Source organism: Micromys minutus (assembly GCF_963924665.1).
Source record: "Micromys minutus genome assembly, chromosome: 21".
NCBI lineage: Eukaryota > Metazoa > Chordata > Mammalia > Rodentia > Muridae > Micromys > Micromys minutus.
This window is the reverse complement of record NC_137956.1, coordinates 16,170,162-16,434,322: the sequence shown is the minus strand read 5'-3', so window position 1 is coordinate 16,434,322 and position 264,161 is coordinate 16,170,162. Positions and strand designations below refer to the sequence as shown.

The following is a 264,161-nucleotide window of genomic DNA, read 5'->3' as shown; positions in this document are numbered from 1 at the left end:
TGTTTAATATCCTTTTCAATCATTTTGAAATATTCCATTTTCGTCCATCTTTCTGTCGAGATGTTGGCCATTCCTCATAGTAATTACCAACCGTATGCATCTAAGTGTGAGGGTATCTTCACCCCTCCCCCCAATCACAACCTCTATGAAAACTTTGGAGCAGATAGATACCAGATCAACTTCAGAGCCACAGATTGGCTCCCTAGCACCTGAAGACTCATGTACACTGTGCCGTAGGAAGGAGACACTGCCTGAGACCACATGCCCCATGTAGGAATGCCCCCTCCTCGCCCACCACCGCTCTGTAAGCTGGGTGATGCACATTAAAAAAAAAATACAGCCTCCCTCTCCCTTCGGGATGCTTGTGTGTAAATCTGATTAAAATGACAACGTCTCTGTGAATCTTTAATGACCGAGTCAAACAGCACCCGGTGTGGTTGAATTGCACTGGGTGCACAGTCAGAAGTGGTAAACTGCACACTTAGACCTCTCCCTTGAGGTGGCCCAGTGGACTCCAATGAAGGCACACAGTGTGTTCCCAGTCACTCGCTCTGTGACAAAGCAACTCAAATACTAGGATTTAGCAATAGGGAAACACTCTTGAGTGTGCATTAACATAAACAATACGTTTGAAACAATGTATAGTGGTTTCTTTCCAAGTTTCACGAGACATTGCTCTCCTGCCTGCATGGAGAAATAGTGTTCTTTAGTTAGATGATCAGGGTTAAGGGAGCGTCCTCAGCTAAGCTACTCGTTTGTTAATGTCTTTGAATGTTTTTCTCTTAAGCATGAATTACAAACTTTTATTGTTTTCTATTAGTGTATTCAGAACATTGACTTTTAAGTCTCAGATAATTATAGTGATTAAAATAATAGCCAGAATATATTCAATGTCCTGCAATAAGCACTGCATATAAATTATTAACTTGGGAGATGATTTATGAATTCTACCCTCTAGTTAAAAAAATAAACCAAGTTTTCCCAGCATTAAATGGAGGTTCTGGCTCCCTTTAAGCTGCATAATGTCTCTCATTCCTCATGGGAGAAGAGGACGTTTTAGAAAGTCCAGTTTAAAAATTATCTTTATATGTCAAAGTTTCTGACCTTTAAGTGGGTCAGATTTCTTGGGGATGAAACCAGAAGCACAAGAAATCAAATAAAAGATCATTTGAATGACGTCTGAACATGAAACCTTTGGGATAACAAATACAGACCACAGAGGAAGAGAACACATTCCAAATTATCTATCGTGTATGGGGCTGGTTCCAAGGTACATAATAATCTTATATTCTAAGATATATTTTTTTAAAGGACACTTTGGTGGAGATCTTAACAGTGAGTCTCGTGGCTGTCTCTGATTCTTTGCCTATTTGTGGGACCCTTTTATTTCTACTGAGTTGCTTTGTCCAGTCTTAATGTGATGGTACACTCCTGGGCTAATTGTACTTACGCAGTTTTTGGTTGCTGTCCCTGGGAGGCCTGCTCTTTTCTGATGGGAGGAGGGGATCTGGAAGAGAGAGAATAGGAGGAGAGAAAGCTGCCAACTGGGACGTAATATATTAGAGAAGAATACATTTTAAAAACATTCTAAAGATGGTTTAAATAGACATTTCTTAGAGAGTACAAATAGCTTTAGGGCCTCTAAGGGGTGGCCTGTGTCCGACTTAGGGTTTCTATCTGTGACGAAACCCCATGCCCAAAGCAACTTGGGCAGGAAAGGGTTTCAGGAGCTCAAACAAGGTGGGAACTGAAGTACAGGCCATGGAGGGTGCTTTTTACTGGCTTGCTTCTCATGGCTTGTTCATATAGAACCTACAACCAGCAGCCCATGAATGACCCACCATATGCTGGGTTCTCCCAGGTCAATCACTAATTAAGAAAATGCCCTGCAGCCTACAACCTGGTTTTATGGAGGCATTTGCGCTCCCCACCCCACCCCCTGCCTCAGATTTATTTATTCATTTTATGTATATGATTACAGTGTTGCTCTCTTCAAACACACCAGAGAGGGTATCAGATCTCATTACATGATGGTTGTGAGCCACCGTGTGGCTGCTGGGAATTGAACTCAGGACCTCTTAAGTACAAGGTTCCTGTCCTTTCAGGTGACTCCTGCTTGTGTCAAAAAGCTGACATAAAACTAACCAGGACAGTGTCCATGGTGACTCCTTAAGGAAAAGGTGGCTTTGATCCACAGCGTAATCCAGCAAGGAAAGAAACAAGTGCCAGGGAGAGGATGGAGAAATGTGAGCATCCACTGCTGGAAACAAAAATGCAAAACTGCTGCAGGCTTTGGGGGAAAAGTTTGTCACTTCTCAGAGTTTGACATGGCGTTAGAAACCATCTGTTCCACTCCTTGCTCTAAACTGAAGAGGACAGAAAACCTGTTCCGACAAAAAGGTGTGTCTGAATTTTCATAGTAGAAAATCTCCTAATAATTCCCCAGTGGAACAATCCATAAGTCTGTCAATTTATGAAGAGATAAAAATAAAGACTATAGGATATAATAGTACCCAGCTGTAAGGAGGAGTATTCTATCCCACAATGGAACCTGGAAACATTGTACCACGTTAAAAAAGACACACATGGAAGGCTACATACTGTTTCCATTTATGTGAAATACTGAAGCTAAAGGAACAGGTTCTGACTAGCTGCCAGAAGTTGGGAAAGAACAGGATGGGAAGTTACTCCTAATGGGTGCAGGGACCTATGGGGGTGCGGGGATAATGAAATCCAAAACTGATATGCGCACACCCTCAAGTGTACTAACAGCCGCTGGCTTACAGTTTACTGAAAAATATCATTTACAAGGCTGTTGAAAGCATATGACTTAGAATCAGAAGACGTGGGTGTAAGACGTTTTAGATGTGTCTGTTTAATTTTTATGGATAGGAACGTTTTTGCCTGCATGTAGGTATGTGTACCCCATGTGTGCTTGGGGTCCAGGGAGGTCATAAGAGAACGAGAAATCCCCTGAAACTAGAGTTACAAACAGTTGTGAGATGTCAAAATGGGTGCTGGGAACTGAACTCGGTTCTTTTTGCAAGTGCTCTTAGCCACTGAGCCATCTCTCCAGCCTCTGAGAGCTGAGCCTTCAGTTCCAAAGCCACTCATTAGTAATTGTATGGTCCAGGACAGGAGATTGAACATCTTCCTATCAGTTTACTCTCTGCTACCGCAGAGAGGATATCTGCTTACGAAGCTGTTGCGACAGAATGAAAGTCACCGTGAAATCAGCTAGTACAAGTGCCTAAAACACAACCCATCATTAACATCAGTAAGCTCCGACTGGCTCAGGTAAAAAGAGGCCTCAGGCCCCCCTGAAAGGCGCTCTGCTACGAAGATCAGGCTGTAGATTGAAGCCATGTCACCTTGTCCAGTCTGGTTCTGTGAATTACTGGCTGTGTGTCAGTACTCTTCAACCGATCCTTCTCTGACGTAGTGTTTCCACAGATAAACAGGGATAGAAGTACTTTATTCCTCTATAGGACATTATAAATGTGTGACTGGGCAATATTGATACTGTTAATTGAGGTGAGAAGTGAACCACTAGTTTCTAGATGGTGGGAAGGCATTGCTCCATTCTCCCTGTGTCTCTTGTCCTGGGGAGTAAATACACGCTGAACTGAACGCTCTCTTCAGTGAAAGAGACAGGCTCACGTCCACTGCTGTATCAGCTCCAGCTCGTTCAGTTTGCGATTATATAAAGACTTTGAAAACATCAATGCGATACCTTAAGAGCATCTTTCTGTTGGTTATGGTCCTATTCTTGTGACAATATTTATTTAGCCTGTGTCCATACACATTCACTTTAGACCTAGCCCCATCTCTCTCCTATAAATACTACTGTGATTTGTGATACCTTTCATTTTAGGTCATAAAGTATTGACTAGAACAGAGGCTAGCCCCTTAGAAATAGTCTACCTGAACCTGGATTAATGGGCCTCATGAATTCCTTGAAGCCTGGCCATAAACTTAGAAGATAGGATGAACCCCTCAAGTCATCTGCCCCATCTCCGATATGCCTTAAATCCCCCCTTAAAATAGGGCTAAGCAAGAGCTTCTTATATTGACAGAAGGAGTTGTCAACCATGAGCTAGCTGTATTGGTGTAAAAGTTTCACTAAACTAATTCTAAAATACCACTTGAAAGGTAGAGGCAAGAAGATTAGGAGTTCAAGGCCAGCCTAAATGGCATAAGATCCTATCACACACACACACACACACACACACACACACACACACACACACACACACACAGAATGAAGAGAGAGAGAGAGAGAGAGAGAGAGAGAGAGAGAGAGAGAGAGAGCGCGCTATCACCAGAACAGCTATGAAAGTTACGAAGTACTTCAAAACTATATTTATTTCAATCTTAACGTTTTAAAAGATTTATTTAGTTTTATTCGTGTGTATGTGTCTGTGTGTCTTTCTGTGTACATATGTGTATAGGTGCCCCCACAGGCCAGGGGAGGGCATCGGATCCTCTAGAGCTAGAGTTGCAAGCAATTATGAGCCACCCAGTGTGGGAGCTAGCGTGGAGCCTGCTCTTCTGTACGAGTAGTGTACACACTGAATCGCTGAGTCATCTCTCCAGCTCCACAAAGGACTCTTTATCTGCTGAGTCACTTCCAGCTGTTACTCCGGTTCTGTTAGGACTGGGACATAGGAATTAAGTCAGCATTCTGCGAATGTTACCATCTTGTGGGAAACACTGCCAATCACCCATCCTCAGAGATTACAGTAGGACACACAGTTCTCTTCTTAAACGTGCTGTGCTTAAATAAGCCTTTCAGATTCCGATATTGGGGAAACAAGAGGATTTACAAAAACAATCACATTCAGGTTAAACACAGGAAGTGCCCGTTTTCTTGTTTTGAGCCTGCAAAAACTGGTTTCCAAGTGCCTGTACCAACACTTTTCTCCACCCTCACCCCACCCCTGCCTCACAGTTGTATCCTGTCTTCTAAGAGTTCATCTCAAACTCTAGATAAAACATATCACTCTGGGCAGAGCACTTCAGGATTCCATCAGAGTCTGTCTTTCACATTGTTAATAAAAAATATCATGTCTAAATACCAAGCATTTTGCAAGATACCAGGGCTACATACACTAGTGAGATGAGTCTCCAAGAGCTACGGGGCTTAGATTCTAGGAGAGAAGCCAACATTCATTATATAGTAACACAAATAATGCACATTTGCAGGAGCCATTATAGGACCCTGACCTCTTCCACACTAAACTCTGTCATTCCTCTAATGGATTTTACTTCCAGGACTATCATCTCATGGCCCTAACAGATGTTAGCCATAATCAAACCCACAGAAACTACATTAACTTTCAGAGTGACATTTTTAAAGTATTATTCATCTGGTTGCCATAAAGGACCTGCCAAAAAATGACAATTTGGGTTTGGCGTGATAAAGGTTTAGTTGTATTCGTAATAAATAATTAACCCTATTTCTCATGGCTTGCCTAGTAATGTCTTTTGGACTAGAAGGTTCTGGTCTGCCACACAAATGACCATGGGAATCTGAACAGCGGAACAGGTCAAACAGAGCTTTTCGGTGGATGGGGCATCGGAGAAGGGCTTCATGTATAGAAATCACAGAGCTAGGGCTGACCTTGGAGATGATGTGATGTATTCTTGGTTTTAGAGATGAATCTCCTTTGGATTCCAAAATTATCATTTCCTTTTTCTAAGACATATGTGAGCGCCTCTGGAGTAGGAAATAAGACAGAAAACAGAGATTTTTAAAACAGTCGTTCAGCTGGGCATGTGACATACCCTAGTTCTAGCACATAGAAGATAGAGGCAGGAAGATGAGGAGTCCAGGAACACCCTTAGTTATAGAGAGTCCCAGGCTGTCCTGTCTTGATGATGTGATGGTGGTAGTGGTGGTGGTGGTGGTGATGATGATGGTGGTAGTGATGATGGTGGTGGTGATGATGGTGGTGGTGGTGTTGATGGTGGTGGTGGTGATGGTGGTGGAGGTGGTGGTGGAGGTGGTGGTGGTGGTGGTGGTGATGGTGGTGGTGATGATGGTGGTGGTGGTGATGATGGTGGTGATGGTGATGATGGTGGTGGTGGTGATGATGGTGGTGATGATGATGATGGTGGTGGTGGTGATGATGGTGGTGGTGGTGATGATGGTGGTGGTGGTGATGATGGTGGTGATGGTGATGATGGTGGTGGTGGTGGTGATGGTGGTGGTGGTGATGATGGTGGTGGTGGTGATGATGGTGGTGATGGTGATGATGGTGGTGGTGGTGGTAATGGTGGTGGTGGTGATGATGGTGGTGGTGGTGGTGGTGGTGATGGTGGTGGTGATGGTGGTGGTGGTGATGATGGTGGTGGTGGTGATGATGGTGGTGGTGGTGGTGGTGGTGATGGTGGTGGTGATGGTGGTGGTGGTGATGATGGTGGTGGTGGTGATGATGGTGGTGGTGATGGTGGTGGTGATGATGGTGATGGTGATGATGATGATGATGGTGGTGGTGGTGATGGTGGTGGTGGTGGTGATGATGGTGGTGGTGGTAGTGGTGGTGGTGGTGATGGTGGAGGTGGTGGTGATGGTGATGGTGGTGGTGGTAGTGGTGGTGGTGATGGTGGTGGTGGTGGTGATGGTGATGATGGTGGTGGTGATGATGGTGGTGGTGATGATGATGGTGGTGGTGGTGATGATGGTGGTGGTGGTGATGATTATGATGGTGGTGGTGGTGGTAATGGTGATGATGATGGTGATGGTGGTGGTGATGGTGGTGGTGGTGGTGATGGTGGTGGTGATGATGGTGGTGGTGGTGATGATGTTGGTGGTGGTGATGATGGTGGTGGTGGTGATGATTATGATGGTGGTGGTGGTGATGGTGGTGGTGGTGGTGGTGGTGATGATGGTGGTGGTGGTGGTGGTGGTGGTGATGGTGGTGGTGGTGGTGATGGTGATGATGGTGGTGGTGATGGTGGTAATGGTGGTGGTGGTGGTGGTGGTGATGGTGGTGGTGGTAATGATGATGATGATGATGATGATGATGATGATGATGATGGTGGAGGTGGTGGTGATGGTGATGGTGGTGATAGTGATGATAACAATGGCAGTAAAAATTTAAATTAGTCTTTCATTCTACTAGAATTTAGTGTGAGCAATTGGAAATGAGTGATACTCTTTGGTTTACTCTTTGGATCTGCTGGAGAATGCCTATAACCCCAGCTGTTCAGAACACTGAGGCAGGAAAATCACAATGAAGGATGACCCAGGTAACTTAGAAAGACCGTGTCCCAAAAGAAAATCACATGTTAAGTCCTAAGTTCAGTTTCCATTGCAGAAAAACAAGCAAACAAAAAGATTGTTTGACCATCTATCAATAAAACCACGGCTAGACTGAGGCCTATCTTTCAGAGAAACCACATCTCTAAGGGATATAATTCTTTGGCTTTGCTCTGAGGAGGCAAGACAAGTCTTTGGTCATGGACCTTCCTGGGATGCTGTGTTCAGTAAAGCTTGATATTAACTCATTAAAACCGAGATGAGATGGTACAAAATCCCCTGTCAATCAATAGGTGCCTAAAGTGAGTCCTGCATTGGGCTAGGACAAACCACGATCACTTCCATTGATCATAGTGGGCTACCTTTCCTTGCAAGTCCCTTCCCACACTCCTGTGGACAGGATGCTTTGCCTCACTAGCCAGAAACAACAGAGCCAAAAACGGCAGACTTGAAATCTCAGAAATGGTGAGTCAAAATCTTTCCTCATTGTAGATGTTGAAGTCAGTTATATTGTCATGGCAATGAGAAAAGTAATTTTAGACTCTGACTCATCCTCTTGGCCAGCGCCTCACCCTTAAGGTGGTCCCTGGAGCTAACTGATTGACTCCAAATTGCATATATATTGAAAACTATCGAACCAGGAGTCTACCAATGGTTCTGGTGACAGAAAAGCTCCTCCGAACAACCAGAGTGCACAGTTTGATCGGAAAGGTACAGAGATACCATGACTGGAATGGGGAGTGGGGGGGGAGAGCAGTGCTGATGTTGAAAAGCAGTGGAAACAAGGAATGATAGTATTCGCCACATCATTACTGGCACACACCAAGACTCATGAACCGGTACAAAAGTGTATGTGGGCATGCATACTCAGGATGTGGGGCGCACACAATCCTAGACACCCCATCAGTGTTTGGACTTGGTTAGGGAGGAAATAAGAATTCCAGTTTCTTTCATTTGAGAAAAAGAGGAATGATGGGGTTTCTGAGAAAAGGAGTCTAGCAAGTAACCCGGTACCTTAATTAGCTCACATTTCCTGTTTAGTTAGTGTGCACTCTATCCAGACTAATGCATATTAGGAGATCATTGTTTGCTATCCAGTTAAGGGCATTACAGTTATTAATATGAAATGCATACCAGAGTATTTCAAATTACTAGTGGTTGTAAGAGCTGTTTCTTTTTTCAGATACTTTAACAAAAGTACACACACACACACACACACACACACATGCACACACGCACACACGTACACAAACATAAAGAAGTCTGGCATAATGTTGTTGGATCTCCCATGGGTAAAAGGGTTTTGTTTTACACTATTTTCTGTGTATTTATACACTTTCATAATAAAGGTGAAGCTGAAAAAAAAAATGCTGTATTTTGATCTTCTTAGAGAAGGAATAGGACAATTCAATGAACCACCATGAACAGAATGCTTGGTTTGGGCCTAACTCAGATCAGGGATGTAGCCCAGTAGGTAGAGTGCCTGGCTCGCATAAATGAAGCCGTGGGTTTGATCTGCAGCATCGAAGGGTATGGTAGTGCATACCTGTAATCCTAGCACTCGAAGGGTACAGACAGGAAGATAAAAAGTTCAAAGTCATTCTTAGATATTTAAAGAATTTGAAGCCTGGACCACTCGAGACCTTATCTCATATAGATAAAGAAAAATGGAGGGTGGGGTCATAAATTTGGCCTCAGAGAGCTGTCTAGTCTTTGTCTATAACTGACAGCTTGTGCTAACTTAGTCACTCATGGATGGCCTCTGAGGATATGTAGTATCATCTTGGCCTCAGGGATGAGGAAGTTTTCAATTAACTGAGCCATTGTGGCCCAATAAAAACCATACACACTGAAGCTTGGGTGAGCGTTCCAGGTCGCCACACTGCACACACATTACCACACTCATGTTCCTTTGGTGAGTTCTCACTGTACGGGCATCATTTTGTGGAACAATCACTGGTCATGAATAAACTGGAAGGGCTTTAACTAAGTTCTCTCCTGCAAAGTATCCAAACTGAGACTGGTTTGGAAAATGTTAATCTTGGAGAAGGTGTCAGAGACTGCACACAGGACAGTCTTGGGGACCGCACCTTTGAGCTCCTGCAGTCTAACTCCAAGTGTAAGTATCCTCTTTGGTGCCTTGGTATGAATAATGAATATCATATGTATATGAATGAATAATGAATATGAGTAATAAGAACGCTAATGGTCATGGTAAAACTTACCGGTTCCCCTGCATTGCAGTTCTAGAGAGGCCCGGAAGCATATACTGCCCAGAATCACCCAGTGAATAAACGGTGGGAGAAGAGTGGAAACTCTGACAGGCTGCTGCAGAACCTGTGTGATTAATAAAAGAAACGTGCAGTGACAGGAATTCCTCGGTAGGGAATTCTGGGAGGGCTGCACCCTCAGCCCCGCCTCCTTTGCCCTCTCACTAGTGTTCAGTGTAATTTCACGTTTCCAGAATGAGACTCTAAGTACAGAAACAGCTTGCTCATTGCAGGAGAGATTTGGTGGTATTAGCAGCACATGCATTGTTTTCCACTTTGTAAAGTGTGAACTTTACAAAGAAACTCAAGAGCTTCAAGAGAATGGGCCTCTTCACGAACTCTTCCTTTTCCCCAGCAGCCAGACCCCCACATTGTCTGAACATGCTAGTTCGTTGCAAACCTGCTGTAAAATTCCAGTGGCCTGGGAAAATGCCTCAAAGGGGAGCAGAGCACTGCACCTCTCTCCACTAATTGATAGTTGACAATAGTCCAAACCTAAATGGCACGGGCTTCAGAATTGCAAGAGTGTGGCGAAATTTTCATGCCTGAGAGAAATTGTGAGGTAAGACCCATCCAATTATTGCCATTTCTATTTTTCTTCCCTCTGTGAAGTCCGAAGTGCTTCAGCCCAAGAGTTTTCAGTGTAACAGACAGCGGGTTCCAAGACTTTGCAAGCCGTTTGAGAATCGTTACAAATGGACTAGCTGAATCTGTCTCACAGAACAGCATTACCAGGTCCACACAAAAGCATACCAGGCAGATGGGAGAGGGGAGTGGGAATGGCCCAGGGCAGTGGCCTCCAGGGCTGGGCTCTGAAAGTGTGCACTGGTGTATTAACAAGACTCTTACCCAGGTTGAGGGTACCACGCTTCTCTTGCCTCGACCAGAATCCCAAGGTGAACAACTCACCACAGGGAAGAAATTCGCCAATGCCAAGAACACGTGAAAACAAGAGAAATTCAAGACTCCACACCCCTGGTGCCATTTTAGTCTGCCAATTGGACCTAATGACTAAATAAATTCCTGAACAGTTTTACTCTGTGCCCTTCAATGGGGTTCCTTAAGAAGTTCAGATTTCACCTACAAAACCAGTATCAAAAAAATGTCATAACTCTGAATACTGTGCTGTGAGACGTTCTTTGTTCTGACCCCTACCAGGGTTTCTCAGTCATTAAAGAACTTGATCATAAGACGCAATTACATATCATCTCAAAAGTCTGTTGTAAGAAAATAAAAAGATAAAACAAAACTATGAATTAAAAAAAAATCAAGGAAGGAAAACAACGAACAATGTTTCTATGTGTCTCCATCTGTAAAATTAGAGTAATTAAACCGAACAGGACCCATGTAGAGGAATAAAGTCAAGCCAATACCCGCAGACCTGTTCTGTCTCTCCAATAAGTCAGTCCCATAGGGCCACTCGGGAGACAGCAGGCAAAATGTGTTTCAAGCAAGTCCCAGCTAAGTTCAGTATCACACCCTCGCTTTGTTTTCATTCTACGAGTTTTTTGATTTCTGCATACTTTGAAGTTTGCCTCAAGGGGAAAAGTTGAATTGGGACTGTGTGACCAGAATCTTTGGCCTGGAAGGCTGGCGCCTTCAGCTCTTTTTTATGCCAGGCTTTTGAGATTCCATTCCCATTCCAAATGCTGACAGGATCTTCCTTGCAAGTTCCTCTGAAAGAAATGAATGAGACAAAAATATAACAGATTCCTGCCTTTATTGAACCTTAAGGAGTCTAATTAGCTTGGTGAATTAGCAGCGGAGAGGGCAGAAGGCTGAGTGCATAGGGTACCCCCCAAAGCCCTCCCCAGCGCCCGACTCGAGCGTGGGGTGGGTTGGGTGGGGGCTTGGGGAGAAGCAGGGCTCACACACCAGGCAGGATGGATTATCCTGCCCCTGGAGCGGACCACAGGAACAGAGTGCAGAAAAGCTGCTATCCTCCTTTGCCTAGGTTTACAGGAAATGTAGGGTTTTTGAACTTTGAGACAGACAAAATTCTATTTCTTTCCAGAAAAAGACTTAATAATGCCAAAACTAGCGGGCAACGGATGTTACATCATGGACTCCTTTGGATCCAGAGAGAGAGAGAGAGAGAGAGAGAGAGAGAGAGAGAGAACTTTAAGGTGGTTCTGAATAGCTCTTTCCAACTCCAAAGAGAGGTAAGAAAAAAAAAGATTGAAAACGGCAAATGTCATTAAATAATGAAAGAGAAATCCAGATTAACCTGAGGAATGTCCATATCTTCCGACAAGAAGTCTCAGCCCTATAAGAACTACCAGCTAATGTGGCAAATATTTGTTCGACTCTTCTGTGCTGGGTATACAACTCCTAGCCATACGTCCACTTACATACAGAATGTCAAAACCGTAATGCTCTGTATTCAATATAAATGAACATTAAAAAAATTAATAATGTACAATAACCTCTGTACATACATGCCTGTACATGGCTTTGCCAGAGGACACACGGGAGCAGGTATATGCACAGAACAAATCTGCGTTTAAGAAAAAAACATTCTATAAATTATTAATATATTCTGTTTTTACAACACAAGTGGCTGCTGTTGTGCCAGAAACACTGCATAGCTGTTGGCAGTGTGATTCTTTTCAGAAAGAGTGCATAGTGCATGTTAAAGTTCTGAACTAAACAGAGCTTAAAATCGGGGAAAAATTCAGAATATTCAATATGTATATCTTTTTTTAAAGTTAGGCTCTAGACTTTGATACTATAAATGGGATATATTTTTAAATCGACACGGATGTTCAGTGGGCTATGAAGTCATGGGAACCACGGGGCAGTCACACATTTGACTGGGGAGGTTTGCACGTTGTTGAGTGGGAGAGCTGACGCGGGCATAGGGGATGCCAGTGCCCCATCCCAGACTCTCCCTACTCAGTTCCACACTACGCCATTTTGACAGCTAGAAATGGCTTCTCAGAAAACTGTAGTACCCTCTAAAGACAGGACACCCCACTCACCACACCGGAGTCTGTTTCCCTCCCACCCCAAACTCAGAGAGGAATCCCAAGTCAGTCCCAAGGTACAGAATCTGTGTCTTAGGATGGCTTTAGTACAGCCATGGCCTCAAGGTCACAAATAAACTTCTCTTTGCTTCTTGCACTTTTGAATGAATTTTACTTGTTTTAAAGTAAAATTCTAAAAGTGTGCACAGAAATACAGGCACATGTGTACACCAGACACCCACACACGATAGCAAATAAAATTGTTTAAAAAGAAGTAAGGGTGCTGCAGCCATGAGATAAGCAACGAGGAGTGAGGTTTAGAAATGAGTCAGTGGTGTTGAAGGGTCGTCAGGAAAGAAAATAAAGTGCTACTGAGAAATCAAGGAGAAGAAAGGGGCTGGGTCAGAGGTAGGAAGTCATTCTGTATTCAAAAAATTTTGGGGTTAGTATCCACTTATCAGTTAGTACATAGCATGAATGTTCTTTTGTGACTGGGTTACCTCACTCAGGATGATAGCTTCAAGTTCCATTCATTTGCCTAGGAATTTCATGTGTGCACATTCTAATCTAGAATCCTCTAGTCTTTGTAAGTATCCTGGGGTGGGAGTGGGGAACTATCATCATTCTTATTTTACAAATGAGGGATATAGGAATAGTGCTCTCCAAGAGATACTCCTGAAATCTGCAGCTAACACCTCAACAGCAGCCACCATTGGGCAAGCGAACCATGGCCTACTTTTTCCATGGTGCCTATAGATTCTTTGATAAGAAAGGATGCACCTGAAGGGATGAATGAGCATCAATATAAAACTGAACAGTCACAGTTTGTCTCCAAACGTCATTTCTAGTCTTGTGTGAGAAGGTACTGGTACCAGCCTTGTGATCCTTGGGTGGGAGCAAACACTGTCTTTCCCTGAAAAAGTCCCACAAATGTTATGAATGCTACTTTTGTGGGTTGGAAATTCCTAATGTGTGGCAAGTTAGTAATCACTTCGGATTCGAAAATATTGGCTTGGGAAGAGGAAAAGTGAGAGGAAACAATTCCATGTCTCCAGTGTAACTCAGACATTGAAAAGGCCATTTATTTTTAAAAGGCAGATGGAATAGATTTCAAGATGCAGTGACGAGTGTTAAATTGGGCTTTTTATAGCTTGAATAAAGGAAGTTGCATACTGACCAAATACAATTTTGTTCAAATTTTCTTCTTCTATATTGGCATTTGTTTCAGAATAGCCAGTTATTTATCTTTTAGCTGCCTCCTGAAATTAAATAAATTGATTTTAAAAGAGAAGGTTTTATTTTTTTTTACATTAAAATATAATAACATCGGTTCTCCCTTTCTTATCATCCCTCTGATCTCTTCCATGTATACTCCCCTTCCCTTCACTCTCAAATTCATGGCCTAATTCATGACACCTCCACCCACAGCGTGTGTCCTTGTGAACTCCAAGACCTAAAATGTAATTTGGGGTGATGTGTCTTTAGGACCAGGTGAAGTAGCAGTCATGGAAGTAATGGGGTCAGCAGAGGGTCAAATAGCGTTTCCCGAATTAGCATGTGAAAAAGGAATGTGGGCACATTAACCTTGACACAGACTCCATAAATGGCCCCTGAGCAGACATACTGGGTGGTCTCTGGAACCAGACTCGTCTTCAACTGTGGAACTCTTCAGGAACTTCCTTCCACATCCCTGGACATTTGTAGGCACTGCAGTGGCACCAGGTACATTCTGCACCTTGCAAGCTCTGTGCTTTGGGTATGTCGTGCTGTCTCCACAAAGCCTTGTCCGGACACGGATTTCATTACAATTCGATGTAGGGAGAGAGCACTGATTCTAGCCTGGTCCAGGATGGAGCATAAGGAACTAGCATTTGTAAAATTATCAGAAAGACCATAGAAGTAGCTTCTGGAGAGAAACTGTGACAATTGATTGATTGATTTCTGTTGCTGTTTCATGCATAAGTTATGACAGATCTTTTCTCGTCAGAGAATCACTAGGTACCAAATGAGGCCTAGAGCCGTCTCTCTGAGAAAGCTGCCCCCTTCAAGGTTAACTGTAGATGAAAAGGCATAACTTTTACCTCAAAGGGATTAATTGAGAGTTTAATCTGAGCTAAATCTGAGTGTCTGTGGCCCAGGAACATGGCTTCCGGCCACTGAAAATACCATATACAAAGTTGGTGACCGTGGCCTGATGTTTTTATAGTTACTGAGCAAAACAAAGCCATAAATCAATGTACTTCTCCAACAGTGGGGAGAATATCATGTAGTCGATTAAAGCAAATTCAGAGAGTCCTTGCTATAGGTTTCAGATGGTATCCCATGATGTTTTTAGCCTTTGGGTTGGTGTAAGCTTATGCATTATGTACTGACTGGTTTTGTGTCAACTTGACATAAGCTAAAGTTATCACAGAGAAAGGAGCTTTCCTTGAGAAAATGCTTCCATGAGATTCAGCTGTAAGGCATTTTCTCAACTAATAAACAAGGGTGGGAGGACCCATTGTGGGTGGTGCCATCCCTAGGCTGGTAGACCTGGGTTCTATAAGAAAGCAAGCTGAGCAAGCCAGGGAAGCAATAGAGTAAGTAACATCCCTCCATGGCTTCTGCATCAGTTCCTGCCTCTAAGTTCCTGCCCTGTATGAGTTCCTGTCCTGACTTCCTTTGGTGGTGAGCAGCAATGTGTAAGTGTAAGCTGAATAAACCCTTTCCTCCCCAACTTGCTTCTTGGTTATGGTGTTTTGTGCAGGAATAGAAACCCTGACAAAGACAGGCTATTAATAACATCCCCCAAAGTTGCTTGTCATAGTCCCTAGATGTCAGGTCAGCTATAGCGGCAGACAATAAATGGCTGCTAAGGAGGCTTCAGAAAACCCATAATAATTCGGCTATGTATCTGCAGCATTGCATCTCTCCACAATCAGGCAGTTCTAATCAGTGAATCAGCTTGCAGACTTATCACAGGTGAGGCTCCCCCCCAACTCTGGGAACTTCATTTCATAGTCACCCAAGATATTATATTTAAAAAAAAAAAATCGCAAGGCTGAAATCCAGATCCAAGAATCTGCTGCTGACACTGCCTTTAGTCCTCAGGAGGCTAGCAAAGGATGTCAGAGTCCTGCTGCAGTTTAGACCTCACCCCTGAGACTCCATCTTGCCAGCAGAAAAGCAACCCAGTGAAGCACAAACTCAGATCTGCCTCCTGATTTCAAACAAATTCATCAAAATGACAGAATCAAAATCTAACCGACTCCAGCTGACTTTGAGAAAGCCGTACTTCTGTTTCCAGGCTTCTGTGGGAGGGGCCCCTGGAGAACAGAATGAAGGCCAAGCCAGGAAAGCCACATGAGTTAGGGAGTACAGTCTTGGCCCCCACACATCCCCCAACATTGATAAATGAGCAAACTGAGGCAGGAAGTAAAGGGTCAAGGTCACTGCACACCCTCTGCTCCTCAGCCTGGGCTTCTCACCAGGGGGGGTCAGATGCCCCACAGGAGTCCAGGGACAGTCCGGTGTGCCAGAAGCTGAATGGAAATTCCAATAAGATCGTTTGCCAAGTGTAAAAATTCCTTATGACAATGATAACGTTGTTGTTGTTGATGATGATGATGATGATGATGATGTTGATGTTGATGATGATGATGTTGATGATGATGATGTTGCTGTTTTCCCAACATTTGGGATGTAGATCAGTGCTAGAGCACTTGCCTAAGATGTATGAGTTCCTAAGACTGACAGAGAAAGAAATTAAGAAAGAGAATAAGCCTTGATACTTAAAGGAATCTTAACAACTTTGACAACACTAAACAAAAATTCGCTTTTTGCAAGGGAGCTAGCAAAGATCTTGAACTTTACCTTTTGTGGCTCTCTGGGCCATTAATTCAGATACTCATAGATGTTGTTGAAGTAGACTATTCAGGGATCAAACACCAGACAAATCCTCATTAATCATTAAATAACTCAATCCCCCTCCCCCTGAATCTCAGAAGGCATTGCTGAAGAGTCACAAGGAGACTCTTTCAGAGACAGTGTAGCCAAAGCTCCAAAAGCAAGGAGGGGAACAAAATTCTACCTGTCAGTCCAAAGCTTGTGTTAGTAACAGAGTCAATTGCCACAAGCTCATTTTCTCTCCTCTTGGATGCCCTGTAATGCAGCTTGAGCCATGTGAGTTTTGCAGATGATACTGGGGGTGGGGGGCAGTGGTGCACACTTCCTGTAGGCGGAGCCTGTCCTGTGATGACTGAAATATTTATTAGCGATTGTGGAATCACTGTGTAGCAGAAGCCCTGGCTTCTCCTGAACAACTGCTAACCACATGTGGTTATATATGACAGCAACTTACTTTCTCCTTTCACCAACCTAAGGCAGGGGCTATTTGATCATAGACACTAGCTGATGGGGTTACAGGGCATACAGTTTTTCTCTACGGTAAAGAGCTAGCCTGTGAGTAGAGGGAGGCCAAGGGGGTTTATAGGGGAGTGTGGAGATGTCACTTTTCAGAAGCCTCCAACCATAGCTTCCTACCTACCTTTGCATCCTCAGCAGGAGCCCAGTTCTCAAAGTTCACTGCATTTGCTGTTCCCTGTGCTTGGCTTCTGGCTCTCAGGGTCAGGGCAGAGGATCTGAATACTGTGCATAGGGAGGAAAGAACTAAAATGGAACAGAAGAAAAAAAGACTTGCCCATGATCCCTCACCTTTAAACTCCCCGTGAAGTCCCAGCCACCAGGACCTAAGAAATGGCTCATTGAATACCAGTGCTTGTGACGTGTTCACCACACCTGAGGGGAAGTGTCTACAACCCCGCTCAAAAGCAATGTGCAACGGCACACTCTTCTGCATCAAATGAAAGCTAAGACAGATTTGCCTGGAAGCTCATAGCCAGCTAGTGTGCAGTACACAGCACGGCCGTAGGAAGCATTGCCACTCCTGTGGACGGTGAAAACAAACTCCTGAAAGTTGTTCTCAAACTCCCCACTCTCAAAAAGAACGACCAAATAGGCAAAAGTTAAAGGGAAGTTGCCTGTTTGGGAGACAGATGTTCCCCTTCTATACCCTGAAATCACACTGTTGGGACTTGTTCTCCTGCACCTGGGGTGGGAGCCAGCCCCAGTGGAAGAGGGTACCAGAGAGAACAAAAGGCTTGGTCTTCTAGGATCATTGATGATCAAGGGACGGGGCTGGGAGATGAACTTTGTCCTTTTTGCACCATGAACATAGGAAGAAGCTAACCCAGGTTGTAGTTCCTTAAGAAGAAACTGCTAGGGGCTGCAGAGATGTCTCAGTAGGAGCTCTGTCTGCTCTTCGACGAGACCCAGGTTTGGCTCCCAGCACCCGTATTACCCGGCTCACAATCCTGTTCCACGGGCTCTGACTCCCTCTTCTGGACTCCGTGAACACTGCATACAGGTGGTTGCATGTACAGACAGATCCGCATGAACAAACATTGTTTTAATTTTTAAAAGTGTATTTTATTTGTACGGGTGTTCTGCCTGCATGTGTGTCTGTGTATCACAAGAGTGTCTGGTACCTTCAGAGGCCAGAAGAGGCTTTCGTATCCCCTGGGACTGGATTTACAAGTGGGTACGATACTCCAGGACTCAAACCTAAGCCCTCTGCAACAGTAGCCAGTGATCATCGCCATCTCTCTAGATCCAAAGAAAAGTCAATTTAAAAATTATAAAAAACGGAATGGTAGCTTGCGGGGTGATGGTGCGCTGTACCCCGGCGTGGGTTGTGAAGCAGGAGCGCGAAGCTGCCGCCAGGCTGGGTTAGGGTCCGGCCTACCTGTACCCAGCAGCGTCCAGGAGACTCGTATCCCGCAGGGCATTATACACGAATGCACATCTTCACTCGTTTCTGCGTCCCGTGTGCCTGTATTTGTTCTGGACTCAACAAACTGGAGCCCTGAAAAAGACCCTGGGAAGACTAAAATCTCCAAAAAAAGAAAAAAAAAGAAAAAGAAAAAGAAATGGCCCTGTTAGCCCAACAGTTACCCAGATGGTTCAACTCAGTTAAACTGAGCAGCTTTATTAAGGCCACACAATCACAAAGCACTCTGCAAGAACGGGAAAACACTGTTGACTGGCTTCTCAGCTCGGGCTCTGATGTCCTCCGACACTTGCCTTCACCGGTGGGGAACTAAGACTCACAGGACTTTGTTTTCCTGGAATGGTTTCCAGTCTGCCAACCCAAGTAGGAAAGAGAGTTGTGCCGAGAGCACTCTGCTTCCTTCAGTGAGTGAGCAAGAGAAGATGCCTAGTTTTGAACCTGAGCTGCCTCTGGAAGCCAGTTTCAGAGGAGGAGGCTATTCAGATTCCTGCATCCTCTCTGCTGCCCCTTTCCTCCTTCACACTTGCAGATTACATAGACCATTCCAAGACTCTGCAGAAGCTAGTGCAACTTGGCGTGGATTTGTCTAAGATAGAAAAGCATCCAGATGTAGCCAACCTCCTTCTAAGGCTGGATTTTGAAAAAGACATTAAGCAAATACTGCTATTTCTTAAAGATTTGGGTTTAGAAGATAACCAACTGGGACCATTTCTGACAAAAAAAAAATTATGCTGTTTTCTCTGAAGACCTTGAAAATCTTAAGACCAGAGTAGCTTATCTACAGTCAAAGAAATTCAGTAAGACAGATATCACACAGATGGTCAGGAAGGCACCATTTCTGTTGAGCTTCTCCGTGGAAAGACTGGATAACAGACAGGGGTTTCTTCAGAAAGAACTTGAACTGAATGTGAAGAAGACTGGAGATGTGGTTGTTCGTCTTCCAAGGCTACTAACAGGAAGTCTGGAGCCTGTGAAGGAAAACATGAAGGTTTATCTCCTTGAACTTGGTTTTAAACATAATGAAATTCAACATATGGTCACCAAAATCCCTAAGATGCTAACTGCAAACAAAAGAAAACTTACGGAGACTTTTGATTATGTACACAATGTGATGAATATTCCCCACCACATCATTGTCAAGTTTCCACAGGTGTTTAATACAAGAATATTTAAAATTAAAGAAGGACACTTGTTTCTTGCCTACTTGGGAAAAGCACAGTATGATCCAGCAAAAGATAACTATGTCTCTTTGGACAAGTTCGTATCTCTTCCTGATGAAGTATTTTGTAAAGAGATCGCCAAAGCTTCAGTAAACGATTTTGAGAAATTCTTAAAAACTCTTTAATTTTTGATAAATATTCAAATATATTCTTGTAAAGTAAATATGTACATGAAATAAGTGTATTTTTAAAATAAAAAATTATAAAAAACAAAGATAGTGCTAAAGCTCCGTAGATATGTGTAACCAGCGGCTTTTCTCCCATGCCCCAGTTCCCGATTAATGTCTTAGAGGATATTTATGTATCAATACATGCCTAGGCCATGAGCTTGGGTTTGTTCCCTGACTAGCGTGTAACTTATAGAAACCATTTATTCTATTCTATGTGTGCCACATGGCTGGCTACCTCTCCCCAGTTTCATTAGTCCATCCTCTCCAAGTCCGGGGGCAAAATTTCTCTGTGCCTGACTCTTTCGCAGAAATACTATCTCTTCCTGCAAGATGTCCCACCTTCTAATCCTGCCTCGGCTCATTGGCCATCAGCTTCTTATTGACAGGTGATGCGTCCATACAGTACACGAGAGACTCTACAGCAGTGAGTGTGCTCATAGCAGGTCACTCTTAGCCTATTCTTTAAATTGAATGTCCTCAGGAACATTTTCTCCCAATGTTTTGGAAATCAGACTTTGTTGTGTTATGTAACTGAAAGCAGTAACACTAAACACCTGTTCTATTTGTTTGCAGTTTGAAAACTGGGCACCCAACCTCACATCTCATCTAAGGCCCCTCAGTGACCTCAAGAGTAATGACAGGAAACTGTATCTATTTTATTACATCACAAGAGCTTGTAGAAATGGGGCTTCTAACTTGAAGATATACGAACTAGCTAAAATGATGAGTGTGTTTTTTATTTAAAAAAAAAACATGCTAGGTACAATAATCAGTTATTATCACAAAAGATAATAGAAGTTATTTCATGCAATTTAGAAATTCTGAGGAACATTTTAATGTCTTTGATTACATTAATTGAGATATATTAATCACCCTGTAAGACTTTTATAAAGAGGGAAACTTTAAGAACTAGTCTCATTGTTGGAAAGTTATTAATGACATCTTAACAATCTAGCCAATAAAGGAGGGAGTGCACCCGCTGGTTCCTAAACACTTTAACCTCCCTTGTAGCCCATCACCCACCAGAGGTAGTGGAAAAGAAAGGAATGGGGGGATGTACCCGTGTAGAAAGGTTCTTTGGAGCAACTACTGTCGATGTTGTCTGAAAATCAGCTGTTCAGGTCACAGGTCAGCAGAGGCAGCTCAATCCACTCGTAAACACATTCACAGAGTTGGGATAGCGACAGAAATCGTCAATGGTGGCACTACCTAACAGAGACAGTCAGGCCTCAGCTTTGGCTCGAGTCAGCAGGAGGGACCGAGCGGAAGTCCTGAAGTTCTCAGCTGTGCCTCTCTCAGGGAAGCAAAGATCAGCGAAGACTCGAGACCCACAGTGTTGCATAGCTATCTCTATAAACAAGCCAAGCTCAGCCTCCGTTACTGTCCACTGAGTCCTGTTTATACCCTCCAAACACCACGTGTCCTCCATGGGCATCTGTCCCTACTGACATCACTCTGCCAATGAGCCAGAGTCTACAGAAGCAGTAAGAAACGGTAGCACACCACCAGAAGGGTTTTTGTTTGTTTGTTTGTTTTCACATTTCTCTCTGTGGAGTCCCTACTAATAGAGCTCAACTTCTCAATATAAGACGGAACAATACATGTGTGTTATTAGCAAAGACTCTTTCATCAGATGTCCTTTCACATGCTCACTTTAGCAGAACAACCTCTCTCCTCTGTCTGCTTCAGTGAAACGTTCCTTCAAGAGTCTGCCTTGGTCTTTCATCTGCGTCCACTTCAGGAAAACACTCCTTCATGTATTTGCCCCAGAAAAACCCATCCAACCCAACTGACTCTCCAAAGAAACCTTAAGTTTCTGTTTTAGCTCCCAGAAAGGCCAAGTGCTCCCTGAGGGTTAGACCCTCAACTAGCTTCAGTAGAAATAAAGAAAATGAACATTTATGGCCACCTTCATGATCTATGCCCAGGAAAGTATAACCAAAGATTGTAATGATGGGTGTGTTTCTTTAAGAGTCCAAAGGGTTATACTCCCAAGACATTAGGCTTACACCCATGTAACACATTATTTAGATAACCAATTCTCGAAGATTTTATCTTGATAAGAAAAATGCTTCTAAGACATAGGACAGTATGACAATGGCTCAGTTTGCACTACATACCTGTAGCTACAAGAGGGTTGCTATTTTTTTAATCTAAAAAAAAAAACAACAAAAACAAAAATCAAACAAGCAAACAAACAGAACCAACCAACCCAACAATGGTTAATTCTCTTCGCTCCCTCTCTAGATGTATCTGGAAAGGACTTGTACTGAGCTCTAGACATTTCAACAGTTATCAGATTTCCTGAAAGCAGATCCTGAGTTCATCCTAGGACTCTTGAGTCTAGTCTTGGAAGACAAAGAAAAAAGCAAGGAGCATTCCAACAGATGAGTTCTCTTGTGAGCCCATCAAAGGATTCCAATGGACTTTGATTTTAACATCTAAAAATATTCTGTTGTGGCTTCTTCTGGTTCTCTGCCCAGGACTTATGATACTAATAACTCCTGCCTTTAATGTTTCCTCATTGTCTCAAACTAAGCACGAGGCACCATATAATGATGATAGTCAAGGATTTCTATTTCTCTCTACACTTTGAGATTATAAAAAAAATAAAACTGCTGATACACTTCCAGGGCCTCCTAGATAGCTCCATTGTGGGGGTGCCCCTGATGTTATGCCTAATGACCCCACTCAGCTCAAAGGCAGGTTGATAATGCACCAGTTCCCTAAATGGCGGTTCCTCTGCAAAGGATGGAAAAATGACAGGAACAGGAGATGGACACTTATGAGACAGGCTGAGGGAAGGGACCAAACAGCCACGTTTCAGGAACGTCCCTGGGTTTTGAGCCAGAAATGTCAGAAGGGCGCTCTGGCTTCTTGTCCCCTCCTAAAGCATCCTCTTACCTGGAGGCTGTGTGTGAGGTTTTGAACTTAACACTCTAGTCCAGACATTAACCTGTCTCAGTGAGCAGCTTCGGGACTGGGCCTCAGATTTTCATAATGAAAGTGGACTGTATGTGCTCTGCAATATTAGCCCATCTCCTAAATGATTTTATAGTAAACTCTTCAAAACAGGAGATGTTACAATAGCCTTGATTAGGCTCTGTAAGGCCCATTATAAAAAGCCTTTTTTTTTTTTTTTTTTTTTTTTTTTTTGGCCTAGTGGGGACACATAACATGCCAAACTAAACAAAAACATAACAGTTAATTCATTTGTGCTGGTTACTTATCAAGCCAAGGAACCATCTCTCAGAAAGGTGGGTCAAACATTCTAAAGACACAGGTCGGATCATTTCAGATAATGTACTTTTCTCACATGATTTTCCCACCTGGCTCAACTTTTAATAGCTTTGTAAGTTTGTACACTTTAATGAATTACTCAGAAAAGTGTAACTTTTTCTTTTCTTCCTTCTCCTCTCTCTCTCCTAAGCATTCTTTCCCTAACACTTGGGAATTCCTTACTCTTCCCTTAAAGTTCCTCTCCCAGCCTTGTCCACCCTGTGGCTGACCTCCATGGCTTGGCTTAACTGAAACAATATGGCTTCCTGTCTCCTTCCTTGAGGCAACTGGTGAGATTTATAGCTTGGCCGCTTCAACTTTTTTTTTTCTTTTAAACTCCAATAAAACTCCTTGAGCTAAAAATAAATTAATTATTTTTAAAATCCTAGCCAAGATAGAAACAATTAAAATAGTTTTCAGCTACCCAGCAGATAAATAAAAGGTAATATATCCAGGCAATGCAATGTTATTCCACCATAAAAAGGGACTGAAATGGATGGAGAGACGGCTTGGTCATTGGGAGCACTTGATGCTCTTGCAGAGGACCTGGGTTTGGTTCCCAGCAGCCACACCATAACTCAAAATCATCCGTAGCTCCAGTTCCAGGGATCCAACATCCTCTTCAGTCATCCTTGGATACCAGGCATGTGGTATATAGGCATACAAACAGACAAAACACCCAAACATATGCAATGAATAAATTAGAATATTTTAAAGGAGCCAAAAGCTGGTACATATGATAATATGTATTAAGTTTAAAAATTATTCTTAGTGAAAGTAACCAGTCAATAAAAAAAAAATAGTAAGACCAAATGTGCAGTTTAGCTGTTCATTGTCTGTCATGTATGAGAACCTGAGTTCACCAGCAGTGACTGTTGCACACCTGTGTGAACAGGTGAACATGTGAGGACTCAGTGAATTGTACACTTCTGTGGGTAAATTTCACACTATATTAAATTATGTCAATAAAAGCTGTCAAAAATTTCCAGGGTCACCAGCTGAATGCCACATTCCTCTCTTAACTTTACCCCCAAATTTGCCTAAATTAATGGACCATAATGGCTAGGGAGAAAAATTAGCATCTCGGGCCTTGACAAAAGCAAACAGCAACTGTTTAGGGTCTCTTGGGGGTTGGGAGATGGGAACTCAGCCCTCCCTCATTCACCTTGACATCTCCTGCATCTGTTCTGTCCCTTGCTGAAGCCATGGGATTTGGATATGGCTCAGGGGGAGCAGATTCTCTGAGGCTTCACACACTGGCACTGACTGCCCTGTTTAAGCTAAGCCCCAGATGCTGCTCACCGGGGCTGGTTCTCCCAGGAGTCTTCACTCCTTTCTCTAGCCAGACTCACTGGGCATGAGCTCTGTATATTTGATCTTTTCCTTCGTTCCCTCTGAGGTGCTGGAAAATTTATACAAAAGTCATCAAGAGGCACAAAAGCACCCTCCTAATTATCAGCTGTAAGTCAACTGTAAAATTTTCAGAAAAATGTATAAAAGGATAAAGAAGAAAATATGACCCACAACTGTAGCCTAATAATAACCAATTAACATTCAGTGTACATCTTTCTAAGATTTTCTACATATGCATGCGTACATGCATATTTCCATCTAAGGTTAGATCATTATTTTTAGCTAATAGAGAGCATACTATAAATTAGGTTTTTTTAAAATAAGAGTCATGTGACTAGTCTTCTTGTTACCAGTAGCTTCTAAAAAGCCCAGCGTCAAAAGCACAAGGACTCACAGTGTTCATGCTGTGAACAAAACACTTAGTTTAATTTTATCTTTTTCAGATTTATTCTGTCCTACTTTCTGTATTCTCTTATTTCTATATTTAATCTAATTTTGTTATGTGTATTTCTATAAAACATTCTAAAGGCTTTCTAAAATAAACAAGTTTTCCATCTGAGCTGCTTAGTTTGAATCTTGAATGCTCCAGGCCTAAGTGCCTGTGTGTTAAAGGGCTTTTGGTTCTCAACCTATGTCACTATGGTCTGCGATGGGACGTCATGAAAGGGTGTTCTGTCGCTGAGCGTGTACCCCTAACAAAGTAACACAGCTCCAGCTCTCCCTGTTTCCCAGCTACCCTCCTTTGCCACATGGTTGTTGCATGATGTACATACAGGGCAAACACAGACCCAAAACATTGAGATCAACCAACCACGGGCTGAGCCAGAGTACACCTTTCCTGTGTTGATGGAAATTATTTGGATACTTTTCATAGTAACAGCAAGCTGACTTATACAGTAACCATTTTAAGTGCACAGTCCAACAGTGAAATGGATTTTAAGGACATCTTTACAAAGTATAATCTATTAGCCAGGTGGTGGTAGTGGTGGTGGTGGTGCAAGCCTTTAATCCCAGCCCTCAGGAGGCGGAGGCAGGTGGATCTCTCATTAAGACCAGCCTGGTCTATAGAGTGAGTTCCAGAACAGCCTAGGCTACACAGAGAATCTCTGTCTTAAATACCCTTCCCCAAAACAGGAAGGAAGGAAGGAAGGAAGGAAGGAAGGAAGGAAGGAAGGAAGGAAGAAACATAGAAAGAAACAAAGAAACAAAGAAAGAAAGCAAAAGCCATTGTTGCCTGGCTGTTTCTGCTTCTGTTCCTCTAAGGCCTCCTCTCCTCGCTCTTCACTGGACTCAGTGCCTGCTCAGATTATCCAGGTGATCTCACCACCGTAAAAATTGCAGCGGCCTTTTCAGGGGATGCCACACTGTCCATTATACATTCTTTCCAGAATCTTGTTCTCTAACAAATGTGAATAGAAGCATTGTTATCCCCTCTTTACAAGCTAAGAAATCGAAACATAGGAAGTACGTTATGGTAAAGACTTGTAGTTACTCTGAGACGCCCCCCTGTTTGTATGTGGCATAGATAGAATCCTCACCCCTGCCCTCCCCCCAGCCCCCACCCAATCCAACCCTCACCAGCCCCTGCCTGGTCAGCCCTCCAGGCCTGAAGACAGCCAGCCAAAGGCATTCATTTATCATGGATCTCCAGGCTTCTTGACCATGATAGCTCTCCGCCTAAAATAAAGATCATTTAGTCAGTTGATTGGATTTGATCTTTCACATCAATTCCAAGTAGGTATGAACGGAACCTAAATTTAGATATTCACAGGATGTTTCCAGGGTGCCTCACTCCATTTTTATAAGTCCCCCAAAAGACACACATCTTCCAGCTAATTCCACTCTATTATTTCAAAACTTGCTGAATATCTTCTGTAATTTAAGGCTCAATATCCCGTGAAGGCTTTTTTTCGGCAATGGACATATTTTATTTTAGAATAAGGTACATTTTAATTTCTCTTTTGCTCTTCTTTTTATATCCCTCGATTCTGTCTCCATCCAGCTAACACCTCCTCACATTTAGCCACCACACACACAGGGCATTAAGATATTCTGCATTTTCTATATATTATAGTATTTTTAATTAAACAACTTTATTTTAAAAAACAGATAAATATACATATTTTAAAAGCATTTTTGCATAAAATTATACAACTACATTTTTGTCAGTATTTAATTGTTTTAAAGGTTTGATAGTATGACTTAAAATCTTACCAGTTACAATGAGCATAAAGTACATGTAAAACAAGATGTAACTTGGAAATAGTCAAAGTTTTCTTGGTGTGTAAAGATTAAACATAATGATTTTTCTTTTCTTTTCTTTTCTTTTTTGTTGGCCTTTGTTTCTCTTGAACTTCATATAGTCTGTGAGTGGTTTCTGGGGTATTCAGAGCTTTCTGGGGTTAGTATCCAATTATCAGTGACTGCATATTATACCTGTTCTTTTGTGACTGGGTTACCTCACTCAGGATGATATTCTCTAGATGCATCCATTTTCTTAAGAATTTCATGAAGTCATTGTTTCTAATACCTGAGTAGTACTCCATTGTGTAAATAGACCACAATTTTTGTATCCATTCATATACTGAAGGACATCTGGGTTCTTTCCAGCTTCTGGCTATTATAAATAGGGCTGCTATGAAAATGGTGGTGCATGTGCCTTTGTTGTATGTTGGAGCTTCTCTGGGGTATACGCCCAGAAGTGGAATAACTGGGTCTTCAGGTAGTACTATGTCCATTTTTCTGAGAAACTGCCAGACTGATTTCCAGAGTGGTTGTACCAGTTTACAACCCCACCAACAGCAGAGAAGTGTTCCTCTTTCTCAGCATCTGCTGTCATCTGAATTTTTGACTTTAGCCATTCTGACTGGTGTGAGGTGGAATCTCAGGGTTGTTTTGATTTGCATTTCCCTGATGGCTAAGGATGTTGAGCACATCCTTAGATGCTTCTCAGCCATTCGATATTCCTCAATTGAGAATTTTTGTTTAGCTCTGTACCCCATTATTTGATAGGATTGTTTGATTTTTCTAGAGTCTAACTTCCTGAGTTCTTTGTATACTTTGAATATTAGGCCTCTACCAAATGTGGGGTTGGTGAAGATATTTTCTCAATCTGTTGGCTGCCGTTTTGTTTTCTTGACAGTGTCCTTAGGCTTACAGAAATTTTGAAATCTCATTAAGTCACATTTGTCAATATTTGACCTTAGAGCACAAGCCATTAGTGTTCTGTTCAGGAAATTTTCTCCTGTGCCTATGTGTTCTAAGGTTTTCCCTACTTTCTCATCTAATAGTTTCAGTGTATCTGGTTTACTGTGGAGATCTTTGATGCACTTGCACTTGAACTTTGTACAAGAAGATAAGAAAGGGTCTATTTTCATTCTTCTGCATCTGAGTGCCAGTTGGACCAACACCATTTGTTGAAGAGGCTGTCCTTTTCCATTGAATGTTTACAGCTCCTTTGTCAAAAATGAAGTAACCATATATGTGAGAGCTCATTTCTGGGTCTTCTATTCCATTGATCCACGTGCCTATCTCTGTACCAGTACCGTGCAGTTTTTAACACAATTACCTTGTAATATAGCTTGAGGTCAGGGATGGTGATTCCCGCAGATGTTTTCTGTTGTTGAGGATAGATTTCTATATTCTAGGTCATTTGTTATTCCAGATAAAATTGCACATTGCTCTTTCAAACTCTATGAAGAATTGGGTTGGAATTTTGATGGGGACTGCATTGAATCTGTAGATTGCTTTCAGTAAGATGGCCATTTTTACAATGTTGGTCCTTTCAATCAATTACCATGGGAGATCTTTCCATTTTCTGATGTCTTCCTCGATTTCCTTCTTCAGAGATTTGAAGTTCTTATCATACAGGTCCTTCACTTGCTTAGTTAGAGTCACACCAAGGTATTTCATATTGTTTTTGACTATTGTGAAGGGCATCTTTAACCTAATTTCTTTCTCTGCATGTTTGTCCTTTGAGTACAGGAAGACTACTAATTTGTTTGAGTTAATTTTATATCCAGCCATTTTGCTGAACTTGTGTATCAGCTGTAGAAGTTCTCTGGTGGAATTTTTGGGGTCACTTAAGTACACTATCATTTCATCTGCAAATAGTGATGTTTTTACTTCTTCCTTTCCAATTTGTGTCCCTTTGATTTCCTTTTGCTCTCTAATTGTTCCAGCCAGGACTTCCAGTACTATGTTGAATAGGTAGTGGGAGAGTGGGCAGCCTTGTTGAGTCCCTGATTTTAGGGGGATTGCTTCAAGTTTCCCACCGTTAAGTTTGATGTTGGCTGTTGATTTGCTGTATATTGCTTTTATTATGTTTAGGTTTGGGCTTTGGATTCCTGTTCTTTCCAAGACTTTTAACATGAAGGGGTGCTGAATTTTGTCAAATGCTTTCTCAGCATCTAGTGAGATGACCATGTGTTTTTTTTTTTCTTTGAGTTTGTTTATATGGTGAATTACATTGATGGATTTCCATATATTAAGCCATCCCTGCATCCTAGGGATGAAGCCTACTTGATTATGGTGAATGATCATTTTGATGTGTTCTTGGTTTCTGTTTGCAAGGATTTTGTTGAGTATTTTTACATCAGTGTAGATAAGTAAGATTGGTCTGAAGTTCTCTTTCCTTATAGGGTCTTTGTGTGCTTTAGGAAAGAGGGTTATTGTGGCTTCAAAAAATTAGTTAGGTAGTGTTCCATTTGACTCTATTTTGTGGAATAGTCTGGAGAGTATTGGTATTAGATCATCAATAAATGTCTGATAGGATTCTTCAATGAACCATCTGGACCTGGGCTTTTTTTTTTCTTTTTTTTTTTTTTTTTTTTTTTTTTTTTTTTTTGGTTGGGAGGCTTTTGATGACTGCTCCTACTTATTTAGGTGTTACGGGATTATTTAGATGGTTTACCTGGTCCTAGTTTAACTTTAGTATCTGGTATTTGTTTAGGAATTCCTCCATTTTCTCCAGATTTTCCAACTTTATTGAGTATAGGATTTTGTAGTAAGTTCTGATGATTTCTTGAATTTCCTCAATTTCAGTTGTTATGTCTCCACTTTCCTTTCTGATTTTGTTAATTTGGATACTCTCTCTTTGTCCTCTAGTTAGTCTGGCTAAGGGTTTATCAATCTTGTTAATTTTCTCAAAGAACCAGATCTTGGTTTTGTTGATTCTTTGAACAGCTCTTTTTGTTTCTATTTGGTCAATTTCTGCTCTGAGTTTGATTATTTCTTGCTGTCTGCTCCTTTTGTGTGTATCTGCTTCCTTTTGTTCTAGAGATTTCAACTGTCCTGTCAAGTTGCTAGTGTATGTTCTCTTCAGTTCTTTTTGGAAGCACTCAGAGCTATGAGTTTTCCTCTCAGTACTGCTTCTATTGCATCCCATAGGTTTGGCTATGTTGTGTTTTCATTTTTCATTAAATTCTAGAAAATCCTTAATTTCTTTCTTTATTTCTTCTTTGACCATGCTATCATTTAATAGAACATTGTTTATTTTCGATGTGCATATGGGCTTTTTGTTGTCTTCGTTGTTATTAAAGACCAACCTTAGACCATGGTGATCTGAGAGGATGCATGGGAAAATTTCAATCTTCTTATATCTTTTGAGGATCGTTTTGTGACCGATTATATGTTCATTTTTGGAGAAGGTGCCCTGAGGTGCTGAGAAGAAGGTGTATTCTTTTGTCTTAGGATGAAATGTTCTGTAGATGTCTATTAATACCATTTGGTTCATAACCTCTGCTAGTTTCACTGAGTCCTTGTTCAGTTTCTGTTTCCATGATCTGTCCATTGGTGAGAGTGGGGTATTGAGGTCTCCCACTATTATTGTATGGGGTAACAAAATATTTTTAGAACTTTAGTAGGGTTTCTTTTATTAATATGGGTGCTTTTGTATTTGGAGCATATATGTTAAGGTTTGAGTATTCCTCCTGATAAATTTTCCCTGTGATGAGTAAACAGTGTCCTTCCTTATCTTCTTTGATAACTTTTGATTGAAAATCTACTTTATTCGATATTAGAATGGTTACTCCAGCTTGCTTCTTGAGGCGGTTTGCTTGGCAGGTTTTTTCCCAACCTTTTATTCTGAGATAGTGCCTGTCTTTGTATCTGAGATGAGTTTCCTGTATGCAGCAAAAAACTGGATTCTGTTTATGTATCCAGTCTGATAGCCTATGTCTTTTTATTGGGGGATTGAGTCCATTTATATTAACAGATATTAAGGAATAGTGGTTGCTGTTTCCTGCTACTTTTGCTTTCAGAGGTAGAATTGTGCCTTTGTGTCTTTCTTCTTTTGCTTTTCTTGCTTAGGTATTTTCTTGTTTTTACTAGGATGTAGTTTCCCTCTGTGTATTGGGTTTTCTACCTATAATTCGTTGTAGTTCTGGATTTGTGGTAAGATATTGTGTAAATTTAGTTTTGTCCTGGAATATCTCGGTCTCTCCATCTATGGTGATTGAGAGTTTTGCTGGGTATAGCAGCCTGGGCTGACACTTGTGTTCTCTTAGGGTCTGCATGATGTCTGTCCAGGATCTTCTACCTTTCATAGTCTCTGTTGAGAAGTCGGGTGTGATTCTGATTTATCTGCCTTTATATGTTACATGACCTTTTCCCCTTTCTGCTTTTAGTATTCTTTCTTTGCTTTGGGCACTTGATGTTTTGACTATTATGTGTCAGGAAGATTTTCTTTTGTGGGCCACTCTATTTAGAATTTTGTTGGCTTCTTTGATGCTCGTGGTCATCTCATTCTTAAGGGTAGGGAAATTTTCTTCTACAATTTTGTTGAAGATATTTACTGTGCCTCTTAGTTGATATTCTTTGTCATCTTCTATTCCTATTATCCTTGTGTTTGGTCTTCTCATTGTGTCCTGGATCTCTTGGACATTTTGGGTTAGTAGCTTTTTGGTTTTTGCATCTTCTCTGTTTTGTCTGTTTTCAATATTGTCTTCAGTGCCCTCTATTCTCTGTTCCATCTCTTGTAGTCTGTTGGAGATGCTTGCATCTGTGACTTCTGATTTCTTTTTTAGGTTTTCTACCTCCAGGGTTGTCTCTTTTAGTGTTTTCTTTATTGTTTCTATTTCCATTTTAAATTTCTTCTTCAATTTCTTCATCTCTTTGGTTATGTTTTCCTCTAGTTTTTTGAGTTCTTTGAGTGCTTTTCATGTTTCCTCTTTAAAAGCTTGTATTTCTTTATGCTTTTTCCACCCGTTCTTGTTTAAGTGAGTTATTCACACTTTTCTCAAAGATCTCCATTATCATCTTGAGGTATGATTTTAGCTCTGAGTCTCCTTCTTTTTTTTTTTTTTTTTTTTTTTTTTCTTTTGGAGTGTTTGGCATTCTGCTGCTTGCTGTGATTGGAGAGCTGGGTTCTGATGTTGCCAGGTTGTCTTAGTTTCCGTTGTGTAAGTTCTTTCACTTTCCCCTTGCCATCTTGTTGTCTGTGATTATATGTGGTCTTGTTGTCAGTGATTGGTTCCCGTCTTTCCCGTGTACTTGGCCTGTGTCCCTGGATCTCCACTGTTTTAGGTGGCAAATGGCTTGAGCATTTGGTCTGCGTGCAAGGGACCTCTGGGTGGAAACCTAGTTCCTACAGCAGAGCTCCTGCTCCCCTGGACCAACCGGAGGGCCGCACCTACCTCGCGCTAGGCCTAGCCCTCTCTGTGCTCCGGCTACTCACTGAGCAGACTCACCAGGCCTGTGTCCCTGGATCTCTGCTGTTCCTGGTGGCAAATGGCCTGATTCATTTGGTCCGCATGCGATGGCTTTCCAGGTGGATAATAAGTCCCTATTTCAGAGTTCCTGCTCCCTGAACCAATGAGGGGGGGGTCGTGCTTTCCATGCGCTCAGCCCAGATCTCTTTGCACCCTGGCTACTCACAGCACAGTCTCACCAGGCCTGCATCCCTGGATCTCATCTGTTCCCGGTGGCCTATATGATAGTATTTTTAAACCTAATTTATTAGATATTAATTTTTGTTTTGCTCTTTCCTTTTATTTAAATTTATTATGCTTTAAAAAAAATCCATATTGTATATAAGCACAGCTGCTCATTCATTTTTCAAAATTATTTGAATAAAGCTATGTTTACAATTCAGATTTAACAGCAATTTGACCAGGGCCCAGTCAAGCCCATCAAAGCAGCTGTAAATAAACAAATGAACACACTGCCTTCAAAGATAGCGTTTCCTGCCAAAGTTTTCATTATATCTCCCATATCCAAAATGGTTGACTTTGCCTGAGGAGGTAGCTCAGTTCATAAAGGGCTTGCCTTGCACACACAAGGGCCTGATTTTGATCCCAATATTCAGGTAACAATCTGGAGACAGTGGTGCATGGTTGTAAACACAGTACTAGGAAGCTGTGACAGGAAGATCCCTGCTGTTCACTGGGCACAGTCTCATCTCACTGGCAAGCCCTAGACTGATGAGTCTCAAACACCAAGGTTGATCGCTCCTGGGAAACAACATTCAGAACAACTTTCTTGCTTCCACACAGGTGCACCCACATACAAGACCACAACACACCCAAGGTTGGCGGTTTAGAATTCTAGTATCTTTTAGGCAAGGAATAGATATGTAGATAATTTAGTTTGCTCAAATAGATAATATATTTACTGAACTCTTAAAATAACACGTATTATTGCTGATTGAGGAACTTTAGTTGAAAAGCAAGATTTGAAAGGGCATTCATTTGGTTACATTGGAAACACCAGCCAGAAACTCACATCTAAACACTTTAAAATGGAAATAGTACTTATTGGGGGACATGACCTCCCTTTTGTAATGTTTTTTGATAAACAAGTAGGGAAAATTTCACTAATTCTACAGAGGCATAGTGAAAAATTAATTAACTTGAAAAAACTGTTTCATAAAAATAATCTTAAAAAAAGATGGGTTTTACATGTTTTTAAATTTGTAAGTATACAGTACATGTTTAGGATCTGAAGTCTTCAATGATGTAAGCTTCCTTCCTGTGTACATCTGTTAATTTACTTTTTAAAATCCTCTTACTGAGGACTGTCTCTAGGGAAGAGAAGGTATGTGTTCTATGACTCAGTCCTTGGCAACTCTTAAAAGACATGCTGTTATAGTTAAAGGCAACCAGAATGTATCGCTTGTACTGTCAACCTAAAATAATACTAGTGTGGATAAATGAATAGATAAATAGATAGCTGGATGCCTTATGGTGAAGTGGGGTGAGGGATAAAAAGGAAGAATGGCAAACTCCAATTTGCTTCAATTGCAAAACAATGGCCATATTCAGGCTAGCCATGAACATTTTCATCCTGCTGACATTACCCAAGGGATGGAGATTGCCTAGGTTTGTGCCGAGCTTGCCAGGACTCTAAGTCTTTTCTTTAAGAATCCACATTAAAGCAACAACCACTATATGGAACATGTAAGTAGACAGAAGTCAGGGGGAGGGGAAGGATGAAGTCAAGCCATACAAGGAAGCTTCAGCTGGTGCAGAGCACTCTTCCTGAAGCTCACAATCGCTTTGCAAATTAAGTTCAGAGTCATTAGGGTAAAGAAATACATGGCACTACGGGGAAATGTGGCGGAGGTAGAGAGGAATGAAAATCTGTGCGCAAATATAATAGTAGTCTAGCAGATTTAACTAATACAATGAGATGTCTGTTTTTTAAAGAAAGGATAGGCATTACACAGATAGGCAATACAAGTACAGAACTCTCTAGCCATGGGTAGGTGGATCCAAATTTTAAGGCATCTGAAACATGCAACTTTTATAAACTTCTTTAGGAAAAAGAATCAACAGTTAGAAAATAAGAGCCTGTAATGTCAGGCCTAATTAGAGTTACGGTCAATGCTGCCCCCAGCGTGTATAATATACTTAAAGAACTCGAGCTCCAGGAATCAATGAAATTACTTCAAAAACATTTATCCCATTTCAAAACTTAAAACTGTTCTTTGAGAAAAAAATACTGTAATATTTTGTTAGGATCATTTATTTGGGCCACACAAATTATAATTGAGAGAGAGGCAGAAATCCATGTATTTGCATTCTTACTCGAAGGATCCAATGGAATGCCTTGTCATGTATTTGGGGACTTCTTTCATGGTACTAATATGCTCAGCGCATCTCATGCTGAAAACAAAATTTGGATCAAAAACAGAAGATAAATGGTGTGCCAGTGCCAGATAGGGGAATTAACATTTCTTTATCTGCTTTATGGAAGTAAGTAATTTATTTCTCATAAATTGTCTGTGCTCTTGAATATTATTGTGGAGCATAATGAATAAAATTCTAGACGCCCCGGGTTATGAGGACGGTGAATAAGAGTTGTGTGTACTTGGAATGTGTTGGGGTGGTAGTTGGCCAGATACAGCCAATAGTCTAACAGTTAAGAGAATGTTGAAAGATGAAGATGGAAAGAGCCTGTGGTCCAGGTAAATATCATTTTAGTCTTTGTAATAGGCGGGATGAGGAGTACAAAAATAATAATGAAATAAAAGGAAAATCGATGCCCTAATCTCTGGAACCTTGAGAGTATTTAATAAATGTGGTGTATCTACTAGTAAATAGATATTATAAATTATGCAAATAGATATCAACCCCAAGGTGCTGATTATTCTGGAATATCCAGGTGGACCTCCTCCCATTAGGAGTCTCTAAAATCCTTTTCCTGGATGGTCAAAGGAAGAGATGGGGTAGTTGATGTTCCACAGGACTGATAATGCTGCAGCTTCTAGAAGCTTCTAGAAGTCTCTAGTAGCTTCCATACCACTCTTCATTCTCTGAGAGTCCTACTAGGATATCCAGTGATGAATTTGTGCTACATTAAATGTGTGACTTTGTCAGTATAGTAAGAGAAAAGTAATGCACTAAAGCAAGGGGATGAGTCACCAACTGACATCCTAGGATCTGTCTTAGCTGCCTGGGGTGAATCTTCCTGAAGACCCGCATCCCCTCAACCTTAGCATCAAGCCCTCATGTCTGATTCTCACCGTTTGTGGGGGCTGCCAAGGGATGCACGTCACCATTCTGCCTTGGCCCACTTGGGGTGGTTTCAACAAAAACTGTCTTTTAGTTTATTTCTTCCTGTTTCCTTAATTTCTGCTTGTAAAGTGACATTTTAGGTCCTTGGTGTTTGATTATTCTGCATGAGGGAAAGTGGCAAAATCCATTTCAGCAATTCCCCTGCCCCCGCCAAGGGTCACATAGTCAGGAGTAATCAAGCTGTTTGCATCAAATCAGGAAAACGGATTTAGAACCGTGCCCTTTTCCCGCTGGTACAGTGTTGGGTGGTTTAGGTTTGTTTATATTGATAAAATGGCAAGCATTGACTGCTAAGTTCTTCTGTGGCTTTTGAAATACAGACCCTATTTTAAATGTTAAAATGTACTCAGATTCAATCCTCGCCAACTTTGTTGCAACTCATGTGGATACTTTTGTTCTTGGCTGGACTGATGGCTGTGCAGAAGATTATGGTCTTGGGAATTCTCAGGAAGAAACCACGCAAAGAAACTTTAATTAAAAACAAAGGCAAAAGTGAGCCATCTGGGAGAAGTTACCAAAAGGTATCAGATAAATCCAAAGGAAAGGCGTGGATTGGTTCCAAAGCGTTGTCTGAGATCATAGGGTTGGAAATGGCCATTAGGTGAAGGTGAGAACAGCCACGCATCATGATCAGCTTACTTCCTACATAAATAGACAGAAAGTGGTGGAAGTGTGGAAAGTGAATGGACTAAATCTATGGAGGCAGGAGAGGGTCCTGGAAAAGGGCACCATGAGAGAATAAACCCATTCGTCAAATAATGGGTGCTAATGATGAGCTTGTTACTAATTGACACTATTAGTTTATTATGTAATATTTTAATATGCTCCAACTCATCTTCTTTTCTCAACATCAGACAGTCTAATAGTGTTCAGCATCCTCCTCACACAGCCAAATCTCTGGATTTCAGCCACACACCATTGAACAAACAGGATATTACCTTAATGGAACATCATTTTGCCTGCAATATCAACTATTCATAATATACAATCATAAAAGGAAGCACTAATTTATTGACAAGCACCAGAAATTGGCAAAGGAGGTTATTTGTGTCCCTAAGATACTTCCAGATGCCAACTTTCTTTCCACTAAAACCCAAGTCGAAGCTACAAGCATATATCATGTGTTTCCTTGGAGAACCACAGCATATCGGAGGGTGCTGGACTTGGTGCCAGAACACCTGGGTTCTAGTCCCCCATCCCTCTGCCTCTGGTGACAGGAAGGTGAAGAGACCTCCCAGAGTCTGCTGCCTGCTTGACAAACAGAGATAATGTTACCAATTTTTGTCTGAGCCACAAAATGAGGCAACATGACACCCTGCAACAGAAGAATGGCTGTATCTACAATTGTTTGTTTGAAATGTGCCGTATTGATCATTAAAATAGGAGTTCAGCCCAACTATATATTGTTAAGACTTTAGGTGACATTTATTAAACTGTACCCTAATGACTGGTTGTGGATCATGTTCCGGTCGTGACTTTAGTCTTCTTGTTTGTAGTCCTGTCCACTGCCCATGACTTCCTGGAAAATAAACATAGGTTTTCATGCTGTTTTGCCTGAGTGAATTTGCCTTGGTTTTAAAGTTCTCTCCTTAAACCACGTTTCCATTAAGGTGTCAGAGCAGACATCTGCTTCACTAATTCACATTCTGGTATTCAGTGTCTGCCCCAGTAAACTCAGCAAAATGGACAGTTTGAGTTTTTGCCTTTTCTAAACTAGGTTTGGTTTTTTTTGTTTTTTTTTTTTTTTTTTGGTTTTGGTTTGGTTTGGTTTGGTTTTTTTGTTTTTTGTTTTTGTTTTTTGTTTGTTTGTTTGTTTTTGTTTAATTTTTTGTCTGAGTTGATCAAATCATCCAGTAGGATCATGTTTCCTACAGACACAGCTTAAATGTCACTATCTTCTTGTTGCTACTTTGGGAATGGGTGGTGTGTAAATGGAAAAACCACTTTGCTGTATGCAGTATGACTCAATGCCATTTATTAAAGGATCACCTTCAAGGGGCAGATTTATTTTAATAACATTTATTATGAAGATGTTTGAGCAGGAGCATATCAACTAGTATGAAGAATGTCTGTGCTCTCTCCAACCTCCACGGTTAACAGCTCATAACCAATCCCCCTTTGCTTGTCTCTACCCCATATTTTTTTACTCCGTCTGACTCTCTGAAAAGTAAAATTTTCAACTAAGTGTAATAAACTATCACACCCAAAATAAAAGAAGCATATTTTTTAGTAATCTTATCATCTAAAAATTTTGGAAATCCATATAATGTGTTTAGATCTTATTCAGCTTCTATCTTCCCTTTACCTCCCCTTGACAGCGTGCCTTTCCAGATTTCTGTCTTCCTTTCTTAGATTGAAAATATGTTTTCATACATATTCACCTCCCCTAGATCCTCCCCATTTTCCCACCTACCCAAATCCACACTCTTTCTTTCTCTTGTTCAATACAAATAGGCATCTAAAAAATAATAAAATAAAACATAATAAAAATCAAAACATACAACCCACAATAAGACAAAACAAACAAGCAAGAAAAAAAAAGAGTCAAAGAAAAAGCACAAAAAAACACATAGAGGTGTTGATACACATACATTTGCTCACACTGAAGATTCATAAAAAAATCAGAAACCATAGCATATAAGTGAAAGATCTATAAGATTAAAAAACAGTCTCAGAAAAGTATTGTAAGAAAAAAACCTAAACAAACAAACAAAAAAAATACCCTCTAAACCCTCCAAGACTTCATTTTGTGTTGGCTAAGAATGTTGCCTACCCTTAAACAATGTGCTTTGTATATCCAGTCACACCCCATTGGAGAAAACCAAATTTTCCTTTGCAAGTGGTTATCAATTGAAGATTGATTCCAAATTACGGATGATGGCTTGTGTTATCGTTCTCTCTCATCACTGGGACCCCATCTGTCTGAAAATTGTGCAAACCTTGTGTATGCCAGCACAGTCCGGTCATGTCTGGAAGACATGGCTTCTTGTTATCTTCCACCCCCTCTGGCCCTTAAAATATTTCTGCTTCCTTTTCCACAGAATTCTCTGACTCCATCAAAGGAATTGATTTAGAATTGCATATTCCAAGGTCTCCCATTCTCTTGCACATGGTCCAGTTCTGAGTCTCTGTATTTGTCCCAATCTATTGTCCCCCTAGTGATGGCTGAGTGATCTATAAGTATAACAAAACACCATAAGGAGTCACTTTATTGCTATGTTCCTTTAGCAGAAGAGTAGTGTTTCATTTGCCTGTCTAGTCTCAGGTTTTTGACCACCAGGCTAGTGATGATTTCTCATAGACTCAGGCTTAATTCCAATCAATAGTGGTTGGTTACTTCCACACTTCTGTGCCACTATTGTAGCATCTTGTCATACAGGCAGATGCCCATTGTAGATTTCAGAGGTTGTAGCTGGGTTGGTGTTTACCTGTCTCCTCTGGTAGTATACAGAGTGCATTCTAGTACCATGAGCACTTGTCAGTAAGGTTAAAGGTTCCATGTAGGCACTACTTTATCTTCTCCATGTTCAGTTATGTAGGTGTTGAGTTCAGCAAAGAAGCCTTACTGCCAGTTTGAGGAGATCAACCAATAGCCTTGGCAATAGCCTGGATTGTTTAGAGATTTCAAAGGAACCCCTTTGGCCAACTCAGTTATATGTAATCCATTCCCAAAACTGGAGACTTTTATTGGTGAAGCGATGCCTAGTTGCAGTTTTGTCTCCTGTCTTAGAGTTTCATTGCTGTGAAGAGACACCATGACCTAGGAAACTCTTCTGAGGGACAACATTTAATTGGTTCAGATATTCAGTCCATTATCATTAAGGTGGGAACAAAGCAGCATCTAAGCAGGCAGGGTGGTGGAAGATCTGAGTGTTTTACATCTTGTTCCAAAAATAAACAAGACTGATTCTCACAAGTCTAGAAAGAGGTTCTGAAAGCCCACTCCCAGAGTGACACACTTCCTCCAACAAGGCCATACATACTCCAATGAAGCCACACTTCCTAATAGTGCCACACCCTGGGCCAAGCATATTCAAAGCACCCTATCTCTCCTGCAGAAAATAATCAAACTTAGGGATGAAATCAACCAAGTAGAAACAAAGAGAACTATACAAAGAATTAACAAAACCAGAAGCTGGTTCTTTGATAAAATCAACCTGATAGATAAACCCTTAGCCAGCCTAACCAGAGGGCAAAGAGACAGTATCCAAATTAACAAAATTAGAAAGGAAAAAAAAAAGACACAACCACAGAAACTGAGGAAATTTTTAAAAAACTCATCAGTTCCTACTACAGAAGCTTATATTCAACAAAACTGGAAAATCTGGATGAAATGAAGAATTGTCTAGACAGACACCAGGTACCAAAGTTAAATCAGGACCAGATAAATCATCTAAACAGTCCTATTGCCCCTAAAATCTAGAAGCAATCATTAAAAGTTTCTCTACAAAAAGTATCCCAGGACCAGATGAGTTTAGTGTAGAACTCTATCAGACCTTCAAAGAACACCTAATACCAATACTCTTCAAAATATTTCACAAAATTGAAACAGAAGTAACTATCCAATTTGTTTTCTGAAGTCACTATTACTCTTATACGTAAACCAAACAAAGACCCAACAAAGAAAGAGAACTTCAGACCAATTTCGCTTATTAACATCGATGCAAAAATACTCAATGAAATTCTTGCAAACTAAATCCAAGAATATATCAAAATGATCATTCACAATGATCAAGTAGACTTCATCCCAGAGACTCTGGGATGGTTCAGTATATAAAAATTCATCAACATAATCCACCATATAAACAAACTCAAAGAAAAAAAATCATATCATCTCAGTAGATGCTGAGAAAGTATTTGACAAGAATTAACACCCCTTCATGTTAAAACTCTTAGAAAGATCAGGAATTGAAGGCCCATACTTAAACACAGTAAAAACAACATACAGCAAAACAGTAGCCAACATCAATCTCAATGAAGAGAAACTTGAAGCAAAATCCCACTAAAATCAGGGACTAGACAAGGCTGCCCACTCTCCTGCTACCTATTCAATATAGTACTGGAAGTCCTAGCCAGAGCAATTAGACAACAAAAGGAGGTCAACAGGATACAAATTGGAAAGGAAGAAGTCAAAATATCACTATTTGCAGATGATATGATAGTATACGTAAGTGACCCCAATAATTCCACCACAGAGCTTCTAAACCTGATAAACAAATCAGCAAAGTAACTGGATATAAAATTAACTCAAATAAATCACTAGCCTTCCTTTACTCAAAGGATAAACAGACTGAGAAAGAAATTAGGGAAATGACACCCTTGTGTGACTCTAACCAAACAAGTGAAAGATCTGTATGACAAGTCTCTAAAGGAAGAAATCAGAAAAGATCTAAGAAGATGGAAAGATCTCCCATGCTCATGGACTAGCATGATTAACATAGTAAAAATAGGCAACTTGCTGAAAGCAATCTACAGATTCAATGCAATTCCCATCAAAATTTAACTCAATTCTTCATAGAGTTAGTAAGAGCAATTCTCAAATTCATCTCTAATAATAATAAAAAAAAAACCAGGATAGTGAAAACTATTCTCAACAATAAAAGAACTTCTGGGGGAATCACCATCTCTGACCTCAAGCTGTATTACAGAACAATAGTTATAAAAAACTGGGTGATATTGGTACAGAGCCAGGCAGGTAACTAAATGGAATAGAATTGAAGACCCAGAAAGGAATCCACACAGCTATGGTCACTTGATCTTTGAAAAATGAGCTAAAAACATTCAGTGGAAAAAGGACACATGGTGCTGGTTCATTCATCTGGCATGCAGCATGTAGAAGAATGCAAATAGATCCATTCTTATCCCCTGTACAAAGCTCAAGTCCAAGTGGATCAAAGACCTTCACATAAAACCAGGTACACTGAAACCAACAGAACAAAACATATGGAAGAGCTTAGAAAACATAGGCACAGGGGATATTTCCTGAACAGAACATCAGTGGCTTATGCTCTAAGATCAAGAATCGACAAATGGGACCTCATGAAGTTGCAAAGCTTCTGTAAGGCAATGGACACTATCAAGAAGACAAAGCAGCAACCAAGAGATTGGGGAAAGATCTTTAGCAATCCTACATCTGACAGAGGTCTAATATTCAATATATACAAAGAACTCAAGAAATTAGACTCAAGAGAATCAAATAATCCTGTTAAAAATGGGGTACAGAGCTAAACAAAGAATTCTCAACTGAAAAATACCAAATGGTTGAGAAGCAGCTAAAAAAATGTTCAACATCCATAGTTATTGGAAAAATACAAAACCAAACAACCCTGAGATTCCACCTCACATCAGTCAGAATGGCTAAGATCAAAAACTCAGGTTACAGCAGATGTTGGCAATGATGTGGAGAAAGAGGAACACTCCTCCACTGCTGTTGGGGTTGCAAGCTGGTAGAAACACTTTGAAAATCAGTCTGGCAGTTCCTCAGAAAATTGGACATAGTACTACCTGAGGACCCAGCTATATCACTCATGCGCATATACCCAAAAGATGCTCCAACATATAACAAGGACACATGCTTCACCATGTTTATGGCAGCCTTATTTATAATAGCCAGAAGCTGAAAAGAACCCTTCAAATGAGGAATAGATACAAAAATTTTGGCACATTTACGCAATGGAGTACTACTCAGCTATTAAAAACAACAGCTTCATGAAATTCCTAGGCAAATGGATGGAACTTGAAGCTATCATCCTGAGTGAGATAACCCAATCACAAAAGAGCACTCATGGTACGTACTCACTGATAAGTGGATTATTAGGCAAAAACCTTGGAATACCCATGATACTAGTCACAGACCATATGAGACTCAAGAAGAAGGAAGACCAAGTGTGGATGCTTCAGTCTTTCTTAGAAGGGGGAACAAAATACTCACAGGAGGTAGAGGGTGGGAGGGACTTGGGAGGAAGAGAAGAGGAGTATGGGAAAAGGGGGGCAAAATCAGGTATGGGACAACATAGGAATGATATACAGAGGGTCAGAAAATTAAAAAGAGGTTTGTAGCAATGGGGATGTAAAACTGAGAATAGCCATCAGAAAGTCTCAGATGCCAGGAAAGCAAGAGGCCCACAGGACTCAACTTGGATGAGCTGAGCGGAAATGTCCAACAAAGGGGAGGGAGAACCTCTAGAGTCTATATCAGAGGTTGGGGGATAAAATTATTCACTCATCTCCACATTTTTAACCCAGAATTGTTCTTGTCTAAAGGAAATATGGGGACAAAGTGTGGAGCAGAGACTGAAGAAAAGACCATCCAGAAACTGCCCCACCTGGGGATCCATCCCATATACAGACACCAAACACAGACACTATTGCTGATGCCAAGAAGTGCTTGCTGATAGGAACATGATATAGTTGTCTTCTGAGAGGCTCTGCCAGAACCTGACAAATACAGAGGAAGATGCTCACAGCCAACCATTGGACTGAGCATGGGAACCCCAATGGAGGAGGTAGGGAAAACACTGAAGGAGCTCAAGAGTTTTGCAGCCCCATAGGAAAAACAATCCTATCAACCAACCAGAACCCCCAGAGCTCCCAGGGACTAAACCACTAACCAAAAAGTGCACATGAAGGGACCCATGGATCCAGCCTAATATGTAGCAGAGGATAGCCTTATCAGACATCAATGGGAGGAGAGGCACTTGGTCCTGTGAAAGTTCAATGCCCTGGAGTAGGGGAATGCCAGGGAGGTGAGGTGGGAGTCAGTAGGGAGTTACAGAAGCACCCTCATAGAATCAAGGGGAAGGGGGATTTGCTGAGGAAAAAACAGAAAAGGGAATAAAATTTGAAATGAAAATAAATAAAAGAAAGAAACAGAAAAAGAACAACTTGTGAAGAGAGTAAATATGTTTATGCCTTACAATGATAAAGTGTCTAGAGAAACTGGATTAAACAGCACATATAATAAGGAGTCATCGTGTTCAATTATTGAAAATCATCCCATAAAATACATGGTAAATCCTGCTAAAGTGGATTTTATGAATTGGTAGGTAAATCAGTAACCACTCTTTCCTTTACAAAACTTAAGAAATTCTGGCTCTCTGTTTCAGAGACAGCCGCTTCTTCTCAGGCACTGCCAGCCTCGTCCTGTAGACAAGATGGTGAAGGTCAGTGTGAATGGATTTGGCCATATTGTGTGCCTGGTTACCAGGGCTGCCTTTAACTCTTCATCTGGCAAAGTGGAGATTGTCACCATCAACAACCCCTTCATTGACATGAAGTACATGGTCTACATGGTCCAGTATGACTCTACCCATGGCAAATTCAATGGCACAGTCAAGGCTGAGAAAGGGAAGCTTGTCATCAATGGGAAGCCCATCACCATCTTCCAGGAGCGAGATCCCACTAACATCAAATGCTGAGTATGTTGTGGAGTCTACTGGAGTCTTCACCACCATGGAGAAGGCAGGGGCACTTGAAGGGTGAAGTCAAAAGAGTCATTATCTCCACTCCTTTGGCCTATGCACACATGTTTGTGATGGGTGTGAACCACAAGAAATATGACAATTCATTCAAGATTGTCAGCAATGCATCCTGCACCACCAACTGCTTAGCCCCCCTAGCTAAGGTCATCCAGTGACAACTTTGGCATTGTGGAAGGACTCATGACCACAGTCCATGCCATCACTGCCACACAGAAGACAGTGGCTGGCCCCTCTGGATTCACTGGAGCTGCCAAGGCTGTGGGTAAGGTCATCCCAGAGATGAATAGGAAGCTCACCGGCATGGCCTTCTGTGTTTTTACCCCCAATGTATCTGTTGTGGATCTGACATGCCATCTGGAGAAACCTGCCAAATATGATGACATCAAGTAGATGATGAAGCAGGCATCTGAAGGCCCATTAAAGAGCATCCTGGGCTACACTGAGGACCATGTTGTCTCCTGAAACTTTAACAGCAACTCCCACTCTTCCACCTTGGATGCTGGAGCTGGCATTGCTCTCAATGACAACTTCGTGAAGCTCATTTCCTTGTATGACAATGGTACAGCTACAGTAACAGGGTGGTGGACCTCATGTCCCACATGGCCTCTAAGGAGTAAGGAACCCTGGACCACCCACCCCAGCAAGGACACTGAGAGCAAGAGAGAAACCCTCAGTTGCTGGAAGTTCCCATCCCAACTCAGCCCCCAACATTGAGCATCTCCCTCACAATTTCAATTCCAGACCCCCATAAAACAGAAGGGGTGTAGGGAACCCTCCCTACTCTCTTGAATACCATCAATAAAGTTTGGCTACATCCCCTAAAAAAGTTAAGAAATTCTAAAGAAAATAAACAATGAAAATTTTCATGCTAAAAAATATTTTCAAGAATTCTGAGCTCATTTTTATATAAAATATACTAATGTTGTTGTATTATAAAAGAGGTCTTCACATGATTTATTTTTAAAGATGGATTTTATTTATTTCTTATTTAAGTTGATTTATATTGTTCATGTTTAAGATTTATAATGCAATGTTATAAAATACATATGTAGTGGAATTGCTGCTACTGTGAGAGGATTAGCAGAGCATCCATCTCTCATAGAGGAGCAATTGCTATCCCACACCCGTGGCTAGTGTGCCTGCCTCTACTCAGCAAGGAACTCCTCACAGGAGACACTAGTGTTCCTCAGTGATGAACTATAGTCCTCACTGAAACTCTGCATTCGCTCCCTCTGCATAAGAGAGGTTTTCATAGAAGGTAGGCACAAAGTTCAGTGTCAGGTAAACCTAGCAAAAAATAAATATTTGACATTTGGCAATCCATAAATCTCTGTGCTATTTTATTCTCTGTAACACTGGGAAATTTACTCATATATGTAAAGCAATTAATATATATTATACATTACATTATATAATATATATTGTATCTGCAATTTTCATGTATATCAATGTACATGAAAAATGAACGTTGATCTCTATAAAATGTATGCAACCCAATCCTTCCAAAGTTAAACAACAGACATTTCTTCTTTTTATCTAACATTTTTCATTTTCTACATACTTAATTTTTTAACAATAGACATTTTGCTAATTCATGCTGACTTCACAATTAAATGCAATTTTTAATAAATGAAAATTTGGTATGGTTAATATATTTTTCAACTTAATACTTTAAGGGGAATATTTTTCATATAAAATGATTATTTTTCCTCTTACAGTTCTTAATATGTGACTTTCGTTCATTCTTTCCAAGACAGTGAAATTATAGTAATCTGGAATTCAAAAAGAAATAAAACTTCAATATTTAAATTTTAGTATCCAAAACAGGCACTTTACGTTGTTTTCCCTGACTCATATCCTGAAATTCATACATCAAAAACATCCAGCAATTTGTTGAATATTTTTTAGTCCCTGTTGACTTTATTCATGGAAATGACCAAGTATTGGGAATAGAGAGAATCTGGAATAAGATCTGAGGGAAGACCTAGCAGTTTAGGAAGAACAGAGATCAAAGAGGAGAGCAGAGTCAGCCCATCTGAGCCCAGGTGAACTTTTGAGCAGAGAGAGAGAGAGAGAAAGAGAGAGAGAGGGAGAGAGAGAGAGAATGTTGCTCTCAACAGTCTCTACCAGGTAAAGCCCCACTGCATGCATATCAGATGCACCAGGGAACATTGAACTCTGATGGGCTTTTCTTCCTTCTAGAACCAGAGGGAGCGTGAGAGGAGACAGTTGCTAGGGCAATGTATCTGTGCCCCTGCCTCTTCTGCCTGTGTGCAGTGAGAATGTAATAGAGAATTGCCTATGCATCTTGGCAGTTAAAGAAAAGACCTTGAAAGGACCATCAGGTTATCAAGGTCCAGAGGTGAGGCACACAGGCAAGTGGACAAGTCATGGGGTCAAAGGAACCACCAGCAACCACAAGTTCAAGGACCATACAGACATCCAACTTTAAAGCCCATGTGGGTCCCTTGGGCCTGTCATCTGAACTGAAAGTCAGAAAACCCATTTTTGCTACCACTCTTCCCACATGCAGTTTTGATAGTGCCTTAGAACTGAGTAAGGGGAACAGAAAATGCCCCAATAATTATCATTTCCCAAGGGGAACTGAGCCTCTAGAAAGAGATTGTGTAAAACTCGTACACACATTACCCACAGTTAAATTCTGTCCATGGGTGACAGAGAAAAATCAGTTAAGGAAAATAAGGTTATCTAATTTGCGACCCTCAAAACACACCTGAAATCGAGCCCAACATAAGGTAAGTGGAGGTAGAAAGATTGGAAGTCCAAGGTCTTCCTCAGCCAATCTGAGAGTCATAACCCTGTCCAAAAAAAAAAAAAAAAAAAAAACGCCTCGCTCTATGAAAGGCTTTGAAGGTGACAAGTGTCTTCCTTTCCAGGGAGCTGTAAGGATCAGGACTTTGGATGTGGTGCAAAATGGGAACAAGAGACAGAGCTTTCAACTGTAGCCACACACCCTACCCTGAACTAGCCAGGATCAAGACCAGACAAGCAGCAGGCTCATCACCTCCAAACAAGGAGGTGAGGACAGTGCCAGGAAGCCAAGCCGGGACCAGTTATGAGGGGCAGGGAAGAGAAGAAACCAGAAGCCGAGAGTGGAAGATTCAGATAAGAAGCCGAACTGTGATGTAAGACCAGGCAAGTCCGCACAACCTCCCTACCGTAGGAAAGCAACGTGGGGGAATGTTCTCCAAGAATGACACGGTCTAGCTTGGGCTAATATTTTCCCTTATTAAACATGTGACTGAATATCTCAAGCCAAGTATCTGGGGATGCACGGGAGAGCACTACGAGTCCCTGGGGGCAATCTTGAGTAAAAAGGCTTAGATTCGTATCAGGATAGAAGGAAACAGATTCCTACAAATTGCCTAACCGGTGAAGTTCCAGGCAATCAGGAGAGATTAAGGAAATGCTCTCCTCAATATTCAAATTGAGGAACTTTTACCAGAATGTTGCAAAGAGAAATAAAATGTTGAGGATTGTGATGGGTGCAATGTTCATAAATTTATATTTATGGAAGTAGGCACCGGATCCTTTGGTCCTTGATAACAATTCAATAGTAATATGGGTCCGGGGAGAAATCGCACAGCAGTGGAAGAATAAAGATGGATGAGTTGAAGCAGGAGAAAGTGATGTGAGTGTTTTCCCCAAGAAGCTACGGAATGACTACAGCAGAGATGGGTGATGAGCTGGAGTGTGTGGTCCAGGCAAAGGAAGCAAAATGAACACTCCCTTCCCCACCCCAGCCTCCCATCCCCACTCACTCCATCCACCCCACCAAACTAAAGAAATTTGTTCCACACAGAACTCAGCATGGGTCGGTACCACCAAAGGATAAGTGTCAGAATGAGCAACTGAGGAAAACAGAGGCCACAGGAAGCAGACGGGAATAAAACAGGTGCGAAGAGTGTTGGGCGGATAGAAATGATAGAATCTGAGATTTAAGTGGGCTTCAGGGAAGAGGAGGAAGGACCCAGAACCTGCCGCTGTTCCTGCTCCAGCGCTGGAGATGCTGTTTCCTACCTATACTACTCTGGAGACACACCGGCAGGTGCTGGGATTCAGTAACACAGAATCATTCTGGGGCGTGCTGAATTTGTTAGTCGCCAAATGGAGAACTGAAATGGAGCCCGGAGCCCGGAGAGACACCTAGCCATCTGAATCTGAGGATGTAAAACGAGATCTGCCCGGGGATGCAAATTTGAATGCTGTCAGCATAATCAAGATTCCTGATTATTGGGGATGGGGGAGAGAATGAGGGGTGTACATGGTTCTTTGCCTTAATATACCTGTGTAAAATGACCTTAATTTTCAGATTTCACTATATACTCATATGAGGTGTGAATCAAAAATATCATTATTCAGGGTGACACAATTATTTATCCGGTTGAGGTGCTATCCACCAAGGCTTATACCTTGAGTTGGGTGCCCTGAACCCACACGGTGGAAAAAGAGAATTGCTTCCTGCCAATTGTCTTCTTACAACCACATGGCTTGAACAGCCACCCAATAAACACACACTCCCAAAGTAAGTATAGTTACAAATTTTTTAACAACTTTATTTTACAAAACAAAGATAAATGTACAGATTTTAAGCATTTTTGCATAAAATTATGCAATATATTTTTGTCAGTACTTGTTTTTTTTTTAAAGGTTAGATAGTGTGATAAAGATCCCACCAGTAACAATGAGCATAAAGTACATGTAAAACAAGATATTTACTGTGCCTCTTAGTTAATACTTTTCTCCCTCTTCTATTCCTATTATCCTTAGGTTCGGTCTTCTCATTGTGTCCTGGATTTCCTGGACATTTTGGGTTAGGAGCTTTTTGTTTTTTGCATCTTCTCTGGCTGTTTTGTCTATGTTTACAATGTTGTCTTCTCCCCCCGAGATTCTCTCTTCCCTGTCTTGTAATCTATGGAAATGCTTGCATCTGTGACTCCTGATTTCTTTTTTAGGTGTTCTACCTCTAGGGTTATCTCTTTTAGTGTTTTCTTTATTGTGTCAATTTCTGTTTTAAATTCCCTCTTCCATTCCTTCATCTCTTTGGTTCTGTTTTCCTCTAGTTCTTTGAGTTCTTTGAGTGTTTTTCTTGTTTCCTCTTTCAAAGCTTCTGAATCGTTTTGCTTTTCCTCCTGTTCTTGTTTAAGTATCTCTATCAGCATCTTGAGGTATGATTTCAGGTCTGCGTCTTCTTTTTCTGGAGTGTTTGGAATTCCGATGTTTGCTGTTACGGGAGAGCTGGGTTCTGGTGTTGCCAGGTTGTCTTGGTTTCCTTGGGATATGCTCTTTCGATTTCCTCTTGCATTTTGTTGTCAGTGATATGTTCTCGCCTTTCCCTTGTATCTGGTCTGTGTCCCTGGGTCTTCACTGGTCCAGGTGGCAGATGGGCCGAGCCCTGTTCTGCGCCTCAGAGTTGCCGGGTGGGAACAGAAGTTCCAATGTTGTGTTCCTGGTCCCTGGATAGGGCAGGGCGGGGGCGTGCTTTCCATGCGCACTCCACAGAGATCTCTCTGCTCCCTGGATGCCTAGGTCTCCTACTCACCAGTTTTTAAACCTTTAGGAACTGCCGGTCCGGGTGGCAGATGGGCAGGGCTCTGTCAGTTGCAATTTTTATGTCAATACTAAATCACAGTTGCGGTTTAGCACATGGACACTTACAAAGGAATCAGTTTTTACCAATGTGAAAAGTTAGCTTTTTTGAAGGACATATTTTATAATTACAAAAATGTATGTTTCACCTTAACTTTACACATATTGACTTCTGACGCCTACAATTAGAATGTTTTACTTTCTCTAACTTGTTCTTATTATACCCTGGGGGAGTTTTTTAGGTCACAGATTGAATTTTAATAATTTCTTACTGAATTCCAATTATTTGTAAGTTTGCTTTACTCGTCCTCACTTGAACACTAAAAATCTGAAGCTATTTTATTTGTAAACACATTTGGAAAATAATAACATAAAACAGCCCCGATCGGTTTGTCTGGGGCCAAACTTAACATCAAATGGAGGAATCCATGACATTCGATCAACAAAGGGCTGTGTGCTGACAGACTATAGGCAGAACAGGGTCATAACAGTGACGCATACACTACGGCCATTTTTAATTCAGATCGAATTTGACAATGGCAACCATATGGAAGCAGAGAGAAGGGAAGTATCTCTCTTAGTTGTAACTGCCTATAAACAAATTCTGATAGAAAAAAGAGTCAGTCCTATTATCATAAATATCCAAACAATTCTAGTTATCAAAAGGTTATCTTTTATAAGACCACTTAAGTTGATCTGTGCCCCATGCTATGTTGTGAGAGTGTGTTTCAAGCTGGTGCATTGTAATAATTTAAGTTCCACTAGTTTTAAGTACTTTTTAAAAAGCTAACATCATAAAAATCTATTTCTAGGTAATATGAATGTAATACAATCTTATGAAGATGAGAGATATCTTGTAATTTGATAGGAAATGTTACAGCTTTTAAAGAAGTGCTTTAAACGGAGGAAAAATGAAAGCCAGTTGTCACCCCAAATGATATTTAGATCCCTTCTGGTTTCAGATTCCCTGAACATATAGACCGCTGTGACTCTCACCTGTATTCACCCATGACTTACTATGAACCAATTTTGGTAAAATAACCACACTTTTTAACACGGTAAGTCCCCTCACCTGCCAAGTCTCCTTAAGTATTCTGCAATAAAGACAAATTGAGGGACAATTCAGTCCTGGAATTTACTGGGGGAAGAGAAAGAAACTATAAAAAGGAAATGATGGTGTAATTTTAAGAGGAATATTTATAGCTATGGGTATTAATTTGTTCTCTCAAACTGGTGCGATATTTAAAATTAGTCTAAAATAGATCAAGGCTATAATGGTGATTACTGGTTCAGCTATTACAAATGTGCGGAGCGGTGGATTAAATTAAACCCACAGGTCCAAATTTTTACATGTCTGGGTTCAAATCTCAAGCCTACTCTTTGTCCTGGAAAGATTGCCTAAACTTTCTATCATTTCCTCAGCTATAAATAGGAATATCAACACTGTCTGCCTCTGCTAAGACACGCTGGGACCTTGAAGACAGTTCGAATTCTGCAAAGCAAAGAATAGGCCCTGATCGCTAGCCTTGGACTTGCTTCTGTTTGTGAGAAGTGGTAACCTCAGAGCTACTGTTTCTTAAGTAACTTTTCTTCTTCCCCTCCTGATCCCCTTATGTCTTCTCTCATTTCCAGTCACTGTGTGTTTTTCCCCCATGATTATTAATTTTTGTGTTTTGATTTTTTTTTAGACTTTCATATGTGAGCACACTTCCTTCACATCATTTCTGATCCTCCTTCTGACTCCCCAACTCCTCTCATGAACCCATTAACCCTTCCCTCAAAGCCATAACCCCTTCCTTATGATTATTATTGTTACACACACACATACACACCGCTACCACCAGCACCCAAAACAACAACTTACTGCGTTCTAAGTAGTGCTGCCCAACTGCACTTCTACATAGAGCTGACCATCTGGGGTTGAGAAACCCATTGGGGAGCTCTTCCTTGGTGAAAACTGATCCTCCTCCTCTGTAGTCACTAACTGTAGCCTTTCCTCCAAAAGCCGGGTCTTGTTAACCATCTCTCTTTTTCACTTTGGTGTATCAGCTGCAGCTATGTAGGTTTTAGGAAAGAACTCTTGTTGAGAATTCATGTGTGCATCATTCTGTCGTGTCTAGAAGACTCGGTTTTTGCAGTATTATTTCCCATCCTCTGGCTCTTACAACCTCCCATCTCTCTTTGCAGATATTTTCTGAGCCTGTCCAGGCATTTCTCATTACCTAACACATTGACTTCACAGAGCCATTCACTAACGGCTGAATGAACAAATAAATACAGTGAAAGCTTATTAGTTTGTAGTCCCCTCTAAGTCAGCGCTGGCTCTGTCCTCTCCTCTGAGAGATGGCAGGCCCTCGTCTTTGCTTTCATAAACAACCTATGTCTGCTGTTCACATATGGGGATGGATTTTCCTTCCGTTTTCTTCCAGTTCCTGAGATTTCCTTTGGTGTATAGGAATTGATAGGTACCCGAATGTGCTAGCTTCTGTACAGCAGTGTCTCTCACAGCTCCCAAAGATGTTTGCCATCCTGCAGGGGTGCAAATGATTGGCTTGAATGAGTAAGGAGAAAGGAGAGTCACGCCAGATCCTCTACAGAGACTAGATGCTCTCCTCCACCACTCAGGTTCCGGAAACCAGAAACACTCTACAGGGAACTGACCATGGCAGAAAACAGCAGCAAAGAACTCTAGTTGCTTTGAATTAGTGAAAGAATGGATCCTGCAGCAGGAGCTTATCGTGGTCCTTTGTGAACCAAGAAACTAAACCTTAGGAGAGGTTCCGTTTGTCCAGATCTCCCACCGCATTAATGAACAATGGGAAGGCAGCCTGGGTCCTGGTTTGTAGGCTATGCTCATTCAGGTGCAAAGAGATTATGACAATTGATAAATAAATAAGCATGTGCTGTTTTTTCTTATTCATTATTTTTAATGAAACCTTTGTTTGGCTATAATAACCTCCCATATGAATTCTCTAACTACCAACATTGTTAAAGTCATATGTAGTGTTTATTAACAAGAATTCTAGTAGCTGCAAAAGCCTGCAGTTTAGGATCTAAGTACCTGCTGGTTTCTCTGTCTCAAATTTTTTCCCTTCGGGGAAACCACAGCTGGCTTTTCCATCTACTAGGCTGCACTGTGGAGGTCTCATGGACGATGTCCCATGAACGATGCCCCAGGCAAAGTGGCCTTGTACAAACTGCAGAAAATCTGTACCAGGAGTAGGCTAAGGCTCACATAGACAATAACCAAAGCACATTCACTGCAGTGGGACCTGCCTAGGACACTGTCAACACACTCTTCCTGCCTTCCTCCTACACTGCCTTAGGATCTGCCCTCCCCGTCCACTCTTCATCAACGTTCTCTGATTCTGCGGGCTCATCTATAGCCTCCCTAATGACTTCTGTTTAATTAGCCAGAGTTTGTTTTCATGGCTTGGAATCAAACTCTAGAAGTCATCTGACCTGCAGGTTTCACTCCAGTTCATTTTGGTGGGTTTAACCCTAGTTAAGTTCTATGAGTAGCACCACGAAAAAATAAAGGTTAAAAAAATGTTGTGTGTGTGTGTGGGCGGGGGGAGTATGTTACCTCCTAAGTCTACAGCTATACAAGGAAAAAAAAAGACTTTGTATTGTAATGTATACAAAAAAAAGACAATCTTGGTTACATTGTGGAACTCTATTTGTCTTAAGATGGTCTGCAATTTAAATTATTTAAGTTAGAGTCGTTTTTTATATGTTTACAGTTGACACAACTGTTTTATGAAAGCAAATACAATAGTACCAGGGCTCTATTTGTACATTTGGTGCTCTGTGAACTTATGACACATATTTCCTTTAAAATTTAATACTAAAACTAATTTGTTTATTTGTGTAGGTAATGGTAAACCACATAAAAAAAGACCTAATTAATAAATTAGAGAAAATGGTATGTAATTATATTTTAATTTATTCACATTAAGCCATAGACATATTCTGTTTCATGAATACATAGACACATCCTGTGTGAATCAGATGATAGTGGTTTTACTACAAATTGTAGCTGTTCTTTAGTTGTAAACTGCACTTATCAGGTTAAATGAGAACATTTATTAAAGGTGTTCATTTTTAAAAGTATGAAACAGGATTTTTTCCCCTTGGAGAAGAGAGGAGAGGAGGGGAGGGGAGGGAAAGCAGAAGGGAGGGGAGAAGGAAGGGGAGAGGAGGGGAAGGGAGGGGGAGGGGAGGAAAGGGGAAGAAAGGAGGGGAGGGGAGGGGAGGGGAGAGGAGAGGAGAGGAACAAAAGGGAACTGGATAGAGGGGCAGAGGGAAGGTGGGGAAGGACTGGGAAAGAGGAGGGAGAGTAAATGGGTTGGGATGTAAAATCCTAATAATACTAATAATAATAGGGTAAAAATTAATGAAACATTTTTTAAAAATTAGCCCATCATAATAATACATTTCTATTCTTTCTGAAAAAAAAAAAAAAAAGAGTCACGTGCGAAAGAATATAAAACAGAAGTTTCATAATATAAAACAGCAGTAAAGTTTTATCCTCTCTTTTTAATATAAGTTTAGGAAGCCAGACTCGATGCTTCATGCTTACCGTGCAGAGACTTTTAAGAGACTGATGCGTCTCCTCAGTCCCACAGTGGTTGGTTCCTTGCTAATTGAATCTATTGTCCTTATAGTTCCCGGGGCACAGGAATGGGATCTTCACACCTTAGCCCTCTGCTCTGCAAGTCCTATCTCATGGTCTCACAGAGCCCTGTGTTCTACCTTTTATCCACCTCCATGCTCAGAGAACCTTCAGTCTAGGAGAGGAGCCCTTTCCTTAGAGCTGCTGGGGTTCGAACCTACAACTACGAGCATACTAACGAGCTGCTCTAGCCATGGCCTATTTCTATGCTATTTTAATATTATTTTATTTTATTTTATTTTATTTTATTTGTGTTTTAGCACAATACTAGAGACCAGACCTGGGCTTTCCCATTCTAGGGAACTGCTCTGCCCCTGAGCACCACCCTTAGCCGAGAAACCTTACATTTCATTGGTCTAAATATTTTTGTGTGTACTGAAGCTTAAATCGTTGAAACTCAAAAGCGAGGAACTTGTTCTCCACAGTCCACTGTCTCAGTCCCTCGGCCAGTGCAACAGCAAAAAAATGTAAGGGTTCGGCACTGGGTACGGCAGGGGCGGGGCCGGTGGAATGCTATCTCAAACTGTCCTTCTCTACGGAAGGTAACATCTGTTCTCCCAGACTTCTAAGGAGGGTGCTGAGATGCACTGCCCACATTCCTGCCCTGTGACTAACAGTTTTAGTCCTCCAAGACCTAGGAATTTCCCTTTTTGCAGCAGCAGCAGCACCAGCTGCCCTTCAGAGCCTCTCCCCTCAGGGCTAAAGCTTCTAAAAGTTCTTCCACTTGCCACCCTTTCCGCTTGAGAAATTTCTAGATGACTTTGGGTATACTAATACAGAAAATAAGGGTTCATACCCTTTACACCTTAACTGATAATAAAACAAACAAATATTTAAAACTCAGGATGCATACAATTTTACCATTTATTAAAGGTGAAGGTAAATTTGCATACTAATGAGACAGATGTGCTTTTCATCTTCACATAAAGAATTAAATTTTAGCTGAATGTTTGATGGTTCAGGACATTGAGCATCTTCAGCATTTTCCAGGGATGATGGATATTTTGATGTTCTAATCATCAGTGCTGACAGAACATTATAGCACACCGAATACCTACAAAATGGCACAAGTCTTTGCAGGCTTATTTCAGAAATTGCTGGAAATTTACTGTTAATCTCATGCCAAATTCATTTAATGATTTTTTTTAATGAAACCGAAATCAACAACTCCCATAAAAAATTTTAAATCGGGCATTCTAACAGTGTTAACTCAAATGCATACTAGTTGATGAATGCAAACATGAAAAGTCTGTTTCCACGGTTGACGCACTATGTTTTAATAAGAGCATAAAACTTTCAAGAAGCATCGTGAAGACATTCTAATCCGTAGCGAACAACAGCTCGGATCTGCAACGGTGTACTTCCGGGTGGCATCCACCGCAGTATCCGCTGCACATGGTATAAACGCAGGATCATACAACCTGCCCATGAGCATGCAAAAGTTCAGACCTGCAGTCATCTGGCAGGATAAAACTCTGGCACTCCCAGAAACCCCTCAGATTCCTCATGTGTTTGATTCTGAATTCGTTTTTGAATCTTACATCTTCAGATCTTTCGCTATTGCCAATTTGTTGATATCACCACACTTAGTGACATGATTCCATATGGCAGCACAACCCACATTTTAAGAAGCTGGAGCTTAGGTATCTCACATCTAAAGGCTGACTCTGCTCTAACACACACACAGGTGCTGGATGACGTCTTGTGACGTTAACACAGACCATCTTTTCGGTGGTCCCACCCTGCTTCCTTCCCTTTCCTCAGGCGTTGATCCTCAAATAATCTCCAGTAAACTTTGTGTACATAGATCTTCATCAAGTGTTACTTCCAGAAGACATTTCCTATATTAGTTACCTTTAGACTCTGTCTATAATTTTACACACACAGAGGGGGGGGGGGATACACATGTGCCCGCGCACATTTCCACTTACCACTCAGGTCCAAGAATCTAGAAATCTAAAACAGTGGGAGAACTTTAGGTTGCTTAGGGGTTTTCTTCAAGAAGTCCCATGTGAAAAGTTTTAGATTATTTCTACTAATTTTAGAATTAAGGAAGTTGTCAGGGATGCTGATGAAAGGGAAAAGACAGGGCTGTAAAGACAAAGCCTCTCATACTCCTTGTCCTAGTCAGGGTTTCTATTCCTGCACAAAACATCATGACCAAGAAGCAAGTTGGGGAGGAAAGGGTTTATTCAGCTTACACTTCCACATTGCTGTTCATCACCAAAGGAAGTCAGGACTGGAACCCAAGCAGGTCAGGAAGCAGGAACTGATGCAGAGGCCATGAAGGGATGTTACTTACTGGCTTGCTTCCCATGGCTTGCTCAGCCTGCTTTTTTATAGAACCCAGGCCTACTAGCCCAGGGATGGCTCTACCCACAGTGGACTGAGCCCTCCCCCAATGATCACTATTTGAGCAGCAGAGAGGGTAACCAGAACACTACAGAAGTAACTTTTAGGTGATGTTTAAGTATAAATTCCAAAATTACAGAAATTTCTAAAACATCTACCCTTGTAGATGAAGAACAGAGCAGGTGTTTGTATTGATAACTGTGGAATTCCCATGATTCTAAGACACTTAGCATCAATTGCTCTCTTGTACCAAGTTGAAAGATAAATCTTGCAGACAGAAAGGCAAAGGTGAAGAGTTTTGCTGCCCTTTTCTGTGCAGAAGGTAATAGTGCTTTCTGTTCCGGTTTGGAAGATCTTAAAAGTCAGACAGTGAAAGGCTGTAGCCAGTGCTGGATGATCTCCTACGAGTCACTGATTTCACTTAGAACACACAATTATATTTCTAGTATTCATTTTATTACCTTTGTTTCGAAGTCTAACAGTCATGGCCAAATATCCTGAGGCCTCATGCACTACATTTCGACTTCCTGTTTCTTGTGCTCATATTGATTCCTTTACCTATCTTTTATGTAACTCATCCCTTGGGATTTATTCCACTTAGTTAGGACAGTATCTAAAGCAGATAAATTGATTTTCTTTTGTCTGCCCTCAAACTTGTACTACGCTTAACCTATGTTCATGATTGTGCAGAAGGCTTTCCCTCCTTGCGGAGTGTTACAAGGCTGAGGTAGACAGTGTCTGGCTAATGTAGAGTAATAACTCTCCTGAGCATTGCCTTGTCATGTGTGAATTATGCTCCCAAGAAAACATCTGACATTTTTTTCTTGGGTGTGTGTAAACTACCAAGTTAGAAGCCAGAGCTAAGATGCTTCCCCTTGACGTGTGATTATTTTATTTTGCCTTTTTATGAACAGAATGTCTTTTTATAATAGAATGTCTTTATTCAGACCGTGGACAGAAAGACAAAATGAGAGGAGCTCCTTCTTATAAGTATTTCCTGTTTTTAGGGCCTCATTTGAGGGTTTGATATGTGTGTAGGTCCTTCAGACCTACAAGCAAGTATTAAAAGCGTTCTGTAGATTAAAAAAAAAAAAAAAGCCCAGGCTCAGAGAGATTTGAGGAATGTGTTTAAATCACATGGTGGGGAAATTATAGGTAAGATCTGATCACGCTTAGCACTTGCTCAAAATCATGACCGTTTTTCATTTCAGATCTTGTCTAACTTCAAAAACAGTCTCTCTGTCCTCAGCTTTGCCTGATTCCCTAACCCAGTTCCATCCTGTTTCCTCCCAGCACATCAACAGACTTCACCCTCCTTCCCATCCACAACCCTGTCTTTTCTTGCAGCCTTTTCTCAAGACTTTGCACTCAATTTCTCTTTCCCCCTCTGAGGAGCTGCCAAAATGCACAGGGAGGATCAGGCCCCTCAGCCTTCCTCTCTAGCCTTTGCTCCACTCAGCTTCTTTCTCAGCATGTGTTCAAGCTCTCAAGGCACTTTCCCTAGGGAAGCCCAGGAGCTAAAATTAGCCTACTGTGTGTGCTAGCACCTAGTGAGTTTCCTGGGCTATGAGAAACCGTGCAAGAATAAAAAATGGGGAAGATAGACAAGTTAGGAAAGCAAAAGAGGGGACACCTTCAAACCTCTGCTGCCGGAAGGGTGGACTCCCCCAGGATTCGTTTTCAGAACTCTTAGTTACATCTGATCAGAAGGATCTGGTGCACTTCCTACTCAGATAAAAAGTACTGGTCCAAGGGCATAAAACAACACAGTGGTTAAGGAAGAAATATAATTTCAATTGTCATCCAGGAAGGAGGCAGAGACACTAAAAGTTGTTGAACTGCTAAATAACCATGTTTTAAAATGGGTTTAAATGAATATTCTATATTAAATCACATTCATTTATCTATTTATTTGGTAATCTACTTTATGATGAATGTCTACTATAATGGTTTACTTTGTAATTGTTTGTTAGTAAAATGTTTGAAAATATAATTAAGCTCATTGCAATTTATTGGAGGAAAATTGTCTCTCACATAAAATATTTTGGGAACGATTTCAAAAGAGAGTACAACAAAAATATATAAATCCATGCTCAATCCAGACTATTCTTATTGTGCAATAACTTTTACCCACAACAGAGAGGGCTAGATCACTGTGGTGGCTTGAAAATGCTTCACCTGGGGAATGGCATTGGATATTAGGAGGTGTGGCCTTGTTGGACTGGGTGTGGCCTTATTGGAGGAAGTGTGTCATTGTGAGGGTGGGCTTTGAGATCTTCCTCCTAGCTGCCTGAGGATGCCAGTCTTTCCTGGATACAGTCAGATCAAGATGCAGAACTCTCAGCTACTTCTGGCTGCTGCCATGCTTCCTGCCACCATGATGATAATGGACTGAACCTTTGAAACTGTAAGCCAGCTCCAATGAAATGTTTGCCTTTATAAGAGTTGCCTTGTGGGGGTCTCTTCACAGGAATGGAACCCATAACTAAGACTTCCTAACTGTAGCAAGAAATACCTGTAATTTCTAAAAATAGCTCAATAGGCAGAGAGCTTGTTTACCCTGTGTGAAACCTTAGATCAGTGATTCTCAACCTGTGTGGAGGGTCAAATAACCTTTCACAGGGGTTGCCTTTGACCATCAGAAAACACATATATTTACATTATGATTCACAACAGTGGAAAAATTATAGCTATGAGGCAGCAATGAAATAAGTTTATGGTTGGGGGGTCACCATAGCATGAGGGACTGTATTAAAAAGTCACAGACTAGTAACATGGAGCAACATGGTAGCCCAGCCTGTGGTCCTAACACTTCTATTCCCCCTGAAGGCAAGCAGGTCAGAGGTTCAAGACTGTGTCTGTGAAAAAAAGACTCATACAAAACCTTCCACACTAAAAATCAAAGTGTGACAATTTCTATGCACACACATCCCTTTGCTTAAGCCAATCAACTCACTCCTCCCTAGTCACAGTGCATTCAGCTAGGGCCATAAAGGGTGTGAAAAAAACTTTTAGTGCCTTACCTCAGTCCAGCCACAATATGATATATATAATAATATATGTGATGTTATGCATTATATATAATATGTACTGTATATAATATAAAACATATATAATATATTGTATATATTACTACATATATAATATATATTATAACATACATTACTCTTTTGAAGGTTTACTATTTTACACTTTTAAGACTAATATGGCACTTTGTAAAGAATAGGAAGCAATGGTTCAATTAGCTTTTCAAATAAATCATTGATTGTGCTACTAGCTAATGTGTGAATGAAGTGCTTATTTCCTGAGTTACACTCTCCTCCTCATGAAATATGACCTTCAATCTAGAGAAAGTTCCCATGCCTACTGCAGTCTTGTGCAGGCTCCTAATCAATCCATCTATCCCTGAGGTAATGCCCAATCATTAGTTATGCTGACTTGGTACAATATTTTAATGTTCTGACAAGGACTCTCATTATTTTTCATGTTCACATATTTCTTAGCTTCTTTTGGACATTTGCTGGTCCATGCAAAATGTAGGATAATTCACTTTTCTTATTCCATAGGGATTTTAGTTAAAAGTCATTAAATATATATAACAATTTGGGCAGATTGACATATTTGTAATAATAAGTCTTCTCATGTAGGAAATGGGAGTGGTTTCTTTTCTATTTTGTTAGCCCTGGTGCAACCCTTTAATAAGGTCTTATACCTCTCTTCCCTTGGGCCCTGTACTTTCTTATTAAATTTATTCATTTATTAGTTTAGTTTGCAATATTGCTTTACCTTATTTTGTACTGTTTTAAGTGGACTGCATTTTCTACTCATATCTGGTTATCTCTAGCACAGACCCTGCTGTTTCTTGTTAGATAAACATGACATGCATTTAAATAACCACCCCAGCCTACATGCAGGTGGATTATAGAAGTCCAAAAGAAGACTTTCTAAATAGAATCTGCAGCCATGTTTGCTTGTGGTTTTGCATAAGTTACTTTATCATGTTTAGATGGTTTCCTTTTTTCTATTCATAGTCTTTGTAGATTTATAATAAGAATTTCTGTTGAATTCAACCAAAAGCCTCATAGCATCCACAGAGATGTCACTTCAAGTAACCAAAGTATGTCATTGAAAGGCCTCTGATATGAACTGTTAGATCTTGGGAATGAAGGTCATCACTTTCTTTCCCTGTGATTACCTAACTCTGGTGTTACCACTTTAACTATTTTATAATATATTAATAAGATGTACATCATTTGTATGACTTGAGATAGTTTAAGTATCATTGGGCTTATTTATTTTTCAATAATCTTACACACAGCAGAAGCATTTACATTATTTACACAATAAGAAGAATAGTCAGATTGTTATTTCAGTTTAGAATACAGATGCTCCTGAACATTTATAGCCAATGTAGAAATGAAAGTGGGTATGCGAACCAAAGTCAAGCACAGCAAATGCAAATTAATTTCCCAGAAATGCTGACTCAGGTGCACGGTCTTCCACCCATTCTCCTCAGGAAACGTGTGACTCTGTTCTCCCTTCTGTCACTTCTGGTTTTTCCTTTTCATCTTAGCATCTTAGCCAGAGTGGCTGTGAGACTCCTCATTCACATATGTCAGCAAGTTCGACTTCTCTGATCCTTTCCTCCTGATGGATTAAAATGGCTTTTTTACATTATTGTTGTATTTAATTCTATGTGTATGTGTATGAGTGTTTTGCCTACATCTATGTCTCTGGGTAATGGCCACAGGGGGCCAGAAGGATCCGCAGGAACTAGAGTTACAGATGATACATGGGTACTGGGAGTTGAACTCAGGTCCTCTGGAAGAGCAATCCATGCTCTAAATCTCTGAGCCATCCCTTCAGTCCCTGACATAGCTTTTTCTTGAGGATACACTCTCCAAACCACATACAAGGAGAGGCTGTTCCATTTCTCATGCCCTCAGTCTTGGATAGAAGTTATAGGAGAGGTGACTGAGTTTTAGAAGCTTATGCCATGACTATAATACTCTTTTCTCTGGGCCTCCTAGTCATTGCTGGCTTAGTGTTCTCTTCGCCTGACTTCAGCATCTTGACATTTGCAGTACCCACACACTGATCATCCACCGAGTCTCAGCCTTACAGAGCCTTTCTGTGTTTGTGGCACCTGGACAGCCATGTTGGCATACACACTATAGTCATGGCTACTTGAGAACTGTATGCTGAGCATTGCTCTAGGAACTTTATGAGTCTGCATTCATTCTGACATCAATCACAAAACCCATTGTGGTAGGTGAAATTTTCCTATGAAGAGCCTCGGGTACTGGGGGTGGGGACACGGCTAATGTATCACAAGTTAGGAACAGAACTGCTAGAAATGAAGATAGATATCCTCAAGCCCTTCGTTACATCATAGCCTGTCCACAAATAGCCCATTTCTACATTCATAGACTGGCCCTGTGATACCATCAAGATATCCACTTTCTTTTTTTAATTGATATTTAATTTATTTATATTTCAAATGTTATCCCCTTCCCCCTATGTTATTCCTCATTTCCCTGCTTTTATGAGGGTGCTCCCTTACCCACCCAACCATTCCTACCTCACCTGGCCCCATTCTGGGGCATCAAGCCTTCACAGGACCAAAGGCCTCTCTTCCCATTGATGCCAGATAAGAACATCCTCTGCTACATATTCGGCTGGAGTCATGTGTGCTCTTTGGTTGGTGGTTTAGTCCCTGGGAGCTCTGGAAGGTCTGGTTGGTTGATATTGTTGATCTTCCTGTGAGGCTACAAACTCCTTCAGCTTCTTCAGTCCTTTCCCTAACTCCTCCACTGGGGCTGTGATGAGTCTGATGATTGGTTGTGAGCATCCCCATCTGTATTGGTCAGGCTCTGGCAGAGCCTCTCAGAAGACAGTTAGTTATATCAGGCTCCTGTCAGGTCTTAGCATCCACAATAGGGTCTGGGTTTGGTGTCTGTATATGGGATGGATCCCCAGGTGGGGCAGACTCTGGATGGCCTTTCCCTCAGTCTCTGCTCCAAACTTTATCTCTGTATTTCCTTTAGACAGGAGCTATTCTGGGTTAAAACTTTGGAGATGAGTAGATGGACCTATCCCCTTTCTTAACCTCTGGATATGGTCTCCAAAGGTTCTCCCTCCCCTTTGTTGGACATTTCAGCTAATCTCATCCCAGTCGAGTCCTGGGAGCCTCTTGCTTTCCTGGCATCTGGAACTTTCTTGTGTCTACCTGCAGTTTTACATCCCACATTGCAACATACCTCTGTTCAATTTCCTGATCCTCTGTATATCGTCCTTATCTCATCCCATATCTAATCCTGCCCCACCCTTTCACCTCCCCCTCCTCTCTTCTTCCCAAGTCCCTTCCACCCCATACCTCCTGTGAGTATTTTGTTCCCCCTTCTAAGAATGACTGAATCATCCACACTTTGGTCTTCCATCTTCTTGAGCTTCATGTGGTCTATGAATTGTATCTTGGGTATTTCGAGCTTTGGGGCTAATAGTCACTTATTACTGAGTGCATACCATGTATGTTCTTTTGTGATTGGGTTACCTTGTTCAGAATGATATTTTTTAGTTCCATGTATTTGCCTGTGAATTTCATAAAGGCATTGTTTTTAATGGCTAAGTAGTACTCCATTGTGTAAATGTACCACATTTTTTTGTATCCATTCTTCTGTTGATGGGCATCTGGGTTCTTTCCAGTCTCTGGCTATTATAAATAAGGCTGCTATGAATATAGTGGAACATGTTATATGGTATATGTTGTTATATGTTATATGTTGGAGCATCTTTTGGGTAGATGTCCAGGGGTGGTATAGCTGGGTCCTCAGGTAGTACTATATCCAATTTTCTGAGGAACTGCCAGATTGATTTCCACAGTGGTTGTATCAGTTTGCAATCCAACCAACACTAGAGGAGTGTTCCTCTTTCTCCACATCCTTCCTTTCCAACATTTGCTGTCACCTAAGTTTTTCATCATAGCGATTCTGACTAGTGTGAGGTAGTATCTCAGGATTGTTTTGATTTGCATTTTTCAGATGACTAAGGATATTGAACATTTATTTAGGTGCTCCTCTGCCATTCGATATTCTTCAGTTGAGAATTATTTGTTTAGCTCTGTACCCCATTTTTAAAATAGAGTTGTTTGGTTCTCTGAAGTCTAACTTCTTGAGTTCTTTGTATATATTGGATATTAGCCTTCCATCAGTTGTAGGATTGGTAAATATGTATTCCCAATATATGGGCTGCCATTTTGTCCTGTTGACAGTGTCCTATAACAGGAAGCAACAATCACTGGTCCTTAATATCTCTTAACATCAATGGATATCACCCAATAAAAAGACACAGAGTAACAGACTGGATACTTAAACAAACCCAACATTTTGCCACATACAGGAAACACACCTCAGAGGCAAAGACAGACACTACCTCAGAGTAAAAGCCTGGGAAAAAAAATCTCCAAGCAAATGGTCCCAAAAAAACAAGCTAGAGTAGCCACTCTAATATCTAATAAAACCAACTTTCAACCAAAAGTTATCAAAAAAAAGATAAGAAATATTCACTTTCTTACAGAGGATTTTGCTTTACTAGCTTCCCTTGTTGGTTCCAAATACCTCTGTTTGGAACATCAGTATCTTAAAGTATCCTTTTCCAAAGTTCCTTAATAGTCCAGACTGCCTCTTTACCCAGGAACATTTCAACCCCAACTTCACACACTATCATTTTCTCCACATTCCTCCACAATAGCAGTCACTGCTACAGAAATTGAAAAAACCATGTTGATTGGCTGCTGTGAGTACATGAGGCCAGAGGCCCAGTGGGTGAGCACCAATGCTTGGCCCCTACCCTTGCCTCTCTAACTGGCTCTTTTCCATTCCTCCTGGTAATATTTTCTCAACAACTGCTTTATTTTGCTTTCTTTTCAATTTTTTTGTCTTCTCATCAGAAGATTTATTTTTTCAACATCACAGCAATATAGTAGCTATCATAAATAAACAGCTGCAACTTCCTTCATTTCTGCCCCTAAATGTTCCTGTATTTTGGTCTCTCCCTAACCTTTTCTATGCGGTTCACAAGAAAAGTGCTGTCTTTTCTCTAAGGTGTTTTAACTAAAGACCTTGGCTCTGTCTTCCAGCTCTTTTGATGTGTGCTTCATAAGGTATTGGGTTTTAAATCTGTATTTTGTTCAAAGTCAAGTATGCTTTACCACACATACGTGTAAACCCATACAAAGTACGTTGGGCATGTGTGGGGTATATATGTGCACTTGCAGGTACACGGGCCAGAATACAGCCTAAGAGTTATTCTTCAGAAGCCATCCACTGCCAGTTAGGCAAATTGGCCATCAAGTCCAAGGAATCCACCTGTCTCCTCTCTCCCAGGCATGGCTTCTAACACTGGAGCTAACCTAAGACTTGAACTCAGGTCCTCCTGTTTGGGTGGCGATCGCTGACTAAGCCAGCTAAGTGTTCATCCCTCCACACAGTTTTAAGTTACACCACCTCTTCCTTCAACCTTCTTCTTCTTCTCTCCAACTGCCACCCATCAACTTCATTATGGACATGACTAGCTCCTCAGTCTCTCTGTTTCCCTTAATATTCTCACTGCTGTGCCAATGTGCCAGACAAAAGTAACCTCAGGAGGAACGAAGGGCTTATTTTGGCTCACAGTCTGATGGTGTTATGACGTGGAAGGAATGGCAGGAGGAGTATGAGACTCTACTGTATCTTGGGTCAGGAAGCAGAAAGATACCAGTGCTGGTCTTCAGCTGAGCTGTCCTTTGTTTCACATTTCACTTGGTTCTAGACCTCGGCCCACTGGATGTAGCTATCCGCAGACAGGGTGGGTCTTTCCTCCTTAGTTACACTGAAAACACTCTACTTGACATGCTCAGGAATGTCTGCCGGGTGGTTCTAAAGTCATCGAAGTTTACTGTCAAGGTCAACTACCAGAGAAGCTGTCTTTGTCCTGGGGACTCAGGAACTCAGCCAGATGTGATCCCGAGGCTGCCTCATCTGCAAGGCCCCATCCGAGGACGGGGAAAGAAAGAGTCTGGGAAATGACACTAAAGTTCTGTCTTCACTGCCTGCTGCTGGAAGTAACACACAGAATATCTGCTCACAGTTTATTAGTTCGTACCAGTCACGTGACCTGGTCTACCAGCGAGGGAGCAGGAAGTGGGCTTTTCCTTTTCTTTGGGAAGAACCGTGTGCAGCAGAGGTAAGGTCCAAGTAGAACTCTTTGTCCTTTCTTTTCTCTCGGGAGCTTTCCACACTTAACTTTTAGGGACAGACTGGAGGCTTTCTGTCTTCAATTTCTAAATACCTATGAACATATATCAGAGTATAATTATTCACATAATATTTTGATTTTTTTTATCTAAACCATGCAATCTTTAAAAGAAGAATTTTATCATACCCATACACAACAGTGCCTGGCATGCAGAAAGCTCTCGGTGAATGTTTATTGAATAAGAAAGAACAACAACAACAAAAACAATAAAAAAGCCATATACAATTATTCACATTTACATTTTAGTGGCTAGTAAAGTAGCATGAGTCATAAGTACCATTGTAACCCACCACTATGAGACAATCAAGAAACGTAGCATGGCACAAAACGCATTCCAAACAAGTCACTCAATGCGGCAAGTTAAAATATGGCTCAGTTTTCATGAGACACTATCTTAATAGCCAAGGTGCTGTGCTATGTCACCTGTGACAGGTAAGAATGCTCAGGTCTCAGCAATGGAAAAGCACATTTCTCTGAGTATGCCTGAGGCTTATAAATCAACATGTTTTCTCTATTATCTAATACTAATGATGAAAAGGAGGTGACATTAATAACAGTAGTGAAACTGACCACAAAATCATCCTAAGCATCATAATAAGTTCATAATTATTAGTTTGCTTTCTTTACATTTAATTTTTTTTCAATAAACAACCAGGCTTAGGCTATGAATAAAGCAAGATATTAACCATTATAATGCCACTGATTATAGAGTTCTGTCTTCTGTGCTGTGTTCCCACACAAACTACATTGTATTGTGTGTCTTTTTTTTAAGTCAACAATAATAATAACAACAATCGCAACAATGCAGACAAGACATGGCCAAAGACAGCAGAGCTTCATTCCTTCACACCACACAGGACTTAACCAGTGAGTGCTAACTTACCTTTTGTTTGAAAGTGCTCATTACAAACTAAGGTCCTTTTATATCTGAAGCTCATCACCTGTCCCCTAGATAGATATCACAGTTAATTTTGCAGTGGGATCATTAAGGATCCTGGCTAACCGTCTGAGACTGAGCCTGGGAGAAGCCAGAGAGACATCCGAAGGGCAGCACCCTGTGTAGGTCCCAGCTAGGATGTGCCCTGAGAGGAGCAGGAACCAGAAGGAATCAGGAAGAACCAAGTGAGAGCAGAGGGAGTCCAAAGGCTAGAGCAGGAGGGAGAGGCAAATTTGAGACTACCTAGCAGTCAGGGTCACAGAGGAAAAAGTGAAAGGCAAGTGGAGTCTAGGAAGGGAAGCAAGAGGGCAGACAACAGAAACTGAGAGAGAAGCGAGTGGGCCAAGAATAAACTAGAGGCAAAGGGAGTACACAGAGAGCAAGAACAGTGCTCAGAACTCCCCCAGAAGCTCATTCTGCTTCTAATCCTTCTTAGTCCGGCTGCAAGCCCTGAGAAAACACACACACACAGACACACACACACACACACACACACACACAGACACACACACATACACACACATACACACACACACACACACAGAGAGAGAGAGAGAGAGAGAGAGAGAGAGAGAGAGAGAGAGAGAGAGAGACATACACACAAGCACATACTAGCTTTTGAGGCTTTAATTATTACAAATATTTTCTTTCTTAACAAAAAAGCACACATCTTAACCTTTTGAAATCTAGAGGTGAAAACACGCAACTGAAAGGTTTGTTTCTTTTATTTATTTTAACAAAGCAGTAGTCTTCAAAATGCATGGAAGCCTTTCTTCTCTATTGTGCAGGAGTATGACTCATATACATATGTATGAATATACCTATTGCTCCTAGAAGCCAGTGGTCAGACAATTGTCATTCTGTATGGTTTATTCTACATAAAGGTTTAATTCATTTCCTGCTTATGACTAGAAAGAGCTCTTTTTTTTTCTTTTTTCACCATTCTGTTTGGTTAAAAGATTATGGAAACCAGTGAACTATGTAACAGTATTTACCCGCAAGCCTGAAGTCCTGAGTTCAATCCCTGGGACCTACAAGGTAGAAGAAAACTGACTCCTGCAAGTTGTTCTCTGGCTTCTACTCATGTGCCATGGCATGCCATATGTGCACACATAAATAGACAAATGAAGACATAGATAAATACTTCAACTGACAAGATGGCTTAGTGGGTAAAGGTACTTCCTACCAACCCGGATGTCCTGAGTTCAATCCCCAGGACTCACATAGAGGGTGACAACCAATTCCAGCACGTTGCCTTCCAGTCTCCACTTACATGGCCCAGTCATACATGCCCCCTGACTAGTACATGTAACCTTTTAAAAGAATTATTGGTAAAATGAGAGAAAGCACATACACTGAAAGCACACCAGGCATCTGTTTAGTAGCAGGCATGTTCTTGAGCTTGGGTTTTGATGTTTACATTAAGATCCTGATAGTGAATATTCAATCATTTTGGCATCACCACCAGCAGACTGGCTAAAATCAAAAGTTCAGAGAAGTTTAAAAATTCATCAAAAAAAAAAAAAAAAAAAAAAAAAGAAACGAAGAAAAAGAAAACTCATGAAGCCATTAAATGACTGTAGAAGGGTGATAGAATTCAAGGTTAATGTGTAGTAGCCAATTGTTTTCAGAATAATAAAAACGAACAGATAGATTTCAAAACAAAAAACAAACAACAAAACACCATTGTTTTCAGCATTGCTCAAGAATGGTTCCAATGCTTTGGAAGCCAGTCTGGATGCTTCTCACAACACTAAACATACTCTTTCCATACAAACTGGCATGCCCTTCCACATTCACTCAAAGGAACTGAAAACCATTTCCACCCAAATCCAAACAGATGTTTAAAGCAGCTTTGTTTGTAATTGCCAAAGTTTTGGAGTGATTGAAATGTCCTTCAGTAGGCAAACGGATACATGCTGGTATATCCTGAGGATGATAGAGTAACCCCAACCCTCCCACAAAAGCTACTGAGCCATGAAGGCCACAAAGATTTGGATGCACATGAATAAGTAGGGAACAGACTCTGAAGGAGCTGCACAGTTTGTTTGCAACTGTGTGACATCATGAAAAAAGTGTTGACATTAGAAGATCAGTGGCTGCCTGGGATTAGTGAGGAAGGGGTGGATGGGAAGAGCTAGGTGAAATTTTAGGACAGAGAAACTATTCTATATAACACGTCATGCCGTGTTCATGTCATGAGAGACTTGTCCAAGCCTAAAGAATAGACAACATGGAGACAGACTCTGAGATGTAAACTATAGCCTTTGATTGATAAGGATGTGCCAGGGAAAGTTCACCAAAGGCGTCACTCTGTCAGAGAGCTGAGAGTTGGGAGGTGTACCTATGTAAGAATGGTAGCATGTGGACATCTTCTGACCTTCCTGTTAGCACTGTGGCTCTGGTAGGAATTAGCACTAGAGAGACTCTAAAATGTAAAGGGTTTTTATTTATTTTAAAGCAAGACCATGATATTGATGCTAATGAATGCTGCAATGAGTTCGTGGACAGCTGGGTGGTGATGATGCTTGTCTTCTATCCAACCACTCAGGAGGCACAGGCAGGTGGATCTCTGTGAGTTTGAGGCCAGCCTTGTCTAAAGTGAGATCCAGGACAGCTAGAGCTACACAAAAGAACCCATCTCCAAAAAAATAAATAAATAAAAAAAAAATGCTGGCTATTGAGAAGGCTCAGTAGGTAAAGGCACTTGCCAAGAAAGCTTTGGTACCTTAGTTCAGTTCCTGAAAGAGAATCAGCTCTACAGAGTTGTCCTCTGACGACTGCATGTGCACTGTGGCACGTGCCACAGTCACCAACTAATTTTCAGACAATGTCAAGGTCTCACAGAGAGACAAAAGTATAGCTTAGAGTACATCAGGAAAGTGTGAATACCAGCTTCTGCCCCCAGGTTGTTGTGAGAAGCAGAGTGTTGGGAGCCGTTTGTGCCGCACCCAAAGATGGCACCGGCTTCCCTCCGATGACTCAGCAAACAGAGCTGTTGTCCAGCCCAAGGGATGCAGTGTGCATGTGCCACGCACATCACAGCCCGCTCTCGGGGCATGCCAATGAGTTACTGGAGGGCGCACCAATCAGGTAGCGACACGAGTCTCCTGGGCATTTATAAGCAGTGCATTTTCCTCCACAGGGTCCCCTGCTCAGAGTACTGTACAATAAAGGTTGTTCGCAGAAGAATCCTGTTGTCGCACGTCGTTCTTGCCGGCGAGACGTGGGGCGTGCGACAGCAGAGTGCTCCACTGGGGCTTCCACGCAGTAATAAAGGGGTGTATTACAAGTGATCAGCCTCTTTGTTATCACTATAGGAAGGTTCTACGGCAGCCCTGGAGTACAGTCACCAGAGTCAGTAATGCTACTGAGATACAGTCACCAGGAGCTACAATGTCTTCTGTTGTCTTAGCCTCACTTTTAATCAGGAATAAAATTACTTCAAAGCTTTTCATTATATTTATTTACTAATTTTGTGACCACTGAGGAAACTAGAGACTGTGTGTGAATGAGGTCAGAATATAACATGTGTGGCTCCCCCATTCCATTATTCAGGCCCTGGGGATCAAATTCAAGTTGCCGGGGTTGCTCGCAAGTGCCCTTGCCTGCTGAACCACCTTATTGCCCTCCCCCTTTTAATTTCTTTGTGTTGAAAACATTCTTTTAAAACCCTCTTCCTAAGAAATATAAAGACATCACCACTACCTATTCCCTTCCTACTGTGCACCAGAACACTAGATAATAAGATAAAATAATTAAAATCTATTTTAATTAAGCATAACTTAGTACCTACTGGTTAGTCCTTCTGCATCCTTCCCTCTCCTCTGCTCTCCTCTCCCCGGCCTCTGGTAACCACCTTCTTACTAATGTCCATACATCTATCTAGCTTCCATATATAAATGAGAAAGAGAATTTTTCTTTTTCTGTGCCCAGGTATTTCACATAACATTGTGCCAGGAGCACAACTTCCTCCACATTGCTGCAGATAACAAGATCTTATTCTTTTATGGCTGAATACTATTCCACAGTGCATGTATACTGTATCTTCTTTGTCTGCTCACCAACTGAAGCACCTGAAGTTCTTCATTTCTTAGCTACTCTAGATAGTGCTGAGAGTCTACGCTTTTTAATCACAGCAATCAGGAGGCAGAGGCAGGCAGAATCCTGTGAGTTTCAGGCCAACCAGAGCCATAGAGAAAGACCTTGTCTTAAAAAATAAAATAAAATAAAATGCCTATAAATGATAAATGAATAAATAGTGCTTCAATAAACATGAAAGCCCAGATATACCTTTGGAAAATCTATTCATTCCTTGGGAGTGTATATCCAGTAATATGACTGATGGGTTAGCTGTAATTCTAACTGTAATATTTTTGAGGTACCTCTGTACTTTCTTTATAATAACTGTGACACATTACCAAAAAGACTGTGTATTTCCTTTCTCAATACCCTTGCAAGTACTAATTTTCTTTAGGCTTTTCTTGTAATAGCCCTTCTGAGGGGAGGTGAGACACCTCATTGTGGTTTGGTAAGTATTTCCCTTAGACTCACACCATGAGCATCTTTTATAAGTTCTGATGGTTATTTTTATGTCTTCTTTTGACAAGGGTCTCTTCAGGTCCATGTGAACACTTGAACAAGAATGTCCTCATAAGCTTATGTATTGAACGCTTATTTATCAGAGAGTGACACTCTTTGAAAATGATTCGAATGTGTGGCCTTGTTAGAGGAAGGGTGTTGTCAGGGTTAGCCTCTGAGGTTAGAAAGCCCTGTCAGCGTTTCTCTCTTAATGCCTGTGGATCAGGATCTAGCCCTCAGCTCCTGCTTCAGCACCTGCCTGCCTGCTGCCACGCTCTGCCCCCCACAATGGTTAGAATGGACTGAACCTCTGGAGCTATAACCAAGCCCCAGTGAAATGTTGTCCTTTAAGAGTTACCTGGGTCATGGTGTTTTGTCACAGTGACAGACATGTGGCTAAGACAGTCTGCTTACCATCTTAAAATCTGGCCTGGGGACACTACTGACTTGTATTAGGTCTTCTTGGGTGGACAGTTTGTAGATGTTTTCACTCATCCTATAGGTTGTCTCTGCATTTAGTTCATCGTCTCACTTGCTGCATAGGGGATGTTTTTTTGTCCTTGACATAATCCCAATGATCTATTTCTCCTTTTGTTTCCAGCACTCTTTGGGGTTTTATCAAAAGAAGGAGATACCATTTCAGAGCCATGATCATTGTCCCTGTGTTCCCTTCTAGCTGTTCGATAACTTGATTCCTATGTTTAAGTCCCATCTATCCTTAGTTGATCTTTGTGGGAAACGATAGGGGTCTAACTTCATTCTTCTTATGGAAATCCAAGTTATTCGGTGCTTGTGACTGAAGAGGCTGCTCTTTCCTCAGCATGTGTTCTTGGCATATTCCTCAAAAATCACCTGGCTTTGGATGAGGGAGTTTTCTTCTAGGATCTATATTCTGATCCATTGCTCCATATGGCTGTTTCTATGCTAATCCTCAGCTGCTTTTGTTACTATAGTTCTACTGTATATATATGGATGTATGTGTGCATGTATATGTGGTTTCTCTGTATACATTTACATCTATACATTCTATGTCTATAAAAGTTTCCCCGTGCTTAGGACTGAATACACACTGAATATGCTATCCCTGATGTCAACAGAATCACACCCTAGGTGTCAGGTACCATGTCTCCCCCTTGTTCTTAGCTAAAGATCGCTCTAGATATTTGAGCATTTTGGTTTATAGCCTTTACTTGTAATTCCATATGTGTTTTAGGTTTTCATATGGAGTTAGATGTTTGGTTTTAGGAAACATGAAAACTGTCATTGGCAATCTGACATGACAGTTTCACTTTGTATCGCTTGAGAAGCCTCCACCAGTCTTCGTTTCTCAGGAAAAGCAGAGGGTAAAACACTAGTGTCCCCAACCATAGACACTTGTCCAGATCGAATGAAATGTCATAAACATGGGGTTTAAATATATATAAAATAAAAGGTTTCACGCGTCTCATTGCCTAGAGAGTTTTGCTTGATAAGTTCCATATTGTCGAGTGTTTTTGAGTGCTATGATCAGAATTCTTAACTCTGAAGATAAGACTGGCCAGCTTTCTCCAGCTTTCTGGACATCAACATGTGCTTGTTGAAAAGATCAGAATCTCTGGAGGTGGCATATAGGACCTTTGAGGCCTTCCTTTAGACGTTAATGAGCTCTGGGTATCACAGAGCCTGAGAACACCATCTTCCTTCCATGCATAATTTGGATCACATGAAACTTGCCCTACAAAATGCTCAGTTCCAAGTAACTCCCCCAAGGCATTATTATTATTATTATTATTATTATCATCATCATCATCATCATCATCATCATCATCATCATCATCATTATGAATGGCAAGTTAAATAGAAACAGTAGGCAATTAATCAGAACTAGGTCAACATACCTAAAGCAAGAATGGAAAATATAGCATGAAATGAGTTACTGATAAGGATGTCCATGTGCAAATTGAGTAATTGCCGAATCGGATGACCTACTGCTTGAGATGGTATGGTCAGAGAGGGAAAGCACAAATCACGTTGCATGTGCAAAGCCAGTGGCATTTCATGCTTTAGTGAATGAGAAAGTTGAAATACTTTAATAGACCCATCAACCACCCAAAAGATCATGCTCTGACTTGGATTTTTTTCTGATGATGATGGTACTTTCACAAAGATCAAGTATGAATATCCTTTTAGAAAAGGAAAAAAATATATAAGTTGTTTGTAAGGGCATAGCATTTAGAAGCAACATATGTTCTCTGTAGTCAAGAATAGGTTCCTTACATCAGCTGAAGACATTCACAGAGGGAGTTGGAGGAAATGGTATTGGAGGTGGGCGGGGGCAGTTGTCATCTCTCGTCTTTCTGTTCTTGTCGTCTTTGCCTGCCTGAAAGTCATTTCCATTTTGTGTTGCTTCAAGATGTAGAGCTTTAAAAACCATTGTCTCAATACGATGTCCTAGGATGTCCATACCTTTTGTGCAGTTTTGTGGTGTATTTCTATGAAGACTGGGTCCCAACATCCAGGTTTTCTTTAGCCCAGATAGAACTCAGTCCACAGCCCTCCTGCCTCGGAGTACAGAGAACCAGATTTACATTCCTGGCCTCATTACTTATTATTATCAATGTTATTGGTGCAGAGGGCTATGTTAGAGCATGAAATGTGTGTATGTCGTAATTCATTCATGCTGGGGTACTTTTTCTGTCCCCAGGTTTGGCCTTCCGTCATAGCACCTACTTTCCTATCACAATTATAGCCTAGCTTCAAGGCATAGGACAGACTCAATGTGTTTCTGCATTTTATCAAGCACTCTGACCTCCTTTTTAGTATATAAAGTAACTAGAGGATTACCGTACTTCCCTGCTGAAAGCCTTCATTGTTTCCCATGTTAATGAACAAAGCTCCAGACAAGTCATTTTATTTGATACAGTCCCTGTCATAGTTTGAATGCGCTTGGCCCAGGGAGTGTTACTATTAGGAGGTGTGGCCTTGTTAGAGTAGGTGTGTCACTATGGGCATGGGTTTTAAGACCCTCACCCTAGCTGCCTAGAAGTTATTCTTCCACTAGCAGCCTTTAGATGAAGATATAGAACTCTCAGCTCTGTCTGTACTATGTTTGCCTAGATGCTGCCATACTCCCACCTTGATGATAACAGACTGAACCTCTGAACTTGTAAGCTAGCTCCAATTAAATGTTGTTCTTTATAAGACTTGCCTTGGTCATGGTGTCTCTTTACAGCAGCAAAACCCCAGCTAAAACAGTCCGTAATGATTGTTCCTCTGCTTCTCCAACCATGCCTACTATCATCCTCTGGCCTCATTCAGCATAGTTTTTCTCTCTTACCAAAGGTTGGCATGTGTCAATCTTCTGGAACACACACATACCTCATTCATTCTTCAGATTACATCTTACATATAACATCTTGACACACTGACCCTGAAACTCATGTGTAGTGCAACTCTCTTTACTTGTTTTCTCTGTTTTCCTTATCATGCTACATATATTTCTATACCATTAATATCCATACCATCAGCTTATTGATTTCTATATGTTTTTCCAGTAGATAATACATTAATTCCATGAGGATATTAATAGTAAGCATAATATCACCCATCTTAACTAGATTCCTATGTTTGGTTGGCTGAGAATTAAATGAATGAAACAAGGAAATAATTGCAAGGCAGAATTTACATAAGCACACAACAGTTTCTATATTTCTAGATGTATATTTTAGGAAAAACTGATGAGTCAGGAATGGAGTTACAGTCAGATCTTCCAGCAGATATGAAGTATTCTAGCTTGTCAGGCAGGTCCCTAGAAATAACTTCACCGAGTCTCATGAAATGAAGAAAAATGTAAAGACTGTCTGACCACTATCCTTCATACTCCGAATGTTCCTAGAGGTAGTTTGACTTCATTGCAGCTTCAGGTAAGCAAGCCTTATTTTCTATTTGGAGAAAATCCACATTTTTCTATGAATGACCCAACTATTACAGTTAAGAAACATAACCAATGTCTTCTTCCAACTCCACTTCCATTGCTAGCAAACTAAGACTCTCAAACTATAGAGAGTTCTTGAGCATTTGCCTATGGGCTTTCCCATACTTACTATGCCTTATTGTTTCACTTGAAATATTTTCTTCTGTGTTTGCTAATCTACCTGGAGTTGTTGTTTTCCTCCTCCTTCTCTTCCACCATTACTTCCTCCCCCTCTTCTTTCTCCTCCACTACCACCTTCTCCTCTTTTTTCCCTTGGTTTTGTGAGACAGGGTTTCTCTGAGTAGCCCTGACTGTCCTGGACCACACTCTGTAGAACAGGCTGGCCTCAAATCCTGGGGGTTTCTTAATCCATTTACATTAAAATAAAGATTGATTATCACACTTGATTAAAATTAAGAGATTTCCAAGTTTACTGGCTATATTTACTTGTTTTCTGTCTTGTGATCATAGTGTTAGGGATTTAACCAGGCAGAAGGAGATGTGTTTTGGTTTGCTGCTTTGCATGTTGCTTTTGATTGGTTTTAGTGTTCTTGTTCCTTTGCTTTTTTGAGACTGCTATTTTCCCTTTACTCCTGTCTTGTGTGCTGGTACTTTTTAACAGCTATCACTGCTGAACTTCCATCAGTGATATTTTCTGTTTTCCAATCTCATTGGCACGGTCAAGGACTGATCACACTGATCTTAGGCCCGTCCTGAGCTCTCTACCCTTCTTCCAGGATTCTTATGATGGTTACAGAAGAGTCTGTGCCTCCACCTGCATGTCATTAAGTTTCTCCTGGAAAGATGTGCATAGACTGCACACACACACAAACTACGTGCTTCTCTTCCATGCCAACAGTATTCTTTTATTTCATTAGCCGTGGTTAGAGAATCCCACTAATCACATTTTAATTCGAACTTCTAAGAGTAAGTAGATGACTGAATTATAGTACTTTAGAAGTACTTTTTAAAAATCACTTGAGTTAGCACTGGTACCTGCCTCACATAAGGTTGAATTAGACCTCATGAAAATTTACTTTACATACTGCTTCATGACTTTCCATCTAATTTCCAAGCTAATATAGCAAAAGACTAATGCCAAAGGTACTGCACATGTGAATTTATTAATTTATCTTTAGAGAACTCTTTAACGCAAGTTGGGTTACATTGCTGTCTATTTATATCTCATTTTAGCAGCCGTTGGAAATCCCTGTAACAGCTCTCTCCAAGGATTTGAGGTTTGGCATCCACCTTAGGAAGTGTTGATTCATCATGTAACTAGTTTCCAGGGAAGGGATTTGGGGTTTATCCTCTTTTCAAGCCTAATACTTATATAGGGATAATGTTGCTCCGTATATAACATGTGATTGGTAGGAAATAAATGATCCATTTTTACAGATGTTGATTAATGGTCTGCTGAGTGCCACCTATTAGGCAAGGTGCAAGAGTCAGAATTAAACAAGAAGGGGAAGAAAGATGTGCCAACAGCGTTTTTTGAGAACTATTAAAGAGAAATTTAGAAAGTACAGGCTTGGCGAATGTCTCCAGAGGCTTCGAGCATTCTAAAGGGGAATTAAGCTATGGCCGAAAGTGAAAGTAAGAATGTACAGTAAGTAGCACTGGCGGGTAACGCTGGTCAAGGATTGGCATCCCGAGCAGAAGAAACAGTCAAGGTCCTGGGGCATGAAATAGCACACTGCACACTGCTTAGCTCGGTATGAAGCATGGAGTGATAGGGAAAGTCTATCTGGATATCAAATACCTACTGAGTGTTACGGAGAGCCAAGTTCATTGCCTGGTTTGAGGAGTTCCAGAAGATGATAGCCCGTCAAAGGTTTTCAAATCTCCCAGGAAGCTGACATTCAGACCAATGGTTTCCACCTTGTTGTCTTCTTCAAAGAGGAAATACAAGGTGCTGTGAGAGAGTCTTGCGGGATGTAGAACGGTTTTGAAACAACGCTCCTCTCCCTCGTTTGTCCACCTTCGCCTCCCCCCAAGGCCATCTCTACCACTCTATACCTCTAGCCTCAAAGTGGTCGATTTCATTGCTTAAAACGGACGACACAGAAGAATCTCGAAAGCTGTGGCTCGGTCATCACTGGTGTGAGAACTGAAACATAGCGATTAGCGACCGACCTAGAGAGAGCAAACGGGACAGAGCTCAGAGTTCAGCAGAGATCTATGCAGGGTGCTCACAGGTACCAAAGAAGGAAGACTGAGACAAAATGCTTAAAAGAGGGAGGGCACGAGAGGAGAAGAGGCAGCAAGCCCCGGGTTATGATGGCTCCGATATCGGAGTATTTAATATGGCTCCCTTCCTCCAGTAGTTCCTTAAAACTCTTCTTATATCGTCAAAGGCTACCCAGTCAGTTCTTTGCTCCCCTAGGGGTATTCTCTCTGCCTCAGCCATTGCCTTGGACCCAGCCTCCTTTCGGACTTGTCAAATTTCACCTTAGGAAATATGGAGCCAAGAAAAAGGGTTTCTTCTATTTTTTTTTCTTGGGCAAATATGTTTTGTAGGTTTTGGAAGTGTATTTCATGAAGGTGGAGTTGGTAGAGTTTAAGTGTATGCTTCCATAAACCTGGAAAGTGGAATACAGAGTGTAAGCGCCACTACACCCATGACGGGGCACTGCAACCTTGTTAAATTCACTTATTGGTTCCTGTAGCTTTTGTACAGATTCCACTGAGTTTGTTAAATATGCTATTGTATAAAATAAGAAAGCATTTTTCTGTATAATGTATAGTCTTCCATTTTTTTCTTGCATTGTGATGTGAATTTAAACCTCTGACATATTTAAGAGGAGCATGGAGAGCAGATGCCCTTGTCTTATTCTGCAGACTACGCATGTAAAGAATTGCATGTCATGTGGGTTTGTAGTTATTTAACAGATTAGGAAATTTTCTTCAAGCTTTCCAGAAATTTCCTACAATGGCTCTAACTTGGTCTATTTAAAGGTTTGTACCTATTTTCTCATTTTTTGTTTATATCGTGAATTACATTGATTTTCCTGAACCAATTTTGCACTCCCAAGATAAACTCTATTTAATCCTGTTATGCTATATTATCTTAATAAACATATGTCCATATGGGATACATGAGAATTGTGCTGAAGATTTTAACACGTGTATCTTTTTCCTGTATACTGGTTTCCAGGAGCCCATTTTGTTTTGTTAACAGAATAATGGCAGCCATGACAAGCTAACTGAAATGCCCTCCCCCTCTGTTTTCCCAACTAGTCTACATGGAATTCGTCCCATTTCATCTTTGTTTAGAATCGTTTTACAAGAAGTCATTTGACCGTATAGATTTGCTGTGCTGGGTTTTTTGGTTTTGGTTAGTTTTTTTAGTTGTTTGGCTGGTTGTTTTGTTTTTAAGCCACAAATTCATTTTCTTCAGCTATTCCAGGCACTGAGTTCTTACAAAAACTTGGTGTTTTGTGTCTTTCCACCTTTTTTCAGTGTATTAATACCAGACATAGAGATCAACTTATGTCTTCATTGTACTTTTGATATGAGTGTGAGCTATGGTGATGCCTATTCTCAAGCTTTTTAGAATTTTCTGGTTTTCTATTGGCCTGTCTTTTTTCAAAGACTCACCCTTCGTTTCGTTGCTTTCAAAGTCTCCTTTCTATCTTACTGACTTACGCTCTTAGCTTTTTCATCTCCTTTCTCTCATTTGCTTTGGGTTTGATGTGTTCACATCTTACTCGTTTTAAAAATTACTACATTGATGCATGCATATGCTGAGGGAAGAAAGCATATATTTGGTGTGTAAATCGGAGGACGACTTGTAGAACTTGATGCTGTCCTTTTACCATGTGGATAATTTCCTGGGAATCAAACTCAGGCCATCAAGTTTAGAAGCATTTGTTTATGCAGTCATGGTAGCTTTTCATAGCAAGAGAAATTCTCAAACATAAATTGGTGTCAGGTCATGGGCTATTACTGTGACAGATGTGACCGTGTGTTTAGGAGAGGATTGTGGGAGAATTTTTGGAACTTCGATCTACAAAAGCCATTGAATGTTCAAAGTTTGATAAGCTGTTGTGAGAACTTGGAACCTAATGCTGAGAGCAGTGCAGATAATGGAGGGTTGGCTTGTGACACTGCAGAGGGACACAAAGACTCCATCAGTACCAGGTGTGTGATATTTTGAATTAATAATCTGTGGTTCTAGTCAACCGGGGCTGAAGAATCAGCTGTGAAGAATCAGAGTTCATCACCGCTGAAGTGAAACCTTTGCTTTGCAGGGACAATCGATGCTGGTCATATGGAACTGAAGAATCAGCTTTGAACAAGAGAAGAACAGTATCATTGAGGTAACATCTTCTGGGAAGTCTTTCCTCAGGGTTAGCACATAGAACCTGTAGTCCAGGTGGACCGAAGCTGTCCCCTGTGCTGGTAGCTGAACTTGGCAACTTTGTTAGAGTCACCCAGATGGTACACCTGAAGGGCACGGAAAGTTAAGGCTTGGCACTGTCGAAGTCAGGAGAGGCCACTGAAGATGGAGCTTCCGTCACAGAAGAAGCCTGGGGATTACTGGGTCATGAAGAAAAATTGTGACTTTGCATCATGTGGTACAGAGAAGTCCCTGAAGAGAGCCCAGGAGAGGCTAACTGGAGAAGATGTAGCCCAGTAGCAGGGCAGACCCCAGAATTTAGAGATTCCTTTTGTGGATTTGGTATAATGCTGCTATTGTGTTGTTTGGGTTCCCAAATTGCTCAAGAATCCCCGCATGTAAGACTCTGAGGGTCCCCGCCCCCAACTGATTCTGATTGGTGAAGGAAGTTGCCGGTGGCCAATAGCTAGGCAGGGAGATAGAGGCAGGAGGTTAGGGTTCTTGGGCAAGGGGACCAAAGAAGAGGCAGAATAACCATGAGATCCAGGCTTGAGAGCGGCAGGAAGACAGGAATACTAATCAAGTACTAGCCAGGGAGGGGAAGAACGGCCCCAGCACCCCCTCCCCCATGAGACACTACAGCATGCTATCTGGAGCCTAGAACTGAATCCCAGAGTCTGACATAGAGCTATCCGCTACTGCATTTCCGTGTCGATTCCTCTGTGAATAAGAAAACATGTAACTTATTTATTTTGAAAGTCTTTAGAATTTTAGAAAGACTTGAATATTTAGAAAGAGTCCTATATTTCAGAGAGCCTTTGGATTATCTGGGGGCAGACTTTGAACACTGAAAGAGACTTTGAATTTTTATAGACTGTAGGGCTTCGGAGTTATTTGTGTTCTATATCATTATATTGTTATTAATATGAGATATCGGGAATGAACAAGAAAGGAAAGGATGTGGTTTTACCTTTTAGCCGTAACGTGTTTGTGTGTCAGTTGTGCTGGCTACATGTATGTCATCTTGACACAAGCTACAGTCATTTGGATAGAGGGACCCTCAATTGAGAAAATGTCCCCACAAGATTGGCCTGTGAGCAATCCGATGGTGCACTTTCTCAGTTGATTTATGTGGGAGGGTCCAGCTCACTGTGGGCAGTGCCGGTGGGCTGGTGGTCCTGGTGCATCAGGCTTAGCAAGCCATGATGGAGAGAATTAATACCGTTCCTCTCTTAGCAACTTATGGCCATGGTATTTTATCACAGTAATAGAAACTTCAACTACGACATTAGTTAAAACAATACATATGCAGAACACAGAAAAGGTATTGAAATCCTCAAGAGAAAAATCACAAGTCACATAGGAAGGTAAACCCATCAGAATAACAGCTTAATTCTCAATGGAGACTTTCAACGCCAGAAGAGCCTAGAGCAATGTAGAGCATGTAATGAAAGACAGCAGATGCCAATTCAAACTGCTTTTTCCCTAAAAAACCATCAGCCAGAGTTGAAAGAGGAAGAAAATCTTCTCATGATATAAACAATCTAAAAGAATTCACGTCCATCAAACCAGCCCTACAGAGTACTGAAAACATACTCAGGCTGCAGAGAAGAATCACAGCCAAGAAGTTACAGAAAGGAAACAAGAGAAGCTTTAATCACTGGGGTAAGAGAAAAGGAGCAAAACCACCAGCAGCAGGAACAGGACAACTGCAAAATGCCAGCAACCAACACCCGATTTCTCAATCGTATCTCAATCATAACTTTAAACATGAATGGCCCCAATTCCAAAATCCAAAGACACAGGTTAGCTGATGGAACACAAAACAAATTACACCTCTTGTTCTCCACAAGAAACCTACCTTGCTTTCAATGATAAATATCACATTTCAGCAAAAGACCACAAAACAATATTCAAAACAAGTAGGACCAGAAAATAAACAACGTTCACTATCCTAATATCAGATAGGAGAGCCTTCAGGCTAAAATTAACCAGAGAGATAAAGAAGGGCATTCCATTGCGCTCAGTGAACAATTAACATTAGACTGAAGTGGCTATTTCTGGTTGTCAACTTGTCTATATCTGGAAGGAACCACAATCCAGAATTGGGAGGCTCACCTTTGATCCTGATCTTGAGGCATAGAGGCTATAAATCTTAGGGCACCAAGGCAAGGAGATCTCTGAGCTCAAGGTCATCTGGGACAAAGCAAATCCCAGATCCCGGTGTGGTGGGACATACCTTCCGTTGGAGACCTGCATAAGGACATTGGAAGAAGGAAGGCTGGCTCTCTTTGCCTGCTTGCCTTGTGGGACTGAGCATCTGCTAGATCCTTGGACTTCACTGCTGCTGTTGACCATTGTTGGAGAGCTAGACAACAGACTATAAGTTACCAAAAAACACCTTACTATATAGAGACTACCATAAATTCTGTGACTCTAGAGAACCCTGACTAAAACAAAGACATTATAATCATAAACATTTATGCATCAAATTCTGATGAATCAAGTTTCACAAATTATATACTGCTGGATTTAAAGACACAGATTAACCCCAACTCAGTAGCAGCAGTGATTTCAGTGTCCCCATTTTCCCTATAAATATGTCATTGGAACAAAAACTAATCAGAGAAATATTGAAATTAAATAACATTACAAAGAAAATAGACTTTATAAATATCTACAGAATATTCTACCAAAGCACCAAAGAATATGCATTCTACTTAGCAGCTCAGGGAATATTTTTCTAAATAGACAACATATTGGAGCACAAAATAATTCTCAACTAATTGAAAATTAAAAAGAATAAATTAAAAAACTGAAATAACTCCATGCATTTTACTAGCCACAGTGCAAGAAAGTTTACAATCAACAGAAAAAAAAATTCTGCTAAATATATGAACTCCTGGAGATTAAATAACACATTACTGAATGACAAGTGGGTCAAAGAAAAAAATAAAGAAAAAATAAACACTGGAACAGCTAGAAGAAAATATAAGCATAATCCCACAAGACTTTGGTGAAGGGAAGGACTCTGAATGTCTCACGTTTTAGGGAATTAAGATCAAACATTGACAAATAGAACCTCATAAGATTAAGCTTTTCTATAGCAATAAAACAATCATTTAAGTGAAGAAGCCCACAGAGTGGTAGAGAATCTTTGCCAACTATACATCTTATATAAGATTGATAAAACATAATATATAAAGGACTCAGAAATCAAAGGATCAAGAGAAAAAAGTTTTTAAAATATGTTCTCTTCTGGAGGGTCCTCCCAACTTCCTACCTCCTGAGGTCGCGGGTTTCCATTCTTTCTGCTGGCCCTCGGGGCTTCATTCCTTTTCACCCACCCAATACCAGATCATGCCCCACACCCTATCCTATTTTCTCCCAGATCCCTCCCTCCCCTCTTGTGATTGCTATCTTCTCCCTCCCAATAGGGACTGCGGCATCCTTACTTGGGCCTTTTTTGACATCTATGGACTGTATCTTGGGTATTCTGTACTTTTTTTTGGCTAATATCTACTAATATCTACTTATTAGAGAGTATATACCGTGCATGTCTTTTTGGGTCTGAGTTTCCTCACTCAGGATGATATTTTCTAGTTCCATCTACTTGCCTGCAAAACTCAGGATGTCCTCATTTTTAATAGCTGAGTAGTAGTCCATTGTGTAAATGAACCATTCTGTCCCATGTCTTCATGGGACATCTGGATTTTTTTCCAGCTTCTGGCTCTCACAAATAAGGCCACTATGAGCATAGTGAAACACACGCCCCTGTGAAACAGTGGGGCATCTTTTGGGTATATTCCCAAAAGTGGTATTACTGGGTCTTTAGGTGGATCTATTTCCAGTTCTCTGAGGAACCTCCAAATTTATTTCTAGAGTGGTTGTACCAATTTGCTATCCCACCAGCAATGTAGGAGTGTGCCTTTTTCTCCATATCCTCACTAACATGTGCTATTACCTGAGGCTTTGATCTTAGCTATTATGACTCTCAGGGTCATTTTGATTTGCTTTTCTCTGATCACCAAGGACTTTCAACATTTCTTTAGGTGCTACTCAGCCATTCACGATTCCTCTGTCGTGAATCCTCTGTTTAGTTCTATGCCCCATTTTTTGATTAGGTTGTTTGGTTTTTTTGGTGGTTAGCTTAATGAGTTATTTATATATTTTGGATATTAGCTGTAGATTGTCCTGAAGCTGTTTGTATTTTAATGTTAATTCCACTTCCCTAAGAAGGGGTGCCCAGTCATGTGACTCCAACTGAACTTTCCTATTTTAATTAGTAAAATAAAGGAAAGCCAGTGACTGGGTGGAATGAGGGAGGTAGAGAGGGCTGAGAGGGCTGAGGCGGTCAGAGAATGGAGAGGGAATGAAGTTTCCCAAGGACCAGCTAGACTTAGGTGATATTGATTGCTGTTAAGAAGCTATGAACATTAAGAATTTTACAGGTCTAATATCTCATATAAAAGGACAGTTTGTATCTTTGTCTATTTGATGAAATCTTGTTGTGAAGAGGGTTTGTGGATTGCGAGTTGAATATTTAAACCTGTATGAAAAGTTATCGGGTTGTAGAGTTGTGTTTGTGGGATTTTGGGGTACAGAAACACCTCAGAACAGAGGATTGCTCTGTAGTAGAGCTTGACGTCAGGCATGGTGATTCCCCCAGACATTCGTTTATTGTTAAGAATTGTTTTCGATATTCTAGTTTTTGTTTTTTGTTTTTTTTTTTTTTTTTTTTTTGTTTGTTTGGTTGGTTTTTTGGGGTTTTTTTTTGCCTTTCCAGATGAATTTGAGGATTGCTTTTCTATGTGTTTGGTAGAATGGCTGTTTTTACTATGTAAATTCTGCCAATCCATGAGCATGGGAGATCTCTCCATTTTCTGAAATCTTCTTAGATTTCTTTCTTGAGAGACTTGAAGTTATTGTCATACAGATCTTTCACTTGTTTGGTTAGTGTTACCCCAAGATATTTTATATTATTGATGGCTATTGTGAAGGAATGTACCAGAGAACTAGGAGATAAGAGAGCCTCAGGTGCTCACTTCGGCAGCACATATACTAAAATTGGAACGATACAGAGAAGATTAGCATGGCCCCTGCGCAAGGACGACACGCAAATTCGTGAAGCCTTCCATATTTTTACTTTGACTATTTCCATGTTGAGTTTTGTTTTGCATGTACTTTACGCTCATTGTAACTATTAGGTTTTCAATGCATACTGTCAAGCCCTTGAAAAAATCAAGTACTGACTAAAAAATATATTCACATAGTTTTATGTAAAAATTATTTTAATATCTGAAAAAACAGTACTAACAAAAATGTATAATTTTAAGCAAAAAATGTTTAAAATCTGTACATTTATCTTTGTTTTGTAAAATAAAGTCGTTTTAAAAAATAAAAAATAAAAAAAAAAGAGAGAGAGCCTCAGGACTTGAAGGGGGAGACCCACCTCCAGCAGAAAAACAGGGGGCATCAAGTGAGGGTTGTTACTATCCCACAGTCAAAACTCTGTCACATAATTGTTCCTGTCTGAAAGAACTGCAGACATGGAAATGGAGAAGAACCTGAGGAAAAGGAGGCTCAGTGACAGGCTCAAAGTGGGATCCAGCTCAGGGGAGGCCCCAAGGCCTGACATCATTACTGAGGCTATGGAGTGCTCACAAAAAGGGACCTATCATGAATGCCCTCAGAAAGACCCCACAAACAGCTAAAACAGTCAGATGCAGATACGTGTGCTCAACCAATCAACAGAAGTTGGTGACTCTTGTCTTGAATTAGGGAAAAGCTGGAGGAAGCTGAGGAGGAGGGAGAACCCGTAAGAGGACCAGCAGTCTCAATTAACCAGGACCTCTGAGATCTCTCAGACACTGGATCACCAACCTGGCAGCATGCACCAGCTGATATGACCCCTAACACATATACAGCAGAGGACTTCTGGGTTGGTGTTCAGTCAGAGAAGATGCACCTAACCCTCAAGAGACTGGAGGTCCCCAAGGAGTTTAGAAGTCTGGCAGAGTGGGTGGGTGGGAACATCCTCATGGAAACAGGGGCAGCGGAATGGGGGAGTATGGAATGTGGAACAGTCGGAGGGTGGACTGGGAGGGCAATAAAATCTGGAGTGCAAAAGAGTTTTAAATGCTTTCTTTATACTCACAGGTCAACATAGCCTTTTTTTTTTCAACATAGCCTTTAATTCTGTTTTGTTTGTTTGTTTGTTTGTTTGTTTGTTTTTGTAACAGGTAGAGACAATTAAAGAAATCTACAACTGGTCAAGAAGAGAATAAAGCACTGTGCAGTACCTGATTCCTAAGGATATATCTGCAACACACCTCCTATACTTAAGACAAAGGGGGGGTGAATGGAAAGATTGTAAGAGCTAGAGGACTAGATACCAGTTACAAGATAGTGTCCCTACATGTGACAAGACAGATCCACCCATGAAATTATTTATATGCTTGTACACACATATTGTACATGTATACTTATATAAGATTAACACGTAGAATATATAAAGAACACAAAAATAAAAGAATGAAGAAAACAAACAACAGTGACCTTTGCCTTACAGAAGCTTTGCAATTTCGTGAGGTTCCATTTGTCGATTCTTGATTGTAGAGCATAAACCATTAGTGCTCTGTTCAGGAAATTTCCCCTGTGCCTCTGTGTTCTAAGTTCTTCCTCACTTTCTCTTCTATTAGTTTCAGTGTAGCTGGTTTTATGTGGAGACCTTTGATCCACTTGGACTTGAGCTTTGTACAAGGAGATAAGAATAAATAGATTTTCATTCTTTTGCATGCTGACTGCCAGTTGAACCAGCACCATTTGTTGAAGATACTGTCCTTTTTCCATTGAATGTTTTTAGCTCCTTTATCAAAGATCAAGTGATCATAGGTGTGTGGGTTTATTTCTGGGTCTTCAATTCTATTCCATTGATCTACCTGCCAGTCTCTGTACCAATACCATGCAGTGTTTAATCACTATTGCTCTGTAATACAGCTTGAAGTTAAAGATGGTAATACCCCCCACACACTGCCTCCAGAAGTTCTTTTATTATTGAGGATAGTTTCACTCTCCTGGGTTTTTTTGTTATTCCAAATAAATTTGCAAATTGCTTTTTCTAACTCTATGAAGATTTGAGTTGGAATTTTGATGGGAATTGCATTGAATCTGTAAATTGCTTTTGGCAAGATGGCCATTTTTACTATATTAATCCTGCCAGTTCATGAGCATGGGAGATCTTTCCATCTTCTGAGACCTTCTTAAATTTCTTTCTTCAGAAACTTGAAGTTCTTGTCATACAGATCTTTCACTTGCTTGGTTCAGGTGGTACCATGGTATTTTATATTATTTGTGACTATTGTGAAGGGTGTTGTTTCTCTAATTTCTATCTCAGCCTATTTATCCTTTGAACAGAAGACTACTGATTTGATTGAGTTAATTTTATATCCAGTCACTTTGCTGAAGTTGTTTATCAGGGTTAGGAGTACTTTGGTGGAATTTTTTATACTATCATATCATCTGCAAACAGTGATATTTTGACTTCTTCCTTTCCAATTTGTATCCCTTTGACCTCCTTTTGTTGTCTAATTGCTCTGGCTAGAACTTCCAGTACTATATAGAATAGGAAGGGAGAGAGTGGGCAGCCTTGTCTATTCCCTGATTTTAGTAAAATTGCTTCTAATTTCTCTTCATTTAGTTTGATTTTGGCTACTAGTTTGCTATATATTATGTATGTATATTGCTGTATATTATGTATTTATGTGTATGTATCTTGCTTTTACAATGTTTAGGTATGGGCCTTGAATTCCTCATCTTTCTAAGATTTTTATCATGAAGGGATGTTGAACTCTGTCAAATGCTTTGTCAATAGGACAAAATGGCAACAAACAAATTAGGAAAAGATCTTTACCAACCCGATAGAGGGCTAATATCCAATACATACAACGAACTCAAGAAGTTAGACTCCAGAGAATCAAATAATTCTATTACAAATTGGGTACAGAGCTAAACAAAGAATTCTCAACTGAGGAATACCAAATTTACATATGTTACATTAAAATGTACTGTTAATTTTATCTATTGTTTTAAAGTGTGTCTACCAAACAGAAAGCAAATGCAACGTCATCGTGAAGGTCTGTTGTCTCAGAATATATCTGCAGAGCTTTACTTTTCTTTAAATTTTATCTTCTTTTACTTTTTAATTTTATTTTTCTCTCTTTTTACCCTACACATCCTTTACATATGCATTATGTCTGTTTTTTCATTTTTATGGGATTCCTGTGTGTGCAAAAGAATTGGTATCTGTGTTGATACCTGATTCTTGTGCTTTTTCTTGGGCTCTTTTTCTTCTGATTGCTTTTTCCTATTTCAATGTGTTAGTGTTTGTTTTGAGAAGCCAAACCTACTTCATCTTGGGACCAGCCTGTATTTTAACAGAAAAGGGCCTGAGAACATGACCTACAGATGCACCCAAGATGCTCCCAAGTTCCAGAAAGAACTACAGAGCTTGTCCCTGGCCCATACCCCCAGAGTTCCACCCTAGCTACTCCCTGACAACAGCCTATCAGGATTAGTCTGGTAGTTCCAGATGTACTTTCAGACCATTTGTAATCATTGTTCATGGTTTTGCTTCAGAGCATCTACCGGTCAGCTTAAAGGGCAACATATGTCACAACAGTCACCCAGTCAGATACTTGTCAGGCTGAAGCACTCCACCACTCATTTACTCTCCCATAAACCTTGTCCAGATGAGAGCTTATGGCTTCACCCTCCTGTCTTGCTGTGTCAGTGATGGCAGTGAACCCAAGCTTAAGCTAGAGTAAAGATTCTACTGAGATTGCATCGGAATCATCTCCTTAGTGGTCTCTTGGGGCTTCACAAAACCAACAGTTTCATCTTATTATATTTTATTTATTATCACTTAGAAGCCTGATTGTTTTCTAATGAAAGACAGAAAGGGGTGGGTCCAGATGAGAGGGGAATTGGAAAGGAACTGGGAGGGGAAGAAGCTATTATTTGAGTGTTGAGTGGTAGTGGTGGTTCACACCATTAACCCTAGCACTGCAGAGGCAGAGGCAGGCAGATCTCTGTGAGTTTGAGGCTAGCGTGGTCTACAGAGATAGTTCCAGGATAGCTAGAGCTACACAAAGAAATCCTGTCTTAAAAAATCAAACAAACATAAAAGATAGCGCAGGGTGTGTTATATGAAAAATCTATTTCCAATAAAAGAAAAGAGTAATCACTGCCGGGCAGTGGTGGTATATGCCTCTATTTCTAGCACTTGGGAGGCAGAGGCGAGCAGGTCACTGTAAGTTTGAGGCCAGTCTGGTTTACAGAGTGAGCTCTAGGACAGCAAAGGCTACAAGGAAAAACCACGTCTCAAAAAACACCAAAAACAACCCTCCCAAAAATAAAGACAAAAAAATCAGTATCTGCTTCTCAAGCAACTGGAATGAAACAAACAAACAAAGGAGTAAAGATTGCCAGGTTGTGGGGGAAGGTCACACAGACCTTGGATGGATGAAGTAAGACACAAAATGATGATTTCAATAAGAATGTCCCCCCTTAGGCTCACATATTAGAATGTTTAGTCTCCAAAGACTGGAACTATTTGAAATGATTAGAAGGATTAGTAGGTGTGGCCTTGACACTCTCTCTCTCTCTCTCTCTCTCTCTCTCTGTGTGTGTGTGTGTGTGTGTGTGTGTGTGTGTTTGTGTGTGTGTCTGCAGATCAGGATGTAGCTTTCAGCTATTTATCCAGCACCATGCTTGCCCACCTGCTGCCATGCTCTCTTCCTTGCTATGATAATGGACCGCCCCTCTGAACTGTAAGCAAGCCCCCAATTAAAAGCTTTCCTTCATATATACATTTAAAAAAACCACTGTGACCAGAAACTTGTTGGCTTATGTTTCTGTTGGGCATCATTGATTTATATACTTTTCATTTAATTTATTTGAGAAGATGATATATTTACAACCATCCTGTTGGTTAGCTGTGTTCTATTTTTCTTATCTCCTCTCTTTCTGTTTTGGATTAATTTATTTATTTTCCTCTAATACTGGCTAATCATTTTTAAATGTTAAATGACCCCTTGGACTCTTTGGTTGATTTTTAACTTACGGTTTTTACACAGCATTATCATCTGGAAAGAATCTCTCATAACCACATATTTCTAATACTTCCCTATCTTCATGCATTCTACTTTGGTGATACATTACACACTCACATGTTCAACAGACCGACAGGACATTGCTTCTATTTTTGCCCTAAGTAGCCAGTGTTTCTTAAAATAACTTAGACGAGGGTGCTGCATGCTGCTGTTGCTTTGGTGCTGGGGCTTGCATCCAGGGCCCGGTGCATGACAAGCGCGTGCCGCTGAGCACCGCCCGCAGTCCAGAAATACCTCTCAGATTTACTTTCATTGCAACTATTTCTGGAGCCCCGCCCCCCATTTCTCTCTGTTTGATCTTCCTTTGCACGAAGAACTTCCTTTGCCGGTTCTTGTACTGAAAGCCCACTGGAGATAGCTTTTGTTTAACTAGGGGAAACCTCAAAATGTCACCTTATTTTTGAAAGGTATTTTTTTTTTCTGAATATAAAAATCTAGATGAAAAGTTGTGGGGCTTTTGTTGTTTGTTCGTTCGTTTGTTTGTTTTCCCTTTAACATTGGATTATTGCTGTCATGGGTCCAGTATAAAGTTACCTGGGTTTCATCTCTGTGCTTATATATTCGATAAGTGTTTTCCTTCTTGATGCCTTCCAAATTTATTTTCATTTTATGACATTGCATAGGATATATTCTGGGATTCTTTTCTGTGCCCTTTGATCTTTGGTTTAATATGATCTAGTCTTCTTCTATGTTTATCCTGCATAATTATTTTGGCTGCTATCTTCGGGGACGATTCTGTTGCATTGTCCTTCTCTCGTTTGCTGACATCCCAGTGGCTTGTATGTCCGACCACTTCAGGGCTGACTCACAGCGTTGGCCAGTTACCGCTCCTACAGCTCTGGTCTTCTGTCGCGCTTCAGTCTGAATGTTATCTCTTAAAGTCCGTGGATTATTTTTTGTAATCGATTTAATGAGAAGTGCATTGAAGTAATTCCTTACTTCTGCTGCTTTGGACGTTGAATCCAAATCACACCCACAGGTGCCATTCTAAACACAGTCGCTGAGCTCTTAATCAATCAAAGGCTTTTTGGCTTTCAACCACCTCTGTTTACTGCCTTTGGAATGGATGTTAGGACTTTCGTTCTTCCGTCGATCCTTTTTCTCCACCGTGAGCGATGATCGATCCGCCCCATTCACTTTTGTTTCTTTTAAGATTGTGTATTTTTCATAAGTAGTAGTTCAGTTTCCTTTTTTTTTTTTTTTTTTTTTTTTGGGGGGGGAAAATGCTTTTTGTTCTTCTCACCATCGCGGCTGTGTTCCTGTAAACCTCTGTGACACCTCCGCAAGTCGCTCTGTCATCTGCGGGTGACTCTGTACGAACTGGCTGACTTTTCTCTTGATTATGAGGCATGTTTTCCTGCTTCTTCTCATGCTTGAAAATAGTTGGTTGAGTGGTGATTCTCTGCTGTTGTTGTACACACAGTAGGTCTTGTTTCATGGGATCAGTTCAGTCCTTCTCTAAACTCTTTAAGGAGGACATGAGAGATTTTGCATAGGCTAATTTGTCCCCATTGCCATGGCACTGCCCTTCTGAGACCCCTACCCAATGTGATGAGACACTCATTACAAGGTTGTTTTGTTCTGGTTATTCGGAATATCAACTGCTGTTTGTCTATGTGAGCTTGAGGGTGGTCTGGCCTATGTCTTCCAAGAGTGGTTGCTTTCTCACCAGCTAGTCCTTCCCTGATGTCACGAATCAGTGCTCAGCTACCAGACGTGAGAGGAGATCTTGGAAGCCATCAGGAGTGTTCTCTCGGTCTTCAGCCAGAAGCTCTCACCTCTTCACTACTGTCTCCAGAGACTAACTCCCTTCATTTCCCTGGAGGCAAGCTCGGCCTCTTCTACTCAGGAAGACTGCCAGCCACTGTTTTGATTTCCTCTCACCTTTTCTCTCCTGGCAGTAAGAATGCCACCCAGGGATCAGTGCCTTGTGCTGCCTATTGTCTGAGCGCTTGACAACAGTGTCGCCTACTTTCTCATAACGTGAGGCTGGGGGTTGAATCCACTCACTTATGCCCTATAACCTGTGGAAGTAGATGTGGCCTTTTAAAAGCTGTGAGCTAGACTGAAGATAGTAAAGGTTATCATTTAAAAAATCCTAATAGGCAATAAAGTATTTCAAGACAGTAACAGAGATACTCGAATCAGGATCAGATGCTAAGAGTCCCAAAAAAGATCCCAGGAGACACTGCATGGATAAAATCCATAGATGTGACAAATATTCACAGCAACAGAATCTGATGACTGAGGAAATCAGCTGAGATAACAAACACAAAACTATTTTTTTGAAACAACAAGCATTCATTGAATATCTGGAATATCTGCTGTGTGCCCGTCAAGGTAGGTAGACTACAAGTAGAGATGACATTGTATCTGTTCAAACAGAATTAACAACTGTAAAAATAAAACTATGAAGATATACTCACCTACAAATGGATATTAGCTGTAAAGATAACCAGGCTACAATCCACAGACCCAGAGAAGCTACGTAAAAAGGAAGGGATTGGGGGGGGATATGTACCTTTCCCAGGGAAGGGGAAATGGAATAGATACTGCAGGTAGACAGGAGATCATTGCGGGGGTTAGCAGATGGGGGGAGAGTGCTGAGAAAGATGACTGGAATGGACAGGCATCTCGGAGATAACCCAGAAACTTAGATACCCAGGAATCTGCAAGGGTGACCCTGGCTAACTTCTAGCAATTGGGGATATGGACCCTGAACTAATCATCTCCCATAACCAGGCAAGACTTCCAGTGGAGGGACTAAGACACCAATAATACAACAAAATTTTAAATGAATAAATTTTTAAAAAAGAAAGGAAAAAAATAAGAATTTCCAAGTGCAAAGACAGCTTTTTGAGACTATATTGTATGATCAAGATACACACATTTAAAAGTGTAACAGTACAAATTTAGGATTTTATTATGTCTCCAAGAACCGCTTCTGTAGACACATACATCACAAGAAATGCAAAAATAAGTTTTGGTGATACCACAGTGCTCAAAACAGATTCTGTTTCATCTGTTACATAGTGCAGAAGAAAATCAATATTTATGCCTACTTCCAACCTAGGATGCAAAAATGCAATTACTTTAAAATGCCTACACTTATATACCAAGATAATGTTCAAACAAGCCATGTACTTTAAAAGAAATAGAAATAAATATTTGAAATGCCTATAAGAAATGAAAAAAACCTGTTATATACCCTTCATTATTTTAAAGTTGCCTTTTATGTGGGTGAACTTCATCACCACATATCAAAACAGTGTTCTTTGGCTGTTTGCCTCAGTGTCCCTTAGCAGTATGGGCACTCCTTGTGAGGTTGCTGTTTTAAGCAATCTGACGTTAGTTTTGACTTAGTAAATTTGTGTTCTGTTTAGAACTTCTATCCCTATGTATGCCTGGAATCCTTTAGTCCAGGCTCCCTCCTTAGCTCCCTCAGGAAAGTAAAACTCTCCTCTATTACTTCGGTGGCATAGGGGGGTTGTCATTGGGTGGTCCGGAGTGGTGGTGGTTTGTAAGAAGTGGGGGTTATATATACCAGCTTCTAAAAAGAATACTTCCCCAGCAGAGGTGCCAGACGCCAGTTCCTGAGCCTTGCTGGAGGCTGTGGGAAGGAGGTAGGTATGAGACTCTCTGCTGCTAATCAGTTTCCTTCTGCCTTCCCCACAAGCACTTCAGCTTTACTGGGACTGGTGACTCAGTTTCCATTCATCTTTCTTCTTCCAGACATCCTCCATGCTGGTGGTATCATTTAGCTTTTGTTCTCTTGGCTCTAAAAGTCCTTGATGGTTTATACCTTTTTTAAAAAACCCATTTACTATCCCTCTAATAAGCCTCCAAGAGAGAGCTGAAAAGTGCATGTGTTCTATACTTCCTCTAACTGCAAGTTCTTCAGTTCATTGTTTTTAATATCTGTGGCGGTGCATCTTAAAATATGCTTGATTGATATGCTTGTACAATCTATGAATTAATATCCACCTTCTGTTAGTTTGCATGAGCCCTTTTTCTTCTGACAGTTGATAGAATACGGTTATAAAGGGTTGAAATCTATTCTGCCTGATCACGAAATTATGTTATCTTCTAGGGTTCAGAACCCCACTTTTCTCTCATTTTGTGTTCATAATCCCTCAAAATTAACTTAGTTAAAATGTTCATCACTTCATTTTTTAAATTTTATTATAGTTTTTAATCACTTCACTTCTAACCCTGACCTATTTATTATTTTTACCTCCAAATATCAACTTTTTACTTAATATCATCACCAAGAGCTCATGGATCTTTCCATAACTCAACTTGACTCTTTTACCCATCACAGATCTCCAAAACTGGTATTCACCCAGTCCCTAGTTACTCAGCCCAAAATTTGTGTTGGATTAAATTATATCATGATTCAAAAGCCTAGAAACACAGCATTAAAGCAACCAGAAAAGACTGACGGCATACGGATAATATACAGACAGTATCTCATGGGGAAGGAAATAGGAATTAAATATGTTTATTGCTACTTACCTAGGTTAAGTGATATTGAGAAATGCTAGAATAACCCCAGAGTGCTGTGTGTGTGTGTGTGTGTGTGTGTGTGTGTGTGTGTGTGTGTGTGTGTAGATTTCTATTATGACTTTTCAAGCATCTTTTAAGACTTTTCTTACTATCTTTGTTTTTGTGAGTTTGGGGGATTAGATAATATTATTAACTGCGACTCAGCGAGTTTGAGGAGAGTGTAGAGAGAAGTGTATTTGCTCAGGTCTCCATCTTTACCTGGAAGTTGAAGAATGCTCATGGGGGCGTCTCTATACAATAATATTCCAGAAGAACCCTGGAAAAAGTGAGGAAATGAGCCATATAAATATCTGAAGGAAGAGCATTCCAGATGGAGGGAGCTATACGTGGAGAGGAGCCTAAATTAAGAGTGTGCTTGATGTGTTCAGGGACAGTGAGCCAGCCCAATGATGCTGAAATGAGGTTTGGAAGTGGCTGGAAAGAAAAGCATTTGGGCAAAGAAAGTTGAAGTGTTGGTGAGGGGCAAGTTATTTTTTAGAGTCCACAGTGACAATTTGTTTTTTACCCAGTCAAATGGGAAACTCTTAGAAAATTTTAAATAGACATTATTAAAATTGTACTTTAAATAAATCACTCTGTCATGATATCTCATAACAAGATAAAGTCAGAAGCAGGGACACTAATTAGGAGGGTCGAAGCAAGAACTCCCGATGCCTTGAGCTAGGATGGATAGCAACAAATTTGTAGAGAAGTGATCTGCTGTTATGCTTTGAAGTTAGAGCCACTGGGATTTTACAAGTAGATTGTCCAGGAGGAGAGGCAAGGTTATGCCAAGGTTTTGGCTTCAGCAAAATGAAATCTTAGTGTTGAGATTTTAAACACTGCAGATGAAACAGATTCCTTTAGGGCAGGGAAGCATGGGAGCTCAGTTGGAGACTAAATGTGAAATAACTGCTCAAACTCATCTAGTTGGTTATTTCATAAGAGCTTGTGTTTTGAGGGAGAAGTCAGATGGAAGACACCGTGAAAGGGGTGAATGCTCTGTTGGAGTGCCACAGACAGGGAGATAGGTGTGGTCTAGTAGAATAATGCTCACAGTTAGACAAAGAAGAGGAAATATATCTTCCATATATATCAGATAAACCATCCTTGAAATCAGACATTTGAAGGCTCGGTTTTCAGTAGTTTGGTAGATGTGATTAGAGATGTGGAATTCGCCTTTGGTTGAAACAGGGAACAGAGGCCACTGTTAGCTGAGAAAAACAAAGAGAAGTGATGGAGTTGAAAGAAAATACAGAGTAAAAGAAGTTACCAAAGAAAGACAGGCAGTAAATAAACCCTGTTAGGACACTATAGTACCATTGATGCATATCTAGGCTAAGCCCACCGAAGTCTTAGATCACAGACCGCAATCAGCTTGGGTAAACATCTGCATGTCATTCATTGCTCAGGCACAGTTGAGGAGTCGATAGAGATTTAGATTGGTCAGACTCAGTATTTTTTCTTTCTGGTTTGATGGAGTGTTCCATGGAAACAGAAGGTGTGGTGATGTGACTCTGGAGTAATCTCAGTAAACATTCTTGGCTGCTCTAGTCAAAAACCTAAGAATCATCCTGGGTTCCTTTCTTTGGTTCCCAAATATCATTGCTAGGTCCCACAGCCTCCACCAAGATAGATCTAGGTTTGATGGTCTTCATTCTGTCTCCATTACCATCACTTGAGCCTAGTTGTTTGGCTCCTTGAAGCCAACATCTTTGCCAGGTAACTCACTACCCCCTCTACCCCCTGAACTAGTAATCCCCACAAGAGCTAGGGGAAGTTTCTGACTTCTCAGTACATATTCCCACTGGACAGTTGTTTTAGCCCAAACCACAGACACAAGGGCTTTGTTTATTTCTCCAGCCTTCTCTGGGATTGCTTTTTCTCCTGGCTGCTTTATCACAGACACAGTGGCCTCTTCTTTGATTTTTTTCCTTATCCCAAGTTGATAAAATACTTTCTCTGTCTACTTAAACTAACCTTCCACTGGTCCCCCAATTTGCTGCTCTTAATTCATGTGTCGATCTGATTATATTGTAACCTCCCCCAGGAAAGACTTCCAAGTCCATTGGATTTAAAATACATCTAGAGCTTTTAATCCTAGCACTCAGGAGGCAGAGGTAAGCAAGTGGATCTCTAAATTCAAGGCCAGCCTGGTCTACAAGTATTTTCTTGGACATCTAGAGCTACACAAAGAGACCCTGTTTGAAAAACTAAAAATTAATTAATTAAAGCAACATACTGCATCATATTGTCATATTTCTTTTTTTGTATAAAACTGCATCTTCTTTATTTTGAATACTTTTAATTTCAGAACAAAATAAAACAAACAGAAAAAAACCACAATACAAAACACCCAACCCTGCTATTCTGTGGGAGGAGATCTTCCTGACTTAAGGCACAAAGAGAGGATAGAAGAGATTCTTGTGAACATGAGCAGATCCTGGTGGGTCAGGGCCAGTCAAGGCTGTTGGGGAAGCCACAGGGATACTATACAGAGGGCACAGGCTTCCCAGGAGCCTTTAATCCACTTCTTCCATGTGAGACGCATCCTCATCACCCTCCAATGGGGGATTTTATCAGGAACAGCAGCACTGGGCTCTTCTGTGGTGACCTCATCTTCATCAATATCCAGGCCTAGTTTAATCATGCGGTAGATACGATTGGAGTGAGTTTGGGGATCCTCAAGTGAGAAACCAGAGGAGAGCAGAGCAGTTTCAAACAGCAGCACCACCAAGACCTTAAAAGCTTCGTCATTTTTGTCTGCCTCAGCCTTCTGCCACAGGGTCTCCACAATGGGGTGGTCGGGGTTGATCTCTAGATGTTTCTTGGCCATCATGTAGCCCATTGTAGAGTTGTCTCACAGTGCCTGGGCCTTCATGATCCATTCCATGTTGGCTGTCCATCCGTAGGTGCTTGTCACAATGCAGCAGGGTGAAGACACAAGCCTATTGGAGATTGTCACTTTTTCAACTTTCTTGTCCAAGAGCTCCTTTATAAGCTTGCAGAGATTCTCAAACTTTGTCTTGCTCTCTTCCATTTTCTTCTTCTCTTCCTTATCCTCTGGTAGCTCCAGGCCCTCCTTAGTCACCAAGACCAGACTCTTAACATCAAATTCCTTGAGTTGCTGCACGCAGTGCTCATCAATAGGCTCAGTCATAAATACTACCCCAAAGCCTTGTTTCCACACATGCCCCACAAAGGCAGAGTTGGCCACTTGTTCTTTGCTCTCACCAGTGATATAGTAGATGACTTTGGGTCTCCTTCATCCAAGACACATCCTCTGACAGGGAAGTTCTCTCTTCTCTAGACTGAGAGGTATGATAGCAAAGGAGCTCAGAGAGGCAGCAATGGTTAGTGGAATCCTCGTGGACTCCAAGCTTTAAATTATTGGAGAACACCTCATAAAATTTATTGTAGTTCTCTTTGTCTTCAGCCAACTCAGAGAAGAGCTCAAGGCACTTCTTCACAATGTTTTTGCAGATGACTTCAGGATCTCGCTCTGCTGGAGCATTTCTGAGGAGATGTTCAGGGGCAGGTCCTCAGAATCAACCACACCATGAATAAAGCTGAGGTACTCAGGTATCAGCTCACCACAGCTGTCCATGATGAACACATGACGGACATACAACTTGATGTTGTTCTTCTTGCTCTCAAAAAGCTCAAAGGGAGCTCTCAGAGAAATGAAGAGCAATGCCCTGAATTCCAACTGACCTCTTACAGAGAAGTGCTTGACTGCCAAGTGGTCTTCCTAATCACTGGTGAGGCTCTTATAGAATTCACCATATTCCTCTTGAGTGATATCATCTGATTTCTGGTCCATACATGCTTTGTCATATTCAGCTCTTCCAGGTCAATGTACTTCTCCTTGATCTTCTTTGTTTTCTTTTTCTTATCTTTGCCACCACCTCATAAGATCCCACATCCTCAATCTTAGGTTTCTCCTCATCTTCCTCTTCTTTCTCACCCTTCTCTTCCTCTGCTTCATCATCACCAATCTCCTTCTCTCGTTCCTTCTCCAAGTAGAGGGTGATGGGATAGCCTATGAACTGCGAGTGTTTCTTCACCACTTCCTTAACGCTCCTCTCCTCTAAGTACTCTGTCTGGTCTTCTTTGAGGTGAAGGATCACTTCAGTACCCTGGCAAATGGGTTCACCATGGTCTGCACGGATGGTGAAGGACCCGCCAGCAGAAGACTCCCAGGCACACTGCTCATCATCATTGTGCTTCGTGATCACAACCACTTTCTCTGCCACTAGATAGGCCGAGTGGAACCCGACACCAAACTGCCCAATCATGGAGATGTCTGCACCAGCCTGGAGAGCCTCCATGAACGCCTTTGTACCAGACTTAGCAATGGTTCCCAAGTTATTTATGAGGTCAGCCTTGGTCATGCCAATGCCTGTGTCTACCAAAGTCAGCGTGCGCTCCTGAGGGCTGGGTATGATGTCAATTTTCAGCTCTTTCCCTCTGTCCAACTTGAAAGGGTCTGTCAGGCTCTCGTACCGAATCTTGTCCAAGTTATCAGAAGCATTAAAGATCAACTCCTGAAGGAAAATCTCCTTGTCTGAGTAGAAAGTATTGATGATGAGGGACATGAGCTGGGCTATTTCTGCCTGAAGGGAAAAGTTCTCCACCTCTTCCTCTCCATGGTGCACTTCCTCAGGCATCTTGACGGGAAAACCAAGTAGTAGTTCAGAGCAGGGTGGTCCCAGAATACGTCTGACTCGCACGGCAAATCTAAGCTGCGTGGGGGTGACTCAAGAGCCACATTTCTTTTAAGGCTTTTAAACAATATGATTCTATTTTTATGTGTCAGTGTATCTGTATGCATCAATTAGAAGGAGAATATTTGTTCTCTGTGTCTTCTATCCTCAGAGTGGTGGCTTTTAAACTCACTTATTTCAAAAAACTCCACACTCTTAAAATACACTTGAGACCCAAGCTCTTTTTTGTATGTATTATCTCTCCTGTTAATTGCTGTTAAAAATTGAGACAGATTTTGAATATATGTCTGTATTTTCTCATTGGAAATAACAAAAAGACCAATTTCCTATTAACATAAATGACATTTTTTGAAGAATAGTTCTGTTTTTTAAAACAGAAACAATATATAGAATGGCATTACTGTTCATTTCACAGATCCTGCCAATACCTAGTTTGACAGCTGTCTCTGGATTCTCTTATCTGTCTCCACACCCAATCTGTCGTAATATCTTGCCTCTTCTTGTGTAGTTGTTTGCTCTAGATTGAAACATTCCCTCCCAGAGGAAAGGTGCACCAGATTCATAAAACAAAACAAGACAAGACAAAAAAACCTACTTTAAGACTCAAGGAACGCATGAAACTTACAAGACTTGCAAGGCATCTTTCTAAGACTGTGTGAGCAGGGACCAGCACTGAAGGAGAAGACACCTCTGTTGAGTAGTGTAGCTGACTGCCCAGTGTTGTGCAGGAGACTCTAGTGGTGCAGGCTTTTAGAGATGAGAACCATGATGGGGTGGGACTTTTCAGTGATGTTGCAGCCTGGGTCAACAAGGCTCCTAAAAGCAACACTATCATAACCAAAGCATTAGTAGTATAGGCTTTAATCTCAGCAGCCCAGGTAGCAGAGTCAGATGGCTCTCTGTGATTTGGCCATCAGCCTGATCTACAGAATGAGTTCCAAGGCAGCCAGCTACATGTTGAGAGTCTAGTCTGTGTAGAGAAAAGAGGGAGAAAAAGAAAAAGAGAAAAGAAAACCCAAAGAACTTGTCAGTTCACCAAGCTGGTGTCATTGCCTCCTTTATCTTGGATAAATATGATCCAAGGAAATGTCACCTAACACTTATATTGTAACACATATATGAAATCTGCTAGGCATGGTGGCATATGCATGAAATTCAGTAGTTGAGAGATTGGAGGAGGAAGACTGAATTTGAGGTCAGTCTGGGCTACACAGAAAGGCCATATCCTACAAATATGTATAGAGACTAGCAGATAGATCAGTGGAATAGAATTGAAGACCCACAAGTGAACCCACATACATATGGTCACTTGATCTTTGAAAAAAGAGCTAAAAACATTCAATGGAAAAAGAACAAAATCTTCAACTGATGGTGTTGGTCCATCAGTTGAAAGTGTTTGTAACCCCATGGGAAGAACATTATCAACCAACCAAACCCACCACAGTTTCCAGAGACTAAAATACCAACAAATGAGTACACATGGATAGACTCATGGCTCCAGTTGCATATGTAGCATTGTCTGACATCAAGAGAGGCAAGACCTTTGGTCCAGTGAAGGTTTGTTTCCCAGTGTAGGGGAATGCCAAGGTGCTGACATGGGACAGGGTAGTTGGGAAAGGGAGCACCTTCATGGAGGCAAGGGGAGGGGGAGGGAGGATGGCAGTGGGGGCAAAGGAGATAACATTTGAAATGTAAATGCAGAGAATATCCAATAAAAAAGGAAAAAATAAAAAATTTTGTTTTCATACTTAATATTTAATAAATGCTGTAGATAAGTGCATATATGATCTTTACTAGTACACTAATGTCCAAGAGCACTAAGTCTTTAAAGGCTACATGCAAGATGGAATCCGAACCACAGCAATTAATCTTTATGCACAAATTCATTATTGGTTGCTATGTTTAACTAGGCCTTTTATCTAGCATGATTTTGTAACTTCCTACATTTGCCATTTGAAAAATATTTATTCACTAGTTCATAAAAATTTTTAAATGTTGACATATTTATTTTTAAAAAACATACACATTCAGAAGAGTCTTTAAATATTGGAAGCTTCTGAGCTCTTAGTAATGAATAAAAAATCTCCAAAGTTCTATTTTTTACTTGACAGCTTGATACTTGATTCACTTTACATTTTTTTAAAGAAGAATTTGCAAAGTCCCATAGTCCAATGACTGAAATTGTCGGGATTTTTCATATGGTAATGATGTTGCATGAAATGACTGCCCCAGGCTTTAGTAATGACCATTTTTATAGCAGAGGTGTTTCTATTAAGATGACCATCAAACCAAGAGTAATTTCTAATTTATCATAAAAATTTTAAATATTAAAAATATGGGTATATGCTAAATTTTAATAAAATGAGTCATCATTCAGTTCAAAGCAAGTTGCAGGTTTTAATAAGTTGGATTTTTTTCCTTGTTTGTTTTTTCAGAAATTCTCACTATTTAGCTCAGGCTGGGCTTGAGCTCATGGTATGTCTTGCTTCAGCCTGGGTTTACAGGCATGTGCTATCATGCCTGGAAAATTCTACAGACATTTTATCACACACACACACAGACACACACAGAGTTTTTGAGACAAGGTTTAACCTTGTAGCCTCTGATGGCCTGAAACTTGCTAAAGAGCCCAGGCTAGCCTCGAACTCACAGATATCTACATGCTGGTAACTCCTAAGTCTTAAAACTAAAGGTATTTGCCACTGCACCCTGCTGAACATAGTCCTTACTAAACAAAACTAATGTTTTAATTATATTTTATTTATGCAATTATGCTTTTGGGGGTGGGAGTATATATTAATGAAGGATAAACTGTTAATTAGTACAGTTTGGTGGTTGCCTTGATTCATGCTTGATTAAAAGTGCTGGCAAGAAACAATGGGGGTGATCTTAGCTGAGACTCAGAGCAGTGGGAATATGGAACCCGAAGAAACCACTTCTTATGGCCAAGCAGGAACCCTAGTGAAGGAATAGAGACACTAACTCACCCACAGAATTTTTAATCCAAAATTTATCCTGCCCACAAGAAATGCAGGGACAGGGGGATGGAGCGGAAACTGAGGGAATGGCCAACCAGTAGCTCATCCAACTTGAACCTCATCCCGTGGAAAAGCACCAAACCTTGAGACTACTCGGTTATGCTTGCAGACAGGCAAAAGTCTAAGCTGTTCTCTGAAAGGTTCCACCCAGCAGCTGACTCAGACAGATGCAGACACTCACAGCTAAAAGTTGAATGAAGCTTGGAGGCTCTTATGGAAAAGTTGGGGGAAGGATTGAGGACCCTGAAGGAGATAGGAACTCCATAGGAAGACTGACAGAGTCTTCAAACCTGGACTCTTGGGAGCTCTCAGAGACTGAGTCACCAACCAAAGAACATACATGGGCTGGACATAGGCTCCCACGCCAGCCCCTGCACATATGTAGCAGATGCCAGCTTGGTCTTCATGTGGGTTTCAAAGAACTAGAGCCAGGACTATCCCGAAAGCTGTTGCTTGTCTGTAGACTCCATTCCTGTAATTCAGCTGCCTTGTCTGGCCTCAGTGGGAGAGGAAGCCTAGGGCTTAGCCCTAGAAACTTGATGTATAAGGAGGGGAGAGGGATACCTAGAGGAAGGTCCACTCTTTCAGAGGAGGGGAGGGGGATGGAGAGAGGAATTGTGGGAAGAGAAGAGAGAGTGGGGAGAGTGAATTAAAAAGGTGCAGGCAGCTTTACTACAATTCTTATTGTCCTATCAGTACAGATAGCAACACAGTGGGGGGGAGATATTTTAGAATTATTATGAATACAATTATTATTCGCAGACTCGTAGTTCTCCCTAGATCACACTAGAACATGACACTATGACACATATTAGGAAGTCATCATAGGTCTTGAAATATGAACAAGGAACTGATTTATTCTACTACTTAAGTGTATTGTGATTGGGCAACTTCTTATTTGGAAAAGAACCATGTCTTGGATATTATTATTTTGTTAGTAGCATCTTGAAAGAGAAAAATAAAGAATAGTTTAATGTACAGAACATATCAATTCGCATCTATTCAGGGAGCTATGTAGACTTCTCAGCTCAGATTGCTCATACCTTTTAGTGTTGAGAGATTTATAAGCAATAAATAAAGGGCACGAACGAACAGAACGTTTACATTAAATTACTAATAATTCTTTCTTCTACAGAGACAACCACATACAAGACAATGTAGCATTTGTACTTAGCCATTTTTGGAGTTAGAACCCAGCAAAACAACTTAAAGAAGATTTGGATACATGGGGTGACTTACAATGTCAGGTCAGATATCAGCCAGTTTGTCACTTGCAATAGAGAAACAGAGGCACGTCATGGATCAGGGGTGGACAAGGGATAATAGCTATGACTAGGGAGAGAAAACTATAAAACAGAAAACTCTAGACAGATGGGAAGAATAAATGCAAAGATGTGACTTCAATAAGTAAGAAAGAGAGCTGGAACGGAGTGACTCTTCCTCTGATCAGCTGGAGGAAGTCGCCTGGCTCAGGAACACTGAGAGACAGAAACAGAACCTCTTCTAGTTTGCTTACTACCATTTTGGGGAAGAATCTGGCAAAATAATTGTCCAGGTTCAGGATGGCCACCTGATCACACTCTGAGGAGAAAAGGGAAAAGAAAGAGAAGCATAAAATCATACCGTCTTCACACTGAAACAACCCCTTAGGCCATCACTAAAGGAACATGCAGAAAGGAAGACACTGTGTGTATATTACCAAGGGTACAGATCTGTGAGAAATAAGCAAGACCTTATACACACAATGCTTTATGGAAATGTCAAAAAAAAACCCAGTAATTTATATTTAAGTAGCTTGAAAATATATATGTTAAAAACAGATACCACATTATTTCCAGAAGTACACATCAATGCATGAGTATCAGCACAAGTACTATGAAAGTTATCTGCTTAGGTACAAGCATATTAACAGGAGTATATCAATTCAATTACTTCAACTTAAAATACTGTTGAATAGTAATACACTCACATAGTTTTCGTTCTTAGATAAAAATAATTAGGAAAAAATTATATCTTGTACGTTAGCCAAGGAAATTCACCAGATTTGAAAAAAGATCCCAATAGTTTAGCATTTCTAGTTCTGTGATTGCAAGCATATCCTCATGACCAAAGAGAAGTGATTTGTGTCCAGTTTTCTTAGAAAAGGGAGACTTCCTATCTTTTAATTGTCTATTCTAATCTTTAACAAACAACTGTACCAGTAGAATTTTCCTTATATCTGTACTATATTTCCACAATAACTTTCAAGTTATTTTTCAGAGAACAGGAACAAAAATTCATTCTATCAGTTACTTTTCTGTTGCTGTGATAAAACACCCTGACCAAGGTAATTTAGAGAAGGGAGGGTAATCTGGCTGACTGTACCAGAGAGTTAGGACCATAAAGGCAGAATAACATGGTAGCAAGTGGCAGGTGTGGCCTCTGAATCAGGACTCTGAGAACAAAGCAGGAAGAGGGAGGGAGAGATGGAGGGGGAGTAAGAGGGAGAGAGAGAGAGGAAGAGGGAAAAAGCAGTGAGAAGTGGTACAACTTTTTAAATTTCAAAGCCTCCCTTCTGAGACATACTTTCTTCAACAAGGCCTTACCTCTTAAATTTCCCCATGTAGCACCACAAGTGTTGGACACAGGAGCCTGTGCAGGACATTCTCAAACCACAGCGCTAGTCTATCTTTCTCTTAGATATTTTAATTTTTAATATTAAGAGACAGTTATTGTCTCCAGACTAATGAATTCCAGCCCAGCCCATCTTACCTTATGGGTCTTATTTATTCAATACATTAACCATATTATTGATCTGTTCTGAATTTACCTACTTCATGACATCCATAGCAAGGTGAGATATAAACTTGTAATGGTAACTCAACAATGGTCCAGAGTGTGTCTAACTAAGAGAGCAGTTATTTCCAACTGAGGTTCCAAGTGGTCCTCAAAGATAATATCTACTGACTAGGCAATCTTGTCGACCTTTTCTTTTATAAGTTTTAGCGACAACGGCTTATATGTATATGGATGCTATTAAAGAACATTGCCTTTTAAACCTTTCAACATTTCAGTAATGACAGATGGGTGTCATGATTTCCTTTGTGTGGATGAATAATACAAACCTAAGGAGATTGAGATTTGCCTGAGGTCACTTATCTATTAGACGCTGGAGGTAGAGAATCTCTTTCTAGGCATATAGGAAGCCCACAAACAGCCCGGATGGAAGGCACTATGAAGTAAGAGAAAGTGCAATTTGCAGGCAGAGAACGTACATTTAGACTCCAGTTTTGCCACTGGCAGTCACATGACCATATAGCAAAAATAGGATTGATATAAACATTATGATCAAAGTGTAATGAACCATATAAGCTCTGATTTCTGTATTTTCCCTGTTCTGATGACATGAATACATTTGATTTTTAAAATGTGTTCCAAAATAATTTTCTCTGCCTCTTCTGCTCTCACCAGAAATTTATTCTTTTGAAGTATGTTTCATCTTATTATTATTAGCTTGTTTTTTTTTTCTTTTTCTCCTATAGCAACATTTCTCGGCTACTCTGGTTTTTTAGATAGTTTTTAACAAAATTATGAAGTCAGGAAACATTCACTCTGTGTTGTGTGACAAAATTTTTCCTAGGGAGACACATTACACATATTTTCTCATCCCAGATATGGGACCCACAATAGACCAAAATAAAGATAATACTTGGTGAACCAATGGCTTTTACTGAGGTTACTTACAGGAATATGGGTGATGGGTTATTTACAGGAGCAGAAATGACTCAAAGACAGCTGCATCACCAAAGCCCACCCTATCATGGTAGTCAGCTCACAAAACTGAAAAATATCACAACTTACAGGCAGCCCAACAGTTGGAGCGTGCCTTTTCCAGGTACCTCAGTTGTTTCACACCTCTTCCAGGCAGGTTGGTAGGTTTCTGCTTCTTCCGGGTAATTGGTCTTGTGTCAGTCTTCCTTGCAGCTTGACTATGTTGAGAATCTTCTTTGCATGTTGTCTCTGCTCCTTTGAGGGGGACTCTTGGCTTTTATTGCTTCCTCTGGCAGGGAGGGGCTTAGTCAATCTGCTCTATTTTAGGGACTTCCTGAAACTATTTTGAGTTCTTTATCTTCCGTTTTAAAGAGTTTACCTGCAAGATGGAACGTTTCAGTCTCAGAGGAAACTGTTAGACAGCTTGGTGACATTTTCTTCCTTCCTCAGACTATAATTAAGCCATGCTTAAAATGTTTACAAATTATACATAAATCAAAAATAGAAAATCAAATACTAGTATTCACTTTTACTTGTTGTTTTGTTACTATTGTTTGGTTGGTTAGTAGTTGTTTACAGACAAGACCTTACTATCTAGGCTAGGCTGGGCACCAACTTATTATGTAGCCAGGGCTTAGTTAGAACCCCAAATCCTCCTGATTCTTTCTCTAGAATGCTGAGATTAAACGTGTGTGCCGCCATTGCAGGCTGTTGGTGTTTTTAAAGTAGTTTGTAAAGAGAAGGAAGCAGATAACTACTGAATTAAGTTAAAATATTTGAATAGCAGTGTCATGTTTATAAACCCATTGACTACTTCAGAGTTTGCAGGGAAATTTTTCAGATGCCATTGGTACAGTTTTGTAATACCATTATTGATTATATCTAATCATGGTGCTTGTACCCCCAGATTTTCCCACCTATGGTGCAACAGCGTCTTCCTGGATGATTGAGAAATAATGTATTTATTTTATTTCATTTTATTTTCAGTGTAGAAGATATTTGTAAATGGTCTTTCTCACACTTCTCTTGTAGAAAATTCTCATTTTGCCCATATCACAATTATTAGCCTTTCTCTGTATTTTCAGGTTTCCTGTGACTAAGTTGTTTCTTTTCCTAACTGACAATTTGGCTGTCTAACACTTTCTTCAATTACAAGAGCCAATTTAATCCACCTTTTCCCTGAGTTTGGTAGAATTTATCTGTTACCACCTAGTACTTGAGGTTTACACAGGTAAGGTATCTGTCATGTATACAACAGATCTGAACAGGTCCTGTGGGAAATCCTAAAGCAGGAGTGAATGGCCGATCTAAAAAACAGAAACAAAAACAGAACCCATGCATTATGGGTTATAGAGAGATGGCTCGGTGTTTAAGGTTGCACACTACTCTTGCATAGGACCTATGTTTGGTTAGCAGCACCCACAGTGAGCAAATCACAATTACTTGTAACTCCAGTTCCAAGGGAATGCCTCTGACCTGACACCTACACTCATTGGCATGACAACCCACAAAGACACATATAGTTACAATTACAGTACATCAGTTTTTATAAATGCATTATGATCAGAAGCTGAGAGAGTATGCTGCTCTTGCAGAAGACTCAAGTTCTGTTCTCATCATTCACATCATTGGTTAGCTCACAATTACCCATCATTCCAGCTCCCTGGAGAATCCAACACCTCTGACCTGAGAAATTGTAACCATATACACATGCATATCACAGACACACACACACACACACACACACACACACACACACACATGCCTGCACACCAATTAAAAACAATAAAAATGAATCTTTTAAAAAATCAATATTTTATTAGAATTTTTAAGGATTTTGCTTAGCGGGTATCACAGTGCTCATAATTGAGACATCAGCAACCAAGACGTGAGAGAAGCCTGTGCACCTGAGATCAGCACACGGTGCCATTGCCATATAGATGCTATCAGTTATGCTAGGGGTATTTAGTGTGGTTTCAGGACTCTCACCCTTTCAACCTGCTGCCCTTGCTCTAGTGTCCGAAAGTGTGATTTGAGGACTCAGAAGGATACTCAGAGAAGTCAAGACACACTGTTTTCTCAATTCCCAGTCACCTTTGCTTCACAGCCGGGGTGTCTAGTGCTGGATTATGTTTGGCAGTGATGCTCACTTACAAACTCATCAGCTGTTTAGAAATGGAGGAAGCCATTGTCACTTTACCCCCATGCAAACCTCTGTGTACAAAGAATCTGTGCGGCAGTTAAATGTTTAATCCCGAAGTTAAATTGGGATCTCGCTTATGAAATGAAAGCCCTTCATTAAAGCACTGAATATCTGTCCATCAAAACATCCAGCTGGCTTTTTTAGAAAAGAAAATTTTAATTTAAAAAAAGGAAGTACGGTGTTAATCAGAGAGGATATGCGTATAAGAAGAAGAAAGAAAGAAAAAAACTGCTGCTATTTCTCAGATGCATAGAAATTCTGTCAGGCCAAAAGGTACTGAAGAGATCAAGGTTTGTATGCTGCAGGTTACCATGGAGTTACAATAACAACAGCCTAACAATATTTGGGAAATGTTTAAATATCACTTGCACATATTTATGCTTAGGTTATGATTTGCTAGTGGGAAGAGAACAAGTATGGAACTATATGGATAAGATAAAATTATTTGCAGTTAAGAAATATATCCATTTATCTTATCCCGCCTCCCCCACCCCCTGAAGCTGTCAGATAAATGGGATCCATCAAAATTGCTTTGCAACATCTAATTCAGGGATCCATGTATCTGGCGTGTGCTTCTGTCAGTTCATAACTGTGACTCGACTTCTGTTATCTTTTAACCATGTTAGATCGAGTATAGCAGGCTCACACGAATTGTTTGGTGACTAATACTATTCTTTGTGAAAACTTCCAGTTCATCAGTAATTCATGCACATTGTTGGGTGAAGGCTATACAAGGTTTGCTACTCTATTTTATTTTAAAGTATTCTTAGTAAAAGAAGTCTTCAAGGTTTTTGTGAGAGGTTCCCACCAGGAAATATACTGAAAGCGACTAGTGATGTTGAAGAAGTTTCCTTCTCACCTTAGTGGTCCTTTCTAATTGCTCATAGGAATTAGGGGCAACTGGGGTTAAAAGATCCAAAATGTGCAAACATTTAAATGACTTGGTCTAGTAAAGGCTGAAAACTATGCTCTTTGAGGCTCATGACAACTGAAATGGCAAGATTAAATAATGACCCCATAGCAGATTTAACCAACAAAGTCTTTATAGACCCTTGACTTATTCCAGTATCAATGGAGCTGACAGAGAATGTTTCATTGATTTTATTTCTAGCTCATGTTGCAACATCATTGAGTTTTTTTAATTTACCATTTAATTGAATCCCACTATCTGACTAAAATTTGTGTTCTAGGTAAAAAAAACAAAAAAAACATAATAATAATTTTTGTTTTTTCATCTTTTATATTTTGTTTTAATGAATAAGTGTTTTCTAATATGTCAATGTTAGGTGACATTTTGTAAAGCAAATTTTTATTATGTAAATACATTTAATTTAAAAAAAAAGTAATTGAATACTTTTGTTTATCAGTGCGCTACTGAGAAGCAGCATGAAAATTGTAGTTTGATCCCAACAGATCAGTTTCAATTCCTTTGATCTACTTAGGTTTCAAAGATGGATCTTAAAATAGTCCTTATATCATGCTAAGATCTGCCACTTATTATTTCCACCTGTGCCACCAACTGCCTACCACACTATTCAAGGAAAGCCACAAGCTAGGATGACCAAACCATATTATCTCTGTCATTAATATAATATACATAAATAAACAAAATATACTGATAGCATTTCTTATAATCACATACTGCTTTTGAGACTATAATTGCTGCTACTAATTTGTTTATCTTTTCTCGTCCTGACATCTTATGTTGATATTACACAGAGAGTTTCTCTTCCAGGGAAAGCTACCTCACCCAGTGGTTATTACACACAAAGTTATAGATTACTTTGTGTATTAAAGTTTAGAAAATATGTGGTGGTATTTTATCAGTAAAAATCAGGGAGCAGGGTTAGTAGTACAAACTCAGAATCTGGTTTTATTTATTGGATCACACAAGCGCCATGTCACAGGCACCTATGATTAGTAATAATATAGTAAAATGCTTCAGTGTAATTGTACTTTGGTAGGTTAATGACTCTGCTACATCAAAGAACTGCATACACTTGCATGGGCACACACACACACACACACACACACACACACACACACACAAACTTAATTCTTGCATTTAAGATTTCAAATAAGAAATTGTCAAAGTAAGAACTAAGTATAATTTGATTCTGAAATATGTGTGCAAAACCAAGACTGTGAGAAGATAATAAGACACATTTTTAAATATTTTATTTTTATATGTATACGTATTTTGTATATGTGTATGTCTTTATGCCACATGCATGTGCCTGGTACCCACTGAGGTCAGAAGAGGGTGTTGGATCCCCTGGAACTGGAGTCACAGATGGTTGTGAGTGACCATGCGGTGTTGGCAACTGAACCTACGTCCTCTGTAAGAACAAGTGCACTTAACCATTGAGCCATTTCTTCAGCCCAATGAGAGACTCATTAGAAGTACGCCTTGACTTGTGCTATTCTTTTCACTGAAGAATGTTTGCCAAATCCCAAAAATTAAAGCTAAAATTAAAAATTAGAGAAATGGCATCAAAAGACGTGCTTTCCAGAAATAAACTCGTGAATGCAGAGTTCAGTAAATTTTACAAAGGGGAACATAATGGTATTGGGACACCTACTTGAGAGAGCACCACTGAGGGCGACCTCACCCCGACCGAGGCAAGCCTCGGCCTCCACAGTCCCGAGGTGCAGCTGTCTCGTGGTGGAGATGAGCCAGTAGAACATTTTGCCACTCATTATGAGAAGTCAAGGCCGGTCTTGGATTCAACTCTATCATTCAGAATCAGTAGGGTACACGTGGGCTTCTGGGCCGATTCATTGTCTGCTGGAGCATTCAGACAGAATGAGGATAGAGGGGAGTGACAGGCTGTCTCTCACCACATGAATAGGCCATATTCCTAGGTCACCTTGGGAGAGATAGGATCGATCCTCTTGTTCCTGGATTTTGGGGCACTCTCCTCTTTGGCTTTTCTAAACCATCTGTGATGTGTGCTTCGTACCTTTCCTTGGTAGGTGCAGCTCAGTTGGAGACAGGTTGCTATGCGGTGTTGGAAGCCAAGTGAAACTCTGGACCCCATCGGAATTCTTCCAAACCCTGGGATGCTCTCCAGTGCCGGCACCTCTCTGCCATCACCAGATCACCACTATGTCCGCTGAGATGAGATGATGTCAGAGACAGAGGGCTCTAAAACTTCTTGACTTGTGTCATTCTGCAGCTGGAAAACCTTTAGTGGATCTGTTTTTCATGCTTCATAAAAATCTAATGTTTTAAAATTTTTTTCAGAAGGGGGAGTGCTGTGCATGGTACAGTGCACGCCTGGGTGTCAGAGGACACCTTTCAGGAGTTCTCTCCTTCTACTTTGTAGAGGCAAGGTCCTTCTTGTTTCTATCTGTCTCTGTACCCCAGGCTTGCTGTCCCTACTACTACTATTCTTTCTCTCCTTTCCATCTCCCAGAGAGGGTGCTGAGATTAGAGAATCTCATTTAGCATTTTGTGGATTCTGGGATCAGTTGTCAGGCTTGTGTGATAAGTTCTTGATCTTGGTCGTCTACAGTTTCCAGAGGCAGACTACGCTAATGCCTTGAGACTGCCACTCAGTAGCCATATGACCTTGGGAAAAGAAATGTTATTCGTCTAGCGGAAAAGGAGAAAAGTGTTGCTGGAGTGCACTGATCCTGTCATATGTTAAGTATCAGATGCTCCCTGGCACTGACTGACCACATGCCTGGAGTTTCAGTTTCTTCCCACTGACTTGAATGGGACGCCACAGAACATACTATCTGGTAGTCGACGTGGCCATAGCAACCTGGACTTGGAGAGGAGATAATACTCATAGTATAAAGCTTAACAAGTGGGAGAGTGGGAGTTAGAGAAGTTCTGCCTTCTTGATTTCTTCCCACAAACTGTCCCAAGGCATTCTTCCTCTCAGTATAGCCTGTGGAGATAGCTCCAAAGCCACCTGTGACACCCCTGTGACATCCCTGTGCCTCATCAAGGATGGTCAAGAAGCAGTGTAAGCTCTGCTACCGTTTCCTACTCATGTCAACCCCACTTGCATTTTGTCACTTCTGACTTTTTGGGTTTCAACCTCCCAAATAAAATGCCACTATTTGTACTCTACATGGCTTTGGGATAGAAAATGTCATCAACATGATGCTACAAAGGAAAACTCTAGAATGATACTCCTTCTATGTGGCCCAGCTCCATGGATTCCCCGGTATAGGTCATGTATTTTTTATTCATTTATTTATTTTGTTTTATTGAGGAGGCTTCACATGATACCCTAGGCCTTGAACTCATTGAGGCAGGCCTAAGCCTCGAAGTTAAAGCAATTCTGACCCAGCCTCCCAACTTCTGGAAGAGTATGGGCATGAGCGGCCATGTCTGGTTTCAGGTTGCAGATATTAAGGAGCCTTTCCTGCCCTGTTATCCTTGGGGTAAAGGGATAATGACTGTCTTGTCAATTTGTTTTACTTAGCAGCAAGCTAGAAATTAGAAAAGAAATTGTCTGTATCATCGAGTGATCAGAACCAGGCTTTGACTGCCCCAAATGTGTGTCTCTTCCCTGAGGGTTGGTACCTTCCATAGATGCTGACTTGAGACAAGCAATGGGAATTCGGGTCTCATTCCTAGGCTCAAAGGACCATGTTGGGGCAGAAATAGCCACCAAGGTAATGTGGCCACAAGAAAACTTTGAACAAGAAGAGCTTCCTAGAAAATACGATTCCAGTAGAGGCATGACATTTAATAATCCCACACGTGTTAAAGTGAACAAAGCAGGTGCATAAAGAGGCAAAGACATCTCAGAAGGAGAGGAGACCGGCAAGGACTTGGGAAAGTCTGCCCACAAGCTTCTATGACACAGAACGGGGCAAGGATCATAGATACTGCAAAAGGATGTACCAGGGAGGAAGGATGTACCAGAGAAGGATGTACGGGTGGGGGGGGGGAGGATGTACCAGGGAGGAAGGATGTACCAGGGAGGAAGGTGCTCTTCTCCCCTCCCCTCCTCTACTCTTTCTCCTTTGTTTTCCCATTCTTTTTTTTTACCTCCTTCACCTCCAGTCTTGCTGGGTACATCTGGGTTGTCTGGTACTTAAGATATAGACTACTTTGGTCTCAAACTCATGGCATTCTGGCTTCTGCTTCCTGAATGGTGGGGTTATAGGCATAAGATCTTATGCCACAACAATGAACAAACACATTAATACAGTTAATACAGTAACTATGAGATGACAGGTATTAGCCCTTTATAAGAATCACTTCTTATGCATATAGCAAAACGTCACACTGTGTGCCTTGAACTTAAATTTTTTAAAGCCAGAAAAGATAGTTTTTAGTAAGTACGATTCAGAAAAATCAATGTAGGTCCTATCATGAACATATGCAGTTTTAAAGGTTTGGCTTTTTAAAATGGCATAAATATTAACACCCTGTTTACAAAAATCAAGACAGGGTGGATTATTTTTAAATGATCAACATGACTGTCCTACATTCAGAAATCTGGTGCTGTTTGTCTAGAAAGGGAAAAAGTAAGAGATCATCTGCTGTGAGGAGAGCAGTCACTCATGTCTTACTATAAAGCACAATTAACCTTATCAACTTGCCTTCAAGATTTGGCAGAGGCAGCTGGGAAGCCAACACCTAGTTGTTTTCCCTTAAAAGTTGAACATGTGTGAATGGGCAATTTTATCTTTATTTTTTTAATGTTAGCTTCTTAGAACTGTTATATATGTCTAAGTATTTTTTTTTTTATTTTAAGAAAGAGAAACCAAATACCAGATAACTAGACTTTGAACCTACTAAAAGACCTGATTATTCTGGTGATATGCCATTAACTACGGTTAGGCATGTGGCAAGAAATAACCCAAAAATCCCCTGGATGCCACTCTTCAGGTCTGTAACAATTGTCTGGTTGCTCTGTTTCTCTAAAGCCTGAAAAGCAGTTCCACAGAGGCCACTAGACCTTTAAGAACTCAAAACCCTCTTCCAGTGTTTCTATAGCTTGGGGTCTTGACAGTCCTCCAAAGACTCCTGTGTTAATGGCTTGATTCCAAAGGCAATGGTATTTGGAATTGGTAGATATTTATGAGGTGGGTTTGGTACACATTCCTTAGGTCATGGGGAATGTGTAGGTGAATGGATAATGGTACTTTGATCTCTCTTCTCTTTTGCCTCCTGGCTGATGAGATAAAAATTTTCCCTTTCTACTCTGCTCTCCTGCATGAGTGTACACGCACACACACACACACACACACACACACACACACACACACACGATTACTCAGAGGTTTTTATTTTGAAAAGAAACTGTTTTGCAGCATTCTGTGTGCAGTGAACCTGCTGTGAGCTTTTCCTGCCAGTGAAGTCTATCCAACTCTATATCTTACCTACCAGTAGGAATAATGTTTACCGGAAGATAGGTCAGAAGAGAAGAACTTTGATATCCTGCAGTAAATGCCTGGGCTGCACATCGTCCACAACAGAGATGATCAAGCCTAAATATTAGACAGCAGTTAGACTTACTGACAGCCTCAAAGTTGTATACTTCTCAAATTTTAGTTCTTACATTTACAAGTTTAATAGACAAATGCATGCTTTATACAAGTTCATATTAAGATATTTTTACTTTTTCCATTTTTGAATAGTTAGAAAAATGTCTTTATAACATTCCAACTCACTCTGGTGGGAAAAAAAGACACAAAAGAGAATATTTGGCTGGTTTCCAAGTTCTCTGCCAAGAGCAGCATAGAAGTGAAGAATTGGGTGCAGCAGTTAAGTCTTCTGCTTGGATTAAATTTTAACAATTAGGGAGTGCATTCATCACACCAAGTCTTTCTGTCAAATTGATCCCAATAGCTTACACTGAAGACCTTTTATGAAGCTGGTCAGTAAAAATTAGGAGCCAAGTACTGAGCTAAATAAAACAGTACAAAGTATGCTTCTACCCTTCCTGGAGAAAAGATATTTTTTTTTTAATGTGTCAAAATTTGAAGTATTACTAAGAAAAATCTAACTACAGTGTAAGAGAGATAAGTTGTTTAGATTTTGGTAAGATAAATGTATTAAAAGTTGAAGAATGAACTTGGGCTTCCAACCAAGGTAAAATAGCAGAAACTGAATTCTCTCTGCTCTCTGAAATAAATAAAATGCGTAAAGCATTGCTTTTCAAGAAACTGGATATCAGGTTAGACTTGGAAGCTCATGTCTGCAATTGCAACATTTGGGAGAACCAGGGCAAAGGCCAGCCTTCCTGGGCTACATAGTGAGATGGTATCTCAAAAGAGAAATGAAGAAAGCAGAAAGACAGCAGGCAATGAAGGACCATGACTTACAAAACCAAATACAAATAAGATCAACAGCAACATTGTGTTAGGTTGTGGCCCAGAAACTATTTCCAGACTATGTCACTGAGCAGAGGAATCCAACTGGACACCGGTTGTCTCCTGAGTTAAGGCTAGTGGGGAACCCAGGGGAGCCGATGTACTAAAGTATGCAGGGCGTGAAACTGCTTAAGAACAGGTTGTCTACATATAATACAAAACTCTTTCAGGCCAAACAAAACAAAATGGCTGTTTAAAATTCATGTATCTGTTAAAGAGACTGAATTTTTTATTAATTTTTTGCATAGAGAAAACACAGAATCTAGATAGCTCTATGGGTGAATTCTGCACAAACATTCTAAGAAGATAAAAGCAAGCATTGTTTAGTCAGACAATTAAAAAGAAGCACACAATTCCCAGGTCATTCTGAGATCCTTGTTTTACTGAAACATAATAACCAATTCAAACTGTACAGGAAAAAATATGAAACATTATTTTTACAGGCATAGATTGAAATTTCCATAGCAAAAACTTATAGCAGTTCGGATCAAAGGGTATATCTCAAGTGAAGCTTTTCTCAAGAATGCAAAGTTAGTTTAACTTTCTAAACTCCATCAATGTTACTTATCATACTATCGAACTGAAAGTGAACCTAGAAAACACAAAAAACAAAACAAAAAAAAAAAACCCTACAAAACACAACCTACAAAAACAAAAACAAAAAAAACAAACAAAAAAACAAAAAACAAACAAACAAACAACAAAAAAAAAAAAAAAGCCAACCTCCTCCCTCCAGAGTTTCCAGGGACTAAACCATCATCCAAAGAGTACACACTGAGGGACCCATGGCTCCAGCCGCATATGTAGCAGAGGATGGCCTTATCCGGCATCAATGGGAGGAGAGGCCCTTGGTCCTATGGAGGCCCAATACCGCTCCCCGCCCCGTAGGGGAATGCCGGGGCAGGGAGGTGGGAGAGAGAGAGTGGGTAGGAGAACACTATCACAGAGGCTGGAGATGGGACAGTAGGATTCCAGAGGGAAAAGTGGGAAAGAAAAAAAAAAAAGAACAATTTGCGGTCATTCCTGGTAAAGCAAAACAAATACAAAAATACAAAAAACAAACAAACAAAAAGTAAAGCCTCTCAGCAAAGTAGGAAAAGAAAAGAAAGTAGAGTATATCTACAAGAGCTTACCAAAAACCTAAGACTTAATGGTAAGTGGTTAAATATGTGTCCCCTGATATCAATAAAAAAGCAAGTCTGGTGACTCAGTATTTTTATCCAACAGTTTGCTGAAGATTAGAGTAAGGAAAAGAAATTAAAAGATCTACAAGCTGCTGGAGCACGCTGAGGAGTTGGTCCTGCAGAAACAGAGGTCCTTGCTCAGTGTGAATGGTCCTGTGCCTGCTGGCAGATGATACCCACCCAGCTTTCCCTGCCGGAAGACGAGGAGAGCAGAGCAGTGGTGCTACCCGTGGGCTAAAAAAAGCAAAGATCGAGCCCAGCGAGGCTCAGGTTAGCTGACACCAAGAGCAAGAACCAGAACAAGAGAGGAGATTGCAGAGAAGCTGCCTTCGGGTCCCCCATCGATCCACGAGATTGCCTTGATTCTTGGCAACGGCAGGACTTCGAAGATGAGTCTCATCAAGGTTCCGGTAATGGTGCTGTGTTGGCCCTCAGGGACCTTGAACCATTGCAGTGAATGTATCCATGTGAAGATGTTTGGGGAAAAAATACACCGTCTGACACACTGCAGCTTCCAATGCTACTGTAACAAAGAGGCAGGGAAGACCGGAAAACAAGCAAACAAACAAAACCTGAGGGTAAGTGCACTGTGAATGAGTAAGAGCTGTGTTTCACATCTGACACCATGTTGATGCCCATGTTCCCTGTTGGCACTGACGGCCACAAATGGGTCCACAGACTGATGTGGCTGGAGCTGAGTTTATGTCTGACTGAGGCCATGTTTATAACCCTGGACTGGCCGTGTTGATGTGTGTGGCCTATCTAACCACCCGAGGCCATGTTGATATCATGGTCTGGGCTACCTCCAAAGACCTGGTCTGAGTCTGTGGTCCTACTGTAGCTAGGGGTCATGTTGATACTCTGTGCCATCATCAGAAACCATGTGTTGGCCCACGACCCATGTTCCCACTGACTGTAAAGGACAAAGAAGCCACTTCTGCAGTAACAATAATGACATCAGACACATGGTTGAGAAGGGGAGACATGTAATGCTTCTGTGACAACCCTCACTTCCATCCTAACCCACCCCCTTAAAAAATTCACAGTCTAAACAAAAGAGAACCCTTAAAAAGTGTGACAAAGATGCTGAAGTATAGTTCTTCACAATTGATGGCTTCTGGTGGGGATGTGGGAGGGTGAGGACTCAGTTCTATTTAAGAGGCAGACCACCCAGAGTTTGACAATGCTCCAGTGAGTATATAGACAAAAGAAATTGGACTTATTTTCTTATTTTTTTTATTTTTTATTTTTTTGGGGGGTGGATCTCAAGAGTTGAGGAGTGGACGCCGGAAGGACTGGGAAGTGAGTATGGTTGGGGTGAATGATGTGAAATTCCCCAAGGATCAGTATTGAAAAACAGGAATTGCTATTGATTAGTGTGGGTTGATGTTAAGGTGATACGTGATTGGACAGTGGAGAGGTAGGTGGAGAAAAGGTAGGAAAACGGAAGAGGAGCAGAGGTTGGGGGAAATCCAGATGGAGCTGGAGAAAGCAGACCTAGATCCTAGTGGCCGTAATTGGTAGATATAAATATTCTTAAAGGATTCTATAGGTCTTTTTATCTCTTATAGAAGGGCAGTTTGTATCTTTGTCCACTAGATTTAACCTCATTGTGCAGAGGGTTTGTGGATTGAGAATTTAATATATAAACCTACATGAAAAACCAACCAGGTTTTAGAGTCATGTTTTTTGTTGGGCGGTGGAAGAAAGAAAATGCCAGGGTGGTCATATCCACCAGGGACAGAAGCAACAGGGCGGGTGGAGTGAACCGCCTGGGAAGGGAACCTCGTGGAGAGTGTAGCTTACATAGAAGTGACAGAGTCCGTGTGCTTGGCTCCACTTTAGAGTGACATCCGTGGAGTGAGACCACGAGGGCCGTTAAAGGGATAAGTCATCCATTTAATAATTACCCCAACAGTTTAGAGAGGTAAAAAAACATGTAACTTCAATGTTCAGTCCTATTATGGTGGTAAAGGCAAAATGGCACCTAGTCAAAATGCATTCGTAGTGATGAAGCAGAGAAAGACGAATGGCCACACTTAGTTCAGTTTCTCATTCACATGCCATCAAGACTCTAGCCAATGGGATGAGCCACTTCCATGTAAGACAGGTCTTCACATCTCATCCCAATTAATGGAGTCTAGAAATTCACTATCACGTGCAGAAGTTTGTTTTCTAGGTGACTCTAGATATCATTGAGTAGACGATAAATGTCACCCACTTCGTTTTTATTAGGTTGCTGGGATTTTTTTTTAATTGAAACCCGTCTTTTCTGAGTACAAATTCTTTATCAGATAAGTGTGTTTTTAAAATACTTATGTATTCTCCCAGCTTGTGGGTTGCTACTTAATCTAAAATATTCTTATTTTATTGATGATCAGACATTAAGTTTGAGAATTTCTAATTTTCATATATTTATATATAAAATGTTGTTCTCTATGTTGTATTGGGGATGGTTGCTAACTCCTAGCCCCATCCTCATTCTACTTTAGGAAAGGCAAAAGGTATTGAAGAGCCTCCATATGGAGTTTGAAAGCTAGCCACTGGGCAAGAAATTGCTCTTGCTTGAACTGCAGAGAAAAAGCTGTCCAAACTGGACAAGTGGACACAGGGAAGTTGATTGCCAAGCTTTGCCAAGACAAGGTAAGCATTTAGTCGTAATTCCTGTCTCACAGAAAGGTCTGTCAAATGTATTAGGCCAGAAGGCTGAAGATGATGCCCCAATGTTGTGGAGGGACCCTGGGTTACTACTCTCCACACAGCCAATTGTTTCTGTCAGTTTTTTGATCTTTTTGTATGTTTTTGTAGTTTTGGAAGCGGCTTGTTCTGTACTTCCCTCATACCAAGGTCTCTGATGGGGTTGAAGACTAGATAGTTATAGTCTCATAATTAAGTTGTTGAGGATTTAAAACCATGATTTAGGTACAGAACTCTGAACTCACCAAAATAGGGTAAATAATAAAATATTTTATCCAAGGTTACCAAATACAAATAAATGGGACATTCTGAGTATAATTCGTATTTGATAGTTTTCATAATTCATCCTATTGTATATAGTTTTTTTATTATTATAAGAGAAAGAGCCTTTATTGAACTAAAACGAAGAGATGTTTGAGGATGATTTTGTCCACTGTGTAATCAGATACTGAGTTCTGTGCCCCAGGGATATGGTCGGAGTCCGGATGTTGGCATTGTCAAGCATCTACTGTCTCACTGTTGCATAAAAATTGTTTTTCACCACCTCTGATTGGTTAATAAAGAGCTGATCAACCAATAGCTGGACAGAGGAGAGAGAAAGCAGGATTTCCTGTCCCAGTGAAAGGAGTCTCTGATAGAGATCAGAGGCAGAAAGGATTTGCCAGGGGTCAATTGCTGGACGGGAAGACAGAGGTGGGCAGGACTTCTAGGATTCCTGGGCAGAAAATGCAGGAGAGAGAGAAAGGCAGGGTTGCCATGATAGGGAAAGCAGAGAGATCAGACTTGAGGAAGCAAGAGAGAAAGCATCCACCATGTAAGAGTCAGGAAAGCAGCCCCAGAAGCCACTTCCCCAATTGTATTTGGGGTAGCAGTAATGAAATATAGAAAGTAATAATTCAGGAATATCAGAGGAGAGAGTGTGCTAGCTGTGGGAAGGTTTAAAAATGCCCAACCATTGTGCTGTTTAAGGGATATTAAAAATAAGGCTGTGTGTGTGTGTGTGTGTGTGTGTGTGTGTGTGTGTGTTTGTGTGTGTGTGTTTGTGTGTTTGTGTGTGTGTGTGTGTGTGTGTGTCTCTTCCAAGAATCCAGAGCATTTGGGTAGGTATAGGGGAGCCATGCTCATCCACTGGGAAGTATAGAGTGAATTAACAATCTACTACTACATCTACATTGTTGTTTCCTTATTTTCTTACTATTTTATAACCATGAAAAATCACTAGATTTTTAAAAGAAGTTTTATTGCTTATTGTTACAATTTAGATATTTCTACTAACTTTAATTTAAAAACTCAGTAGCACCAGAACTATTGTGAAGAACACTGACTGACAAAATTCAGGAGACTATACATTAGGTATACCATCTGGACTTTGTTCCACACAGTCCTCTTGACTGTAGCTTTAGGGCAGTCATTTGTTTTTCAAGACTAGCTTCCTTATGTAGTGATTCTGGCTGTCCTAGAACTCACTTGGTAGACAGGCTGGCTTCAGACTCACAGAGATCCTACTGCCTCTGCCTCCTAAGTGCTGGGATTAAAGGTGTGTGCCACCATGCCTGGCCTAGAACATTCATAAATGTGATAGTGTAAGTCTTTTCAGTTCCACCCGATTCTTCAAGATTTTTATAACTTTCCACATTGTTTCCCATATATTCAGAACTGACTCTTGAAAAGTCTCACCAGGGATATGCAAATTAGAACTATAATGAAACTTCACTACTCGTCTGCTAGTTTTATGTCAACCTGACACAAGCTATAGTCATCTGGGAGGAGAAAGCCTAGAATGAGAAAAATGCTTCCCAAAGATTGGACAAGCCTGTGGAGCATTTTCTTAATTAGTGATTAATGGGGAAGAGCCCAGTCCACTGTGGGTAGTGACTCTAGGCTGTGATCCTGGGTTCTAGAAGAAAACAAGCCAGTAAACGGCACTCCTGAACGACCTCTGAATCAGGTCCTGCCTCCAGGTTCCTGCCCTGCTTGAATTTTTGTTCTGACTTCCTTCAGTGATGAACACGGATGTGGGAATGTAAGCCAAATAGTTTCTCTCCTCTCCAAATTGCTTTTGCTCATGATGGTTCTGCATAGCATTAATAATCCTAACTAAGGCAACAATCAAAAGTATTACTATACTTAAATTTTGAAAATATTTTCAGTAAGAATGTGAAACAATTGGGAACTGATAGCTGGGTAAATGCTGTAATTAAAAATAAACTATTAAAATATTTCAGATTATCTACAATTGTCAAAAGTATATTCAACCTATAATTTATCAATTCTTTCCTGTTATATATACCCAAGAGACTTGCACATAGTAAACAGTCACATGATTATGGTTATGTACAATTGTCATCTTATTCCTAGCAGCCACCGACCAAAAGCAAAGCAATGTTTCTTCACAGACTAATGCAAAGTTACACTATAGTCACACAACAAAGGAGTACATGACAATATATAGCTATAAACTGCCTATTGGCACATCCTAAATGATGCCATTAGTTTAGACTTTCTGCTTATAGGTTGCAGAACCAAATATTGTTTAGTTTAAACAAAGGATTTATGATATTAATACTGTACTACCTTATGAGTTTACATGATTAGGGACTCGTTTTCAAAAAGAAAAACCGACTTGGAGAAATGTTTGATTTAAATTTTTTTTTACCTGGAAAAAAATTCAGTAAAGAGTAAACATGATTAAGCAAATGAACCATTCTGTTCTTGAATCATGTAAGACTTTTCTCCTGTTAGTAATTACAGCAATAAATAATTCAAACTGAAACCTTCTTTTTATTGGTTATTTTATTTATTTACTTTAAAATTTCTTCATTATTGCTACTATTTTCATTTTTAGATTCTGTACGGTTTTGTTCAATTCCTTCACCTGTTTGCTTGTGTTTTCCTGTAATTCTTTAAGAGATTTTTATGCTTCCTCTTTAAGAGCTTTTACTTCTTTACCTGTGTTCTCCTGTATTTCTTTAAGGGAATGATTTACGTCCCTCTTAAAGTCCTCTATCATCATCATGAGATGTGATTTTTAAATCCAGATCTTGCTTTTCCAGTGTGTTGGGGTATCCAGGACTTGCTGTTGTTGGAGAACTGGGTTCTGATGTTGCCAAGTAGCCTTGGTTCCTGTTGTTTAGGTTCTTGCACTTACCTCTCACCATCTGGTTATTTCTGGTGTCAGTTGGTCTTGCTGTTTCTGACTGGAGCTTGTCCCTCTTGTGGGCCTGTGATCTTAGTAGTGAGAGCACTCCTTGGAGACCAGCTCTCTCCAGGCAGGACTTGGGTATGTTGGGCTGTGAGACAGGCTTAGCGCTCATTTACTTTTCAAATGTTATTTCCCTTCCTGGTTTCCCCTCTGAAGACCACCTATCCCCTTCTACTTCCCCCCTGCTTCTTTGAGGGTGCTCCCCCACCCATCTACACACTCCTGCCTCAACACCCCAGCATTCCCTTATGCTGGAGCCTCCAGAGGACCAAGGGCCTTCCCATCCACTGATGCCAGACAATGCCATCCTCTGCTACACATGCAGCTGGAGCCATGGGTCCCCCCCCCCATGTGTTTTCTTAGGTTGGTGGCTTAGTCCCTGGGAGCTCTGGGGGGTCTGGTTGATTCATATTGTTGTTCTTCCTATGGGGTTGCAAAGCTCTTCAGCTCCTTCAGTCCTTCCCCCAAGTCCTCCATTGGGGTTCAGATACTCAGTCTGATTATTGGGTGTGAGCATCTGCATCAGGCTTTGGCAGAGCATCTCAGGAGACAGCTATATCAGGGTCCTGTCAGCAAGCCTTTCTGGGCATTAGCAGTAGTGCCTGGATTTGGTGTTTGCAAATGGGATGGATGTGGTGCACAATGGTAGGATTTGCTGAAGGAGGCTAGAGGCAGGAGGATCACAAGTTTGAGACCAGCCAAGGCCAAACTGAAACTTCTTAAGGACTTATTTTTACCTTTGTGTGTGTGTGTGTGTGTGTGTGTGTGTGTGTGTGTGTGTGTGTACTTTCAGGAGTTGATTCTCTCTTTACATCATAGGTTCAGGGATCAAACTCAAGCTCTCAGTGTATGACAAGCACTTTTAACCTCTGAGCCAGCTTATTAGCTCTCTATAAGTACTCTAAGAAAATTGTAGTCTTTCTTGCTCTTCTCTTAGAAATGACAAACACCCTTTGAAATATAACAGGATGCCAACAGTTAGGAATCCTTCTTGGTTAAAGCTTTAAGAAATGCTTAAAGGGTACAATACCTAGGTAGTATCCTTTCCAAAATTTTTAACTTTAATCACAAGGAAACAATTAGTGACATTCAAGCTGAGAAATATTTTTCTTTTGAAAATTCTTTTTTGGGGGTTCTTGAAAACTATCAATGAGGAGACCCTGTATCAAAAGTCCAACAAAACTGGGTGGGGAGATAGCTCTGTTGGTAAAGTGTTTGCCATGCAAGCTCTGGGAACTGAGTGTAATCTCCAGACTCCAGAAACCGAATATGGTAGTGTGTTTATAATCCCAGCACTGGGGAGGCAGAGATAGCCAATCCCTGGGGCTCTCAGGCCAGCTATCCCAGCCTACTAGGAAAACGATGGGTTAATGAGAGACCCTATTTCAAAAACAAGATGGCTACTTCCTGATGGCTGACATTAAGATTGACTTCTAGCCTTCATAAGCATGCCTACACAAATGTTTGCACACCCACACGCATGTGTGCACCCATATGAACACAAATGAACAAATACCAACCCCCCACCACCACAAACACTAAACCTTCAGTCTGTCATGTCATGAACGATGTGAAAGACTGGACACTTTGTTCCAGGATAAGGGAAAATAAAGCACAGTTATCAGGTCACAGCAATATGAGATATGCCTTCACTCAACAGTGACTATTCTTCAGATAAGAAAGTATGAAACAGTACGAGCTAGCAGTTGTTAAGCTCTTATTATGCACAGCTATTAAGCTCTTATTATGTATCTAGTTCTGCACATTGAAAAAGGTTTGGGCCTATCAATAACACAGGAGTCAACAGATTCACTGGCTAAGTAGGGACTCTGGGGCCAGCTCTCTTCGCAAGATTTGTTTCTTGTATTTTCAAGTTACTAGCTGGACACAGGACACACTCCTTTACCATTCTATAGCTCACTTCACTAATTTTTAAGGCAAGGGCATGATAGTAGTGCCTTCATCATGGGGTCTTGTGAGGATGAAGTAAGAAGACACTTAGAACAATGTCTGATCATTCTCAAATCTCAGTACTGCGTTTAGTACACAGTGTTAGCTCTTAATATGAACAGTATTATCTCATTCAGTCCTTGTGTGGACCTTGAGTTAGATAAATATTTATTTATAAATATCTCTATTTTCTTATTTGTGGGAAATTGATGCTAAGAAGTGCAGTTGAGTTCCTCAAGGCCACTGATACAATTTTTGTCTTCAGAGCTTTCTTAGATTCTCTCTAAATTTGTTCTTTCTCTTCCTCCTCCTCTTCCTCCCTCTCCTCTTTCTTCTCTCTCTTCTTTCCCTTCGTCTTCATCTCCCTTCTCTACCCATCCCCTGGCTTATTTTGCCTCATGGTTTCAGGGCATACTATCAGCCCATAGTGTAGTGGGAGCCTGGCAGAAGAAAAAGTAGACTGCATTCAAGCAGACAATGAAATCTTCGGACTGATTTATAATATAGTCTCTGATAATATTGTCAAAACCATTTTGAAAGAAAACCAGCTTTCTCCCCTGACACAATTCCAATGACATCAACAAATTCCATTTCTCTTGCAGGTATCCTGTTGATTGCTTCATGATAAACTAGTCTCATTGGATGATTCTGCTCACCTACCCTTTAACCAAGCATAGCCGAAGAATTTCAGTGTTGAATAAAGTCTGGAAAAGAGAACATGGGTTTGGATAAATGGTTTCAAATTATTTAGCATCTTTGAAGGGGGATTTGAACCAGACAATCTTTAAAGATCTTTTTCTGCTCTATACTGCAATATTTTTAAAAGATGTATATTTTTTTTTTATTTTATGCATATAAACATCCAGAGAGCCAAAACAACCCTGAACAACAAAAAAGAAATGCTGGAGTTCTCACCATTGCAGATTTTAAGGTATACTACAGAGCAGTAGTAATAAAAACAGCATGATACTGGCATAAAAACAGTAAACCCCCATTTCAATCAAAGACAGCATCTTCAGCAAATGGTGCTGGTCAATCTGTATGGCTATTTGTAGAAGAATGAAACTTAATACTTATCTTTGACCCTGAACAAAAAACTAAAGTCTGAGAGGATGAAAAACTTTAACATAAGACCAGACATTCTGAATTTGATTAAGGAGAGAGTAGAAAATACACTCAAACTCACTGGCACAGGAAAGGACTTTCCAACAGGTCCCGTTAACACAGGCATTAAAGCCAAAATTTAATCAATGGAAGCTCATGAAGCCAAGATGGTTCTTGGGCAACACAAGGCACTCACATTAGAGTGAGGAGAAAACCGGTAAGACGGGGAAGCATTTTCTAGTGACACATCCGACAGACAGCTCATATCTACAATATATAAAGAACTAAAAAAGATAGCAAACTCTCCACCTAAAAAGTGGGACATGGAACTAAATAAAGACAGAAAAGGCTGAAAAAGTTCTTAAAATGTCAATACCGTTAGCTATCAGGAAAATGCAAATTAAATTTACTTTTAGATTTTTATCTTACCGAAGTCAGAACGGCTATGGTAAAGTCAATAAATAATAAAATAAAGACAAAACCCCATAAAAACATTAAAAGAAAACAACTACAACTACTTTCCCTTGCTGGTGGGAAAGGAGAGCATTTATTCACTGTTAGTGGGAGTACAAACTGGATCAGCCATTATGGAAATTAGTGTGGAGGAGCATCTAAAAATCTAAAAATAGATCTACCATATGATCAAACTATTTCACTCTTGGGAATATGCTCCAAAAACTCTATATGCTAATACAGAGATACCTATTTATTCTCATTTTATTGCAGCTCTATTCACAATGTCCAGGAAATTGGTATAGTTTAGCTGGTCATCAATTGATGAATAGATCATGAAAATGTGGTATATTTACACATTGGAATATTACTCAGCTATTAAGAAAAACGAAATTGTGAAATGAATGTGGCTGAAAACAATCATTGTGAGTATGAAAGCCTAGACTCAGAAAGAAATTTCACATTTCCCCTCATTTGTGGAGATTAGCTTTGACTCTTTAGCTACCTACGTTTTATTTGGAATACCCATAGAGGTCAGGAAATTACTAAAGGCCAGTAGGAAGAGCCTTTTAGGGGAGGGAAAATAGAGTGCATGTAGGTCAGAAGGGACATCAGAACCTCTGGTAATGGAGTTACAGATGGTTATGAGTCAATTTACTTGGGAACAAGAACTGGGTTCTGTAGCTTGCTTTTGGCTGTGTTGTGAGTTCTTTCTTCCACCCTTTCACTCCCTAACACTAGGTGAGAGAGAGAGAGAGAAAGAACAGAGTGGAAAGGAACTAGATCCCTGAGTAAAGTCCGGAGCTGGAGAGAAAACAATGTAATTGTTAGACTACTTGCCGCTGATTAGGGGCATCGAGTGCCTTGGTGCAAGTTTAATCTTTGATGTCAAGATATTTAATTTCTTCTTGTTTTGTCTTTGTGAACAACTACTTAACAAACCAAGACCAACAACAACCACACAACTAACAATCCTTCTTGGGGTTCTCTGAAAGGTCCCCAGAAGTCCAAGCATCCCAATTGCAGGGACTGTCTGCAGCTGGGAGAACCATGCCTCTACTAGAGCACAAGGCAAATCACAGTCACCTGCTTCGATGTAGCCCCATATCCTCAACTCTTGGCATTCAACTGAAGACATACTCTTTCAGTATTCCCCCAAAATTGTCACTACAGGGTTCTCTGCAGGAACAGCAAGTGCTCTTAACCTCTGAGCCACCTCTCCAGGTCCTGTATCCCATTTTAAATGTGGAACTATCAAAGTTTTAGATGACACGACTCAAACCCTATTTTGTTCTTGGTGTATAGATGAATACAAAATGGAGATAAAGACATTTAAGAAATTTATACTATAAATAAAGTCAAATGGCAAAAAGAATATGAGGGGAGAAAAATGTCATGTTCGTTAATTTAAATCAGGCTTGTTTTGTATTCTGTGGTCTTTTATAAGTCATATTATTTCACTTTATATTCAACTAATATTGTTATACATATTTGGAAAGGGCAAAGCTGATAAATAAATGTCACATGATTTTCTGGCATTCTGTTTAAGTACAACCAACTTTTTGTTTCCTTCCCTCAACAGGTAAACTACCAATGGTTCCATAAGCTACTGTTCGTCTTACGAAATTACGGAAAACTAGGATCATTGTTGACAGCAACCCGAATGTACCTTCCCAATGCCATTTATTTAATATAGATATCCCGAGAAAACGTTTCACCAATTATTGTGTATTGTATATTTTGAATTATGTACACAATAAAGATGCAGAAATCCAAAGTTCAGGGATTGTCCTTAAAAAGATAAGAACAATAAGAAACAAACAAACAAACACCTTTTGGTATAGTGCTAGTTTTCACTGTTAAATTTGAAACAGTCCAGAGTTACCTGAGAAGGAAGTCTTTACCGAATACTGCCCAGATTAGATTGGGATGAGGGAACTCTCATGGGGGATCAGCCCACTGTGGGCAGCAACATTCCATAGCCAGGTAGTCCTGGACTGATTCTAGGTAAGGATTCTACTAGCTAAGCATGACTGAGTGAGCAAGACAGCAGTGTTCTTTTATGGTTTCTGCCCCAAGTTCCTGTTTGGGTTTCTGCTATGACTTCTCTCAATGAAGCACCATGACTTTCAAGTATAAGCCAAATATTTCCCTCTCCTAAGATGATTTTGGTCATGGTGATTGTCACAGCAGGAGAAAGAAAATGAACGTAGGGTTAGTTTAAAAAAAAAGACAAAAACAAAAACCAACTTTTATATACTTGAATGTTTTGGGACTATAGAGACTTACAGGTTTTGTCTGGAAGCAGAGTATGGATAGAGAGTTCCTCCTTTGTTCGCTAGTAACTCTTTACTTGGTCTTTCTTTGGAAAATTAGGTTTCCTTAACAGGCTTTTTTTTTTTTTTTTTTTTTTTTTTTGTGCTATGCATCTTAAAAACTTCACAGGATTGGCCAACTTTGGAGCTGAAGACTCTAAAACAAGATGTCACTATTTCTAAGAATTTAATACATCTTCATTGGAAAACTAAATGTTTATTTGGAGGGTCATAAAGAGATCACAGTCCACAGGATACAGTTGAGCATAGAGATTTGGGGGGCAATAAAATAAGTAAAAGTATTTTATTTATTCTTGAATATTGGAAAGTTTTTTATAATGACATATTTTTAAATGAGATTTTTTAAGATCTGTGAATTTCTAGAAGAATACATGTCCAGGTTTAAAGAAAGAATTAAGCCTTTTTTCCCCTGGCATTAGACACTGAAGCCAGGGCCTTGCACATACTAGACAATTGTTCTTTTTCTGATCTGCCCTCCTCAGCCCAAGAATTAATCTTTTAAAAAGTGAGAATGTAGGTTTGCAACTTTGAAAACTAGAAGGTAAGGGAAACTCTGCACACAATAAACATTTCTGTGGTCAATGCAGCTTAAAAATTATTACGTTTATATTTAATATGTGCTGGGGTCTATGTGTGTTGGGTGAGAGGAATCAGTGAACAACTTGCAGTTGTTGGTTCTCTCCCCACTCTGCAGGTCCTGGGGATGAAACTCAAGTTGCAGGCTGGGAAGGTAGGTGTCCTTTCTTACTGAATCACCTCATCCACCTGTCAGAGCAAAAGAGACATTGACTGCAGTTTATAAGTTTCAATTTCTTTGTGGTTATGGGATCTTTTGGCTCCAAACCTCTCCACATCCAGTTTGCATGACTAAGACTAACTCACTGGAAACTAGTTGTTAATTTTCAAATATGGGAACCTACTCTCACCACCAAAAAAGCCTTACAAAGCTGCCCAGGGGTCTGTGTTGTATTTAGGTGATTATTCCACAGAATTTGTTAAAAATATTTTTTCATGGATTTGTGAAAGTTCTATTTTTGTTCTATAAGAAATTAGGTTAAGACACAAAATCAGAGTCTACATGTCGTAAGTGCACCTGTTGTTTCTATTTCAGGTCTTGGGATTCTCTAAAGCCTATATTGGAAATGTATATAGCCATCAATTCATATCTCTTACAGGCCATGCAATAAATTGAGTTATGGTTGCTAAATAAAGTCCGATTTTAATAATTGACCACTTATGGAGATGGGCCAGGCCATCGACGAAACCTTCCCTTTCCAGGAGGTGATGCTGGTGCCTTAGGTTCACTCTCAGCCTCTGGACCACCTGTGCTGATCTGTGCACCTTGGGTGTTGGGATGACACTCATAACAAGGGACCCACACTGCAAACTAGCATTTCAATGGTGGCTCCTCGGCTGACACAGAGAGAGTGAGAAGTCACAATGAGAACACTATTGTATGAAGCAGGGCCCATGGGGCAGGGATGCTAGAGATGGCCTTGGGGTTCCCACGTCAGCTCACTTTTGTCCAGAAAAAGAAACACAGCATCATAGAAGGAGTAAACAATACCAGAATTTGTAATAGATACTCCTATCGGTGTTTTTTTTTTAACTTTCAAAAAGCAAAGTTCTATTGAAATAGTTTATTAGTAACATAGGATGATAACGAAACAAGAAACAGAAAAGGAAAAGAGTTGGATGCCAAAGGAATACAGAAGCTGTAGTATTATCCTATGAGAAGTGCCTAGGGATAGTTACTGGAGGGAGACATCTTTATGGCTGAGCCATGGCTAGTTTCCCAGGTTTGTATCACAAACTACTTAAAACAAATTAAGGTAGTATGGAATCTGGACTTGATAATAAGACACATTTTCTAGTTTAAGTTTTGTAAAGAGGGGAAGTTAGGCACCATTAGTCACAAGGAAATTCAAGCCTGCGTAAGTTCTAGAAGCATCACAATCTAAGCATCAGAGAGAAGCAAACATAATACAGAAAAATTCAGTCATGCCTCTAAATGAAATCTAACATCTGAAGAGGTCTGGTTTGTCTTGATTTGGTCAAAAGTTGGAAAAGGCGAAATAAAAAAAACCAATATGACAATGCACACACACCTTTCATAAAAGAAAACCACGTGTTTTAGACTGTTTGTTTATATCTATGACAAAATAGAGAAAAGAAAGAAAAAGGAAGAGGAAAAAGAGGATGGATAGAAGGAAAGAGGAAAAGGCTTTGCTTTCCTGATTTATTTATTTTTGCAAAAATTGTTCCCAGCCTTTCCTTTAACAACCAGAGCAGTTGAAAGCTAGAGATATGGAAGATTTTTAATGTATGATGCCTCAGTTTTAAAACTCAGGGACTATATTCATCTTTATATAATTTTTACAGTTCTTCAAGTAGATCCAAACTGACCACATCAAACAGAAATTGGATATTCATTCTCATAGTGTATTTACCGTTAGAAACCAAAGTCTCAGTGATAGGAGAGGAGGAAAATTTAGATCATTTGAAAATGACTGGAATTGTAGGAGTGTTGGGGGGAAGATGGCAATCAGAGGCTTGTGTTTACCAAGAAACTCAAGACTGAAGGATTAGATAAAAAGCACACCGTGTGACATGCACCAACCAGGGAACAAAAGGGAGAGAGGAGAGCTTTGAAGAGCAGGGAATGTTCTTTTTTTTATTTATCTTTTTTAAATAAGCTTTCAAAGTTAAGAAGCTGTGCTGAGTCGGGATGAGGGTGGTAGAGAAAGACAATGTAGGTCTTCCTTCTCAGCTGATACTACTTTCTTAATATTCTTGAGATAGTCCCTCAGGGATGCAGTCGTTATTGAAGGGAACAGCAAGGGTGTTCTTACTACAGTGTTCCGCAGAAAGGCTGTCTGTGAATCTTTCTTGTTCACTATGGGCTTTCCTCACCTGAATGTAAGTGTGAGAATTATGAAGGTAATACGATTTGTAATCCCAGAATCTAATTATAAGCTTTTCATAAACTTCAGCACACACATCTCAATAGGATAATGCTGGTATTATTCTGTAAGTGCTTGATGGGCAGCCTCATGCTAGAGAGCCAGTGATATTGCAGCAGATAAAGCAACGAGAGTCAGGGGAGGAGGTCTTGCAAACTAGGCACCTACACTAGCTAGGCCTCCTACTTTCTAATTCTGAAATTGGAAAGAACACGTTTGATTAACCGAATGAGTTAAGTCTAATGCCATCCTTTTACACTTCACTAAAAACTAAAATTAATTCTCAATTTTGAGTTGGACTTGACTTCTACTGGCAATCTGAAAGTTTAGTTCTTATTCCTATGAACAGTTTTCCTACCTCACCAACAGGTTGACTTTGGTGTCCTTGGTTCCTAGCATTTTTTTTTTTTTCTTATGAAGAAACTTCTCGGTATTTGTTGGTTAAGCCTCCCTCCCTTCTGTCTCCCTAAGTTGATTTTCATTCCTTGGGGGTTCTTGACGTTTATGAATTAAGTATATATAAATGCAAGAGATGTCTTAGCCCTGGTTTTGAAATCCTGTCTTAAAAATTACATCAATGATAATATGTTTTATTTAAAATATCAGCAGTAGCAACTTCCTGGAGCCTGGGCATCCTCTCCTCCATCCACTAGTGTTCTCTGTGAGTCCAGCCTCCTCCCTGTCCACCAAACACCTTTCGAGGATAATACATACATGCCTGAAGATGTCTTTATGTGTTCTCCCCCCACCACCTCAGAACAGGCTTTTTCTACGTCATCTACTGTGCTGCTCTGAATCTTAATGAAATATGTTCTAAAACTGTTTTTCTTCTGTAGTATCTAACTGTAGTGTTAAAATCATGAAGTGGTTTTATCCATGATAACCAAGCTAACATATAACAATTGTAAATTACCAGGCTTGTTTAATTAGGAGGGAAAAAAATGCTTGAATGACTCACTAACATTAAAATAAGAAAGGGAATATACGATTATTGGCATCTAGCTAATATTGTTACAGATTATAAGAAAATGTACTACAATTTATGACGAAAGATCTCAGTGATCTAATAAGGGAGAATCATTAAATAAAATTAAATACAAAAAAAAAAAAAAACCAAAACCAAAAAACAAAATTCAAACCAACAAACTCCTTATTGAATGATGCAATGGTTTACAAAAGTAAATTAACCCCATCCTTCTGAAGGCACCAAACACTATAGCTGCTCATGAGATTCAGATTTGCAGAAACGATAGGGTGTGAGAAGAAACAGGCAGGCATGTCAGAAGGGCAGAGGTGGAGAGCAAGCCACAGCAGTATGGGTTATCAGAAAATGCCCGTCTAGGAGCATGGTGCATTTTGTTCTTCAGGTCAAATAAGTGTTTTGCTTTGAGGTATTCTTTGGAGAAGGATGCTTTCTGCTTTATTTCATGGAGTGGAACTTCTTGCTATGAATGTAGCATAGGAGCAGAGATTGTATGGAAGAGCATGAGCAAGAACCTGTTCACTGCCCTGCCTTGCAAAATAACAAAACAATGTAGCTGCCCCCCCAGACATTCTAAGGGTAACACAATAGCAGTAGAGAAACATGACTTGCACATGGTAAGCACTGAATCCATGAGTTTTAGTTCTGTGTCAGTCACCATGCTATAGGAGACAAACCAAATTTCATAAAGGCAGTAGAGCTTTCAAGTTTGTAATTAGCATTCATCTTGTTCTAGAGAAGACTTAAGTGGTGGTTTATTATTAATTCTTTTAAGAGAATTTTTGCTCATCAGGATCAATTCAAACTTTCTGATAAATGCTTAGCTTGTTTCCTGTAATGCCAAGGATCCAGTATGGAATTTCATAGAAATTTTGAAAAAGTTTATAGTTCTTCTAAAGAGACTATCAGATAACAATTAGTTTTTGCCTCCAAGAGTTCTTTTCTTCTTTGATTTTTTTTTTAACCTTCTTAATTAAAATGCACTGAGAGGTATTTTTTTAATAGCATTTTTTTGGGACTCCATAAAAAGCCATAAAGAATAGAAAGGGGTATGGGTTGAGTTAAACTGTCTTTATATAGAAACAAACAGCCTGAGGGAAGAACTGTGCACACCTCTGCTTTGGGAACAAACTACAGAAGTTCTAAACAAGAACTTATATTTGCTAAGCACAGACATTTTGCATACATATGCACAATAAATGACCTAGCAATCTCCTGTGAACTGAAATGTTTCATGCTTGAAGTTAAAGAACAGGAAGTCATCTTGGTTTTGTTTTTGTTTTCAAAAGAACATTTAATGAATGTTGAAAAGATGTGATTTAACAACTAGAGCTAAAGGCGATGCTTTATTGGACTGAGGGAGTGAGAGAAATCCTCATTTTGGTCAAGCACTCTGCATATTTCACACAAAACACTGATAGGAATTATTTTAAAGGCACACTTACCACTGTTTTCAAACTAAGTATTTCAAAAAGAAACTAAAAACACTGTCAAAGTTAACCAAAATGTTAGCAATAACATGTTTAGAAGGAAGCAGGCTTTTCTTAAACAGTTTTTTTTATTTTTGTTTTTCAGTCTCATGAAAAAGCATCCATGGCTTCTGCATGGAAAAACATACATGATATCACGTTAGCTTTGCATGTTTCCCAACACCTACAAAACTTTATCCAGATAAATTTTATATTACATGTTACAATTTGATTTTGCCTCACAAGGACACAACATCTAAGAGTAAGAATTAGACCAGTGCTGCATTCTGAGACAGCAAACCTCCAGTAGAATTTTTAGTTCTCAAAATCTGTTCATTTAAAGACCTTCTCAATGAAGTACCGAAATTACTTGAAGGACACAAAACATTTAAAAAAGTTAAGCCAAAAGAACATCAGTCATAAAAATAAATACAATTGCAAAGGCATATAAAATGGGTTTGTATGTCTAATTATCCAGAAGCAGGCTACTTTACCTCTCACAGCAAGAAAAGGATTACGTGTTTTAGAAATGCAAACATGTTCAGATTCTGAGGATAGCCACGCCAGTTTAGAGGCAGTTCTGATAAAAAGGTAGCCATAGGACCAATCATGATAACCTCTTGTTTTTATTTTATTGAGTTACAAAAGGCAGTTTTACATCATTATTCCAGAAGGGGCTGAGATAGTCGCCTCCCGCTTCCATGTGTGAGGATTTCTGCTGTTTTAGTCACTCTTACTCTTGCACTGGCAGCCCAAGGTGGCTGCAGCATTTCCCACTAGGAAGGCAAGGAGCCAGGAGGGTGCGAGGCTTCAGGAAACAATCCGGGAAACCACAGTATACACCTTCTCGGTCCTTACCTCACAAATTACCTTTTAAAATCAGACCCATAAAATGCAGCTTATTATCCAAAAAATTCAAAGAGGATCTTTTGTTAAGGATTAACAAAAGAATGACTATCCCAATTCTCTTTAAAATGTCAACGTTTAAAAAAATTGAACTCTCAAAGTCTTTTTGGAAAGTGCTTAATTCATCTGGAGATAAATATCACTCGGTGTCCTTGTTTTCTAACAAACGGCCTTTTCCATTGTTCCCATTAATTTCACCCTTATTCGTTTAAAAAATAACAAGGCCCCTATCCTCATCAGCAAAAGACAGATGAACGATGTCTCGTATAAAGCCTGTAATTACATTAGGGTTTACGAAAGATTTTTGTTTCTGCTTTTCGCCAGTTTTTAAGAAGTCCTTGCGTGATTAACTGTAAACAGGAATGGTTTACACCGTAAATTAGAAGCCATTAATTAGCAAGACGAAGTCAACTGCAAGATACATACATAATTTAAATGATTTAATCACTAATCACCTTTGCTAAACTGTAATATACTCTTTCAATAACCTTCGGTAGGTTATCGACCGGTCAGTAATTTACCTCCATATCAGTTAGAGAGATAAGTATTAGCTAGCGCCCTTTCCTTTCCCTCAGGTTTATATTAGCCCTTCTTGTAAACACTTTAAAAAGCTTTAAGGTTCTTCACTTCCAAATCCCTAATTAGCCATCACTAGCCTTTTTGTAATGGGGGGTGGGTGGGTGGGGGGGAGGAGGAAGATGAGCTGAAGTACAAATCTGGAGTTCCTCTTGCCCGTTTATCAAAACAAAAACATTAAAAAGAAACACGAACGCTTCAGGCGATGGTAGTAATAAAAGAAATATGCAGAGGTGGCTTCGGGGAATAACGGGTTTGCAGAACGCAAGTATCTCACAAAAAAAAAAAAAAAAAGCAACCCGAACCTCTATTGCAACCCACGGCACTCCAATAAATTACACAACACTTGCCCAGGCTGCAGAAATATCGCAGGACAAGACTTACACGGATGCCAATCCGCAGCATTTACACACATGCACATGGCAAGACAGGAAGCAAACACTAGCGTTCAAGTCGGGCAGGGCGGCGCGATCCCGACTTGGCCCCTGCTTGCGAGTGCTCCCTGAGTCTCTCTGTGCGTGCGTGAGAGTGAGCCCCGTCCTCCCGGCATTTCCCCTCTCTGGGCAGTTTGGCTTCATTTGTTTCCTATTTCTGCTACATAGAAACTAACTTCCATCTCAGCCCAGCCAGCGCCGCTGAATAGAGAGAGCCTGTGCTGCGGCTCCGTGTGCGTCAGATCCCTCCGCGCAGCCGTGCCGGCCCCCTCCTTCCCTCCCTCCCTTTCTCCCTCCCGCGGGCGGCCTCCTTAGAGAAAGGGCCTGCCAGGCCGCCCGCCGCTTCGGCTCCGGCTTCTCCTCGGGCTGGAAATAAATAAATAAGCGGCGGCTCGGGCCGCGCGGAGGGGCGACGGCGCGGCCGCGGGCCTAGGCCGAGGCACTCCTTTTCCCGCGGGGGGCGGGGGCGGCGAGAGCGGGCCGCGAAGGCGCGGACTCCTTTCTGTGGCGGAGGGATCCCGGCGGAGGCGGCCGCAGCCGGGGCCGCTGCCTGAGAGTTGTTGTTTCCTCCTCCTCCTCCTCCGCCTCCGCCGCCGTTGCTTGAATGGTGGAGCCGAGGCTCGGCTCGTGAGCACACACTGACAGCTACAGGGCAGGCGGCGGCACCGTCCCCGCTTCCCCTCGGCGGCGGGGTGTCCCGCCGGCGGCCCCGAAGTGACCCGCAAACATGTCTCGTGAGAGGAAAGGCCTCTCGGAGCTGCGATCGGGTAAGTCGGGAGCTGCGGGGCCGCCGCGCCGGGCGGACTCGCCCGCGGGCCCCCGCCCCCCGCGGCCGCTCAGCCCGTGTCTCCCCGTCCTTCTCTCCCGCGCAGAGCTCTACTTCCTCATCGCCCGGTTCCTGGAAGATGGACCCTGTCAGCAGGCGGCTCAGGTAGGCGGCGCGCGGCGCGGGCCGGGCGGGCGCTCGCGGTGGCCGCCCGCGGGCGTGGGGGAGGGCGGCGGCGGCGGCGGCGGCGGGGCCGCGGCCCGGGGGCGCGGGGCTCAGCGTCCCCGCTTTGTTGTTGCAGGTGCTGATCCGCGAAGTGGCCGAGAAGGAGGTAAGGGCGCGGCGGCCCGGCGCCGTCCCGCCGCCGCACGGCCTCCCCGGGCCGCCGCGCCGGCTCGGGCGTTCGGCGGGGCGCGGGACGCGGGGCGCGGGGGGACCCCGGCGGGGCGCGGGGCGGGCTGGGGAGGGGGAGCGGCGGCGGGCCGGGCCGGGGGCCGCGCTCACCGGGCGTCCTGTCCCCGCAGCTGCTGCCCCGGCGCACCGACTGGACCGGGAAGGAGCACCCCAGGACCTACCAGAATCTGGTGAGACATTCACAGCGCACTGCAAAGAAACTTTTCCCTGAGTCGAATAAAAATTGAATTTCCCGCAATTTTTTACAGAGACAAAAACTTGGCCCCAGAACGGGAAAGCTTGCAAAGGGCCACGGGGAGGGTTGGGAGGCCGGAGCGGGGGGCTGCGGTGGGCGGCGGTCGGGGGTGCGGACGCCCCGGGGCCGCAGGGGCGGCGGACAGTTTATTTGTGATATTTTGTTAATGTGCTAGAAATAAAGATACGTCATGAGTGTTGTGCAGTGCAAGGCCGGAGGAGGAGGGGCCGGCGCGCGTGTCCGCGCGGGCTCGGGCGCGCGCGCGAGGCGGCGGCGGCGGGAGCGGCGCAAGCCCGGGGAGCGCGCTCGCCGGCTCCTCGCTTGCTCTGCACGCGCGGCCGGCTCAGCTTTCTCCAGACCCACACAATAGCTGGTGACTAACAGCTCCGAAGTGGCATTAGCATTTCACAGGAAGGCCTTTGAGCCACGGAGGAACCTTGGCAAGATTCTTTTTCTTTTTCCCCCTCCTTTTCTTTTGTTTTCTGTAGAAGCAGACCAAGATTTTAAATTTTTTTATCTTTTTATCTTTTTTCTTTTTTTTTGGTTGGAGGCGTTCAGATACGTTCGATGGTAGTCATCCAGCGGCACATTGTGCATTATACAGACAGATCGGCCGAAGGCTAAACCCGCAAGTTTTAATAGGCGTTTTCTAATTTTGTTTATTCTTGGGGTATATTACCTCTTATTAAAAGTCATTTATAGAGGGCATTGAAGAGTTGTGGTTTTTATCTGGGTAGTTGCCTTGGGGTTGACCTTGGCTTTTAAGTTTTTGTTTATATTGAAATGTTTTTGTTTAATTGATTGAAAAATAATGTTTGTGAGTTTTTTTTGTGAGTTTTCAAAGGCAATGCTTTACAAACAATTGCTTTGAAAAATGGAGCTATCGCGAGTATTGCGGATGGTAAGGTGAAGCCTCACGGTTACTTTGTCAGTAAAGGAGCTGTAGTTCTCCCTGCATCTTCTTTGCCTCAGATAGAAGTTGATATAGTTATTTGTATGAATGTGCTGAATAGTCAGTCACAGCAGGGCCCATTGAGCAGTTGAAATTTAGACAAGACATTGGAAAAAATGTTTTTGAGATGTTTGTGACTCTTAAGAGGTAGTTGTAATTCCTAATGCTCAGGACTGCAGTGATTCGGCTGTAGTTGTTCAGAATGAGTGTCTTTGAAGTGGTGGCGTGACATGATCTTGGTAGCTTTTGCTGGGGTTTGGATAGGAATCGCATAGCTTTTGAGTGTATGTCACATGATTTAATCTAAAGTGCTGGTTACTGTGTGATTGTTTAGGCTTTGGAAACCTAGTGGAGAATGTTTTCATTTCCAGCTTCCAAGTTAATTTTCAAGTACAGATTAGGGAAGTTTAGTTAGTCACTTGGTCCAAAATGATTGAGATTTGAAGTAAACTCCTGGGCTTATTACTATTTGCAATTTTGGAAATTTTTACATTTATGCTTCTTACAAAAATTTCAGTGTATTTCCATGCCTTTCTGGCTGTTTAAGAAAAAAAAAAAACAATTCTAAAAACAGTTACAATGATACAGCATTCTTTTGAAAAAACAAACTTATCTTTTCCTTTCTTTAAAAAATCCCACAAATTCCAAATCACTGAAAATGGCTGTCTTGTTAACATAAGTCACTTTAAGTAATGCTGTTTTTTTTTTTTCTTTGAATGCAGCATCTAATGGTGTTTTGACCAAATACTGGGAATGGTTAATCTATGTAGGAATATCACTTCTTTTTTCTTTACTGAAATGTAATTTTAGAAATGACTCTTAGGCACGAATAGTAAAATGAAGTATTTGTAGTCAGTTTTTCAAAATTCAGAAATTGTCATTGTCAGTATGTTATTAATTGGAAGCCACCTGTTTTGCAAGACCGTGGTTTTTCTTGAAGAGGTTTTCTACCTTAGCAGTCAATGATGGCTTCACTGTGTAAAGACGGTTTCTTACTGGGACTTGTGTTTGATTCCTGCTCTCTCATTCACTGAGCACACACCTGCACTGGACGCACGGCCCCTTTGAGGTGCTTTCCTGTCCGTTACTCTGTATGCTGAGATCTGGGAGAGTGGGCTAACGTTACATGCCTCTTTACTTTTGATTTTAGGGAGCTTTAAAACATTGTCATTGTCAAGTTTTTGAGCAAATTGGTACATATGAAAATGTTATGTTCTGGTAAACACATGCATAGTCACTTACATAGTCTGTTGTCTTAAATCAATCTCATGACTAAAAGTTTTTCTTTTTGTATTTCAAGTTGAATTAACAAATTGTTTGGTGAGTAAAAATTCAGTTTCAAATTCTACTTGAAAATGGCTTGGAGTATTAACTGATGAGTGGAACATTAATTTAAGTAGAAAAATTCATGTGAAATTGGAATTTGTAGAAAATCTTTAGGAAAGATTTGTACTTAGTTTAAAAATAAGAACTTATCAGTGTTGATAGCCTCTAGATAGAGTTACAGTGTCAGTTTTGGTCTAGAGGAAAATGGAGTGTTTAGTGCAGTTTTGTAAGTTAGAAAAGTAAAATGGACGTTTATTTAATATATGATTGAAAAAGGGAATTCCTATAAGCTGAGAATTTTGTCTTTGGTATTAAGAATGTGATGGATTATTAACCGTGGGAATACTTAAAGCATTCTTGTGTGAGTGAATGGAATTTGATAGGATAATTGTTTTTGACATAATTTAAAGTTTATTCAGACTTTATATTTGTTAACCTGATTTTTTTTCTTAAAGGACATTTTTTTAAATATTCACCAGATTTCTTTTAAATAAAGCCAAGTATTAGGCCAAAAAAGTTTGTTTTTATTTATTTTTAGATAGCCTGGTCTTGAACTGTGTGTAGCTGAGATTGACCTTAGTTTTCTGGTGTTCTTGGGCCCACTCACAGTGCTGGATTCCAGGTTTTTTTTTGAAGAGCTGGGATGTGAACCGAGGCACTTTGTGCGTGCTTGATCAGCACTTCACAGTGGAGCTTGCTACATAGTTCTGCCTGTTACAGCATAATAAGTTTATGTTTTGAACAGTATTTTCAGTTTTTTAAAGTGGAATTTCACTCAGTCCTGCTGCAGCCTACCCTGGCTTTTAGTTCTGTCTCCTGCCTCAGCTTCCTAAGTGGGGTTATAGGCATCATGGCCACTTGGCTCATTTCTTACCCGTGTATTAGAATTTGTTGGTTTTTCAGTCCCGCTTCCCAGTTGTCTCCTTAACTAGTCCTGACTGCTGTTTTATTAGATCTTAAGGCAAATTATTAAAGCATTTTCATCATACTTGGGATACTTTGGATTACATTTTTATTTACAAGTTATTTTCTTTTCAGTTGAGTTAATATTTTGCTACTTTGTTTATATGATTTTTGCTTTATTGAAATTACATATTTCATTTTCTTAAACTAATTAGAAATGTTGTCAGTGAAAGACTTAGAAGTCAGGAGGTGTGGGCTGCTGTCTTAAAGCTAGGTGATGATTACTTGCAGGTGATAGGGGCAAATACAATAATTTACTACTCTTGTCTTGGTTATTTCTAAATGTAAGAACTTGGCTGGAAAATGATCTGGAAATATGATTTTGAGTTAGAAATATTGTTTTTAAGTGCTTAACATTCATTTTGGAGTTTTCTTTTCCAAAATGGAAAGTTAAATCTATAGAAATCATGCCACTTTGGAAGTTGAATAAATGCTTTTCATAAAGCCGTTCTTTGGTGGTTGGCCTACTTTGGTTTCTGTTGCTACAATAAGAAATCTTCATGAAAAACCAGCTTGGGGAGTAAAGGATTTATTTCCCCCTAGAACTCCCAAGTCAGTCCTTACTGTGGGGACTCAGAAGAACTGAATGAAGTCAGAAGCCTGGAGGCAGGAACTGAAGCTGAGGTCTTTGGAGGCTATGGAAGACCCCAGTTTACTGACTTATTCCCCCCTGCCTGCTCTGGTCATTTCCTTAAGCAGTTTAGGCTCGTCACCACCCACTGAGCTAGGCCCTCATCAATTTGCAATTAAGGTACTTCCCAAATTTAGCCACAGGCTTCTCTGGTTGAGACAAGCTCCTTCTATGAGGTTTCTCTTTTCCCAGTTGACAAGCTGGCAGCCGAGTTTTTGCAATACTATTTCTTCTTGTAAAGATGAAGACTTTTGAGATAGTAGCCACCCACATTGTAGAATACCTCTTTATTACTGTATAATTACTGTGCTTTTCACTTTGTAAGTAAATAAATTAGTTACTGGTGACTTCACATTGAGAGATGAATAGAGGAACCATGAATAGAATTTACTTAGGTATATGTCTTAGGTATGCATATATTTAGAGTATGTTGATTAAAGTGAAAGCCATGGAATAAAACTTAGAGGTAAGCTTAAGGAAAGTGGTAACATATTAGAAGGCTTTAAACTAGGAATTTCCAGTCTGTATGAGAGTACTTTGAAGACTTATACTCAAGTCTTTTCCAGATTGGGAGAGTGCATATGAGGAGGTAGATATTTAATAATAGCATTATAAGGTTTTTTGGGTTTTGTTTGGTGTGTGTGTGTGTGTGTGTATTTTTCCTGCGTTTTTAAATCCTTTGAAAGTTTTATACATGTGTGTGATTTAGCTGTATTTTGAAATTGTAGTTTAAGAGTTTCAATTAAATAGTAAGCTTAGCCTGGTGATTTAATTACGTACCGTTATAATGAAGGTTAAAATGTATTAGTAGGTATAAAGGAAATTGTATGTACTAAAGTACTGAAAATCTTTTTTCTTTTTTTTTTTTTTATGTATGTAGTTACTCTGTTGGTGCTTAGTATCCATTTTTAAAAAATTAGATGTATTTATAAGATTTATATGTGTACTTCTGTGGATATTCATTGATTGTGTGGTTGTGGTGGTCAGAACAACCACAACCTTGGGGTGTTCTTCAGGTACTATTCACTTTTTTTTAAAGATAATTTCACTGGTCTACAACTCCTCCAGTAGGCTAGCTTGGCTATTCAACAAGTACCAGGGATCCATCAACCTGTTTGCCTTCTAGAGCTAGAATAATTTGGATGCTTGGAATTTTCTAACATGAGTTCTGAGGATCAAACTCAAATCTTTACCAACTTTAACCCTCCAAACCTATGGAGTTTTTAAGTGAAATAAGTCCACATGAGATTCTTAATCCTTACATTGCAAAGTGATGTGGACATAAAGGGGTAGTAGAATTGTACCTTTGCTAACTGCATGGTGATAGTTTATAGATGACAGATTTACTTTAAAAGTCTGGAGTAGTAGTTGATACAGGGTTTGGGTTTGCTCTTGGCAACTTTAGTAGCACTGTGTGGTAGTGTGTAGTTTTCCATAAGGAAAGTGTTTCTATTTGAGATATATGTACTTACAACTTTCTCAGCCTATCTGATACCTTATAAAAAGAAAAGTTACTTTAGAAAGTACTGCTGATGCACTTTTTAGACTTGAAGGTGAAAAAAACCCTAAGACATAGTAAAAAAAGGTCAGTGAATGTAAAACAATAAATACTTTCTTAAGTATTATAGATAGGTCTGTAGAAAATATTCTGCTATTAGTTTTGCTATGACTTCTGGTGAGACAGCAAACACTAAACATTTGGATGGTTGAGTTGTCTTGAACTGGGCTTGGAGTTATAGCTCTTATGCCTGGCTGAGCACTTGCTTAGTGTGAATGAGGTGCTGGGTTCAGTTCCCAGTGCAAAGAGAAGGAAAAACAACAACCACCACCAGAGGAGGAAGTACAACCCTGAATGTGTTAGAGACCCAGTGAAGCCTTTTCTTTTTCTGGAACTTTGGAGTAGGTAGAGAGAGACTGAGAATTAACATTGGCTCCTATTCAGAAGTTTGTGGCATTTAAAGCAATAGTAGTTTGTTATTAGACTAAAGAGAATGTGTTCCAAACAATTTAATAATTCAAAAATTGCACTAATTCTTAGGTTAGTTTTAGGTTAAATATTGTCATTTTTACCTAAGTTTTATCTTTGTAAAGATAGGCTACACGTTTTTGTCCTTGTTGATTACATCTGGAGCTTCTTTATCTGCAGGCATTTTTCTCTGCCCCAGATTTTGTTACCTACCGATTTTGTGGTGCTTCAGCACATTATTTTGAGCAGTAACTAATCTAATTGGTAAATTTATTCATAGGAATAGTTTTCTTATGTGCATTTCAGAATTCTATGTACTCTAAAGTATTCTATGATATGGAGAAAATTAAACTCTTATTTATGGAATTTGAGAATATACAGTATTATAAATCCAAAATAATGATAGAAGTCATTTATATAAATTTGAGAACTTTTGGTTACTGTTTAATAGACAGTCATTATTTATCTTTAAACAAGTCTGCCTTTAGTTACTCCGTATACATGTATATGCAGTCTTTGAGCTTTTATGGATGGTTGAATAAGAAGTTTTGATTAAGGAAATCTAATCCATAAAACATGGTCTGGTCTATCCTCTGCTTAGTTTAAAATGAAGCTGCAATTCGATCTGCCCTAACATTTCAGTTGTTAGAGACACAGTACTGAAGAGTGTGTGGGCTCTGCGTCAGCTGGCATGACAAGCTAGGTTTCTGTCATGCTTACGGAGGATATACACAACTTGGGAAAAGTTAAACAAGGCAAGAAATGACTACTGTGAGCTCAGTCTATTCACTGTGGTTGACTTTTAAAGTGGGAAAATACTGGATTGGAGGCAGCTTGGTGAAATGTAAGACTTCACTGTCTCTAGTGTGAGGTGATAATTATTTTGAGTACTGGAGACTGAAACATAACTAAGAATGAAACTAGATGTTCTGTTTTTACATTGACTATTTTAAGAGTAAGCAATTTAAGGGTTTTTTCCCTATCTGAAAGTAACTTCATCAGTTATAAATCTGAGTTTTAAATTATGTTCTTAACATGTTTGTGAGGTAATTTATTTTACTACTTTTGCTTAGCAAATATGGTTTGATTTTAAAAACTTGTTACTCTAAAAAGTCATTTTGTGGTGTTTTAAATTAATTTGAATAGAGTACCTCAACTTTGCTGTATGGAGGAACTTTTAATACTGCTTTCTTTTTTTTTCTTTTTTTTAAATCAAAACAATCAGATTTTAAATGAATAAAGTTTGAAATATTTGTATCACCATTTTATTTAACTGACAGATGCTATTGGTAAGACCAGCTGAATTACCTAAATGTGTTCTTTGTTTTAAGGATTTATACACACACACACACACACAGAGAGAGAGAGAGAGAGAGAGAGAGAGAGAGAGAGAGAGAGAGAGAGACAGAGACAGAGTAGCTATCTTCAGACACACCTGAAGAGGGCATCAGATCTCATTACAGATTGTTGTGAGCCACCATGTGATTGTTGGGATTTGAACTCAGGACCTCTGGAAGAGCAGTCAGTGCTTTTAACCACTGAGCTACCTCGCCAGCCCCCTAAATGTATTCTATGGTTGACTGAAATCTTAAGTCATTCATGCTGTAATTGTTTCCAAGTACTTTGTTAGTAGACTTCTAAGATTGATTGTGATGTTTGGCAAGGTTCTGTATTTATTGTTAAGCATTTTATAAGGAAATGATGAAAATTTAGGAATTCTCAACACTAATATTGTAAAATGGTAGTTAATTAATTTTAAAAGAATTGATTTTACTTACAGATTGTAAGTTTTTAATGCTCAGAGTTTTGTGATTGTGAGGGGCGGGGAATAGAATTTTGAAAAGGAAACTACTATAACCGGCAGTGGAATCTGGAGACCTGGACTTGAATAATTGTCTCCTGTTTTCTGAAGGTAAATCCTTAAACCAATATGCCACTTTTTCTTTACCTACGTGACAGGTGGAGTTTCCTTACATTTCTTTGAAATTCTTTAATCTTTACAGTTAAATTAGGAAAAATGGCACAAAGATAAAAATATTTTTATTCTGTGAGAAACTGGCAAAGGTTATTTTGGACACTAGCTTTAAAGATGATAGATGAGATTTTGCTCACTCAGCCTTTTAACAGCATTGTAAGTCTAAAGTTTTGAGGCTTTTAGTTTTAAAAATTTGGGTTTTTTATGATAGATCTTAAGGCTTATAAGCAATGAATATGGTTTATTTGTATTTTTAAAAAATATTCTAGAATAGTCAGATTGTATTCCATTCAACTAGCCTTTTATAATACAAAGATCAGAAGTAGCAAGCCCCTTTGATTTGACAAAATCCCTACAAAAATTTTTATTAGTATAATTACTGGAAGGAATGGCTGTAAAGTGAATTATTAAATCTTTATGTTAATGCCAGACAAACTTCACTTTTGTAAATACCAATTTGCTAAAGGAAAGGACATTTTTATGTCAACATAGGCAAATCAGGTAACTAGAATGAACAGAGAAATCAATGTCTTTCAGTTTCCTCATAGATAATCTTGAATAACATCTTTTAACACGACCTTCTCATAGTTGCCAACCTTTTTGTATGGAAGGCATAGCTGTTTATATTGGAAAGCATGTCTTAGTTTGCTTTTCTTTTGTTATAAACACTGTGACCAAGAGCAGCTTTGGGGAGGAAAAGGTTATTTCATCTTACAACTTCAGATTACAGTTGTTCTCTGGGGGAAAAGGAGGCGAGAACAGAAATGCCAGGGAGGAGCATACCTTACTGGTTTACTCTCTGTGGCTTGCTCAGACTTTCTTATACAACACTGGACACCTGCCCAGGGGTGCACCACCCACCATAAGGAACTTCCCTCATCAACTATTATTATAAAAAATGTTCTTCTCAGGTAAGGATAGTTTCTGTTCTGTTGACAACTGACCAGGACAGTGTGCTGTCCAGAAGGATGTTGGTTTACCTTGATTAACAATCAATCAGCTTAGTTTTTTCCTGTGTTTTTTTTTTTTTCTAATATACTGCAATTCACGTTTTCAGATGATTGTATTATTCAAATTGTAGTTAATTCTAGAAGTACTTCTTATCTGTGATGTGAGAAAGAAGGGATAAGCGTTTAACTTTTGACCAAAGTTGAAAAGAAATGAGAAGAGCTGCATTTCTCTCACAGAATTTTTTTGACCCTGATGTGAGAAACATTGCTGAGTTTCTAGATCATTCTTTGGGGAAAGGGTCAGTAAATGTTGACTGCTGTGGTAAAATGTTTCTGGCTTTTAAGGATGGATAAATGCCACCTGATGTTGACTTAGAGGTCCAAGATTGTAGTTTTGCAAATGAGTTCTTAAGAGACTACTAAGAGTCCAGGTGTCCTGAGGAAGTTGAATGACCAAGGCCAAAACTAGACATAAATGTTTGAATTAACCTAAGAATTGTCCAAAGAGGAAATTTAATGTGAGGAAATCTTGTGTGGAGTTGGACTTTTGACAGCTAGGACCTCAAGGAACCTTATTACTTTGTGGCCAGGTAGAAGAGGCTAAGGAGGGAATGGTATCACAGATAGAGAAAAGCTAGAGAATAGCTTGGAAATTAAGGAGGAAGTAAGTATTCAGCTGGCCTAGATGATGGCAGAGACATTAAGATGAAGATTTACTAAAAAAAGACCAACAAGGCTTTTGTTTTTCTAGTGCTTTTGTATTTATTTCAAAGATAAACTTGGAATCCCACTGTCAATATTATGTCTTTAATAAGATTTTATATTGAGATACTTGTAGGTTCCTGGGTAAGAAAGCAGAGGGAGCCTATATTCACTGAGGTCCACTGAGAATATTGTGCAAAATCATGGTGATGATACTGACTTTGATTGAGTGTAAGGATCTCATTTAGAACCAAGTTTCTTCCACCCTTGCTTACTGTGTGCGTCTGTGTGCATACGTGTTACAGTCCATGTGATTAACTTTATTTTCCCCAATATATGAATTATATGTAATGTATAACTCAGGATAGTTAATGTAACAGTTGACTCTGTACAACAGGTGCAATACTAAGGACATTTCACTTATCCTAGACCATAGCCAAGTCCAGGGATCTCTTACATCTCCTTCTTAATTACTCTCACTGACAATGCCTTGCCTGACTTTCATTTCTAAAATGGTTTCTCTCAAAAAGGGATATAACTTGAATCAGATTTATGCAATTGAAAATTATTTTAGACTGAAAAAGAAATGAAACTGATAGTAGATGATTTAAGCATATGTTTAAGGAGGCAGGCAGTGGAAGCATCTGGATGGTTTAAACAAAGGAAATAGAATCAGGTCAGGCAGAATTTGAGGTTTCTCTAAGAAGGAACATGAGGATGTTTAATGTAGGTATGAATGGGAAGGAGGTAGTTGAGAAGGACTAGAAATATAAGGAGGACTAGCTTATAGTGTGGGATTTCTTTGAAGTCATGATTCAAAGCATAGGTGTGGGATTTAGATCTTACATATTAAAAGGAATAATTGTGCTCTGAAACAGAATATGTTCTGATTTGATGGGATGAAAACCACTCCAACTTCCATAAGTGAGAAAGGGAGTATGGAAAAGAAGAGCTTATGCCTTGGGAAACTGTCTCAAGCAAGATTGTACTATGCTGAAGGGCATCATACAAGGTTTGCACTCTGGATTCCTAGCTAAGGTCCTAAGCCTCCTCAAGGCTGCTCACCTGTGGCACAGATCTTAGCTGAATGTCAGGTTCAGTCTCTAGTAGAAGTCTGATTTGAGGATCAGGACCCCGGGAGAGACTTCTCCAGCTGCAGGGCACATCAAGATAGCATCTCTCCAGATGTGCAGAACAGAGCATTACTCATGGTCTCTGCCTAGCGGGCATCATAGGGTTCTAGGACTGTGTCTGGTAATCTTGAGTGAGTGATATCATTGAGTTCTGATTCTCAGATACAGCCTTGGGTGTAGTGGAGATCCTAAGTTCTTTTTACACATCCAAAAGGCATCTTTTACTAAGCTCATTATAGAAAGAAAGTTTGTCTTTATCCTACCCCTAACCCTGAGCATACACTTTTTGGTGCTAACAGTTTACAGATGGCTGAATAGAAACACTGACAGTGAAAACACTGAGATGTATTCTTCAGGGTCACGTATGTAAGAATACTTTCATAGTTCATTTAGAACTTGGTTTGGGGAAATTTCTGTAACAAAAATGTTTGAAACCATTAGATAAAAATCATTAAAATGTATACGGTGAAATATTATTTTGTTTCTTCTATTTCTATGTACTAGGATAGGGGCTAATATTTTAGTGGGAAAGTCAGTGATTTTTTTTTTATGTTAATATGTTCATTTACCTTAATACTCATTTAACCCCCTGAAGTACTCTTAGGTATCTTGTAAACAGGCAAACAGCTCTAATTCTGTGTCTTACACTGGACACAAGACAAGTTAGTTGGCGATTCCAATATGTACGTAGTCTTCTGGAGTTCCAGTAAAGAGGTGTGGATGGATTTCTGATGAGGATTCTCACTGAGGTTTAAAGTGTCAAAATGTACTTACTGTACATGCTACAAAGGGTTAAGGCTGATGAAGGGAAACATGAAACAGAACAAAACTTCAGATGAAAACAGATGTGCAAAGAGAAGGGACTAAGGTGGTCTGGACAGCTCATGGAAGGCAGTGAAGAGCAGGAGGAAAGGTGTGGAAGTGGGTGGATAAAGAAAAGATTTCCAGTAGACAAGTGAATTTCTATATTTAATACCTCAAAGCTGGAGAAAGCTTAGCATTAAGAACTGAATATATCTTTTCTAACTTGACAGTTCAGTGTGAAAAAATTAGAATATTCTATATTATCAAAGAAAGCTTTCAAAGAAGACCATTATAGACTAAAGTTAACAAATAATGCATTACATCTGGGTAAAATGAAAAACTGAAAAGGAATTTTGAATGGTTTTAGAAGTCACATTAAAATACTTGTATGTGGTCTCAGTGTTTGAGGGCATTTGTGCCTCTTGTTGAGGACCTGAGTTGAGAATGCAGTGCCTGCGCAGGCATCTTATAACCACATGTAACTCCAGTTCCTAGGGAATTCAATACTCTTGCCTCTGTAGGCACTGATGGTGCTTGCACATATACATGCACACGGATTTGAAGAACTCTTAAGACAATAATTGTGTACTTTTGGTTCAAAAGGGACCTTATAAATAACTCCAGGCCTTTTTATTTAAAATTTAGGTCTTTATTTTTTGTAATTTAAGGGGTGTGTGTGTGTGTGTGTGTGTGTGTGTGTGTGTTTTCCCCATGAGTGCATACAGGGAATGAGGATGATTGTGGGTGTTCTGTTCTATCTCTGTCTTAGTCCTTTGAAACAGTCTTCTGATGTGGGCACTAGACTGGCCATCCGAAAGCTCCAGCAGCCTTTCTGTCTCTGTTCTTAGTACTGGATTATAGATAAATGTGACCTCTACATTTTTATGTGGACTGTAGGGATTTGAACTCTGCTCCCCATCCCTTGCTTGCTCAGCAAGTACTCTTAACCTGCTAAACCAAGTTCCCAGGCATGATTTTATTTTTAGTCGACACAGTAATTCTTTATGAGGTAAAGTGCAGCAATAGATGCATAAACATGGTTATAAATCAGTGTTCAGCATACCTATCACCTGATACATTGATCATGGAATTGTGGTAAGAACACTCAAAATCTTTTTAGCTATTTAGGTAACTTTGCTAACTGTACTTGTGCCTTGTATGCAGAATCCAATTTTTTGGGGGGGGGGGAACCAAGCAAAGAAAAGTATAAATGTAATTTAAAAACACCTACTTGTTTTGTTCTGAACACTAAAGATAATTTACTACTCATTAGTGTTTCCTAAAGTACATTCTGAGTATGACAGATACTAGGGAGAAAGTAGTGCTTCAGCCAAGCAAGTTAGGGAAATTACATGCTAAACAGCATGAAAGACAGATTTATCTAGTTTCTCAGGAGTGTTACTGACACTGGCCAGAAGGGTATACTGTACATAATTTGTCAAGCGTATTTTATTAAGGTTCTTTTTTTTTTCTAAAGGTATTTATTCTGCCAAGCCTTTTTGGACTTGAAACAACATGTCAGTTTGTCTGTTTTAGATTCTGATGTATTTAATTATCAATGTGATAGTACCACATTATCTTCATAACAGGAATGTTTCTAGAGTAAGATTTGTTTGCCTTATGGACTCCAACTTAGAAGGATGCTTATTAGCCAACATTGAAAAATATTTACACTAGTTTTCAGAGTATATAATAAAACTTAGAGGTATATTTTGGTAGTAGAATGCTTGCTGAGTTTGCTCAAGGCCTTGAGTTCTATCTCTAGCACCAAGGAAGAGAAAATAAAAAGAATAAAAGAGAATACAAGATTTAATAAAAGATTTATCTTATTTACATTCCACCCAATATGAATTAAGACATTTATATTAGAATTACCGAATGGATGAAATACTTTGAAACTTGGGCTCAAGGCCTCTTCTCACGCGTATAAATTATGGTAGTTCATGTGTTCATGTGTGTTGTGTTCTACTGGTGGCTGCCATTAATGTTTAATATACTAGAACCTACTAAATACCAGTAATACAAATTTCATGTTATCACAAGTAACATCTGTGGAACACTTTCTCAAAGTAAATTTATGAGGGAAACTTTTTTTTTTTTTAATTTACTTTTTTCTGTGTCTTTAACATCAGGTTTACTTAGACCATGGTTAATTCTGTTATGAAATTATAAGTTGTATGTGTGGCACACAGAAACCACAACCACACACTAAAGAAAATGGCATTAAAAGGCAAGCTAAATTTTACTGTTAGTCATGGTTTTTATCTGAAGACTCGTCATGGTCCTCAGCACCATCTCTACATTGGGACATTTTATAACTCTGATAGGTAAATGTAAAGTTACAAGATAGTATGTATTTATTCTAATTTAATTCAGCTTGGGTTTTAGGACTACTGAAAGCTGAAATAATAAAAAGTATGGGCATTATGATTTCAAATGCTGCTGAACCTTGTATGATGCAGCACTTAGAATTTTGCTTCCACTTTTGAAAGGATTTTGGTAAAAATCTTTGTGAGGCAAAGGCAAGTGATCTCTTAGTTTGAGACCAACATGGTCTACATAGTAAGATCCAGAACAGCTGGGGCTAAGTAGAAAAACCCTGTCTACATAAACAACCACAAAAGTTAGCATAGATGGCATATTAAAAATCCCCACATTTGTATAATAAGAGAACCTTAATATTAATTGTCTTATTATTTTAGAGAGATAATAGCAGTTTCAAAACACTAGTTTTATGAGTTTTGTTGTTGTTGCTGCTCAAGTTTTAGAAAATCCAACTGAAATATACCATATAATGCTATATATATTTTTCGTGCTGGGGTAGGGCTTATTCTGAGTTTCCATCCCAGGCTGGCCTCAACTTTACACAGTGAAAAATCTGCATGTTCAGACAACTGGGGTTATCGGTCTGGATCACCAGAGGCTATAGTGTTAGGAATAAAACCTAATGCATCCTAGGCAGGCTGTGTCAACCAAAGTATATCCTCAGCCCTGAAACTGTGTGTTTATCATTGTTAAGTATTGGTCATCATGTTAATGTATAGACACTTTTACATTAGTTTACATTAATTTACAGTGCCTTTTTCTTTCTTCATGTACTGACTGATAATTCTGAACTAAGTAGTTTAACAGAATCTGAGCATTCCCTCAGAGTGTTGACTGACCTAAAGACTGTTAATAATAAAGAACTGTTTGACTTAATATTACAGAGTAAATATTTTTGTTTGTGTGAGACATAATAGGTGCCTCTGTCTGTTTTTGACCAAATAGGTGAAGTATTATAGACATCTTGCACCTGATCACTTGCTGCAAATCTGTCATCGACTAGGACCTCTTCTTGAGCAAGAAATTCCTCAGAGTGTTCCTGGAGTACAGACTTTATTAGGGGCTGGAAGACAGTCCTTGCTACGTACAAATAAAAGTAGGCGTGTTTTTTATTACAGTTTGGGTCTTCTTTTTCTCACTTTTTTGTTTTATTTTTGCAAATAAAACATTTTGTATTCATGCAATGTATGTTTTGATAGGTTGCAAGCATGTGGTATGGAAAGGATCTGCTCTGGCTGCATTACACTGTGGGAGGCCACCAGAGTCTCCAGTCAACTATGGGAGCCCACCTAGCATTGGTGAGTTGAATTTACTATGTTGTGATAGCCTCTGGGTAAAGAATTCCTAAAAACAAAGTTTTTAGTTACTGTGCTGTCAGAACTTTGTATATATTATGTGTATCAACATTCACAGATGGAAACTTTTGAGATTTTCTTAGGTAAATAGTTTTAATAACAAAGTCATAATGTACCATTGTAAATTATGAAGATTAATTATCTTAATGTTTTCTACTAAAAATTACCTGCTGAGTTAATTGGTGTTATAATTCAATATAGCTATTATGTTAGCAAACAACTAGTTTGGTTTTCTTTGAATATCATGGCATATTTTGTCTATAAAGTTTCAAAGACAGCAAATTTGTAAATGAGTTTTCCTCTTGAGTTGCTTTATAGACATAGCCTAACACCTCTTAGTACTACATTTTCTCTGAATTAATAGAGCAGCATCCTTAGGACTGAACTTCTTGATCTTGTCACTTGCCTTTCTCCCACAGTATATTATCTATCACTATATAATATTAATTTGTATGAGTTTACTTTTGCTCTTCACAAAGAAACAGTCAAAGGTAAATTCTTACATGTTAAGAGACTTATTTCTTGTAGCAGCATTTCAACGCCTGGTGTCAGATACCGTCATGTGTTAGCCTAGCTTCTTCACTCCTGTGCGTTATGCTGCCTGATGTCGTTATTTGCTGGTGAAAAGTGCTCATTATTTTAAAATGTCTGCTTTATTAGTATTTCTCTGTAGAACTAAAGTTCAACAAATGCAGGACTTTTTTGATGTAGTCTGTTTACATTTTTTTTTCTTTTTCATGATAATATCCTGATATATAATTGTATGATCATAATCATAGTTGATCATATTTTATCTTTCTGGTGAGATTTAACACAATTTTAATATTAATCTAACATTAAAAAGAATTTTATTTTTATTATACATACTGCTTTTTCCTACTCATCAACTTTTCTCTTGAGCTTTGTTTGTTGTTCTCATCCCTTCAGCTCCCACCCTGTCGCTCTGCGCTCCGCACTTAGTTCTCACGGAAGCATGGTCATGCCAGCCTTTCCTTCCACATTCACTTTCTTCTGTTTTTTCTTGTCATAGTTTTAGTATAATAGTTTACAGTTTGTGTTTAGTCATTTCACACTTAACTATTTTCTTTTTGTATTGCCATTTGTTTCTTAATTTTTATTTATATTTTTATTTGACACAGTGTTAACATTAAAAATTTTTTCACTTTTCTATTTTCTGTAAGTGGGAAAGGACATTGTTCCATCAAGGTTAGCTTACTCTTTTCTTCTTTTTCCTTTCCTTTCCTTTCCTTTCCTTTCCTTTCCTTTCCTTTCCTTTCCTTTCCTTTCCTTTCCTTTCCTTTCCTTTTTCTCCTTTTTTTTCCTTTCCTTTTCTTTCCTTTTTCCTTTTTTCCTTTCTTTTTTTTCTTTTCTTCTTTTTTTCCCCTTTCCTTCTTTCCCTCTTCCCCTTTCTCCCCCTTTCTCCTCCCCTTTCTTCCCTCTTCTTCTTTCTCTCCCCTTTCTCCTCCCCTTTCTTCCCTCCTCTTCTTCCTTTTTTCTCACCCCTTTCTTCCCCCTTCCCCTCTTTTCCCCCTTTCCTCTTTCCTTTCTTTTTTATATAAAACAGAAAGCTAGCTCTCAGATTCTCAAGATGTATTTGCATTATAGAAAAGTTCCATTGTTTTAAGTTTCCATTTCAAGTTCTAGGTAACAAGACAAAGGGGTAGATTTTTTTAAAAAATAACCATTTTCAAAGGGAGTGCAGTGCTTTTAGAGCTGTGTTTTCATTTAAGTAAGTAATCGGTCAGATTTACCTGTAAGTTATAGATATGATGAGATTCTCCTATCCCCGATGTATCTGCCAAGTAACTACTTATGAAGATACGTTCGGGTCCTGTCAGTCTTCACTGGTGATCAGCCTTCCACGGTGATCACTGACTTTGATGTTGGCTTTTCATCTCCATAAATGACAAAGATTGCCATCTTTTCATAAGGTCTTTGACTTTTTCAGTTTCTTTAAAGATCCTATAATTTAATATTTGAAATTTTTTAGAAATGAGTAAGTTCATAGTCAGGCTAAGTAGATTTTATATAGATAGTAGTGATTTGTTCAGTTCTTCAAATACCACTCAAGAAATAAAATAGTCTCCGAAAAAATAACTTTTACAACATATAATGCTTTGATTGCTCAGGGACAGCCAATATAAATAAATGCTAGTATAAAATATCTTTGAGTTCTCAGAAAAAGTGTCATTTGCATGCCATAGTGGCTCTGTACGAGACCTTTTTTATCAGGGATGAAACCAAATTGTAGATGAGCGGTAACAGATTCAGTGGGTTCTCTGGTTTGATTTCAAGCTTCTGCTTTCAGTTCACTATTATATATCACTCTCACTTCTATGAAATTATGTGTCAGTGTACCAACGATGTCTATTGTTTGAGTATAGGAATCTGAATTACTTTGTCTTAGTATAGGAACTATAATGGAGCATAGTACATTCTTTCAAGTTAAGTACTTGAATTTGAAATCAGGTACTCACTATTTTAAAGAAAATACAGGAATCTCTGTACATTAGACTTGTAGCTAAGGATGACTTTGAACTTGTGATTCTCCTCTCTCCACCTCTTGAGAGCTGAGACTTAAGGTCTGTACTTCACCACACCTGCCTTACCCTGTTTTGGGATGCAACTCAGGAACTCCACGTTTTGTTGTTAGAATAGTTGGATTTGTTTCACTAAAGTAGCTTTGCTTTTGGTTAGATCATTTCCAGTTTCATTATCATTGCGGCCAAGTGAGAAAGCATCAGTAAATTTTCTTAAATCAAATTTTACATTATTTCATCCATTTTTCCACAAAGACCTCAGCCATAGTTCTCAATGGAATTCAGTTAAAAAGCATCTGTCACATCTTAATTTTTCTCTTGACACTTGTCCTTTTGTATTTTGTGTGCCAATTATAACTAGACTTACTATGTTTGGAGTTTTCTGTTTTTCCTTTTTCCTGATTTAGACTGTCACTGTATTTTAAACTGACTTTGCAGAGTTGGATACAAACCTGTATCACCTTGTCTACAGCTCTAGAACTGACTCGTTAAATGGTTTTTATTGTGTTTACTTTGTATTTTGCATGCATGTGTGTGCTGCATATTTGTATGGAGGCTCGAGAACAAGTTATGGGAGTTGGTTTTCTCCACCATGTAGGTCCTGGGGATTGATCTCAAGAGTATTTGGCTTCCCAGCAAATCCTATAACCCTCTGACCCATCTCCCTCATTCTACCTTTTTAATGCTGTTTTATGACCCCAGGATATTGTATATCCTGTTCCCGCAACCTGGGGATATATTCTCCCCCGTCAATATTTTTTGGCTCTTTTTCAGTTTTTTAGATTTCTAGAGAAATTACTTAACCTTCTCCCCCATATGTGTGGCACCTTTGCTTTATGTTCCAAAATTTCCTTTCTAACATTTACCATTGTGATAAGTCCTTATTTCCTGTCTTTCTTCCTTGCTAGACTCAGTCTCAGTAAGGGTAGGTACCTTTTCCCCTGTTAACATCTGGTTGACTACACTTGTATCATACATGCTCTATAAATGTTAGTTGGATCAAAGTTAATGACTGAGATCTTTGATGTAGAAAAAAGCTACCTAAAATTTTAAGAGTAGAAATGTGAGGTCCTAGGTGTGATCCATAGCACCAACCAAAAATTAGAACATTTAAAGAATTTTTATTGAAATAACTAAGCTTTTTGCCAATATTTAAAATGTAAAAGGTATGGTTACACTGTAGTATCTTCTAGTTGAAGTAGCAGATTGATTCCTAGGAAAGGAAAGGGGAAATAAATACCATTTTAATGACAGTCACTGTCTCCTGTGTAATTCTTGGGATTACCATCTCTTCCTGTCTGAAATTCAGCTGCTGCTTTGCGTGTCCTTTTTAGAGAATGCTCATTGCTTACAGCGTTTACTAAATGTATTGTTCTTAAGTAGAACAATTGAACACCAAAACCTCACATGGGAGGGTTCTCTGGTAGCTCTTGAGTACACTAATCCTTTTACTCATATGAGTAAGGAGAAAAGCTTTCCTGGTTGTTTTGTTGCCAAAGAGATTATTTCCATCTTCCATTCCTCATAACCTCTCTTCATCATTATTATTAAACTGACTATGGGGTTGTCCTTTTAATACTGAAGTTGGAGCTTTTGTTCATTATGTGATTGATCTTGTTCTGCTCTAGGTGGTGTTGTAGAAATGAACCAAATAATGTTGAATTTTTTTCAATATGCTATCTGGCCTTAATGTCTTTATTAACAGTAACCTCTGAATAATTTATACATGTATGGTTATCTAGATGTTTCCTTTTAAATCTTCTTAATAAAATAGAACTATCTTTGATACTTTCTTTTTCCTTTTTTTTTTTTGTAAACGCTCAGTGAAGTGTTTGCATGTGTGTGGTGTGATCTGTGAGTGTGTGTGTGTGTGCAGGTACAAAGCCATTCATACACATGTAGAGTCAGGCTGCTGCTCTTCACCTTATTTCTTAAGTTAGGATCTCATTGAACTTCAGAGGTCATTATTCTGCTAGGCTGACAGGCAGCAAGTCTAGATATTGCTGACTCTGCCTTTTCAGCATTAAGGCCATTATGTCTGTCTTTATGTGGGTGCTGTGGTCCAAATTCAAGTTCTTATGCTTTTCTCACCGTGCCAGCCCCTCAGTGAATTTTTATAAGTAAAACTTACACAAAAATTGAAGGCCTGTTAATTTATCTTCTGGCTTACAAATCAGACTCTTGAGATGGGTGAAATTCTTTTGTTTTTGAGACATGGTCTCCTGATAGAGCCCTATGTTAGTCTTTCACATGAACTCTTCTGCCTTAGTCTCCTTAACAGTGGGATTACAGGTATGTTCCACTGTGCCCAACAATATGTGAATTCTTTATATCAGTTTTTAGTTATCTTAAAATTGGCAGTGGGCATTTTCTGTAGAATAATATACTTTAATATTCTTTAAGATGCTTATTTTTTATGATTAAATAAGGTTAAATTTCTTGAGATTAAAATCTTATTTTCTACTAAGCTTTGGATTTAAGCTAAAAATAAAATGAATGTAATTGGTTATAATAGTTTGGGATATTTCCTTTTAGACTAATGTTTAAAGTTAATGTTAAATGTTTAAGTTTAAACTAATTAACCCTAATGTTATATTTTGTTAATAATATTAATGTTATGTTACTCAATATAATCCATATAGTTGGAATCATTAAAATTTACTTTCAATTTTCTTACTGATAAGGCATTTAGTCTCTTATGATAAGGATGACAAAAAACAGAAACAAAACCAAAACAAAACACCAAGAGCATTGCATAGTGTCTAGAATGCTGGAAAGTACTCAGGCATTATTAGGCATTATGACCCATTATTCACAGATAAGCTGTGTTGACATTTTCAGCATTTTTGAAGTTTATCTAATATTTTACTTTTAAATAATACATTCACTTGTGCTACAGTGCATATATATATAATATATGCCGTTCATATATATAGTTCATATATATGTGAACCTTTTTGTGCTCCTTTAAAATAGGCAATATTTTGTGTAACTATGCCATATTAAATGCTTTATACCATGTATATTTGTATGATAGAAATGCTGAAATTACTATCAGCCTATAAAGATAAGCATTTGTTTAAACTTAAAATCATAGTGAAGTTGTTTTCAGAATGTTTAGTCCCAAATAAAGAATTATTCTATTAAAACTGAAGATAATATACTTGATAATTTGTTTTCTTGTGCTCATTTAAGTTTTTATCAATTTGTTACTAAAATTTAGCTTCATAGATTTTCAAAGTCTTTAATTTACAGATACTGATTATAGTCTTATTTAGAAAGCCTTTCTTTACATTGTGGAGATTAAAATGAAACCTAGTTACAGCTTATTCAAAGTTTATTCTTTTGTGCTTTAGTTTAGGAAACATTTTGGTTGTTATTATTTTGTATCTGAAAGGGGTTGGATGCTCAAGCTGTATGGTGGTACCTTCTGAGTTACACAGTTGTCTTCTCCACAGCTAGTTCTGTGACAGAAACTGTTTCCCTGGGTTTGGAATCTGCAGCTACATTTCTTGTATTCATTGGGCTGACAGACAGGCTTTGCTTTGATAAATTTGTGGGTCTGGGGATTTTAGTGCTGATGTTAAGGGAGAAACCACTTTCCTACACTAGACTAGATATTATATCAAATGTTATATTCATGTTAAAGATCTTTTAAAAATAATGGTTAATTTTGATCCTTGAACTTGGGTAATTTATTCTAGTTTTACTTGAATGCTTGTTCGTTTTGCTGAGTACTTCACAAATAGAGAAAAACTCCAAACGTTGGAGAGGAAAACAGTATTTCTGCCTTGATAGTTAATTGATGATTTTTGCTATATATATTTTACTATTTTTAAAAATGTAGTTACTAACTAAAATGATCATCGATGCTCTTCTGTGACAGCTGTAGTTGTTTGCTTGTGCATAAATGTGTGTGCTTTCCCCTCTTAAATAAACTTGGTACAACTAATACCTGTATTTTGGAAGAGACTGGGGTAACTTTGCTGAAGTTTATCTAAAAATCATCGGCCTTGAAAATTTGGCTCAGCTATAGAAACTTGATAAGGAAAGATGGCAATCTGTCAGCAAACAATTCTAGATTTAGACTTGCAACAAATATATTTACTTCATAAGTTCTTCAAAATTGTTTTTAAAGAATCAGGAATAAGATATTCCTTTAGTAGACTTATAATACACAAAAATATTAAAATGTCATTAATTATAAAATGAAAATGCTTAGTAATGGCATAGATTAGCTTACCACAGCTCTTAATGATTAACAGAAAAAGAGGAGAATGAGTAAAATAAAAGGCTAAATACACTGTTTGGTTATTTGGGGGATGAAAAGTTTTTACAAGCTATTTGAGCCACTTGCTGTGAAGAGACATTTGACCAAGGCAGCTCTTGTAACAGAGGAAAGCATTTACTAGAGGGACTGACTGACTATTTCAGAAGTTTAGTCTTGTTATCCTATGACAGCATGGGGTATGTAGGCAGCCATGTAGCTGAAGAAGCAGTTGAGACATGTCCTGATCTACAGGCAGAGAGGGAGAGAGAGAGACTGCCTGACATGGGATTTTAATACATCAAAGCCAACCATCAGTGACACACATCCTCCAAGATCACAATCACTAATCCTTTTAATTCTTTCAGAGAATTTGGTTCCCTATTGACCAAGCATTCAAGTGAACCTATGGGGGTGGGGCACAACATTCTACTCCCTTGTTCCCATACATTTTTGGCTATGTCATAATGCAAAGTCCAACTTCAAAATCCTCATAGTCTTTCACAGTCACAACACTTGTTTAAAATCCCAGAGTATCTTAATTGTAACCCTTGTAAAATCTAAATCTAAAAGAAGATCACATATTTTCAACATATAATGTCATAGAATATGCATTATCATTTCAGAAGAGGAGAAGAGGAGCATGGCAAAGAAATACTTGACCAAACAAGGCTGAAAACCAACAGGGCAAACTCCAAATTCTCTGTCTTCATATTTGGGATAGTAATCTTCAGATTTCTAGCTTCTTTATGCTTTGTTAACTTCAACATACTTCTCTCTTGGGCTGGTTCTATACGTAGACTACAGCTTTCCTCAGCAGGTATCCCACCCACAACTCTGGCATCTCCACAGCTTGGGGGTATTTATATTTAATACAATACAAGCTTTACCTTCACAGCTTCATTTAATGGCTTCTGGGGCCTCCATACTCCCCACACACTGACCTCAGAGGTTTTCCTTAGACTAAGGAGGGGTTCTACAACCTCTGTCTGCTTTGACTCTAAAACCAAAACATGGCCATGACTAAAGCTGCTAACTTCTTGTTGAGGCTGGAACATCGCTGCCTCTTTATATTTGCATCGACTTTTTGTTACTGATGGCTTCCTTCACTGCTTACTCTTTCCTGTAATTCCTTTTCACAACTTAGTTGGAGTTTAGCTGGGAGGGTCTTGCTCTGACCTTTATTCTACTTTATTCCATTTAGTATCAGCCCTTTAAGCTTTTTATCTCCTTGAGCACAGGACCTAATCCATTACACTTACTAATGGTCCTTTTTCTCATGTTGTGTATTTTGTATTTTGCCTTGTTTACATAGCTCCTTTTTATTACAATTCTGCATAAGAGTGACCACTAATATCCCCATGGCACAGGCAATAGAAGGCTGTCTTGAAATTTCTTTGTACAATACCATTAATCCTAAACTCTTCAGTTTATCTTCAGGCAGATATTTAGAACAAGGGCAGAAGGCAGCCATATCACAAAAATGGTCTCTAGGCCACTTTTTAATATTCTTCCTTTCTGCAACTTCTTGAGCTGGGTCCTCACAGTTCAAATAACGCTCTGTACTATCTTCTATGTTTCTATAATGATGGCACATTAAGCCCCACTTAAAGTATTCAACTGTTTTTCTAGTCCTCTAAACCCCAGCATGGTCAGGCCTGTTACAACAGTACCTTACTGCAAACCAGCCTACCTGACTTAGTCACTGTTAAGGAGGCTGTCATGAGACATCATTGCTAAGACAACTTTTATAAGAGAAAGCATTTAGTTGGAGATGTGCTTACAGTTTTAGAGGCTAGTCCATTATCATAATGTGTGCAGGTGCTGGAGAAGGAGTTGAGAGTTACCTCTTGAACTTCAGGCAAAGAAACTAGGCCTTGTATTGGATTTTGATATCTCAAACCCCACCCCCAGTGATACACTTCCTCCAACGGGGGTACACTTCTAATTCTTTTACTCCTTTCAAAGTGTTCTTTCTAGTCCCTGGTTACTAAGCATTTAAATATATGAACCTATAGGTGTTATTCTCAGAAACTCACTTTATAATGCATAATGCATATTAAACTTGTAGGTGTATTAAAAACCTAACAATGGAATATAAATCAAAAGTTTTAAACAAGTAGATACTTATTTTACTGTTTTCTCATTAGGACTATGGGACTAGGAAAAAGTGAAAAAGGAAAAGTTGATATTTGTGTACTTTATACATTACTTAAAAGCTAAGTATGTTGTTAAAAAATGAAAATTATTTTTCATACCATAACTGGAAAGACTTGCTGAAGTTCATAAGAACTCACGGAGGCTGAAGTAACATGCCCATAGCCTGCACAGGCCTACACCAGGTTCTCAGCATATGTATTATGTATTGTTTCCAGCTTCGTGTTTTAATGGGACACCTGAATGTACAAATGAGGGCCTTCTTGGGTTCTTTTCCTTCTGTGGCTTGTCTTGTTCATCTTGTTCGTCTTGTCCAACTTCAATGTGATAGTTTTTTATATATTTTGTTATATTTTTATTTGCTGGGTTTTTTTTTTTTTTTTCTCTAATGAGCAGAAAGGGAATGAATCAGGATGTGATGGAGATGTGGGGAGGGGCTGGAAGGAATAGAGGGAGGGGATTGTAATGAATATATTATATGAACAAAGAATCTGTCAGTAAGAAGAAAAAGAGTATCATGCTTAAAATCTCCCTTGCCAGATTTGAACATAAATATAGCATAGCTGTTAAAATATTGTTGTGAAGAAAACTTGTACAGCTGATGAAATTGCTTTGGGTGGGGCTGTGTTTTGTACTTTTGAAATTACATTGTTATTTTCTAAATTGTCTGTGCACCAGTATTATAGCTAGAAAACTGAATCAATTCTTGAAAAATAACTAGAATAAGAGATTTGTTTGGGAAATTTTGTCATTCTGGTATGGAAATTAATGTTTTGAACTCTAAAGTTTGATACCTTACATACACATACTTGTATTTTATATCTTGTCCTGAGCTAAGTTTTGTAGTGTTGTGCATACAGATTTTGATTGAAAGACTTCTGGATGATTTACTACAAAGGACTTTTTTTTCTCACTATTTTTCCCCCTTTATACATGTTTTAAAGGGCTTGATATTTCAAATGGCTAAAAATAATTTCCAAGCTTTTTAGTTTATTACTGATTTATTTTCAGAAAAATTGATTAAATATGTTTTGTTATGCTCTTATCTGCAAATTAAGTCAATTTAGCAGAGTAAAAATACAAAGCAGTATTTGAGATTAGTTAAATTACAAAGCAGTATTAAATACAAAACAAAATGCATTATCTGTAGAGTTATGCATGTTCTGGGAGATGGCAGTAAATAAATAGGGTACATAACATTTTGTAAAATTAACCAAATACATGACTATCTAAAGGATATCAATGGGCAAATGGGACATGGACATAGTTTCGTTGAAAAGGTGACAGACGTTGGAGGAACGATTAAAAAAAAACCAACAAAACCCAGCATGGCAGGCAGAAGCTAGAGCTCGTGCATACTACCTAAATGAGTAGCATGTCTGAAGATTAAGCTACATTAGCAACTGGAGGTGACATGGAGAGAGAAGTAGCAAATGGAGTCAGTCAGGTACTGGACATCTCTTAGGTAGCTTCCTGTTGATGTGAAATGCCCTGACCGAAGCAGTTTAAAGGGGGGAAAGAGTGTGCTTGGCTTACAATTCCAGGTGACAGCACCCCATTAGATGGGGAGTCAAGGCATCAAGAATTTGAAGTAGCTAGTTACATCTCATCCGCAGTCTAAAACAGACAGCACTGCATGTGTTCATTCATTTCCACCCAAAGGAAAATGGGTTTTCCCACATTAATTTAATCAAGATAATCTCTCAGACATTCTCAGAGGTTAGGTTTCATATAGTAAGTCCCTTATAGAAATACCCTAAAGGCCTGCTTCCTAAGTCTCATTTTAACATTATTAGCCATCATATGAGATAAGTTTTATAAGACCTTGGTAGGTCAGTATCAAATAAAATTTGTGATTATTTTGAGTGAAATACTGTAGATTTGAGTAGAGAAGGTGGTGATCATGGAACTTGAAGTTAGGATACATTTGAAAGTCACCAGTCTGCCTAGGAGGGTATCCTCTTGCCTAGGAGGATAAGAAAGATTCCTAAGGGAAAATAATTCAGTGTTATTTGGTAGGGTGTAGAACTATTTCCTGTCAGCTTAAGTAGGAAAATAAATGTACTTTTAAATCATAGTTATACTTGCATTGCAGAATTAAAGCTATAAATAATCTCATAAAGAAACAGTTACTTTGTATCCTATTGCATCTGTTCAACAATGCTCATTTGAAAAATTGATATTCTACTCTAATGAAATTTTTAAAATTTCTATAATTTGAGACATTTTCTTTTTACTCAAAGATATAATTAGCCCATTTTTAGAATGTGAGTAATTGCAATTTATCTTTCTTCCCCATGAAACTAAATTACATTGAACAGCCATTTATACCTTATTAACGAAGATTCACTTATATTCCTTTTGTTTAAAAGGCTCACATTTGCTTGTGAATGAAATGCACATTCTGTGTTTCAGCGAAATAGTTAAGATAGAGTAGAATAGACAGATGTATAGGACTCTATGGCCTAGATGTGTAATATCTAGTATATTATATATATATATATATACACACACACACACATATATATATATACACATATATACTATATATATTATATATAAAAATGTATAGTCAAGGTTTTTCAACTTTGGCTTTCTCAGCTGTATTCAATTATATTTTCTTTAATTCTCATAATTACAAGCTTTGAGTCACCAACTCTGTTGCTTGATAGCTCTCTATATTTTTATCTTACTGTGGCATATCTTTGGTGCTGATGGTAGGTTTGTAAGGTAGTTGACAGCATACCTACAGGGTAGAATTCTAAGTAGTTAATTTCTTGTTAAGTGTCATCAAGCATAGTGAAAGATAGTTTCTTTGTTTCTAGGGTATTTTAGTTGAAGACTTCACTGTTCTAGTGGGATTCATTTTTTTCCCAGTTGACTCAAATTTAATCCTAGCTACCTCGAAGCTCGAAAGTAAACCCTGTTTTTAAGGCAGTAACACTTTGTTATGTATAAAATATTTTATACATTATCAATTTTATACATTATCAAAATAATTTATACATTATTTTTTAAAGTTATGCCTCAAAATTTTGTTGTGAACCAGTGCTTGCCATTGTGAAGTAATAGTTTTATTATTTTAGTTGTCTCTAACAATTTTTATAAAAATTGAATTCCAAGAATTTTGTAAGCTTTAGGTAGAAGGAATTAAAGTCTATCTCATTTGGGTTGTGTGTCACTAGTTGCTTTCTTACAGTACAGGAGATATATTTGAATACGGTAGTTTGACTTTTCTTCTAAAGGATAGTTGATAACTGGTATTGTGTACAGAAAATAAGATTGAAGCCAAACATTAGGTGATTTATTAACAGGCTGTTTCAGTGTGTAAGGAAAGCATGTCAGAGGGTAAACTATCATGGGAACTTAGTTGAGTTTCCTGTAGCTGAATTATTGTGTAGACCTGTTTAAACTTAACTAAGTTAATCCATAGCTCTCAGACTTCTCAGGTGTTAGATTATTGAATAGTGTTTGTAGGCTAGCAGCAGTTACTGTATTCAAATCTATAATTCTGTAGTAAGAGGACATACAAGCATAAGATTATTTTACTTTGAAATAGTATTACTTTAAAACCCGTGATACATGTGTTTTTGTTATTTTTCAGCAGGACTCACACAAATGTAGTGTGAACCAAAAGTTGCTGAGATTCTGTACAATAGATCTGTAATACTTATGTTTCATAAGCTCTAAAAGTATAATTGCTAGACTTCTGATCTAAGTTAAAAAGCATGTTATTGGTGTGTGTGTGTGTTAATGCATGCATGTGTGTCTGTATACATAAAGTATACACACTATTTTTAAGAAATTTTCTGAATAAGTTCAAGTGAGAAACTATAGTGCTAATTCTCTAGTATAGCTGGCAATCTTCTTTGGGGGAAATTTACCCGATAAAAACAAAACTGCAGAGTTATTGAGTACCATCTCTGTCTATAAGTTATGTATAGAAAGTAAGTCCCGTAGTAATTTAGTTAGATGGGAACATTTCGTGTTGGAGTCCATATATAAAGCAGATGAGCCTCGGGTCTAGAGGGCAGGATCCCTAAGTGCCTTTTGTTTTCACTCACTGAAGGTTTTTGTTTGTTTGTTTTTCCTTAAAACATTTTGTGAGACATGTTTTAAAGTATTTGAGTATTATTAGTTGATGAAAAAAAATCATTACTATCCAAATTTAACTGCTTTTGTAAGGAAAGCTTAGGGAGCCTTTAAAAAGTATAGAATGCTTTGTTTTTAAAGCACTCTGGCTAAACAGTAAAGAAGTTTGAGTTTTAATTCTAATTTCATACTTATTGTGACTTTGGACACACCTTTTAACTACGTTTGGTTATTTATGAGAACAATGGGGAAAGGTGAGTGAGTTATTTCAAGGAAGTTAATTATTTTTATTGTTTATTTTGAAGACTTTAAACTATGATCCATATAGAAATAGTTTCTCTCTCTTTTTTAAACCAGCATGTGATAAATGAAATAAATGAGTTCTAGAATTCTGAATTTAAACCTATTTTGTTTCTGGAGTACATTTATATTCCCCCATTTTCTTGGTAGCGGATACTCTGTTTTCAAGGAAGCTGAATGGGAAATACAGACTGGAGCGACTTGTTCCAACTGCAGTCTATCAGCATATGAAGATGCATAAGCGAATTCTTGGACACTTATCATCGGTGTACTGTGTAACTTTTGATCGAACTGGCAGGCGGATATTTACTGTAAGTCATTTTTTTCAAAGTCTTATCTTTACTGGTAGATAGAATTGAAGAAACATTGTCTATATGAGAACTTTAAAGGCATGCTCTAACAAGTTAAATTCTACTTAAATTTGAACTTTTTCAAATTTCAGAAGTTTCTAAATTTAGTCCTGCTATAGTGTAATCACAGTAACATTATGTCTTGTGTCCTGCATACATGCATTTCTCAATACTATATCAATAGGCTGGTGGGGTTTTCATAAAATGTCATGTAGTATTTTTAAGTCTAGACTGAGCATGGACAAATTGTAGAACCATATTGTCTGCAGAGAACCACTTGCTCACCCGAGAAAATTATCTTTAAATGGTGGTGGAAATTTTGTGCATGTCTAACATTCTTTGCTCAGGATTTTGTCATCCTTAACAGCTAATTCTTTAAAATAGGGAGTTGTTTGGAATTTGGTTTCTTCTAACCTATAGGGAAAAGTAGCAGGGCTTTTCTTTCAGTTTTAAGTGAGAAAAACTTTTTTGGAAATATTTCAAGTTATTTATTCAAGTGCCTTAACTAATATACTCAGTAAGGATTATTTATCATATTACTATGGTTATACTTATTAAACATTATCCTTTGGGCCAAAAGTATGCATTTATACAGTCCTTAATTGCCTTTGAAATAGGAAAACGAGAGATAGAACTTCTGATAGAAATACCAGTTTCTCAGCAATGGATGGAAACAGATGAAGACACCCAAAGCCAAACATTAGGGGATGCTTGGGGAATTCTGTGAGCGAGGGGAAGGATTGTAGGAGTCAGAGAGTTCAAGGACACCACAAGAAAACCCACAGAATCAACTAACCTAGGCTCAGAGAGAGACTTATAGAGACTAAAGTGACAAATAGGAGCCTGCATGGGACTGACCCAGGCCATCTACATATATGCCAAGGTTGTGTAGCTTGTTTTTTTTTGTGAGACTCCTAATAATGGGAGAAGGGAATGTTTGACTTTTGACAACTTCTGGGGCCCTTTTCCTCATACTGAGTTGCCTTGTCCAGCCTTATTACAACTTGAATTGCCAAGGTTGGTTGTTCATGGAAAGTCTACCCTTTCCTGAAGAGAAACGGAGGAAGAGTAGATGGTTGGGGGTGGTTATTCAGAGGGAAGATGTGTGTCAGGGGTACCATTATCAGGATGTAAAAAAATAAAAATAAAATATTTTAAAAAAGAAGAAATTTCCATTTCTGACTTTGGAAACTTTGGAAAAGTTCTGCTGACTTTAAAGATTTATTTATTCATAGGAGTGTGTTTTGCCTTATATATCATGTGTGTGCCTGGTACCCATGTAGTTCAGAAGAAAGCATCAGATTTCCTAAAGTCCAGAAGGCACACATAAAAGGGAAGAAAAGTAAAATGACTATATGGTCTTGCCCAGACTTTATAGTATTTCTAAGAATGTGATATAATTTGCTAATTTTACAAAATTCATAGTTACATTCATACAGTGATTTGGTAATGCTAAGAGAGCCTGGTTTTTATTTTTTTTTATTGAATATTTTATTTATTTCAAGTGTTATCCCCTTTCTCCTCTGCAAAATCCCATTCCATCCCCCTCCTGCTTTGATGAGCTTGCGCTCACCTCATTGCTCAGGCATTCTCCTACACTGCAGAAAAGAGCCCTCACAGGACCAAAGGCCTCCTCTCCCAGTGATACCAGATAAGGCAGTGCAACCTTTGCTATATAAGCAGCTGGAGCCATGCCCCCCCCCCCCATGTGTACTTTTTGGTTGGTAGTTTGGTTCCTGGGAGCTCGGGATGGGTGGGGGTGTTGGAAGAGTGTCTGCTTGGTTGATAATGTTGTTCTTCCTATGGAATTGCATACCTCTTCAGCTCCTTCATTCCTTTCTCTAACTCCTCCATTGGGAAGGTTTTTATTTTTTGTAAAAAGTGTGTGTGTGTGTGTGTGTGTGTGTGTGTGTGTGTGTCCCTCCATTCTTCTGTCCTCATGCCCGTGTTCCTGCTTGCCTGTATGTCTGTAAGTGCCAGGTGTTAATATCCTCACAGGTGATGGGAACCAACTGGGCTTTTCAGTATATGCTTTTTAACCTTTGAGCTATCTCTTTAGGTGTGAGACCTTTTACAATTTAATTTTTTGTATTATCACTTGAGTTGGTAACAGGGCACATTTATATCTGCTGCTCATATTACCTTGTAATGTTGAATTTATTATGGGTATTTTCTCACTGAACTAGAAGCATACTACATGCTGAATTGAGTGGTGCTTGCTTTAAGATTTGGTTTTAAAGTTGAATAAGGGATGGAGAGATGGCTCAGTGGTTAAGAGCACCGACTGCTCTTCCAGAGGTCCTGAGTTCAAATTCCAGCAACCACATGGTGGCCCACAACTTTCTGTAATGGGATCCAGTGCCCTCTTCTGGTGTGTCTGAAGACAGCTACAGTGTACTTATTTATAATAAATAAATAAATCTTTAAAAGGTTGAAAAATATTGGTCAAGCTTGTGATAGTAGTTCATGGCCAACATGAAATTCATGTGTCAGAACATTGACATAATTTATTGGAATGACATTTTGGTTAAAAGACTAACCAATATTTTTTTTCATGTATTTGGTATTTTAAGACTTTTAGTTTTAATACTGAGTTGATAATGATGATATATTTGAAAGCTTTTTTCAAAGGACAAAAGCATCAGCTTTGGCATTAGAATGCTTCCAGTCAAAGCTTTTTCATGTCCTTTACCATGTCCAGAAACAGTGTGTTTTTGAGGGAGTATGTAAAACAGTGCAATGATTACTTCCTATCTAGGGCTACAGAAAAAAAAAGCATTACATTTTACCTACTGTTTCTTATTTCTAGACAGACTTAAAACAAACGTATATTTTACTCTTAGCATTTGTGTGATGCTAGAGTTTGATTCCAGCCCTAAGCTGCTGAGCTATGTTCCAACCTCCAGCTAAACTCTTGTTTATAAGTGCTATGAAAAGTTTTAGAGGAAATCCTTGTAATTGATATGTGAAGTTTTGTGTTAAGAAGCTATGATTATTTGTGCTAGTGTGTTTTATTTTCCTAGTAGAATATTTTTAAGAGGAAGTAGCATAATTATCATGTTAGGCTTTAATTTCTAATTTTCACTTAATCTTATAACCTGTTTACTTGATTTCAGAATCACTGCCTGAAATTATCTTTTTGAAAGAAAAGCTGACTTGATGAATTCGCAGGACTAAGGCAACAATAAAACAAAAGTGATGTTGGGGGTGTATAGATTGAAAAAGTTCTGGCACATGGCCATGAAACAAAGCAGAGCTTGAACAGTCACATGGAAATGAGAATTAGATCAGTGCATAAAAATAGATTTATAGGATTCAAAAGACTAATGTACATATGCAAGGACAAGTATGAGAGGACATGCATTTAACTTGTTTTTCACAAAGTCCTCTTTTTACTGTGTCAGGCGTTTAAGCAGAAAAAGCTGTCAAGGTAGAACATGCTCTCGTGTCTTTGAGAAGTCTGTGTGGGAAGCCAAGTAGACATTCTCAAGAATATGGGAACACAAGAGTGAGATCTTGTATACAAGATTCAGCTTAAAAGTCATTTATATGTAAAACAACATTACAGATGAAGAAAGCTGACAAGGGAACATCGTAGCTGGCACAGGCAGATAGTTGCCTCTGATTCTGGTTGGAATTGTGTAGGTAGAGCAGGAACGTCTGTCTTAAAAGCCAAGAAATGAGATTGTCATGAAAGACAACAGATTAAGGCAAAATAAGACTGAAGACATCTTCAAAGTTATTAGTGATTGCCTTGATTTAAATGTTTGTAGTTCCCCGTCTCAAACTTCTATTTTAAAAGTATCCTGAAACCAGATCTCTAAATTAAGAGGTATGCCTTTTGGTAATGGTTAGGTTATGCCTTTGTGAATGGCTTGGCTTGCTTATTAAAAGGGGACTTGTTTTTTCCTTGGCATGTCTGTTAGAAGTCGCCACTTAGGAAGTAGATATAAAGGTTTTTTGTTTTTTAAAAGTAGACAATGAACTTCTTAGTCTCTGCATCTTAGACTTAACCGTCCTCTAGAATTCTGATCATTCGGTGGCTGTTGTTATAGTAGCTCTAACGATAAAGACAGGCAACTTTGACAAATGCTAAATGTCACCAGTTCTGTGTTTTAATTACATTGTTCCTTTCCCTATATATCAGATGCAAAGCTTATTATTCACAACCTTTCTACTACTTCCCTTTGTTAGTAATTGGATTGTTTTCTCAAACCATTCATGTAGTTAATTCTTTATTAGCAGGTTGAGACTGATAGGATCTTGGTTTGAAGATATTGACATAATCTTGCAGTATGCCCCAAAAGGTGCCAATTGTTTAAGAGGAGAAATTGGAGGTGAGAAAAACAGGACACTTTAGAAATAACATGAGGAAATTAACTTTACTAGTTGTAGGATATATTGACGCTGTGCGTTCTGAAAAGTGTTATAATGAAGAGAATGTTGCATCGTTGTGGTGACATTTGTGCAAGCATATTACCTGGATCTGGCCATAAAGATACGTTCTGCAGATCCAGGCTCTGAGGTATTATGTGGACCATACTTACAAACTCTAAAGACATAAATATGAAAGGATTCTAAGAAGCAGAGTCTGAAGAAATGTGACAGAAAGTGTAATGTGTACATGGAGTCCAGTGCACAAAAAGGAAAAGAATTGATCATGAGTAGAACTGACAGACTGAGTGGACCCTGCAGATCGAAATAATGTTATTTAATTAGCTTATTTGCTTATTCAGGAAGGGTCCATATCTTAGGAGGAGATAGTTTAATGTCTGCAAACCTGCTCTTAAGTAGTTCAGAAAGAGACATATTTCTCTGTTTATGTCTGTTTGTGTGTGTGTCTGTCTGTCACAGCATGTAAGTATGTAATGGTTAAAGGAAAGAAACAGTACTGAAGTGGTATGCAACGATTATTGGGGTAAGAAACGATCCTGGAGCGCATGCAGGGAAAATCTTTAAGACATTAATGGATCTGGGTAGTTTCGATATGACAGACATTTTATGATTCTTGGAACTTATCTCAAATTGAAAAAATATGTTGCTGGGAAAGCTACAACTGAACTGGCCTCATGCATGACAGGCAAGTGCTTTACAATATATTATTCGTGGTGTGAAGAACATTTTATGAAGAAAGAATTAATGGTTATTTATATAGAAGCAATAGTATTTTATTTGGTATGTTTTGTTAGTGTTGTCAAGGAAAGACAGTATAAAAATTTAGGGGACCTGTTACTGGGAAGGAACTAAAGGAGGAAACCTGAAGATAAGAGATGGCTTTTCGATACCCAGAAGATCTGAAGGAAGAAAGGTCAAGGAGTGCTTAAATAGGGATGTTTGTACTGGTTTATTTGAACTGCTTAGAAAAATATTGATGTAGGCATATAATTAACAGACCTTACTTAAAATGTAAAGTATTTTAGCTGGTTAGAATCCTGGCTAGGGAATGGTACTGAGTTCAGGAGGTTAGTTAGTGATAAACCTTGGCAGCCAGAAAGAATGGTAGGTAGGAACTACCTAGAAGGAAACACTTGCTGAATATCCTTAGCCTCTCAAATAAATGGGGGCTTTTGATTTCTAGTATTGCAAAAGTAGCACACTTACATTAGCTTTAGAGTTAGTCTATGAGTTGATTTAGTATTGTCATTACTGATATAGATGGACAAGACACAAGAACATTGAACAGAATGGAATGACTGACCTTAAGAGTTTTCTAGCTAATTTTTAAGGGAAGTGAAACAGAACTCTTGACAGGTGGCAAGAAAATCCAGTGCCCTTTTCTTAACAACAGTTTATATTTATACATAAATTAGAAGCAATTTGGTAGTGAATAAAATGGTTTGGATGAAGGAATTTCTTTCACAAGCTTGGTGATCTGCCCTTGGAACCCAAGTAATACTGGAAAGAGAATTGACTCTGCAAAGTTATTTTCTGACCTGCTTTATGCACTAATCCCTGCTCCTGCCCTGACACCCCCTTCCCACACACCACATCATGGACTCCTTTTTCTTTAAATATTTGAGCAGTTTTTAGTTCTGCATCTCTCTTTTAGGTTGAGTAAGAGTTGAGGTGTACATCATGGATGTACATGATAGCATTCATGCTTTTAACTTTATCCTAAAAGTAAAAACGTGACTGACTCGCGCAGATCTTAGTAAGGGAAAAATGATAGTTCTGTTCATTCTGCTAGACAATAGTGGGTTTTTAACTGAAAATTAGGACATCAGGGATTTTTTTTGTGTCAAAATGAATAATTTTTATTGGAATTTATAACTGATTTATTTTTTCCCCTCAAAGTTAGGAAAAAATCTACAGACTTATATTTAATTTAAAGGTCATCTTAGCAAAACTGCCGTTATCCAAATGTGTACAGTTTTCTACTTGCACAAACATGAACCACACTTTTAACACTTTGACTTCTCTATCATATTATATATTTTCATTTAATACTTTACATATTGTTACTGAGTGTATGTGTACATATATAGGAGTGCTCATGCACAGAAACCAAGAGAGACCTCTACCACTCTTGACCTATTCTTTTAAGTAGAGGTTCTTGTTCCTCAAACCTGGGGTCTTTTCTCTTATAGGTTATAGAATGCAGCAAGTTCTGGGGATCCACCTGTCCTCACCCCCTTTGAAGTTACAGGCTGATGTAGTTACAGGCACTTGTAGAACATTCAGTGGATCTTGGGATCTGAACTCAGGAAGAACTCTTAACCCCAAGTCATCTCTCCAGCCCCTATACTAACTAGTCTTCTCTAATTCTCTAGCTTTGTTTTATAACAGGTACTGTAATGGATTTATTTACATAGGCAAGAGTATTTGATAAGCCATATGAAAAACAACTTTCAAGTTCTGAAACAGCTTTCCCTTTAAGAAATAAATAACAAATAACTACACTAAAACTTGCTTTTCAGAAGGTAGTTAAAATTTATGAATATAGATTTTAGCCTGTTTTGTTTTCTGCATCAGATTTATGTGTTTTATGTGTTGTGAGTTTTGTGTGAAGCTTAATGAATTTTTTTATGTTGTAAATACAGCATTTATTTTTCTGAAGCCTGAGAAAAGTTAGGAAGTCTGGTGCATTACAAAATAGAAGGTCATATTAGATCTGTAGAATGTCCATTCTCAGAAGAGCATAGCCAGGTGCCTTCATGGGTATGTGTTGCCTAGACCTAGATCCAAAAGAATGCAAGCCCTTCTCCCTGCCATATGTTTTGTTCTGCATGCCCCCCCCCCTTTAAAAAAAAATAAGGCCATTTATTTGGGCCTCATTAATTTATAAAATTTTAGATAGATATTTTGCTCATAATTAAAGACCTAGGTGCATTCAAAAAGGGAGAAATTAATACCAACACTTTTATGTAATACTTAAAAGGATTAGATAAGTAACAGTGATTCCAGAATAAAGACCATTGTAAAGGCACCTTTCTTTAGTAGGATGTGTGTGGTCTTTCAAGTTCAGTAGTAGAATAAGTGAACTTATAGACTACATTAAATCAAATTTTTTGATTTGGACAAACCTAAATTTGTCTAAATCCCACTTTTTAAAAATCAAGTCTTTGTACTCTGTTGTGTATTTTAACTTCTCTACCTCTATCCTTTGTTGACAAGATATCTTGAAATAAATAATATTTTGAAATAATTTTTTTAAAAACCCACATAGTTTGATGTCTTGTTTTTAGAAATTACATAAGCTAAAGTCTGCACAGTTTTGTTGTATTATTATTCAGCTTATATTAGGTATAGTGATAATAGAAACATTGTGATGAGTATTTTTCACAGTAATTATGAATATATTAAGTATAATAGCTGCCTAATGCTCCTCCATGCTATATTGAGATTAACACTTTATATAACATAATTGGATTTAAGGTGAATCCCCAAATAAAATTTTATCCTCACTCTTTTGTTAAGAGTTCCCTGTAATTATGAACTCTCCTAGTGTTGTCTCTTTGTAATTATATGTGCTTCATTGTCATCTATAAACTAATATATAATTTTGTGCTCTTATAGTTTTTTTTCTCTTGTAGCTTCAGTTCTAATCAGAAACAATAGAAACTGGCAGGGTCAGAGGGAAGAATTGATCCTGATGTTCCTTTATGCATGCCTTTTAAATGTTACTTTCTTTTAATATTTAAGTATAGAAGAGAAGTAAATGAGTTTCTGTATGGCATTTTTGTAAATATGTATCATTATGGTTTTGTCCTCATTCGCCACCTACCCTCCCACTGTCCCCTCCCATGTTCCCAACCTTTGGTTTGTTTCCTTACTTGGGACCCTCTCTGCCCTCCCCCTCTGGGTTTTCATCTCACAGGTATTTTCCTCTCTTCCCCTTCATCCTTTTTTAAGAAGTAAAAGGAGGAGGCCAGAATATGGAGAATAAATGGAGAGTAGAATTAAATATAAAAAGGGAAAGGATAATGACAAGGGGAGAATAGTATTAGGAGGCAATGGAAGAATAAGAGATTACAATAAAAAAAAGTGTTAAGGCAGAACAGCAAAATACTGCTCAGGATTTGGCGTGTTTATTGAACTGTCTGTACCTGTGCTGCGTCTGTGTTAGACAGGTGTCCAGTGTGCACCTGCTTTGTCTCTATCTTGGTAGCTTTCCTTCTTTACCTACCAGGGGCCTTCACGTTGCAGTCTTAGAGTTGGCCTGGTTCTTGTACCCATTTGAGGCTCTCCAGATGAGATCATTACTGTTGGTGTGGTTATTTTATCTGGCAGATATTTCCAAGTCTTATCAGGAATATTGAAAGGGACCAAGCCCTGAGGCAGATCTGCCTTCATGCTTTTTCAAGAACTCCTGCCTGTTTACCATCTTCCTGGAGCGATGCAACGGTTTTTAGGCTCTGTAGCAATTAGGAATAGATGGATGGCTACAGAGGTTCACCCTCACTGTCCACAGGCTCAGGCCTCTCGAACTCTAGGGTTTCTCAGTTGGTGAGATCTGCTTTTAGCTAAGGGCAGGATATCTTTGCAGATGTACTTCCTGTCCTTTGACCAACCTCTTGCCACTTACACCCTTGGGTTTGGCACTGTCTACCCATTCTGACCACCATATCAGCTTCCCGTAACCTTTCTTTACTCAGGGTCTGAAGGAGACCACATTGCGACCTTCCAACCTTTATTTCAGGTTCTTACTTTAGCTGAGCCTTAGTGATAGGCTCTTCCTCAAGATGGTACCCAGTTGTTGCCATCACATCTAGGGAAACATGAGCTTTCTGTTCACTAGAGGAATCACTGCCTCATCAAAGTTGACTTTGAAGTGTGTAAGGTTGTGTGAGCTTGCCTTAGGATAGGGCTGCTTGCTCTTGGGAACAGAGTTCAGTCTTTCTTGTTCTGATTCTTTTTCATATATCTTAGCATATGCCATGTTGATACTGCTCCTTTTTACCATTTATTTAATATAATACCCCATGTGGTTTTAACATTTTCCTTTTGTAAGAGTCTAATGACTTACTCTGGCTTATAGTCAACCTCAGTATTATTTGTGATGCTGGAATTAGGCTTAAGGGAAAAAAGTTTGTTTAAATTCTGACCAACAGTTTGATGCATTTAAAGAATAGTTTTTAGTCAATTTTCAAGTCAGTCTCTACAGTTCTATAAAATATATGTGTAAGGTACTGAGGCAGTAGAACACTTGATGCATCGGATTTAATTCCTATTGAGTGTCACTGAATAAATAAAACACACTTATAGAGCATTATTTGTACTTTCAGTTTGGTGCCCCCCCCCGTCCCCCCATCTGTGTCTTTCTGCTTACTTGTATATTGGGTGTGTACCTGGTACCATGGAGCTTAGAAGGGTGTCAAATTCCTTAGAACTGGAGTTGAAAACCACCATGTGGATGCTTGGGACCCAAACCCTGTCCTCTACCAAAGTTCTAAGTGCTCTTAACTGCTGAGTTGTATCTCCAGCCCCCTATGCTTTTTTCAGTCTGCTATCCCCCACCCCCATAGGGTTTTATATAGCCTGAGCTAGCCTCAAACTTGGTATGTATCCAAGCATTAACCTTGAGCTTATTTTCTGTCTTAACATGTTGAGAAGAAGTGGCATCACACATAGTTAATTGTTCTATTTATTAAAAATTTTTCTGGGAGTGGGAGAGATGGTTTGATAGTTAAAAGCATTGGGTGCTCTTCTAGAGGATCTCAGTTTGATTTGCAGCACCTCCATGGTGTCTTAACTACCATTTCCAGGAAACTGGGTGCTCTTTTCTAGCCTGAGCTGACTCTATATGGATATGGTACACAAACATAGATGAATGCAACACCAGCACATTAAACACATGCTTTCTCAGTATTCTTTGTTCTTTTCTGGTTAATTAGTTTCTATGCTTGTATTTCTTATAGTCATTTTCTTAGAGGTAGTTGATTTTTTTTTCTTTCGAATTTTCTTTAAAATATATTAATCAAAAGTAACAGGTAAAATTTTCTTAGGATACTTAAGTGTTCTGTTTGAAATTCTGTCAGTAGTTCTGTGGGGGTAACAGTAGTTCTTTGAGTAGTATAGTAGAGAATATCTTAAGTAGATGATTAAAATTTTTCCTGTAATTTGAAAGAGAAGAAAGGTTAATTTGAATATTAAATACTTATATAAGGGGAAATACATATTAGTTTTATTATTGGTACTTTTTTGAATTGGGCAAAACAATAGTAAGTCTTTTTGTTAGATTTAATTTGTGAGAAGATTCTGGAGGGCTCACAAGTTGCCACTTATTTTTGCTAAAGCTGACATTTTTATCAAATAACTAGAAATGCTCATAGTGTTCATTAACATGAAAAACATGTGAAACAATTGTAATATAGTTTAAAGCAAACTCTTACTCAGATCCATATGAACACAGTGAGCATTACCAATATTTGGAAGCAGAATCAAATACAGATTTCAGTAAGTAGTTTTGATATTTTAGAGAAGATTTTTCCAGGTTCTTGGTGGACATACAAGTTCAGGTTGTTCAAGTTTCTTATATAAATTTGCATATGATTTCCATATAGCCTGTACCTCAGTTTCCGTGTACTTTAAATCATTTCTGCATTACTTAACAATAGCTACTGCAGTCCCAAGTACCTTGTAATTAGTTCCTGCTCTTGTTTATAGTGAAGAGGCTGCACATGTTTGTATACATGTATTTGTTCTGAATATGATTGTTAATTGAAGTAGATAATGAGGATGGTAACATTGTTTTGGAAGACAAAGGAATGGAGTGAATGAGAATTAAGAGAACTTAGTCACATTAGTCTTGTAAAGCCTTCTTAGCAAGAGCATTCAGTTTTTCCTTGTGGTATGTAATGGGATAGACTTTGTTTCTGCAAGTCAAAGGTTTGCCATTCTTACTTCACCTCCCACAGATGTCCAGGTTGAATTCCTATCCTTTATTCCTTCTTAATCTTTTCTAATCTTTCTCTTCTGATCTAATAACAACTTAGTTTACTTTTTACTATCTTTATTGTTTTAGTAACAAGCTAATTTTACCCTCCCTCCCTTTCTTAAACCAACTTTGACCTGATTTTTTTTTGTTTTTTTTTTTTTTTTTTTTGTTTTCTAGCCTCAGTAACTCTTAGGACAAAGTACTCTCTGGAAAATATATCTGGTTCTGGTACTCACTTGATGCCTATTATAGATGATCATTTCTTCATTTTCATACCATTACTTCATATTCTATATCATTATGCAGACAGCTTGCTACTTGGTAACTTTTCTTGTTTGGTACAGGATTCAGTCCCACAGCTAGCTTGTATTTAAGTGGGGACTGTTTTAGGTAGTGTTGGTAGAGTTTGAGTTACTACACATCTAACAAACTTGCAGTACTGTGTACCCTAACCCTAAGCCCTAACCATGAGACACAGGAACTTTGTACATTCTCTTCAGATAGAATAGTTTGGGTTTATTTAGTTTTGTGTTGTTTTTAGATTAGACTGGAAGATCTTAGAAGAATGATTACATGAAACTATAGTAAAATTAGATCCTATCCTGCCAGGCATTAATTTTGCAAGTATCTGTTTTCTATTTTAACTTAAAGTGGCAGAAATAACATGTGAACTCCTAAGGATCATTATATGTTGATTAATGACACAGTTTGTACTGTTTTAGATATTTAAGATTTTGGTATTTAAAAGATAAAAATAAAGCCCAGAAGTTCAGATTTGTTTGGAATGTGAAATTGTAATATTTATTTCAAGATGAAGAATTAATGACCAGACCTTTCCTTAACAATTTTTATTGAACTTAAGCTAAGCAGGTAATTTATATATGTTTACTAGTTTCAAAAACCAAGTCTTTTTCTGTGAATAGTGATTTTAGCTGATTTCATAAAATTTTAGCTGAGGGTCAGTGATAGTAAACTTGTTTGTTATACTTTCATCTTCTAATACCTTCCCCAGACTCCCCAGATGACTATGTACCATTGCAAAGCCATTATTAGGAGCCATGTTTGTGTTGCAGTTATGTTACATGTTATTTCTGCAGTAACTCCTGTTCCTTCATAAGATTGGAGGTAGTGGTGATTGTAGATAGTATGTGCACACCATTGATGAATGTGATTGTTACTACACAGCTCGTAATTGGTGAACAATTTAATACAAGAAGGAATTCAGAAGGAGGATAGTACTTAAGATTTACTAGTTTTCAGTGCCTAAAATGCATTCATTGATATGTGGAGATGACACTTTTTTTTATATATTTGAACTACTTTTTATAGGATTAATTCTATCGATGTTTCTATTCTAATTACAAGGGTTCTGATGATTGTCTTGTGAAAATCTGGGCCACAGACGATGGAAGATTGCTAGCTACTTTAAGAGGACATGCTGCTGAGATATCAGACATGGCTGTAAACTATGAGAATACCATGATAGCAGCTGGCAGTTGTGATAAAATGATACGTGTCTGGTGTCTTCGAACCTGTGCACCTTTAGCTGTTCTTCAGGGACATAGTGCATCCATTACATCACTTCAGGTAATCCTTTTACATTGTAGCAAACCTTTTTCTTTAAAGAATTTAATTAGATTTTATGATTTCACTTTTGTGGTGTAATATCTAAGGTTTAAAACAAAATATTTTTTATGGAATTGTAATAACTTGTAATGACATGGTAATCTTATCTTTGGTTAGCTTTGTGTCTCTGGTTACTATTAGCTTCGATTAGTTTGGTTTTTTTTTTTTTTTTAAAGAGGGTTTTGCTATTTGGATTGTCTTTGTTCTTGTAAACACTGTTTCCACATGATTGCTTTTCAGTTCTCACCATTGTGCAGTGGCTCAAAGAGATACCTGTCTTCTACTGGAGCGGATGGCACTGTCTGCTTTTGGCTTTGGGATGCTGGGACCCTCAAAATAAAGTCAGTCGCTAGTCTACTTCGTAAAATACGCGTGTTGAATGATTGGGAGTGTAAAAGATACCAAGTCAACAAAGGGAAATTTAATTTTTTTTCTTGAGTAAATAACAGAAATGTGCTTTGATTTTTTTTTTAAATTAATCCCTTTCATATTTATGCCTCACTGCTTTTTTTTTCCATGTACCATTTCTTTTTCCCTCATACTTTGATTTTTTTTATCTGTCTTAAGTCCAGTTGTTTCCTTAAAGGATATATGTTTTATTGCCAGGTCTTTCTGTATGCTTTATAATTTTGTCTCTGCTTAATTATTTTGTGCTGATAACATATTAGCATTGCAAATGCTATTTTTTCAGAACAAATTATATTACTGAGTCTTAAACCTTAGATTTGTTTTAGAAAACAGTTGGGGTTTTCATTGTGCTGCTGCGTTAAGACTTCACAGCATTTCACAGTCTGCCTTCACCTCTTAGTTCACACAAGTGGATGGTTCAGCTGCACGAGCTCTTATATTAATCATATATCATATATTTCAGTGCCAGGGAATCTGATGCCAAGTTCTGACCTTCACAAGCATAGGGCCTATACATACTTACAGAAGAACACTCACACAATGAAATAAATATATTTAAACAACATATTTTACAGTTTCAGCCTATCAAACTAGGGTGTCCTATTGATAAAGGGCATTGAAGTAAAGAAAGGTAAAATGTTTTTTCCATTTCTCAAAAATATGGTTCTAGTTAGTCTTTTGTTTTATGTGCATTTGTTTGAGATAGGTTTCAACTTGGAGCTCCTGTTGGTCTGAACCAAACATGTAACCCAGGCTCTCCTCAGCTCTGAGTAGTCACCTGTATCAGCTTCCCAAGGGCTAGGATTAAGAATCATTATTTGTATTATTTTTTTATTTAATCACAAACTGAAAAATCCTCTAATCTTTGTATTATGGATGGTTAAAGTTTTTGTTTCTCGTATCAAAAATAAACAAAAGTAGGAATTTAAATATAATTATCGCAGATTTATATGTACATTTGTTACATGCATGAGAATTCATACTTAATATCTATAATTTTATTTTTCAATGTAGTCGAAACATTAAACACACCAGCCTAAAACATCTGTAGCTGTAGCTAGGGTAAATGAAGCTGAATAAGAATTTTTTATGTGTATTTTAAGGAATTTTGTCATTGACATGATTCACATTGAGTTTATATTTGCTTTAGTATAGTATAAAGGATACATTGTGTTTTAGAAGAATTTATCTTGTTTCTCTATTAGAAGATGAACTAGAGCTAGGGAGATGCTCAGTGGGTAAAGTGCTTGCTATGTAAGCTTAGCTTAGAGCCTCATCACCCTGTCAAAGCTAGACACGGTTTGGGGCAGTGGCAGGTGGGTTGTGCTGGCCACCAAGTGAACTAAGGGATGTAGTGAACTAAAAATGAGGTGGAGTCATTGAGAAAGACACATGGTCAGCGTCTGGCCTCTACACACATGCATTCATGGGTTGCATACAGATTCATATGGCTTCCCCCATTCTCCTAACACATACATACTACATTAAACAGGAGGAAATGCTTAATTAACTATACCACATACTTATACCATACAAACCATAGATCTAACACCTATTTGGCCAATGTGACTTATATCTTTATATGCTGTTAGTCTACTATATGAAACTTGTTAAATTGTATTAAAGGTGGATATAATTTAATTTCTAGAGTGACAGTGACTTTAGAATTGTTCCATGAACTGATTGTATAACAAAATATCAATCAATCAATCAATCAATCAATCAATCAGTCAATCAGAATATACTATGGATTTTATCTCTAGAATTTTAGAAGGAGTGGTGATAAAGTTTTGATTTTGATGTTTTTAGTAAGATAGCCAGCTGTTACTCACTTATTTTGTTTTAAAGATCAATTTTTAGAAGGGATTATTTCTTATAACTCATTAGGATATTTTTAAGTGATTATTTATTTGATTCCATTATAGTCCAAGACCCACAAAATTTACAGAGCGTCCTCGGCCTGGAGTTCAGATGATCTGTTCTTCATTCAGTGCAGGTATGATTATTTACCATTTTAATTTTCAACTTAAAATTGTTCATTAGAAACCATATCTCAAAGAGATGGAATTATGAAAATATTTTCTGCTGGATTGAATATCATAGTGTCATACGTAAATGAGCTGCCAAGTGAATAAGCATGAAAATCAGATTAGAGAGCTGTACTCTCGTGGAATGCAGTGTATATAATCACAAGAATGTCGTTTCTCTAGGAGGGGGGAAACAATTGGTTTCAGACTTAAAGAATGAATCTTTATGCTTTCTCATTGAAAATAACGTATTTTAAAGTTGGTTTGTTTTCATGTAATTTGGAGACATTCTATAGACATCAGTGAAAATGTAAAAATACATGTGCGTGTGTTTTTCCGAGTCTCCTTTGCTCTAGCAGTGCTAAGACTCTAGTTCTGAAGAAGCTTATGCAGGAGCATTGTGAATGGTTGCCAGATGGCTTTATGATCTAAGCATTAAAAGTAAGGGGGCGTTTAGCAAAGGTACTTAACATCTTTCAGTGTGTCTAACAACTTCTTGCTTACTGCTCTCAGTATCAATAAATTGGCATACAAATTGAGAATTTAAAAAGGAATCCACATGCTCTGGTACATGACCTAAGTAAACATTGAGGGATACTGGTTATTGCAGAGTTTGTATAGGCAAGTCACAGAGGGAGTTGGAACTTAAAAGTACAATAGGACTTTGATAGGTTTGGGAGAGGATAAAAGACGACTCAACAAAGTCAATAGTCTATAGAAGTTGTCTTTTGCTTATAAAAACTGATGCTGTTGTTCTTCATAGGTGGAATGTTTTTGGCCACTGGAAGCACTGACCATATTATTAGAGTTTATTTTTTTGGATCAGGTCAGCCAGAGAAAATATCAGAATTGGAGTTTCATACCGTGAGTACTGGTGAAAGAACTAGATGGGTACAGTCTCGAGTGCACCAATAGTATTCAACGGATTTAACTTCTGTTTTGTTTTTTTCTGTTTGTACAGGACAAAGTTGACAGTATCCAGTTTTCCAACACCAGTAACAGGTAAAATATGTTCGTCTAACTTAATTGGAACTTGATAAAAGTAATTGTAGTAGTCAGATTTTAGATTGTGTAGAAGTTACTCAGAAATTGACACAGAATATAGTATTCTTCCATAATGACTTACATATAGTGTTAGGTATTTGGATACTTTCCTAAAATAGAAAAAAATTTTTTAATCTATACGTTTATCTTTTGTATCAGAAGAGAAACCTTTGATAAAAACTGAGACATATCACATTCTTTTTTAAAATAAATCACATTTTTAATAAAGCATTACTAGATTGTAAAAGGTGACTTTCTGTTATTATTCTCCTGTTCTTGTAAAAGAAAATAAAGTTACTTCTTGACACCTTGAAAAGAACAAATCAAGTTCTTTGATACTGAGGAACATCTTTTCTATCGAAAAATATTGCTTCTGTTTGTCAAGCGATTTTGAAGCATTTTGAGCATTATTTTTTTATCAGCCTATTCATGACCCATTAAAATGGTCTTAGAAGCTCATAGTTTTGGGAGTTCTTAGATTTATAGAGACTTTAGGGAACCATTTCTGCTGTATTAGAATACTTTGTGCTTTCTGAGCTGATAGTGCTCTTGCAAACATGGTGAACGTTCCTAAGACCCGCCGAACCTTCTGCAAGAAATGTGGGGAGCACCAACCCCACAAGGGTACACAGTACAAGAAGGGCAAGGATTCTCTGTCTGCCCAGGGAAAGCGGCGTTATGACAGGAAACAGAGTGGCTATGGTGGGCAGACTAAGCCCATTTTCTTCAAAAAGACTAAAACTACAAAGAAGAATGTGCTGAGACTGGAGTGCATTGAGCCCAACTGCAGATCTCAGAGGATGCTATTAAGAGATGCAAAACATTTTGAACTGGGAGGTGACAAGAAGAGAAAGGGCCCGGTGATCCAGTTCTGAGCTGATTTTATTATGAAGACAATTTTTAAAAAAGGAATACTTTGTAAATAAAGATATTCTTTAAAAAGATAATTTTGGGAGTAGTTCATTTTGATAGAACCTCTGATCCCCCTACCTTTCTTCTTACAGGTTTGTGAGTGGTAGTCGTGATGGGACAGCACGAATTTGGCAATTTAAAAGAAGGGAATGGAAAAGCATTTTGTTAGATATGGCTACTCGTCCAGCAGGGTAAGAGATTAAGCCTGAGATATGTAAGTTATTTAATATTATAGTGTTGCAGGTGGGAGTGACCTTTTCTTAAAAAGTTGTTTATCTTGTTAAAACGATTGGTTTTCTTCATTAATTAGAGGTGCTATTGAAGATGATCAGAGCTGATTTTTGTAAACTACTTCATTGCTTTCACTAATAAGGCCTGATGAGTTAAATTTTTAGTTCAGATTACTTAAGATGAAAATGTTTGCAGCCTTAGTATCTTAATTGTGTTCTATGCTTTTTCCCTTGGTTTTTTGTTTTTAAACTTTTAGTTAGAAATGGTTTTGGTTTCCATTCTTTCACCTTCTGGTGTTGGAATTATAGGCATGTGGTCCCATCCCTGTTTTTTTGAAATGCTGGGGTTCTATCCCAAGCTTTTATGCATGTCATTTGGGAAGTACCCTACCAACTAAGACCTTGCAAAAGGGTGAAGTCATTCCCTGGCTTCTTCAACCAAGAAAGATTATGAAGTATTTTGTATCTGTTGTGTTAGTTTTACTATTTATTCTGTCTACTTGTGTTTATGTGTAATTGTATCAGTGAATGAGAGAACAGAAAGGTGGGACATGAGCTACTACTGAACCATAAATAATTACAGGAATTTACTCCAGAGCTTCTCTTCTGGTGATACAGTCTAATGGCTGATAGATACAGAACTCTGGAAATCTTGGATTTTCTAAGTCTGTGCCTAAGCCCATGCTCTTGTGTCAGTTCAGCTGTTTTCAGTTACAGTGATAACATTCATGTTAACAAATATAAACAAATGACAGCAGATTTTATCTTTGTCTTGTATTTTAATAATTTCAGCATAAACAAATAAACTTGTCCTTTTCAGCCAAAATCTTCAAGGCATAGAAGACAAAATCACAAAAATGAAAGTAACTATGGTAGCTTGGGATCGCCATGACAACACAGTTATAACTGCAGTTAATAACATGACTCTGAAAGTTTGGAATTCCTACACTGGTCAACTGATTCATGTCCTAATGGTGAGAAACAAAACCCAAACTTTTTAGTACTGCTGAGGCCGACAGTAGAGTGTAGTCTAAAAAGCTAAAATAAGTAAAAAGTCTAAATAAGTATGGTTAAAGCCTCTGATTATTTTTAATACTTTGAGGCTGAATGTCTGATACAGTCTAAATAAAATAAAGTCCTAGAATGTAGTCTAAATAAAATAAAACAAAGCCAGTATGTTTAAAACCCTTGCTTCCTTGCATAACTAGACTTGATAGGTAACTGGAGATAATTTAAAAATACAAACAGGATTTGCTTGGAAATGCATCATAAATACTTGTGTGTGTTGTATAAGAATGCAATATTGTTTACTCTCACTATAAAGCCTAAGTAATGGACAGTGTTATTAACAGTCTATTATTATTTAAACATTGTAGAGTTGAAATTTTTCTCAGTTTAATAATTCTTAACTACTTGATTTCTAGAGCCATTTCAATTATCTTGTATAATTTTAAGTATTTATAAATGCTTTGTTACTTCAAAATATTTCAGGGTCATGAAGATGAGGTGTTTGTTCTTGAGCCACATCCATTTGATCCTAGAGTCCTCTTCTCTGCTGGTCATGATGGAAATGTGATAGTGTGGGATCTGGCAAGAGGAGTCAAAGTGCGATCTTATTTCAATATGGTAATTATATTTTTTATTTAATACCTGTTAATGATTTGGGATATTTTTGACAGAAGGGCTCTGCATATCACAAGCGAAATCCATTTTAACTTCATGCCTTATTATGACTTCAAATGTCTATCAGTAAGGAATTACTTGTTCTGAATATTTATTGAGATATTAAAAAAAAAAACAGTTGTTTTTATTGTAGTGCCTTTGTATTGTGATAAGTGGCTTACTTTTACTTGGTTGTTTAGCAGTGAAACTTTGACTAGTAAGTCATGTCAATGAAGCCACAGGGAAGAAAATGTCTCTATGCTGCAGTCTTGTTGGCACTCTTTTGTTAGTTTTGTTCCATAGGACATAGTTTGAGTACATCAGCTTCAAAACTGAAGTCAAGGAATTAGCGGGTCCTTAACTTCATTGAAATTGAGAACATATTAACTGTTTGCTTTGGCTTGATGCCTTTTGCCTCCACTCTGTGTCCTTACGTTCTTTTGGCATATTTTTGTTGAACATTTGAGTTGGCATTGGTTTGACTACATACACAGCTTATTAAGCATTATCTTCACTCCTCTTTGATCAGTGTATGAAATAAAAGGGTCCTTAAATATTCCACTATATTGTCACATTAAAAAAAATACTTCCTCTTATTTGGGTTTCCATTCAACAGCAAGAGGAAAGAAAACAACATTCTTTTTTCTTTACTGGTTTACTTTTGTAAAACAGAAAACTTCAATAAATCTTAAGATGGTACAATTAGCAAATTAACAGAAAAATTAGAAGTATTTTGTAAGTTCAGTCATTTTCAGGCTGAGAATATAGTCTGGTGGTAGTACTTGCTCAGTGTATGCAAGGCCTTTAGTTTTTGGTTTTTGAGGCCACACATGCATTTCAATCCCTGGAAGCCATTTGTGAGACTTAAGTGCTTGTGAAGAGTTTTAATGACACTGAGTGGTGTTCTGGATTGATTATAAGAATAAAAAGTTTTGTTAGTGAAGTGATAAACTTTGGTCTTTGCTATGGATGGGGTGTAATGCACATAAGGTAAGAAATGAGAATTGTATATTTCCCATTTTTATGAAAGATGATTACATGAGTTAGATGTTAGTGATGAATGGATTTCCTTTGTGATGTAGAGTTTTTTTTTAATTTAAGCAAATTTACAAATGCAGTAAAGCTTTTTTTTTTTCTTGTCTATCTTCATATTTCTGGAATGCTCTTTTCTCTGCTGAGTAAGGAAGTTGGTTATTTCTAGTTGATACTTAATTGTGACTGTGTGCACTAGTGGCTTCACTTAGCAGTTTACATCTCAAAAGAACATTCTCACACTGCTATAGAAATGAAGAGTAATTTTTAGTCAGTTAAGCACTATTTTGAATTTTCTCTCATCAGGTAAGTTTGGAACCAAACATTCTACTATTTCTGAAGACCTAAAAATTACATTACTTTTAGCTTTATTGATATTCTGGTATAAATTTGGTATATAACCAAATACTTCACTGTAAAAATTCCTAATTTGTATCAGAATTCTTTTTGAGTCATTGTGTGGTAGGTACCCCACACTTTGAAGATAGAATCAGAAGGATCAAGGGTTGAAGCTCCTTTTTGGTTACATAGGAAGTTCCAGGCCAGCTTGGATTATGTGAGGTCACAATTTTTAACATGAGCAAAGAAAAGGAAATAATTTTGTTTTATTTAAGATTTTTCTGTTCTTTTACGTACAATAAATAGTAAAACCTTTAAAGACTGACTTAATTTTTTGTTGTAATCATTACTATCTTCAAATTGAGAAAGCCAAACTAAAATAAATAAAATAATTATTGTTGATACAGAAAAGTTTTAGTATGCTCTACCTTTTTCACTAAAAACAAGTTACAACCTTTATTTTTTTAATGGTTTTAGTTGTTTTAATTTTAAAATGATTTTTAATAGATTTCAATGTACTTACCAAACTCTACAAAATTGTATCTTTATGAATATGTTTTATAACAAGGGTAATTTTTATTTCTGGTTTGATGGCCAAAGTGTTCATTACAAAACTAAAGTGCCAGCTTTACTTTGGTTACAGAGTGTAAAGTTTTCATGTAGCTGAGAAATTTTTAGTAACACTGTATAGCTGCTACCAGTTAGACCCAGTTAGTGATGGGTGCAGATATAACAACTGCACAGTGATATAATTCTGAGTGGCTCTTCTGTGGTCTTTGTGACTGCCATACTTTTTCTCCCCTGTTTACTACATTACCTTTTTTTTCCTTTGTTTTTAAATGGGCATATGGCAGAAAACCATCCAGTACTGTTATTAAGAAATTAAAAACAACTTTAGGATGACATAGAAGCGGATGGTCTCTCTTACTGGTCATTGTTTAGCTGCAGCTTCAGGTTAGCTGTTTGGTTTCCTGTAAGTAATCGGAGCTATTAAGTACCACGAAGCTTTGATGGATCCAAAGGCAATCTCTAATATGTTGTGCTTCTCATCCTAGTTCACAGTTGAAATTAGCAAATATTTTTGAGCATTATTTGGAATGTCTAGTCATTTTTTTTGTAATTTAAGAACGAATAATCCTCAATATTTCAACTTATCCTCAGAATCTGTGAATGCTTATATAAGTACATTTTGAGGAATTTTAAAAATTAAAGCTTATAAAATGAGTAAGTAAATTCACCATTGGGCTAACAGCCAGAAAACAGGAAAGTATGGCTTTAAAAGAGTAAATTCTTAAAGTATGTATGAGAACTTAAAAATGTATGTTTAGGACTGAGGCTACATTCTCAAGTGCTGAAGTAAATGGTAACCTAATGGTGTGGGTTCAGTCCAGACACTGTAGCACCCTCCACCCCGCCCCAGTACATTAGTCTCTGGTTTATGAATAAGCAGATTCATGCCTAAACTTGTAGTTTTGAAAGATAATAGAATTAATCTATAATTCAGTTTTAAGAGGGATTACTCATCATTTACTATACTTTATCAATTAGGAAAATTAGAATTCTGTTCTTACAAATTTAAGTAATTAAAATCCTGTATTAGTATTTTTTTATCTGAAAAGTTAAATTTTTTAATGCATGTGAGATATAGTTATTATATTATAATAGAACTTAAATAGGTATATCAAAAGACAATATTTTAATAAACAGCAATAGTAAGTGTTTTCTGTATTAAACTAAGACCTTTTTAAAAAGAAGTTCTTTGGCTTTGTTTCCCGACTATTTAAATTTTTAAACAAAAAAGGTTTGCTATTGAGAATAAAGTTTCTTTTATGCTTAAATAATTTCTAATTGATTTCATTTCAAAGTCCTATAACTGAATGCTTGCTAATAGTATTTCAGAAAAAAAGTGTGAGGTAACTTGTCTTTCTTGCTGCTCCTCTTTGCAGAGGACCTGAATGATACAAACATTTAGGAGGCAGGCTCTAGTGTGCTTGTGTTTAACTGAGAATACAGTTAGTGATACGCCTGGGAAGGCTGACACACTCTTCTTAGCTCCTGCTCTGCTGTCTCATCGCATTTGGGGAAAACAGCCTTGATTCCTCTCTTTCCCTCACAGCTCTCCCCATTCCCTCTGTCTCTTCTTCTTCTAGGAAGAATGAAACTAAAGAGATTATTGTAGAGAAATTAACACAGTGAGACATCGTTTCATAAAAGAATACCGAGTTTCTAGACCTTGTACTTTATTCAAACCATGTTAGTACTTGGTTTCAAGTTGGATAGCCCTTGCATAACCTAAGTAACCAAGGAAAGTGCTATGTATTTGCTTAATTTATGAAGCACATAGTGTATATTTTGTATAGTTTAGCAAGCCTATTTATTTTGCTTGGCATGGGTATGAGGAAAATACCATTACAGTTTTGTTTTAATGAAAATTTTGTGAAACTACAGTGATAAATGCCAGTTAAATGCTAAAGACAGATTGTTTATAGAAATAGATGATGTGTGCTGTATACATTGCATACTAAAATTTATGGCATTATGTCATTCCCAGTCCTAAAAATATAAAGTAGGTTTGAAGTTCTCTAAAAGTTTAAATGTTGCATTTAAATATTGGATCTTCCCCCATTAAATTGCCATAGTGTATAACTAGAATTAACAAATTTATAAATGGATTATAATTTTAAAGATTAAAGGTCTTCATTTCTATACTTCATAGTACTTAGTATTAAAACACAGGCTATATAAGCAGTGCATATAGTAAGTACTAACGTGACGGTGCTCACAGTAGTGCCTGCAGACCATGTGTTAGCTTTTCCTTATGTCTTTGTTGCTCTTGCTCTATCTCCTTTGCCTTTCATGCCTTTGTAGTCCTCAGTGGTTTTTGCTTCATATTTTTCTATTTTTGTTAGGATATTCAAAACTGTACATTGTTGCTTCTTACCTGGTTTTGCTTTTAATTGGAAAAAAAAATATAATATGTCTCATTAGCAAATGTTTTTTGTTTTTTACTGAGTTTGATAATCTGCTTTGCTTTTGTTGTTTCATGGATAAATTTCAAATAAGTTTTTATTTAATGAAGTTTTCTTTAATTTTATAATTGTTCTCTTAACTTTTCTTTACTTAAGAGGCTTTAAAAAATGTTCCAGTGTCCACTAATCCAGAACAATGTATTTCTCCTCGCAACATTTCAAAGGAGTAGCGGCTGCCAATAAACCACTCAGAATTTTTGCCAATGCATACTTCTGACGTTAGCATGTTCTCAGTGTGACCTTGTTTGAGGTAATCGTAGTTGTATGTATTTAGGAAAGAGAAAGACTGAAGATTGTGTTAGCACTTGGGGAGTAAGTCTGCTCAGCACCCGTTTTGTTCTCTATTTCTTCTTACTTATAAGGTAGTATCACATATCTACAGTCTCTTTGTTTAAAATATCCTGACTGCTTATAGTCTTTGTTTCGTTGTCTCTGAGTAAAGAATTACCTTCACTTTTCTTAGTATATAGAACTATTATTATTTTCAAGTTTCCTGAGTTCTTTAGATTCTCTTTCATCTTTGTCGTGGTACAAAATTTGAATCATGCTTTTTCAACTTACATAGTATTTTTTTTTTTGGACGATTAACTAACCATTATTTAAAGGCATTTGAAATTTGATAATTTATAAGGCAAAGTAGATATACTTTATGTATAGGAGATAATGAAATTGAATGCATCATTATTACCAAATCACAATGTGTTTTGTGATTATAAAACTGTATTTTGTGATTATAAAACATCAGCATCCAAAAATGAGAAAGACATGACAGTCTTTAACAGTCAGCTTGAAGAACTAAAACAGGCTTGAATTGACAAATATTGGTGTCAAATAGAAGCATGACAAATTAGAATAAACAGTTGCTGTATCTTAATACACCGTCAGTCAATTCAGGCTGGATGGTCCAAATTTGCTTGCTTGTTTGTTTGTTTTAAGAAATTGGGTTGAAATTCTATGTGATAAGTCAGTCAGAAAGAATCAAATTATTTAAGAGAAACAGTATAAACAAAATAAGTTGATAAAATGTAGGAAGATTTTAACGGATTATAATATGTAGTGAGGTAAAGACACAAGCTGAGGGAGATTCACAGTAGTCTTAATGTGATCTTGAGGATGGAAATAGTGAAATATTGTCCTGGTTTTCTTAACTATAGCCTAAAAGCCAAGGCAATAATAGTTTTGTCGCTTAGAGGTTGTATTTCAAGTATAAAATTATGTATGTTTAGGAAGGACTGTTTTAGTTATTTAAAGATGAAAATCATGGGCAGGTAGTTGAAAATTTATAAATGAAAAAAATTATATGTAAAACTTGTATTCTGTCTGATATAGGGCTGGCCAATGACGGGGAATAAAGATTCATTACACGTATTGAGATAGTTAAGCCCCAGTTACTCTGACAGTAATGGCATTGTTAATTGAAGTTCAAGAGGGTAAAAAGAACAGTTTATGTTTATTTTTTATGGTGGACTTTCTGCTATGTACATGTCCAGCTAGCATTTGGAGATACTAACTAGAGGCTCTAGAATTCAGAACTGAAAAGCTAGAGTTGTGCCATCTGGAATGGTTTCTTCATTGAGGTAGAGGGTAGTATAGAAAGGTTAGAAGTAAACTTTCAGAAACTCTGTTTGGCAGAGAAAAGAAAAGAAATCCAAAGAGCTTTGGTATTTTTGACAGCCACTATTTCATTTTCAGATGGTTGGGAGGGGAATAATTTCCCACAGAATTCCATTACATTTGGAGCTTACTTAATTTACTTTTATAATATTTTTATTTTGATAAAGATCTAAAGCTGATTCTTTAAAATCATTCTTGTATAATACTTGTTTTCTGTAGGAGTTTGACTCACTAGTTTATCCTCCAGCAGGGATGACAGTTTTGTCTTAGATAAAGAGCTTCTTTTAAATAGGTATCTTTTGAAATAGCTCTTTTTTTGTCTGTGTGTGTAGTGCTTGTAGCATAAATTAAGGACATTTCAATATTAAAATTAGCAAATCTTTTAAGGTTCTTTGAAGGTTACTACACGACTAGAATATGGAGAATGGTAACAGATGATTCTTGTTTCAACTGTAGGAAGATATTGTATGATTAGTATATTGGATAATTTTTTAAAAACTGATCTTTATAGTGAAAAGTGTGTGTAAGTGTGTGTGTGGGGGGGGGTTGAGTAGATGTAACTTTGTGGAGTTGATTCTTAATCTTTTACAAGGCTTATTTCCGGATTGAACTCTGGTCATTAGGCTTGACATAAAGCCCCCTTTCCCCACTGACCCATCTCACTGAATAGTTTGTATTCTTTTTTCTTTTTTTACTTTTCCTAGTATTGCTTAACTCCACTGGAGCTTTATATACAAAGGATGTTTAAGGATCAACATACTCTGCTATTGATTTTTAGGCTATATGTCTGTCTTAAGTAGTTATTGGAATGTTTTCTAGCTCAGTGCTTCCTTCCAGCTGAATGGGATATTTAAAGAATGAAAAAATTAAATAAAAGATGAGACCAACAAAGAGGCATTGGATAGAGAATTGACATACTTCTTTAACACAGTGATTTTGTATAATCTTATTTCCCATCTTAATCTTTGTGTTTCTTTTGAGGTCTTCTTGAAGTACCCAAATTTCATTCCTGTCAGTCTAGCCAATTGACGTAGTTACAATTTTAGGCTCTATTTTGGTGGTTTTGATATTAATCAAATTCCCATTTATCTAGGTCTTTGAATAATTCTTTAGGAACATCATGATAAAGAACTGAGTAGATTCTTAATGGCTGTTTCAGTGCTCTTCATTCTTACACTTCCAGGATATGTGTATTTGCTTATTACTAGCAGATTTCTTGGGCTTCACCTCTCCTAACAAGAATAGAGCACTCATTTCCTAAAAATACTTCCAGGACTTAGTCACAGAGAATTGTCTAATGAGGGATACTGTTAATATCTTCACCTTCTATTTTAAAAAGTAGAATATAGTAATTGCTGAATATTACTTTTTTACTGCCTCCATTTGAAATTGTTGCAATTTTTGGCTAATACTATTTTATTAATTATCTTAGCTATTGATTACTGTTGTTCAGTGTAGATGGGTTTTGTTATATGGTCTTTATATATGTCCCAAAAGTGTATAATAGACATAGTAGAGGAATAGTTCATCTAGAGGAATTTTTACTTTAAAATTTTGTTATTATTTGTTTTGTGTGACTATTTTATTATAATAAAAAGTAAATCATGCATTATTAAATTTAATGTTGAACTTTGACCTCATATTTGTTATACACATATTTTTATACAATAAGTTTTTTTTTTTTGTTTTTTAAGTAAGATTAGTGGCTTCCTAAGTACAAATGAATGTTTAAAGTCTTAAAAATCCCTTGATTTAAAAGACAAAATTCTTTTCAGAGAGAATTACTTTTCTCTGGTTGACTTTGTCAGTCATAATATACATTATAAAAACAGAGTCAAGTAGAGTAGTCAGTCTCTTAGTTCCTTTTCTTTTGTTGTGATTAAAGACCTTGACATAGGCAACTTAAAGAAGAAAGTGGTTAATGGTGGCTTGGATTTTCAAAAACTTAGTTAATAGCCATCATAGTAGGAGCTTGGCTGCAGGCATGATGCCGGAACAGAAGGTAAAAGCTTACATATGATCCACAAACACAAGGCAGAGAGTGAGACACCCCACAGTGACATACCTCCAAAAGGCCAACATCTAATCACTTTCAAACAGTTCTGTCTGGGTACCACGTATTCAAACACAGAGCCTGTAGGTATCCTTCTGATTTAGATTACCATGCTCCATTTTCTGGACACTATAAACATGTTTCCACATCATAATACACATTTATTTAGTTCAACTTGAGAACCCCAGTGTCTCTCAGTTTAAAGGCTGTTTAAAAGCCCAAAGTCTCATGAGACTCAAGATGCACTCTAAAATTAACATCAAATTGTATAATATGGCACGAAATATACATTACCATTCCAAAAGAAGGAATCAGGGCATAGTGAGGAAACACTGGACCAAAGTAAGACCCAAACCAAGCAGGGCAAGTTCCAAATTTTATAGTTCCATGTCTCTCATATTCATGGACTTAGGTGGTTCTGTTCCTGACTGTAATACACTTCTCCCTCTTGGGCTAGTGTAAACTCCCTGTTTGTAGCTCCCCTTGGCAGATAACTGCTCTGTCATCTGTGGGTGTCTAACTTAATCCATATTACAGCTTCTCACATCAGGCTGTCCAGGGCTTCCTGTAGTAACCACTTTGCCAAGTGCCTGGCCTCAATGACTTCTGAGTCTATGTTACATAGGACGCAGAGATAGTGTATGGTTGTTGTTTTGGAGTTTTATAATTTCTATTTCACCAAAAAATTTCTTTTGGAAATCTCCTGTCTTTATGAACACACTGATAGATAGCATGTGTGAGAAGTTGAGTACCCTCACACAAGCACATGGTTTCTAAGATAGGAAGGATGCCATGCTCAAAAAGCTCTGTCAAGTTTCCTTTGTCATTGCTGAGTGTAGGTACTGTCACACCTCTTCCTCAATACTTTTACAGCTTAAAACTATAAATGTGAACTATACTTTTCTATAAGTATAGTTCTAGAAGCATTTATTAAGTCTTTTTCCCCATGGAAAATTTGAGTGAATTGGGGACTAACACATCTTAAGTCATGACCCAGACACTTTCCTGAAGTTTTGATGTAAAATTCTTTCAGAGATAATTTTTTTTTTTTTTTTTTTTTGGTTCACGTGATTAGTTACTTGTAGCTAAAAAAGTATAGCTTTTATAAAAGTAATGGACGTTTGTACTTACAGTCTTAGTTCTGGCATATGCTCTTTGGCTAATGTTCTAAACTACTACGGAGAACATAGTTCTTTTCTTTGATTTTTTGAGCTGTTTTGAAGTGGTCCCTTCCTCTGCTATCTTACTTTCAAGTTTCTTTATACTCAAGAAATTATCCTAGCTTATTAATGATTCATTTCCTTTACCTGGTAAGTTCTTTACATATTAGCATTAGAAAAGCTTCCTTGTTTTCTTTAATAATTTTGAGGAAAACTGCTTTCTTTCTTAAATCAGCATCTGGTATATCAATAAATATTATATAAACTTTTTTGTTTTAACTTCAGTGATCCAAAGGCAAGGTTAGTTGTCTTTTTGAGGTCATCCTGTCTGCCGAAGTTTAGAGCGGTGTTTCTCTTTGCATTGAAGTACTTATTTTTCTTGAGAGATTAGTGACTCTTCTGCATTTTAATTCCTGTGTTTCCTGAACATCTGCTCTTCTGCCAGATTTTTAATACTCAAAAATTACTACTTCTTTCTTTCCAAGCATTTCCTAGGGTGTAACCAGTTAAGTTCAGTTTGTTCTAGATCAGTGGATACCGGAACAGAAAGGAGGTATTTCTTACCTGATAATGTGTGTGTTCCGATTCTGCTAATCCAGAAATCCAATCACAGTTGTTGAAAATCATCCTTAGTTATTATTTGTTTGGGAGTCAACTCCCTATTTTAGATGTTTCTGAAATTCAGTCCCTAGATGTGCTTTAGATAGGGTAGAATTTTTACCTCTTTCAGAACACTGCTAAAGAAGTATTCAACTGGAACATAGTCTGAAGAAGCACTGAGAGCAAAAAAATCAGAGTGGTGATTGGCCACCTCTGTTTGATTGACAGGTTGCAGGGAGAAACCCATTCGTTCTGGATTAATGGAACTGGAAAACAGAAAACAATTATCAGGTAAAAAAACCCTTTTCTTTAACCTTTAAAATTCACCATTAAAAGATGATTCAGATCAACAGGGAATTTGTTTTTTAAACCAAAAAGAATAAAAATTAGAATCTTGTAAGGAGTGATTTCTTGCTACAACTTCTGAGTGTTACAGAAAAAGAAAAAATGCTACCTTTGCTCCATGTTTTTAGCCTTTACAGAAAGGGCAGGAATGGATGGAAATAGACGGAATGTATGGTTCAGTTATCTTTTAATCTGGGTAGATTCTTTGGGTGGGAGGAGACATCTGTGTATTTTTATTTTCTGAATTGTGTCTGGTCTGTGACTGGGTTCTTGGTTTTTTTAACATTGTTAATTTGGCATTTTTTAATGAATTTTCACAAATTATATTGTACTCTGCTTATTATATTTAATCTTCCCTTTATCAGGATGTTTGTATACTTTTAAATCTTTCCATTACAAAATTCTAGTAACAATAGTACCAGTTCTTTATATTTTAATGGCAGGTTTTTGATTTCTGGTTAAATATGTTTCAGATTGAAGGCCAAGGACATGGTGCAGTGTTTGACTGCAAATGTTCCCCTGATGGTCAGCACTTTGCATGTACAGACTCTCATGGACATCTTTTAATTTTTGGTTTTGGGTCCAGTAGCAAGTATGACAAGGTAGTGTATGATAAATATACATTATTTTCCTGTTTCTTAAATACATGGGTGTCTGGGGTTATTATGTTTTTCCCTATGAGTGGGTGAGTATCCATATTGTTAAAAGTAGAAAGCTTGGGGCTAGAGAGATGCTCAGTGGTTAAGAGTACTTGCTGCTCTTTGATAAGATCAGATTTTGGTTCCCAGCACCCATGGCAGGCAAGTCAAAACAATAAATAATTCTTGTTTCAGGGGGTTTGATGCCTCCTGCTTCTGTGAACATGTGCGCTCACGTGTGCATATACATATGCAGACAGATAGACAGACACACACACTTAAAAATGATTTTTAAAATCAGCTCAAGGAATCCTATCTTAAAATACTCTTAGAAAGCAGTGTAAGGAAAACATGTATAAAGTCTTATCTGTAATTAAATTGTAATTAGTTCAGAAGGAGCAGCCTTTTACAACCTAGATTCAAGTTTGTAACTTGTGATAAATTACCTTGAATAGAAGTTGATACCCATAAAAGGGTATTTCAAATTATGTGAAATGTTGTATTTATACAGGTAATACACATTTATGTAGAGTAAAATACCTTAGCTTTCATGTGATTCTTGAAATGTGTGACCTGCTAAAGTTTTGTTACTAAAGATTATTTAGGATTAGTGTTTAAAATAATTAGATGGCTTTTATTTGTAGTAGAATGAATGAATAATTTATAATTTAACATATTGAAAATTAACCAAAGAAAATTTGGAGTTGTTACATTAGGATTCATTTCATAATAATTTTACATTATTACAAGTACTCTAGAGACAATGCTTTCCTTTGTTCTTTTAATTTTTGTTAATATTTCATAAATCTGGAGGTTTGGAGTATAGCTCAGTGTTAAATCACATGTTTGGAATGTTTAGGATTCTGTGTTCAATCCCCTTCAAATACAACAAACCCAATCATGTAAAATACTGTACTATCTGAAAGTAAAGTAACTTTGAATGTTCTATGCCTAGATGTAATTTTACTTACCATTTACATTGAAACTTTTACAGAGAAAACTTAAAAGCAGCAGGTTTTCACATGACAGGCAATGAAGAAAATTTAGTGATATGCTTAAAATTAATTGAGTAGAAGATTCTTTGGTTCCTTGAGTCTTTTTAATTCTGGCCATTAAACACATAATGGATGTTCAAACTGAATCCTAGTCTCATACTGTTCTTTAAGTAAATGTACCATATTTTGTGGAGTAGTGTTTGGCTTTAGTTTGAATTTTTCGTGATAAATTTTACTTTTCCAGTATTTTATGGACTTTTTTTTTTTTAAACAGATAGCAGATCAGATGTTTTTTCACAGTGATTATCGGCCCCTTATCCGTGATGCCAACAATTTTGTATTAGATGAGCAGACGCAGCAGGCACCTCATCTCATGCCTCCACCTTTTCTGGTTGATGTTGATGGAAATCCTCATCCATCAAAGTACCAGCGATTAGTTCCTGGTCGTGAAAACTGCAGGGAGGAGCAGCTCATCCCTCAAATGGGAGTAACTTCTTCAGGTAGGCCTTGATTTTCATAAAAGTCAAGCTTATCACAGATTCTAAAACTTGTTTACATTTTTGCTTTGAGCAAATGGTAAGTTCTTCCAATAAATACATATGCATTGCCAGATAATTAAAACATTGGAAATTTTAATCAATAATTTTGGTTCATACCAATGTCTGATTTCAAGGGATTAATAAGATTACCTTTGTACTTAATTTATTCATTTAGCAATATTTATTAAAAACCTTCTTTTGTTCTGATCTGTTAAGCCTTGAACTTTCAGTAGGAAATCTGTTTCATGCTTTCAAAAACTTAGTTCCAAAGATTAACAGTCATAAACAAGTACTTAGTTGTGATTGTGATTGATGTTAGTAAAGTTAGTAATAGTGAAAAAACCTAAGTTAGATTGACTTCATGTTGGAATGTATTTTAAGAAGAGATCAACTTTCATATTTTTAAATGTGAAACAGGATCTACAGGATCTTTCTGTATAGGCCCACCTGGCCTGGAACTTACCATGATAGTCCAGACTGCTCTCGAATTCACCGAGATTTATGTTTCTGCCTCCTAGGATTAAAAGCATGAGCTAGCATACCTGCCTAGAAACAATCAACTTTTAAAGTTTGAAAAGACAGGGCTGAAAAAATACAGTGAGCTGTTTCTGTAAAGTTATAAAATATTGAAGTCAAACAAACTGAATTATGTGTTTAAATGTGGTAAAGGTGTGCAGACTCTTCTTCCCATATTTAAAAAATATAGTAGTGACTGATTTACCAAGTGAAAATAATATAGATCCTGTTAAGATTAAACTAGTGTTGTCATTAGGGGTGATATTTTAGAGTAAAAATATTTGTGAAGATACTACATGCAAATTTTACACACTATTATATATATAGACAGAGCTTGTGACTAGATTGTGTGCTGAGTGAACAGTGAGGTCGAGGTCTATAAAACAGACAAGATGCACATGTGATATAGCATGCTGTATGATTGGGTGCAAACTTGGAATAAAGGAGTTAGGAGGTGCATGTTTGCTGAAGTACTAAGATACAAAATAGATAAGGACCTGAAAGACAGAACAGGCTGTTCTTTCAAGGCAATTTGGGGAAATGTTCACAGTATCATTTTAGTTGATACTTGAAGAATGAGTTAGAATTTTATCATGTGTATTATTGTGAAATTTCAAGGCATAAGTTTAGTATGGCTGGCATGAACAGAAGTGCTAATGAGTAGTTTGTGTTAAAATATACCAAATGCCTTCATGTCTGAACACTAACCTAAGTCTCCTATGACTTGTGGCTCACTATGGGTTATTTAGTTTTTAGTTCCTTTATCTTATCACCTAACTTTTACATCTTTCACAGTCTGCATTTATTTGCAGGCTATTGTCTAACTGCCCCAGTCAGGGTAGGAAGTTTGATTCAGAATAAAGGTCTTGATGTTCCAGTTTGTTGCTGCATCTCTAGTACTAGGCACAGTCTCAGACACATAGTAGACAACCTAGAGTTTGTTGAATCAGTGTGACAGTTTTCAGAAATTAAGGTTTAGTAGGCCATAATTTCTCCTTTGAGTATTTCCTAGATGTATAACTGGGAGTGTAATTTTTTTTTTAATTTTACAATGGTGCTCATAACTTGTTTACCATAAGGTTATGAATGCTGAGACATGATAAGCCCCATATGCACTCCTTCTCATCATTACTTGTAGAAATTAAAAGTAGTTTATGGAGGTTATCATTTCTGTGTTTGCTGTCACTTCTAGGTGATCATTTTAAGTCTTTATCAAAGGAAAATTGATGCTTAATTATAGACTTCTGTGAGACTGAGTAGTGTTTTTTTATAATATTACATAGGATTGAACCAAGTTTTGAGCCAACAAGCAAACCAGGATATCAGTCCACTAGACAGCATGATTCAAAGACTACAACAGGAGCAAGACTTGAGGCGTTCTGGTGAAGCAGGTGTCAGTAATGCCAGCCGTTTAAACAGAGGTAAGCTGAGGTTGTACGTTAAAATAAACATGGAGATCATCTTAATAACCAGCAATAGGGAAGTGGCTAAAGCATTATGGTACATCTATAAAATGAAAGAGGCTACCAAAATTACTATGTTTTTGAATAATAAATATAAAGTTTTATATTACAGATGAATTTTAAAAGTACATATATACTCCCACCTTTCCTTAAGTAAACATTAGAAATAATATTGTGTTCACCACTACTGCTTTCTTGGTGCTGGAGATGGAAGCCACTGCTTTATTCATACAGGAAAAGTGATTGTACAGTAAATCTGAAAAACAAAAAATCAGCTTAATGTATCATTTTCAAATTATGTCAAAGTTTTAATACATCACTCTTAAGTGTCATGTAGTACCATTTAAAGTTTGAAATGTGAGCCATAAATGTCCTTATATTTATTTTTCTTAACTCTTGAAAGACTTGGCAAGTTTTTTAAGTAATGATTTCATATTGTAGACCATGAACTTAACAGTCCAAAATTATGATTGATTACTTTATCCAATCAACTAAATAACCACATTTTTCTTTTCATTAAACTTTTGCCTGTAGTTTTGTTGCTGATAATGATAATTGAATTATTTGATGTAAAATTATTATATAGAAGAAAATGTGGGTTTTTTTCTTTTTTTTTCTTTTTCTTTTGTTTTTACGCTAAATGAGGCGAGTGTCTAAGTAGAACTAAACCACCCCAATTCCCCCTCCCCCATTTAGGCTCTGTAAGTTCTACCTCTGAAGTTCATTCACCACCAAATGTAGGATTAAGGCGCAGTGGGCAAATTGAAGGTGTGCGGCAGATGCACAGCAATGCTCCAAGGAGTGAGATAGCCACGGAGCGGGATCTTGTTGCCTGGAGTCGAAGGGTAGTCGTGCCTGAGCTCTCGGCGGGTGTAGCTAGGTAAGGGAATTATCAGTTACCTTCATTTGACTAATCTCTGTGAAAATACCTTTTCAGCCTTGTAATTTCTTTTAAGCTAGTGTTTTTAGCTAATCGCTGCCAAAAATGAATTTTTGTTCCTATAACAATTTGTGTAAATGGTATGAGATGTGAAATGGTATGAGGGTGTGGTATTAAGATATGAAAAAGTCACCAATTAGGTTCCCTTGATGTTTAATTGAGGACCAATTCAAATGTTACATGGTACCTTTTGTCAGAACATGCAAGCATATGCCTATGTGTGCATGTGTGGTGCTTCATGGTTGGTGTCATGCGTCTTTCGCTGTAATTTTGTGCTTTATTTTTAGCACAGGGTCACTTACTGTAGCAGGAACTCATTGATACTGGTTGTCCAGGCTGCCTGGCCAGTGAGTTCTAGGGACTTGTAGTGTGGTGTGTGCTCCCTATATGTTCCAGCACTGGGCATATTCAAGCTGTGGTGCTGAGGATCCAAGCTCAGGGTCTCGTGTCGATCCTACTGTACTTCTTTCACCTGGTACCGCAATGAAACGCCACTCTGTTCCTATCAAACCATCTCAAATAGTAACTGAGGGCCCCAAATGCTGGTATCTGTAGAGAAAGCTACAATACTTGTGTACTGTTTGTTGACAACATAGCATGACATAGACACAGTACTGTTTTGTATTTTATTAGACAGCTGTCATATATGACTTCAACAATCATATTGGAAATTGTTAGAGAATAATAATCATAAAGTAATGGTTCATTATGCCATTTCCATATGTATGCAATTGTTTTGATTACTTTTTCCTCTCATGGCTCCCTTAGTTTTTTCCCTTCTCCTGCTGCTATTTGTTTGTTTTGATGACCCAGTAAGTTTTATTATAGTTGCTTAATTAAGTGAGCATAGGTTAGAAATAACTTAGAGGAATCCTGGCAGCTTACCAGTGGCTATACCACTGAAGCAAGTGTCTCCTCTTCAGCAACCATCAACTACCAATATCTCAGGGAGGGTCCTAATCTAAAGCCTAACCATTAATTGCCTATAAATTTCATAGAGGTTTGTGACCTTGTGGATCTCCCTTTCATCCATCACAAATTTTGACGGACCCAGTCTTGTGAAGGAAGCCATAATTACTGTGAGTTCATGAGTATCGTTGCTGAAAATCAGGGGGAAAAATACAGATTTCCTTCTACTTGGCAAAGCAAATGGTACTATATTCTAATTTATAGAGGAACAGCTTATTGATAATTTAGATAAATCTGTTTTGATGAACAGAGGCATAGTTAGGATATTTCAAAGTAATGTTTGATTCCATTTATGAATATTATTCAAATATAATGATATATAAGTGTTACAGGGTTGGAGAACAAATTTGTGGCCACTAAGTATTGGGAAGAGGAAATTTTGGGGTGGAAGAAAGTGTTGGCATTTTAATAAAAGAACACAAAGCATCTCTTAATTGATGGAATACTCTGTATATTGAGTATTTTGGTAAATGTACAAGACTACACATAATATATTTGCAGAGAACGTTACTAAATGAGTATCTGGAGAACCCTGAAGCTGATTAATGGTTTATATCAATGTCAGCTAGTGCTGACACTAGACTTTCCTAAGATTTTACCATTGAAGAAAACTGAATAAAGAATGCAAGAATCCAAATTATCTTTTTTACATCTATATGTGAATTTAAGGTTATTTCATTATAAAAGTCTAAAAAGCTGAAAACTTAAAATTTGATATTGATCTTTTCCTGAGGATTTAAATTTCACTTTCCTTCCTGTTACAGAATTGGTTGGGAAAAAATATATAAGGTTCAGTTTTCTTACAGGTCAACAAAATTTCCAAGTCAAAGTAAAAATGAAATTTTGTAGTTTTGAGGATTTGAATTTAATGCATTTAAAATTCAGAATTAATATTCTTTGTTTCAGCTTAATGTCTGGAATAGAACATGGTCTTGCTTTTTGAGTAGTAGGATCTGATCTATGTCACTGGAAAAGTTGTGTGCTTTAGTAATTAGAGGTTCAGCTTTAAGGCTATACTGTTGAGTGGATTGCATGTTTGAAATGTAAGATTATATAAGCACAAGCCCAAGGTGTCTTGCTATAACTTCGCAGAACTCAAAACTTGATTTGAGTTATAATTACCACAGCAGGAACAATTTGAAATAAGGGGAATAGCAAAACAAAGTCTCTTTCTAATATTTTAGTTATATTCTGAGCCACATGTTCTATCCAGAAGGAAAATAACAGAACTTCACATTGTTAATGTAACAGCTATTGTTCATTTTAAAGGAAATCATTAATAAAATTGTAGATTAATTCTTATGGTATTTTAATATTCTCTTTAGTAGACAAGAAGAATGGAGAACTGCAAAGGGAGAAGAGGAAATAAAGAGCTATAGATCAGAAGAGAAAAGGAAACACTTAACTGTTGCAAAAGAGAATAAAATACTTACTGTCTCAAAGGTAAATATTAATTTGAGGTTTAATAGTATAGGGTAAACTATAATGATCACTTAAATTCCTCTAAAATATAAGCATTAATATTTTAGCAAAGTGATATTAATAAAAAATTATTATGGTTAATTACTGGCAGTTTATTTGGATTATTTGATTTCTCACTTAAAGTTGTTTTGCATTTTCTGTCCTTAAGCATCTTCTCTCTCCAAATGCCAACTTTTATGTATATTTTATATTAAATAAATCATAACTAAGTCAAGAAAAACTATTTTTCAATCACTAGTTGTACATTCTAAAATTTTTTTAATCTAATTTTTTGCTCTTTTATTTGTTAATTGGGTTAGTTGTTGTATGCTTAAAAAATAGTCCTTTTCTCTCTTAAGGTGGGTAGGTTGATGGATGAAGGGTCTCTTAGTGGTCATGAATACTTGCTGCTGTTTCAGAGGACCTGGGAATTGAGCAGCCTCTTCTGACCTCTACTGGTACCACGAATACATGTGACATGGTACACATACAGACAGACATACAGGCAAAATAAAAATATACCCTCAAAAAGATTTGTAGACTGTCCCTAGTATTTTGCCTTGGCATCCTGTAGTCCTCCTCTGCAAGATTTATGTTTTCCCTCCTTTATCTTAGCTGGGAAGTTTCAGAGCTGTTAGTTAAGAGGTTGAAAGTTATTTTATGTCAGAATTTTCTGCTCTTCTTAGTGTCTGATGTCAGGTTCAGTTTTTTAAAACGATTGACTTGGGAATGGTTGTATTTATGTGTACTCTGTATATTCAATGCCAGTAGAATCCAGAAGTATTCCACAGACCCCTGAAGAATGAACAGTGTGATACATGCCATTATGGCTGCATAGGTGCTGTGATCTGAACATAGGCTCTCTACAGACCACCACTGTTCTTCGCTGCTCAGGGTCTTCCTCACTAGTTAGGTTTTCTTTTTGTAGTCTCAGGTTTGACTGTGACATGTCTAATGTAAGCTTTCTTCATTATTTTCAACTCGAGTTCTGCAACCTTTAAACATGGTTAGTTGTGTTGTTTTCTTTTGTTGTTGAATCAAGGTTTGAGCTCTGGACCCTCCTGTTCCAGCCTTCCTTTCCAGGATTGTGTTGTGCAGCATTTGCATTTATTTTTATTTGAAGCTTTGGTTGTAATTAACTTGTTTCATATTCTCACTCACATACGTTTCAGTTTGCATGGTGAGCCTGCTGCCTTTTTCCATTGTTAATTCAATAGTTCTTTTTAAAATTTTATTTTTTTTTATTTTAAGGATCTTTAGTTGATTATTTTTACTTATGGATATGATATTTTTCACTCTTTAAATTGCCTTAACTTTTTTATTTTTTATTTTTAGGAGAATGTTGTTTGAATAGCTGTTATTATTTGCCTCTTTCTTCTTCTTGAATATTTGTATTTGCTATCTGTAAATTTTTTTTTTAATCTCAGGGTTGAGATAGGGTCTTTACATAGCCCTGGGTGCCATGGGCCTCCTTTATGTAGGCAAGACTGGCCTTGAACTCAGAAATATACTTGCCTCTCAGCTTCTTGAGTGCTGGAGTTAAAGGAGTGAACCACTATGTCCAGTTTGCACAAGACTGAGATTTATATAAAAAAGAATTTCAGTTAGTAACATAGTCCATGTCAGTAATATTTTAAATATGCGAGTTTTTCATAACTTTTAAACAAGAAGGCCCATTTCTTAAAGCCTATCATGAATAAATTTTTTTTTTTTTAATTTATTGTAGAATCATGCTCATGAACATTTCCTGGATCTTGGTGATTCCAAAAAGCAACAAGCAAATCAGCACAATTACCGTACAAGATCTGCCCTGGAAGAAGTACCCAGGCCTTTGGAGGAGATGGAAAACGGGACTAGTTCTTCAGATGTAAGACCTTAGCGCATTCACAAGTCTGTCTCCTGTGCTTATCTTTAAATGGGACCTTCACTGTTTGCATTTCTGTAGATATTTTGATATGGCATTTTATGTTTTATTCCAGCCATGTCCTTTTTTTTAAATGAAAGACCTACTTCTAGAGATATATATTTGATCTCAAATTTATTTTTAAAATAGTCCATATGAATTAATTATTCTTAGTTCTTTGATAGAATTTTATAACACCTTATGAATAGAGTATTTTAAGTGCAAAGTACAAGTTAATGAAAATTCTGTAAGAGTTCAGAGGTTCAAAGATGTTTGAAGTTTATATCTATATAACTGTTAATTAAAGATTTATTTGTTATATACAAGTACACTGTAGGTGTCTTCAGACACACCAAAAGAGGCATCAGATCTCATTAGAGATGGTTGTGAGCCACCATGCGGTTGCTGGGATTTGAACTCCGGACCCCTGGAAGAGCAGTCAGTGTTCTTAACCACTGAGACATTTTTAAAGCAAAGAGAATCAGTAATCAACTACAATCTTATTCAGGACTTCAGCCTTAAATTCTCTCTCTTTAATTGTTCTTAGTGTTGTAGTTTTGAGAGATGGGTTTACCTTAAATAGTGATAGTTACTCTATTTTGAAACCAGGTTGTATCTTGTGTTAAGCATATAAGAATTTTCCTGCATAACTGGAATGACCCTGTCTGTAGTGAAAGTTAGTCTTCAAATCTCAGGTACCATGAGATAGGATTTCTGTAGCCTAGCACTTACGAGATTGATGTAGGACTCATTTAAATCTAGAAATTTGAGACTTTCTTTGTCAGTAAAACTTAGACCCTGTCTCAAAAAACAAATTTTTAAATTAAAGTTTAGAGAAAAAATTAGTTTTCTCATTGTATGAACAGGATTTATTAGCTCTGTTGACTAGTAAAGAAGATCTTTGAGAGTCAGTAAAGAGCTCTTTTCTCATATTAACCAGAACAAAGCAGTCACTGCAGTATTCTCACCTGCTTTAGTCACTCTGTTTGCAAACAAAATTTTCTACTTCATAGGCAAGAAGTCTGGTGGTGTTCTGAAGTTTAACTTAACTTCTCGCCCATGTGATTTGTTTTTTTTTTGGGGGGGTCAGATTTTACTGTCTCCCACAGACCTACCCTTTGTGTTTCCTTTAGAAGAATAGTTGCTTCCTTCTAAATCTACATATTATTCCAGAAGGAACCAGTGGCCTTACAGTTCTTGATACAAAGTTATAATTACTTTAAAAAAGTAATTAATATCCAATGGATTTAAGTCCTGGTACATCCAAGTTAGAATAATTTAGTTATTCTAGCAAAACATCAAATCTACAAATTAATTAACCTGATAGAAGAGATGAGAGGGGTTATTTAATTCAGATAGTATATAACTCTAACCTAAGCACAGTAATATTCTGCCTCAGCCTCCTGAATAGGTTTTTGCTACCTTGACCATTTGTTGACCATTTGGGAAGACCAAAGAATATAGATAGACTACACATGGGCAAAATCATTTGTTTTATTTTTGAGATATGTATAATTATCTTTTTAATATAAAATTTTATAAAGTTCAGTGTTTTAGGAAGTTGTTGGGTATTTTGACAATTAGAACAGTGGCATGAAAGTTTCAGTCCAGTTTAACATTTTTTTAAAGCAGGTAAGTAATTGTTTTAGAGAAACTGGAGTATGCTGATAAAATAATTATTAACAGAAAGAAGCATGGGTATTTTGGTTGAACTAGTTTGTCTTTATGTTTTCAATTTAGAAATTGAACGTAATTCTCTTTCTTTTCATTCCCTTTTTAAAAAGCTGAAATATAAAGCCAACTATTATCTATAGATTTCACTTAGTTCATTGTACAAACACTTAAATAGTTACATAGTTTACATTTTTCACTGAGATACCAAAATTGGAATACTGTTTCCCTAAAAAAATAACACGTACAAGGAGCAGTAAACAGACTCAGCAGGATGCATTTATATGTTTATTTGTGATAAATATATAGTGAAATAAACAGTAACAAAGAAAAAGGGGCCAGTGAGAGGGATCTGGCAGTTGAGGGCAGAGTGGGGGAATAATATAATCATATTTAATTAAAAATATAAGTAGTAAAATTATTTTGTTGTTAAAAAAATGACTCAGCAATTAGAATCACTTGTTCTTCTAAAGAATGTGGGTTTCGGTCCCAGAATCCTACAACCATCTGTAACTTCAGTTAGTTCTATGATTCTGACCTCCAGGCAGAAGACAGAACATATGTTACACATGCATACATGAAACAAGACTTAAACACATACATTATTTTTAAAAAATAAATTATCTAAATTGTAAAGAGTAGTATGTTCTTCAAATGGTTTTGGTATGCCCTAAAAGTGGTAAAACTGAATCATACTTATTGAAAATTGCCTAGGCTTTGGACTGCAACGACTTGGGTTCAAATTAAGTCTTTTTTTTTTTTTTTTTTTTTTTTTTAATAATTATGCTGCTGCAAACAACTTTCTGTGAGTTTTTGAAACCTCTTATAGTGAGATCAATAATACATGGCAAACACATAGAAAGAACTTAAAATAGTTCAGTAACTGGGGATTGTTACTGTTGAATCATGATACATATAAAGAAGGTATGTAAGAATTGTATCAAAAATTATAGCCTCATGAAAAAATTAGCTTCACACATAGTATTCTCTGAACTTCAAATTGTTGCTAAGAGGAGAAATGGTTCATAGCTTTATTGTTGTTTCAAATCATCTCTCATTGGATAAAATAAAGCTAGAGATGGAATACCCTGATTTGTAAAGTTGTTTTAATATTAATAGTAAGTAAAATATAAATGTATCTAATATTAAGATTCTGAAACTGTCTACAAAGTGCTTAACTTTTAAAAATGTTCAATAAGTTTCAGAGGTTAAACAATGAACCTTTTGTTTTGACATAAACCTGTAAATTTTCTACTACTTGGGTAAGATGAGAGAGAATCATAAGAATGCAGATATAGTTCCGAATGCATATTCTTATATTCAGTTCTCAGCTCTGAAAAAGAAATAAAATAAAAATTAAATAAAATGAAACGTGGAAATTCTCTCAGAGGTCTTCTGAATCTAGTATTAATAGATAATATTTAATAAACATTTGTTTTAATTTTTTAAGTAAAACCTCAAGAGTTGTGTTTTTCTGCTCCCAAGTCAGATTTTTGATGTCCTACTGTTCGTAGGCGGCAGCTTTTGAACTCTGTCTTCCTTGTCACAGGAAGGTGAAGTACTTGCTGTAAGTGGTGGGACTTCGGAAGAAGAGGAGCGAGCATGGCACAGTGATGGCAGTTCCAGGTAGAAATGGAGAGTCTACTTGTCCCCGTGCCCTGTGTGACAGCCAAATACTGGATACTAAGGCATTCGAAGAGCTTTTGTTAGCAAAAGTCTAGATTTTCTTCCTGACGAGTCTTAATAGAAAAATTGAAACTCGATCTGTAAAGTAATGTTAACTCTTCCGCCTACTTGTTACTATACTTCTGAAAGCTATATTTAACATACAGCATTATAAACTAGCTTCACTGCTGTTTTTGAGGAATGAGTAAGCCTCAGATAATGAAATTAAGGAAGTTTTATTCTTATGTGACTGTATTTACAGGACATTACTAATTTTCTCTACCAGTGATGAAATTTTCTACTTCCTTTTTTGATCACGCAAGCAAGAAAACCTTCAGATACTTATGTTGGATTTTCACATGTTTAAAGGCCTAATAGCTATATAACAAGGCTTTAGTGGTCCCTGGAGATTCACCCTTGGGGAAGGAAGTTATTAGTTATCCTTCCTACTCTTTCCTACTTCAGCGGTTCCTAAAAATAGATTTCCAAGGAAACATTAAGTTGATGCTGTAAGTTTAGTACAAGATTCTGATCAGTTTTAGAATCAAAAGCTTTCTTGACCTTTAGTAATGATTCTTAATGGTATACAAATGTTTGTAGATAGTAAGTATTTAATATTTTTCTGTTTTTGAAGAGTGAAATGTTCATAAGTTGAGAAGAATTTATACTAAAAGAGAGTGCTTAAAATGTTTTAATTAGGCCTCTAAAGTTTAAAAGATCATGTGTGGTGTACACAGGGTTAATTCTAGTGCTTGGGAAATAGAACTGACATCCCTGTAAGACATTTCTAATTATAAATCTAAGCAACATAAGCAAATACTCTCATACTAAAGTTAAGAAAGAAAACAGTATAATTAGATATGTGGAGGGAGCCATATCAGGACTACCTATTTGTGGAAAGGTATGCAGTATAGGTAGAGCAGATAGTGGCATGTAAGACAGTTTGTGTCCTATATTTTTCTCCTTAATGGAAAGGCCGATAAAAAACAACCTTGGTTGAATGTAATTATTATGGTCCTGGGGTTGGTCAAACTTAGGACCACGTGAATGCTAGGGGAAAACTCTCTACCACTGAAATTCTGTTGTTTTACGTGTTCAAGTATGTTTGTGAGTTTAACCTTCCAACCGTCTAGGCACACTTTTCACATGCCAGTTTAGTATTTGTCTCCTATGAGAATTCCGACTGGGTGCAAAACTTCATCCTTGCTGATTGTTGCTGGACACCCCTTTAATCCCAGCCCTCTCCTAGAGGCAGAGGCAGGTAGATGTCTGTTATGTTCAAGGCCCGCCAGAGCTACACAGACAATAAGAGAACTTTACTTTTAGGCCAGGGATGCTAGTGCATGCAAGTTCAGCTCTCTGGAGGTAGAGGCAGGTGGGTCTCTGATGAAGGCCAGCCAGATATAGTAAGATTCCCATCTCAGAAATAAATATAACAAAACAAAACTTCATACTTCTGCTAGTTCAGTACTTACAAGGCTTTAATCATTAGCACTACAGAAGACTAAAGGAATTCTAAGATCTTCTCAAAAGAAATTTCTGTGCTTGCTTATTATGCAGGTTATCTATTCTACTTCAACTGAAAAAGGTGCTACTTCATTCCTTATTTCTTCTAATAAGACTACTAGTGACATGTGCAAGCAACATGCTTCTTAAAATAATTTTCTTAAGTTTATTTTTTCATAAAAGTTGCAAAATTTGTTTTTAGATATGAAGAGGAGTTTTGCATAAGGAAATAACCTTTTAGTTCATTCATGCCTCTATCTCTGTCTGTCTGTCCGTCTGTCCATCTATCCATCCATCTATCTATCTAATAAAATGTACTTAAAACTACCCTAGTGTAAGACTTAATAGTTGTTCTCTCCTTTTAGTGACTATTCCAGTGATTATTCTGATTGGACAGCAGATGCTGGAATTAATTTGCAGCCACCAAAGAAAATTCCTAAGCATAAAACCAAGAAACCAGACAGTAGTTCAGATGAAGAAGAAGAATCTGAAAATCAGAAGCAAAAGCATATTAAAAAGGAAAGAAAAAAAGCAAATGAAGAAAAAGATGGACCAACATCACCAAAGAAAAAAAAGCCCAAAGAAAGAAAAAAGGTTGGTTTCAATTTTTTATATCAAGTGTTTTCTTCTGGGGAAATTATTCAAAGCATAAATGTGAAAAATCTAACAAACATTGAGGTTTATTAACAAATACTAGTACAAAAAAATTCAGAAGTACATACTAAGCAGTAGTAAGGTTCATAGAGATGTGTTGAAAGAAGTGTTTGAGTGGTTGACACCAAAGAATGTTTATTCAGAACATTGCCATAGTTTATAAATATTTGAGCATTTAATTTAGAAATCATTTTTAAATTCAGTGAGATTTATTTGCATAAGAAAAATAATAGTCTTAAATCAGCTACCCTAATTATTCCTATAAACACAAAAAATTTCTGGGGTGCATCACATGAAATATAAATGACAGAACTTGTCATTTGTTGACCATAAAGCAAATATAAATTTATTATTGGGTAAAATAAATTTTTATAGCAAGTTTTCATTAAATATAGCATGAATACTATAAGTTTTCACTTTTTGAGTTAGTAATATGTTTGATTAATTAATGAGTTTGGACAATTTGAGAGTAGAGAGAAGAAAGAAGGAAACAATAGTGAAAACCTGTCTTTACAAAGTTGAAATTTTTAACCAGAAAATGAGAGTATGACTGTTTGACACCCCCCCTCCCTCTGAGGTAAATGCGTATTTGTCTGTGCTGTGTGAAATACTGTGATAAGGATCTGCATTGGAGATGGCTCATGGGAAGGTTATGGAGGAGAGTAGCCAGGGAAGGTGCTACCAACCAAGGCTCTGCTGTGGTAGAACATGACAGTGATTCCTTCCAGTATACCATGCTACATGCACTCACATATACACAGAATAACTTATAAAATTTTAAGTCAGTAATGCTGTAGTAAACAGAAATGTTTTGGTAAATAGAAAGTTCGCTCTTGGGAGGCAGAGGCAGGCAAGTTTGAGTTCAGCCTGGTCTACTTACCAAATTCCAGGGTAACCAAGACTTCATAGAAAGACTGCCATCCTCAACTCCCACCAATACCACCCCCTGCCAAAATCTTTTTCTTTTACTTTCTTTAGAAACAAATATGTTATCAGTTGTAGAATTAAATACTACAAAGCTCTCGTTCTTTATTCTCAAGAAGTTTTGAAAATTATAAGAATCTATGCAGGTTTAGTGTTTGATTTTTATTGGTTGAATTTATGTTTATTTCAGCTATATTATTATAAATTACTGTACTTTAGGTTTATAATGATATGATGGTTCATTTTACCTACCTCCCTGGTATTCTGTGAGGAAAAATTTCCAAAGACAATACCACATTTGTCCTTAGTTTCTGCCGAATGAATGATTATAAGTATAACCCAAGCCAGTGTTGTATTTGAATTTCTTATTAGGAATATTTTAATTCTGTTGTTCAGCTATGTCAGAATATCATAGTAGGATCTATTCATGGACATCCTTTAATGAGATTAAGATATTATGAATTATGCTTTTTGACTAGACTTGTTTCCGTGTTTAGCAGTAGGTCCAATATAATAGGGTAATACATTTGTTTTTTTACATAGTCTTCAAGTGCTATCAGACAGCTCAGTAGTGTTTCCTCCTGTGTATTGAGTTGTTGTGAAAAACACTTGGCAAGTAAGGAGATTACTGAGTGTGTGAGAAAATGAGAACGTTTCCCATATAACTGACTTTTAATTAAGCATAGAGTAAGATACATATACATATATATTTTATATATTATATATATTAACATTATGTTCTAATGCCCCAAGATTAACAGTAAAATACACATATATTTTAAAGATAATTCAGAAATCAAGTGGGAAAAATATTTGAGATCAGTATAGAAGCAGTCCCAGAAATCCATGGGAGAAAGTTGTTAACAGTGCCTCCAAAATAAAATCTGAAATCACAGAGCAGGAAGTTTTAAAAAATATTTAATGCATTTAACTGTTTAATACTAGGTGACAAAAATCGCTTTCAATCAAGTACTTAAGGTTCTCCTAGTATTAGTGGGTATTGAAATGTGTTCTTCTGATTTTGTGTGGTACTAGAATCTTAGTTACAAGTTTAGTTATTCCTATTTAATTTCCAGTTAGTTATGCCTTCTGTAAGACTTGTTACCCATTTCTGTCAACACTGACACTTTATATAGAGAAAAATTGCCTGGTATAATTAATATGCCATATTTAAGATTAAACAATCAAGCTTTCAGAATCTGACATGGTAGGGAGGTATATGTAAGACCCCAAACAGTTGCTGGGTCTAACTTAGTGATAAACACTTGTGATTTACATAACTACTTAGGTGTCGCATGACTTAATAGTGTGTCTCAAACCTTACAAATCTTTTTTTTCCCTCCTCTTTCTTGAGACAGGGTTCTTCTTTGTATCCCTGGCTGTTCTAGAACTAACTCTTTAGACCAAACTGGCCTTGAACTCACAGGGATTGGCCTGCCTCTGCCGACTGAATGGGATGTGTGTCCCCACTGCCCGGTGTAGCTTTTACAGATCTTTATTTTCTAAGTGTCTACTTCAACTTTTCTCTACCTCAGCTTTCCTCACTGTAGTGATCTCTTACTCTTATATTTTTGGTTGTGAGCCTAGCCCTTAATGACTGAGCCATCTCTTACTCTTAAATATTATTTGAGTATCTTCTCTTACTTGAATAATTAATCTGCCAGAGTACTATGACCCTGCCTTTAAAACATATTTAGTGTTTGACTGTTGTTTTACTGGGTCAGTTGTTTGTATGATCTGAGTCATTTAAAGTTGTTTCATTCTACCCTGTTCTTTTGTTTCTACCCACTTTATTCCATAGGACTATTTTCTTCCAGCTTTAAACTGCCCTGTGCAGTTTAATTCAAATTCATGGTCTTTTTCTCTCTCCCTCTTCTCCTCCCCGAAGCCCCTCCCTCTGTGTGTGTGTGTGTGTGTGTGTGTGTGTGTGTGTGTGTGTGTGTGTGAGAGAGAGAGAGAGAGAGAGAGAGAGAGAGAGAGAGAGAGAGAGAGAGAGAGAGAGAGAGACTTAAACATGCATGGGTGCTAACATAACAAATACATAATAATAAAAATCTAAGGAGGCTGTTTAGTGTTGCTCATGTATATGGATGACTTGGTACTGAATATTAAGTTAGTGGTCTCATTCTTCAGGATGACATAATTGTCATGCTCTCAACATTCTTTAGTTAACTACTTAGTCAACTACTTAGTTGCTAGTTGCCAGTAGTTCTATGCCAAAATTGCTGGTGTATCATTGTTTAGCTTTCCTGCTCTTTCTGAGAGAGAGAGTCTTATGGCAGCTTCTTGGACCTCTGGCTCTTTAAGAATTCTATTTTTATACTGTGATACTCACTGAACTTTAGGTGCAGATGTTGTGCTGTATCTTTTGGAATTGTACAACCCATAAGTCATTTTTGACTAGTTAATGATTTTCTGTAATCTTCTGTCTGTGTCAAAGAGAAACTTCTTTGATGAACGTTAAGAGTGACACTTCTCTATAGATCTTGAATACAGATAAAAATTAGACTTCATTTAGTAAAGTGGTAGTAGTAGGTTGTCCTAAGATCCATGATATATTATTACTCTCCATGTGTAGTTGGCTAGGGTTTTAGTACCAGGCATGATTGCCCTCCTAATTGAGTGTACCTGGAGTCTAATTGGATAGCTGTTATCTATCACCAAGAGAAGAGTACCACCTTTGTACCTTTAGGGATATATTGAGATGTTAATTGTGTGGTCCCTAGGTGTCACAGCTGGGTAGGAATGTTGGTTACTTCTGCATAACACTTTCCAATGCTATGAATATGATTATGTTTTTTAAAATAAGAGGATAGCTATTCTACCATGATAGCCTGAAAGTAGCTATGTATGATATATACAAAACAAATGTGGGGGCTATGTTTCAGTAAAACTTAATAAACACTCAGTTGTACTCTTTGAATGTGAGTCATTTACTGTTCTCATATTTTTTTTCCAGTCATCCCTTTAAAATATGTCAGCTCATAGTATGTTTCTGCCCATCATTCCAGTGAAATCATCTCAAAGGCTTTTCTTCCATGTTTTCAAGATGTTAGAGCAATCCCGAGGCATTAAATTAAAAATGCCATGTGTGAACGATAGGAATATATACATGAGAAATTATATGTTGTGAAATAACTCTTAGAAGTTAAGACTGCTGCAAGTGCTGTCTTTGCTGTCATGGCGTTGCTTCTTTTTTGTGATGGCAAGCCCATTCAAGGTGATTGAGCTATAGGGTAAGGTGCAGCTTAATTTTTATTAGTTCAGCGCAAATTTGCTTAACAAAACAAAAATCGCCAACAACAAAACTCACAATAAATACACTCAGCCACATTTTAAATCTGTTGCTTAAATAATGTTAGGTTTCAGAAGTTTTTTTTTTTTAGTTCACTTTTTATATTTATATAAGGTAATATTATAAAGTCTTTAGATTACTTGTTGGTGACCAGTAAAACTAAATTTTTACTAGGAGCATAGGTTTCTTTCACTGTTGTTCTTTGGGGAGATAAAAAGTAAAAGACCTATTTTCAGTACTTAAAATGATGATTTTGTGTGTGTGTATGTGTGTGTCTGTCTGTCTGTCTGTCTGTCCGTCCATCTTTTGGGAAGAGCATAAATGAGTTAAAGAATGAAGTGGCTACTGTTAGTAAGGGAGGATACTAACATTATTAATTAGTTAATGAAGTGGAAAGATGGATAAGAATTCAAGGTCAGCCTCCACTATATCATGAGTTTGAAGCCAACCTGGGCTGTCTAAAAGAAATAGAGCTAGTGACAGTGACAAAGTGAGAGAATAGATGTGAGTGAATGAATGTGAAGGAGGCTATTCTTAGGTTATTTAGAAGTGTAGTGTCCAGTTTATAGCCCTCATGAAAGCAGTTAGTTTTCTAGGTCCTTGATATACTACTTGACCTATTGGATATAGTCTCAGTTACTACAGTTACACTAAGGCTGTGGTCTTAAGACCATTGAGCACATTTTAGTTTGCTGTGCGTTCTCTTTTATAAGATTACCTGTTTTGAAAGGGGGAAACTAGAAGAGTTTGTAATTTGTGTCTGTTAAGATAACTTTTGAGAGTTTTGTGAAGAGTATACAGTTTGCTTTTTTCTCCAGCTCTCCATCAGTTGGAAAAGCTGAATAACTTTTGTCATTTCTACTGTTTTTCTAGAATAAGGTTTTAATACTGGAGAGTAAGGTCTTTGTACAGATTCATTTCCTTGTGTTTGAAGATCCTGCTAATGCTGTTGCATGCTTTCTCAGAGATTGGCTGTAGGAGAACTAACTGAGAATGGTCTTACGTTAGAAGAATGGTTGCCTTCAGCATGGATTACGGATACAATTCCTAGAAGATGTCCATTTGTGCCGCAGATGGGTGATGAGGTACTTTTAAAAGTTTCTTTAAGTTTTTTTCAAGTAATAACATGAATATATTTATAGATTTTGAAACTTACTTGTAAAAGATTGCAGAAAGTTTCTTTTAAAAAAATTCTAAATATTTGTAACAGAGTATTAGAAAAGTACAACCAAAGATCTAATAATAATATTCCTCAGGACAACTATAAATATGTGATAATATTAAGTATAATTTATAATATTAACTATTTTGAAAAGAGTGGGGTTTCCCCTCTTTCTGGTGTTTTTAAGACAAGGTTTCTCTGTGTAGTACTGGCTGGCTTGGAACTTGCTCTGTAAAGTAGGCTGGCCTGGAACTAAAAAGAATTTGAGATTAGTTTAAGACTTTCTCTCAGAATTTCTTAGGACCATATCTCCTTATTTTATAATACAAATTTAAGATGTGTTATCCACTAATATCCAACATAGTGACTAAAATATACTTTAAATAAATGCTTCATTTTTTTAAATGTAGTAATACTATTATAAATCAGTAAATAACATGTGTTACTTATTTATTTATTTAAAGAGTCTCTCTTGCCTCATAAACTTTAGAAGACTAGAACATACCTTTGCAATGGCAGTTCTTACAGCGTCTGCACAGTAAAATGATGACAGTACTTTGTTTTTTAAAGTAACCTTTTAAATATATTTATTTATTACGTATAAACTGTAGCTATCTTCAAATACACCAGAAGAGGGCTTCAGATCCCATTACAGATGGTTGTGAGCCACCATGTGGTTTCTGGGATTTGAACTCAGAACCTCTAGAAGATCAGTCAGTGCTCTTAACCGCTGAGCCATCTCTCCAGCCTGATAAGTACTTTTAAGATAGTCAGTCACACATGTCTTGTTACTATGTGGATCTTCTTTAGATTCTGGTACTCGAACCTTCACGCCATTGGTATTTGTACTGGGGAGTTGTACTGCAAACTTCCAATGATTCTCAAACACCAGGAATAGTAATGAATAGGATAAAAATATGCAGGATAACGACCATCCAAAATATTACTGATCATTTAACACATTTAAAAATAACCTTCTTTGGCCTGGAAAGTCAGTTCAGGAGTTAAAAACATCCATTACAGAGCACCTATGTTCAATTTATAGGACCTGCATGGCAGCTTACAATCTTTTGTTAATCCAGTCTTGAATCTCATGGCCTTTTCTGACCTCTGTGGGCACTAGGCATGCATATGCATTCATGTAAAACGCTCCTCCCCCCTGCAACGTTTAATAAGTATTTTTATAATAAGATGCATATGTAGTGGCAGGTTATTCAAATAGCAGTTCTGCAGGACACCTGCTAGGAGTTAAGTTTCATCTTGAAATGGAGATGCATACATACGCTTATGATTTACAGATTAAGAATCAAGCTAGATTAGATTTTAAAGTTTTCTGCATAAATATAAACACATAATTTTAAAAGTAAAAATAAAAGATTGTGAGGATAAACTTTAAAACCCCTAGTTATAATTGTGTGTGTGTACCATATTGATCAACATACTTTAAATTTAAAAATATATGAAACCAAAGCATTTGCACACTTAATTTTCTGAGTTTTTAATTAGAGCACTTTAATTTTGTTTTAGTGACTTTAAGACAATTTGGAATAACATTTAAAATTTCCAGTGTCAGAATTTTTGTGTAATTTCAAAGTAGATTTTCTCTTTAGTGTAAGTAGTATCTTCCACTTAAGTTTTTATATTTTATTTATTTATCTATTTTTAGGTTTATTATTTTCGACAAGGACATGAAGCATATGTTGAAATGGCTCGGAAAAATAAAATTTATAGTATCAATCCTAAAAAACAGCCATGGCATAAGATGGAACTAAGGGTAAATATTGGCGTATTTCTTGATGTAAAATACATTTTTTGCATTATTAAAGAAGTTGTATAAAGGTTTACTCTTTGACTGTAAGAAACTGAATGGGCCTGGGGAATAGTTCCGTGGGTAATATGCCTTCATTGAAAGTATAAAGGCCAGAGTTCGGGTCCTCAGGCCCCTGCAATGTAGAGTGGTGTCTGTGCTCTTTCATACTCAGTTCAGTACTTGAGAGAGACTCGGGCAGGCTGGTCAGAGTAGCCAAACTGGCAAGTTACAGGTTCATTAAGAAGCTCGTTTCTGTCAATAAAACAGTGAAGAAGTGACCTGAAGCACCCATTTTGTTCTGTAGAGATAATGTCTTGTTTTTATATTGTAGGAACAAGAACTGATGAAGATCGTTGGTATAAAGTATGAAGTGGGATTGCCTACCCTCTGCTGCCTTAAACTTGCTTTTCTAGATCCTGATACTGGTAAACTGACCGGTGGATCATTTACCATGAAGTAAGGACTGCTATTGAGGCAGTATTGGAGTATTTTTCATGATAAATTTGAACATATCTTAGACACTTGTAGGTGTGTGACCTAATTATTCTGTTTCTGATTGTAATAGATACCATGATATGCCTGACGTCATAGATTTTCTAGTCTTGAGACAACAATTTGATGATGCAAAATATAGACGATGGAATATAGGTGGGTAATTATTGATTGAGAAGCCATAGATGTTCTGCATATCTTACTTACCCTTTACTTTATAAATGATTTACTAACTAGCATAACTAGAAGCACCTTTTTATCATTTGTAAGTATGCTGATGAAAAAGATAGGCCATTTTTATGTTTTGAGAATGAAAATACCTTAATCTGATTGATGTTCAAATTTCAAAATGTTTGTTTCATTTGCTTAGCAATTCCAGAATTATTTTAGATTTTTTTTCTCAGCTGTTTTGTTTTGAATTAAATACTTACCCGTTAATATTGATTATAGGAATGTTTGAGGACAAAGATAATATACTATCATGAGTTCAAAATATAAACTTGGGCTAACACAAAAATGATTTTATTATTCATAAGTGTTTGAAAATATGAAATCATGCTTTTAAGCTATTTTAAATTATACAAATGGGCATGTGTTTATTGAGTAGTTCTTAATTTAAGCAAATCCAGTCTTCTATGTTAGAGGGGCATCACTTAACTAATATCAGTTGGAATATTGATCTGTACTTTTCACTGCTTTTGGCATGTTTTTCTTAATTAATCTTGGAAAAACTTAACTCTTAAGTGGGGGAAGGAAGCATACATAAAAACGAATTACAATGATACATATATATTAATATACCATAATGAGTGAGTATTATGTTTGCTTACATTAAGGTTTAATTAGGCACTTTGAAAATGTTATAATTAGGGGTATGAATAAAACTGGAGTATTATATCCTCTTAAAAAACAAAAGATGAGCACTAGGGAAGTGTAAAGGAGTCTCTAGGTAATAGGAATGTCCAGATGCATTGTCGTTAGAAGGAAGTCTTAAGAGTAAATATTTAAATTTACATTATTTGAAAAATAAATTAACATTGTAGGAAATTATATTGAAATGTGCTTTATATAACTTGTTTTATAGAGAGTTACTGTAAATGCATAAAAACATGAAAACTGAAAATTTAAAATTATTTGAAGAAAATAAATTTTAGGAAACAATTCTAAACCTATTTGAGTAGTAGCAAATTATATTTACATTTAAGGTAGAAACAATCTAGAATAAATGCAACACACTTTTTTTACATTTGGTTACATTGAAATAAAACATTGTGTGACAATGGCAGGTAAATCAGGTGTTTTGAATGAGTAAACATCAACATATTTCTCATTTATTTAGATATTTCAGTTTTTCCATATTAGTACATTATTATGTGTTATAGTCTGTTGTTCTTTTATTTTTGTCATAATACCTTTTCATCTGTCTTCTGCCACTTAAGATGCCCAGGAATATTTGATGGGTGACTGACTGGTATTCTGTATTGTTAACCTAACATGACTGTCCATTGTGTTCTTACACATTTGCAAAATCTGACTCACCATGAAGCACAGCTTGTCAGTTTTGGGGGAGTCCTAAGAAATTGGTCTATTAAAATAGTTCATGCTTTTAGTAATATTCTGGTAGACTTAAAGAATGATGTTAGTGCTAAGTTTTATAAAATAGCTTGTCTCTAAGCTCACTATCACCAATACTCACCTGATGAACAATGACAGACTTAATCCAACTCAGTACCCAGTCAAAATTAATAATAGTTTACAAAGATTTTCTTTTCATTCTAACTCCAAAGAATTCTAATATAAAATATACTTTCCCTTGTTTTTCTGATTTAATACAGTTATGTTATTTAATTCATGTCTGTTATTTAATGCATAGATACCACTATTACTGAATAGATGAAGGCAGTTGAAAACACATATTTTAGACTTTTTCCTATGCTATCAGAAGATTTAGTTAGGGCTGTGGCAGACATTAAAGGGCAACACTGCACAGAGCGAAAGGTACTCTGGAGTCTTTATGTGCAGCAGGAGACTGGAAAGACCGATATTTAATCGAGGTGCCGTTCTTGGAGCTTATTAGATTGTTTTCATTATGAGCAGTTTTAGTTATAAACCATGACGATTGGCTAAAGAACTAGATAAGAGGCAAAGGCATGCTTTCCTTCCCTCCAGTGCTCAGCAATTTCACGGGGCTTCTTCCCGTTGTTGCCCTTTAGCAAGGAAGGAAGGGACCGTGCAGTGCAGTGTAAGGATGACAGAGGTGAACAAGAGCTACTCAAGTTTTCATGGTTGATTATTATTTGTGGGAAATATCAGGAAGTAAAGATTTTAAATAAACTATAAGTATGTTTAGACAGTAGTCACCCAGTGTGTGTGTGTGTGTGTATATATATATATATATATATATATATATATATATATATATTTTTTTTTTTTTTTTTTTTTAATGCTGCATTTGGAGAAATGATTAAGACAAAAAGGGAAGGTCTCATTACTGAAAATTAAGGACATAATGTCAGTCATAAAGATATGGGTGCTAATTTTCCTGACTCTTTTTAAATATATGGCTTGCCTTCTATTATGTGAAATCATCCAGTTTAAGAACCTTAGAGAGATAGACTTTAGGAAAAGGAATTAACCAAAGTCAAGGTACATGCCAATGTGATGAGACAGGTGTCTTTTATTATTTTTCAGGTGACCGCTTCAGATCTGTCATAGATGATGCCTGGTGGTTTGGAACAATTGAAAGTCAAGAGCCTCTTCAACCTGAGTACCCTGATAGTTTGTTTCAGTGTTACAATGTTTGGTAAGAAAATAATTAGATTGTATTTTCAATTAGGTCAGGGTTTCAATTTTTTTCTTATCTTTTAGTAAAGAGGTCAAGATACTTCATTTAATACTGAGTCAGTTATTTGTTTAATGTAATTTCCATACATTTTTGGTATATCATTTTCTGTTTCTTTTAATGGAATAATTTTGCTTTCTTAAAGTTGGGACAATGGAGATACAGAAAAGATGAGTCCCTGGGATATGGAATTGATACCTAATAATGGTAAGTATAGGTTAGGCTCATGCATAAACCTTGTGGAGTTAGGTGGGGGTTTTGTTTTACATTCTCCCTCTCTTCCTTCCACTCTCTCTCCCTCTCCCCGCACACACAGAGGAAAGGAGAGACAGAGAGGAAAGGAGAGAGGGGGGGATGAGGGGTGTATGTGAAAGGGCACCATGCATAATAGGCCATTTATTTTGGCAGCCAGAAAACAGCTTGCAAGAGTTAGTTCTCTTCTTTCTTGGGTCCTAAGGATTGTACTTGGACCATTAGGTTTTGTGGGATATACATTTGCCCTCTGAGCCATTTCTTCAGCACTAGAGTTACTTGGTTTTCTTATATTTGATTTTGTTTTTTTTAAATAAGAAAGCTGATATACTACTTGAGTTGAATCACTGAGGCAAAGGCAGGAAGTTACTGTTAGCTGAGGTTGGATAGTAAGAGCTTCATTCAACAAAGCAAAACATTTGCTATCCTTTAAGTTCATTATGACCAGCAAATAGAAAATATTTAACAAAAATATTAATTGTAAACTTACTAATGAGTATAAAATTAGAGAAGTTTTAGCACTGAACATGTTAACAGTCTTTGCCTATGTGGAACCCACGACTTAAAAGGGAAATTGAAATTAATATAACACAACTAAGTAGAAAGCTGTTTTATTATTCATTGTTTACATTGTTTGGAGACTGTGGGCATTTAAAACCATTTTTGAAACATCATCAAATAGTCGTTAAGGAATGAGGCTTCTAAGTGGCTATATCAGTGTATTGCTTTGTCTTCCCACTGTGTATGTACTAGTCCCAGAACAACTTTCTTAGGACACATACCTACACACAGTTAATTTGATTACATACAGTGTTTGGATTTTGTTGTAGTTAGCTTAATGGAAAGAAGTAACCAGGTGTGTTTTACTCCTTGGAATTTTCTTCTGTACAGTGTTAAAGATACAGACATGGAAAGTATCACTTCAGAAGTGAAAGACCTAAAACTTCCTCTTAGCATTCATAGTTCTATGTGTTTCTGTTAGAAAATTTTTGAATTTGATTAAAATATTGTTGAAACTTTTATTAGATCATTTTAATTGTATATTTTATTAAAATAAATGATAGTTGAATTGTGGGATGGATTAAGAACTGAAATTTTTTTGTAGAAATTTTTTCTTCCAGGTATAACTGGACTGTAATACAGTTATTAGGTATAAATAACCATTTAGTTTTAAGTGTAACATTGCTTTTTAAGAATACATTTTTATTTAAAATTTTTTTTCCATTTTGAAAATTGCAATTTTAAAAAATCAATTATTTCTGAAGAAAAAACTCATCACTAATTACTATGTATGTTCATTGATGTGTTTCTCTATTTGCATTTCAGCTGTGTTTCCAGAAGAACTGGGTACTAGTGTTCCTTTAACTGATGTTGAATGTCGGTCACTAATTTATAAACCTCTTGATGGAGAATGGGGAGCCAATCCCAGGGATGAAGAATGCGAAAGAATTGTTGGAGGAATAAATCAGTTGATGACACTAGGTAAACAAATAGTAACAGTAGTATAGAAAATCCTCTGTGTACATGAACTTTCTGTAGGTAAATTTTAGGAGACTGCCGTATTTGTAAAGATTCTTAAACTTAATGGACATGACACAACTGAAAGAGGAAGGTAATCCAAAGTAATATTTATTTGGATAGCTGTGATTATCTTATTATGACTTATTATACATAGGCCTTTACAAAGGGAAAGAGATGGGCTATGGTCTCATATTTCTGGTTTGTGAAAATAAAAGTAAACTGACAAAAACTTGCTTATCTGAGCTCTTGCCTTTAAGGTAGAGCTTAAACTGTAGACACTGTTATGGTGTTTAAACAGTGTACAATCCAGAATCAGCTTAAGACAACACAGGGTGACGTGCAAAAATTAAGAGTAAGAACTGAAGATACTGGACATACTGCCTTATGTCGAAGTTTTGTCTTTGGTGTTTTTTCTTATCCCTCATGGTGCCAAGGATTAGATTGAAGGCTTTGTCCATTCAAATACTCTACCACTGAGCTGTATACACAGCCTCAGTCTGATAACATGGAAACTATAAATACTCTCTTAAATACTTTATCAATACTTTAGGTTTAAGGTAGCTTAAAAAATACAATCTTAGCTTATGTTTTAGTTTTTACTCTCTTGCATTGATAAATTTATATTTATCTGTATTTCTTCATCTTAATGTATTTTAATGAATTTCAGAATACAGAAAATATATTTTTGACCTTATTTATTTTAGATATTGCTTCTGCATTTGTGGCCCCTGTGGATCTTCAAGCTTACCCCATGTATTGCACTGTGGTGGCATATCCAACGGATCTAAGTACAATTAAACAAAGACTGGAAAACAGGTTTTACAGGTTAGTGCTCTTTGGTCTTACATTAACAAAAAAACGCTAATGGATTTTTTTATTCAGTTACCAGAAGTCTGCACGAATGTCTTTCAGTTTCATCTATACACAGACAGACATGAGTCCCATCTATACACAGTCAGACATGAGTCCCATCTATACACAGACACAGGCATGAGTCCCATCTATACACACAGACGCAGGCATGAGTCCCATCTATAGACAGACATGAGTCCCATCTTTACACACAGACAGACATGAGTCCCATGTATACACAGGCATGAGTTCCATCTATACACACACAGACATGAGCCCCATCTGTACACACAGAAACAGACATTAGTCCCGTAGGAGTCAGGTTAGACACGAAGTCAGATGAAGCCCTTGCACTCTGTTTCTTCAGAGTTCCTGCAGTGTTAATGCTGCTGATCTATGGGATTATGAATGAATACTTGATTTGATTTTCTTATAGGAATTCTATAAATTAAGCCAGAAAGTTCCTTTCTCCTAAATAATATACTAGAATATTTAATATATTTTCTATGAATATCTCAATTTTGTCTATTGAGATTTTTGAACTTTTATGAAAGTACAACTAGGAAGGATTCATAAAAGTTTTTATAGTTTTTGTTAGCTCAATTTGCCTTTTCATGGTAACAGTTTTTGATTGCTAGTGAGTTTTTAGTTTTTATTTTGTTTTGAGACAGTGTCTTACTAGCCTTAGTTTATCCTGGAACTTTAAATCTATCATTTGTAATGAAATTGCATTTTTAATTTTTTTTTTAGTAGCTGTTGCTTAGTAGACTAGTACTTTTATGTACATAATAATATTAAAACTTCTTTTATGACGGGTTCTATAATTTGGAGGTTTAGCTTTGCTTCTTTTATTGCTGTGAGTTGGTTAAAGCACTGAAAACACTCCTGTGTTCTTACTGACTAGCATGGGCCTTCTCAGCAGCAGTATTACTGACATATGAGCTAGAAAAATCTTTTTTCCTTCCTGACATACATATCTGGTGGATGAGCACCATCAGAGTAAAATTAAATAGAATTCACCTTGATTCGTAAGGTGGTCTTATTGGTGTTAAGCCCCCTTGCTACTTGTTGGAGCATTATCATTTGTATTTCTTATTTCATTCATTCTTTGGTTATGCTATATAAGTTTTACTGATAGTAATTTAATGCCTTATTTTACATAATTATTACAGTCAGCATTTTGAAATGCATAGGAACACCCATATATGTTTTTCCATAGCTACAATTACATGCTTTTATTCTGTAGATCCATATTTGTACACAGATCAGTAAGATTAACTTATACAGTTTCATTGTGTTCTCAAAAAAGTCTTCTGATTATCTTTGCTTTTAGAAATACAATTGTGAAACAACAGAAATTTTCTTTTAGCATTGGCAAGTGTTCGGAAATCCTAATTAGGATCCTTGCTGATTCTCCATGTTTTTATGTTTTATAAACAATCTGTTGATTACCTTTCATCTTTACATGTTAGTTACTAGTAGTATAGTTAAAATTATTTCCTTTTGTGTAGAAAATAGGGAATAGAGCAATACCACACATTTCAGGAAAACAAACAATAAAACCGATAACCTTGTTCCTTGTCGGCCACTCTCCCATAGAAATCCCCTTCTAAAAAGCAGCACTGTTGATAGTCTACTAGTCTTATTCCAGACAGTTTCTACACAATTTATAGTTTTCTTTTAATAAGAACTGAATTTTGTTTTTTGGAGATGTTTTTAAGATGTTAGTAATATGATTGTTTTAAGAGTGAAACTTAAATGTCAGATGTGATGATTTTAAATTGTATGCACTTACAAAGACAAGATTTCTTTTTTTTAGGCGCTTTTCATCCCTAATGTGGGAAGTTCGATACATAGAACACAATACACGAACATTTAATGAGCCAGGAAGTCCAATTGTGAAATCTGCTAAATTTGTGACTGATCTTCTTCTGCATTTTATAAAGTGAGTTCCATATCTGTGCTCAAATATGCTAGTTATAGCAGGTGCATGATTTTAAAATGTGAACTAATCTAAAGTATAAAGTGCCATAATGTAAACATTTTACAATCATCTTTTACATAGGTGCTGGTGTTACATAAGCATTTTAAAATGAAAAATGTTAGTGAAAAGAAAAAAAAATTAAGTCACACTTAATGGCTCATGCTTTTCAGGCCAGGCCAGCATTAGGAAGGTAGAAAGAGTGAATTTATGTGAGTTTAAGGCCAGTGTGGTCTAGCTATAGAGTTCTAGTTCCAGCTAGGGCTACACAGTAAGGCTCTGATCAGGAAAAAAACCCACACCTTCAAACATTGGTCTTAAAATCATAATTACATATATATTCATGGTTACCTTAACCTTCACAAATGTGTGTGTACCACACTCATGCAGTACCCACAGAAACCAGAAGAGGGTGTCACTGGAACTAGAGTGACAACTGGCTTTTTACTTATTAAAAAAGTTTATTTATTTATTCACTTCACACCCTGTACAGCCCTTCCTCTCCTTCCAGGATCCCTTATGTAAGTCTCCTCCCCCACCCCCACAGAAAGGAAAGCCCCTGTACCCCGCAGATCCAGTTGCTGTGGGACTAGGTATATCCTCTCCCACTGAGGCAAGAGAAGGCCGTCCATTTAGGGGTGCAGGATCAGATAACTTTATAATTATTTAATTACTCATAAATTAAGTCATAGGACGTTGCTATACTTTTGAGTTAGACCAGATCAAATCATGAAATTCATTGATTGCCAACCAAAGGAACTGAGCTTTTTAAAATAGATTTATTTGCCTTTATTGTATTTTTGTATGTGTGTGTGTCTGCATAGGTTTGTTTATGCAAATATCTGTTTCTTTAGAAAAGTGTCAGATCCCTTGGAGCTGGAGTTACAGGCAGTTGTAAACTACCCAATATGCATGCTGGAAATGGACTGGTCCTCTGGAAGGACAGTATCCACTCTTTAATGAGCCAAAAGAAAAATAGATATTAAAAGTATTTTGATATGCTCAGTTTGTTTTACACTATACCTCAAGATATTCATTTCATTATACTATCTTTTAATAAAATCTCAAGACAAGACAAAAAGCATAAATATCTGTTACCATGGTTCAAGAATGGATAAGACTTAGTTTCTGGAAATGAGAAAAGGGAAAAGGCTAAGAAATGTAAAATTAGAATTCACAGAAGCCGACCGTTAAGTTTTAGAAAGGGATAGTGAAAATCTGAGATGTCTCATACTACAGAAGTGGTGTGCTGTTGAAAAGAGAGGCACAGTAGAGAAGAGTGTGCTGTGGAAAAGTCATAGTGATGCTGTCAGAAGGAGCCTACTAAAGATATTATGGAAGGCAATATATACTCTAAACCTTAACTCAGTAAATAGACGATCTCCGGGGCCAGAGAACAAAAGTGAGAATTAAATTTTCTACACCGAGATCAGTTATAAAGGACATAAATTAAGTGTATATGGAAAATATATTGTAGTCAACAAATGCCAGAATTGTTTGGCTTAAAGTTTTTATCTTAGGAACAGATTCTTGAAGAAAAAAATTACATAGCTCTAATCAGACATCAACATTTTCTTTTATTTAGGGATCAGACTTGTTATAATATAATTCCACTTTACAACTCAATGAAGAAGAAAGTTTTGTCTGACTCTGAGGTATGTAACTTATTTCACTGTGATTACATTAGTTAACACTATACATGCTAGAATTCTCAATAAGATCTACATATAAATAGTTTTCATATTAAAGTGTTAGAACATTGCTTTATAAACTGTTGCTATCATATTTAGAATTTACTTGAGGTTGAAAACAGATTTTAATGGCGGGAGACTTTATGAAATCAGTCAAGTTCATTATTCATTTTCTAAATAGTAAAAGAATATTGACCAAGTGATAAAGGATGTTTCATAAATTGGATGTGTTATTGTCTCAAAGGAAGAAGAGAAAGATGCTGATGTTCCAGGAACTTCTACCCGAAAAAGGAAGGTAACAGCATTTTGGTTTTGATCACTTTTTTTAACAGAAGTATTTTTGTTGTATTAAAGTATACTAAAAGCTTATTTATCCCTATTAATATGAAAAGTAACTTAAGTGTTAAAATAATTTTTAAGTGTATTGTTTTCTTTGGAAGATTTGTATCTTACGGCTTTTTGAACATCCCTAATCTGAAAATCGAGTGCTCAAAAACTCTTTAAGTTTTGAACACTGATGCTCAAAACGTTTCTCATCTTGGTTTTTGGATCTTGCTTTAGAATTATGTAACCAGAAAATACTATGCAAATATTGCAAAACAAAGACTTGAAATATAAACCACTTCTCCTGCCAAGCTTTTCAGGTCAGGAATGCATAGTCTGTGCATCCTTATGTAACACTGTACTAAGAGCACAAACTGCAGCTAGTGTGATACTCCTGAGAGGACAGTGCTTGCTCTGCAGGCATCAGGCCCAGAGTTTAATTCCAACACCCACATAAAAGCAGCTCAATTGTAAGTCCAGTGCCGGAGGTGAAGGCAGGAGCTTCCTTGAGGCATGCTAGCCAAGTGAACCCAGTGTCACTGTCAGATACGCTGAGCAAAGATGTTTTCATTGGCTAAGAGAACATATAGTTTGGTTCCCAGCCCCATGTTAGACAGTTAACAACCACTCTAGTAGCTTCAGGGCATGTTCTGATGCTTCTAACCTTTGTACTTATGTGCAAATACCCGCTTGTATGCATATAATTGAAAATAACATCAATCTGCAGGCATGGTGACACACACCTTTAATCTCAGCAGTAGAGAGGCAGGTTTCTATGAGTCTTAGGCCAGGCTGACCTAAGTAATAAGTCCTAGGCCAGCCAGGGATAAATAGAGAGAAATAAATGTAAAATAATACTTTAAACTGAAAAAAAAAAAAGTTGATGGTTCCTGAGGAAAGGCACCTGAAAAAACACAGGCCTCACATATGGGCACAAGCACACACGCTCTGCCCCACGAATGATTCCATGCCTTTTATTTCAGGATCATCAACCTAGAAGAAGGTTACGTAACAGAGCTCAGTCTTACGATATTCAAGCATGGAAGAAACAGTGTCAAGAACTGTTAAATCTCATATTCCAGTGTGAGGATTCAGAACCTTTTCGACAGCCAGTGGATCTTCTTGAATACCCAGTAAGTATCTGTAAGATAACTTTTATGTAAATTTTTATTATTGTGCTTTATTTCATTGTAAATTCATTCATGATTTCATTACCTATTCAATTAAAAAGAACTCAAGTTGGAAACTGGTAGAATGGAAAGAGGTCTGGACTACTCCTGTAAAGAACTGGCCTATGCCTCTAGCTGTTCTCTGACCTGTTTTGTAACTGAGCGTAAGCCTCTTAGTTTCCCCCTGTGATGTGATTTTTACTAACTATGCTAGTTTGCTTTCTATTGCTGTAATAAACACCATGAACCAAACGCAACATGGGGAGGGGGAAAGGGTGTCTTTATAGATTAGAGTCCATCATTAAGGGAATCTGAGGCAGGCTACTTACTGCTTGCTTGGCTACTTACCTTACAAACCCCAGGACCTGCACAAGGGCAGCAGAGAGGGTTGGGCCATTCCAAATCATCATTCACCAATCAAGAAAATGGTGCCTATAGACCTAATGATAAGCAGCTCTGATGGAGGCAATTTCTTACCTCTTCCCACATACCGTGACAAGTTGACCCAAGCCCAAGTGCTTTACCAACACAAACTCTACTTCTCTTTATTAATTCTGAGAGCTTACAGCTATTACCTAGAGAACAGAAATGATACCTATTTTTCTCACGAAGTTGTGGTGATAAAATGAAAACATGATAGTTTTGTAGTGAAAGAATTGGTGCATTGAAATGTCTGTTAAAATGGTTATATGTCTATTATGTCTGGTTAACATCCTTTTCTGAAGAGAAACAGGAAGGATGGGAGTTTGGCTGTGGTCAGGACGTAAAAATAAACAAATAAGTAAAAATTTATTTTATGTATATTACACTGTAAAAAGTTATTGGATGTATTTATGTAATTCCAGTATTTGAACTTTAGGGCATACATGACTAAAAGTATTGAGATTCTATAAATCAGCTATTTATAATTGCATACAGACATAGATGTCTCAATTCAGGTTGAAATGATTGTTTAAAACATTGTTCTACTTAGGAATCATCACAGCCTAAATATAGTTTCATGTAACTTCACTGTTTTTGTATAGGCATTTTAATTTGAAGTGATAAATATGGACTTGTCGATGGATACCATAAAATAACTTTTTTTTACTTTTGAAAACCAAAAACACTCTCATTAAATGTGCAAGACAAACGTTTAATTTTAACAGCAGAGTAAATTGGGTCAATATGACACTCACTTTCCCTGAATTCCAGAATTGAGTTTGTACTCTGTACAGTACTCACAGTTTCAGAAACAAGGCCTTCCTTTACTTCCTACAGTTTCTCTGTAGTTTTAAAACAGTGCTTTACAATTTACTTCTTGGTACTAGAGGTTTGTTGTTTAAACCTTAATGTTTTAATTCTAGAGATAAAAATGTTAGCCCTGTGCAGAAATAAATAAAGCTTTGGGCCATGGTTAGGAAATTCAGAACAGAGAGCCCAGTATTAACCAACCAGGGAAGATTTGCATTTGATTAGAAGTCTAGAGTAATTATCTCCACAATAAATATCATTCTTAGCTGTAGTGTATCATTTAAGTATCATTTAAGCATATGTCGTTTATGGACTTAGAATCTAAGTTTATACTGTTTTATTGTAGAAAGTGAAATTATAAAGCCTCTTCTTATACCACATTAAGAGATTAGAAAAATTAAAGACTAAAATCAGTAAATTGGAGAAAAAAGTAAAAATTAATATTCATTGAACTTATCAAGTGTTTCTAACTATAATGGAGTTAGACTGGAAATTATTAACACACAAATCTCCAAGGTGATCTGCTCCAGAAGTGTTGGATTATTGGCATACAGTACTTCCAAATCGGCAGTGCAGTACACTTGTACTTAGTGAATAGATCAAATAAGTCCATGATAGTTTAAAATATGACCTCAATGAGAAGAATACAAAATGTATCAACACGTGTGAATTTTACTTAACAATAGGGTAGGAAAATTTAAGACTATTGTACTCTGCATTTATTAGAACTCTTGAAATCAATAATGTATGTTCACTTCTTAGTATAGAAAACAGGAGAGAAATAACGGAAGCTGAAGTCGGTGCTATTGAACAGATGCAGTGCAGTCTGTGCTGGAACATCACTCTACACGCTCTTCGCTCACGTTTTGTTCCATCTTGTTCTACTTTTTATCTAGTTCGCTTCCAGTGCACAGGCCTTTTTTACGCTTATTATTATTGCTTATTGCAAAATACCTAATTTGCAAAAATTTGAGACATGAAATTACTGTGACTTCAAGGTCTATATAGATGGGATGTCTTCATGAATTTTTTATATACTTTTGTCTTATGTTTAGTGTTTTGGCTGCATGTATTATATGTGTGCTATAGGTTTGCCTGATGTTTACATGATTGAAAACATGTATTCTCTGCAAGAGCAGAAAGTGCTTTTATCTACTGAGCCGTCTTTCCAGCCCCACTTTGATTGTGTTCCGTTGTTTAACAATGTAGTTGACAGTCATTAGCTTTATAATTATAGGTAGGCTGACATTTTTGCTGTTGTTTTGTATGTACAAATGATGATTAATAGTTCTGTAACGTCTCATAAAATCCTGTCAGTCCCTGTGCTCTAAAAGGATACTTTGGTAGTAGTAATAATACTATCTGTTTCCTTCTCTCCCAGGACTACAGAGACATCATTGACACGCCAATGGACTTTGCTACTGTCAGAGAAACATTAGAGGCTGGGAATTATGAGTCACCCATGGAGCTATGTAAAGATGTCAGGCTCATTTTTAGTAATTCTAAAGCATATACACCAAGCAAAAGATCAAGGGTATATCATTATAAATTGTTTTATTTTGTTAAGAGTATGTCAAGTCTCTAAATGTTTTTACTTAAAACTTTGAGCAGAATTAATGGGCTATCATGTTATTGGTATTGATAATGACCTGCTCCTTCCTACTGTAATAATGCTTTAGTTTATTTTCCACTAGAAGAATCTGGAAAAAAATGTAAAAAATCTGGAAAAAATGTAAACAATGGTTTTTAAGTTCTAGAAATTTTTACTAGAAAAATATTTAAATTACAGTATTTACTAAATAGACATTTCCTTTTGAAGAATATTTAACTCATTTTGTGGTTGTTTTCTCTCTCCATAGATTTACAGCATGAGTTTGCGCCTATCTGCTTTCTTTGAAGAGCATATTAGTTCAGTTTTGTCAGATTATAAATCTGCTCTTCGTTTTCATAAAAGAAACACTATAACCAAAAGGAGGAAGAAACGGAACAGGAGCAGCTCCCTTTCCAGCAGTGCTGCATCAAGGTGCTTGCTTCCTTTTCAGTGATTGCTAGTCTGTGACTTTGTCATCTAAATGGGAGAACTTGGTGGTTTTTAATGCTTCCTTTACTATTCCCTATATTGCAGAATGATATATTTGACATGCAAGTTCCTATGATGTGGAGGATTTTTAATCTTTTAAACTAAAGCTTTACTAGTGTAAGTGCTGAAATTCAAACTGCTAAATCTATATGGTGAAACAGCATTTTTAGGATAGTGATGGCATCATGCTTTCTGTCATATAACTGTAGCATTTACAATGATCCTTCACTAAATATTCACTCTTCAAAGGCTCACAACCATATGAAATCCACTACAAATCTCATATTTTAACATACTTCATAATAGTACAAATGTTGAATTCAGCAATATTACAAAATTTAAAATATATGTGGAAAATTGTTAAGAATGGCTAACGATGTGATCTAATCTTATTTTCAGCCCTGAAAGGAAAAAAAGGATTTTAAAACCCCAGCTAAAGTCAGAAGTATCTACCTCTCCATTCTCCACACCTGCACGGTCTGTAGTGCTGAGGCCTAATGCTGCTCAGATGAATGGTGAACCAGAGTCCAGTTCTGTGGTGCGAACTAGGAGCAACCGTGTAGCTGTAGATGCAGTTGTCACTGAGCAGCCCTCTACATCGTCAGCCACAAAAGCTTTTGTTTCAAAAACTAATCCATCTGCTATGCCAGGAAAAGCAAGTAAGACTTAATCACAATTTATACATCAATGTGTAATTGTATTTTTTTTTCAAAAGAGCTTTTGATTTTCCCTTAGTTTTGTTTTCTTTGATTTTTCCGAAAAAATTGAGTTATGAAGCGAGAAAGAAAGTTGAGGCTCAGGTAGGTATATTTTTAATCAGGCACAAGAAGAAGAAACTGATAGAGATTGCCCAAATTTTAACCTGACACTAACAGTTTGACCAGACTTGCCATCATAATCCTGAACTGAAAAGAAAGCTTCTAGTTGGGCTGGACTTGTTAACATTTTTTGTAACCTCCTCTTACAGTCCAGCACTATAGAAAAGACAGCTTTTGTGAGGAAGCTTTAAGTATCTCAGTGTTTGTCCTGTTGGCTCTCTGAAGCAGTTCGGGTTAGTAGAAACCTTTTGCCTAATTAGTCTTAGTTTCTAATCTTTTTACATTTGTGCTTTAGTACTAGAGAATTCTGTGAAACATTCCAAAGCCCTGAGTACACTGTCAAGCCCTGATCAGATCACATTCAGCCATGGTACGAAGAATAACTCTGCAAAAGAAAACATAGAAAAGGAAAAGCCTGTCAAACGTAAAATGAAGTCTTCTGTATTCTCAAAAGCATCTCCACTTCCAAAGTCATCAGCAGTCATGGATCAAGGTAAGCTGACTTCTTACTGACATCTGGGTGCTGTGGAGAGGCTGAGACTGGTACATCTAGGCTGAGCCAGGGTAATGAATACTCTGCCTCCACAAAGGTGAAAGCAAAAACGTTACCTGTAGTTTCTTCACTATAAAGTCCGTCTTACAGTTAATGTTTTTAAAGGAGTTGGCCTTTTTCTTCTTGGGGGTGTCAATAAAAGTTACAGTATGAAATCTGATAAATTTAGTAACTCATGGATGCACTGGTCAGAAGAAATTGCTGAGAACTGGAGGCTGATATCTGACTATCTGTGGGGAAAAGTCAGTTAATAACCCTGTATGTTGGTATCGTGCATATAGTGTCTTCTTGTTCAGCTGGGATAAAGACTCAATTCTGGGTATTGAGATGCTCAGCTGATAGAGGTACTTGCTTGGACATGGGCCTTTCAGCTTTAGTTGGATCCCATGAACTAACAGTAAAGAACTGACTGTGGAATTGTTCTCTGACCTCCACCGAGTGCCAAGGCACCTGTACATACCATGAGCAGGCCGTACAAGTAACTATCATCTGTCTGGGTTACAAAATAGGTTCCATTTTAATGCAAAGGAATAAAGGGGCTCCAGGCAAGTATAATTAGGGAACAGGACTTAGTATTCTAACGTCTGACAAAATGCAGCTCCATCTAAAACTATTGAGAAAGGGTAAGAAAAAAATTAAAGGGAACAGACCACAGCCATATTAAAAGGAGAAGTGGGAGAATACTTAGAATTAAATGTGTACGTAGTGATTTGAAGACTTAGGAGAGGTTGGGGTTAGGTTAGTCCAAACTAAGGATCTTTGCGGGGGGGCAACTTATGAAAACCTACTACTTTGTAAGCTAACTTTAAGATCTTACTTTTAAAAAGAATTTGAATAGAAGAACCCTGAATGGGTAGCTACTACCCAGAAGATGTGGATTACTACATCTCAGTGTTGGACTCAGGATACATCTTTTTGAGTTATTGGTAAGGGAGGCCCAGGAAGCAACCAAAACAATGTAAGCTATTTCCCATTGATTTTGATTGCCCACTGTAACTAAGTGGCAAGACCCTATTGATAAAACTGTTCCTCACTTTGGGTATAGAAAAGACATGTCAATTGATCCCCACACTCTCTACTGTGCTATTCTTACACAATGCCAGAAGGTGCAACACAGCATATGTGGCTGTGTGTAGGTGTATACACAAGCGTATGCATATGGAGGTTAGCAGTTGATGCTAAGTGTATGTCTTAATCACTTAGCTTGTATTTTGAAGTAGGCCTCTCTACACCTAGACTTCCCCAGTTGGCGAGGTTGGTTGGATATTGACCTCGAGGGTCCTCCAGGTTGTTTTCTTACCAGTTAGCTTTACATATATGTATCACAGTGCTTGGCTTTTTGTGTTTTCTGGTGGCCCAAACTTCAATGTGAGGCTTGCACACAAAGCAAGCACTTAGCTGACCAACTTTTCCTGCCAGCAGTTGTTTTGTTGTTGCTTAGACATCTTTAAACAGTTCTGAGAAGACCGTTTGTAACCAGGTCATCACTTAGTGTCCTTACAGTTTGTAGGAAAGACTAGTTGAGGAGTGTCAAAGTCTTGGCACTTGGTAAATTATTGCAGCAGATAATAATCATTACCTTGAGCAGGGGAGTTAAGAAGATTCTTTTCATGTGCAGAGAACAGAAGGAGATCATAAGGAGATAAGCCTTTTTTAGGCTCCAGACTCTTCATTTATATAGAAGTTATTGTCACAGATGAAAGAAAAGCTAGGATTCGTCCATTCTGTACTTTCTGAATCTTCTCACTTATCAAATGACCGAAGGCAAGAGATAACAATTAATATGCTTATTTTTAATGTGAAGACCAGATTAAAAGGTCATAAACTTAGTATAGTAAGAATATTTTTCTATGACTTAATTTCTTCAAAAGTAATGATACCAAATCACCATGTTGAATAATTTAAACAGTAAAGTACTTTGTTATAATAATCTGCAATGGATACAATCATTGCATGTAATTTAAACAAAGCTACAAACACATTAGAATGTGGTGATGTGGGTGGTGAAGTGACAGCATTAATTTCAGTCTTCTATTTGTACTTACATGCCTTTTTCAGTTTTCATTAAGAATCTTTCCCAGGGGCCAATAAGATAGATAAACAGGTAACTGTTCTTGCAACTCTGGCAACCTCATTCCTATTCTAGGTAGGAGCCCATGTTAGACTAGGAGAGAATTCCCTCATCATCATCCAAGCATACACATAATAAATATTTTGTAAATAAAAAGAGTGTCTAAGTAGTCGCTGAAATGTATCAGTTCTCTCTCATTTTAGTAAATGATCATCATATCATATCATTACTAGTTGGGGGACTAAACAACAAGCACAAGTGTCAGAGGCACTGTCTTCTCTTTCAGGAGATTGTAAGAACAATGTTCTTACACCAGGAACAATTCAAGTAAATGGCCATGGAGGACAGCCATCAAAACTTGTGAAGAGAGGACCTGGGAGGAAGCCCAAGGTAGAAGTTAACACCAGCAGTGGTGAAGTTACACACAAGAAACGGGGTAGAAAGCCCAAGAAACTGCAATGTGCAAAGCAAGAAAATTCTGAGCAAAATAACATGCATCCAATTAGGGGTGATGTGGTTCCTTCTTCAACATGCAACTTTCTTTCTGAAACTAATGTTGTTAAGGAGGATTTATTACAGAAAAAGAGTCGTGGAGGCAGAAAACCCAAAAGGAAGATGAAAACTCAAAACCTCGATTCAGAACTCATAGTTCCTACAAATGTTAAAATACTAAGGAGAAGTAACCGGAAAAAAACAGATGATCCTATAGATGAGGAAGAAGAGTTTGAAGAACTCAAAGGCTCTGAGCCTCACATGAGAACTAGAAACCAAGGTCGAAGGACAGCTTTCTATAATGAGGATGACTCGGAGGAAGAGCAGAGACAGCTGTTGTTCGAGGACACCTCTTTGACGTTTGGAACTTCTAGCAGAGGACGAGTTCGAAAGTTGACTGAAAAAGCAAAGGCTAATTTAATTGGTTGGTAACTTGAAGCAAATTATTGTATTTTCAAAAACGTATAAAGCAGGCACAGTTAAGGAGTAAGTAGAACTAAGGTTTCTGCTTCCTTGCTGCTATGATGGAGTAGGGAATGTTACAATTTGACTTGGGAAAAGGAGAAAAATCATTTAGAAGATAATTTACATCTTTGAATGAAAAATTCTATATACATTATATATTTCAAATGTTTGCTATTTATTGCCCTTAGGTAGATTATTCGTTTCCACAGGCATTTCATTCACTGTTTGAAATTGAGGACCTGTTATATATTCCTGGTTTATTTATGGAAGAGACAGCTCTGCTACACTATTAAGAAACATAGTATTCCTAGAGATAAAGAATGTTTTCTGTTAAATTGAGTTATTTTTGACCAAGTGAGGTACATTTTTACTGATATCAGAAGTCCTGCCCCTAGGAAGAGATATGTTACAAAGAGTAGCAGTACATTAAGAATGGCTTCCTCTAAAGATAACTTTCCAGTTCCCACCGTTTGTTATCCTGAAAAGTGTTGTGAGTTGTAGGGTGTTCAATACAGAGTATCTAGGGGAAGCTTTTGTTTTACTCCATTTCTGCCAAACTTAGGAGAAAATGTATTGATGCGAAGGAAACATATCCACATTGGAAAACATTTGACTGTCTAATTTTTCAGACCTTGATTCTTACATCAGTCACTCTATCTCTGTTTATTGTGCCAAAGACTGAGAATCAGTGCAGTGGAAGCCTGCTTTTGACTGTCAGGACAGCATACACTTTTCAGTACTGGAAAAGCTATATATTCTAAAGAGCAAGTTATTACAAAATTATGCTGAGTTTTATCTTTTTTTTTTTTTTTTTTTGGTACTAATAGTAGGAAAATAATGCACTGGTGGGTCCTTTGACAGAGATATCTTAGAGAAAATGTTTAAGTGGTTAAAGGATTCAAGGAAAATACAGGAAAAATGTATGGAATTTGTTTACTTGATCTGGATTAATGTCATTTTTGGACTTCAGACATATCCAATAGGCTAAAATGACTTACAAAGAACCATGTCTGGGTGCGTGTGTATATTGATAAATGGGTTTGATTGAATATATATATACAAACGCATTCTTGAGTACTATTACCCAGGTATAAATTCCTTTTTCAGGATTTTTTAGATAGTAGAATAAAAATAATTTTAAAATGTCATACTTTATAGTTTAATTTTAAGGAAAAGATTGGTTATTTTCAATTATTAAAAGTTAAAAATAGGCCAAATCACTTTTTATGCAATCATGTTTTATACAGTGGTCTCATTGCACATTGTGTTTTTTCTGCACTTTTTACGGTATCCTTATCAAGCTGGTATCTCAATATACACTCTAAAGAGAAACTCTCATTTAATGATTGTGCCTTGTATTCTATTATTTTTTGCATCATTAGTAAAATTAAGTTGTCTATTGTAAATGATAACTATATGACTTAGGAGAATGTATTACTATATGTACTGCTATGGAGAAAGGAAAGCAGTTATTTATTTGTTTATGGTACATTAGTTATTTTATATCTTGAAAACCAACATAAATGCCATTTCTATTGTTTAAAATTTTTTTTTCTTTTACGGTTTAAGAATGTAGTATTTTCTGAGGACTGATACGGTTCAAAAAGGTAACCAAATCTTTCAAGATACTACATTTTTAAAAAGGATGGGGAAATATATATCGGCATGACCCTGGTGTAGAGGATAAAGTTCTTAATTGAACCTTGGCAAAATATGTAATTACATTATAATTATTTCCTTGTTTCCAATACGGATAAATGTTAAACCGTCATTTAACTGTCTTGAAGAAGAATGAAAAGTGATGCATTTGGGCTTTTAGATCATTTGTAATAAAATCTGTACAGAAACCCTCCAGTGAAACTAAGTGAACCATTTTTCAAACCTTGCTGGATTGCTGTGATTTTACAGTTAAAAAATAATTTCAAAGTTTTTTATGTTTTTTTGTACATTTATTTTTTTCTAACAAATATATTGAACTATAAAATTAAAATTAAGTAGTTAACTCTTCATAATGCAGAAATGGATGATGTGTTATATATAAAAATGAGTCAATATCACTATTACTGAAAATGATAGTGTGTACATTGGAAATTTAAGTCATTAAAGTAATTAGTTGCTTTTGAAGGGAATCTATTTGAGAAATGTAATTTCCTGATGTTATCTGCATTGTATTAGAAAATTAGACTAAAATCCATTTTTAAAAATAAATGTAGTTATAAGGTGTGTTCAATATAAGGAAGTGTGCACAGTCTTAGTGTGGAGAAACTCTAGAGTGGTACAGAGAGTTCCAACCTCTGAGCAGTGAAGTAGTATTTCCATCTTTCTTATAACAAGCAAATAGAACAGTTCTGTTTTAAAGACACTGCATATTCATGACCGTATTTGGACATTTTTAGACACTGGTTTCTTAGTAAAGCAAAATGACTTGGATCACATTATTTGTAACTGAAAACTTAGGATATATTAATACCAAATACAGATTTTATATTTTTATAATTTAGCTTCTGTACATTGCAGAAGATAAATTATGAACGTTAAGGCATCATGTTTTGGGTTGTTTTAACTGCTTGGAAAAGTCTCCTCTTTGAGACAGTAACATCCTATATATACTATTTATAGGCCAGAAGGAATTGTTAGCTCTTGTTTTAGGTAAGCAATAAGAAAAACCTCAAGTTTACGGAAACTTTTCAGAAAGGAAATTTATTATGGATATGGAAAAAATAGATAACAGTTTTCAGGCTGAGTTCTAATCCCAGCATTCGGGAGGTGGGGACAGGAACATTAAGAGTTCAAAGTTACCTTTAGCTGCAAACCAAGTTCATGACTAGGGCTACAACAGCAGCAATACAAAAAAAAAAAAAAAAAAAAAAAAAAAAAAAAACCTCAATATGTTTCTGATAGTCAGGTATATTGTTCTCTTATGCTGTCCTGGCTTCATAAAGCCCAAGTTTAATAGAAGTTTCAGTATGGTCACGAGTTGTTTAAAAACTAAGTCTAATTGCAATCTACCAGCCTTTGCAAGTAGAAAAGTAGCATCTTGAAGGTCACTCATCTTCTCTAGAGTATTCTTTGTCTTTTGCATATAAGTATAAACTAAAAATTAAGGCCTTACTTCCATTGTTGTTTCTGCATTGTTTCACTACAACTAAAGGTTGGTGGGTTACTAACAGGATTGTCCTACTCTAGTCACATAGCTATGGAACTTGTCAGATGGTCAGGAAACATCGGAGATCAAAGATTGAACTGGATGGTTTCACTTGGAAAATTAATTATATAAGACAGTGAACAGCAAACATTCTCACACCACGTAATTGTTAACAGAACTGTCTCTTATCTGCAGCCTAGTAGACTAACCAGAACCTTCCTAGGTTTATTGAAATAAAGTTCAACCCTAATGATATTTTAGCATTTACACAATTAGTTTCAGCTTTGACATTCCATTTTATATAATCATAGCTATTTATAAATTTCTCTCAAATGTAACTTGAGTTATCTATCTAAAGAAAACAAACTGATGTAATATTTTATTCATCTGAAGTTTATTTTTGAGTAGTTTGAAGAGACCAAGATACTTGAGTTACTAAAGGGCTATTATCAATGTTCATCTTACATGCAGGAGTGAATAGGTTGGAGATTACTTTTGTTTAGAATGCATTACTCCCATATTACCCAGAAGATATTGCTAACAGTAGTAGCTTGATTAGGCAGTAAATTGTCTTATGTTAAAAATTGGGGAAAGTACACCTTTTGTTTCTATCAAAGGAAAAAAAAAAGATTTCTAAGTGACTTCAACTAAAATTAATGCATTTACTAAGAAACTTTTTTATTATACTTATCAAAGTGATCCAAATGAAAAGACATTTTGAACTATGTACAGTACTCCAGGAAGAGGTCAAATTGAGTCAGAAGTTAAGTACCACTTTAAGCGCTCTGGAGATGAACCCACAAACAGTACAGTGAGTAGGTTATCTGAGCTATAAATATATTTTTTAGTTTCAGTAGCTCTGTTTTGAAATACTTTTTTAATGCAGATAAAAATATCAGGAAATTAACCTTATATGGCACAAACCAAATACATAGTATATGGATGAGTTTCTACATTTAAAGAACTAAGAAGATAGGTTCAGGATTGTATTATAGTACATGCACTTACAAGACAGATACACACACATGCGGATTACTTTGAAGGATGTGCGTGTTGATTTATCACAACAGTAAATAAAAAGTAAGATACCATGTTACATTTTCAGACCATATTGAAATGGCTAGAAGAGACAGGTCTTAAAAAGTTATTAAGAAAACTACTAAATCCCACCACGGGATATTTAGACTAAACATAGCTCAATTTTTAAAAAGCAACTGACCTAAAGGGTTAATGTTGTAACTGACACATTTCAAATTAAAATTATGTTTATTTTGTACAGAAAGCAATGTTAAACACAAGCAGATCTGTTGTATGTACTAAGTGACAGAGTTTTTAAAATTATTTAGCTTTATTGATGTTCTTGATTTATTTCTTCTAGACTTGGAGTATCATGTCATAAACGGCAGTCTTGCACCACGGTAGCAGGCCCTTTCTTTTTGTACATATTGATTGGACCTTTCTTTACTGTTACGTGGACACTTTTTATGTTAGTTTTGATGCATAATTCTTGGAATCCTTTTATACAAACTAGAATGTATGTGTAAGAATTCCTGTCCCTGCAATGTAGTAACTATAAACTTATTTTTAAATAAATAGAAAACTTGTTTTTCTAAGCCATTTTGTAGAGCCTCATGATTTCTTTGCCTTTCTGTTTATTTTAATTAGTCTTGGGCAGCAGAAAGCACTTGGAGACATGCTCAGTAGGCAGTTTACCAAAGCAATTGTGACATAGAAGCCATTATGTAAATTCTGGTTTGTTATAGGTTCCATTTTTCTGTTTCTGAAATGTTAAAATCATTATCAAAGATTTCAAGCACCTAATGTAATTCCAGAGTGACTAAAGGTTAAAAAATAAAGATGCCTTTGCCTTTCTATGTGTCTATGTAGAACAGATTTATTGGCGTACATGTAAGTTACTGCCTTGGTGTGATGAATATTATGACAGTTTTATGAGGGCTCCATGTCAAGGAAACATTTTACATAAACATTTACTTAAAGCTGAAGCTTTGTTAAGGCATTTATACAGATCCGTAAGAATGCTGTACGGTGGGGCGCCTTTTAATCCCAAGTGATCAGGAGTTCAAAGCCAGTCTTGATTTTATGTCTTTTGTCAAAACAGCAACAATTAATAAACAAAAAAACAACTTTCACTATTTTCCTACAGAGCTGTTTAGGTTGGCATTTATATTTATGAACTCTTTAAGAATCTCCAATTTTAGGATTAAGAATATTAGAATTATATGTAAGACTTTAAGGTTAAACAAGATGATAATTCATGTTACTAATCATTCTCTGTAAGAAGTTGCATTTAGATTATTTTGTGCAAATAAATGATTTTCAGGTACATTTTCTAAGATATACCTAATTTTTTTTTTAATCAGCCAAGAAAAATTAGTTCCAAACTATCACTTTGAACTGGTTTTTCTTGTTATAACATCAAATTTATGGTTTAGGCCTCCCCAGTATTTAAGGACAGTGAGATTAAAAGCCAAAGCTCAAAACTGGTGACCAAGCTTAATTACAGGACTGTGAGGTTTTGGTCTTAACACATTTACCATGTGTTGGTTACTGTTTGGGGGAGAGAGTTTTAGGGAGAATCCAATTCTTTGATATCTTTTGGGCCAGTTGGACTTACTAAGCATGATGAAATGGAAGTTCTGGTCCTCACATTGGAACAATGGGAGTTTAGCTTTGCACAGACAGTTAGGATTGAGTAACCTAGCAAGGCTGTTTCGTGTTTGGTCTGTACTGTCAAAGACTGGGTTCAATCTTCAAAGTCTAATCCATCCAGAAAGCTTATTTTAGTCTCCTAATTCTTGACCTTTGTATTTGGGTCTTAAGTTACTGTTTGATGTACAGTACGAAGCAAGCTTAATTGCAGTAGGTGACATTTGTGGAATCTTAGAAGATGTACTGGTACAATACATAACAATAACATTGCTGTAGATGGTTTACTGTTGATTTTAAAAACAGTAAATATGTCATTTTTCAAGCAGAAGTCTCAAAGATAGTTTTAGCTGTCTTTACATTCTCAAGTTTTAATTTTTTTTTTTTTTTTTTAATTTAGGTTCTAGCCTTGTGAGAAAGCAAAATTAATCACCGGGAAGAACCTGCTGAATTCCTAGAGTGTCAAAGAGTATTTTAATTCATCCCCCTACCATCCCTAGCTCTCTACCATGAACCTGCATTCCTGGTACTAGAGAACAAAGAACTGAGTTTTGACAGAATGAGACTTGCCTTGGTTTTTTTTTCCTCCTTGGAATGTCTTCAAGGCTGAATTGCTGCTCCAACCAAGATGCATTAAAAAGTAGATTGATCCATTAGCCACAGAAATACTGGCACAAAGAATAAGCTATGAGAAAAACAAAACTAAAAACAGTGAATAAAGACTTTGAAAAGCTCCTAAGTGTTTTAAAATCTAGAATGTCACCTGAGTGACCAGGGCTGAAAATTTGTTCAGAGAAGACCCTAAGTTTTCACCTCTAGTAAGTGTAGTTTCCACACAGGCAGGAAGTGATGGCTGAACCAGGGTGGTTAGCTGCCTTCACGATCACTGAAGTAATGATAAACCAGAACCAGTGAACACACTGAAGAGTTGGGCCCCAAAGATTTAAAAGGAATCTCAGTTAAGTTGCAGCTTACCCTTTAATAGACTAATAAAAAAGCAACCTGATATGACAAGTGATGTAGCCTTTATAAAGAGTTTAGAAACATCACCCAACAGCTCCAGCAAGTATAAGCAACCTTTTCCCAGGTTTTTAAATTGTTTTGTTTGCTTTGGTTTGTTTGTTTTCCGGTTAAGTCTTTTCTGTCCTTGATCTCTTGCCAAGCTTTTTTTCCAGTGACAAACTGGCTCTGGAGTGACCTGGCTCACTGTTCTCTTGAGAGCAGCTACATACCTGTGCACATATTTCCACAGAGACATACACATGATTTAAAAACAGTGGAAACATCTTTAAAAGGATCATTAGTACGTGCATATTATTTCTACATAATCACTCTAGGCTAGGTAGTGAGGAGTACAAGCACGTTTTTATTTTAGAAGGGGATAGTCATTGTTAGTGCTACTTCAGGAGGCTGAGGAGAGCGAGGGTGGCCTGAACCCAGGTGTTCTGGGCCAGCCAGGGCAACAGAATGAGAAGTCGCCTGTTAAATACAAAGAACAAGGCAGGGATACTGTGGTAGTGTGGAGGTGACCATTGCTCAACTCTCGGCTAGCTGTGGGTGTTTATTTGTATGGTGACACTAGCATTTACACTATCATCACCAAACAGTATACAAGTTTTCTCCTGGTAAGAGTCAACATAGACCAGTGAAGTGCTTAATGGTATAGATAAAACAATGGGACATAGACTCAGTCCTTTATTTCTTAAGTAGTAAAGGGACATTTAAATGACTACAGTGTTTAGTAAGAGGAGTAACACTTTGGAATTTTTGTGATTTCTTAAATGTTTCCAAAATCAAACAAGTACTGTCATTCTTCAAGTGTATGCTGACCTTGTGGTTTGCACAAAAATTCTTGTTAAAAATTTGAGCTGCACTGGCTGCTCTGCCATAGGTGCTGAGTTCTGATGCCCTCTTTTCGCATGCAGGTGTACATGCAGATAGAGTACTATCTACACATATACATTAAAGTTGGCTATTATAAGTCATGACTCACTGTCATTTTAGGAACAGGCACAATGGAGATGAATAAATCTCTTGTAAGTTGAGGTAAGGACAGTATTTGATATGCTAATTTTTTATTTGGCTGACATTTATCTCTGAATTAATTATACTATATTCCTGCTCCACTTAGAATTGTAGTACCTTGAACTTTACAGGATGAATTTAGCATAAACTTAAAAATGCCTTTGATAGTTTCCCCCCCTTGGGCTGGAGTTGATTTATTTGAATTACTGCACTAATTATTTTAAGATGAAGTTGCAATATCCATATATACGGATATATAATGTATATGTTTTATTCAGTAGAAGGAGGAAGTATAACTGTGTGCTACACATTATTACTATCAAGTACAAATATGATTTTTCTAATAAGATTTAGAATAACAATTCTAATGGAAACAAACTCAGTTTATATTTATTAAAAGTTGCAAATTAACTAAATTTATTAGATGCTCTTGCAATGGCTGCATGAAGATTTCCAAAATCTTTTTTTTTTTTTTTTTCTGGACAGAAGTTTATGGCTTGTGCTGGTGATTACAAGTATGTGTTATCAGTGGCAACAGGAGATACAGGGAACAGAGCCCAACTTCTGCTGATACAATAGGCTTGTAACAGACATTGTTCTAACACACTGAGAGTAGTGCACACAATGAAGTGTATGCTTTCAGATAATTGCAGACTTTTTTTTCCAGACCAGTGCCTCTTGTGTGCTAGGCAGGCACTCTATCACTGAATTGTACTCACTGCTTAGATATTCTTGTGAGAAAAATGAGAAGTAACATGCTCATTAAAGATAATATGCAAACAGCACAGACAGACATCAGGAACCAATGTCATGTAAACCAGCATTCAGGTACTCTGTCATTGATGGACCCTGTTTGAAAGTAAAGTACAATATTTGATAGAGATTTTTAAACCAGACACTGAAAAACAACCCAACACAAGGAATTGACAGTCATGTAGAAGGACAGGTAAAAGGTAATTAGGTTGCAATTTATGTGATCAGTATGAAACTGATGTTTATGAAATGCTGGAACTCTTTACCTATTTCCTGTCAAAAACTGTGAAGGAGAAAGGATAGGTAATAGAGCCTTCTTCCTAAAGATCACTTCTGTTTTGTAAGACAGACATCCCACACCCCCATCTGCTACACTAGATGGGAAGCTGCATAGCAGTTCTGAGATTCCTTTAACTCTGATAATTAGCTTGTTTCAGGATCAGTCCATATTGACACATTCTCTTGCCTCCCCAGTTTCCATCTCATACGACACAAAGCTTCTTTGCTTCCCACCGATTATCCCCAGTGTGTGAAACACTAACAGCTTTAATACCTATTGTCAGGGTCTATGATTTACCAAAGAATGATACCCTGGACTCAAATAGTATGCAAAAGCAAAGAGCATTTTATTCTGCAGAAGTCCAGCATGCCAGGGTTTACCATCTTCCAAGATGGAGGCCCTGCCTCAAGTGCGATTTATAGCACATTAGGGGGATTCCAGGGAGAGGTAGGTGACCTTTATCTCAATCTGTTGGATCTATCACTAGGGATGTTCCAGAACCATTGCTGGGGAAGTCTGGAAACTGCTGTTTTTGCATTGTTCTTGCCTCAGGCCAGCTTCTGAAGCCTGGACTTGCCTAGTTCTTGGAAAGGAGTTTTAGGCCTAGTCCCCTGAACTGACAATTTGAAGCCTGTCATGGAGTCAACCTATCTCACCATGATGGCCAAAAATATACAGTCTCCCTTACTCTTCCCCCAGCTTGGATTAGTTCATATTTACAACTTCCCTGTGATGTGAAATTGTTGGTACATAATGGGGTGTACCTAGGAACAGTTGTTTGATGTAGATGCAAAATAAAATATGGAACAGAGCCACTATCTATGGAAGAACCTCCAGTACCCAGCTGCCTTCCACAGCGAGGACAGTGGCCAGCTGCAAAAGATTATTGGATTTTATATGAACGTATTGTGCCTGGGGGTGGGGTGGCAGGATGTTCAGAGGTTGGAACAGCCAGGTGATTAGTCGGGGAATGTTTTTCAGCAAAGAAGGTGCTGACAATCGCTTTTGGGAGTGTTCAGCTGACCTCTAAGGGCTTCTAAGAAATGCTTTAGGTTTTTGATCCCTTACAAAACCCAGCTAGAATGGAAGCCAAGTCCTTACCATCAGTACCACAACATCGGTGACTGACTTAGAGACCTAACACTTCAGCCTTTTATTGATGATAAGGGGTGACAGTATTTCACCCAAGCTGCTTCCTGCTGAGTAGATACTGGAAAAGGGGGACTTGGAATACTGATCCGAAGCAGGGCTCGGGCTGGCAGCTGTGGAGAGCTGGGGGAGTGCTGTCAGAAGCGTCTGATTCGCTCAGTAACTGTTCTGAAAAGATGAGACAAGGCATCTTTACTGTGTGGGAGATGGAGTGTAGACAGATGAGCTGAACACATGAGTTCCGGCTGGAGTCAGCTCCCAGGGGTTGGATTCTGCAGCCCAGCACACGGGTGTCCTTAATCCTCTCTTCTGCCTGGCCGGACTCCTTTATATAACGACATTATCGTTGAGAAAGAGACAGGTACCTCTTTTTCTGTGTGGTCAGCAAGTCAAGGGGCCTTTGGTTTTATAGGACCACTGGGACTAAGGGGGTGAGCTGGTTCTCGGGCAGTGGTAGACACAAGGTTGATTCCTGGGTGGTATTTGGCAGCTGGGGGGAAATCTCCTGGGACAGATGTAGACTGGACACAAGAAAAACCAATATCCTCTGATAAACCGATACTAAGCTGTCCCGTCTCACCAGCAAGAACGGACGCGGTACACAAGGATCCTTCTGCAGCAAAACTTTAATGGAGGAAGACCCCAAAGGGTGGAAAAGCACCCAGTTTTATACCCTTGGGGGGGGGGGGAAGCGTGTCTCTACCTGATTGGCTGCTCACCGGTGGTCTGATGATTACACCCTGAGATGGGCGGTGACTTTGGCGCGCCTTGCTCTTTGCACATGCGCTTTTAGGTTGTTTGTGAGTTTTAGCTGACTCACCGCCCCGGAAACTGGTGCCATCTTTGCAGGGCATTGGCTACGGCTCCTTACACTAAGTGAGTATTTCTAGTGAAGGAGAGATGACTAAGCAATTAAGGAGTAGTGTCTGTTTTAAGAGTCTGGAGTTCAGTTCCCAGCACCAACATTGGGGGGAGGGGGTTGGGGGCATTGTCTGCAACTCTAGTTCCTGGGGGATTTAATGCTCTTCTGAAGGCACCCAGTACATGTGTATCCGTACACATAAATAAAAATAAAAAGTATATCTAAAGAAGGGAATATTTCTTCTTCCTGACAGATGCCTATTACCAGTCCCAGAGAATATCAGAACTAACTTAGGCGAGAAACGTATCTACCTTATTATTTTTAATGAGTGCTCTGTCTGCATGTATACCTGCATGCCAGAAGAGGGCAGATCCCTGGGTGTGGTTGCTGAATTGAACTCGGGACTGCTGAGAGAGGAGCCAAGGCTCATAACCAGTGAGTCTCCTCACCCCCCAGCTAGTTTAAATTAGGTTTGGTGGGGGGTTTTCCCGGCACAAATAAAGACCCATTCACTTCCGATCAAAACTGCCTTGTAGGAAATGTATTAATTCTGTCTTGACCTTATAATTCATGCTTTATATTTCTGGATCCTCAGTATCAAAATATTGTCACAAAACCTCAGTGACAACAAAAACCAACCAAACACCAACAAAACAAAACTGACTGAAATAGGATTTCTATATTTCAGAGTATGAAGAAAATTTTATGAATTTATCAGGGACTGTCTTGAATTATAAATTTTCCAGATTTTATTTACTTAAATTCAGATCAAATTGTCATTTAATAGGCATAAAAATAAGCTAAATTACAACCATTAGGGCCTTGCTCTTGTGACTAAGTAGAATCCTAATTTTATCAGTAATTACTGTAAATAAACCTTTTTAATAGAATTTTAAAAAGCTTAAAATATGGTGAGTTTGTTTCAAATATACTTAATACTTTTATCTTTTAAATATGAAATCTGGTTGTAATGTTCTGCTTTTTGTAGTTTTAAAAAGGTCTCATGAGAAGAATTCTGTTAGGAATGAGGTCAGAAAAGGTTTAGTCTGACAGGCTTTAGAGTGAGATCCCGGAGTAACTATGAGACCAGTGTAGATGTCAGCACTGTGTGTACATGTCAGCACAGTGTGTACATGTCAGCACTGTGTGCACATGTCAGCACTGTGTGTACATGTCAGCACTGTGTCCACATGTCAGCACTGTGTGCACATGTCAGCACTGTGTGTACATGTAGTCAGCACTGTGTGTACATGTCAGCACTGTGTGCACATGTCAGCACTGTGTGCACATGTCGGCACTGTGTGCACATGTCGGCACTGTGTGTACATGTTGTCAGCACTGTGTGCACATGTCAGCACTGTGTGCACATGTCAGCACTGTGTGTACATGTCAGCACTGTGTGCACATGTCAGCATTGTGTGCACATGTCAGCACTGTGTGTACATGTCAGCACTGTGTGCACATGTCATCAGCATTGTTTTAGCAGTTCCCTACCAGTCTGAAATATTCCATACTGCAGGGGTTTTTTGGTTTTTTTTTTTTTTGAGATGGGTCTCTCTAGTTGTGGCTGTCCTGCCTTATGTGGATAAGGCTGGCCTTGAACTCAGAGGTCTGCCTTCCTCTGCCTCACAAGTGCTTAAAGGTGTGCAATACCATGCCCAGCTTAAATTTTGTTTTCTTGTTTGCTTTTTTATGTTTGTGGGTGTTTTTCCCACATGTATGAGTACCATGCACATGCACTGCCCAAGGAAACCAGAAGAGGGCAGAAGATCACATGGAACAGAGTAACAGAAGGTTGTAAGCCACCGCATGGGGCTGGGACTTGAACACCATTCTCTGGAAGAGCAGTGATTCTAGTAATTACCAAGCAGTTTCTCTAGCCCTGCAGGTAAGTGCTTTAAGATAGAAGGTAAACAACTTAAACTTGAGAAAGGAAGTCTCTGAAACTGACTGAGCCCCTCCCTCCCAAGAGTAAAGACTGCTGAAGGTCACTGTCAAATAAACCAAGCTTGAGAAGACTCTTGAGACCAGACCAGCTGCCTGGAAGCAGCAGAAATCATAGAGTTGCCTGGAGGGGGTTAGACCAACCGAGGAACTAGAAAGGACCCTCTCTAGCCTGCTGTGCTGTCTGTGGAGTATGCTCTGTGTTCCCAGGTTTGTGATCTGTCACCCATGCTGGGGTGGGCTTTGATGATGTAGCTGTCTTTGAGTCATTTCTACTCCTTTCCCACTCACCCATACTTCTGTAAGCAACACTTCTGAAATTCTTTGGTTCACCAGTTGTGCTTTGGTAATTTCCAGTTTGGTCAACTATAGGCTCTCTACCTGGGGTGAATACATTTATGTGTTGTGTCTCACTGCTCTGTGGCAGAGCAGTCTGAAGCTAAGCTATCAGCTGACAAACAACTTTCTATCTTTAGTCTTCATCTGTAACTACAGTATGCCTATGACAAAATGGGAGGCAGGAACAGGGAGACTACTGGGAAGCTGTTGTTTGGAGTATACAGCAGAAATAAGGAAGGCATCACTACAGAGCTGTTACGTGAGTTCCACATGCATGCTGTGGCGTTTACTCACACATGTTAAATAATCTTTAAAACCTGCCGGATCACCTTGCCTGTCCATGGATAGTTTATGGTTTCAACTTGTATTATAAAAACAGAACACAAGCAAGACATACATACATGCAAACATACAGTGTGTGTGTGTGTGTGTGTGTGTGTGTGTTATGTCCTTCCATGGTTATGAAGAGTCTACTTACATAAAGTGGTTGTTACTCTTGTTACATTGGTATCATTGTTGTACTAGTGAGATTATCTTCCAGGCAGGTTGTTATTGTAGCTCCCAGGGTTTTTAGCTGTGTGAGAGGGATGATTACTTCTTCCTCTGGTAATATGTGTAGCATTAAGTCATGGTGGGGGGGGGTGCTTCTTGTTGAGCATAAGTTAAATTTCTCTATGCGTAATGACATCAGTGGTGTTTTCAGTAATAGAGCTTTACCATCAGGTATGGAGAGTAGCTAATAGCCTTGGGAAATGCCTGTTTGGTGAAAGTGTGTGTGTGTGTGTGTGAGAGAGAGAGAGAGAGAGAGAGAGAGAGAGAGAGAGAGAGAGAGAGAGAGAGAGAGAGAGAGAGTGAGAGAGAGCGCGTTGGCCAACATGTCAAAAAGACATAACCTGTTCATGGTATTGGGGATCTTATTTGGTGACATGCTATCTAGTTGGGTTATTGTCTTCCCTTCTAAATGGAAAACTATTTAAACTCCTTTTAATAATATGTATGTCTGAGGGTTTTACTGCTGTGAACAGACACCATGACCAAGGCAACTTTTTAGGACAATATTTAATTGGGGCAGGCTTATAGGTTCAGAAAAGCATGGTAGTATCCAGACAGGCATGGTACAGGAGGAGCTGAGAGATCTACATCTTCATCTGAAGACAGTGAGAAGACTGACTTCCACAGAGTTAGGATGAGGGTCTCAAATCCCACATCCACAGTGACAAACTTACTCCAAGGCCACACCTATTCCAACAAGGCCACACCTCCTAATAGTCCCATTCCCTGGGGCAAACATATACAAATCATCCCAATGTATATTTTATGAAGCTTCGATGGTAGGTTTCATATGACTTCAAAAGTTAGTGTTTGCTGTCGCTCCCCATATTCCACCCTCTCCACTTCTCCCTCAGTCTTCCTTTTTAATTCTTGGGTTTTCCCTTGTCCCTTTCCAACACTATATCATTTCCCCTTCTTTGGAAGATTCCCTCTTTCCTCCTATTCTCTTACTAGTGATCCAATCTCTGTGATCACTCTGATTCAACACACATAGATAAAGCTGAACAGCTAACACCTACATAAAAAGCAGGCAATGCTTGTCTCTCTGGATCTGGGTTCCCTTGCTTTGGAATGATTATTTCTAGCACTATCCATTTACCTGAAAATTTCATTTTTCCTAACAATTGAATAATAGTATATGGTGTAAATCTATTACATTTTTGTTAGCCATTCATCAGTAGATAAAACATCTAAGCTGTTTCCAATTTTTAGCTTTATGAATAACATAGAATGAGCAAGTATCCCAATGACACCCATACCTGACACTGTTAATGAGGCTAGAATTTAGATACAGTTTATGGAATCTAGGGAGAAATCTACTATTATTCTCCTAAAGAGCACAGTAATAAAATAACTTGAAAAACATATTGCTATACCCATATATCAGCATATTGCTCAACCCTATCCGAGAAGACTTTTCTTGCGTATATAGTGATTAACACTGAGACCTACAACTGGAGAGTGTGCAGTCTTTCGAGCAGTCAGCCAGCCCTAAATGGGTGTCACTATTAAACTCTTCCCTTTCAGGGCTTAGGGGTTGACTCAGAAGAAAAGGAGAAGGCTGTACAAAAAGCAGAGGTGATAGATGACTCCAAGAAAGTAGCTTCTTCCAGACACAAGACTAGTATACATGCGAAGTCACAGACTGATAATACCTGCAAGCCAGACAACATCCCAGTACAGGGCTGGGGAAATGGGCACCGAGTGCTACCCATAACTATTTGCAATTGGTAGCCGCTGGGGAAGAAAACAAACCTTTTCTTCAGTGGTGTGTATGCACAGGTATATTAACTACACTTCAGGGCAGGCCTTATAATCAGGAATAGTTGGCCAACAGAATTGTAATCAATTCTCTGTGTGTGTGTGTGTGTGTGTGTGTGTGTGTGTTTGTACATACAGGTGCACTTTGTTCTGATTTTGAATTTTTAAGAGAATGAAAGAATATAAAGTTGGGAGAATGGAGGGGTTGGATCTGCCAGGAGTTGGGGGAAGGAAAGTAATATAATCAAAATATTTTAAAATGAAATATTTTAAAAGAACAAACATATAGATTGTGATGAAATGGGGAACATTAACATGCTTTATGAAACATGAATGGTGTTTCTCTCAGCTTGCAGCTCAGGTTCTGCATTTTTATACAGCAGGACAAATATAAACAGGACATGACTTAAGTGTTATGCGAAGTAAAGATTCAATATGAGCTGGGTGTTTTTGTTAATTTTATTTGCAATATATAAATTCTCAGTATACAAAAGTATGTTTTAATACATGTAGTTCCCACAGCATTTCTCAGAGCATTTTGGAAACCAGAAAGTGATCATACATACTCTGTGGAATTATGTTCAAAAAGTGGCAGGTTTTACAGAGGATTAGTACATCATACAACATGTTTTAAAGATGTTTCTTTTTCTTCTCTTTTCCTCTTACCTCATAAGTAATGAACACCTTTGAAGCTGCGTGGAGGGTTGCACTTTTGATTTTCTGTTGTACAGTTAACGAACCTGGCAGTCTGGACAACTGATGATCATCCACTTGGCCTTCCCAGTCTTTTGTTTCTTCTTCCTTGATTAGTAAAGGTTTTCCCAGAGTTTGGCCAACGAGGTCACAGACTTCTTGAGCTTTGCGCCACGCATTCTCGACAGCAGCGAGACAGGCCCGCCGCCTTAGGGATCCGACGTAGAGATTAGTATACATTAAAGGAATGGTAGTGGTCAATAGTTTCGTTCAGAATGAATAATTTGAGGATGTGTTAACTTACCGAAGATTCTCCACAGAACCTGGGGTGTGATAGAACTCAGGTGGGCTGATGACAACAGAGCTGTCTAGTTTTTCAACCAGAAAGTTACAAATATTTTGCATTTTTCCAAATTCAGTAAATGTAATGCAGACCTGTAAGTGAAAGGATACTTGATGTGATTTTCATGCCTCATGTAGTTTTAATTTTTTTCTAAATATAAGTATAAAAAGTAAAGCCAAGCTACTATGGTGGTGCACGCCCTTAACCTCAACATGTATGAGACAGAGTCTGCCAGATCACCAAAGTTCTAGGTCAGCCAAGGCTGCACAACAGGACCCTGTCTCAAACAAACAAACAAACAAATGACAGAAAGGAAGGAGTAAAGCCAGATTATAAGATCATTTTATCTTAAGATAACAAATGTATCAGAAAATAAAAAATTAATGTTTATAGCTATATTATTTTCTTACTAAAAACTTCTGATTATGAAATTTAAAATGATCTGATATTAGCTTGTATACTTAAAAATTCTTTTAGGCCATTTTAAGTTTTATTCATTTTTATTTTTTCTGAAATTGGAGGGTACTTCCTTTCAGAATTATTATTTGGCTAATTTCTGAGCCTGATACCATTTCTGACATCATAGTCTAATTTATTCAGTTAGAGTTCTGATTGGTAGTCTGTCATACTTCACTGATACCACTGAGCTATGTGTCCCCTTCTAGTGTCTTTTATGTACAGAAGTCAATCTGACCCTCCTCTGGAACTTCACACTAGGCCTCTGCTAGGAGGCTGATGCGTGGTTTAGGTCATCTGCCTATAGATCCTTCTAGAGTACCTTTCTTTTCACCAAAAGCCCATGGCTGGCAGCTCCCGTTTTATTTTCTTGAGACAGGGTTTCTCTGTGTAGCCCCGGCTGTCCTGGAGCTCACTCTGAAGATGAGGATGGCTTCAAATTCATAAGAGATCTGCCCGCTCTGCCTCCCATGTGTTGGGATTAAAGGCATGAGCCACCACCACCTGGCCTGTGGAGTTTCATTGTTGCCAGAAAGTTCATGGGGAGCACAGGCTTCCTGATGGCCTGATCAGGCTGGAACTTCCTGTGCTTTCCTTGGGCAGGACAGATAAAATTTAGAATCCTAGGTCCAAAAGCGGTCCCTTTAGACTGGATTTAATGAAGAGCTTCTTGGCCTGAGTAGTAAGGCAGAGGTTGCAAAACATAGCAGTCTAAAACAGTCGTGTGTGTGTGTGTGTGTGTGTGTGTGTGTGTGTGTGTGTATGTATGTAGTTACAAAAGAGGGTCAAGAGCTTTTTCCAACTTACTTGCTTATGCTTAGAAAACACAAACTGCTTCCCAATACCAAAGCTTTGGTCACTGGCAAGAATGTAAGAACAAAAGAGGGGATGTATTTAAAATTTCTTCAAAATTACATGTATAGAGAAGTAAAGTCAACTTGAGCAATCTAATTCAAACCTTGGTGCACAAATCTGTAAACTCAGTTCAGTGTTGGGGCCTGGGCCACATTCCACACCTCATATCATCCCAGAGATGAAGACAGTAGCTATGAAACATCATTGCTGGAGGGTCCTTTCTCAGTAGACCCTAGGCATATATAAAAGGCACAATGAAGAAGGAAGGCAGTCACTCAAATCACGGGAGATGGAAAGGTGGAAACCAAGGGCCTTAGTGGCCTGTGTGAAATCCATCCCCGGATGGATGGGTTTAAGCTGGCATTGTCTAGAGAAAGCCAGGTGTCCCCAGTATTCTCAGAGTAACAGTATTAGGAGAAATAAGGCTAAAAGGCTTCTAGCTAGCCCTGTCTGCTATCTCACCCCACTCCACTGGTTAAAGGTGAGTGTGAAAGGCTCCACTGTGGGGTGCTGACATAGCCTGGTCTACACAGGACACTTGTGGGCAAAACATGAAGCTGATTGGAGCCCAGGCTCCACCTCTAGGGAAGATGAAAAGCAGGACACCCAGGAGAGTTACAAAACAGGAAAGCGGGGCCCCCTCAGGCTCTGGAGAACTAAGAAGCTGGCAAGACCCCAACATCCTGGTCCCATCCTGTGTCAGCACCAGATGATGACCAGTGCCTCTTTGTTAGATGTGTCCCATCATCCCTGGGCACAGACCAAGGGTCACAGGAGCAGCTGGGAAAATGGACAGAGGAAGGAAGCGAGCCTGGAAGAGCCTGAGGAAGCTCTGGCCGTGAGAGGGCGCTCTCCGCTCCTTGAAGGTGTCCTTGTCCAGCAGCTTGAGGCAGGAAGCATAGACTCAAAGTGTCTGGGGTAGAACTTGGCACTGCAGTCAAGTAAAAGCTGGTAACAGGCTTCTGGCAGACAGAAAACAGGCAAGCTGCTCATAGGAGGACACATCTGAATACACTGCCCACTTGGTCAAAGAAGCTGTTGACAAAAGGCGAGAAGCGCACAATGTACTTAGGGTGCACAGAGTGTTGAGGGCTGGAGTGTGGTTCTCCAGGATGGCCCTAACAGAGCCACCACACATGGGCACACATATGCAGGAACAATGTCCCGCAGGACTTCGCCCTCTTTCCTATGGAACCATTCCATAATGGGAACATCAGTGCTCAGCACCCTAGAGAAGTTCCAGGATCCCATCTCCTATTGTCTGTGGACAGGGTGATGTATCTTCTCCATCATGGTCACAATATGACTTTGGGCTTCTCGCAGGCCCCCAGTACTCTTTGCCAACTGTGGTGACTCCCAGCTTGTTCTAGCCAGACTGAGGAGTCCCCAACATGCTGTGAAGCTGGTTCCTAGATGTTAGTTTCCTGGGGGATGAGTTACTCTGATTCTTCCCCTGGGCCATGAACCCTCCCTCATTTAAATAATTATATCTGTCTTATTACTTCACAAATACTGGTTACTTACTTCCTCAGCTCCCAGGCCCCTGGCAGTTAACTGACCTATTCTGGATTGACAGACTTGCCTTTCCCAGGAATATGTTGTCTCTGGAGATCCTTTGACTTGGCTGGCATAGTGCATATGCAGTTTCAGCCTGTTCTTAACAGTGCATAACTGTTTTACTCTGTGTAGTGTTCTGTTTTACAGACAAATCCAGTTTGTCTGAAGCATTTGTTCCCAGTTTAAGGTTATTATAACTAACTATGCTTTTCAAAGTGCTTGTTGATACTTTCCATTTCTGAATGTATTTTTTTTTCTTGCTAATTTTTACTTAGTTTGTTAATTTCTACTTTTAAATGCTAGCTAGGATTTGGAATAAGATTGTAATCAATCTATATAACTCATTTTAGGAAGAACAAGTATCAATAATCTTGGTTCTTCCAAGTCACAAACAAAATACACTTCTCCCCTTTCTTAGGTATTTTATTTCTCTCAGAAATGTTTTATAGTCTTTAGCATATTATTTTGTCAGGTTTATCCCTTAACATTTAAAATGTATTTGTTATTTTTAATAGATTTCCCCATAATATTTTCTAGATATGTGGTTGTATAGTTTTTGAATGAAGAGTGTTTTACTTTGTCCTTCTGAATTTGAATATTTTTTAATCCTTTCCTGCTCTGCTCCCAAACTACAATGACTAGAATTTCAAGTACAATGCCAAAAAGAAGTCCTAAGTGTAACCACCATCTTTGTATGGTACCTGGTCTTAGGTATAAAGGTCATTCAGTATTTCACTATAAAGGTATGAAGTTGCTGTGGCTTTTAAATCTTATGAACTAAATAAAACCCTATTGTCTTTGCACTAAGTATTCTGAAGCTCTGTGTAATGTTAGAAGTGGAAGGACTCGTATATCATCTTGATTACATTAACTCCTTTATCATTAAGAATGATTTGTTCTTTGCTGTGCAGTTTACTCTGTGTAACACTCTTATTCCACCATTCTTGATTGACAGCTCAGTGGTTTATTCTTTTACATCTCATTCCTTGTAACCAAAACATTCTCATACTTAGAGTACGTGTCTCAAACAACATATAAGTGGAGTACACTTTTTTACACAATCTAAAATTCTTTTTAAAAGACAGACTCTCACTTCGCAGTCCTGGCTGGTCTAGAACTCACAGAGATCCATGTCTTTGCCTGAGTTTACAGACCTGTGTTTTCACACCCAGACAAAATACTTGCTCCTACTGAAGATATTTAGACCATTTACATTTTATATGATTATCGATAAGCCTGTGATCTTATTATTTTGTATGTTTGTTCTTCTGCTTTTTAGTTTCTGATTTTATGTTATTGTTAATCTATTTTACCCCCCATTGCTTTACTGCTGCTTTAGTATTAATAAGATACATCTAAGTTATCCCAATCTGCTTACAAGAGGTATATTATGCACATAAGAGCCTAAGTAGTATGCTTTTATATTTTTCCTTCCTGACCTTATACAGTATTACTACTATTCTATTCTTATGTATGGCATGTTATTTCCTTATAATTTAAGTAGATTTTAAGTGATTTATATTTGAAAAATAACATTAAAACACAGTTTTCATTTCCCATATTCTTTGTTCCTTTGTGTAGACAGATGCCCTTTTTTCTGATATAAATTTCTTTTACCAAAATGATACTATTTAATATTTCTCAAAAACAGGTCTATAGGTAATGAATTCTTTCAGTTCATAAAAACCCCTTTAATTGGTTTTTATTTCTGGATTTTAATTGGATATAGTTTTAGGTTTACATTTTTTAATTGTTTATTTTTGAGATAGGATCTACCTATATATAATCAAAGCTGGACTGAAACCTGCAATCTTTTCTGTCCACTCTCCAGGTAAATTAAAGACTTGTGTAATCATGAGAGGCCTGTGTATACAAGGAGGGTGTTGTATGTATGTACATAGGCCTATGCATGCACTTGAGGCCAGAAGTCTACCTGGAATATCTTCGCACTGGCTGGATTAGCTGGTCAGAGCATCCTCCATATTTTCCTGTCTCCACCTCCGGTGTTGGGATTTTGCCACCATGCACAGTACCCCCACTCTTCACGGAGGCCAGAGATACAAATGCTAGTCCTTTTGCTCCTACAATGAATACTTTCCCCACTGAGACATTTCTCTAGCATCCATGACTCTTGTTAGTACTTAAAGGTGTTGATCCATTGTTTCCTTCTTTGTATTGTTTTCCACAAGAACAAAAAGAAAAACATTGTTTTTTTTTTTTTTTTTTTTTTTTTTTTTTTTTTTTGTGAACAGAGAGAGAATTCTGAGACAGTACTGCAGTGCATTTAGGTAAAGACCAACATATGCCGGCTTCAGGACTGTTGGCAGTTCCAAGCAGCCCCGGATCCCAGCTCCTGCAGAAAAGGTACAGGTATTTCTTCCTGATCCAGGTGGTGTAGAATCATTTGAACATATACCCATAAGTGGAATTGCTAGGTCATCTGGGAGTTTAATAGTCTGGAAGAATCCCACATTATTTTCTACACAAGCTTTACCATTATGCATTGCTGGTGGTGATATTCAAGGCTAACTTCCCCACATCTTTGCCTTTTTGACCGTAGCTACCCTAACAGGTGTGATGCTATAATTCACTGTGGTTTCAGTTCTATTTCTGTGACAATTGGAGAGAGATACTGAACACCTCTCCATATATCTGTCGGTACATTTTTGATTAAGTATCTATCCAAACTATCTGTAAATCTTTAAATCATGTTACTTTCTTTTGTGCTGTTGTGTTTTACATGTCTAACTAACTACCACTAACCATCTTGCATGTTTAATAGCCCAGGAGATAATAGAATATGTATGTTTGACATTTGTTGGCCAAGCGCAGTATGCTACAGTCATATCCACAAAGCCCCACACCTTTCTTTATGAACAGGTTAGCATGCTCTGTATCTTATGAGTGTATTAGCATGGTTTCCACTGGCAACTGGTGGTCTTCTAAAGGTAATCATGTCTTGGAATGTACAGAGTATCATGTAATGCCTGAACTCCAAGGAGTTCTGTCTAAAACATAATCACATACTTTCTTAAGAAATCACAACACTGAACACTAAAAGGGCAGGCATAGCAGAGGAAGAGCACAGTTAACCCAATTCCCACACAGTCAAGAACTCTTGCTGAACCTGTAACTCTAGTCTTAGAACAACTCAGTGGTTTGAAAAGCCCTCCCATCTTCCAGCCTTTCCGTTCTAAAACAATCTCTTCCCTGTGCTCTTGGTGACCCTTTACAATAATTAATAACTACAAGTAGGAGTGATGGTTCCAGACTGTAATCCCAGAACTTAGGAAGCTGATATAGTAAAAGCATAAATTTGAGGCTACAGTGGGCTATATATTGAGACTCTGACTAAAGATTAATAAAAAACAAAACATACCCCCCCTAAGTAGGATTTCCTGGTCCTATCATTACAAACTGAATTCCCAATGGTAATAACCCTCAGAGGGTTACACTACCCTCCTAACATCAAACCTGTTAATTAGAATCTTGCCTGACCACTCATTCTGTCCAAATACTCTGTACCAAGTCTATACCAAAATATGTTGAAGCTTGCAGGAGGCCTCCTCTGGCCTTTAGGGGATGGTACTGGGTAGGGCACAAAGGCTAAAGATTGATGGTTGCTGGCCTTACAAGCTTATCATTTGTGCGTTAATAAGTGCTGGTCTCTTAGTCTAACACTCTTAGTATCTGTGCTTTAATAAGTGCTGGTCTCTTAGTCTAACACTCTTAGTATCTGTGCTTTAATAAGTGCTGGTCTCTTAGTCTAACACTCTTAGTATCTGTGCTTTAATAAGTGCTGGTGTCTTAGTCTAACACTCTCAGTATCTGTGCGTTAATAAGTGCTGGTGTCTTAGTCTAACACTCTTAGTATCTGTGCTTTAATAAGTGCTGGCTTCTCTTCTCTCTAGCTTAAGGACCTCTTGCTGGCCAGGTGAGAGGTTTCGAACTCATTAACTCTCCATGAAGTAGAGAGGAAAGAAAGGAAAAGAATTAAAACCTTTTACACAAGCAATATACACACACATACATACACACACACTCTGGTTGGACACAACCACCTGTCTCATCAACTCCACAAGTGTTCATGTATACTTACATGCATACACATATATGTAGAGACAAAACATACATATGTACATGTAGATTTGACAAAACCCCCCAAGCCATACACATACAATTCATGGGTGGATGGACAGAGCCCCAGATGCCACACTTTATTCCTTCTCTCAGGCCTTCTCATACAAAACTAAGAAGTTCTTAGAAAATTACTCCATAGATAAGATGTTACAGAAAAGGGGCGTTATGAAGGATGTCAACAGTTAAGTTCAAAGCAGTGTTTCATTCTTTAAGTTCATTATAAGTTTAAAGCAACAGTTTTACACAGCCTTACTTTATCATAGTGCACACCTGTAGCTTCATCCTGAGAACTGATCTAGAATGAATGTTTTTCCTTGATCACAAATTTGTCCCAAGCCTATTTCTCTTTTTAGTGTGATTGTGAAACCTCATTGTATTCCTTGTTATGCACCTTTGCTTACTATTCAATGAAGAATGGGCACCTTTTATTTTGGATTCATTCTAACTTTATTATATATTTATGGCAAAACATCTCTTAAAATTTTCTTCCTAAAATTATTTGAATCAAATCAGGAATTCTATAAAATCAATTCATCTAAACAGCACTGGTTCATAAATGTTCATCTTCATATTGATCTACAGGAAATTTGCTCAATAGGATAGGCTAATGCTCAGGAATCATTACTATGTAATAGTGGCGGGAAAGTCATATCAGCAGGAAGAAACAGTCCTGGGATAAAGTCTCTTGGGACCTTGAGTCTCAGAGTTCACCCACTGTGGGCCATACAAAATGATGAGACGTCTCCAGGAAACTCACTTGCATGCCTTTCCCTTTGCCGAGATGGCTCCTGACAGAGGCTCACAATGAATAACTGAATTTCACTGAGACGTTTTAAACGGAACACTCACAAAGCTTACTGAGTGTTTACTGATGAAATTCTTATCTTGAGAGACAAGAAGTTGCCTCTGTAATGTCCATTCTTTCCAGCTCCTCTGATCTTACACTTCTCTGAGAAACCCAAGGGATCTCAGCTTGACATTAATACTAGGAAGCAGGGATACACCAACTGACAGAAGAGAGCACTAGCTGGCTTCTGGGGGAGTTTTCTACTTCTGGAGAGAAAGAGTCTCTCGTTGGTGAACAAGATTGCACTCTAGCTCAGTCATCTTTGTTTCCTACGCCACGTGGCAGCTGCAAACTCTGGGAGGAAAAGCAGCAGTCCTAACATGACCACACGCATTCTGATAGAAAACCTGGGCCCTCAGACCTTGGAGTCAGAAGCACCGCAGGGCTAGGATCTCAATGTCATCATGGATAGAGCCTTCTGAAAACAGAGCACTTCTTCTTAAGGTGGATAAAGACAACATGATTTAAAAATTTAAATAATATTTGTCATAGTCCCTGTGAAATTATATTGAGGAAAAAAATGTTTTTAAAAAGTCTCAATCCTTTTTATGGCTTTTTCATGTTTTTATCTAAGGGAAATTTCTCTCCTATAATGTTACAGAAAGTTTGTGGTGTTTAGGCATCCTCTCCATGTTGCTATTCTATTTCATTTTACGCCGTTTCCCTTAAGTAGATCTCATTGCATTTATTTTAACTTATCACCAGATATATAATACCAGAATGATTTTGAGAAAAACCATCTTTTATCATCACCATAAGAGTAATTTCTCTGGTAGATTTCAGCTTAAGAATAAGTCTAGATTGCAGTTGCCGCTACGAAGTCAAGGTGCCTCCACTCAGTGCGTACCTCGGCTTCCATGTGATAAGCATTGTCCACTCTTCTAATGTCCTTTGTCACAGTTACATTTTCTGCCTGAAACAGAAAGCACCAAATTAAAGTTATTAAATCTGGCTATGAAATTCAGCTGTTTCTGCCTATCAAGGAAGCCTGGGTTTGAAACATGAAGATAGAATGCGGAATGAACTAACCGAGCTGATGTTTTAAACTTCCTTAAAAGTGCCATGAAATCAATTAGAAGCCTACAGATACTTGTTCAAAAAAAATGAACAGTTCACTTGATTTTTCAGTCATTTATTTCACTTGTATAGAAAATATGGACTTACTTGACATAATACCAATCATATGTACCTTTGGGTAAGTAGCTCCGTAGTTTGGAGTCTTTGCTTCCATAATTTATTTCTCAAACTATGAGCCAAAAAAAAAAAAAAAAAAAAAGAAAAAAGAAAAAGAAAAAAAAAGAAAAAGAAAATCCCACAACCAATAGATATATTTATATGATCATGATTCCTGTTGAATCTTCCCACAGACATGGAAACAAGCTAAACAATGAGTCCTTCCATATGGGTAACAAGTAGCATCTTGAGTGAATGAGTATTATTTAACCTGGACAGTCATGTCAAGGATCTCAATGTCTTAGCCCCATGGGAATGCCAAAGCCTTCTTTCAATCAGAATGCTAACAGTGTATGCAGAATGACCACCTTACTTTTACCACACCACCACCGTCACCTCCACCCACACATACACTTTATACCCTACAGACTATTCCTGAGATCAGCCAAACCTGTTTCCTTGTTCAGCTATTTGCAACAACCCCGCCTCCCCATTCTGCTGCATCTAATAAACACCCTGAGCTCTGGGGTGCTGCCCCCTCTTTATCAGACATGTATATGTCATTTCTTCATTCCCTTTCTGCCTCAGATAGGTCAGTCCTGGAAACCATGCAGAACATGCACAGCACCTCTTGATGCTTAAAATCCCAGTCAGAACCAGTGTTCATTCTAACACTGTTTCCATCTTCTCTCTTCACCAGTGAGAACCGTGGATCCTACCCGTACGATTGCTCAACACCAGTACACTACGTAAGGCAGCTGCAGAACTGCAACTAGTGTACCCTGTAAAGCAGAGCCGGGGGTTCTGTACCTTTATCGTCACCCTTATGGATTCCAGTTAAAATACTCTTTTCTAATTACTCAGGACATGATTCCCATTCCCATTCTAATTCCCATTCCCTTTAGTTCGGCTGTGTCCTTTGTTAATAATAGAACTGGATTAGTTTATCACAGTCTGAATTCTGTCCTGAGATTAAAGTCTGACAGCCCAGTGTGCAGATGTTAAGCTCACTCTTCGTGACACACAGCCCCTTGGGTTTTGACAGGTACGTGCAGTGACATATCAAGCACAGAGAATAGTTCTACATCAGCAGCTCCCGGTGCATCTCCTCTACAGTCAGCCAGGCTGTCTCCATAGGTTTGCATTTTCTTTCTTTTTGGTCTGGCTCTTTACTTCTCAATATGCATCTAAAGGGCCACATTTTGTTTAGACAATAGGTAAGTGGCCAGAAATATTATTAAACATCCTACAATATACAGGTTAAACCAACAAGAAATTACTCAGCTGGAATTGTCAATAGTGCTAAGGCTAGTAAATCTACCATACCAGTCTAGTTTATGAGGCTTCCCTGACTAAACTGGTTTTGTTTCTATGTACATATAAAAAGGAAGACTTTTAAAGCAAAATGGTCAACACAGGAATAGCTGTTTATACCACATAAGAGAGAATGACAGTCTCAATAGACATATAAAGCTATGCAAGAATAAACTTAAAAAGTGAAAACTTTACAGCTGTTCAGAAAAAAATTAAATAAACTGACTACAATACTGTAAAATCAGCATTTATCCTGAAATATATATGCTTAGCACTGAATATAAAGGGAAGTTTTACTTGTTCTGTAGAGATTTCCACCATCTAGAATTACAGACTGTATTTCCATGTCCCCATTGAACAGGCCCTGTTCTCTGCAGGTGAGAAATCTTTCCAGTAGAACAGTAACAGAGGGATAACAAGGCCTCAAAGTCATAATTTAAACTGTGGATGTATAGGAGTGCCACATGAACTATTACTGCTCGAAGTCCGGCTCAGAGTATCTGGAGAATGCAGAAACACCAATGACAGACTATTTCAGAGCAATCAGGGCAGTAAAGAATCCTCATGTCCTAGTTACATTCCTACTCCTAAGCAGCCACTCTGTGATCAGGTTAACCTGAGAGGGCTCAGCCATTTTGGATTATCACATTAGCTTGCCACAGACATGTAGATATCAATATATAAGCTAATTTGTCTGTAGCATTTGTCTTGCCACAAACAGAAGTTATACTGGCCAGTCAGGTTTGATTTCTAAATGTGTTTACATGTATAAGTGTTTTACGCACATGTGTGCTTGGTGCCCATAGTTTAGAGGAGGTTAACAGGTGCCCTGGAACTGAAGTTACAGAGGGCTGTGAGCTAGCATGTGTATGCCAGGAATTGAACAAAAGTCCTCGGCAAGAGCAGCAAGTGCTCTTAAGCACTGAACCATGTCTCCAGCACAGGACTGCTTTTCTAGCGTGGTTATAATACATAAGTGTGGCTGCCTTAAGATGACTTATCATTCTGTGATCTAAGGCTTGGGGTGCATGCACCATTTTGTGTCTCACAGAAAGATACCAGGAAAGCTGGGG

The 264,161-nt window shown here is 38.2% G+C and overlaps 3 protein-coding genes and 2 pseudogenes across 5 annotated transcripts in view; 3 read left to right on the top strand and 2 right to left on the bottom strand.

Moving 5' to 3' along the window:
* Nucleotides 1-18,466: 18,466 nt before the first annotated feature.
* Nucleotides 18,467-19,672, top strand: LOC308433899 (transcription termination factor 3, mitochondrial-like; annotated as a pseudogene). Its single transcript has one exon. The product of its transcript is annotated as a transcription termination factor 3, mitochondrial-like (transcript).
* A 77,154-nt stretch (nucleotides 19,673-96,826) lies between these two features.
* On the bottom strand, nucleotides 96,827-98,974 carry LOC308434130 (heat shock protein HSP 90-beta-like; annotated as a pseudogene). Its single transcript has one exon. The product of its transcript is annotated as a heat shock protein HSP 90-beta-like (transcript).
* A 37,377-nt stretch (nucleotides 98,975-136,351) lies between these two features.
* PHIP (PHIP subunit of CUL4-Ring ligase complex) lies at nucleotides 136,352-241,226 on the top strand. Its single transcript, XM_080934328.1, has 40 exons — nucleotides 136,352-136,392; nucleotides 136,498-136,556; nucleotides 136,693-136,722; nucleotides 136,916-136,975; nucleotides 151,713-151,863; nucleotides 151,967-152,065; nucleotides 165,629-165,789; nucleotides 178,571-178,792; nucleotides 179,072-179,172; nucleotides 181,165-181,235; nucleotides 182,030-182,130; nucleotides 182,228-182,268; nucleotides 183,315-183,413; nucleotides 184,273-184,426; nucleotides 184,944-185,078; nucleotides 195,760-195,888; nucleotides 197,194-197,419; nucleotides 199,258-199,395; nucleotides 200,134-200,317; nucleotides 202,672-202,789; nucleotides 204,534-204,674; nucleotides 207,931-208,007; nucleotides 209,918-210,146; nucleotides 215,391-215,510; nucleotides 217,254-217,361; nucleotides 217,729-217,853; nucleotides 217,963-218,045; nucleotides 220,581-220,692; nucleotides 220,877-220,938; nucleotides 222,310-222,465; nucleotides 223,209-223,329; nucleotides 225,176-225,301; nucleotides 226,923-226,992; nucleotides 227,273-227,323; nucleotides 228,336-228,485; nucleotides 231,136-231,288; nucleotides 231,614-231,777; nucleotides 232,234-232,493; nucleotides 232,948-233,145; nucleotides 235,563-241,226. Exons 1-40 carry the CDS (start codon nucleotides 136,353-136,355, stop codon nucleotides 236,198-236,200), a joined length of 5,463 nt encoding a protein of 1,820 aa, XP_080790454.1. The 5' UTR covers nucleotide 136,352; the 3' UTR covers nucleotides 236,201-241,226.
* LOC308434131 (large ribosomal subunit protein eL42-like) lies at nucleotides 182,868-183,185 on the top strand (the record flags this gene model as incomplete). The annotated part of the gene is made up of 1 exon (XM_080934327.1): nucleotides 182,868-183,185. One exon carries the CDS (start codon nucleotides 182,868-182,870, stop codon nucleotides 183,183-183,185), a length of 318 nt encoding a protein of 105 aa, XP_080790453.1.
* A 10,969-nt stretch (nucleotides 241,227-252,195) lies between the features above and the next one.
* Nucleotides 252,196-264,161, bottom strand: part of IRAK1BP1 (interleukin 1 receptor associated kinase 1 binding protein 1) — a gene marked incomplete at its 5' end in the record, with an annotated part of 18,748 nt that continues 6,782 nt past the window's right edge. Inside the window, 3 exons of the mRNA XM_080934558.1 lie at nucleotides 252,196-252,611; nucleotides 252,708-252,838; nucleotides 261,449-261,514. Coding sequence (XP_080790684.1) covers nucleotides 252,341-252,611; nucleotides 252,708-252,838; nucleotides 261,449-261,514 — 468 coding nt within the window. The 3' untranslated portion in view covers nucleotides 252,196-252,340. The remainder of the gene's footprint in view (nucleotides 252,612-252,707; nucleotides 252,839-261,448; nucleotides 261,515-264,161) is intronic.

Coding starts and splice junctions, on each gene's coding strand:
- PHIP (XM_080934328.1), top strand. CDS start 136,353: ATGTCTCGTGAGAGGAAAGGCCTCTCGGAGCTGCGATCGG. Junction 184,427..184,943: donor AACTGATTCATGTCCTAATG/GTGAGAAACAAA, acceptor AAAATATTTCAG/GGTCATGAAGATGAGGTGTT. Junction 226,993..227,272: donor AAGTTTTGTCTGACTCTGAG/GTATGTAACTTA, acceptor ATTGTCTCAAAG/GAAGAAGAGAAAGATGCTGA.